Source organism: Strix aluco, chromosome 3, assembly GCF_031877795.1.
Source record: "Strix aluco isolate bStrAlu1 chromosome 3, bStrAlu1.hap1, whole genome shotgun sequence".
Taxonomy (NCBI): Eukaryota; Metazoa; Chordata; class Aves; order Strigiformes; family Strigidae; genus Strix; species Strix aluco.
In genome coordinates this window covers 78,454,351-78,738,516 of record NC_133933.1, presented here as the reverse complement: position 1 = coordinate 78,738,516, position 284,166 = coordinate 78,454,351, and the positions used below count along the sequence as shown (strand labels likewise).

The 284,166-nt window shown below is 38.8% G+C and overlaps 1 protein-coding gene and 2 long non-coding RNA genes across 6 annotated transcripts; 1 reads left to right on the top strand and 2 right to left on the bottom strand.

Moving 5' to 3' along the window:
- Positions 1 to 51,026: 51,026 nt before the first annotated feature.
- Positions 51,027 to 261,777, bottom strand: HS3ST5 (heparan sulfate-glucosamine 3-sulfotransferase 5). 3 transcript variants are annotated; one of them, XM_074820749.1, is made up of 4 exons: positions 261,708 to 261,777; positions 149,106 to 149,314; positions 57,423 to 57,561; positions 51,027 to 52,778 (listed from the first exon to the last, which is right to left on the bottom strand). In XM_074820749.1, exons 3-4 carry the CDS (start codon positions 57,527 to 57,529, stop codon positions 51,848 to 51,850), a joined length of 1,038 nt encoding a protein of 345 aa, XP_074676850.1. In that variant the 5' UTR covers positions 57,530 to 57,561; positions 149,106 to 149,314; positions 261,708 to 261,777; the 3' UTR covers positions 51,027 to 51,847. The 3 variants fall into 3 exon arrangements, with proteins under 3 accessions (XP_074676850.1, XP_074676849.1, XP_074676848.1); XM_074820748.1 differs by lacking the exon at positions 261,708 to 261,777 and adding an exon at positions 260,632 to 260,770; XM_074820747.1 differs by lacking the exon at positions 261,708 to 261,777 and adding an exon at positions 260,332 to 260,434.
- LOC141921822 (uncharacterized) lies at positions 78,252 to 84,995 on the bottom strand. 2 transcript variants are annotated; one of them, XR_012622788.1, is made up of 3 exons: positions 84,827 to 84,995; positions 82,557 to 82,673; positions 78,252 to 78,639 (listed from the first exon to the last, which is right to left on the bottom strand). It is a non-coding gene; the product is annotated as an uncharacterized LOC141921822 (long non-coding RNA). The 2 variants fall into 2 exon arrangements; XR_012622789.1 differs by lacking the exon at positions 84,827 to 84,995 and adding an exon at positions 83,758 to 83,798.
- Positions 96,063 to 107,946, top strand: LOC141921824 (uncharacterized). The gene is made up of 3 exons (XR_012622790.1): positions 96,063 to 96,087; positions 97,895 to 97,999; positions 107,935 to 107,946. It is a non-coding gene; the product is annotated as an uncharacterized LOC141921824 (long non-coding RNA).
- Positions 261,778 to 284,166: the final 22,389 nt, after the last annotated feature.

The window sequence follows — 284,166 nt, the reverse complement described above, 5'->3', positions numbered from 1 at the left end:
GCCGATTCTGAGACAGAAAAAAGTAACAGAGCATCTGTAGGAAAAGCAACTATTCCATTTTAATACATAGCTACATACAGACATGATATTTTTATACCTTCCTATAATTGCTTGTTGCTGTTACTGGACAACTTTTAGTGGTATTTCACCCTTTCTCTGCATCATTATACAAACATTAGCTTGTTCTTTCATACAGTATTTATGTTGTACCTTACATAGTGTTTATTTAGTAAGTGACATGAAAAAAAGGAGCAATAAGGATCTTCTAAGCAGAAGAGTAACTTTCAGCTTCAGCATTCACAGCCAGCATTGCAATGGAAAGTATTACTATCTCTTACATATCTCTCCTAAAACACAGCTATTGTGAAAGCTCAGTGAATACTTATACAAAGAGTGAAGGAGAGATCCTCTGTAGGTAAGAGTTTAAACCTTTGTTTTTCTTATCAAAAAGTGATCAAGATAACGTTCTCAAATCCAGAGGACCCTACTGGTAAAAGCCAAGCAGACTTAAGATAATTTAAAACAGAAGACTCAAATGAAGTCTTTGTAGCACCTAATTTTTTTCCTCCTATCAGCTGCAATAGAAAAGTGGAATTACTCACATACTACAGAAATCATGACCAGATTACCTTCCTTCTCTCTCCTTGCATAATTAGAAGCAGAAAGATACAGCTAGAAAGCTTGCCATCACCTAGCTCATTACTTGCCCAAACTGTGCAACCCTATACACACTCCTGTACATACAGCCACCTCAGTTTGCTTTAGCGGAACTCAATAACTAATCAAGTTAACAAAAAAAAAAAAAAAAGAAAGATGAAAACCACAACCAGAAAAACTTTTAAAGAGCAAAGGAGGTTGTTTATGTAACAATTAATGAGCCTCCTCATTATCAGGAGCCAGAAAAAGCCTTTTAAACTACCTCACTCCAGACCATACACTCAAAAGAACCAAACTAATTTAACCTAGACATACACAAAAAAAAAAAAAATCTATTCATTCATTTACCTCCTCATAGAGTAGTTATCCCTTATACCATTATGCACAAACCAATTCCCTACCCCACCCCAGATCCTTTTTTAATCTTAGCCATACTCATACTTCTCCTCCTTTGTCTGCCTCCCCCCTTTTTTTCTCTGTGAAAGTAAGCATTTTCAGGTGCTACCTATTAGCAGCATTCACAGCTGCAAACTTGCAATCACACATACATAAATGTAAGTAGAAAGTCACAGATGATGCTATTGACTTGTCTTATTGTCTAGTAATGCTAGCAGTCTCTTGACTACACAGAAGAGAGTTAACATGGAAAAAGTAGTTTTCTCAAGACATTCATAGACCTTACAAGAGTTCTAGAAAGCATAAGAGTAAATAGGGCTTTGGGGCTGCTTTCCTGAAAAGGAAACAGGTTTCATCATGCAGATACCTTGCTAATGAAAACACTTTATGCAGGATATCAAAGTCATTAAAGAACAAATAGATAAAGAGAACTAAATAGAAAATTAACTGTGAGGTTCAGATTTTCTCCCTTGCTTATTTGTGCAGTAAGCACTGGTAATATTGCTATCTACTAATTGCTTTTGAATTTCAAGAGGGTAGACTGCTGAATATTCTTCCTTAATCATTGCTGGAAAGTGCTAAGACTCATAGTGGTTTTGTATTAATGCTATACAATAGTTGATACTGTTGGTCTGGGAGCTAAGGGAACTTGCCCTGCTCTTGAATGCTCATGTAAATAGTAAAACATGGCAATGATTTCAGTTTAAGTGGTAGGCCAGTATGTTCTCTTACATGCCTGTCATTTCTCTGTATAGTGTCTTCACCTCTAATGTGATGTGTATAAACATAATACATCAGTAGTATATTCTGCCTGGGGCAGCTGTATCCACCCATTAAATCTCTTCTGTAATTGCCTGAAACTGGTTCCCTGTGCAGTTTTGTGCCTGGCAGTCCAATGGTCAGGAAAAGTCTGTCTCTGGTGTGCAGCATGTAAACACAGATGCAGTTTTTATGCAAAGTGGCATGATGTAATGCAATAGCTGTAATGCTTGTCTTTAAAAAAAATGGCCACATAATGTTTTTAAGGCACATAATCATCAATATTCAAATATTTTCTTTTAAAAACCTATTTTTTAGAAGTTGTTAGGAGTAGGAAGGTGGATTGGAAGAAATCTGCAATGCTGGCTATAGTATATATTAATCTTTCCTATTTGTATTGAAAACTTTGACAGACCTAAAGAAAATGGTATATGTTCACCTTTGTAAGAACTTAGATGGCTTTCACTAGCTTTTGCAGTTAAAATACTGTTTCTTGGTGACTGCTGAGTGCCCAGAATATACAGTCTTCCAGTGTTCATTGTTTGCAAAGAGAGATCAGTTTAAATTATGCTAGCTTCTGGTGAGATGACCGAATGATATTCTCTGTATCTGGTAATGCCTGAAGAAAGTAAGATAGACAACTTTTTAAAAGAAATCTGACAAAGAGTTATGACATTCAAAAAAATATAGTTTAAAAAAGTAACCATCCATCACCATATATTTCGCAGAGCCACAGACCTCCATATCAAGCACAGTACTTGTGACTTAGTGGTGTCTGGTGTACTTTGCTTTATCTTATCTACTTCTGAGCTAGGTACTGAAGTTGGGTGGAAGGTAAACTTGTGTAATGTAGCAGACACATCTCAACCTATAAATGGTGTTTTAAGAGCTCTGTATGCTTACAAATTGCTAGGGTTAAATGTTTCTGTTCTTAGCAGCAGTCTAATTTACAGAAATTGGTATGGACAAACACAGACAAGTTTTTGTTTCAGTAAGTAGTAGGAAACTTGTACCCTGATAGTGGGAAACAGTCTGCTGGTAGAAAATCCCCAGAGGAGGAGCATATCAGGACACAGATGAGCAGTGTGCAGAGTACCACTGTTCTCCAGCAGCTCCCAAAGAGCAAGTCCTGAACTGCTATAACATATAAATCACCTCCTTATTTATTCTCTGTCTCAGGGGCTGAGCAAATGTGATTCAGGTCACACCTGATAAGGCATTCTGGTCCTTCCATGATTCACTCTCCCTCCCAATTCCTTGATTAACCCTTGATATCTCAAGCAAACAAAAACCAGTGAGCCACTAGCCATCTATGCAAACACCCTGTCAGTGCTCGTTTTTGCATATCAGGTGTACCATGTGAAGTGTTATTAAAATAAAGCTGTATCTGCATAACAAAAATGCACCAATTTGTCTTAGATCATATTTAAAACCAATTTATACAGTAGTGAGGCACTGTATAAACGCTATTTCAATTTGACAGTGACAGGTTATCTTCAATTTAAACTGATTCTAGTCTTTGGAGACTAATCTGATATAAAGCAGCATTCACATAGTTATTTGTATCAATTAGAAAACAATTTAAGGTAAACAGGGGCAAACTTCTTGTATAACTGGCACCTATCAGTTTCAATTTCCTATCTGATTGAGTCTTGGCAACGAATAAATTGCCAATGAATAAAACCAGACAAAATAAATAGAATTCTGGAGTCTGTAGACAGTTCACTGCTTGGAGGACAAGACTGGTCACGACTTGGTTAGGCATACCAGTGCAAGGTTAAAAAACAAAAAGGGTGACCTGAGGATGGATGTGTCTGAGGAGATGTGCAGTTGTCAGCATGAAAATGAGATCCTTGGCAATTCTCTTTGGCTTTATTTCCACTGGGCAGGAATTACCAGCAGGCTGTGAATCAGCAAGCTCATTATTGCAAAGTCATGAATGTTCCTTCTCTCCTCATCTGTTCTTATTGTGGATATATCACAGGTGCAATGTACCACAACATTTCTTTGCAGCACAGCAAACCTCAGCATGAAAGAACAGAAGCAAAGGTGAGCAAAAACATATTTACAAAATGGGTCCCGAAAAAAGATTTTCTTGTTACTTCTTATAAATCTAGTCAAAGAGTTCGTCATTTAGAAGTTTTTAAGCAACTATGAATTTTTTCAGGAAGGCCACTAGGAAAGAAAATCGTTTTCTCTCCCAAATGCCAGAATACTTATTCTACCCCACTGACCTGGCTTAATATTACATTCTAGGATCCATATTAATTTCACATTTTAGGACCTGTGATTTATTGGTAGCTGTCTGTAATAATGTATCACATTGTACCCAGATGAAAATACTGCATTGTATATGCTGTGCATATTTTGTCCTTTTACTAGCAATACTGACTTTAGTAAAGGAAGCAAGTTCTACACACCTTTCTGCCATCATTTTTCCTGTAGCCACTGATGTTGATGTGCTGGCTGTACACTCACTTCTCTGCCAAGATTCCTGTTTCCTCACCTCACCCCACTTGATAAGCAGTTTTCTTCAGGAATATCACATTCATGCAGGTGGTGGCTGGGAGATCAAAATATTTGAAAGTCAGGCTGAAGCATGTTTCTTGGCACCGAAGTGATCGAGGAGCAAACTAAAGCAGAGTTTTTAGGTTCTTGCAGAAGAAAAAAAAAAGAGAGAGAAAGTTCCTGTACATTTTTATTCCCCATTAAATTGTCCATGATGTTTTATTTGCTTTTTAATCAGTTTTAGCCCATGACATATTGAATATGAAGGTTAAATAACTGACAAGCCTGTCTGAGGGCTGACATGGCCACATCTGTCTTACTGGCCCCATAGCACTTTCCTGTTTTCAGATTTGGCTGTGCAACTGGAGCAAGAAAAGTGTCTCCTTCATGCACCATCCTCATCTCCTCAGTGTCTTCTTGGTTTCTGTGCAGGTCAGTGGGTCCCTTGGCACATCCATCAGAATGCAATTCTGGGCAAATATCAGATGGGTAGGTGCATAGGAAGTGCCACAGGTAGCTTCACCAGTGAGAAGACAGTGGAGACCATTGTTCTCCAAAGGGAAGAGCAATACGGTAGAGTCAGATCTGCTGAGTACTTATATGATATTACAATGATATGTAGTGTCCATTAGGCTGAAAGCTAAGAAAAAGAGAAATATTAAATGTAATAGCATAAGAAAAGAGAAATATTAAATCTAATAGCATAAGACTGTATAATAGAAGGGTTGCCCTCTAAAATGACCAGAAGGAATGACAAGGAAGCAGTCTGCTTTAGCAAGATCATAGCTGAGACGCTGTGACTAATTGTGTTTGACATATACCCCAACTCTAAATCTAGCCTGATTCTTTCGTATCTCCAGCCCCAAGTGGGGTCTCTCACTCTTCCCAGCATCACAAATTCCGAAGTCTCCTGGTAGGCAGTTACTTCTGTATTTTAGGTTTTCCATGATACTTCCTGCCTGAAGAAATGAGGCAAGTCAAAAAGATGCATTGATTTGATGAGAGATGCAGAGAAAGCTGGTTCAGGGCCTGAGAATGAAAATTCTTAAACTCTAAGCTTTAGCTAGCTTCTATCAAGCATCTTTTTTCTTCTTTTCTTCAACTGTGATTTACTTAAGCCTAAATGCCTACGCAAACAGCTGGTTTAGCACCTAAGCTAATTATACCAACTGAGAATCTGGACGCATTCTGAGTGACTCCCAAACTACTTACTTTCACTGCAGTTTACTTAAATAGCCGAGCCTATTTTGAGAGCAGAGTACTTATTTCCACTACTGTATTTATGTCAAAAGTTTTAACAGTTCTAAATATATCTTCAGTATCCCAAGAGCCTAGGTTTTAAAAGCAAAATATAGCAAAACCCAAAAGCTCTAGTTCTGACATGAAAAGCAAATAACAGAACTAAATCTCACATCTTTTTTCAGCTCAGGAATTTAATAATCTGTCATGGACCATATGAAAACTTGAGGTTACTCTGTCATAACCTGATGGCCTAATTCTCCACTACTTTACTCTTTATGGAGTTCTGAAGTAGAGCAGGATTTAATACTGTCCCTTAATTTAGATTTTTAAGTGGCAATGATTAAATATCCTGAGGTGTTGATATGCAGCCTTCACAATGTTGTGTACCATATTTTTGAACCATAGTGTAAACATATGAAGCTATATCTCCCTACCTTCTATTCCAGGAGTGGGAAAGAAGTAGCTACAGATTTGTTTAGCAAAAAGCTAAGGAAAAAAGTGTTTTCAGATTCAGCACTTAAAAAGAGAAGATAGTGAATTTACCAGTTAGGAGAATCCACCCAATGCAGTTGCTGTGTTTTGGACAACTGGCAGATTCTCTACATTGTCTAATGTTCAAGGAGTTTCCAAAGATTGGTAAAGACTTATGCCAAAATCTGACATTTTTCAAGAGAAGAAAAACATCAAGTTGCATTTCTCAGTGCTTTTTGAGAAGAAAATATTGACTTCCATTGCATCTGAAGACAAGTCCAGTCTCATTTTAAGCTGTTACTCTAAGCTTTGAAGTGGCTTTCTCAGGGGACTATATTTCACAGCAAGTGGATAGATATGATTGAAGCTTTTTCAGTGGGAAGTCTTGGGTTTTTTAATTATTGTGCTGGTTTTAGCCATGGTGAAGTCTGTTTCAGTGTTCAGTGTGCATTCTGGAGTACAGGAAGAACTACTGTTCTTCTGTCCCTGCCGACTCTTGAAACAGTACAGACAAGTAGCTGAGTAATATTCCAGAAAAAGAGAAAATGCAGTCACCAGTTGGATGCTACTAACCAGATTCGATAGATGTTCCCCCCCCAAGTCTGCAGCTGAAAAATCACAGAGAAGGGAACTACTGGTAGAAACTATTATAGTTTCTCAGAGTCAGAAGATAGGATGAAAAGCCAGTAAGTTTAATGAAGATTATCCACTCCACTAACCTCCCTCTCTCTATTTCGGGAGATTTGGAAAATTATATTTTGTGTTAGAATTTGCCCAAGGAACCATGTGAACTAATTCATTTTTTCAAATCCCTACCTTACTGTGCTGATGAGTAAAAAGGGGTAGTTGTGATATGGTCGTTACAAATTATGTTTCCTTTTACTTAATACCATAACATCATGAACAGATAAAATGCTGACACATTTGGACTGCTTTGCTAAATTGCTCCTGGGGTGTGTCCAAATGAGGGGGCTACAGGCCATAATACCTTGCTTGTGTCCCTGCTCTAGCTCCAAGGGATGATATAAAACAATTTATGAGTAGGTAACTTAGTGTACAGGGTATCCTGAGAGAGGAGCTCTATCAATGTGTCTGGAAAGACTTTCCTCAGCCCTTTTTTTCTTTTACCATGCACACTCTGTAACCCCTCTATTCAATGCCACCCTCTCATGCAGCTCCTCAGCACCTACTCCAATCTCAATGCATCAATATCTTCTAGCAAACACACCAATATGATATGTGGTAGCACATGATGGTGGGAAAGGTGAGAAAGGAACAAAATATTTCAAAAACCTCAAAGGAGGGAACAGTATACTCACACCAAAACTACTTAAGCTCATTTCAAGGTCCATGTCACCCTGTCAGGTGCCAGTCATAATCTCAGGTCAACTGCTTTGACATACCAAGAGTATAATCAAGTCCTTGCTGTGAAGACTTGGTTCACCATCTTTGACACTCCTGGAAGTACATGTTGTGTGATGACCAACAAGAGTTAATTTCCAGGTGGTTGTGACTCACTGCTAAGTGACGTGATGGAGCCTGGCTGGTAAGTGAGTGAGAGGAGATGGTGGAGGACAGCCGGTGGCAGGAGGCAGTGTTGCCTGCTGACTCTCATGGAGAAGAGCTTGGAGGATTGGACTCTCTGGGGAAAGGGATCTCACTGCTTCCTCCCTGTTGTCATCTTAGGGTTTCTGTGGTCAAGGCCATGGCTACAGAAGGTCCCTGCTGCACAAGTTTAAAGTGGATGATAACTGCTTTGTGGATACTCTAAATTATTTTCTCTGCCACCCAGCCCAGAGTTTACAACTGACTTTTTTTTTTTTTCTTCCCTGCTCCCATGCTCGCACAGAGGCTGCACAAATTGCCCTCTGCTGTGGATCTCTTGAAACACTTCATCTAAAGTAGGGAAGCCCCCTTACCCTGAGCAGTTATTTTTGTCCTTAGTCTCATTACAGACTTTTTATTGTTCTGTGAGCACTACTACAGTATACCTGACTGGGTATTGAAGTGCTAAGGCTTGGACCATAGGCCCAAGCCAGAGTTGACCTATAGATGAATCCTGTATATTTTATAACTGATAGCCATTGTGCTAATAGGTATTATACTAAGTTATAACAAACCACCTATTCTGATGTAAAAAGTGGAAGTATTGAAGCCTGAGCAACAGGCCCTGAGTCGAAGCTGCTAACTCAGTATGTAATCATTAGTGAAATATGTATAGAAGATGTAGCTATCTTGAGTGTATATTTATCTTTCTTTGTGTGTGGATAAAATAACAGGGTCATGGAGACCGTAGTCTGGCACTGTGGCCTGATGCGAGACCTTGCGCCTAATCCAATTAGATAAGCAGAGGAACTCCCTTAGCTTCTCCCCTGAGCCCTGGCCAGGCTCTGGGAAAATCTAATGTGAGATTGAAACCAGATATTTCTGCTTAAAACAAAGGTGCCAGCTATTCTGGCTTGCTGATTTTGTGGTATATAAGGCTGAATCCGCTCACAGCAACTTTGGGTGCCTCACCTATGGGTGGACGCACCGGGTAGGATTTCCCACTTGCCGGGACAGGCTCTCCAAATCCTCGCTGCAACCGGGGCTCCCCAGCGACTGCGGATCTGGATGATGGTAAAGTATGCAAGTGGTGATGTATCTTTCTTAACCACTATTCTCTCTCTCAGGTAGTAATGATTTGATGCATTACCCTGTATTTTCCTATTTGTTTAAGTGCACTATTCTGTCTTTTCTTACTGTATGTTTTCTGTATTATTCTGTTACATTATTTAGTTATTTCTAGTAAAATACGCCTACTCTTTTCACTCTGGTGTCTGAGTTTAATTGGTATCCCTAATCAGCAAAACAGGTATGCAGCAATAAACTTAGGAATGAACCAACTCAGGTCTACCTTGGCAAAGCTAGGGCCTTACAAAAATCTCCTCTAGAAAGAGGCTCTTGTTAGAGCATTTTAGTCTGAGTAGCAGGCTGAAGGCTTCCTGCACATGTGGCTCAATACCAAGTGAGCTGTGGGGTTTTTTAAGAACAATATCTCATGCTTTCAGTGGAGCTCGGTGTGAAGATGCAGTGACCATATTACAGTGCCTTGTGAGATGTATAATAGTGAATTTGAGCCCTTTCTGGAGGAGACTACACTTTCAGAATGTATCTAGGGGTTTCTGGAAGCATTGTGAGGACTTGGTGACCATCAAGTTTTCTCTGCAGATAATAAACAGATAATAAAGATAATAAAAAAGAGCCACTTCATGATGTTCCCAAATAGATTTCCAGAAGTTAGGTATTTAGTCTTGAAGCCATCACAAGGGAAGATTTACAGAACTAATTCATCACTAGGTTAACCACCACAACTCCCCTGTCTAACGTAGTTTCTTGATTTAGATAATGTCCTTGGAGTAGGAAGGAAAAGCTCTGAAAGAAACTATTGCAAGAGAGTCTTTGAAGTACACTTCTGGCAGTACTTTAGCTGTTAACAGACATGTAGAATAGAAATAAAGGACTTCTGTTTGTATTTCATACAAATCCTGAGGTTGCAAATTTATTGGATTCCAGGTTCTGAGAGAGAAAGAAAGAAGGAAGAAAAAAGGAAGGAAAGTAGAAAATACCCCTGAATTAAAAAATAATAATAATAAAAAAACCAACTCAAACTTCAGTATTTTTTCTTCCACCCGTAACAATAGTTGCTAAATATTTGATTCCACAGCTCTGCTTAAGAGAATTTGTCCTTATGTGAGAAGTAGCTATGTTAATAATTGATAGCATTTGTTATTTATGACATAAAAAAACCTTTCATAAAAAGTATTTCCCAAGACACAGTAGTGTGATATGATCAGATGATGTGAATGATACATGTATGGTCTCATGAATATGTCTCCCACCCTCCAAATTAATGTTGAGGTTTGTGAGCCCAGTCCTGTTTGAGCTTCATGTGTCCTTGGCTCAACCTCAGCTTGCAAAGGTGGAATATCATTGGTAAGTATTTTAAGGTTCTTTTTGGACTGCGGGTTGGGGAAATTTGATGATATATTGCAGTCATTCCTCTTTTGTCTCTGATAAGCAGTGATAGAAGAGTGTTGACATTTAAAGCATTATCAATGGGTAGCTAAGTCAGCGCTCACTGAGAAGGATGCGGGAAATTGTTCCTCAGAACATTTTTAGTTAAGGTTCTGAAAGTGCAAGCAGATGCCACTACATCTGTTACATCCTCTTCCCATGTTTGAGTGCATCTCTCCGACCACATTAGCTGGAGATTTTATTCTGAGGAAAACAGCAACAAGCACAGATATTTCCCCTCACCTCCCAAGCCTTTAGGATCTGGAGAACAAAGAAATAACATTTAGAAGATGCCAATATATCTTACAGCTTACTTGCCAAATCTAAACTCTGCATCTGTTAACTATTAATATTTACACATGTGATGCAGGAGAAACTTATTTTAATAAATTTGGGGTAAATGGCTAAAAATGTGTGTGCTAACAACAATGTGGCTGAGCAAGCTAGGAATCTAAGGAAACAGCTTTTCTCCTATGTGAGAAACATCAGGGACAAAATGCATTACATGGCTTATATGGCCAGTTTCACAAAGAGAGTAACAAAGGCAACAAGCAGTAAAACACTTAAGTAGGAAGCAGCATTTCTTCATAATACTGCTTGCAATTATGGAATAGTTATAGGTCATTCATAACAAGAAATGTTATGTGTGATTTGTTATTTATTTTGTAGAAGTGATTCAACCATTTTTTAATATATATTTGTTAACCATGTTGAATTAGTTTTCGTGGCTTTGAAATATTTCTACATATCTATTAGTAGCATTGTTCTCATCTTCACATACTTGGAACATACAGTATTAGGGCCTAAGAGCTGTGAATCATAATTTAAAATAATATTTGAGTTCTGTGCTGCTGTTGATTTATCAAGGCAATAATTTTCAATGGCTGCACAAGTTCTCTGTTTTGTAGCATTGATACTACAGTAAATCCCAATGGAATAAATTCTATGTTGCAGCCAATGGAATAAAACCAGCACAGTGTTTACAGACAGTTATTTAAGTGCCAAATATCAGGGAATCTGTTATAAAAGTCCCCAAGAAGCTCTGTTAGGGGTCAGGAAGATAGATGTGATAAAGGAGAGCCTGGGGAAGGGAACACTTATTTCATAGTTACACACTGAGCAATACCTCCCTGTTTAATTCCTTTAAAGCAAGGTATGCACACCAAGAAGACAAGTAATTAAATCTAAAAAAGGGAGGTTGGACTACAGAGACAGGAATAGGCACAGCATAGGGCTCCTCCTTATACTTGCTCTTTCAGGTTCAGGAAATCCTGAGTCCCTTTTCTGCAGAGCCACAACAAAAGACTTGAACAATGTTGCTTTGCTCTCCTTCAGACCCTTCCCGTGTCTATAATTTAGGTGGCTTCTGGTGGCTGGGAAGACGTGGGAGAGTGTCTGAGAAAGAGGAAGGAAGCTTCTGCTTTCTACAGGTGCAGTTCCAAAGACAGATCACCCCTACCAAAGGCTGTAGCCGCCACCTTCTCCTTGCAGCCTCAGGACCTGCTGATTGTCTTCAGCTGCTACTGGACTCCTCCACAAGCTGATTCAAATCACTTAGCAGAAGAGTAAGCTTGCAAAGGCAGAAGGTAATTTTGTGTTGGATTTGTGAATTGAATTCACTCATAGGAGAATCCTGTGTGCAGCAGAATTGTCACAAAAGATGGGCTCACTCCATGTGCCTAGGAATCGGGGAGAAGCATGGTCAGGTAGCCTGAGAACAGAGCGATGGAGAAGATCAGGGGATAGAGGAGGAGGGGAGAGGAGGAGAGGCCATGAGGCCTGGAGACAAGCAGCTGTTAGTGCTGCTAAGCAGGTCACCACAAGTGAGAAGACCATCAGGATCATCAGAAATGTGATTTTACTGCCTTCACTTATCAGTGTCTCCAGTATCCCAAGTGCTCCCTTACCTTTACTATTTTCAGGACTTGTCACACACCTGTATAACTGTCTTGCATAAGAAAAGTTTTATGTCTCAGGATTTGAGCCAGGCACCCTCTTCAGTGATTTTTGGTGTCATTAGAGCCTTCTCTGCCTGTCCACATGCAGTGAATTATAGCTTCCCAGCGAGGAGATTAATACCCTGTGGCACAGTTCACCACCAATCATGACTGGCTGCTGCAGAATCTGTTTTTAATTTCACCACTTCTAGGATGAAAGAAGAAATCGCAAAGCTTAACTCTGTCAGGGAGCATTGTAGGACAAGCAATCAGGGACAAGAGCTGCTTGCATTTCCATTGCCATTAGAAATTTGCTCCCCTGTAAGCGTTCTACCTGCTAAGCTATCATACAGATGGAGAAAGGAAGCTCCAGACATCCTTAGAGAAAAGGTTCAGGAGAAACTACAGTCAGCACCAGCTTTCAAGAGAAAGCTGTGGGTTCCAACCAGACAGAGGCACTTCCTTGGAGATCCTTCTGAGCATAAGGTCAGGCATATTTCAGGCAAAGCTCTCCTTGGTGTTTCTTATTAGCTAGCTGTAGGTGGCTTCCCATCAAGCTGGTTTCCTTCAGACAGTCCCCTGATATTTATCCCAGTCCCAGCTACCTTATTGCCTTGACTCACAGTGAAGGAAGTTTTACTCAAGGTTTGGGTTTTCAGAACCTCTTTTGATCTTCTGCGCTGTGTTGTAAACTCACCAAGACTGCATGGCAAGCCTTTTGTGCTTACTGTAGGATCAATGTCTGCAAAGTCTGCGTCTACAGCAGGAAACAAAACAGTTCCAGGGTGTGTTCCCAGACACTGCATCTCAAGTGTCTGTGCTGTACAGCTGCCAGTGGTTGCTGGTTTTGACCCAGACGGGTCATCAGTCATCCAAACATAGGCCTTGGGCATGGGTCAGAAGTTAGTATGGTTATAGACCATTTCCAATAGGCAGTTTGGATGAAGCCATCTGGTTTTGAAGGGTAAGATAATTTTATGTTATGAATGTGGGCTGTACTATTCCAGTTGACTTCAACGCCACAGAGCTGTCTGGGGCTTGATTAACTTACTAGCAGAGACACAGGAAAAGAATTGATTGTATTTTGGGCTCCCTATGTTAATGTTTAGTGTTAGTGCTTAATTTGGGCAGAACCAAGCCTAAATAAAGGTCCCTCGTGCATAAAGTCTATCTCTTTGCAGGTTTTGTTTCAGAAGAGTCACACTGAAACTCTGTTATGTTTCTGCCCCATGCATTACAAGGGATATTTTTTAATTGACTTGACAACACAAGCAAAAAGTTTCATGCCAGTGGGGCACAAAGTGGTGTATTTTGAAAGCCATTCAAAACCAAAAATGATAAAGCTGTCCTTTTATTTCATTAGGAAGAATAAACATTATTTCATTACTTTTTATTCTCTTTGTAGTCCTTAGTGTCAATTCTGACTTTAAAGTCAATGTCTTCCATAAGACTGTGCTAATGACTTTTTTCCCTAGACCATGCAACCACTTCTTTAGATTGTGCTTCTTTTAATTGACTTGCTAAGCTTTCTCCCAAAAACTTTTCTTCTCCCTTTCTTTTGGAATTCAGAGAGGGCAGTTTGGATTGATTTCAGCCTCTTATAGATTTTGGAAAGATTCCAGAGGCAAAGATAGGACTAAAACAAACTGGCAAAATTGATCATTTTAAAGTTTTAGCTTTTAGTTTAGACAATTTTGACAATAATGCTGAAAGGATGATGGAAAATGTCACAGTCTGGTCAGGAAACTGCAGTATAATGTGTGGTGAATAAATAACACATCAAGTGACACTGATAAAGGAGTTCTAGGCAAAATGATACCCTCAAAATGTTTTCAAATTTTTATACCCCAATTTCCACTCCCACTTACATCAAACTAAGTCTGCAGCAATTTCACTGACTTAATGTCAAGTTTGGATTCTTTATTCCCATACACAATTTTTTACGGAAAGGTGAGCCTCACTGGAGTTATTTCAGTAAGAAACAGAAATAGCTCAAACTTTTAGTGAAGGAAGGGACACAAGAAGCTGAGGGATCACTGTGACTGCATTTCGCCTACGAAGTGGGTGCATGGCACAGACCGCTGGCACATCTCCCCTCATGGTAACCAGCAGCATGATCCCAGGTATCAGAGGTCTGGGTGTCCAGGCTTCTTTCCTGTGAGAACTATAGGGAGGGGAGAAAGTGGGCTGAGACATTTTGACACCCCCTGATACCAATATATTTACTAGTATATATATTTATTAGTGCTGTAAAAGACATAAAAGTAATTCCTCAGCTCAGACTAAGCACTTTACATACATCTTGGATGAAAAGGATTCAAGTATGATCCTTAATCCTGAGGGTTTGGATGTAGTCCTGAGATTACTACTTTTCAGCTTCATGAGCTGATGTTGTGTGACTGTGACTCAGTTGCAATGTTCTTCCATCACCCAGCTATTCACTGGGACAACCAGTATGTACAGACAGTCCCACGTCAGTCCTCCTGGGTGGGAGGTCAAATTAATACGCTTCAGAGACGATGATGTTCAAAGGCCATCCTATCCAGTAGCATTTGGGATAATTACCAAACATAAAATTACATTTTAATAGACTTTCTATGAAGGAAACCGGGGTAGCGTTTCAGTTTACCTGCATGCTTCCCAAGAGACATGTCATTTCTTCTTACCTATGACTTTGCTGTGAATTTCTTCAAGCACCACCTCCCAGTCAAACAAACAAAGAAAACCCCAGGCCTCTTAGGAATTTTCTGTTCCTTAGTGCATGAATATGCTAGAATACATAGCCAGACATTTGTAAAGCCAAGAAAATAGAAATAACATGGCTTGCATTAAGGTGAAATGTTGACCATCATGAGAACTGAATTTTGTCAAAGTCAAAGCTTGAACCAACAGGATAAATTCCTGAATATCCATAACCAGCGAATTCCATAGCAGAAATATGTCATTACTTTGTAATAAACCTAACCTGATCACACTTGAATCCTTTTCTTTCCATGCAAGGTATACATAATATGCTTGGTCTGAGTTGATGAATTACTTTTTTTATATCTTTTGCAGCACTAATAAATGCAGCAGCTCTCTTTATTTCTGTGTTTGCCTCCTAAAAGGTTCCCTATCACTACATACTATCACTTTATTCTCAGAAGATGAAACAAGTATTTGATTCACACTGGCTGAGACAGCAATCCTAAGCCTAACATTTTTCCCCATGTAGGCTTACCCTGCATTTATATTACTCAGTAACAAAAAACTCTGATAGCATAAATTGCAGTGTCCTGGCTTCGGCTAATTTTTCTTCGTAGTAACTAGAATAGTGCTCTGTTTTGGATTCAGTACGGGATTTGGTATGAGAAGAATGTTGATAATACACTGATGTTTTTAGTTGTTTTAAGAAATCAATGACTTTTCAACTTCCCATGTCCTGCTAGTGTGCAGGTGCACGAGAAGCTGGGAAGGAGCATAACCAGAGCAATGGACCCAAACTGGCAAAGATTTCAGAATGTCACCAGAAGAAGAGGTAATGCGCACTGAAGAGGCCCCACTGTATAATGAACTACCATATAATGAGAAGTAATATGCCCTGTTTACTGATGAGTCCTGTCAAATTGTAGGAAAACATCGATGGTGGAAGGCTGCTATGTGGAGTCCCACATGACAAGTCGCAGAAGCTGCTGAAGGAGAAGGTGAATTGAGTCAGTTCGCAGAGGTGAAAGCCGTCCAGCTGGCCTTAGATATTGCTGAGCGAGAAAGGTGGCCAATGCTCTATCTCTATACCAACTCATGGATGGTGGCAAATGCGCTGTGGGGGTGGTCATAGCAATGGACACAGAGCAACTGGCAGTGCAGAGGCGAACCCATCTGGTCTGCTCAATTATGGCAAGATATTGCTGCTCGAGTAGAGAACCTGGTTGTGAAAGTACATCACATAGATGCTCATGTACCCAAGAGTTGGGCCACTGAAGAACATCAAAACAATCAACAGGTAAATCAAGCTGCTAAGATTAATGTGGCTCAAGTGGATCTGGACTGGCAACATAGGGATGAAAAATTTATGACTCCTCAGGCCATCAAGGATGGGATGCAACATATAGATGGACTCGTGATCCAAGGGGTGGACTTATCCATGGACACTATTGCACAGGTTATCCATGAATGTGAAACATGTGCTGCGATCAAGCAAGCCAAACATTGAAAACTCCTTTGGTATGAAGGACAGTGGTTGAAATAGAGATATGAGGAGACCTGGCAGATTGATTATATCACACTTCCACAAACCTGGCATGGCAAATGCTATGTGCTCACAATGGTGGAAGCAGCCACCAAATGGTTGGAAACGTATGCTGTGCCCCATGCCACTGTCTGGAACACTATTTTCAGCCTTGAAGAGCAAGTCTTGTGGCAGCATGGCATCCTAGAATAACTGAGTCAAATAGTGGGACTTATTTCTGAAACAATCTCATAGACGTCTGGGCCAAAGACCATGGCACTGAGTCAGTATATCACTTCCTCTATCATGTACCAAGCTCTGGGAAAATGGAGCAGTACAATGGTTGCTAAAAACTACACTGAGAGCAATGGGTGGTGGAACTTTCAAACACTGGGTTACACATTTAGCAAAAGCCACCTGGTTAAACACTAGAGGATCTGCCAAGCAAGCTGATCATGCTGAATCAAACCTTCTACATACTTGAAGTCCTAAGGCTTGGACAATAGGCCCAAGCCAGAGTTGACCTATAGATGAATCCTGTATATTTTATAACTGATAACCACTGTGCTAGGAGGTATTGTACTAGGTTATAACAAACCACCTATACTGATGTAGAAAGTGCTAAAGTGTTGAAGTATTGAAGCCTGAACAACAGGCCCCAAGCCAAAGCTGCTAACTTAGTATGTAGTCATTAGCAAAATATGTATGCTCGTTAATGAAAGATGTAGCTTAGATATCATATACTCATTACTGATGATGAATGTAATGTAAACATGTCTATCCTGAATGTATCTTTCTTCTTTTTTGCGTAGAGGCAAGTTAACAAGGCCATGGAGCCAGCTGTCCGGCCTTGGGACCAGACGTGTGGCCTTGTTCTAAAAAGAACATAAATAAATTAGATAGGCAGGAAAACTCCCTTAGCTTCTCCCTTGAGCCCTGTCCAGACTCTGGGGGGGAATCTAATGTGAGATTGAAACCAGATGTTCCACTGAAAACAAAGGTGCCAGCTATTCTGGCTTGCTGATTTTGGGGTATATAAGGCTGGACCCACTTACAGCGACTTTGGGTGCCTCACCTATGGGTGGACGCACCGCATAGGATTTCTCACTTGCCGGGAAAGACTCAACAAATCCTCGTTGTAACCGGGGCTCCCCAGCGACTGCGGATCTGGATGATGGTAAAGTATGCAAGTGGTGATGTATCTTTCTTAATCACTATTCTCTCTCTCAGGTAGTAATGATTTGATGCATTACCCTGTATTTTCCTATTTGTTTAAGTGCACTATTCTGTCTTTTCTTACTGTATGTTTTCTGTATTATTCTGTTACATTATTTAGTTATTTCTAGTAAAATATGCCTGCTCTTTTCACTCTGGTGTCTGAGTTTAATTGGTATCCCTAATCAGCAAAATAGTACTGTAGATCGGATAAAGTCCCTGTAGTGCGTATAAAAATATGCTGGGGAAGACAGTCTGGGTTATTTCTGCCTCAGGTAAAGGTAAACCCATTTGTAGGATCACTTTTGCCCAAGGACTTGGGTGCACCTGTGTTAATGCAGAAAGACGGTGAACTCCAATGTGTACCTCAAGGTGATTTGATTTTGGGTTAAAATAGCTGATGAATTAAATTGTATGATGTTAGTTGCTAAATAACCCTGTCACTGCATGTCATCATTGCTATGTTTGATATATATTATACTGATGGCATCATATTAAGAATCACCCAGGTTAATGAAAAATGAACTTTGATGAAGTCAAGATTAATTTGAACAACTGTCACCCAGCAACTTATTTGAGATCGACATCTTCAGCCTGCAGACCATGAACATGGACTGTGCCAGATACATCAGCTACAAGCTCCAAATGTAGCAGAAACTGCATGCTATCCTCCTGCTGCATCCAGTGTCACCCACTCCACTGACCGAGCCAACTCCGCATCATTCCTCCTGCCTTGAAAGACTGTCATGACAGATAGAGCCCAAAGTTATGGACTAAATGAACTCACTACAGATTTTGGAGGGTTGTCCCATAGACTAAGGTAATGATATTTGCATGCATATATCAAAAAACAGGAAAAGAGATAGTGATTAATTAAAATGTGTTAGAAAACATGGAACCTGAGCATAATGTAAATTGTATGGAGTAAAGGGTGGATACTGTCCTGGTTTTGGCTCAGATAGAGCTAATTTTTCTTCTTAGTAGCTAGACTAGTGCTGTGTTTTGGATTCAGTATGGGATTTGATATGAGAAGAATATTGATAATACACTAATATTTTTAGTTGTTGCTAAGAAATCAAGGACTTTTCAACTTTCCATGTGTTGATAGTGCATAGGTACACAAGAAGGTGGGAAGGAGCATAGCCAGAGCAATGGACCCAATCTAGCCAATGGAATATTCCATGTCATATAACATCATGCTCAGTATATAGATGAGGGTTGGCTGGGAAGCTCGCTCTCTTGCTTCCAAGATTGCGGTTTTGGGATCTTTTCTCTGGGATTTCTAGCCGGGAACAGGCTGAGCATCTGTCAGCAGGTGGTGAGCAATCACATTGAGCATTACTCATTTGCATTTTCTATTATTACTATTTTTTTTTAAATTATTAGTCTCTTTACCCCCCAATTCCCTTCCCCATCCCCTGGACAGGGGAGGGTGAGTGAGCAGCTGTGTGGTGCTTGGCTACTGGCTGAGTTTAAACCATGACATGCAAACAGCAAAAATGGTAAAGACAACACTTCCTCCCCAGCTTTTGAGCATGGCAGCAGGTGCTGTTTTCTTGCCTTTGCCTCCTCATTGTTCACAAGCTCCCAGTTTGTTGCCTGTTGTTTTTCACAGGGCATGAGCTTGGCAGAGTCCAAATATCACACATCGCTATTTTCACCAGCAGGATAACTCCTGGGTCTCTGAATGGATGTGTAGAAAAATTGCTTTTTATGATATTTTGGTTCAGCTGACTCTGTGGTGGAGGCCTGATGCAATTGTTTGAACAGTTTGCAATGAAGAGGGCATAAGGAATGAATGTTCACTGTCTCTCTTGAGAATGTAAGGAATGCATCAGCCTGTTAAATGTCTCAGAATTTAATTCAAAGAGTGAAGAGATCCGCCCAACAGTATGCACCTTATCCTCAGAATTTCAAATACATAGTCCCTTAGGTTGTTCAGGTTATGCATTTACTTTTGCTTGTTGTTCACTCTTGACACTCCAAGGATTGTTCACCATCCAAATGAACTCCTGAAGTAGGTATAATATAATATCTCCTTCTCTCTTCCTGGTAAGTGGTTTGGACAGTTTATGCATAGATTAGCCTTCCAGCACCATTGGGATTCTGCTTGAGGTGGCTGAATTCAGCTACACAGGTCTAAGGGAGCCTGTTGGATTGTTTTGGATGACTTCAGCCTTCACGTGGCTTTTTGGTTAACTCAAACAAGCACCAATACTTTCCTACTTGGTTTATGGCTTGGCATTCTAATAGAGCAACGAGGCAAATCCTTGACTCATCCTTAACTGGCACAGCCCCTTTGATTTTAGTAAAATAACGGTAAAGTGACAAACTGTCCAATACTTACCCTACCTTGAAGCTGTCTGTGTAGCTCCAAATTGCATTTTCTCAGCCTATCAATATTCCAGTCTAATGGATTTGAAAGAACTAAGCACAATTCTAATGCTAAATTTAAAACTGATTTTTCAATTTTTTTTTTAGATGAAAGATTATTTGGATGTAAAGTGTTACAATTACATCTCTGCAACTTCTTGCTGGAACAGGCACAATTAATAGCTTTCCAGACATTTAGACCTAGAAAAAAATACCATTCTTTATCCAAAATAAAACACTGTTACCAGTGGCAACCTCACTGGCTGTTTTAGCAGACAGACCAGGTGCTGGAGGAGCAGGGGGAGCAAACCACTCTCTCAACATGGCAGAGGACTCTTTGTCAGGACAATGTAAGAAGGATGCTCAAGCTATACTTGCTTTGTGTAAAATTGCAGAGCCACAGCTTATAACGCAGGTTATTCTATAGTAAATTACTTTTAAAGGAAGCCAGAAATAATCAGAACAAAGCAGGCTGTAGCTGCTGTCATCTTCTTTCACACCTCCAATGGGAACTAAATTCACTAAAATGGACTGTAAGAAATAGTGGGGCTGTCTCTATACCTTTTCATCTATGTATGAATAGCTGGCTTCACCCTTCAGATGGGTTCAAGCCTTCTTCTGTTCAGGCTACTGGAAAAAACTTTAAATCCCTTTTGTTTAAAAGTAGTAAAAACTGCAGAGGCCATTCACTGCCAAAGTAGTTCTGTGGGGGCTAAAGGATTGGGAAATAGGCTAACAAATGATAAGAGGGAGGCATTGTCCTGTGAAGCTCTTTTTGCCCCCAAAATGCCTCTGGCCTGAATTCAGAAGAAGGAAGTGCAGGATATCTGGCATGCAGCCCTCTGGGTTCACCTGGATGCTAGCACAGGAGACAAAGTGCACTGGATGGAGATGCATGTGTTCATCCCACGTACGCTAGTGTGACAAATCCACATGCGCAACAGCCAGACTGCAAGCTGAGACATGCAAAGGAAAGGGGCAGCAGGACAAGGCTGGAGGTATGCAGGTTCAGCAGGACCCTCTGAACTGGCCAGTAGCCAACACTAGAGCAGGAGGCTTTAGGTGTGAGGTACTGAACATCACCAGAAGCCAAGGAAAAGCCAGCACTACAGCTACAGCAGGGATCATGGGGGCAAAAGCAGGAACACCATGGCAATGAGCCCTAAGAAGTCAGTGTGTCACCACAGCCATCACATGTCTGTTCAGCCCAGTCTGGGATGGACTTGGACTTTGCTGCCAGGACAGACTGCAGTGAGGAGTTGTGCTGGTGCTTAAGAGACCAACGGCCACTCTAGAGCTGCAATTGCTGCAGCTGCTCCTCCCTCAACACTCCACTTTCACCCACCACAGACACAGTAATTCTAAGTATCCCCAGGCCTTCAGGCACCTGCTCATGCTACAGGCACCCAGGCAGATTTTCTTGGCCATAACTCATTACTCTTCTTCCATCCTTGTGCACCTCTGGTCTGACATGTGAGCCAAAATCTAAGCACACTTTCTGCAGCACGTAATTCCATATCTCTTTCTTTCTTTCTTTGGTCTTTGCCACTGGAAAGAATGGCAAGTTTCTCTTCAACAGCATTTTGCATTATTGTTGCACTCTCAGCTACCGACAACTGTCTCTATTTAATATCTGTATTTCATCTTTTCTCTGCTGTGTCTCAGAAACACATGCCTGACAGGTCATCGTTTACTGAAGACAATGATAAAATATTTTATTTTGTTTTATTTTAAAATTATAATGAAGAAATGGTGCCTCAGTCCAGAGGTGCTGGAAGCTCATAAACCATAGATTATTTAGTGTGGCAGTTGATGCAGGAAATTATTTACCTCTGAAGATTCCAGAATGGATGAGAGATCATTTTCTGGGTTTATAGTAGGATGGCATCAATCAATGGGAAAAAGTAATTTCATTGACAAGCAATTACTTAGTAGGTCTTTGACTAAAAGACAAAAAGTTACAGGGTGAGTGAGAAAAGATAACAGGAAATTTCTTTCCCCGGGGAAAGCTTATTCATATAAAAACATTTCAAGCAAAATAAAGCAGATGTGACTGGCATAGGTAGGATGCTGAGCTAGACTCACCTGTCTCTTGTCCGAGACAACTGACCATCAAGTACTGAACCACATACCGACCAGACCCAAAGTCATTTTTAAGTATTCTGTACTTGCTACAACCACAGGTTGTTCAGAAATTGTACAAAAGAAGGACATTCATACAAAGTGTTTGCTACATATTACTGTAGCTGCAGACATTGCTCAATTGGCAAACTTGATTTTGAATAAATTATTTAGCAGTAATCATTTACATTCAATCAAGAATAAATCACTGGTTACATATTTAATTTTACTGTCATAGTGCATCTTGGATTATAGATAATCCAAAGGCTGAGATACATTTCCAACTCAGTGGAAGCAAAAACCACTTCACTACATTTAACATTCATAAGGAGCAAAATCCTCTCACTTTTGTGGAAATTTCACTCATAATGTAAAAAAAGACTAATGGCAGCTTTCTCGCCGCATGACAATACTATAACTAGGGGGCAATCTCTACAATTAGGAGGAGATTGTTTTAAAACAAATAAAGGAAGTAGTTTTTACATAGTGGGTAGAAAAAATATAAGAGGAATGTTGACAAACTGGACTGAGGAAAGGGAAACAAGCAAAATTCCAATGAGGAAAATATTTTTCACAATAAGCATGGTTAAATCCAGGAATACCTTGCCCAGAGAGGCTGCAGAATCTCCATCACTGGGGATTTCCAAAGCTCAGGTGAACAAGGGCCTGAGAAACTTCATTTAACATTGAAGTTAACCCTACAATGAGCAGCATGTTGGACTAGGTGACCTCCAGAGATCCTGACCAACCTGCAATAATCTATGATTATTGAGAAGTATGCAGTTCTGGAATTTGTTGCTGAAGGGGTTGAGGGATGTGGACCATATCAGCAAATTCAAAAGGGGATTAAACAAATTCATTGACAGCATGTCCATAAACAAATAGTAAGGAAACAGTCAGGGATGTGCCCTCTAACATCCCTGATGGTTATGGATGCTGGAGGTGGACAAAAGAAGTAGTGAATAACACTATGCTCATGATGTCCTCCTAAGTAGCACCTCCTATTGACATAGCCAAAGGAAAAATACTTGGCAAATGAAAAGTTGGTCTGATCCACAGGACATGTGGGGTTTTTTATCATTAATTCTTCTTATTTAACTTATTTCTTGGCTGCAACACTACTGCTGCTGTGGTTCTGATACATTTCCTGGATCCTGCACTGTAATCCTTCCACTCATATAACCTGTCTGAAGTCCTTTGATCCTTCTGTTTCCCTAGTCTTTCCTGGTTTTCCCAAAAACTTCTATTGAAAACTAGACCCAAATGTCTTAAAAAGCTTGACAAATCAGACTATATTGAGTACGCAATGAAATTTGTCACAGAAAAAGGAGAGCTGCTGTATTCACCTGTGCTGTCTTTGGTCTCATGATAACAGAGCTGTTTGTTGGCATGTTGTTTTGTTTTTTTTTTTTTTTTTAAACCAGCCTCTCCTTGCATTGAATAACTACCACTTACTGCACTCTGCTAGTGCTTTGGAAATAGTATTGGTTGTGACTCTGAGGATGATTTTGAATCATGGACTCATCTGATATCACACCAAAGTATTCAAGGTACTTTACTGTGGGCCTCTGCTGGTTATCAGTGTACTCAGATATGGAGCTGCCGGAAAGCTACGTATATGCTGTTTGAATGTAGAAATGGAGGGGGCCCTATGCAATAAAGACCTACAATATGAATTCATCACATCTACAGTTACAAATTATTTTCAGCACAGAAGATATGTGCATGGAGATACGGGCTCTGATGGACTGACATTTACTGGGGGACATTGGAGCACTGTATTTTGGGATTAAGCCTGCTTCCATCTTATTGAAAGAATAGTTTACAGTCTCAGTTAAGAAGAAATCCAGGGCCTACCTCAGGAAACAGGATCAAATTCGATGGACATTTAAAACTTTGCAAAAGATTTTTCGTGTTTTGATGCGTTGAGCTAAAAATCAAATTAAAATATTGGGTAGCAAAGAAATACCTAAAAGCTTATCTCAGCATACATTTATTAAGAAAAGCCTATAAACAAATGCTTATATTTAAACCTATTTGTTAATCAAGCTGACTTAAATGTTCAGCAGGCCTGGAAGTGCCCTCCCCAAGAGACATTCTTTCTTGAGCTGGGATCTAAAGCCTGCACTCTTTAAAAGAGTTTGGTCATACCCAGGTTCCTCCTGCCCTGCCAGAGACATTGTGCTTACCCAAGCTACGAATGCCTCCTGGAACGTCTGCTAGGCTAGCATACAATCACAGCCTCTCTGGAGTAGTGCCATCTGTCTATAGCATAATGATTCACACATTATTCCTTCGTAAAGGGTAGGGAAAGTCATCACTCTGGGAATTTACAATCCCCTTTGGTCGTCCACTATGCCAGAACCATAACAACAGCTTTCATTATTGTGCTCTAGTTTTAATGGATTATCCTTTTTATTGCTGACTGCAGTTGCAGTTCTCAGAAATAAACCAAAAATTATTCATTATATTAAAAAATTATCCAATCTTCATTAATGTTGCTCTCTTTAGTGTTATTTATTGAATGATTAAATTACCATTAGCAGATGGTAACTGAAGTATATAAAATGCAAATGCCTACAATATCAAGCAAGCATATTTTACTGACAAAATTTAATATAAGTGCACATCATGATTGCTCTTTTTTGGGCACAGAATGGAAGATAATGGGGATGTGTACCATGTCTCTCTTAGATTAATTAATCTATGTATTCAACAAATCAAGCTGATGCCAGTAGTTTAGTTAACAATATGGAAAGATAGGTGATATTGGAACATATGGTCTGCAGTTAAAATGAACTTTGTTGCTCTATAATGGAACTTTTCCTTGTGTTTCTTAATTTTAACGGTACACCACCAGAAGCATGTTAGAGAACAAGGTTGTAAATGTTCAGAAAATGTTCTTTTTCCGGTCACCAGGGTCCTCCGCATTCCCCATGCAGTTTGTTTGAACTTGTATCCCAAACTCACATTGAATTCAGTGAGAATTAGACAAGTAACATATATTCAGAGCTGTAGCCTTTGCAGACTATAATATAAAGGTAATGGGAATCATATGGAATATCCCCATCGTCTCATTTCCTGATTCAGCAGGATTAACTCTTCCTTTATGCATCTAATTCAGCGTGAGCCATCTGAAGAGTCCTGAAAACATTAGGGTAACCGCACAGTGGGGACTCCCCATGCACACATTCTTTCTAAATGTATCTGGTGCTGGGGAGGGCTCCCTCTCATTACAGAGACAAATGAAAAGTGCTCGCTTTGGTGGAGGTAGCAGTAGCAAAACCAACTGCATTTTCTGCATTCTTCCTTTCTTCTCTAATCAGCCCATGATACTACAGCCTTTGCAAACCACAAAGCCAGCTGACACAGGGCACAGAATTATTTCTTCTTGCATGAATCAAAATTTGTGATGCAACCTGGATTTTACAAGCTTTCATTTGCTTAGTTGTACATTGCTTGTGACAAATCAGAGGCTAGCAGTAATGAGGAAATGGGGTATAAATATATTGATAACGTAACTGAACTGTTTGCAAAGTCTGCACATTGCCTGTCCATGGGAATAAAGCTGTAGGTGAGGAAGGAAAAGTTTTAGTTAGCTAACAGGAAGAGAGTAAGAAGAATCTGAGCAAACATTCTCTAGAAAATATGTATATATCTATTTAGTGCTGCTGTATATAGGCTATTTCTACTGTTTTAAGGCCAGACATGGATCCCTTTACTTGAGGGATTTAATCTACATTTAAAAAAAAAAAAATCCTACTGCAATAGCGCTGCTTTCAAAGTATGAAGTATGGCTTCATGTGGCTTTGAGTAGAGATATGCCTGGCAGCTGAGCATTCCCTCCATCTCTCTTTGCATAGGTTGAAGTATTTGGCCTTCTCACGTGATACCCTAGAGGCCATAGCACTGAGAAAAGATTGGCAATACTGATTTTTTCTCAGAAAAGTATGGGTGGGCAGGAAAGGATTATCAGCTGTGGAGAGGTATAGCTTCTGCTGTCCCCTTGATTTGCCACTTGAAATTTAGCCAAGACCCTGAGTGTCCATACTGCCACGCATAAAAAATAATCATGATGTGCTGTGTTTTGTTTGATATATATAGTTGTTTTGGTAGGATTTGGGTTTATTTACCTACACTGCAAAATGTCAAGGCTGAAGAAATGCAAAACTTAAGGCTGTAAGATTTATAAGGGTCTTCATGTGTTGGGAAGAATTCCTTCCACAGTTTTGACCAAACCTAGAGAACATGTCTGGACGCCATGGCCCAGAGTTCCCTGACAAAGTGTGGGCGGCTTGTCCTCCTGTGTCCTCCCTTTTTGCCACTGGCTATTTTCTGGCCCATCACCTCTTCTGCATGTGCTCCCTTGGCACACAGTGGGCAGTGGGGCTGTTGGAGAGGTGCTCTGCTAAGAGCTCCATGCAGTGACCCATCTAGCAGGTCTCATTTAAGTTTTGCTGAAGTGTGAAGGAAAGGGCTGAGTCAAAATATAGGCTTTTTGTATTACAGCAGAGTGTGGGTATCAGCCATTTTATGGTACAAGAATTGTAGTTTGAGTAAAATCATACGTAAGTCCCCAAAGTCACTTGGATCAATGTTCTAATCTTTTCTGGCCTAGGTTTCTTTATTTAAGAACAGCCTCACTTCTACATTAAATTGCTTATCAAACTATATATCATGTGTAAGCGAGGGAATACACTGAAGAAAATCTCTAAGATTTTGTAGGTTAGGATATCAGGATTGTTTTAGTCAAAATGAGAAATCTTTTATTGCAAAACTAGTTTCCCATTGTATTCCTTGAGGGGGAGCTCCAGTTAATGAAAATGACTCAGGGTGAAATCCACTGAAGAAAAAACCTACAAAGTAAAGGAATATTTCCTAGAGATGCTAATAAGCCAATTGATGGAACAAATTTCTTACTCATATGTAACAATCTTAATTTTCTAGATGATACACTGCTTTTCCAGCTGTCCCCCTTCAATTATACACAGTAAAGTTTTGTAATGAGGATTTCTGTGCCATCTTCAGGGCAGCACAATGGTCAAACTGTCTTCTGTGCTCTCAGCTCGTGCTCCTTGTGTGCACAGAATTTATGAGCCTCTCCCAGCCCAGAGCAAATATATTACTTTTTGGTGAGCTCCCAGCTACTCTCCAGGGAATAAAAGTTTCCAGTACATTAAATTTAAAAAAAACAATAATTAATTTATGACACACAAAGAGAAATCAGTTAAATCTTTTATATTTTAAGGAATGTTATTTGTCTCAGCCTTTGAGAAAAAGGTACCAATGTGCTACAAATTCTGTATGCAATCCTAATCCTGGTCTTTTTGAATGTAGTACTGCATTTTAAGATGCAGGTTCAGAGGTTCTTATAGTAAGGTAGAATCTTCCAGCTGTAATTTTTCTTCCTGGAACAATCTTTTTTACTGAGAGAGATTTCCTCCTGCCCCTCCCCCCCCTTTTTTTTTCTACTTTAGGGTTCGTTTTAACATGAAATGATAATTACACTCTGAGAGTTAACCACTACAAAATTATTGACATCCAAGATTATTTGAAAAAACCTTACTGACTTTGAAATGGAAATAGTTTACCCTCACAGGTGTGCCTGGGCATCAACTTTGCCTTTTATGCTCAGGAATAGGCTAATTTGCTGAAAATTGAGACCTCAAGGATCCCCATCCTTGTTATCCTGTATTTCAAAATAGCAAAAAATTCTAGTATTTGGATAAGAAAGCCATGAACCATCATACCATTGAGTTGCCTCTACACCCTCTTGCAGAAACAGCAAGTATTTAAATACTTTTGTGGCCTTTGTTAGTCACATGGTTGCTGTAATACTGTTTTGGACAGGCTTTAGTCATCAATGAACTTCAGTAAATCTGGAAGAAAAGGAATCTTTATTTTTTTAAGATATACCTTTTCCTATGTAAATAAAAGCAACAAGATTAATTTACCTTAAGACAGCCTGTATATGCTGATTTACACTTTTATCCATTTTCATTTGCTTTCCATACACAAACATAAGGGAGTTGTGTAGTGATAAGTCAGTCATTAGTCTAAAGATGCTTTTTACCACCATTCTTCTGTTGAGGAGCATAAAGTCAAAAATACAGTTGTTCACTGTCATTAGGAAGGCTTTATCACAAGGGGCAGAGGAAGGTTGCTGGGCTGAAACAGGCCAAATTTACAGGACTACCTAACATCATGAATCTTGCTTCTCAGGCAAGTGTACCCAAAATGAGGAGCAAAGGAAAAGCAAAATGCTCATTTTCCTATGCACAAATCAAAAGCCACCCACCTGCTCAATGGCAGCCTTTCACAGGCACTATGTATAGCTGGGGTAGCAGTTCTCAGCTCCTGCTGGATTCATGAAGTTCATCATGGAGCAAGCTGCCTCCTGCTACAGCAAGAATTTCCCCTCTGGGCAATGCTGCAGCTCGCTTCCAAACAAGCTCAGTGGGAGCAGAAGCCACTGCCTGAAGGGGAACAGATCATCATGAGCTGCTTGCTGCAGTGGTGACAGTGGTCACTGACAAGGTCCTGCAAGTGCTTTGAATGCAGTTGTTTCCTTTCAGAAGGTGAGCTTGGTGATAGTCAAATGCTGTCAGTTGTACCCATGCAGCTAAGGGACAACATACACTCCAAGTGTGGTGGATATCGTCAGTGTTGACAGAAAGAGGGACAGCACAGTGTTAATTGATATGAAAACCTTGAAGACAACTTTGTGTAGACTTTATAGTCCCAGACTGATCTGTAGCTGTATGGGCTTGATGTTTTGCACTGAATAATAAATGGCCGCATGTTTCTAGGCTTTATTTGTGTCTCAGTCGTAAAGTGCTGAGGCTCATGAGCTGGGATGAAGTGGCTCACACAGGTCTGTGAATATGCCTGGTGTTGAATTAAGGTAGACTTATTGCTACTTATCCTTGTTTTTCAGCACAGGATGGTTCCACCAAAGGATTCTTGTTTTTCCATCTCCAAAGCAGCTCCTTCCATTAGCTCTGCCATCTGTTTTATGTTGAACTACTTTTAATTATAAAGAGGCTTCTGGTGTTCCTTTTTGGTATGGCCAACAGACTCTTGTGTCTGAAGTGTGGGAGAAGGCTGAAACCTCTCTACTTCATCTGTTAGGGAATGTAAAGTGGCAAAGTTGCAGTTGGCAAAAGTGGAGGGAGAATCTATTTGGCTTACACCTGAGAAAAAAGGCTGAGAATGTCCTTATTTTTATATGTGACATACATCTTCACTTAAGCGTATTCTAGCTTTTCTGTGTGCTTCATACCCTAGTATTACAGTCTACATATATACTAATAAACAAGATGTCTGCAGAGTGCTTGTTACCACAAAGTACTGCCTTGCCATGAGGAGTGCTAGCAATACGGACCATGGTGAGGCAGTGCTCTAGACTAAGACCTGACCCCGATTCAATTACTGATAAAGATGTAGCCACAGTGCTCAACAGGTTGTTTGCCTTCTAATGAATTCTTGATACACCTATTACTCTATCAATACCCTCATTTAAATGAGGCATTCTGGTTCCCCATTAAGTATAAATGTATAATGGTTTATTATCCCCTTAATCTGTATTTAAATGGTACTTAGTCTGTATTGGTTGTTTGTCACCTTTTCCTATATGACCTTTTCTGACTTCTGCCCTTTACATCACACAAGGATAGGATGTTGCCTGTAAAGGATATATCTTGCTGAATCTGGTGCTCCTCCACATTTGTGAGTATTTCCTGGCATCAGTTATTTCCTTAATGAACAACTTTAAATTACTTGTCTAGCTTGCTCTATAACTATCATCTTAAGTAGGTGTGTGATCTACCTCTTGGAGACTTTATTATCAGTAATCTAAACCTTTTCGTGTTCCTCACCCATGAACCTCTCTGAGACTTTTCATTGGACTACTAGGCTGTAAAAAATGGCAAGTTAGTCTTCTCCAGCCTCAAAATCCTGAATGTCTTTTGTGCAGGTTACTGGAAAAGTAACATGAGCTCCATTAAAAGTATCAAGTTTTAATGAAAGATCTTGACAACAATGCCCTTCAGAGCAGTTGTAATGGGGATACTTTTTACAGGCCTAAGATATTTGTCTCCACAGCTATAACAGAATGGAAAAGTTTCCTGACAACTTTCTATCAGTAAAAACATGAAATGATTCTGTGATGACATCATTACAGTTCTTGCAATGCAAAGCCAGACCTAGTCTTGTCCTGACTGTCTGTGGTGGAGGCTGGAAGATAAAATAGCATGTTAATGCTAAGTGCTCACACTAGTAGGGCTGGCTACAGCATTCAGAAATCTGTGAGCTTTTATCCTGTGGTACATATGCAACATGGACAAGATTTCACCTTCATTTCCATGGTTCTGTATAATTACAGCTTGATAACCTCACTTTGTGAGACCTTTGAGCACTTTCATTCCCAGAGTGCTGGGCGTACCTAGGATCTGGCCCTACCTCCTTGGTATTTCACTGACTGATTAAAAAGGTCCCTGTGTACAGTTCTCACTGCACAGTTAGTAAAAATCTCTGGACTGTGAATTCCTGTATTTATGTAGAGCCCAATAATAGCAAAAATCAATAAACAATAAACCTAGCGATTGAGAATCTAGTATCACTTACAAACAAACATAAATCAAATGGAAACAAAAGGCAGCCGCAGAGCTGAATTGTTCCTTTTCTCTGCAGATGTATGGTTTATTAGGCATACTGTACAAATTAGATTTAAATGTGCAAATATGAAAAATGTAAATATTTATTTGCTTTTACTTTCAGTATAAACATATATTCTTTCTGTGGGTTAGTACTTTCCTCATGAAAATATGCACTGGTCACATCGCAAAAGACTTCTAAAAATATTTGAGCTCTTTTTCCATGTGTTATGACTGCTGCCAGTCTTAAGATTTAGCTGTTAGCATGCTGTTTAAAGATAAGCAGAAACTTAACTTGATTTTCCTGATACTTCTGGATATGGTGTTGGGGTTCAGGTAGGTGATGTCTGTATATTCATACAGGATTCATTCAATACTTATTTTTCAGGATTCATTATACAGGATTCATTCAACACTTATTTTTCAGAATATATGTGTAACTCCCTTGATAGTGTATGTTAGTTATTTCTTCTCAGACCCTCTTTGCAGAGATTACTTACATTATAGTTCAGGCTAGAACACTTCTGGTTGGAGTTTTTGCTACTGTGGGTTTTTTTTAAATGTAAATCTGTTTGTGACAAATCCTTTTTTCTTCTTTTTATTAGAATAAAACATTTTGGCCAGTTCTACTGTTGATTTTTATCAACATTTGACTTTGGCATCATTTTATCCAAACATTTGTACCTTTACTTTTATATTTCCCACAGTTTGGTCTGCAGAATGTTCTCCAGATATTTTCCTTCATCCTATCACTATGAAAGAAAATACAAGGATAGATCCCACAACTGCAACTGCTAAAATGTTATTGCTGTATCAGAGGAACACTTAACATTCTGCATGTTCTTTTGCTAATAATTATATTCTGTTCTCCAAATTTCCCTTCATTCATGTGGGGTTTTTTTATATATCACCTGGATAATTTCTTTGTTTCAAGTTATCTGCTTTAGATGGCACAATAATGACCAAATCATCTCCGCTTGGGAGGAGTCATAAAGCCTTTGGTATCCCAAAGAATTTTCAAGTGCTTAGTTGCAAACAAAAAACCTTTATATTCTTGTTCTTTATTGTCCCCAACTACAAATGTGATGGTAGAGTTATAGAAACTCTATTGCATTTGCAATTACACATGGAAAAGAAGCCTGATGGGAAAGAAAGCCTTAAGCACCAATGGAGTCTCCCTTGACCCTGATACTCTTCAAATCTGATTCTTCTAAAACACTGACTACTCTGACTGAGAATACGAGGATGTGTTCCTAAATTCTTAAAGTAGAACAACCTGCAGAGGGGATCATGACACTTGTGTAGCTTACGGCATTCTACCTTGGGGAAGCCAGATGTGTTTGATAGACAAGTGACTGAAAAGTTGACATTGGTAAACCAAGCTGATGAGAAAGAAAGTTGAGATTACTACAAAGCTATCAGGAGTGTAAATCCTCAGCTAAAAAATAAAAGTGTTATCTCTGTTCTGAGGTATGAACTGTTCCAGTCAGCCACGCCCACTAGCTAAATCAATGCTATTGACTAGAGCCAGTTGTAATTTGGGACCTGTAAGAACAGAAAGCAGAAGATATCAGTGATGGATCATTATCTCTTTCCTATCCCTTTTGCAAAGTAGCAGAAATACTCCTGTGTATTTCTTTTTGTGGTGACACTTTCTGACCTATGTGACATTTTGGCATTTCAACCATATGTCTGTTTGACCTTATGAACTTTCAGTTCATAATATTTCACCATCTGGCTCCAAATGATTTACACAAACATGAGCTTTCTGTTACTTCTTTATCCACCAGTTTCTTGAGGAAAAAGAATTCTATCTGTAAATCTATAGATTCACACAGAAACAGATGCACACACACTTGTAGACACACACAAATTTCATCAAGGAGTTATAGTTTACTGTAAATTTGTTCAACACACTCTAACTGCCTCCATGAGTAGCTCAAGATGTTGATAGAGGTAATGGTTTGACTTTTGGGGACTGCATATCTAACTTGTTTTGCACATAATTACCTAACCTAATGCGACAAGGGTGCAGAACAGGTGCCTTCTCTCAAGTGGCATCTGCTAGCTTATCAGGCTGAAGCTAAGCTACTGAAGCTTGAAGATGTTTTGCAGTTTGGTAAAAGTCCAGCAATTCTAAATGTCAAGGAAAAAAACTTATAAATCCTATTTGTGAAATTGTTTTTCTGTTGCACTAACAGATTTTTGTAGCCACCGACTTCTCTGATACATGTCTAATTTATTTGCTCCTTATTGTTGTGCATTGTCAGCCTCAGATGTTAGTGAATTTACCTGCTATAACCTCTGCACAGCACAGAAACATGATTCCCACTTTGTTGAGAAGAAACTGATACACAAGTGACCTGCCAAAGGTCATACAGGGAGAGTGAGACAGAGCCAGAAATTCAACCCATAGTGCCTGCATTTTCAGGCAGAGAGTTAATAGTAAGATGAGCCTTCATTTTTATCAGATCATATATGTTTCTTAGAAGCCAATAATTTCTATCATGAATGCCTAAGGTTAGAAACATAAATCTGTATTTGTGTGTACTTTCATAAATATCTCGCTTTTCAACTGCTTCTTCAGCTGCTGACTTGCTGCTTCTTTTGAGATTTTTGTTGATGTTTTCTCTAAGTTTTAAAATATATTCTATAAAAATAGTCTTCCTATATTTTCATCTGCAATTTAGAAACCAACACTAATATCAATCTTGTGGAACTGTTTGTTTTCTAGCTTTAAATAGGCAAACTCGTACAGATATTCACAGAAGTATCATTGTTGCCAAAAGCCTATACTACATTAATACCAGACAAATTTCTTCCATTTTTCTCACAACTCTTAGCCTTCACAACCACTGTGAAACTTCATTATGCATTTGCTGAAATTTTAATTATGCTATCTGTATCCTTTTGATCTACTCAAGATTAATGGGAGTCAACTGCCTCTTATTACCTTTCTAAGTGAAACATGATTATGCTTCTCTTCAGAAAGTCTGCCTACCCTTAAATCAAGACATTTTCCTTTTTTTAAAGTGTTCCCATCTGATTTCTAAAAAATGGTACCTAATGCTTTACTGAAAAAGAAGTTAGACTAACTGTTCTATAATCTCTGGAATACTCACAGGATTTTGTCTTAATTATGACCTTAAACTGGTCAATTTTCAGTCTTCAGGGGTCTCTGTTGAACTTTTATTCAGTGATCTTTTTTTAAAAACTACCACAAAAATTTCACCAGTTAATAACTACTGTTACCTTTAAAAACCTTGACTATGACATCTTATGCCCTTTTTCCTGGCTCATTTTACTGAAATAAAATGTTTGAGAATCTAAAGTCTTATTTTCTATGACCAGGAGACCCTGTTACATGAATCAGCTGAAAGGCAAAGGACTGAAAGGGGCATGAAGACTAGATCAGTCTCTCTTCTCTTGTCCTGCTTTGTCTTCCACTTACTGGTAACTATAGAGAAATTCACACTGCTCTTGGCTATTTGGTGCTATTCACAGCAGCTTTCAGTCAACCCAGCTGTCAAAGGAACCTTTTTCATGTGCTTTGTGGGATAAGTTCTGAGGCTTCTTCATGAAAGAGATGAACTTGCTATTCTCCTAGAGCATGTGCACTATTTTTTGGCCTAGAAATTTCAACCCAGTACAAGCAATTTTGACCCAGCCATGATTTAATGGTCCTAGTCATTGGGTTGGGGTTTTTGGATATCCAGCATGCCACATGGAGCTGTTGTGCCTAAGCCAGTTGAGCAACCGGATGTTTGGAAATCCTAACTTTGTCAGCGTAACTGCTGTGCACAGTGGAGATATCTTATATGCTGAAGATATTTGCAAAAGAACAGAAATATAGTAACCCCCAGACAGGTATGAAAACTACCTTTCATCCTGATAACTCATCCTGCAGATGACACAAAAGGGACTTGTGCACTATCGGATAACAAAATTGGAAGAAGGAACAGTGATACTGAAAGAGACATAATGTAAATGGTCTTGACACTGATGGAGCAATTCTGCATAGAAACTGATCTTAATCTTCTATTTTTTTGTCAGGTTCAATAAACCAATGATGTATTTTTGTTCAAAATGACAATAAAATGCAATCATTGGGTAACAGTAGCTGACTTCCTGATTATTTATTCTCTCACCAATTTTTATGTTAACTGGAAATGGCTGGGGAAAGACTTTTGTGCTCATCGATGTTGGTAAAATATTAAATATCATGGATCCATTGAACTTTCTGTGTTTAAAAATGTAATTAATTATTAAATAATAGTGTATTTAAAATACCATATTAAAAAGATGCACCACAGAACTTATACTCAATTTGTTGAGTTTCCCAAGAGAAATGCCCTCGGCCAAAATCATGAGCTGTGGTGCTACTTTGCCTTATAATTTTTGGACAGATTTTTAAGGCGACAACCATCCTTTTATCTAGGTGGATTTGGTGGCTTGAAGCAGATACACAGCAGTACCCCATTGCATCTACTATTATTAGTATTTATGTTGCTAACTGAAATTCTAACTTTCAAAATATTCAAGTTTGTATGACAAGGAATGATCTGAAGCTCTGTGGCAGGTAATGGGTCAAAGAAGTTTCTCTCTATCCTACACCATTACAGTAATTTCTGTAGTGGAGTTTGAGGATCAGATCATAGTTTGAAGTCTTAATGGTTTTTATTTTTTGTTTTGTGAGTTATACTGTCTTACTCCATAGCTTGTCCTGTTACTTATGGATTTTCATCTTAGTTATGACTCTGGCCTTTGAATAGAAAATTAACATCTCTGCTTCTGAGCAATGAGCAGAGAGGTCTCTCTACTGGCTCTGTTGGATAATCTAGGTCTGACATTCTCATTATTATGACTATTGTTGTTCTTGTTATTATTATTAGAATTACAGCTGCATTACTTCTTCAGAATTAGGACCTCCTGCCTTTGTAACAGCTTAAAGTGACCTAGTTATAAACCCAGTTTGGCAGGCAATTTAAGAGCAGAGAAACTAGAGGCAGGTGCTATTCCAAAGAGCCCTGTGTTCAGCACTACCACACTTACCTTTTCTGCAAAACCCTGATGGTGAGAGCTGCAGGTAGAGACCAAGACTTCAGATTCCACAAGCTGATGAAATTCAAGCCTAAGTATTCAGCTGCTGGAAGATGTTTTTTTGTCCCTCTGCTGGAGAGGGCTGAGAGCAGGAAGGTTTGGGAGGTTGTTGGGAGCAGGAAGGAAGCCTGGCTCTCACAGCTGAACTGGGGCACTCAGCTGAGCGAGTGGATCACTTGAAAGTTTGGCTTATAGAGGGAAAATAGAAAAAATACCTGGTATTAAACTGAACATGTCCACTTCAGGTGGGTTGTTCTTATTTACAATAAGAAGGAATGAGACTTTTGCAGGCTCCTGTATTCCTAACTGGGAAAGCAGAATAGTTGTGCTGGTGGGCCTCTACCTTTGTTCACACAAACAGAAGGGTGAAGCCAGTCTCATCAGTTAGCATAAACCTGGCACAGATACTCAGGATTATGTAGGGGTGCATAACCTACATGCCAAAGATATATACCTGGAGAAGAAACTATCAGAAAGTGCAAGACACAATATGTGTCTTCAGTTTTAGTTCTTATTTTTTGTGTTAATTTCCAAATCTTTGCTATTTTTCCATTCATCGGGGAATACATGTCCTGGTTTATTTATCAAGTTACTTTCTCTATTATTTCCTTTCTCCAATATACCTGTAAAAGCCTTTTTGAGTCCTCTTAAATACTTTGGCATTAAATGGTTTTGCTTAACTCCATCTCTTATATTGTGCCCTCACATATGGCAACTGATTTGTTTTATTCTCTTTTCCCATGTTCAGTATAATTTTTTTCATACTCACAGCCACAGATTTTTATTCCTATTTCTTGTCAAATTACATCTGTGCTTGCTTCTATGTATTCATTCCTTCCAAAGGAACTAATGCCTTTTGTCTATCACTTTTATTTTCTCCAGGGTTTTTTTTTGTGGCTTTTATTCTGAGATACAGAAGCTGTTTATCCTTCCAAGATACAAGCTGCAGGGTTATAGCAATAATTCATTTGGACAATTCAAGTTGGCTAGCTCAGCACATAAAATTTCTCATCCACAACTTTTGCAGATTCCCTTGCATCCTGCAGCCTAATGGCATTCCCTGTCTTGGAGAAATAACATAATCCTTTCCTGAAAGGCATGTGTGAACTGTCCCTGAGAAAAATTCCTGTGGGTCAGGAGTCACAGCTTGGCAATGCCTGCTTTAGAGTAGCTAAAAACATATGCAGACATCTCCCTTCATTTGAAACATTGAGCTGACAACTGGAATTAGCTCCTTTTAAAGTGATTAATTTCTCCTCTATTTTGATTAGAAGACTAATAACCTTTGTCAGTTATGCTCCTGTTACCTTTGGCTTGACATACAGAGCCCTTTCTGCTCCCCTGGAAATCTGGTGAGTTATCAAGCAAGAAACCCAGCAAAAGGGCAAGATTTCTCTCATGTGAGAAGTCTGAGTAATTACATATCTACTGCTTTACAAAAGGACAAAAACCCAGCTCACAAAAGTCACAGAGTCCCTTCCCCAATGCAAAACCACAACAATATATGCGAACAAAAAAAAGTCTTACAAAAACAAAAGATGTTTTAAACAGCCTTAGGGAGAGACTGAGAGAAGACCCATGACAGGTGTCTGTCTCCCAGCTGGAAAGAGTTCAGATATGATGGAGATGAGCTCTGGAGACTAGGAAAGAGCAGGTGTATATGAAAGATTTAGAATAAGGCTTGCTCTGCATGTACATATACAGAAAGGTTATGTTGCAAGGGAGAAGCCTGCCTTATATCCCTAAGGAGAAGATGAGAGCAACCCTCCCAGGAAGCACACCTCTTTACTGAGTGATGGGCCAAGGTACCTCAGCAAATAACCCAGTTTGGCCCTGTCTTCCCACCACCGAAGATATGGATTCCCACAGCAAAGTCAAGTCTCTCTGTCAGCTGGGAAGAGTGGCCCAGTCCTGGGAGCTGTGCTGAGGCTGCTCATGAGCCGTACATGCCTCAGGAACTTCCCAGCTTTCATCTGTTCGGTACAAGTCAGCACCATCCACAACCAACCCCAAGGGAGACATTGGATTAGTCATTATTCTGGATTTGTGTTTCTTTTTGTTAGAGATTATGGGGAGCGTAATGATGCAGGACTCAGAGTAGGAAGGTGATGGGATAGGTAAGGTGGGGGAGGAGCAGAACAGGTGCACACATGCTCCCAGGGTGCTATGTCAGTCCCTCAGAGAGATTTCTGTTGATTACCTGACCATGCTCAGGACATGGCAGTGTAACACCAATGCAGTTTTCCCAATCTGGGTGCAAGCAGAAAATACGCTGGGATATACTGGCTATATATGCTAGGACCAAAATCAATATAGACAAAACATATTTACTACACAGCCCTGGCTTGTCTTTGAGGATACATTATTTTGAACAATGGCTCCAGCAGCTGTGATGCTCCCCTCTTTTTCACACCTGAAAGTTCCCTCTTCCCTTTACAGGATCAAAAGTTTGGTTTAACAGAGTTATGTCCTACTGATTTTGCTATAGATGTTGCAGACAGGGTCTCTTAAATTAAAGGCAGTGGTATTTCATTCCTGTGGGCTCTGCTTCTGTCTTGGATTTGACTTCTATTTCTGTGGGAGAAAATGAGCTCCATCTAGATTCTCAGAATGCAGTTCCAAAAAGCTGCAGCAGAAGAACTGGAATTAATTGAATATAAAGTGCTACTACACCTTCAGCTTGATTACACAAAAAGCTGTGCAAGTTAAAAGGACATCAGATCTGCTGAATTGTAACTAATAAAGAGCTGTAAAGGAAATGAAATGAGATCACCAGTGTTACTCAAATGAACTCTAATGCTGTCTTCATAATGAATTACTGGGTTTGAAGATTGCTCTGTGGCTAATAGAGGAGTTCTACCACTCAACTGTTTGACCAAACTAGTCTGAGTACTTAGGTTTCCCCATACCATGTCAACACCTATAATGTCATCCCTGTAATTCACTATTCAGAGTTGAAATATTGCAGAATACTTGGTCTAATCTCTCCTCTGAAAACAGTGACAGCATTGGTTTCACTGTGCGGGCTGCTATGGTGTTCATAAACTTAGATGGTTTGAAGTTGGCTGCTAACTTGCAGACCTAGAGCATGGTTTCACACATGAGATTTTCTAGTTCAGGCATGTCATTCCAGGACATTTGGGGTAACTGGGGATCATTTTTGCAATGTCTAAGCTTTGAAACCACCTTGCAGAATTTGTAACCCAGAAGTAGGTGCTAGGTTACCCTTATCATGAGTAAGGACAGTTCCTTCTAATGATTCAGCAGCCAATACAGTCCATGCCAGAAATATCAGTATAACCTCTTACCTCTCCAAGGCTTCATGGCATCCATCCATTAGGCTTCCCGAGGAAGCTATACAAGATCTGCTGGTGCTGAGCAAGCCTAACAAACATTCACAGCATGTGACTTTGTTTTGCAAGCAGTTCTGTTTCATACTTGCCCCTAAAATGGCTACCTTACATTACAGAGTTTCTTCAGCTTGAATGAATTTGAATGTTTGTCTCATATATTCCAAGAATATCCTAGCCATGGTGCAAGTAGAAACAGTCTTTGGATGTAGCTCAGTGCACTTTTGGGGTTGAACAAGAAAGCTGGCAAGAAGTCTTGTAGGCTAACAGGAACAACAAAGAAGAGAAGGTACCTACAATTTTAGCCTACTCCTGTGATTGTTTTTACCCTTTTATGAAATATAAAAATGCACTGCTACTACTTTTATTTATCAAATAACTTAGCATTTTGTGTCATTGCTATTCTAATCCATTAAAATCAAGTAAAAGTAGAAATCTAGAGTGTTTAGGTGGCTCCAAGGCTTGATAAGATGTCTGAGTAGCTATATTCTGGATTTTTTTTAATATCTAAGTGTCAAAAGTGGAAGCGAACATGATAGCTGTGACAGAGTCAACATCAACTTACAGCATTTTAAAATAAAGCCTGTGTGGCTTTGCAAAAGGACATTCTACTGGCTCTTAAATATAAGTAGCTTGTGTAAGTAACATTACTTGTTCCCCTTTTGTTATCAGTGGATAGAATGGCAGGCCACTGTACCGGGGCAGACTACCTGCATGCAGGTGGCAATTTTAAACTCCAGGATGGAAATGTAGTCAGACTTGTTCCCTAATCAGCACTGAGTGCAAGTTTTTCCTCTGGTTAATCCTGTGGGCTTTAAGAGCAAATTGTTTTAAATGAGCCTGAAGGTATAACAGTAACTGCCCATTGTATAGGATATGCATTGCTAATTACTACTGATGGCAATGATAATTACATGTGGCTACCTCTTAGAAGACTGTCCTTACCATTCACTTAAAAAGGAAAGAATAGACTTTTTTTTTTTTTTTTTTTTTTAATCCCCTTGATGAGGCTGGCCCTTTCAATGCATAGCAAATGTAGCGGTTTTCCTTTTTTAAGATAAATGATGGTTTCGCTTCACCAACCCTATAGACCTGGGCTGCTTCTTTGCAAGGCACTGTGATGCACCACAGCCATCCAAAGTAAAAAGGCTTTTTTCTGTTCCTGTAAAGCTGTATTACTAGTGGAGCTACACTGAGGAACTTGTAACAGCTGGAGCAATTTTCTGAAGATGAAGTTAGTAATAGTGCTGCTGCTAGTCCCACCTCTTATGAAATGCCTATCACTTTCTTCATATAGTAGGGAATTGTAAATTAATTCTTCTGTCTCCATGGGTTTGGAATAGAAATGATGCCTTCACAGTTCAACGAAGTGGAAAGTCTTTCATCAGTAGAAAATCAGCCAAGGAATTGGATGGCAAAGGCCTCATACATTACAAAACAGTTGTTTGCAATTAAGGCCAGGAGTAAGATGTGCATGAGTCTGTCATGTTTCTTTTTGTTTATTTAATCAGCCTGAGGCATAACATTAGATAGTTTGAAGTGGCATTGTTTCCTTGTCATGTCCTATGATTTGCTGTGTATTTTGTGTACAGTATATGCCCTGTATCAAAGGAACGCAATCTGTTCAAAATATAGATGTTTCATATTTTGCCTGAATACTGATCAATAATCAAAACGTTTTCACAGAAGCATTAACCTTCTAAAGTAGTGACCACTGTGCTGGGGGGAGGTTATTTTGAAAGTCAATCAGCTAGGAACCACAAGAACATCAGCAGAATTAAATTCATTGTGCCACAATCTTTCTCTGAAGTCACAGTGGCAAAGACTGTGACAGCCTCTGCTGATGTTTCATTTTCTGTCTCAAAAGACATACATTTCAGGGAGAGCTGTGGATCACTGTGCACGTGAGAAAGAACTTTGTAATTGATATAGAGTTAAATGGAGTCAAAACTGAACTGAAATTAAGCTAGATATGAACTTAAAAGAGTCAGGTAACTTGGTCAAGATCAGCTCCTAAAGTCATGCTACTGCCGGTTTTAATAGGGATCTCAAAACAGCAGGTAATCTTATTTACCATATGCTGAGCACAGTGCAGCAGATGGACGATGGCGTTCTAGTCTTTTCTGTGCTTTCCTTGCACTTGTCAGTTGAAGCCCTGGGAAAAAGGCTGGTATCCAGATTGATAACACATGGATGTTCTCTAAGGGCTTGACTCTTTCATCGGTGCACTATTGCAGAAAGAATTGAAAATCCTTTCTCTATAAATGTAAATGCAGTTAGTGATAGCTGGTAGTTCTGCAGATGGGTTTATTATGTCTATCTCAAAGTTGTCAGAAGGTAAATCAGGCTTTAAAGAGCAGATTAGCCAGAGCTGTTTAGCTGGTAGAAGTGTGCTATGGAATATCACACATAGAGATCTCCTCAAAGAAACTCGTAAACAAAGGAAAAATCAACTCATAGGTAGTAATGAAAATTAGCTTGGGCACTTCACTATTTCAGTAACATAAATGAGCCTTCAGTAACAAAATGAAGTCCTTATATGGCAATCTGAGAGTCATTAGATCTATGTTGCCAAGCTTTTTAAATAATCTTTTTTTTTCTCCTCTGTGAAGTAAATCTTACACAACAGACTAAACAGTGAAACTGGAGTAGAAGACTAACAGTGCTGTGACCCAGTAGCCAGTTGGTCTCCTTGGAGTTGACAGGTACACAACAAAAAATGTTTGAGATTATTATTAAAATTCTCTTTAAATCATTTACCTGAAATCCTTTTCTCTGTAAACAAGCTCTTTAAAAAGTAAAATTTACCATAATTTAGTCTGTTTCTGCAGTTTTTTACAGATCTGAGGACCAAGCCTGCTCAGGGGTCTCCAATAAGTTTAAAGTAGTATGGCAAGTATTTTTTTGAGAACCTAATAAAACAAGCCATAACATTTTCAAAGTGAGTTGGGAAGGAAAATAAAACTTCTGTTGCCATATCAGTATATTCATTATCAGATTTTAAAGGTACTACCCAAAATTCTCTAACTCATTTTATACATCTGGGCGGGGCCAGAAGCAAGGGCAACTAAGCACTCCTGGATATAAAAGAAGCCCTTAGGGTTGAGGGAGCGACCAGGGCAGACAAACAGGGCATGGCGTGTCAGCAAGAGCATGGCATGGCAGTTTGTGCTGCAGTTCATGTGGAAAGACATGCAGGAAGGGCACTGCCAGCTCGACCAGGGAGCAATGGTTTCCACCCAGCAGAAAGCCATGGCCTCTCCAAGCTCTGCACCCACCACAACTGAGGAAGCTGCCCAGACAGAGCTGTGGTGGGAACATGCTGCCACCCTGGTTCCAGGCTGCAGGGTGGGCCCCACTCCTAGGCCAGACCTGGCTGGCAGCAGTGAGCACACCTGAGGGAGGTGCGCCCAGGGAGAGGAACTCCTCCGCTTAGTGACAGAGATCCAGGAGGAGGTGAACAGGTTGAAGAGTATCAGGGAGTGTGAGAGAGAGATGGACTACTGGAATTGCACCCTACCTTCCCTGGGACAGGATCAACAGGCAGACGGGACACATGATACAGAGGATTCCCTATCCTCTCTCCATCTGACTGAACACGATGACTTAAGGGACAGGGGACAATGGTGACAACTTCCTGCCCGATGCAGCAGGTGTGTCTCCTCTGTGACTGTCCCACCATCCCAGATGCCCTTGCATAATAGCTATGAGGCTCTGCAAGCAGAACTGAATGATAACAAGGATGATGGTTCATCTAACTTGGAGGTGTCACCGAGGTTAAGTCGACCTACACCCTGCATCAAAACTGCTTCCATAAAGAAAAGAAGACAAGTCATTGTCCTAGGAGATTCTTGTGAAGGGAACAGAAGGCCCAATATGCAGACCAGACCCGCTTCTTAGGGAAGTCTGCTGCCTCCCTGGGGCCTGGGTTAAAGATGCGAAGACAAAGCTTCCTACCCTGGTAGGCCCTCAGACTTTTATCTGTTATTGATTTTTCAGATAGGCAGTAATGAAGTTGCAACAAGAAGTCTGAGGGCAATCAAGAGAGACTTCAGGGCTTTGGGATGACTGTTTAAGGGATCAGGAGTGCAAGTAGTCTTCTACTCTGTCCTTCCAGTTGCAGGGAATGATGAGGGAAGAAACAGGAAGAGCCAGCAGATCAATACCTGGCTCCAAGCCTGGTGTCACTGGCAGAATTTTGTGGTTTTTGATCATGGGTTGGTTTACACGACACCAGGCCTGTTGGCAACAGACAGGGTACACCTGTCTCAAAGGGGAAAACAGATCTTTGCACAGGAGTTAGCAGGGCTCTTTGAAAGAGCTTTAAACTAGATTTTAAGGGGGAAAGGGATAAAACCAGGCTGAGGGCAGCATGCCAATGTTTGAGGGATGGTGTGCTAGCGAGGTCCTTCGGTCTGCCGTCTCAGTGGAAGTAAGGGATGGAGATCCATGTGGCAACAAAAATGTAAGGCTTACTGATGTGTTAGAAACCACAGAAGTGCCTGAGAATGGTCAAGTAAGAATCAGGGCTTCTCTGCCCAAAAAGGTGGCAGGACCAATAGGCCAACTGAAGTGCATCTACACCAATGAACACAGCATGAGCAACAAACAGGAGGACCTGGAAGCCATTGTGCAGCAGGAAAGCTATGACATAGTTGCCATCAGGGAAACATGGTGGGATGACTCACACAATTGGTGTGCTGCAATGGATGGCTATAAACTCTTCTGAAGGGGTAGACAGGCAAGGAGAGGTGGTGGGGAGCCCTGGGGAAAGTTTTGACTGTCTAGAGCTTAATGACGGTGAAAATAGGGTTGAGTATTTATGTCTAAGAATCAGGGGGAAGGCCAAAAAGGCAGATATCATGGTTGGAGTCTGTTACAAACCACCCAACCAGGATGAAGAGGCAGATGAAATATTCTGTAAGCAGCTGGGAGAAGTCTTACAATCGCTAGCCCTTGTTCTTATGGGGGACTTAAGCTTACCAGAAGTCTGCTGGAAATACAGTACAGCAGAGAGGAAACAGTCTAGGAGGTTCATGGAGTGTGTGGAAGATAACTTCCTGATACAGCTGGTGAGTGAGACATCTAGGGAAGGTGCCCTGCTGGACCTGTTGTTAGTGAACAGAGAAGGACTTGGGGGTGGTGTGATGGTTAGAGGTCATCTTGGGCATAGCAATCACAAAATGATAGTTTTCAATTCTCAGAGAAGTAAGGAGGGGGATCAGCAGAACTGCTACCTTGGACTTCTGGAGGGCAGACTTTGGTCTGTTTAGGAGACTGGTTGACAGAATCTCTTGGGAGGCAGTCCTGAAGGGCAAATGAGTCCAGGAAGGCTGGACATTCTTCAAGAAGGAAATTGTAAAGGCACAAGAGGAGGACGTCCCCATGTGCCAAAAGACATGGTGGGGAAGAAGACTGGCCTGGCTGAACAGAGAGTTTTAGCTGGAACTCAGGAAAAAAAAGAGAGTTTATGACCTTTGGAAGAAGGGGCAGGCAACTCAGGAGGACTACAAGGATGTCGTGAGGTTATGCAGGGAGAAAATTAGAAGGGCCAAAGCCCAACTAGAACTTAATCTGGCTACTGACGTAAAAGAAACATAAAATATTTCTATAAATACATTAGCAAGAAAAGGAGGACTAAGGAGAATTTCCATCCTTTATTGGATGTGGGGGAAAACATTGTGACAAAGGATGACGAAAACGCTGAGGTACTTAATGCCTTCTTTGCCTCAGTCTTTACTAGTAAGACCAGGGTACCCAGCCCCCTGAGCTGAAACACAAGGATGGGAAGCAGAATGAAGCCCACATAATCCAAGGGGAAATGATTAGCAACCTGCTACACCACTTAGACACACACATGTCTATGGAGCTGGATGAGATCCACCCACGGGTACTAAGGGAGCTCGCAGAAGTTCTCACCAAGCCACTTCAATCATTCATCAGCAATTCTGGCTAACAGGGGAGGTCCCAGTTGACTGGTGGTTAGGAAATGTGATGCCCATCTACAAGAAGGACCAGAAGGGGAATCCAGTAAACTACAGGCCTGTCAGTCTGACTTTTGTTCTGGGAAGGGCTGTGGAGAAGATCATCTTGAGTGTCATCACGTGGCATGTACAGGACAATCAGGTGATCAGTCTGCATGGGTTTATGAAAGCCCAGTCCTGCTCGACTAATCTGATCTTCTTCTATGACAAGGTGACCTGCTTAGTGGATGAGGGAAAGGCTGTGGATGTTGTCTACCCAGACTTTAGTAAAGAATTTGACACCGTTTCCTACAGCATTCTCCTGGAGAAACTGGCTGCTCATGCCTTGGACAGGTGTACTGTTTGCTGGGCAAAAATACTGGCTGAATGGCTGAGCCCAAAGAGTGGTGGTGAATAGAGTTAAATCCAGTTGGCAGATGGTCACAAGTGGTGTTCCCCAGGGCTCAGTAGTGAGGCCAGTTCTGTTTAATATCTTTATCAATGATCTGGACGAGGGGATTGAATTCACCCTTAGTAAGTTTGCAGGTGACATCAAGTTGGGCAGGAGTGTTGATCTGCTTGAGGTTAGGAAAGCTCTACAGAGGGATCTGGATAGGCTGGATCATTGTGCTGAGGCCGACTGTATGAGGTTCAACAAGGCTCAGTGCTGGGTCCTGCACCTGGGTCACGACACCACCATGCAACACTACAGGCTTGGAGAAGAGTGACTGGAAAGCTGCCGAGGGGAAAAGGACCTGGGGGTGTTGGTCGACAGCTGGCTGAATATGAGCCAACAGTGTGCCCAGCTGGCCAAGAAGGCCAACAGCATTCTGGCTTGTATCAGAAATAGCGTGGCCGGCAGGACTAGGGAAGTGATCATCCCCCTGTACTCAGAACTGGTGAGGCTGCACCTTGATTACTGTGTTCAGTTTTGGGCTCCTCACCACAAGAAGGACATCGAGGTGCTGGAGCATGTCCAAAGGGCAATGAAGCTGTTAAAGGGTCTCTAGAACACAAATCCTGTGAGAAGGGCTGAGGGAACTGGAGTTGTTTAGCCTGGAGAAAAGGAGACTCAGGGGAGACCTTATCAGTCTCTACAACTACCTGAAGGGAGGTTGTAGCAAGGTGGGTGTCGGTCTTGTCTTCCAATTACAAGATAGAACAAGAAGAAATGGCCTCAAGTTGCACAGGGGAGGTTTAGATTGGATATTAGGAGAAATTTCTTCACTGAAAGGTTTGTCAGTCACTGGAACAAGCTGCCCAGGGAAGTGGTTGTGTCGCCATCCCTGAAGGTATTTAAAAGACATGGAGATGTAGCACTTAGGTGCATGGTTTAGTGGTGGACTTGGTTAATGGTTGGACTTGATGATCTTAAAGATCTTTTCCAACCTAAGCGATTCTATGATTCTATCTATTCTTGCAAACTGGTAACATAGGAGGGTTTAGAGTGCAGCTCTGGAAATACAGTGTCAGTGAGTTCAAGGGGTTTCTGGGTAAGTACACAGAAGAGGAAGGCACTTAGTGCTGCTACATCTGAAGATTGTGCTGTCCCACTGGAGACATTCAATGACTGCAAACTATTGGAGCCTGGAAATGTCTTCATGTTTTCCTTGTCTTGATGTCCTTCCTGGGGCAGTAGCTATTGGCCACTTCTAGTAACAGATCCTGGTTTGAAAATACTTTTGTTCTGACTCAGTACAGTTTTAGTGATGTTACTTACCTTTTTAGGTCAGGTTAGTCTTCTGCTTGCATAGTGAACTGAAGCCACTCCATGTGGAAGGAGCATGAGAGTCAGTGCAAATGAGAGGGAAAGAGCACATTGTGTGGGCAGGGAGGTTGGGACCTTGGCAGGCAGCTGGGTTGACTTAAACTGCCATGGGATTGTAGGCTCCTTCTACAAACCTGGTTTCTTTTTTGACACAGAAAAGAAACAACACTTTATCCCTTTTTAAATGAAAGCAGACACGTTCAGCTCCTGACCCCTTCTTCATCAAGAAGGGTAATTTGTGAACTCCCTGGTTATGACAGGCTTCTCAGTCATTGTACCAAAACCAGCAGCAGTGATTTGTTAGACTGTCATTAACAAACGATGCTTCTGCATGATCCTTGCTCCAACGTTAGCTGCCTTAGAGAAGCTGGGCCTTGAACTTTTTCAAGTGGGTATTAAAAATCCCCTCCAGTGATGGCTCTATCTTTGACCTTCTCCAAGAATGCAGATAATTCATTTCAGTGATATGCTATTGCTGGAACAGTGTCTAGCACTGCTGAAACTTCAGTGAGATATATTAGTTAAACTGCAAGTAAACACCTTTTGCTAGAGCACTCAACCCTACCTCATGGGAGATAAATCAGTTGCATGTGTGAAATCATGTCTGCAAAATAACTGGATGCAATGACTTCCATATGAGATTTAGGTACCCCAGTTTAACAGTAAGCTTATTCCATCAAACTGAAAATGCCTGGAAACAGAATTATGGAATTCAGAAAAGCCTAAAACTCATGAAATTTCTGAATTTACCACCTTGGACAGGTGCATGAGCATTTAAGTAGTAAAGTCTCATATGTTATGAAAGCATCATTTGAAAGCTTCACACAAACCAGCTCCCAGTAATTTTATAGGAGCTTTATTCTCTCATGATTGCTAACATTTGATTGTTTAGAGTAAAATAGCTCTAGCTTGCTAAATCATGATTTCAACAAGACTCATTAGTATCAAGGAGCCTATATGAAGGACAGGGAAAGGAAGTTCTCCGAAACTTTATTGTCATGTGTTTGTGGGTTGATTGAACTTTTGCTTCTGTTTTCTTCAAACTATGATCTACACTTTGGTCTTACATATAACTCAAATCAAAACAGACAAGCAATGTAAGTTAAATCTTCATCACATGTATTCAGACATGAAGCTTTTGCATTCACTCAGCAAACCACACATTCTGGATATATCCCTAAGGTATTTGTCCAAGATAAGTAGCTGCCAATATAATTTGGAACTGCAGAGAATTTAAATAGTATACATCTATGAAACAAATTTTAATGGCTCTATTGTCCCAAGTTTATGAGTATACCTCACTATCTTGCTGTAGAAAATGCCATGAAAGAGACATTGCTCAGTGTGACCTGCTTGAAAAGACCTTCTCTAAGTTATCTTTTCTGGAAGTTTACCTGCTATGGACCTTTTATTACTATATCCTCTGTCACTCAACATTACTGCTGAGGTCATCTAGGATGTGAAAAAGATTTCTCTAAGTTACTTCCTTATCTTCTCCAGTCAGAGGGTTCCAATAAGTTGCACTGGTTCCCAATATGAGTTAGGTCAGTTAGCCAGGGAGCAAACATGCACAGTAGTGCTTACACAGTTTGGGTTTGAACAGTGACTAGCCTGGCTTTTGACACTGGGCTTGGACCTTCTCTGAGGTCTGTGTAACACTGAACTGATGGGCAATACTTGAGAAGAATGTTAATGGTAGAGGGAGATCTTCACAGAATGGTTGAGGTTGGAAGCGGGGGTCCAACCCCTTGATCGATCAGGGACACCTAGAACCAGTTGTCCAGGACCGTGTCCAGATGGCTTTTGAGTATCTCCAATGATGGAGACTCCATAACCTCTCTGGGCAACCTGTGCCAGTGCTTAGTCAGCCTCACAGTGAAAAAGTTTTTCCTGATGTTCAGATGGTGCTTCCTGTGTTTCCATTTGTGCTCATTGCCTCTTAAAAATCTTGGACTACTATATTGCAATATGTGGCTAAAAACACTGTCTCTCTTGTATTCTTAGACATCATGGCAGAAAAAATAATCCATTAAAATAGGGCAAATACATTTTCACCATGCTTATTCTGCTTTTCTTAAGAAAAGGCAGTATAGTGGGTTAATGGTAAATGAATCACTGATCTCCAAATGTCAGTCCTTTATCTACCTATAAACTGATCTCTTAAAATACAATTTGAAATTACTCTGATATTATTTTATGCTGCAAATTGTTGTTCTATGTAGTTTAAATAACAACTGGGACAATCTGATAAAAATGCACAGAAATATTAGCAGTTTTAATCCAAACATTTATCAGAGCTGTGAAGCCTGCAATTTTACAGTACAGAACATATGAAAGATGCAATGTCTTTAGAGAACTTGAATGCCATAAGTTAGCAGCTGCAACTTCATATAGCTGTGCATCATGCTGCAATCATAAACTCAAGCTATGAGCACTCTTCCCAGTCTGAACACTCATGATCAATTTGAATAGAAATGATTCACTCAGGATTTGGGAAGCAAAGCAAAGCGGCTGAAATGAATTATTCACAAATTGCTCCTGAAAAGGTAAATACCATAAGGTCAGAACTTTTCAAACTGGTTATGAATACTGCAGCAAAATCCCCATTAATTTAGGAGTGTGCTTTGGGTGGTGTGTTGGCTCTATGTATTAAGAACCAGTTTTGAAATTTTCTCTTCACTAGGGAATGTCAAAAAGACTCAAAGACATTGCACTGAAGGCTCAGTAAAAGTGAATCAGTCTTCTGCTCTTTTAGGCTTCTTAATACATTGCAGAGCCTCTGAACCCTCTTTCCTCCCCTGCTATTCCTGACTATTTCTCTGTGCTTTTTTGAACCATATTTGTCTAAGATATCACCTAAATTTATCCATGTGTCTCCAAAATTGCAAATGATAAACTGGAGTTAAGCCAGCTGACTTTAACAGAAATGTGCGTAGTCGTGCCTGTTAGATCACAGTCTCTGTGATTTTTCTGATCAATGCAGAGAGATATTAATTTCAAATGCATATTTCATGCTTAGAGGTAACTTTGGCCTAATTTGTACCTTTCATTGAAAATCCATCTCAGCCTTTAGTTGTAGTTTGTAGCCAGGACTATATATGAAGCCAGTAAGTATCACCCAAAGCCATCTGGAATCTGTCTGCTCACCTGAAGGTCGTGAAAATGTTAAATTGGATGAAATCTCCTTGTTGAACACTATTAGGTGAGTTAAATGTCTCAGCCTTTATGTTTGGACATGGGCAGGATAAATGGCTCTTGTACAGGAAAACAGTGAATAGTATTGTAGCTACTGCGGAAAATTTCACATATGCTCTACCATGTTGTGTTGGCAAGGCTCCGAAGCAGCATGAAGAAAGGGCACATTGCTCACAGTGCTAGCACATATGATTAAAGATACAGCAAGACAAGCAGCAATCTCTCACAAGAGTTTTAAAAATCACTTATTTAGAAAACCGATGCTTCCAAATCACTGAGCAAGATAAACAGCCCATAGGGAAAACTTGATCTTATTATAATCTGAACTACCAGCTACTCTGCTACCATAGCTCAGAATATTCAGATGTTCTGGATACATTCCAAAATCCATGTCCCCATCAATCTTTAGATGTTGGTTTTAAAGAGGTTGGGGGTTTTTTTTCTTTCTTTCTTTTTTCTTATTTCAAAAGACATTTTTCAATTGCTTTTATTCTTTTGCTTATGAATCTTTAAGAGCCATACAATGTATAAAGCATGAAAATACTCACTTCCTGAGCTAATTTCTTGTCAGTTACTGAATGGAAACATAAGCTATATGTTTATACCAGTAATAACAACACTGTGTTTTTTTGTTTGGAGCAGGTGCATGTGTTATCAGATAAAAGCAGAGGTATCACAGGTTTTCTTTGACTTCTGAAACATCACCAGCTTTCAGTGATGAAATCTCTATAACTCTTCTTCTAATCTTGTTTGTCTGTCTGTCATTTTGGTTTTAATGGCAGCTCTGCTTTTTGATATACCTGGTTACAGTAAGCTTTCACAGCTATTCTTTAGCCTCACGGGCTACTGCAACTGAATTAATTATAGCAAAGTGCTGCAACAGAACAGCAATAATGTTCTTGGAGGTATGCATTACACCAGATTCCCAGATGGATGAGTTTTTTAATAAACTCAGCTTCACTGCATGTATCAGTTTTCTCAACTGTCTACATGCATGTGATCTGTCTGGGCTAAGGGACCACACAGATGTACATCAAGCAAAGGTGAAAAGCTGTTGCACATATAGGTAATTTTAATCCATTCCATTTTTAAATACCACAATAAATTTAATTTTCACGATAAATTAAATAACCATATTCAGTTTACAAAATAGAATTACTTAGTGTGAAACCGGTATTTACAAACATTGTACACTATGTACACGATGTTTAGCTTTGTTGACACACAAGCATAGAACAAAAAATTGTTTGACCTTTTTTTGACACATGATTGACATGCTACAAGTGACACTATGGTCCATACAATAAAACAATAGTGCAAACTCACCACAGGAACTCTGAAACAATGTCGTTTGTATGAGATAAGATATTCATTTCAAATAATAAGAAAATAGTACTATCCATTCTCATTGTAAAAATTCAGCACTGTGTTTAAAGTGTCAGTATTCCTTTAGCAATATACATACCAAATATAGCCTGAAGATTATGCTTTCTCACAGCTTCACAGACTTTTGACATGAATTTTTATGGCATAAACTAACGTTCTGCTTAGATCAATAAGTATGTCACATAAACACTTCACTAAGTGAGAGGAACACTGACTCTTTTAACTGTGTCTGACTTTATTTCCCTAAATACCTCCTTTCCCTTTATTATTATATCTTAAAAGATGCAACTATGCTGACAGTAAATTTATGTTAGTTACTACTCTGTAGAAAAAATTGATCCCACCGTATATTTGGTCACACACTGCATATGTACACGTATGCATGAAAAAAAGTTACTTTGATAGCTGTGTCTATGAAAAGTGCATATTTTAGCAGAGACATTTATTGCATGTCTCAGGTGCAACAGAAAGTGTTGTATGAAGTTTAGTTTAGGGCCACTTAAATGTCCTCCCAGTGATCTGGTAAAATTTCTGATTGAAAGGATGAAAGAACTTGCGCAATTTGGTAATGACAGAGGTATCCACCTCTGGATGGATGCGTCCCTTGCTACCCGCCAGGCACTTGTTAAAGACAATGTTAAATCGCAAGCAGTAAAACCCTCTGGTGGCATTGAAGTATAAATTGTACTGACTTATCCTCGGAGGAAGATTTAGGAACTTCTCGACCAGCTGCAGTTCTGGCAGTGGTTCTGTGATGAGCCGGTCTCCATCCACAATATGAAACTGCTCAATTGGGAAGTATTTTAACCATCTCTCCAGATGTTTTGTGTAGATGCTGGTTCTCACCGCCTTATACTTAGTGTTCACTTCGCAGGTATTAGGATCAATAGCCAGCTTCTCAAATTTGTAGTAAGTTTTGTTCTTTCTTTCCTTACCTTCCAGCACCTGAGTGTAATCAGAAATAGCTCTTGTGGTAGGTTCCCTGACAATGATCAATAATTTGATAGATGAGTTCATTTTGTAAATCCTTTCAGGTACTTCCTCAGTGATAAAATACGCAGGGCTTTTCTCAATTGTTATTTGATGAGGGTAAGAAAAAGGCATTTTTTTCCGGTACCACTCAATCCCCTTGGCATAGTTCTCATCATTGTCAAAGAAGTGAATCTCTTGAGAAGCTTTGACCACTGCGGGGTGAAGGTTCAGCATCTCCAGTAGTGCTCGGGTGCCTCCTTTCCGTACCCCAATGATAATGGCCTTAGGAAGCTGCTGAACCAGATTGTGCAGTCGTATTTGTTCCTTGGTGGCATTGCCCTTTCGGAATTCGTGGAGCAGCCCTCGCTTGAACTGCAGAGCTCGCAGTGGGATTTCGTCCTGGCCACGTGGTCCAAATCGACTGTCTATGGGACAGAGGGGCTGCAGTCTGCAAGCAAAATAAGAGGTATTTGTAAAAAGAAGATATCTCTTGAGTCAAGTTTTCTGTATAAGGCAATCACAGTCTTGGAAACTTTTTGCAATGTAATGTGGTGTGCCCATCTTTCAACTTTTATTTTATTCTGCTAGTGATTAAATTGTTTGCAAATTATTTGATTATTTATTCTGGTATTTTGCTGTGATTTAGCTGAGTAACTCCTAACTCCACCCTTCTGCTCTTTGCAAACATAGGCACTATGTTTACTGTTCTCAGGGCTTCTTGAACTTTGCCTCACCTCCCACATTTCTCATTACTTTGTGATTGCTTTGTCAATTTTTAAAGCATTCTAAGATGAATTTTATTTGGTCATTTTGATCTGAAAATCCAGTTCATTTAAGCAATCTCTTTCCAACACTTTTCTTATTCTAGCCTGAATTATTTCCTGTGCTTCCCATTGTGTTGACTTTATTAGCTGATGATCCAAAGTTGGCCTTTCTAGTGAAGAGAAGCAAAAGGGATGAAAACCAGCTTTCTAGGCATCACCTTTCAATATTTTCCCTCGTCTTTAGAAGATGCTGGTTGTTTTCCCTGCGAATCAGAGTCAGAAAGACCTAAGTTCTGAATCAGACATGCTTAGCAAGGCACAGAAAGAACAACAAGAAAAGTTTTTAAAAATGCATTTATTGCATCATTACATCAATGCTTTTCTTATCATCAGTTATTCTCCCACTGAACCTCATTCTGTTCCTTACAGATTTTTCTTTTGCCCCTGAATTTTGGGCTATTCTTTTATATTCACCTGCAATTGTTGCACCTATTTTCCATTCTTCTAATGCTTCCTTCTTTAATTTGGTGTCACTGGAGGCAAGAAATGATTCAGTAAGAAGAATGTTAAAATTTTGCTACTACAGAACCTTGAATAAGTCCTCACCTCCACTCCTAAATCAGTGCTTTGGTCATTATGCAGGCCAATATTACACTGAGGATGAAATTGGTGTATAGAAAGAGCTTTCAAAGTCCTACAGAAAAATATCATTAATAATTTTGTGGAGCCATGCTCTCCAAAATTAAGGATATATAAGAACAAAGGTTGCCTAGGCAATTTTAATATGAGCTTGCTGTGCATATATATTATGATACGGTTCTTAAATTACATGGCCACATGCTATTATTTTTCACAGGACCCCTGCCTCAGTCAGTATACCAGATGGGCAATGCTCATTAATAGCTGTTTAGGTATTCAGTATTTATTCTGGTTTCTCAGCATGTGGCACCTCACTCATTTACTGTATATTATTCAAACCCTGCTTTCAGGACAGAATTATTTATTTCTTTATGGCTTTTCCATCCATCACTGCTTGTTGGGGTCTCTAATTTGACACTGATGCTAGGACAATGGATGGTTGGGACAAAGTAAGTTTGATCCCCCTGGCTGACCCGCTAGCTGTTTCCTTGATTATCCAGATGCTGAGAGATATAGTTTGTCCAGACAGAGCCAAAGAAACAACCCAGATGACAATTGCTGGGTTCACATGAACTCCAGCTAAGTCCTGCGGACTAATTAGAAGGTGTGATGAGAAGTGACTTCCTGTTGTTATTTCTTTTCTCAAGTTTCTAGTCTCTTCTTTGCCTTAGCTCTCTGCCATATACTGAATAAGAGCCTGCCTTGGTGGCAAAGCCTGAGTCATTGAAAGGCTGATGCAAACCTGCCAATTAAAAAAGAAAAAAAAAAAAAACAAAACACAACAAAAAACAAGCATAAAACAATGTCTTGACCTAACAGTGATACAATTTGGTCAGACTGTGGTGTGGCTGGTAAGACAGTCTCTGCAGCAGCGAGGTGGCAGTTAAATGCATAAGAAACAGAAGCTGCAATTGCTATCTCTGCTCATCTCTTCCCTCTCCTTCTGTGTATTTGTTATTTGTTTTCAAGCAATGAGGATTCCACAACAGCAGTTCCAGACCCATCTCAACTAATTTTATCTCTTTTGCTCAAAAAGACAGTTAGCACTGCCTTCAGTGTAACACAACAGCTTGTCAAACAGGGTGGTTTCCTTTAAAAGTAAATAAATACCCAAGATATCCTCTAGCCTAAGGGAAAAGATTGGATGTTGTTAAAAGTCCTTCCTCAACACTTTACATTTCAGTTTTTTCACTCTTTCCCCTTTCTTCTCCTCTCTCTAAACAATAAAATATATCCTTTAAAAGATCTTGGCAGTGGTGGTATTAAGCAGGCTGTCAGATCTTGGTGGTTGAATCCCCAGATGTAACTATTTACTGTTATATTGCAACATGTTAATATTTTTGATTCTGAGTCATTTTTTCCATTAAAAAAACAGTCCTTTGCAAAGAAAGAGTATATGGTATTTATTATATCACTGAAGTTGCTCTCACAAAACAGGTAATTTCTCAAACTGCTGCAGTAAAACTCCACAAATACTCTTCTTGAGAAAACACACCATAAAACAATTCATCTCAGAGAACCATTTCTGACAAATTTCAAAACAGCTAAAATAAGGCTGGACAATCTTAATGACAAGTAGCAGAGCTGTCTCTCCTTTATCCAGAATACTTGCTAATTTTCTTCCAATGGAGATGTCACAGTGGCAAAAGATTATAAGCCTGGTTCCAGCAGGAGCAGTTCAGAGCATGGAAATCAGGTGCAGAGGCTTCCCGTACTGTCAGTGAGGTAGTCAGGCAACTCAAAGACTGATCTAAATCTTCTCAAAATTGCCAGGCACAGAATCTGTTCGAGCTTCCACATGTGAAATGGCTCCATGCACTCAGGATCTGACGGAGGGTGGCCTCCCCAGGAGGGGAGAGCTCAGTTTAGCTCATTTTATGTGCTCAGTTTAGCTGACTCGATGAATCAGATAAGGTAGTGGTAATTTCCCTTCCGGCCTAAGAAAGCTCAAAACATTCTTGTTGAAGAGTCTAATCTGAGGCTATTAAATGTGGGTCATCCCCAGCTCTCTTATTCAAATTAGATCAGCATAAATTAAGCATAAATGAATCTGGATTTCTTCCTGAACAATTAGTTATTCCAAAGTCTATTGAAGCCACTCAGTGTCCTTTTACTGACAGATTCAACAAGTTTGGATTGTGCCTAGTGCCGAAGCAGAAGATCATTTCCAGTTAATTTATCTGTGTCTCATCCTTTCTAGTGCTTCTTTCTTTTCTTTTATAACAAGTCCAAATAAAGAACTGCTTTTTTAGCAGTGTGGTATTTTTCACACTGGGTAATGCAAGCAAATGAAACTAAATTTTACTGCCATTGGCAACATTATATATGAAACCAGTGGAATTCACTGCCGCAGGAGGTCAGTGAGTCAAATACTGTGGCGAGATAATTTTATAGCCATCAGTAAATTCTGTAGATGTGCAAGCATAGATAATAGCATAAGGTTAATTAGATTTCATGCCTCTGAGCATAAAATATACTTTTACAGGGACCAGTAAGGATTTCTGCCTTCATTCACAGAATCATCTTAGTCTCAGTGAAGTTTTCACCTCTGAAGTATTGGAGATGCTTTGACCACCAGGGTAAAGAAGATGTAAATTCTGGGGCTTAAGTTGCAATGCGCTTGGTCCTAGCTGAGTACATGGTCTCCCTTTTCCTCTGGAGTGTATTTAAGCAGATGAAGAAGGCACACAGTGACCTCAGACGGAGCTCAACATTACCTAACAATGGACACCAGCTGTTTTCAATTTACTTTCCATGCACTGCATACTCACAGAGCATTGTGTCACAATTTTGAACTCAACTAATGTTTTTCAGCATTTAAAAGAAGGACAGTAATAGAGCATTAGCACTGGCAAGCTGTCTACCAGTTTCTGAAAATCTTGAAGTCTTGTTTCATTCATTTCTTTGAAACAGCTTTTTTTTTATCCTGTCTTTGTGTAGCACTTACCAGAGCCATCCCAGCCATTTTGAAGGTGACAGAAACAGCAGTGTCAGTGCAGGTAGCACTACTGTTGCACTGTCATTAACCAGTCAAAACAGCCTGGTCAAAAGTGCCAAATACTCTTTGATTTCCTCAGCTGGATTTTCTACTGCTCTCCAGGAAATCACTTGCAGAGAAACCCCACTTATTTAGCACATTCAGCTCCAGAAAATACTGGCTAATTAACATAGTTAAAATTCTCAAACCCTGAAGCAACCTTTCAAGTGAAATAGTATTCAAAACTTGACGAGCTACTCTGCAGGCTCATACTTAATTTTAACTACCACTGTAGCACATTAATTGCTTGCTCATAAATTTAGAAAAGATGTTGTATAAATACATCATAACTGTTTTGCTGAAACTAGAGGTCAACACACAGATGCACACAGAAAAAATGAGCTACTGTAATGACATTTTTACTGGATGCTGTTTTATTTCTTCTCTGAAAACAAGTGTCAATGTGCTTAGAATAGAAATGGACAGGCAGAAATACTTTGACAGGGATGACCTGTGACTATTTTCCTACTCTTTTCTCCAAAGGGGAGGAAAGGACAATGAAAACCACTAATAGAATATACAGTCTTTCTGTCTTTTTATATATGACTAGACAGAAAAATAAAATTTAGAAAAAGAGATCAGACCCTTGAAGCAAAAACTTAGACAATCTTAGCCCATTTATAATTAAGAGAGCAGCTCCTTAATGACTTACCTATCCAAGCTCCCAACTCTGGCAACTAGATATAGGAGACTTCCAATAGCAAGGCTGCCTAGCACAAAGAGCTTCTGTCTCAGCAACGCCTGCTGTTTGAATAGCATGGCCCTCCATCAATCTTCAGGACTTCTTCAGTCTGCAGAGACAAGAACACATAAAACACTCATCAGAAAGCAATATGCAGGGTAAAGTTTAATCAGTTGTTGCAAGTGATTAAGCCACACTTGCAAAATCTTTTTGAACTGCAAAAGAAGTAATTAAAACTTTTTTGATTTCTACTGTTTTTCTGTCCCATGTGATAGCACCAGGCAATGTATCTGGGATAGGGTGGTGTTTCTGGAAGTGACAGTTCAGCTACACCCACCATTATTAGGGCTGTCTGATAGCCACACTGTAAGTCTTGACTGTATAGAGGCTTGTATTGTAATAGGATCTCTTGTTAGGTAAATATGTTTAGACTTTAAGCCCTTCAAAACCAGCCCGGGCTAGATTTCAACAGAGATTTAAATGCTCTGCTGCCAAGTGAGACAGCAGTAACCAGGAGTAAGTCTTGCAGGTCCTGTGTACAGAGTGTATGGGGGCATGTTCACTGTGCCTCTATTATTATTAGAGTGTAAACTGGAGAGAAATCTAAACCACTGTATTTTCTGATCTATGCCAGCAAGCCCATGATGACAGACCTGAGAAGCACGTAGCCAGGGTGGGCACAATGATGATTTTTCAACACTGGTGAATCCTATCGGCTCTCCCTGTGCTGGTCATCAGCTTTGACTGTTCCGTGGAGAACCTTTTAAGCACTTCATCTGCTTGACACCAGCCTTGACTGTCACTTCAAGACCTCATGGGACACAAACTGACATCCTTGAACTGAGCATGCCTATATCCCCAGATTTCTGTACCACCAAAGCATAGACTTAAATTTTCTTTTCTGGTGTTCTCCAGAGACCATCTAAAGCCCACAAATGATCTTTGCTTCAAATAATTTCCATATGAGGCAAGCAGGAGTCAAAAGATGTGACCTTGTGTCAAGGAGATTCAACCCAAATAACCAGGAGGTCCCTAGGTAAGGTAGAAGGAAGTGCTGAATAAAACTGTTTACCTTTAGCCTGACTCTTCCCTAGGCATGAGGTTTGTGTTCAGGACTGCAGACCTGTTTAGGACACTCAGAGCCGTGTGCATAATACCTTCTTACAAGAACTGAGGAGAAAGATCAACTTCTCCTTTCAGAGCACAGCCAAAGATGATGAGGTTCTTCACTCTGTACCAATCCTGGGCTTTCTTATAAATATACAGGAGAATTAAGTTCAGATCCTCTCACTGGATCAAGAGATGTAAAGCCATATCATCTACCTACCAAATTAATGCTTTAATCACCAACTTGATCATCTTGATACAAAAAACATAAATGTGAACTGGAGTCACCTGAACTACTCATCCATAGTCTCACTTCCTCAACCAGGGAATGCTTAATGTATTATGGAGTAGTTTCAACAGAAATTGTTTTTTTCTGAATTTTGACTGGACTTTGAACAATTTTTGATGTCAAGTTTCTTATGATTTACTACTAGCAAAGCTCCTTTTGCAGCTCACTTTCTTCTTTTCCAGCCTTAGAACTTGCATCAAGCAATGCTGGGATAGATTATTATAAGCATATAGCTATATAAAGAAGCAGAATGGGTAGTGAGACTGCAAGGTTTGCCTGGCCACTGTTAAACAGATCCTGCAAATGTTACTTTGTCCTGTCCATACTGTTAATTTTTTGTCCCAGAAAGCTCAAGGGTGGTGGAATAGTCATTCCTGAGCATATTTATTTTATTGCTATGGAGAAAGCCTTTCTAAGACCAGCCCATCATCTCTTGATAAAAAAGCCATGCAACATTGAAGCTCTTAGTCTGACTGAGTCTCTAACACACTTCTGGTGTGCTAATAATAATAACTCCTTATACAGCCAGGTTATAGCTCGGGATAACCTATCATACAGGATAACCTATCATAGAGAATATATTGCTTTTTACACAGATAAAAGCAACTCTATAATAAGAATTCTTAAATAAGATCCTTATTTCAACAAGACTCATAAAACACAAAGTAAAAGGAGTTTGCAATGTAAATACAGAGACAGAAGTATTATCATCCTTTAAAAAATAAATGAGGAGCAGAGGTACAGAGAGATTAAGTGATTTGCTCAAGGTTACAGAGAAAACCTGTATCACCAGTGAGATTCAGTGTGAAATATCTGAATTCTTATAAAGTACCTTAACTACCTGATAAATTTTTGCCTATTTTGTAGTATAATTTTTCTTAACATCAAAAAATAAACATAAAAAAGATATAAACGAGGAATTCTAGACATTGAGCAAGACAGAGAACCCATATCTGAAGCTGAATTATTAAGAAAAATGCACAGATACTATCTGTTAATATGCTACTTCTAATTACTCTTTAAATTATTTAATTTAAAAAAAAAAAAAGAAAAACAACATCACGATGATGATGACAATAGCAAATTTTCATAGGTTTCCAGTTTTAAATCCTTCAGTGCTGCTCTCTCTGAATAAAGGTATCACTTCAGCATTACAACAATTAGTTCTGAATTTCATCTCTCAGAAAACATATATATATGCAGTCCTCTATACATGAAACTAAAGTGCTGTCCCCATGTTCTCCCTTATACAGGCTCTTGGGCCTGCAGGACTCACTAAGGCTGTGGAGGTCATCAGGACATAATGAAATCAAATCAATGACAGGCTCTTTCCTGAAATAGATTCCACAAGGCCTCATGAGCTCAATATTAATGTTTGAAATAAGATTCAATGCAAAAACCCAAACCAAATCAACAAACCAACCAACCAACCAACAAAGCTCAAACCCAGACCAGCTCCATTTGCTCTGTGTTTGCACGTACCTGAGTACAGAAAACTTTTCCACAGAATGACAAGTACTAAACACCCACTAGAAATGCAAATATAACGTTATTTATTTGCTTTCATTTTTTTTATCACTTTCAGCATCTAATCTAAAGTCCATTGATGGAGTTTTATTCCAGAGAGGATATGACCTCTATAATACATTCCTCTGATGTTAGGTTATTTCATGAAAAAAAATTGTAGAGAAATAGTATCTTGGCTTCAGAGAAGGCTACATCTTGCAATGAATGTACTTAGATAGCTCTACGTGACAGAGGAGAGGATTGAAGAAACACTTCTATTTAAGCCTCAGAGTTAATATAACCAGAATGTGATTAAGGTTAAGGTCCCTAAGGCGGAAATATTGCTGGAGACTAACATGGCAACACTTAAATGAAATGGAAAGAAATGAAAAGGAAGAAATGAAAATTCTGGGACATGCTGTATGCTGCACAAAGTTTTCTATAAGGAATCCATACCTTTAAACTTAACAAGAAGCTGGAAGGCAAGATAAAATATAATCCAAAGTGACAAGATTTTAGCAGTTACTTGAGGTAAACAAGTGTGGGTTTTTTTTTTTAAATTTTGCTGTTAGGGGTGACAGCTGAACTGGCACACAAGCTACTGACCAGTAGGAGAAGGGCTGGGAAATCTGCAAGCAGAATTTTCCCAGTAGTTGAGTGCTAAACTTGGAACCTCCCACCAAAAGAGATGATAGTATACTGTTGCACATTTCCAGTGGGCTTACATCAGAAATATCTATCTTGAACGATCTAGTTAAATATGCATACGAGGAAAGTCCTTTCCTGGCTATCCAAGAGAGTCATGATGTGATGCACAAAGAACAAAAAAAAAAGAATTCACAATGTGGAATGCATAATTTCTAAAAATGAAGCTGTGTGCAACATCATGTCGAAAAAAAAAGTAATATGCTTTGTGATTTCAGATGCACAGCTAACTTGTTAGATTGACATGGTAAAGTTAAATAAAGAAGCTTCATTTAACACTAGAAAGTAGCCTTATCAGCGTATTGATGTGAATGCCTCACCTAAGCCTATGTTCCCATTCTTGCTGGTGAGATGACTGGGGTTATTGGGTGAATTGCCAAGAGAAGACAGTACAACTAGGTAGAATTCTGATTATAATATCAATTGAAAAACAGATGGACTGCTCCTAACAAGATGAAGTGATCATACCTAAAGGAAGATTTTGCATGTTCTAGCCAAATAATATGAATTTTTGGTGAACTCTTGTAAAAGTTACTTTTAAGTTCAAGTTAGGTCAAAGTCAAATGAGTAGGAGAAAACAGAAAAAACGACTAATAATGAAGACATTACTGATAAAAGTCTGAATTTGATTATACTACAAATTGTGCAGAAACACTGAAAGCAGAAGCTATTGCTACAATCACCTATTCCATATAAATAAACATACAGTGAGACAAGAATATCTCCAGGAACTTGTTTGAAAATGATCAGAAGGAAATTTTTGGACACATAGAGCAGAGATGAGAAAATGCTGTTGATAAATGAATAGCATGTGGTCGATTATGGAGAGAAGTGTAAGACAGAAAGGCAACATATAATCCTTTGGTAAACAGACTGAAGAGATACAGTCTTGATGGAGTGATGTGATTAATCAAAGTGAAGTACAAACCACAGGCAAATATCCACAAAGGACGCTGGAAAAAATAATAAATAGGAAGTGTTTATTTAGTTGAATTTATCCATCAGTTGACATAGATTTTTTTTGATTTTACACACCAGCAGGGGTCATCTGTTGACCAACAAATATTTGTCTTCATACACTGCAAAAAAAAAAAAAAAAAAGAGCTTATGTGGGATTTAAATACAGTGACTGAGAAAACAAGTCAGGGAACTGATCACTTGGCACGTTTCCATTTCTCTTGATTTTGCATTATGTTTCTTGAATGTTAACTACAGTTTCTTGCATTTGTCAGTGTGAGTAAAATTCATACAAATCAAGCACTTAGACTTTTTCTGGGGTGGGAAATCACATAACGTTTGGGAAAGGAGGGAATTTATCCCTCAAATTGTGTGCACCAGCTCATCAGCTCATGATCTTCTTCATGGTCTGGCTGGAATGATCATGCTCCTGCTCCTTCTTTTGCCTCCTCCAGGTCCTCTTCTTCCCCTTCTGCTATCTCACTACTAATGAACGTCTAGGCTAGTAGCAAGGAAAAGTTACGGTTCTGTTGTACTTTTTCCCCAGTACCTTTTGCTTCGATGGCTTCATTGCAATAGTGCTACTGCACCATGTGGACTGTCTTAAAGAGCTAGAATAATCATGATAAAGCAGAACATGATTTTTCATCAGAGAGAGGATTTTTCATTCATAATAACATTGAATAGCCTAAGAACAGACAAAATTCCTCTCCTTTTTGACACAGTAAAATGAAATGGGTAATGGGAACTGAAAGCTTTGAAAATCCATTTTTTCTGAGGAAATGGCAAAGTGCTGAGCCTGCAGACATGGAATTTGGATTATTTCTTTTAAATTTTCCTTAATGGTTCATGTTTTCAGTATAAGAAAGAAATTTAATTCTGATGAGTAATTGCAATGTTTCAGTTTTTTCTCTCTAGCATTAGAGTGAGACGGGATGAAATAAGATTAATGCACACTTGCTCAATTCATACTATGAAGGAAGAAAAGAAGGAACATGAAACCAGTTTGCAGATTCAGGTAAATATCCCTGTGTACTAAACATGTCCTTTTCTCCTCATGACTCATATTGACTGAAACAGTGGAGAAGAAAATGTCAGAAAAACTAATGGAAACAGTAAATGATGCAGATAAACTCCAACAAAAAGATTTCCTATAATCTTATGCCACAGCTGTGACAATAACTTAAAAATACCTTTTTTTGTCTGCTATTGTAGCGTTTTGACATTTAGGACTGCCTTTAAGCTGCCCTTGAAGCCAGTTCTTTGTGTAAAGAAGTAGTAAGACCCTTTCTCCAGAAAGGCTGCTTTACTCTGTGAGACCATCCACAAAATCAGCATCTGTATGTGGATAAGAAAACATATGTTCATTTCACTGAAGTTAGCACACTATCAGTGCTGAAAGAGCATTTGTGATTTGTAATCCCAAACCCATCAGGGCTGGCTTGGGTGATACACCCAGGTATCTGGGTTCTCTCAAGCCTATAAATAGTGGTAATGACTATTTATTTAGTCCACTGCCCACAGGACATTTAACTCCAGACACCCTCAAGGCTCATCTATCCATAGTCTTACGATCTCTAGGTAGCTGCTGTGTCAAGTGACAACAGTACAGAAGGCCATAACCAGCTCTTTATCACATTCTTTTCTCAGCCTGACCCCTTCTTTTTTTTGCATCTCACTGAAAGACATTGAGCAAGATGGTGTTGGGAAGAGAGAAACAACTCCAAAGCTTGCTATTGCCTTTGCTGTGCCCTGTGCCAAACAGATCTGCTGCCAGATTGACAGAGTAGTTAGGAATCTCAGACGCTTTGATGCCCTTGAGGTCTCAGACACATCTGCTTAGGAAAACTGCCTTATTGCATCTGAGCCGGCAAGGCAGGCAGCCGCGTTCTGCTGAATGATGACTAGGTTGCCGTGATCCACGCTTAGCTACAGAGCTCCAGGAATACTTCCAAGCACATAGATCTTAAAGGACTTCATTAGTCCAAAATACAGATGCCTGTCTCCTTGCCAGCATCCTGAGTATATTACCCTGCACTGCTCTTCATAGAGCATGAGATTAATTTGATAGGGTTGGCCCTTTTCTTTGAATTAATGGTGTTTCCCCAGCTACTTCCCTCCTTCTGAAATGATCACCTTCCTTGTCTACTCCATTCCTAGGAACGGTGGAGCTGATGATGCTAAGATAGAAAACCTGTGGAACTGCAATTCTGACTGTAGAAAGCTTATAATAGATACTAATTTCACAGTCTTCAAAAGAGAATATCAGTCTTGTTTCTTCCAGCTGGCACTACAACAGCTGCAACCAAAAATAGAAATCAAAAAAGAAAAGGAGATTGAGGAGCAAAATGCAGAGAAATGGAAGAGAGGGGAGGAATGGCTGCAAAAGTCAAAAGAGAAATCATAAAGGGAGGCCAATAGCACTGTCACATTAGGAGTAAGCAGTTTGTTTTTCAGCTCTGGGAGAGACTTAAACAAGATTATGAGTCCCGAAAGAAAGGTAAACAGGTAGATATCCAGAGCTTTCTACTTCTGTCCTTCATTTGGAGTCCAGTCTTTGTCATGAACAGTTTCACTGCACTGAGTGGGATATTAAGGCAGGGAGGTATTGCTTAATGTGATTTAGCATGAAACAAAATTACATCTTTTCACATACTTGTAATTTTAAAATGTGCTTTTCTACTACTTTGAGTCATGCTCGCTCCTTTTTTTTTTTTTTTCCTGGAAAAAGTTGCCCTTTCCCAAATAATACCATACCTGATATATAAGACATATGAAAGACTGAAGATTCTTTAATTAATTAAAACTGGCAGACAATTTAAGTTAATTCTCTTCTTAGCTATTATGGTGGCAAAATCTAGATGGCCTCCTGCAGCTCCTTACAGCTCTGTTGTCTGTGACTTTCCTTTAGAAAAGTAGCAAAACTGACTTAAATGGAAAACATTACTACGAGTCAAAAGCATTGATGGGGAAACTAGCAGCAAAAACTTAACCAAGCTGCAAATATATTTTGCTGGTACAATGCATTTACAGTAAAAAAAACCTAAGTAGATTTTTGCTTGTGGGTTTTGACTTGCGGAAAACAGACTCTACAACTCAAATAGAGTTATAAAGCAGGTATGTTTACTCCAGCGCTGGGGTGCAAGGGGATTTCTCCACAAAGCTTGCACCCCCACCTCACATTTTACCAAAAACTTATAGAGTGTGGATATACATATTCATTGGGTTACGTAACACAAACATACATATGCATGAGTAAGGCTGGGTTAGTTCGAAAGGCTGGTGTCAGCAGTTTATGTTATCTTTGCACCTACGCATTGCCTCCTGGTGGTCGTCTTCGGGGGTCTTTGGGAGGAAGGCTCGTAGTCTTTCTCAACTTGTACTTTTCCCCAGAGCATTCACAGATTCTCTTGGCCAATTTCTTGAATAACAAGAGTGTTTTTCAGCCGGTTTACTCATTCTATCTTATCTAAGAGAACCAATGGAACATCTACTATCCATATATGGCTATCTTTACTCATTACCAAGACCCAACTAGTTAGAGCACATCTGTTTCCCAAGGACAAAACCGTAATATTTTGCTGAACACTGCAGTTCTTGGTAGATTTTCACAGTAAACTGCTTTGTTTTGATGAACACAGTAGTTCTTGGTAAGCTTCCACAGAACAGTCAGGGCAAACAGGATTACTAAGCAATATTCAGAAATCATTATAAGTTGCTATAAGTAAATAAGTTGCAAAGTAGGTAATCATTTCCTTATATCACTTTTACTCCCCAGTGAGAAAAAATTCCAATGTATGAGATAACATACCCACTCACCCCTCTGTGCATGTATGAACATGTTATAAAAAAATAATTTGGGTGAGTCTGAACATTTTCTTGCAACCTAATCTTAGTCCTTGCTCCTCACTAGCTACACTGCTGCCAACCCCCATGCTATCTGTTCTGCAGTAACACCTACTGCCTGCATAGCTGTGTCTGCTCTGACTGCTAAACTGGAGTAAGCAGCAGTGATAAAAGTCCTTTTTCCTATTATTGATGCAAATGACCAGGTGCAGTGAGATGATATTGCAAAATACTGCAAGACAACTAAATTTGATGATGACTTCTTATGGTCCTGTTCTTCATCTTCTGTGACTCTGTGATCTGTTTCTTATGCAGCTTCAGCTTCCCCTCAGTGTCCTGTGGAGCAGGCAGCTCTTTCTTACCCACCTGCATATCTGTATGTGGTACACTTATTCATCTCTTCTCTTGTCCAAACTCATATTCTGGACCGCTCCATCAGTGATGAATAGACATCACACTGTCTACTATGGAGCACCTACATATGTTCTGGATTAGTAACATCTCTGTCTCCTTAATCTGAGACATATTCAACTCAGACTACTTTCTGAAACCTCATATGCAGACTAAATTTCGTAACTTCTTTCTGCATAAATACCCCAAATATACTGTTACATACCCATGTATCTAAAATTTTCCCATGGGTTCCCTTCACCATTTTATCCTAACTACTGCAGTGGTCTTTTCTCTGGCCTTCACCAATATAACTGCTCCATTCACATCCATTCTGAACAGGGCTGCAAAAAGCATTCTCTCAGCCTGTCTCTGACTACACCACATCTGTCTAGGCACCCTTTTATTTCCTTCCCACTTTGTCTGTCATACCTTCCTGTGTATTTTTATGGCTGGATATTTCATGGGGTTTCTACTGGGGAAACAGTGAGAAAGTGAGTTTAAAAACTTGACCTCAAAGACCACTTAGCTATTTTTCAGAATGCAAAATCTAGGTTCTTCCACTGTAAGTCCTGACCACACCACTTCCCTAAGTACTGCTGCCTATTTTAATGTGGAAATCTAAGTGAAAATACCAGTGCCAGTTTAACCAGGAACTCGTTACAATGCCTCCATGAGAGAGGGAGACCTGTTAACAGTTTTCTGTGAAAATGAGAGAGCTGTGATTTTCTGCTATGCATGTGTTTTAAAGGATGATATTACACTGCTATACTGGCCCGAGTGACAGCTCACAGCCCCCATCTGGGTGGAAAAGAAAGGGGAAACAAGGAGAGACAGTTCATGTCTGCAGCAGCCAGGTGTTAGAGAGCTGCATGGTGCTGGAGAGTTCCCCATAAATGAGCTTTCTGCTCGCTAAGCAGTCTTGCTTCCCTTGCACAGCCCATTCATCTTCCTCCCACTGGGCAGTGTGAGCTGTAGAAGAAACTGCTGTCTTGGGGCTATATTCATTCTCTTACATGTACCCAGCTTGGCAAATAGGCCTGCTCCATAGTTTTAAATAAAAAAAAAAAAAACAAACATAAAAAATCAACCAAAATATCTTTGCACATACTTTACTGGTCGGTCTCTGAGGCAAGAAAGATGGAAACAGAGAGAGGTGTGTGCTTTTGATTCTCACTGGCAGTCACACCTGAAATATTACAGAAGGGCTGCTCCTCTGCTGGCATGAGATGCCTTCTATCTCAGTCTCTTTTAAAACAACTTTTTAGAAAATACTTTTCAGTATACTGTTCATGGCCCTTATACTGATACTTGGTGGACTTAATCTAACTTGAGCTCCATGGAATAAAGGGGATCTAGTCCTTTCTCTATAGGTTCTTATGACTTAGTATCACTTTCCTAGAGATGTATTTATTTAGTTTTGGTTTGTTTTTTTTTTTCCTGACCCATCATAATGACAGTCACCACATGGACTGTCCATATTTTTGGATATAGACACATTTTGTCTGCATGGCAAAATATGCTAGAAATGATGTCACTAGAAGAGGCTATCACTTGTCTTCCACAAAGTTAGTGGTGAGTCAGTGAAAGAAGAGAGAGAAGCAATGGATCTAGCTAGATGTAAAGATCATGTAATTTATCCAGGAACTTAAAATAACCTCTGGCCTATGCAGTTCACGCTTGTAGTGGCCATTAGTCAAGATATCTGTCTGGTTTGGCTTTGCTCGTGATGCTCATTTACAGAACCTACAACCTAATATCTTTTGGGATAATGGGCTGGGTGGAGACTCAACACTGATTATTTTGTAGAAATATAGAAAACTAAAATAATTTGCAAAATTAGAAATATATTGGTTGGGTGAGAATTAACCCCAGAATATCTCAGTGTTTTCTTTATTTGGCTTTAAAATATACAAAACCACCTTCTCATGTTCTAAAGGACTTCATATCTAAAGCAACTGCCATGTAAGTATACAATAACTAGTTCTGTTTGTCTACAAAAATACAGGTCCTAAAGAGTCCTGCTTACAAATTGTGTAGGTATCAGAGTGAGTGACATCTTATAAATGTCTCAATAGATGGAAGGATTGATCTAATAATGAAAAGAATACTCACAAATAATTTATTTGTCATTTGGTGGGAGAAAAGAAGAGTGAATTATTTATTTGATCAATATTATTCAATCATCAATAGAACTGGTAGAATAATTTATAAATTTACTTATGAATAATTTATTCATCAGTTGATGGTAGGAGGAAATTAATGAAGTAAACAATATTTGAGTAACACTCAATAGGCTCTCAGAGGCAGACAGAACAACCAGGGTTTAATTGGTATCCTTAATCAGCAAAACACAGGGAGGAACTGAGGGCATCATAGAATGATTTGGGTTGGAAGATCATCTAGTTCCAACCCCCCTGCCATGGGCAGGGACACCTCCTACTAGACCAGGTTGCTCAAAGCCCCGTCCAACCTGGCCTTGAACACTGCCAGGGAGGGGGCAGCCACAGCTTCTCTGGACAACCTCTTCCAGTGTCTCACCACCCTCACAGTAAAGAATTTCTTCCCTATATCTAATCTAAATCTACCCTCTTTCAGTTTTAAGCCATTAGCCCTTGTCCTATCATTACATACCCTTGTAAAAAGTCCCTCTCCGGCTTTCCTGTAGGCTCTCTTTAGGTACTGGAAGGCTGCTATAAGGTATCTCTGGAGCCGATCCCTTTCGTCAGTCCCATCACAGCCTGTGCACGAGCACAGCAGATCACCAAAGGGCAGCTGCCCTGTTGCTGCTTCTGTAGCTTACTGATAGTATTCACCTTCTTTCCCATCTACCCACCCAGGACAAAAGATCTGCAAAGGTGCCCTGAGACTGCTGTGTGATTTCCTTGTGTCTTTGATGACCATGGGAAGCTGTTTGGAGATTCCTCCTCTGGTGTTCCACCAGCTTCTGCTGTGATCACTCAAGCCAGATGCTGCTCTCTCTGGCACGTGGCAGCAGAGGCAGCGGGTGCCATCGTAGCCTTTCAGCAGGTTGAAACTTGTCATGCAGCTGAGAAGCGTGCTGTGCTCTGCTTGTGTACTCAAGGTAGGAAGCAAAGGGTTTCCATCAGAAAGACACAGGACACTGTCCCCTGTTTCTAGATAGACTGCAAAAATAAAAATTAAAACTCCAAGGCATCTCAGAGAAAAAAAGTCTTAACAGTTTAAAATAGTTCACGTTGCATCCTTAAAGGGCAAATCATCAAGCTAGTCAGATCCACACTAAATTACAAAAGTCTGGTTGCTCAACTGAATTGTACTGTGCCTGAAATCAAGCAACAAATTGCTGACATGCAAAGAGTTAAAAATAACCCTCTTGCCCACCATGTCTTTTCAGAATACCACCTCACAGGCTTGTTACTGTGACCATCAAAATAATTTCAAGGCAAATCTTATCTGAACGTAATTTTTAGAGTTGTCTAATTTAGTAATATCTTTCCAATGTGGCTGTGTGAGGGGGGAGTTTCTTGCTATGTAATGTATTCAGAAGCACCCCACTGCCTTCAGATAGCATCCACTGGTTTGCTCTGAGTTTGCTCTACCGCCACTGAATGAATCCATGACAAACCCAGTCTGAATGTTAACTAAAAGCCTCAACAGAATACTGTTAATAAAAATCATCCCAAAATGGCTTTTGTTGTGTTATAATATCACATTTTAATAGCTGCCATAAAAATACAAAGTAGGCATGAGAATGTGAGCAGAAGGGTTTTTTCCTGTTTTCAATGTGCTAAGTTTAATGGCAGATATATGTGCAGTTTGGGACGAAAACAGATGCCCTTTATGAATAGACTAAGTGGAGGAATCAGCTGGCTTATGTTCTCTTCTCAACTGCTACCAGGATTTTTCCACTCTTTGTTCATTTCTTAACTATAAGCTGTAAGCACTGAAAATCAAAAAATGAGAGAAAGTTTATGAATTATACACAGTCACAGAGTTTATTAGCGGTCCGTGTTCACCCTCTTGGGACTCACTGGAGGAAAAGCTATGAGCAATTTCCAGATTTTCAGATGGGTTCTCCATTTCTTTATCTCATTCAGCTTTTGATATGGTGCATAAATTATTTATCAGGGCTACCATTATTTTGTTAGCTTGCGTTGTCCTCTGGCACCATGTCTGCAGAATGATATTCATTTTGCATTTGCAATTACTAAACTTAAAAGAAATCAGTTAATTCTTCCTCTATTCAGGTCACTTGTTTCACAGAATGATGTGCGAAGGACTGAGATGTGAACAGAATTTCATTTTGACCTTGAACCTTAATTACTCTTTTCATCCTGCCATTTCATCAGAAGATGTAACTAAAGTTTATGTAAGAAATATTTCTATTTTCCTTTCTCTTTCTTTCTTTTTTTTTAGGTGGGAAGATGGGATAGGAAATACATTTTTCCAGATCATAAATTCACCACTAAAGCTTAGTGAATTATGTGCTATGCTGGTTAAGTTCAGAGAAGGATCCTCTTTTATATACTTTAGGTCTGCCTCCTTGAAGTTAATTTTTGAGGCAGTTCATATCGTAGCTTCTCAGTTGCAATAACATCTAAATGGAACAGCTTCTTAACTACTTCACCTTACAGAGTGTAGAGGAGACACTAGTCTTTTTCCACACCAGAACATACCATATATTCTTAAACAAATGTTTTATGATTGACTTCCTCCTGTTTTACTCCCATAACATGCTTCCATTCCTTCCTGCCATCCCTCACACTGCTCTGCTGATGCAATTACCAGGTAGCAGGCTACCAGGCAGATTTCCATTTAAAAATACATATATAGGTAGCTTTACACCTAAACCAATATGCTAATGGACTGGAGCCAGATCATAGCTTAGCCTGGAGGAAAACTTATCCTCACTGTTTGGTACAAGAGCAGACTCAATTACACTAGTCCAAAATTATTTCCCCTCATGTCCGTGTGGCACATCCATTTCCTGCTCCTTCCCAGAGCTCCTCAGCTGAAGCCCCCTTGCAAAAAAAGAAGGAAGAAGAGGAAGCTCTAGTGGGAGAGGGCTTGTGACCATTTTTGTCCAGCTGTCCCTTATGCAAAGAAGACCCAGTGATATCTGCTTAAAAATCCACATCTGTGAGGTGGTAACCGTACTGAACAGCCAGCTGTGAGAGATTGTGACGGAGCTGCCTGTGCTGCAGAGCAGTGGCATGTCCCCACCTGAGGCCCCTGTCAGGACAGAGGATGGATGGCAGTGCCACACTCCTTCCCTTGTGCTGACAGCCACTCAGGCGAATGATTTGCCTCCTGGCATCTCTGCAACAAGCCCTGTTTTCTGCAAATGCAAGATCACAGCCTAGAATAAGGAAACATTACAGTAGTACCTAAGATTATTTTTCTCACACCAGCTATGGATTAATTCACTGATTTCTTACAAGTAGCACTCTGTCCTATCTACAGGTTCAGTTTAATACTTCAGTCTTTGAAGATGCTTCTCTCATGACTCTGTGAACATTCTTGCTGCTAACCACCTTATTTTTCTCTAGAAATATTTGTGGGTTTTGGTGCATTAATATGCTAATGTCTTGTACTAATTCCTCGAGCAATTCTCATTCTTGAGAATGGCAGGCACTCTTACTCTTCTACGATCAATAAATGTATTGTGTTTGATTAAATTTAATGTATTTAGTAGTTCTGTGCGACTGATCACAAATAAGAATCCAAGCAGATGGGATGATATCAGTGGCCACATTATTATTATCAACAGAATCAGACTTCTGGAGAGTGGGGTATGAGATAGGGCACCTCTTACCTCCAAGTTAATGGTCCTAATACTCTCTATTTAATAGTTACCTAACAGACTATGTGGTTGTAAAGGTGTCTTTATGCTGTATGAGGTGAGCTAAGGAAGTTGCTGACTTCTGTTTTGTAAAACAGAGGTAAGTAATAGGTACAAAGGTATCATGGAATTGAAGTTTTATATATGCATAGAACCTTGCTTTTCATTGAAAGGATTTGTTGTTACATTTACACATGCTTCTGTCTTTCCACTTTGTGATTGTAGGTTTATTTTATTGTCTCTGAAAGGTGCTGGTTCAGTGCCCTCACCAGCTAAATCTACCTGCATAAAAGATGCCAAAATATCCTCAGCAATAGTAGGTTTCTCAAACTACCCCATCTCAGAGGAACCATTCCCATGGCCCTGCTACGACTCCAGGAGCAAAGTTTTTATGCAAGTACATGTATCCTAGGCAAACAGTGATTCCCTGCTATGGGGTGACTGCTTCCCCCTGCTCTCTGCTTCTTCCTGGTTGCCTGTTGGCAGGAAGCCTCTCTGAGGGAGAAGCTGTCAGGCTCCTGCCAAATCTGCCCACACTCCCAGGCCCCCAGGGACAAGCCATGTATCTGGTCCCCCCTGCTGCCAAGTCCAGCCTAGTAAGACCCAGTGAGAGGGTCTTTCCCTGAACCTGGCCACCTTGAGATCCCTAGGGGCTCCCTGTGCCATTTATATACGGAGATCTTGGTTCTCTGCATGGATCCTTAGGCTGGTACTACATGATAACTGGCACTAAGCATCATTATGACTAGCTTACCCCCAAAGGTGCCATTCCACATCAGTTTTCATAATGCCCAACTTCAGGCTTTATTCACACTACTTGTGTGAAGAACAGGGCTGATTAAAAAGAAACCAGCACTCCACGTATATTCACACTCCTTGTCCTAAATCCTCACAGCTCTACCAGAATATGTTGGAGAAACCAGCTGTAGAACTATAAATGTGTTTGTACCCTTTGATGCACCAGGCAAAAAAAAGAAAAAAAAAAAATTCTTCTATCTCTTAGAATACTGACAGCTTCTTTCCATCTATGAAAATAACAAATACTTGCTTTGAAATTACGTCTGTCAGCTGAATATTAATGAAAAGCACTTCTGCAGACTAGTATTTAGTCTGCAGAGTAAAGGTAAAAAAAAGAAAACTAAGCCATCCACCCAATCATCTCCAGTCAGCGAGACACTGCTCTGCACAGGGCTGTGTATCCTGCTCCTCCCAAGGTTACCAAAAGGGTTGGCCCATGCATATGGAGCTTCCCTTATTATTGCAGCCTCTCTAAAGATATAAATGTTAACAACAAGAACAGCTACTAGGCTTATCCCTTGAACAAACAGAAGATAATGCAATTGAGCTTGCTTTTGGCCAAGGAAGGTCTGTTCAGAGGGGTGCTTAATGCCTTAGATAAAAATGTGGATCAGATTGTTTGACACCAGTTTAATACCTGGAGTTCTAGAGCAGGCTCTAGCCACTATCTTACTGCATTCCTATGCATTTCCCTGCAGCATCTCAGCATCCAAGCCTTGATGGCTGCAATGCCATGAGAATGTTGCAGCCCCTCCTGCCTGTAGCTGTCTCCCAGGTTGCAGCTTGGAAAAGATAAACTTGTTCCACTGACAACTTCTTCTGTTCAGGGTTACCATTTTTTCCACCAAAGCCTTCCCTTGCCAGCTAACAGAAGTAATGGAGCTGAGACCTCTGCTGCGACTGAGAGTGCTTTGAGCTGTACCAACCATCTGCCTCATAGGAAGGCAGATCTTTGAAATTCCCGTAGAAGAACAATACTATTATTATTGCTAATTAATAGTAGGCAAGGACACAAACCCATTCCAAATCAAATTAAGTTCCAATCAAAAAAAGTCAACTGTGATTTCTAATTGATTGCATTTTAAAATCAGTCAGGTTGTGTATGTTTTTTTTCACAAGATCCAACAGGTCACTGATACTTGTCTTTCTAGTGAGACTGAGATTGAAGCAGAACTGTCAAGGGTTTTTTTAAATGGATTCGAATTTTTTAAAAGAAGTTCTATTTTAATTAGAATTGTACAGCGAGATTTGTCAAGCTCATGTTCCTCTGGAAGTTTATTATGAAGCTATGTGGAAAGAAAGATGCTCTATGTGTTTACTCTTTCCCAAAGGGCCAGCTGAAGTTAAAATGAACTTCTGTGCCTGCTAGCACATACAGACCCCATGGGCCTCCTAAATTCCTGCTCAGCAAAGGCTGCTTCACACTGAGAAAAGGAAATATCATCGCCTTTCTTCAGAATGGCAGATTAAGTTTTCCCTGGTTCCCCCTTTCTGAGGATCAGACTCCGACATAACATATATGGATGCTAAAGAGCCCAGATGGCTGATTCAGCTTTAAATTAATAACCTCGGTACTCCAGTCAGATGGGGCATGATACAGTTGTTAAGTTTGCTCACTCCCACCCCTCTGTGTGTTACACTAATAGTTTAATTTAGTGCTTCTGGCTTTCCTCTTGCCCAAGTTTCAGGAGACTGTTGTTGAATAGCAGGTGCCTGCATTTGGCCATGAACATTCAGGATTAGGAGGGACATTCCACACTGCACTTTGATCCAAACTGTGACTCTTGGGAAGTTGTAATAGTATAACTAATAATTATTATATATATAATTATAGACAATTATTATTGTAAAAAAATCTTTTGATGACTTTTTACAGGGGAAAGCTATTGCAAAAGTCTGAGTCTCCAAATTCCTGGGCTCTGGGTAGCTCATGGATGTGTTCAAAGAGAGGTTAGTAAAGAAAAAACACAGTATGGACCAAACACTCCATATTATGCAGTATGAATGAAAGAATCTCAAATAATGATGATCATGGATCAGTGGAAATCAATACAATAGGACATGCAATAGTGATGCAGGTAAATCTATAGCTGAGTGAGTCTTTGGAAAAACAAAGCAGCATTAAATCAGTCTCTTGTCAGTAAAGAATGACCATCAAAATGATGTGGTTTTAGTATCAGAATATAAAAACTTTGGATAAAGACATACTATATTCTCAGTAAAAAAACAAGGCTACATTTCATTGAGACTGAACAATCCAATTTATGTCTTGGGCAGAACCATCATCAAACCCTTTGGGACTTACCTAATGGAAAGAGTAACTTACACTAGTATGGACAATAACAAAGAAGGCTTCCCCTTACCTGAGAGCCCGGACAGCTGTCCTGGTTTACAATATACATTATGTTTTCTCCCATTATTTCATCACGTTCCCAAAGGACAGTTAAAGTTGCTAGGGAATTAATATATATCTCTTCCTTGCTATTTCATTCTAAATATGAGGAAAGACAGAAACTGGCTTTGGCGTGTGTCACGTTCCAGTGTTCCTGATCAGGTGACATATCTCTGCTGAGAGTCAAAGGCTGTGCTCCTGCAGGACAGTATGGTGTAGGGGGGTCTGTAACTTCAGTGCAGCTCCAAGACCCTCCCTCCAGAGAATGCTTTTCCTCTCCGAAGAACATACCTGTCAGTCAATAATTGCTCTTCTCAACCCATGCTTTTAGGAGAGGTGGAAAACATTTTGTATTCTTCTTGCACTTTCTCTGTTTTCTTTAACTAAATTATATTTGCCACTATAAAAGACCTATTGATTACTTTAATAGATCTTTTGTTCTTTCTACAGATTAATGTCTTACTTTTTATCTTACTTTCTCATGCAAACTTCACTTTAGTCTATTTAAGCATTCTGAAAGCTTTATAGCATTTTTTAAACTCTTCATTCTTTTGTCCCTTATGTAGCAGCCTGGGCAGGGGTGAAATCACACAAGCACTCAGCAACTACCAGCCATAAACAGGTCCCTTCCCCCCGAGGGTGGCATCTGGTGCAAAGATGACAAGTGCCAAAAGGATTTGTCACTCAGAAAGCTGACATCAGGATTGCTGGGCTAAAAGTTGACTCCAATCCCCTACTGGGCTGCATAGGAATATATATAATTTTCCTCTGTCTGTAGCAGAAAAAATCCTGACACCACTTTTTGATTCTCATCTCTCCTCTGGCTAGAGCCTTGGGAAGTCAGTCTGGGTGTAAAATTGCAATAAATCCCGAGGACTCCAGCAGAGGCAACAAGAAGACAACTAATATGCCAGTGTGATAATGTGGTGGGTCAAGTGACAGGGTAGGAGAAGCAGGACGTAATGCTTAATGATACAAGTTCTCCTCGGTCAGTGTCCTAAATGTCAAAAGTCTCACCAGACATTTTAATAGAGACAGCAATCTGGCTTCAGAACCACACAGTGGAAAGTCACATTCACTCAGATATTAGTCTTAAATCATGAGCTCACAATGTGCACTGTTCACACTGTACTGAATATCTAGGCTTTTTAACAAATTTTCCATCTGCATACAGCAATTTGCTTGTTGATGTTTAAACATGATTGACATAATTCGACGATCTGGCTTATTAGTTTGCTTTGTAACTATGTAAAACTCTGACAATGATTATCCCAGTTGACTGAGGACATGCTTCCTGTGACACAGTAAACAAATGTAGCAAAGGAGGATTTTTCCAAATGATTGCTCCAACCCCCTAATGAGAATGTTAACTTATTTCATCAGGGCTGCACTACACCAAGAGTCTTAATGAATCCTCAAGTCACAGAGCTCCATTTCTTGAGCCTGGGGTACCATAGCTAGAATTGTATGCCTACAGACTTTTCTCCCATCTTTATCTGCATGCTGCATTATAATGAATCCATTTATTATACTGCCTGCAAAAAGACATTTCTTTGAAAAAGAAAGTATTTCCAAGATTTGGTTTCAAAACCTACCAAACTCCTCAGAGGAGTGCTTCTTCCTATAAATCAGTGACTCTTAATAGAAAGAACCTGATGAAAGAATGAGTAATGATAGGTAGAAAAATAAGAATAAATCAACCTGCTCATTAACCTGCTTGCACAGTAAATTCTCTGTGCTCTGAAGGCCAGGATTTAAGACAGTTCCTCTAAATCAAAGGATTCTTATGAATTCTGTTCTCCAGCTTCCTTCTATAAGTTATGTTTGGGTAGTCAATGACTATTTGTAGGGGATGTTTCGCAAACATTGGCACTGATTTATCTGGAGAAAATAACACATGGTGTTCCCAGGGGAAAAAATCATTACCTTAGTTTTGGTGCATCTAATTACAATAAGTCTCTATCATGCTCACCATCTACCCTAATTATCTGGGGAATTGGCAGTGTTTAACAATGAAGGAAAGAGTGCTCCAGTGTCCAATTAAGGTTTACTTTGAGGATTAATAAATCATGTCTCATCAGCCCCACTGACCCAGAGGTGTTAATCTTCACCTTATCACTCTAATCTTAAAGCAAAATTCTGCAGATCAAGAGCAGCAGAATGGTTGAGTTAATTGTTCCATTAAGCTGATGAAGTCTTTATACCCATGTCCAATAATACACTATTCCCTAAGCATCCTTACATGCTCTGCTACAGAGCAGTAAACCAACAGTAAAAAGACTGCCACAGCCATTCGGTGCAGGTGACTGGTAGCTTTGGACTCTGCTCCATACTCAGCTGTTTTGATATAACTATACTGCATTCACATACTGGAGTAAGGCTCTGAGAAGATTATAAACAATCAGGGGAGGTTCTAGCACATCGAGATTCAGTTACAAAAGGAAATGAATCATGTAGTCAAAAATGGAAAGAAGACTTAACAGTTATCTGCCCTGTAAATAATATCCTTTATTAGAAGGCATAAACAATACTGTTTTACTTAAGGGCAAGACTCCAGATATTTCACTGGAAAGAGTTTTCCTCTTTGACAAGCCTACAGTAATCATGGAGAGCATGGCAAATTGAGTTAAAATATGCTCCTAACCACTACGATAAATTAGGAATCACATTTTAACTGTGTTCCCAGTCTATTTGTATTTGCTTTTGTTTCTAAGTAATCAGGCAGGTTAAATTCTTCTGGCATGAACATTCACAAAAGTACTGAGTTCACATTAAAAATCCATCTTGTAACCATTGCTTTTCAAACAGTTCCTCCTCCTGATCTGAGTTTAGCAGGAAAGGAAATGGGAGTTGATACCTTTCAGGGCATGGGTCACATACTTGTGTGTCACTGAACAAAGGGAGAGAGAGTGAGATGGGCTCAAAGCCAGAATAATTTCATGGGGTTGGTAGAGGGAAAAGGAAGGAGGACTGGATTTCTGAAAAGCTTCTGAATGCAAAATCTTTATTGCTGTTCACACAGTATTTCCTTCCCTGTGTCTGTCTCTTTTTCTTCTAAATAAAACACAAACCTCTGCTTTCCCTCTCCCTACTGCATCACACCCCCAAATCAATGGGACTCAGACAGACTCTTCCCTCTTCCAGGGGTGAGAGATTAAGGACTGGGTGTTGCATTCAAGAGGACAGAAGCATGTGCTTGAAATGACGCAAGTGTTAAAAGAAGGTCAAAGAGTTGGGTTAGAGGAGTGAAAAATGAGTAATGTTTTCTCCCCCTTCTCTTTTCTCCAAAATGTGAATCACATATTATTTTATTTTCTGAAACTCAGGCACAGCCTCTTCTTTCACACTCTGGATTCACTCCTGAATGTAACACCTGAACAAACAAAGAAAACATTAAACAACACAATTGTTTGTTTTTCATAAAGATTTCTCAGAGAAAGTAGAGCTCTTGGTCAGGTGCTATTTCATCCATATTATTATTTATTTTTTTGCATCTTGAAGATATTTCAAATAGATTCCTTTTAAAAAAAACCCAACAGATAAACTGTTATCATGTCTACCGTCTGTGTCCCATGCTGAGAAATGGGACATATCATCATACTGACTTCAAAGCATTTAATCTGTAAAAAAGACAAGTGACTTACACATAAAAGTGTGCATCTTATAAAGTACCCAGATCAGATCATTTAAATGATTAATTTAACGAATACAGTTTTGAGATAAATTGATTTGCCTCTTTTTTGCCTCTTATCATCCTCTCTCCCTTCAACAATTTAGCATTCAACCAAATAATACCAGGCATACAACATTCTCAAGGTCACTCTATGATCCTCCTTCAAGCCCCCCATTAAAACCCTCTTCTAGTATAAGACTACGAACAAAACAAAATTAATCCTCCCTTGCCCTCCAGCCTAAGAGGATTCCAACTCACATATCTCACCTCCCGAGAGAATTGCAACCTCTCCATCTATGGACTGATGTCTTTATGTATGCACATGCATATGTGAATACCCAGAGACGTGGAGAGGGCACTCTGTTCTGCTCCTAAGAAGCTGTTTTATTTTACATTAAATAATTAAGGATTCCTTGGGCCAGAGAGCAGGACAGAGCATGACCATGGGGCAGCAATTAGGGCACTCAGCTGGGAAAGAGACCTGTTTTTTGCTCTTTGCTTCAAATATTGCTTGCTATTTAAACCAGTGGCTACTCTGAATGAAAGACATAACAGTCCTTCTCTCTGCCCTGGCTGGTGAAGTGTGTGACCCCTCCACCTTCCAGGTGGCTGGTTAGGTGCAGCAGGAGGACTCCCAGGAAAAGAGGTCTTCCCTTGTTTGCTGCAGCTTGTGTCTGCATTGGGGAACCTTCTGGTACTGAATGTCTGCTAAGTCATCATCTTGTCAGATCACTGCCTTGCTGGGTATCCCCAAAAGTCAAACAGCATCTCAGAAAGCTCAGGACCCAGCTACAACTGTGTTACTTTTATGCTGTACTAGTGTTAGATTGGCTTCTCTTCCCCTGGGGTGGAGGAGATGCTAGAACTGTGTCAGTACATATTTTTGGGCAGGCTTAAAGAAAAGTGGTGGCACCCCAGGTAAGAGTCCTAGCACAAACCAAAGATCCCGAGTCCCTAAGGCTGAATTCTCAAACATGGCAATTCTCCACCCATTTTTCTAGCCATGTTGGATCACAGAGGTGCCTTCAGAACATGTCTAAGTGTTACAGGTTTAAGTACTGCCAACAGCTAAGTCACTCAGCTGGGTTATCAAGATTCAAGTCCTTGCTCCAGAAGAAGAATAATTAATCACAAGTCTCTGTTCAAACTGGGTGAATGAATGAATGAATGAATGAATGAATGAATGAAAGAAATATCAAGGAAAAATGTGAAATATCATTGTGTCTGCTTCATCAAATGCAGAAAGAAGGCTTGGCACCTATCCGTAAGGCAGAGTTTGCAGCAAAGAATATTGAGAGAAAGGAGAAAGTGTGGCCAGAGGCAGATGCTTATTTCCCTTTCACTTCACTCCTGGTTAGTTCAGGTGGCTTCCTGTTCAGTTCTAAGGTGGAGCACCACACCAGGGATTGAGGAGTCCAGGAGATACTAGTTAAATCCTCTACACGTTAATACCTGTCTTCTACATGCCTAAGCATCTAAGTGGGTCTAACCTACAGCCCTTCTCCTGTTTAGTTCTTAAGATGTACAGAAGAAATAGGTGTTTCCAAAGTTGGCTGAAACCACTCATATTATATTCAGTTGTTGCGCCCAGAAAAAGAAAGTGTGAGACAGCACTGGAAATTGTGGTATTGACAAAATAAAATCATTTATGCAAAGAACGTTATTATGAGACAAGTAAATGTTTGGAAAGTAGTTAATGTCAGATCGTTCCCCTTCATACATTTTTAAAACAGATTTATAAAATGCATCCTATTCATAAGTGTTTTGCCTTTCATATTTCTTGTTAATTTCCTTTATTGTGGAATTCCACTGAGTGAATATCTCTGCACATTATGTACGGAACATAGCAGTGGAATAATTTTATATCTTCTTCTGGCTCCCCCTGCCTGAATTTTAATAATAATAAGTCTGAATGGTTATAACGCAAAATTGAAAGCAGCTCTGCCTGACAAACCAGGCAGAATGTATGAACAACCTCAGTATTGCCTTACTTTCCAGATTTGTGACAAATTACATCTAGTTTATACAGAATGTGTTATTATCCTCACGTTTCTTCTCTTAAAAAAAAAAAGTTGCTACATTTATGGTTCTCATTCTCTTTGGCAACAAAACCTTTAAAAAAAAAAGAAAAGAAAAAGATCAAAAACCTGTCTGAGATGATGAAAAATAAAAAATGAGCCATGTGTACATCTCTCATTCAACTACTTTCAGTTCATCAGCCCAAATAACCAGGCATCCATTTATAACTCAGTGGCAGTCTTTAATAGAAGGAGAAATTCAATTTGCTGAAGTCTTAAAAATGAGCTTTTATTTTAATCAGCTGGAACCTGAACCTTATCAACATGAAATCGAAAGGAGTATTTCCACACACTTAATATGTTTGGGGTTGCACTTTTGATTTGCTACAGCATTTTGCTAGCTTGGGGCACCTTTTTCTGCCAGTAGCTGGAAGACTGCTGGTTTTCTGCTGTGCTACTTGGTCTGGTTCCCTATACAATTTAGAATTTAATATCTCCATTTATTTATTTGCAGTTTGAAATAGTTCTTTTGTGACTTCAGGAAAACTACAGTTGAGGTGAGGATTTCTTGGGGGTAGATACAGAGTCAGGAGAAATAATTTTTCTTTCATGGAGAGAGGCCAGTAGAGGTGGATGAATGGAAAGAAGGAAGCCACCACCACAGATAGAACAGTGTTTCTTCTGTCCAGGAGTCAAAACTAGGAGCTGTGGAAGTATCCAAAGCCTTAAAAAGTGTCAATAAAGTAAAAAGCATCTCTCACAAGGCTGTCTCCACAGTAAATACAACCCTTCCTCATGGGTCTTTGTTCATTCTTAGAAGATCAGAGCTGCAGTGGGCTGTCTGCCACATCCTGTTGTCACCTCTGAGGTGTAAACTATTAGTTGCCAGATTTGATGGCACAGATAGATAAGAGCTTATTTTGGCTAAAAAGGAGTCTTTGTCAAAGATCTGGAAGAATATTACTTACTAAGAGGTAGCAAGGTAGAAATTTTGATTAAAGGAGCCTGGTTGCAGTTTGTAATCTAATAGAAAAAGCTATAACATTGATTTTGACAACAGTGGTTACTGCAGTTTGCATCTGATTCTTCGGGGGGGGGGGAAAATAGGCAACTCCTAGCTGTATGTTCCTAAAGTGCTTTGTATATCCCTAGCTGAGGATGGTGCAAACTCAACAAATAATAAATTTGGATTACCCTTCAGGGATCATCCATTTCTCTTCTGTTAGCCTTCACTCAAAACAGAGAGTCTTGTAGGTTTTCTTGCTGCAGCCTCCATCTTTCTGAGGGGAAACTCTTGCCAGGTCTACTCCAGCTGAGTGCACACCTCTCTAGGGACAGCAGGAATCCTTTTCTACCCTTTCCTCGTCCTTGGCTTTGCTGAGTATAATTCATATTGTTACACAAATTTATTGCAAGCAAAGATTTTTTTTAAAAATTGGATTTACTCTGCAAATATTAGACTGCACCCTCAGCCCAGCAAATTTATCTTTTCTAATATTTGATTTCTTCTTTTTGCTATTTCTTTTTCTTCACCTAACAATTTTCTCAAAAAAAGAAATGTTGTCAACATAGCTGTTCTCAGCATGCTGTCCATATTACCTCAGTAAAAGAAGGAAATTTGATGTCTGGACATATGTAGTCTTGTGGAAAAGGGTCTTCACTCACTGACAAGCTTAGCAGTATAGCTAACAGTATTTCCCAAGGGGGCTGGCCTTGCTTTAAAAAAAGAGAAGAAGAAAAGGAAAAAAAATCAATACTGACTCTTGACACATTTTCATTTACATCACTGCATGGCTTTCAGTCTGGGCACAAATCAATAGGCAGCTTTTAACACTGCTCAACTAGTTTGTTCTATGTAAAAGAAGAGAGATTTGCCTCAAGTGGCTTGTTTTTCCCATTGGGCTCCAGGCAGACTCTTCACCATTAACAGTGTGTGATTCTTCAAAATGAAGTCGAGTTTATGTGACTGCTCTTTCTGTGACTGATCAGAAGAACTTGAACTGTAATATTAATCACATGACATTTCTTCATCACAACTTACAACAAATTGACTTTGTACTTAGTGAAAGCGTCTCAAGAAGCCAACTCAGTGTATCAGAGGGCAAGAAGTCAATAGGAGGAAGAAAGATTTAGTTTCAAAACACACAGTACATAGCCTGTGGAACTGCTGCTGCACACACACTGGGCACTTTATCACACTGCAGGTGCGCTGTTATTACATGGTTTTATTTGCATGATGAAGGCATCTGCATCACCTCAGTTGTTTTTGTTGAATAAGCCTCCTCAGTCAACTGCCGATTTTCCTTCAGTCTCAGGTTTACATGGGAGATGTAGGGACCAGGTAGTTTCTCCAAATTGCACTGGGTTCAGCAACTATTTAGTTTCAATTCAACTCTCTACAGAGTTCAGCAGAGAACTGACCCATGAAGCAGGCACCTTCTGTTTCAGATATACTGATGGCTGTTACTCCAATGCCAGGCATATGTCATGCTAATAATACTACCCATATGCTTAACAAATGCCAATTTGCCTAAGATACCATTAATACCATTTTAAAGGCCACTTGCATACAGTGGGACTTCTAAAACCACATCTTTGTCATACATTGATTTTTGAATACAGAAGAGTGGGAGTACAGATGCCCAGAGGTACAATATTATCAGTTTTGATTCCTAGAGTCTCAGCACCTCACCTCAGAGAATTTTTAGCTCATGAAGCCTCCACAGAAGTTTTCACACTAAAGAAGTGCATGCAACATTGAAAACAAGAGCCTAGAGGATTCATGTGTTCCATGCAATACCTTAGAAATGTTCTTTGCTAGAAGCAGACTCCGTGTGAAGTCCAACGCACCATAAAATGGGCAATCATGTCTTTTTCTATGGCACATTTGAGACATGCATGACCAGAGTCTTCCCACTTGTGTAAAGCAGCTCGCTGACTGCCTTCACAGCTTTCATGGGGATTCTCCATAAATAAAACTGATTCCTCAGTGGTGCACAGAACTGATGTAATACCCAGCATAACATTGACTCTTCCTCTCTGGGCTTTTCTGGATTAGGCTTCTAATTATCTACATACACAGATACATGTAATAATAAAATAATGTATGGTAAATTAGTACATGCTCCTACTAAACAAGTTTGCTACCACTTTATTAAGCAAAAGCACTGGTTTCTTTTCTGTGAATGAACCAAGGTTTATTCAAGACTCTATTTTCAGTGGATAAAATTAGTATCATTTGGATGGAACACACTGAGGATATTTTACTTGAGGCAGATTTTGCTGGTTATTAATTTTTCAAAATTTCCACAGACTGGCCCAAATTGTATGAAACAGCTGTCAGTCTCAGACCATGCAAATCAATTTTTATTTAACCATCCAAGTTTTCTTGACATTTGTCTCTTCTGAGTTTAGAGTTACAGAACAACATGTGTTTCCCAGTGGAAAAGAACAGAGTTGTAATAAGAATAAAGAAGGACTTTCAAGGACACTCACAGAGATTAGTCAGCCAAGACTTTCTTTAAATCTGTATTCTTATTCTGTTGAGGGGATTCAGACCAGATTATATCAAATCAGTGAAGAAAAAAGTAAAATTAACTGTCTATTCAAAACGCACCCAAACAATCCGGAAATCAACTCTGCATACTATTGGTTTTGCACAGTTCTTTAGCCCTCGGTTCCCGATGCAAGTACAGCATGCACTTGTTCTCAACTTTGTCCCCTGACATTTGCAAAATAGTAGGCAAAACCCAAATTAATTGCTTAATTAGGAAGCATAAAATCATATTTCCTGTGGAACGGATCCATTTCAATACGACTTGTACACCACGTACCAGTACTAGATACATAAGTTTTGTACCACTACTCACCAAAAAGCCTGTTAAACGCCAAGTCCATAAGCACACCAGCTGTTTTATGCTGCTCCTCCAACATGAGTCAAGGTAAATTTCGCCTCTGTAGTGTAACAGGCTGTCACCCAGGGGTTACAAAGGCAGGCAGTCCACAGCCATAGTGGCTGGTGCTATGTGGCAGCGGGAGGGTGAGGGATGAGGGCAGGACTGCTGGGCAGTCAGCTCTGCCCCTACCAGGTGACAAGTAGCAGGGACACCAGAAAGGTTGCAGTAAGGCTGCTCAGCTCCCCCCACACCCCATCTGAAATTCAGCCCCTACTCAGCTGCAAAATGTGAGCAGTACTTTCATCCCAAACTTAGAGCAGATGTAAAATTTCGCACCCACTGTAGGACTACTTGCAGCTCCTGTGATTTCTTTTATAGATCTCTGATACTATGTACTTTCAAAATTTGTTCTGAATACCTATTATAGAAAGTAACAAATAGGCATTATATCACTGTTGATGCCAACAAGAAAATTTGAGGTCTAAGATATAACATCACTTGAGTAATTTTAAATTTGGCTTTCCTGTCAGTTAAATAGGCTCACCCTAATTACTGAGAAATAGACTGTCACTGACGATCTTTCACCAAGATAGAAACTAATTACAAGGACCTCACCACTATCATTTCCCCATTTTATCGAGGTATAAGTGCGAGGGAGCTGAAGGAAGCACCTTGTTTGAGGTTGTCCGTCAGACCAATGACTGATCTCAGAGCCAGTCACACATCATTTTCCACTGGATTAGCAAGCAGATCCCACTAACTGCAGCTGAAATATCACTGGAGAGAGCAGAGGGAACTGAAGGGAACTTGGAGCTGGGTATAGAGGACAGGGAGAAACTGGAATTGACTTTTTGAAGCTTGCAGCTCTATTGCATTAAGCACAACATGATGGACTGTGTTTCAACTCTGACTATTCTAGTTTAGCAATATATTCTAGCAGAGATAATACTAGGCAAGGTTTCAGTGGCCTTGGGGTGAAAATAAATTGTTTTAAACCTCCTGAAACAGAGCCTAACACTCTCTCCCACAGACCACACCACTGAAGTGCAACATACGTTTAAGTGGACAGTCAGAGTTCAAACATATGCAGCCATGCTGGTATTTCACTAAGGACTCCATTTGGAATGAAAAAGAACATGAGGATAAGGCCATGGGAATTTTTCACCATCTGTGATAATAATTCAGAAAAAGCCTGGCACACAATCTGCAAAAGAAAATTCCCTCCTGGGGTTGCAATTCCAGGATTTACTTTCAGGATTCAAGTATTACATTTTTTTTTAATGTCTTATGATTGTTCACAGAGGCACATGATTTCTGTGTGTGGCACAATTCTTGGAATGAGTTGCCATTTGGTATAAAACATTTGACACAATGTATTTGTCACAATACTCGCAAATGCCCAGACCCAGTGCTGTATTTAGGCTGATTTCCAACACAATACTCCACTACAGGTTGTCCAGTTCTTTCACATCACATTTCCTGAAATGAGAGATTAAAGACTAATGTAACACAAAAAAATTTATATCAATTGCTTTTCTTAGTAATTTGGGGGTTTTTACACCTGTTTACATGCACAAAAGTTTAATAATTGTTAAGCAACAAGTCTGTACAGGTATACATGAATTAAGATTACCAAAATTGATTACATTGATAAAAATCCCAGAAACTGCTGTTAGGAAAAGGGATATTACCAGACTTAAGTCAGACAGACAGCTTGCCTAGGTAGTGGTTCCCTTTCTGTGGTCAGGGTAGTGCTGTGCTGTGGGCAAGTTGGAAAGTTCAGCTCAAGCAGCTGCCAGCACCCCAACCCATGTCCAAATTGCCTGATAAAAGCTTTTTCTGGTACCCTGCTCCCTTACGCCACTGCCCCTTCACAGGGTATGCCTGAGGCAGCACTGGCTCTGCTGCCTCTGGGTGTGCAGGGTTGGACCCCTATTTTCAGGACTATTATTTTCCTCTATATTGAGGGAATTTGAGCAATTTATTCTTAGCAGTTTCCAATGGAGTGCAAAGTCTGCTGGCTTTTTCCTTTATATTCCTTCTCCCTCTCCCTGGAACTGGATGGTACAAAATGAATAAGAAACAACATAGTGAAATATAATCCAAGTGTACATTTGTAGAAGAACCTGCTTAATGGGGAAGTTAGTTCCTAACCCTCTCAGTATATGGTACTTTTCTGCTTACATGCTTTAAAATTCTGTCAAACGTATTTAATCCTATTCAGTTTATGTCCTCAATCATTTCTTTTGACAGCAATCTCCACTAGCTAATCATTTATTCCTGAGTCAGTTGGGGCTTGCAACACACTGTTATTGATCAGATCAGGTTTTGCATCCATTAATGGTGAAATGCAACTGAAAAAAAATCACACCATCTCAACCAGTCTGATCCCAGTACAAATGTGAACGTGGACTGAACTAAAACTTCCACAGAGCTGAACACTTCTGGCCTCAGCAGGAACATCAGAGAACCCAGAACAAAACCCTGCTCATGACTTCTCTGATTTGGCTTTGTCTGAAGTTCAGAACTGCAACAGCTTCCATCCTGAGACCATACAATCCAAAGGCAATCAAGACACAGCTAGAAGAAAAGTATTTTGGGAGCATCCTCTTTTTCCTTTCTTTACTATTACTAAACAAATCTCACCTTCAAACTTTTGCAGTTGACTACATTATGTTATATTGATGTTAGAAACAGGAGTATTTTGTGTGAAACCACAGGTACATTAAGGTTTAGGCCATTTTTGGACATTTGATGGTTGTGTTGGCCTGAGTGTCTGGTTGCCGTCACTGATGTCTGCCACTTGTTCCTCTCCAACCAGGCATGTCTCCTGTTTGCAGCACCATGCTACACCCCCTTTCCTGCTTTTTGGTCCCATATGTCAAGGTCGGCCTCAGGTACCCAATAAGCTGCATTTGACACACAATGTCCTGGAGCAGAAGAAAGGCTGCCAACCTTTGCTGCTCAGAGTTGCATACTTGCATGCTTGCAGGAGCCTAACAGCAGGCCTGCTAGTCAGCAGCATCTCTCTGTTCCACCTGTGAGCAGTGTGACCCTCCGCTGAGATGCTGCTGCCTTGTGCATGGAAAAGGCAAACAGGAGAGATCTGCATTTGAAAAGCCAGGCAAGTGCCTGCCTATTTATATTTATAATCCTGGCCCAGATGCATGGTGGTAAGCAGGGCTATATGACTGTTATAGGCAGGGACATAAATAGATACGTAGATGCAAAGGTACAAATGACTGTTGCATATCCTGTGTCTGTTGAGATATCTATTTCATTTTATCTTTGTAAGCAAAACTTACAAAGCAAAATAAGGATAACAGACATGGCTACCCAGCAATGCAAACATCTATAAGGGGAACATATTAAGGTAATATTTCAACCTACTTTTATGTATAAAGGGAATTTTTAAAAGACACACAATTAACTGAATTCTGGATTGGTTTGGAACAATTAAAAATCTGATGCTGATGAACAAGTCTCTGTAGAGTAGTGACAAAATTGCAATGGCATCTCTTCAGAGTCCAGGCACTAATACCAATGGCTTTATTTCCCTTATGCTTCTCAGGAGTAAGAGATTAGGAGAACACTTTTCCTGCCACAAACAGTCCTAAGAATTAGTGAGAGCAATATTTCATCTTTATACTGCTAAAAAATGTTTTAAATAGCCCTCTAGAGATACAGTATTAGAGAGATGGATTTTCCACTATAAGGTGTGCATGCTTACTTGTCCTAACATGAGCATTTCTCCCAGCATATTCATAGCAATCACACACAGAACCACACGTGTGGCTGGATGCACAATTTCTCATGTTAAAGGCAGGTATTCCACCATGTAGTAGCACTACAAAGCTGAATGTACATGGTGCCAAAAGATGTTAAAGCCATGACATGTCATCACTACTATGATATCCATCACTACATTTGGACTAGTAAATAGAGCAGACCATAGCCCACTCTGGCCTTAGAAGCAGTTTGCACCCAGACATCTAAATACACTTTAAATAAGGGTGATCACATCTATTTTGCGTACAGCCTCCTGAATGGTGCTGGAGCATTGTCTTAGGGAGTGTTAGCTGGCATGAACCCAAGTGCACGACAGACAGCATGCTAGCCGTTAGTGAACAACCACAGGATAGTGTTTGAGCCTGTGTCCTGGCACGGCCTTACTGGCATGGATGCAGCCCATGGTACTCATGTGCATGAGACTGTTCTGCTCTGAACAGCCTAGTGCTCCCACTGGTTCTGCCTGCTCTCAGGGCGGCTCTGGCTTCATCCCCACAGCTTCCTTGCAAGGTTCAGATGCTGCAAAACAGTTCTTCCCAGACAGAAGCTTTCTTTTCTCTCCTCAACAAAGCTGGTCTCAGAGTGGGAATATTAGGGGTGTGCAGGTCCTGGGAGAGGTGTAAGAACTATACTGAGATAGGAAGGCTCGTATGCTGGAGACAGGCACTCCTGCAATTGTATTGTGCTAAAGGTCTCCCAATGAGCTAAAACATCCAGCCACCAGTCCAAGTCCTTCACTGAGATCTTGGACCTTTACCGAGATCAGATTATCTAGGGTCTGGGACACGTGGGATGGAGAAAAAGAAACGGACTGATGCACTCATTTCTTGGCTGATGAAGTTACACCACAATTACCAAGTACTACAATACTTGTTTTATCTCTTTTTGGCATTGATTTAGTGAAAGACTCACATTGTGCTGCCTGTCACTAACTCTTACACAGATGGTTGCTTAGTGTATGGGCATCAGGTATTTATATTAATCAGATAAGCATAAATATACATGAAAGAGATCCTTTCGAAAAAACAAGGTTATGCGGTATTACTGCAAATAAAAATTCTTCTGTGTTTACCAGGCCTAGAAACAAACTTGCTGAGGATCATCAAATACGTTTCTATAGGAAGTACATTTGTGAAAGTCAGGGATAGTTTTAATTCAATTACTGAGCTATTCTCTAGGAGGGAAAGACTGAAGTGATATGTTAGTTTGTGTTTTACTCATGTAGGTTTTCTCCTAACAATCACTTTTTGATAAAGCATCTGGTCTGGTTTTGAAAAGCTCTGGACAGAAGATTTACCCCCCTGTTTCTGAGGAAGGTACAGTAGCATGAGAATTACCTCTTGTTCTTAACTTTTTGCCACAGTCTCGATCCAGGGATGGATCATTCTAAAAAGTAAGGTACATGTAAACCAGCTGTTTTATTTTGTATACAAACAAGTAGTTTGTACAGTTCTTGTACAACTACTGTATTACCTGCAGTTGCCACTGTTCATGCAGCCACTGATCATTTTAGACAAAGATTTTTTTGTTGTTATTATGACTAGCTATTTACAGAGGTCTGTGAATGCAGCCTTGTTGTAGAAAACATACAAGATATGGTCCTTGTCTGTAGAAAGATCGAAATGAGGCATCATTCCCTTCATATTGGTATTAAACCTTGTGAACTGATCTCATTATCTTGAAGTTACTAAACTACCAGATATGCACAGAAGGGACTGCGGTGTGCGGGACTGTCAGGAGAAACTGCTGCAGAGAATACTGAGCAAAGGCTGGTTGCACAGCCACCCAGAAGTGTTCCAGCCACAGAACCACAGCGCTGACGGCACTGTTACAGCAACAGCCGCCATTTCTCTCGCCAGCCTTTATCAAGAGCGGTGTGTGTGTGCTCCAAGCCAGCAGTAGGAGTTCCACTGGCAGCGCCCTGGGGTCTGTAGTTTTGTGCTTTGCTTTTCCCTCGGTGCACAAGGGTGCTGCTTTCTTTTACTTCTCACAAGGAAAACAACTCCTCCAGATTTACCATGATGCTTTTCCACAATAGTGTCAGCCATTTCTGTTTCCCCCAGCTCCTGAAATTGCAACTGGGGCCAGAATTTGGAAATTTGCTGTAAATAAATCAGGTATCCAGTTTCTATTGTCCTCCTTTCTTTGTGTGTTCTTTAAGGCTCTGTCTCTCTCTGTAAGAGCAAATGCTCCTCCGTCCTGCTACAGTCAGGATCTCAGTGAGTCCCACACTGTGCTTGCCTTGCAGCCCGCCTTAAAGGCAACTGGAGTAGACGGACTCATGTGTGTGAGTGCAGAACATAGTCCACAGCTTTGAATTTTTAGAAGACAGCTGTTTTCTAGGAAAAATGTTTTAATAAACTTGTGTGTGGTGGGAGGATGAGATTAGGATTTGTAATGAGTCAGATTCCCAGTTTTTGCTCTGTGAAAGTAGGGAGGTCACAAAGGACTTCATATATGTACATATATACACACACACATATGTAAAGAAAGGTTTGTATATTTTTAAAAAAATATTTGTTTGGAAAATTATATGTGCTTCTATTGAATTCTGGAGACACCTCATTTCTATTTCATAACAAGATCTGCTGCAACAGTATCATTTAATCTGGATATTCAACAACATTTTTTAGCAGATAGCAGTGCTTAGGAACATAAGAAAATGTCTCCCACATTTAGTTTTAAGTGAATAGCTCTGCTGAATTCCTGCTCAAAGATTTCAACCTGTGCTATTTTCCTCTTAATTTCTCATGTCATTTAAAATTGTACATCTTTAAAAAAAGATATCTTACTAGAAAATAATGTAGCAGAGTAAGTTTCTGCTAACACGATGACAAGACAGGCATTCTGTTTTCTCCTATCAGTCTTCAGGTTCACACTCACTGCCCACCTTTTTTCTTCTGCCCCCGCCTTGTAATTATTTTTCCGTGTACTTCCTGACATGACATGTGCTTACACTAATTGGACATCTAAATCACAGTGAAAAATTTGCATGCTGTAGGCTCTAGATTTAAAGAATGCCAAATGTTACTCATTGAAATGACAAAAGATGTGCAGACAAGGGAGAAAATAAGGTGTTTTAACAAATGGATGTAGAAAACTTGTTCTAATCTGTTACTATTGTGACCATTTGGATGGAACAGATTAATGGTATTTGGGTAAAACATAGCCGGGAAATAAGGCCTTTCTCTCATAAATTCTGCAGAAAAAAGATATTCTTGAAGGTACACAGCTCCATTTGAATCACACCTGCTGCCCTTACAAGCATAAAATTTCTGTTGCTCTCAGTAAGGGCTGTTTTTACGGTGCATCTGATAATATTCAGTGATTTTTTTTTTTTTTTTAATAAAGCCTCATTTCCTAGATCCATGTGATTAAAGAGGAGTAACAGAATAAAAGAAACCCACTCAATGTATCAGCAGCCAATTAACCAGCTTTAATGGCCATGAAGAATAGCTTGCAAATGTTATTGAAGTGTTGTCCAAAAGCTAAGCTCAAGGCTGATAGAAAGCCATTTTCTTTCAATAATTTTTAGCAGTATAATGACTTTTGGGGCCTAACTAGATATTCTGGCTGGTCATGCTGAGCTCAAGTAAATCCAATCTCAGAAGGCAGCTATTCAGCAATGCATGACTGTGAAAGGCTTGTGGTGGTGCTCTTTTGGGAAAAGGACAACACTGTGAAGCCTATTCATCGGTCCTAGCACCTGAGGGTACCTCTCCAGTGCACATCCCAGACACCAACAGGACAGGGGCGATAAAGCAGACCATGGGGAAGGATCCCACGAGAGACAAACCTGCAGAGCACTGGGGCTGTGAAGATGCTGAGAAACAGCTCTTTAGCCTTTCTGTAACATCAGTCTACCTCGATGCCCTTGGCTTATTTGTTAAATCTTTTGGGGATGACTCAGGGAAATTTAAGTTCCCTTTTAGTTTTCTGTTGACAGATCTGCAGTTTTAAATAAATAAATTGGTAACAGCATCTGACATCATCAGCTTGTTAATGGAAATTTTATCCTCTGGCACCAATATTATCTTTGATCATTATATACTCTGTCTGAAAAAAGGAAGTACAGCACTGTGTAAAATAAGATAAAAAGGGGAATAACAGAATAGGATGGACATTAGCAGGGAAGGATGGTCATTGAATTTAAGATACTTCATTAGGACTCAGGACATCCAAGTCCAGTTTCCCCTTTGTCTAATGACTATCAACTAACTGGGGAAGTGATTAAGTATATCTGTGCCTCAGCAACATATCCTAAAATATTGCCTTCCTTTCTCCATCTCATCTAATTAGATTCAGGCTAAGGACTTTCTCTAGCTATGTACAGTGATTAACATAAAAAGATGTGTTGTACTGAGTGCATCGGCTACATATGCACTGGTAAATTAAACAGGGACATCTATATGTTTAATAATATTAACTTCTAACAGTGGTCACCTATACATTTAAATAATTCTTATCATAAAACAATATTGTCACAGTGTACATAAATCATATATAAGATGAAATATTGTCATAAGCCTGTATACTATACTCATTTTTTTGTTCATTGCGTATAACTACATATTATACATATGTACAAAGTTGTATATTAAATGAAGAATATGAAACAATAGACTACACATAGTCTCTTTTTTCTGTCTCAAGATACAGAACTAGCTGTTTAGCCATAATGCTTTTAGTTTTGTAAGACAGTGTCAGTTTAGAATAGAAGCAAGGGTAGTTAACTGCATGCTATAAACACTACATGTTATTTTCACTTATATTGTTTGATTAGTACCGTATTTTACTTTTTAATATTTAGTAATTCATGAAAAATTTCCCGTCAATAAGTGCTGGACATAAAAGGAATATGTTTCTCCTTTTTGTTAAATAAGGCTTTGACTTACACACAGTTACATGAATTCTCTCTCTGATGTAAATAAACCCACAGTGGTTTCAAGGAAGATTATAGGAGCTCCTCATTGAATTTTGTGCAGTCATTTGGGGAAAGAATTGAAGTGATTTTCTGCTCTGTAAAAGCAACTTCTGTTACTTCAAGCTACTTCTGGAAAAGACTGGGTAGTGGTATGGATTTGATTAGCTCATCCCTCTTGACTCAGGGACAGGGAAAATAATGAATGACTAATCACTTCAGGTTACTGTTTTTTACACTGAGGCTATTACAGAACCAATTAAAAAAGTCATACAGAAAGCTATATAGATGTGATTAGGTTATAATGGTAATGCAGGGAATTGTGTATAGATAATTATTCTGCAGTACAGATAATTCCAACAAAGACTAATCAGAATACATATCAAACACCTAAGAAGAACAATTCTGTCTGAATTAATTTTAAACGTCATTCAAAAAACTGCAGATATATTGTGACTTTTTAAACAATAGAGGGGAAAAATTATCCTTGGCTCTTTCCTTCCTTTCCTTGCACAATGCTGTCCTGCAGTTTTTACAGAAGCTCAGTTTGCACTACGTTCTTGCATTAATCATAGCTGGGGTGTAATTCAAAGCAGCTTTGGACCTTCTCTAAATTCCACCACCTGGTAATAGTTTCCTAGGGACTAACCCATAACTGCAGATTACAACAGCACAGCACAGCACATGCTATAGCTCAGCTGATAGGCGGGATTACACCTCTGCATCAGGAGCTCCTGAATTAGACTCAGAGGCCAGCAGTAATAACACACTTGCAGCAGGCCAGGTGCAGAAGGAATACAACAGAAATAAATTGAGGTAGCACTGTGCCACCTTTTGTGTCCGATTTCTAGGAATAGAGAGAGGGCAGGAACAAGCTTGTTCATATTCTATTTTTAAATATGTCTATTGTGCTAACATTATATTTGAAATGCAGAAGAAAAGTGCTTGTCGTGTATGCAACTCCTCCTGACCCCCTGCATCATATCTCCTCCTCCCCTCCCTTGTCCCCTCTCTCATCTGAGTCCTCTCTGCAGCTGTGCTCAGAATAGGTCTTGCATCTCCCTGCCAGCAACTCATATCTTATCTCAAAACATATGACTCAGTACCATGTCACCTTCTCTTTTTCATTATTTATATCATGTGCCCTACACAAAGTTGTGTAACTTAGTTCTGAAAACCCCAGTGCAATTCAATTCACATCAAAGCAGCCAGTTTGTCAGCTTCTCCATCACCTAAAAGCTCTATATTCACTGCTCAACCTCCCTGAGCATATCTGCTACTTTCCTGCCTTCTACCACATAAAAAACCCTGACATTTCTACCATGCTACTTGCAGGGAATTGACTGATTTGATATATAAATTGTCTTTCACCTTCCCTTTTTCAGTGTCCACTGACTATTTATCTGTCTCCTCTTAGCGTGTTTGTTCCTCAGGGCAGAAACACTGCTCAGAAAGCATTTAGCATGCACAGACCAGTGCTTAAGTAATAATTACTTTGTGGTGTACCTAACTGTACAAGATACCACCTATAGTTTCCGTTTTATTCCAAAATACATTTTTATATCAGTCCTTGAAATGTTTCAAATAACATTTTCCCAGCAAATGATGCCCTCTATGAGAAATAAAACCTTTGAAATAAAGCATTTTAAGAACTGTTAATTGAGATCCATTAATCAAACTATGTAAGGGAAATTTGAAAAGCTTCTCATCACCAGCCAAGGCCCTGTGAGCTCAGCCATGTTACTACGTCCTGCTTCTTGAAGTGTTCAACGGGAAATCTGTTTCTGGATAAGCACAACCTGTAGTCTGAATGGGTTCTGAGGATGACATGAGTTGCAGCAAGAAGTACAGCAGCAACCTAATAAACTCTTAGAAAATTGCAGTCTTATATCTTCCTAAGGTCACCTAAAAAGATAAATTGTTAATATAATTAAGCCTTTATTTGACCCATTTCATAGACTTTATCTTTCACTAATTTTTTTTAATCTTAATTAGTATTTAGCATTTATGCAAGTCTGTGTGATTTAAGATGCTGAATGATATATGAGTTCAACAGAGTCCTCAGCTGAAGGACAAGTATTTTAGTGAATATGAGACCTGACCCAAAGGCTATTTCCAGCAGTTTGTCATTTAGTACAGGGAAGGTTAGGTAGGTTACAGTGATATATGATCTTTCATGCTCTGAACCTAACAGCACAGTTGAACTGCTCTTATGACTTTCATTAATTGTATGCAGCTCTTTTCTTCTACAGAGTAAACTGAAAATGTGATGACCTTTCTACCTGTGACCAGAAGAAAAGTGAAAACTTGTGATAAGTTGGCCAGCCCATCAAAACTCTGTGCTCAGTCCGTGTAAACCTGAATGCAAATTTCTGCCAAGTTTATTTTGCACTCATTCATATACCAAGGGGGAGAGAGGGGAAATCTTGGCGAGGGCTCAGTGTGGAGTCCTGCCAGCATGCTGAATTAAGCAGTCACCCTGGTGTGGGAGCAGCCTGGGGAACACCAGTGAAAAACAGCACCTGTAAGTGTTCTGCAAATGGCATGGGGCTATGGAGGCGGGGGGTGGAGAAAGGATGTAAATGGGCAAAATGTGATGAAAAATGGCTGAGAGCCATGAGCAAGCAAGACATATGGGCAAGTTTTTCTGCTTAATGGGACAAGTTAGTGGAACAATTCTTCTCTTCCTTTCATGTATACATAAGAATTAGAGCTGTTAAAATTTCAAGGAGTGAGAAATGAGCATTTTTTCTAAACAAATAGTATTTTGAAAAATGCTGCTTTGTTTCACATGGTTGCCATTTCCCCCCTCAACATTTTCCATCAGAAGACTGACAAAAAATAGTCTGGAAGATGCTTATTTTTCTCTAGCCAGCTGGACAGATACCAGCAAAAACAAATAAACAATCATTTCAAGAGGCAGTTCATAATGTAGTTTATAATCACAAACATTTTCATCAATAATGCTCCTGCTTTTTATTGAAAACCTTTTCAGGTGAAAAATTTCCATCAAACTCTGAATATAAAATTGAAGGCCCGATTCTGCCTGTAGGCTGGTGAAACAATTCTGTAGAACTCAATTTGCCTTGCATACAAATAAGCTGAATGGAGAGCTGGGAATCTGTTATGTGCTCCTACATCAGCTTGGGGGTTAGTATATAAAATTCCTCAATAGTGATAGCCCTTTTAAAAAGTCTTCCAGTGTATAGGTATGAGTCAAATAAAAGTTCAGCTACGTATGGATATGAGTAAAAAAGGAAGCAAACTTACACTAATCTTTCTTTCAAGGTAATTTTATAACCCCCCTGGTAACAGCTGAAGACAGAGACCAGTTTTCAACAAAAAACAAACCCAGTCCCCAAGGCAGAAAACTTCTAAGAGCTAGAAATTATGAAAATCAACAACTGGTTTATAGACAACCAAGATGTATGCAAACAGATCTTGTGTCCTTGCTTTCCATTCAGTCCATGGAGGGAGTAAGCTACCCCTATCTGTTCCCTGCCCAGCTAATTTCCATTTCCATAGCAGGACTGGGAGGAATTAAAGAGGAAAGACATAAGGCTTCTCCCATCCATGCCTACCATAATGTCCTCACCAAAGTAAGACTGAGAGTAGCATGCTAGGAACAAGCGGTTGGAGATCCCTTTCTCTCCTACATGAACGCACAGGCAGTTCAGCAGTGAGCACACCATCTGTGATATGTTCATCACAGCCTGGTTCCACCACCAGCATGGATGTGTGGGGTGGAGGTCTGGAGGGCAGCCACAGGGCAGCACTGCTTGTTTCATTCAGGCAAGCCATGGCAGTGAGACCGTGATTCAGGCACAATGATGAGGAATACATCTCAGCTTGCAACCTCTTCCTGTTGCATGACATTAGTTTGTTAATGGAGGAGTGTTTAGAATCCCTTTAGTCCCAGGTAACCTTTTTCCATAATGATTTTACTAAAGTGACTAAAATAAGATGGGCCTGCTTCTTAGTACTCTAAGGCTGATTGTCACGAGTTGCATATGACCTTGCTGCATGCAATCCCTTCTTTGCTCTAAGATGCTGATTCAGTGCCATGTACAGGATGAGTCAAGTGCATTATTGCAGGTGCCTTAACTTCTGTAGCTTTGGAAAGCAACTATTCTGCTGTGCGTTCCACCTCCTCACAACACACATCTGCATTTCTTCTATATATAGACCAAAAAGAAAGCCTTTGAAGGAAGGAAGAGCCCCAGCATAGGGAGCAGGTGCAGGAACTCGTGCTGGGAAGCTCCCTTTTGCATCTCTTCTTATTCCTGATGTCTGCAGGGAGTTCTTGTCTGGCTGCACTTTTCTGATTGCAGCGGTGATCACAGCGGCACTAACTGCACCTCTTGTTTTCCAAGAAGTTGACACTTGTAGCCACCAGTGGCCTGAGGGGTATTGCCTTTCACTTGCCTTGCATCAAGGTAAAGTTTGTGGGTTTGTTTTTTTTTTTTTTTTTTTTTTAACCTTAAGATTAAAGTACATTAGACAGCATGATTTCTAGCTTCCTTTCCTGGTTCTGCTAATCATGTTAATGTTACTTGGGGTATATGATGCCCTGCTTATAAAGGGTGGATAGTATTATTTTCTTTCATACGAGGCAAGCCTAGATCCTATAAAGACTTTGGCATGAGACTTTCCATGCAAAAAACCCCACATGTAATTCGCAGCACACTGGACCAGAATCTTAGGTGAGAAATTACACTGGGCAGCAAAACCTGTAACTGTGGTTATCTGCATTGTTTCACTGTCCCACATGACATCCTTGTCTCTAAATTGAAGAAACATGGATTTGATGGATGGACCACGCAGTGGATAGGAATTGTCTGGATGGTCGCACTCAAAGAGTTGTCATCAATGGCTCAATGTCCAAGTGGAGAGCAGTGATGAGTGGCATTCCTCTGGGGTCGGTGTTGGGACCGGCGCTGTTTAACATCTCTGTTGGTGACAAAGACAGTGGGATTGAGTGTGCACCCTCAGCAAGTTTGTCAACAACACCAAGCTGTGTGGTGTGGTCAACATGCTGGAGGGGAGGGAGATGCCATCCAGAGGGACCTGGACAGGCTGGAGAGGTGGGTATGTGCAAACCTTACAAAGTTCAGCAAGGGCAAGTGCAAGGTCCTGCACATGGTTCGAGGCAATTCCAAGCACAAATACAGCCTGGGTGATGAGTGGATTGAGAGCAGCCCTGGGGAGAAGGACTTGGGGTATTGGTGGATGGAAAACTGACTATGAGCCAGCAATGTGCACTCACAGCCCAGAAAGCCAACTGTATCCTGGGCTGCATCAAGAGAAGTGTGGTTAGCAGGTCAAGGGAGGTGATTCTTCCCCATTACTCCACTCTCATGAGACCTCACCTGGAGTCCCATGTCCAGCTCTGGGCCCCCGGTATAAGAATGACATGGAACTACTTGAGTGGGTCCAGAGGAGGGCCCATGAAGATGATCAGGGGGCTGGAGACCTACCTTATGAGGACAGGCTGAAAGAGTTGGGGTTGTTCAGCCTGGAGAAGAGAAGGCTCCAGAGAAACCCTACAGTGGCCTTACAGTACTTAGAGGGGGCCTACAAGAAAGCTGGAGAGGGACTTTTTACAAGGGTATGTAGTGACAGGACAAGGGGTAATGGATTTAAACAGAAAGAAGGTAGATTTAGATTAGATATAATGAAGAAATTCTTTACTGTGAGGGTGGTGAGACACTGGAAGAAGTTGCCCAGAGAAGTTGTGGATGCCCCCTCCCTGGAAGTGTTCGGGGCCAGGTTGGATGTGGCTTTGAGCAACCTGGTCTAGTAGAAGGTGTCCCTGCCCATGGCAGTGGGGTTGGAACTAGATGATCTTTAAGGTCCCTTCCAACCCAAATCATTCTATGATTCATTCTAGGATTCTATGCAATGTACCATTCAGCATGGTTGGAGCCTGTCTGCAGTGCTCAGTGCAGCAGAGAAGCATGTGAGCCCTCCTGCCCTGCCCAGTATGTGAGGGCTGTGGTGTTGCAGTGTGAAGGGGAACCCCTCCACCTCCACAGCATCCTTCTGCAGGGTCCAAGATGCTTCGTTAAGGGAAAAGTAATTACACTCATGGAAATCTGGAATATAACTGGGATGTTGGTTATTAGATTTCATGCAAAAAGATGTTGTGTGAAGATTTAAAGGGGCATGGTTCTTACCAGTCTATCTAAGGAAGTTTTAAAGACTAACACTTGATTGACAAGGCATTCCTTTAAGAATAATACCAGTAAACCAAACCAGTGAAAAACACTTTTGAAGTCTCTGGAAATTAAAATCTATCTCTGTTTTACTGCATCAGTCCTCCACATTGCTTTTAATATTTAAGAATCCTATGAATTTCCCCCACCAATTTCTGACATTTTTACTATTTGTATGATATATTTGTTATTTTTAACCTAAATCTTCAAGACAGCTATGCTGAGAAAATCCTAGCAAACAAACAGCATCATGAAATTAGAATGGCCTTCAGAAAATAACAAATCTACAAGGCTTTAAATAATGTATGAAACTTTCTGTTTCAAATTGCCTTTTACAGCTGAGTGATAAGACAGACCATTTGGGGATTTAAGCTACTAAACATTTTTCAAAATTTCAGCTACTGGAGAACATGCAAACCAAAAATACTTACTTTTTTTTTTTTTTTTTTCCCCTTCAACAAAAGAAAGTGATTTAGTGTTTGCCAGAACAAAAAATAGCTTATGTTTCCTGCCAGATATAAGGAAAATAAAGGACTGAATTTATCAGAGAAATTAATCCAGCAAATTATATTGCAGAAAGAGCATGCATTATCTAAGACCTTCTCATGTGCACACACAAAGTTACACACCAGCATCCATCAGACTTGTTGAGCTGCACTCACTCACTCGTGACACCTGAGAGTGAAGCCTGGTGTCTCTTGTCCTGTCCCATGGCACACACTCCTGCAGACCATCACAGTCACTGCAGGTGCCACCCAGTGGGTGGAGTTGTGGTACTCTAGCACAGACCAGGGATGTCTTCTGAGGAAACACACTGCTCAGCCTCAGGCAAAGGACCTGGTAATTTCTCCACCAGAAGCATGCCTCTTCTCCCACCTGGTGATGTGGGTTTTCACAGTAAGTGGCTCATGAAGGTGGTGGGGACAAGAGTCTGGATTGGTTCTGTCCTTTCTTTAGTTTCGGGGAGTGGGAGCTGGAGAGGTGTGCAAGAGGATCCAGAGGATCTGGAGGCAGTCCTTCAGCAGCTAGGGCAACTGCTGGTGAGGGAAAAGCTACCACAAGCCCCACAGCCAGCCTGATGCCAACACTGGTGCTTACAAAGGAGTTCTCAGCTTTCTAAGAAAGACAGCTGTTTCCCAGGGTGCCAACCCTGAGGCAAACTTCTTTTCCCCAGGGAGACGGATACCTTGTCTAGAGGGATTTCTCCTGTAGGTCCTATCTCTGCTTGGCCAGCTTATTAGTTAATGCTCACTTGTGGAAGGGGCTGAGAGTCATTAGTTCCCTTTGAACTGCGTATGAATAAAAATAATTCAGCATCACAAGCCTGAAATGATTTCAAGTGAAATCTTGGCATTAGTCAGGCAATGAAATGAATGGGTTGTTATTTGGTCGTTTGTCCAACAGATGGACATTTTTACCATCTGAACATGAACCTTCTCTTCTTTTGCCTCCTTAGGCATATCCCTTGCTCCACTAGAAAGGAAGGACTTATAGGTGAGGTAGATAGTGCTGACCTTAGTAAAAATTTCCTGATATTTCTTAACACTAGAGTATGCTTTTTGTTGCTTCAAACTTTCTCAGATTTTGAAGAAACAGGCTTGAGTTTTCTATGTCTGGTGTGTTTTTCAGCCTCAGTTTTTGGCATGGAAATTTCATAGTCAAAATAGTTCAGCTGTTTCAGAGAAGAAGAGAACCAATATTGAACTGTGTGTCTTAAAAATAAATTGGAAAAAGCACAGGGATGTTATGATGGAGAGAGCAAAGAAAGGGGCAGAAGTATAGAAGTCAGCAAGGAGAGTCAGTGAAAGACTGAGAATGAAGGAAATAAGTATCACAGAGGCAGAGGATAGGATCTGAATTGACTGCTAGGATGCTCATAAAATGAAAATTAATCATGTTGCCATTTTCAGAGTGTAGTATATGTCTAGGTGTTATTTCATGCAGTTTTTTATCAAACTTGTGCAAGGTGACTTGCAACCGCAAAGGGGTAGGCAATAAGGCAGTGTTGTCTCATTGTCATCTCTTCCTGATTACATTTGAGACAACATTAAAGAATTGTTTCTTTTGCTAGTAAAACATGTCTCTGCTCTAAATGTATTCAATTTACCAATTTATCAAGTCTGTTGAAGTGGGAATGATTACCTGCTTTTTGAAAGTAAAAATCATTATAGATGTGCAAACCATTCGATTTCAGCATGACTTCGGACATCTTGGGGAGAATTCCAAATGTGTAGACCATGCCCAGCCTTCAAACTATGAACTGACTTTCTGGTATTAAGGTTTGAAAAGTAGGGAACAATCACACAGAAGTCTGAAATATTCTGTTTAAAAAGTGTTGAGGAGTAATTTTTTTTTTCCCCCCCTTATCTGGAATAAACATGTTAATTTTTGTATTATTTGCAGTTACCCCGAATATTAAGATAAAAATTTTCACCTGAAGCCTCTTACCCAATTTTACTTCACAATGTAAACTTGCCAACTGTCAATTGCAGTTTTTAGATGAGCATTTTATCTTAAAATCTTTTTTTTCCTTATTACTATATTTTATGTGACCTACAAATTAAAAAGGTGTTTGCACTTGTATGGGAAGGGAAAGCTGAGTCCCTTCCCTCATCACAGAGTGAATACCCCTTGTTTATCTCCATCATATTTTACTTGCAATGAAGTTATTTTCCTGACTTCATCCTTTAGCACAAAATCCTTTCTCTTAGCATGAACAAACTCATTTTTTTTAATCCCTCATGGCATTGAGCAAAGTCATTTCCCTCAGTGTGGACTTTCTGAGAAAGAAAATGATCTGAATATTTGTTTTCAAGGAGAAGCATTTTAAAAGAATGAAGGTTATCTGAAAGGGTATCTGAAAGGATTGCTGTGAAAGCATCTGTAAAAACACCTGTGAAAGCAAAGTGGCTGTTATTGTTAACTAGTTAGTATGCTCCATTGTCTGTATGGGCAGCACACATACATACTATCATAAGAAACTCTCTCACCTTTCATTGTTTCTGTGTTAGTCATCCTACAATCATAAATTTGCTTTTCTTGTGCGAAGCATGTAGTGACAACTACAGCTGAGATTAGAAGAAACACAGGGGCATAGGAATTGCCAAGGTAGACTAAATCAGAAGTCTATGTAATTCATTGCCTGCAAGAAAACTACCAGTGTTAGATAATCTACAATCTTTAGGCAACTTTTCATCCATGGAAAGTTGATGACTGAGATCTAGCTTGTGAAACAAATTGAAACTTGAGGATTGTGACCTCTTTTCTTGAAACAGCAACCAACATGTGAACAAGCATTCTTTGACCGGATGTTATATGTATACATTTTAAAATATGCCAATATCTAGCCTCTGGAAGAAAAAAGATCATTTTTTAAAATAGAAACTCACACACATCATGCTAAGTACTATCAAGAAAATGACAGCTCTTTCACTCACAGGTAGTATGTTAGTTGTGTTTCATACTTTACATTAAAGGAAATTAAAAATATGTCCTGATCTACCAGGAAGTACAGTATTCAGTTGATAGTATTTCAGTATTACTGACTTGCAGAAAACAGACTCTACAACTCAAATAGAGTTATAAAGCAGGTATGTTTACTCCAGCGCCGGGGTGCAAGGGGATTTCTCCACAAAGCTTGTACCCCCACCTCACATTTTAGCAAAAACTTATAGAGTGTGGATATACATATTCATTGGGTTACATAACACAAACATACATATGCATGAGTAAGGCTGGGTTAGTTCGAAAGGCTGGTGTCAGCAGTTTATGTTATCTTTGCACCTACGCATTGCCTCCTGGTGGTCGTCTTCGGGGGTCTTTGGGAGGAAGGCTCGTAGTCTTTCTCAACTTGTACTTTTCCCCAGAGCATTCACAGATTCTCTTGGCCAATTTCTTGAATAACAAGAGTGTTTTTCAGCCGGTTTACTCATTCTATCTTATCTAAGAGAACCAATGGAACATCTACTATCCATATATGGCTATCTTTACTCATTACCAAGACCCAACTAGTTAGAGCACATCTGTTTCCCAAGGACAAAAACATGATATTTTGCTGAACACTGCAGTTCTTGGTAGATTTTCACAGTAAACTGCTTTGTTTTGATGAACACAGTAGTCCTTGGTAAAATTCCACAGAACAGTCTGGGCAAACAGGATTCTTAGCAATATTCAAAAATACTATAAGTAATACTATAAGTTGCTATAAGTAAGTAAATAAGTTGCTAAGCAGTTTGCTATAAGTAAATAAATCTCAAAATAAGTAATCATTTCTCTGTATCATTACTAACATGGAATATATGTGGAAGCCTTTAATAAAGGTTGTTCTTAAATGCAGGCTCCATTACAGTCTTATCAATTTGAAACATTTTTCTTCTCATTTCTTGTGGCTGTTGCTGCTTGCACTGACAAGGTGAGGTACACAGTACAATCTTGTAATTTGTTGGAGAGAAGGATAAACTAGCCCAGAGGAAATGCTACAACACACCTGGGACATCTAGCTGTTCTTTAGATGTAAAAATTTCACTGAGACACTACAGAACATGCAGTCTGTGCTGTGTTATCCATGTTCACCTCCATGTACAGAGAGATTTGTTTAGAAAAATTGTAATTTTTTTTTTAAAAAACAAAGCACTCTGAATATCATTCTAAATAAGATAATGAAGCAGATGACAAAATTCATTTAAACCTTGACATGTTCATCATACCTATGACTTCTAACATTTTCTATTTTAATCCAGGCACACAACCCTCCACATAGTAAAATAAAATATTCTAATAATGAATAAAATATTCTAATAATGAAAATAATGGCTTTATATACCCAAATAACAACTGTAACAAAAACTTAATTCAAGTATTAATTTTCTCTTTATAGCTATCACTGAGACTTCTACCTTCTGTCAAGTTTGGTCAATGGGTCCAAAATTAATAGGAAGTTATAAGAGCCTGCCAGACAAATATGGAGAGCATATTTAAGTAAATCACATTTTCTTCAGAAAAAAAGATAAAAAACCAGATGATTAGATTAATCTCATCAAGTAATTCACATAGCCTGACATGTTTGGTATCAGTTCTCACTCAAGAAGCGTACTAACTTATATGATGTTTTTTCACTCAAGCAGTGTACCACTCCCAAATTTCACATGCATATATAAACTAAAAAAAGCCTCACAACTTTTTGACTTGGGTCCATCCCTGGGAAAGAGATGTTTCTCATCTGCTGGCAAGGCATATTTGTCACATTTCAGTCAAGAGCATCTAAGCATGTTTTAGTTATCTCTTTATTTGCTTGCCAGAAAGAACAGATGATGTTAATCACAGCAATGATGGAAGAGAGCATCCAAAAGGTCCACATGTCTTTTGATTAAAGCATGTTAGATAGTATTTTAACTTCAAGGGTTTTGTTGTTGTCACGGCACCCTTCAGGGATGCACCTATATATCTGTGCTTTTTCACCATGTATACAATATGGAGCTCTCTTGCTGTTACTTTTCATATATCTTTTTCTATTTAAATCCCTTGATGATTTGGTATTCACATCTAAAGCTTTATCCAAAGATTTAAAATATTTTGGAAAGCCCCAAAACCGAGTTTGCCTACTGCTTATTCACCAACTCCTTAACTCAAGAGCTTCAGCTCCATATTTCCTCCTGGAACACGGAGAAATCCTTCATGCGCAGCAAGATTTGGCCTCACCTTACCCCTGATTACTACTCCCTGTACTGACACACTATTTTCCTTTACATGCCTGTATTATTTACATGCCCTGTATACATGAGCTTCCATAGGACCTGCCTTAGGAATTGTTTGGACAGTTCTGAAGATGCAGAAAAATTCTTGTGCCTTGGCTATGAATGTATCTTTCAGGTTGCACCTACACAAGGAAAATATTCTTATATAATCCAAGTTTTGATCTGAAACTAATACCTTTGTATACTAACTAGTATGAGCACTTACAGAGGAACAAAAGCACGGGAGAGACTTTTGTTCAAAAAGGTTACCAGAAACAGTTTTGCACAACCTCCGGAAGGTACCACCCAGACTAGAATGTGTCAAATCCCTTGCTCGGACAAGCCCCGTTGCCAGTACTAAGAGGGTTCTAGGAGGCACTAAAATCCGCATACTCAGTGCAGAGAACAGAGCCCAGCCCTGCTGGAGGGTGGGACTATGACCACTTGGAAGCCTTGGAGTAAAGGTTGCTGGACTGTCTGGAGAGCATCATCCCTGAATGCTCACAGTTGCCACTGAAAGAAGTAAACACTGGTTTAATCTCAAATTACAATGTGAAGGCATATTCACCTGTCTGGGGTGAGAGAATGGGTGAGGACGTATCAGAGAAAGGAAACTTTGAGGAGTTGGGATTCCCACAGAGACCCATCTTTGAGGGTGCATTTCCACACGCAGGTGGGAAGTTATGACACTGTAAAACTTCGGTTCAAGGACTACCTCAAAATTCTGGTTCTTTCTAATTAATAGCTTTAGTCACTAATGAGCAATAACCAGCTCTCTAAAAGAGAGAGTCTCTGTTGTGATTTGTCATTACACATAGTCAAAACTGATTTGGAAACTGAGTTGAATAGTGAGCTGAATAGTGAAGTTGAATAATGAAACAGTCAGTATGACAAAAATTTTATGTTAATCTAAAAAAACCCTGATTGAGAAGAGATACAGAGGAATTTCATGGTACCAAATGACAGGAAAATGAGATGGCAGACAAAATTCAGTGTTGAAAAAGGCAAACTAATGTATGTTGGTAGGAACAACCTTAAGTATACATGCACACTAAAGCATGGTCATGAAAATCAGCTCTTGCCCATCAGGAGAAATGGATGCAAATAGCTCTGTGCAAAATATCAATGGTCAGGGAAGTTAAAGTAACAAAGAAATAGTAGAAAAGGAAGGGATAATAAAAGAGGAAAATTGTCACATCACTGGGTGCATTCCTGGTTTGCCTACATATTGAATTCTGCAGATAGTTCTGGTTGTGTTACTTCAAAAGAGACAAAGTAGAATTACAGATTCTTCAAAGAAGAATCATAAGGTTGGGCAATGACCTCCCTGTGAGTGGTAATTACATAAATTGGAACTCTTCAGGTTGAAAAAGGAATATTGGTAGAAGGAAAATATGATCTAATTTTATAAAATTAATAATTTTGTGGAGATACTGAACAAGAGACTGATTATCCATTATTTTTCAGGATGCAAGAACTAGGAAAAAACAAATGAGATTATCATTAGGAGGTTTAAAATAAACAAAAGGAAGTACTTTTTCAAATAAGGCATAATTCAGTTGTCGAACTCTTTGTGAACGTCAAAAGTGTAAGTGGATTCAAAGGCAGATTGAAGACTTTCAATGAAAAATCCATCAAAAGCTATTAAACACAGTGAAGTGATTACAACATACAGCTCACAAAGTCTCTGAAATGCAAATTACTGGGAGTAGCAAGGGTGCAAGTTAAAGTATCACTCAGTATTTGCCCTGTTTCTTAGACTTCTTCCACAAGCATGCTTTATTTATTCTTGTCAGAAATGGGATACTGGACTAAATGAACTTTTGAGCTGATCCGGCACAGCTGTTCTGTGTGTAGTATATAACAGTTTTCACTTAAGCCAACAAGGTAATTTCATTGACTTTAATGGGAGCTGAATTAGGCCATCTGAGAGAATGAGTCTCCCAATAAGATGTTTTGCTAAGGATATGAAAGCTAAACTTGTTAGACTGGCAAATGTAAATTCAAAGGAAATTACAAAGTTGCCTAAACCATAGTGTGCCTGCAATGTAACTACAAAGAAAAACCACTATAAGGATTTATTTAAAAATGGTATGCAAAAGCTATAGGTTTATGAATTATCTATTCTTGAATTCAAGTGACTGGTCAGATGACTGCTTTTGCCCTCTCGAGTGGTAGCTGATCTGGTTGCATAACTGTTCATCTGAGCTTGTAAAATGCATGGTCAATTCAAGGTCAGTCTATACTTTTATGAAATTAAGATGATAATAGATATGGCCAAACTACAAACATGTCACCTCCTTTTCCTGAATTATTTGCTTTCCCGAGACACTCATTAGTAAGTGAACAATTAGATCAATATTATTTGATTTTATTTTCTTTTTGAGAAAGAACTCTTTTAGAAAACAAGTTGTGTGTTTGCAGACAGAACATGTTCCTAAAAAAGAAAGAAAAGAAAAGGAAAGAAAAGGAAAGGAAAGGAAAGGAAAGGAAAGGAAAGGAAAGGAAAGGAAAGAAAAGAAAAGAAAAGAAAAGAAAAGAAAAGAAAAGAAAAGAAAAGAAAAGAAAAGAAAAGAAAAGAAAAGAAAAGAAAAGAAAAGAAAAGAAAAGAAAAGAAAAGAAAAGAAAAGAAAAGAAAAGAAAAGAAAAGAAAAGAAAAGAAAACCAGAATAATTATTTTAAGAGTGTAAACCACAGAGTTATTTCTTTAGTCCTACCACCATGACAGTGTGTTAACTAAGGCAAGCTAAATACCAGTGGCATATTAGGGTGGAAAAACATCAAATTGACTGACAAAAAGAATTTATTTACATGAAAAAACAGTATTTTTAATTTTGAGGAAATATTGCTTTTGCATGTCAAATCATGTTCTCAAGACATCTCTTGCCCAAATGCTGTAACATTATGCCTATGTGTAAGACTCAGTGTATGTTATGTAAGGATAAGGAAAAATTCCTTCAACTGCACTGCCCTATAAATGTGAGGAGTAATTCAGGTACTTAGACATAGGCATTTAATGCCAACTGAGATGCTCTGTGATAATTCAATATACATGCATGGTGCTAACAGGTATGACACAGGAATGTTAGAGGACTCCCACCTTTCAGAGTTGTGATACACTGTTGCACCTCAAAATGTGTTAGGGACATATATTTAGGTACTTGATTAATTGCCTAGGTTTCAAATTTAATCAAGCTATGGGGGATCTCTCAACGGAGAGTAACAGGTACCTCCCAAAGGCAGTTCATCTCAGCCTATGATACTATTTTGAGATAGATAGCACCTGTCACTTGTGGAAGGTTGTCTTTCTCTTTAGAGAGTAGGTCTTAATGGGTAACCAACTAACTCAGGCTTGACTCCTAGTTCTTCTTCAGCCAGTGTCAAGTGAGATGAATCTCACCCAGTTATTCTACTGGGTGACTGTTACACTACTGCAACACAAATATTAATAATGAATAGGGGTTTTGTTTCCCAGAGCTCAGAACAAGCTCTAAGGACTTAATGTTAAATGTTTCTCTTTCTTGATGAGGGAATGGAGTACAAGCAGTGAAGTTATTTAACCCGGTTCACTTGGCAAGCTATCAGCAGAGCTAGCAATGCAATCCTTGCTTGTGGATGGCTAAATATGGTATATAAAAGCTACTTTATCCTAATAATGAATTGTTAATAACCTGGCTGGAAACAAAGATGGAACTAATTATATTTGTTTCATGTTTCATGGTGAGTTGAATATTAAGTATAACTAATATAGTGAAGAAATTAATATGGTAAGACCATTAAGCTTCACAAGGATGTATATTGATAGACAAATGTAGAAAACCGAATGGAAAATAAGACCAATAGGTTTTACCTTTAGTGTCTGGACCTACTGGGGAGATGTGAATATGTATCACCTCAACCAAATATCATAAGGGAGAGATGGGAAATTCATTACTGTCAGAGGGGAATATACTAACTTTATTGCAGTCTTCCAGTATTCAGTAGAATATCTCTCTAGGAAGGTATTGCAGGGCTTCTGTGCACTGGGAACACCTCATGAACTAGGTACAAAGGGAACAGCTTTTTTTTAAAAAAAAAAATGTTCTGTTAAAAGGAATGCTGGGAGCATGAGAACTTATAAGTAAGTGAGAAGAGTATTTCCACCTTTCCTGGGTAATAAAAATATATTTTTCAGTTTTACACTGATTAATGGTTACTTTGTCTTTAGCTTCTATATTTTAGTACACAGTAAGAATGCTGTATTCAAAGTATCTTTTTTTTTAGAATTAAAGAAAGAGAAGAATGTGTTGGAAAATGTAATTTTTTGAAAAGTGGATACACATACAAAACCATACAGTGTCTGTTAGAGAAAGAAATTACTTACTATGCATAGAAGTCTTAATATGAATATGCATGGAGGTGATATGTACATGACAAAAGTGTTAATCCTTCCATCTGAAGTTCCAAGAGGTGCCAATATGATATCTAAAAGCAGTATGTGCCATATTTTTACCAATTTGGCGTTCGCTAAATGTATGCTTTGAATATATTCATACATTGCTCAAAATGGGCCAGTATAATCTAGTTTCTCATATCTCTATGTATGTGTTTATTTACCTACACACACACACACACACGCAAACTTGTACCTTGCATATCCTCAGAAAAAATTATATAACAAAATTAAATCACAAAGAAAGGAAAATATGTGGCTTTTCTTTCCCTCTTCTCTCTTCAGTAAAAAATGAACTTGAAAGAAATCCTGTTTATAAACATTATAATTTTGAATAAAAAGACCAAATAACACAAAATATTTTAGACACAAAATTTTGAAAAACTGTTGCATAAACCAAACTATGTCTTATTTTCTGTAAACTTAATTAAAACCAAAACCAACAACAATTTCTCCAGTTCTTAAAGCTGAGTTCAAATATGACCTGACACATTCCCTTTGAATTCAGAACCTGAAGGCTATAGTCACTCCAGAGTTCTCAACAGGGTGGGGAAACCCGGACGGCAAAAGTGCTGTCTCTCCTTCTTTGAGTTTTTGACCCGTTGAGCTCTTCCAGATCCATCTGTCCTTCTTGACAATTTTTTGGCACCTAGATGCCTCCCTGGGCAATACATCAGACATGGTCTCTTATGTATCTGCTCTGGAGCCTCACTGAGGTGATGACGCAATATCTCTATATTTTTTAAATAACTTTGAGTGAACTTGTACATCTATATAAGCAAAGAGTTCTTCAGCCCAGAAACCCATACTACTTCACACAATAATGGGCTTTGCAAGCTCTGAAGACAGAGTGGAGCTCCTCTGCTTTTCTGATGCATCAATATGTAAGTACTCAATTGGCAGCTGGATTAGTACACTGCATGCATTTTCTTTTTTGTATTTTTTTTTTTAAAATTCAAGGGTAAATGTCAAAACAATGCTGTAAAACCAATTAAGGAGAAAGAAAACAGATTAGAGGTGCTACTTGAATTATTTATTGTTGCTCACTGTTGCCAAGTCTTTAAATAAGTACTTAATAGACCTTACTGTAACTCTCTGAGAAATACAGTAATTTATTTAATGCACAGTTCAGCAGTTTCTTAACATTAAACTGAAATAGTCCATATAGTATGTTGTGAGCCTTTTGAAGCCTCTTAAATTTGTACTGTTCATCATTTATGGAAATCTTCATGAAGAGCTAAATTTATTAATTTCATTCAATAACTTGATATTAAACAGATATTGATTTCTGTGGAAGGGAATACCAAGATTTATTGACCAGAAAGATTAATTCTGACCAGTTTAAAGCCAAGGTCAATATTTATCTTGAGGGGAAATAAATCTCGATATTCAGAAAAACAAGAGGCTGCTATGTATATATCGCTATTTATAGTCTCAGTGTTTTAACCAGAAATATCTGGAAATGGATCCTCCATGGATTTGAATTTCAGGTATGTGACCGTTTGTATTGATATTAATATGATAAAGTGGGAAAAGTATTTATAGGCCTGGGAAACCCATCTTTCCTAAATCATCTCCACCAGCATTTCTACAGAATATAACTGAGTAGAGTCAGGAAGCATTTACTTTTAAGAATGAACAGATTGGTCAGAATAGCCACAGATTTACTGATTTGTGGTCTGCTAAATCCATGAACCTTGTGATGTACACACAGTTCAGCACTGTTCAGCAACATTGTGTGAATATTCACAAATGCCATATCTGAGCCGTGTGGAGGGTGAAGGGGCTGTCACACCCCGGGATCTCCTGTAGAGGCGTCTGGATGAGGCTGGGGCACACACCTCCTTGTGAGGCCTAGAGGCAGATCAGCTCCATGATCTCACACATCGCACTGCCAGCTTGTCCCAGCTAAGCCAGGAACTGTGCCCTTCTCTCCTACAATATAATCTGTTACTTATCCATAAAACCATACTGCCTTTTGTGAACTATTCCATTACATAAGGCCTGTGGCTAAGGCACGAAGCAGGAATCCAAACATTATCTATTATAAAGTTAAATTATTTCTCTACATCACACAGAAGACAAATTCATCAGGGCCTTACCCTCCACGCTGCCATGCAAATCAGCCTAATGAAATGGAGGAAGAAAATCAGTAATATCTGTGAGGTCCTCAAATTGTACTGTAGGTAGCCCTTCACATAGCCGACAGAAGGGTTTCTGATGGTGAGGGGGAAGAAGTTCTGGTTTTGAGGGAAGATTATTTTTGATGCCATTATCTGACTATTTGAGCTGTAGGTGTCTTACTCTAAACATTTGGGCTGTGTTCCAGAGCTTTATCTATACATGTGCTTGCTTGAAAAATAGTGTCAGACACTCATTAGCAGTAACCTACAACTTTTGAAATTGACACCATTTACCTACAGGAAATTGTCTTTTTGAAATAGCACTTTGTACTAAACCATTTTGAGATAATTGTTCCAATTAAAAAAAACATGGGGCATTGCTGTGCACCTCAGGATGGAAACTTTATTGTGCTGTGAAAGAAGTCAATGGGAGTTCAAAGTATTCAGCCACCTGCAGAACTGATGATAGAGAGCCAAAAATTTGTAATTCATGCTGGAAAAAGAAACTATTCTACATGCAGATACAGTGTAAAAAAAGGATGGGAGTTTTAGCTTTGCTGCTTCTCCTCCTCCACCCTGGTTTCCCCTCTCCCAGCTTCCAAAAAAAAAAGAAAATGAAACGATGAATTTCTTATGTCTTTGAGTATTGCTGAGCTCTACATAAATAAGAATATGCTCGCTGTAGGGAAAGAGTGAGATTCAACTATTCCCATTAAAATGCTAATTACTGTCCTTTTATAGATCATTTGGAGAGGATTTGGGGAACAAAAATAGCACCCAGAGATTATCACAGAAAGAAAAAAATCAGAGAAGAAAACACGACATTAAAAAAACTTGCTACTAAATATAGAAGCCCACTAAAGTGAGGCTAACGATTTATTCTCCCTGGAGCTGCTCCATATATTAAACTGATATTGAGAAGTCACGAATTGCTATGCTTCCAAGCACCGTTCACAGTTTGGATTATTGTACTTTCATTTATTTCATGTCCTGTCCAAGCTATCACTGACATCTTAAAAGAAAGTCCTCCAGTCCTTACTACATAGAAATAAATAATGTGGGACAACAGCATTAAGAAATATAATCATAAAATTACCTGTTATTAAAAACAGAGCACAATTTTTTAGAGGAAATATATTACTCAGCTGTAAAATAATATGTTTGCCATTCACTCTAACGTTTCAACATTATGATTCAATCTTCTAAAAAGCTGACATGGAAAATAACGGCGTAATAAACCAATTCATCATAATGTGTAAAAGAAACTACTGGAATAAATTGTAATAACCTTTCAAAAACTAGCAGCTTTTAAAAGTATTAATTTCTACTCCAGATAATTGGAAAAGACACCTGGGTGGCCAGGCAATATTTTTTATGGGATTGCCCTGTCAGGGACTCAGATTGTCTTCAGAGTCAGGAGCGATCGTTTAGCACTAAGTGACAGTGAATCTTGCAAATGGGTCTTCCTGGATGCTGTTTGCCATAAATTACCAAACTGAACTCTCCTTCAAGGTCAGCCATAAATGAAGGCAGATATCAAATGGCCTTCACAGAGACCCAGAGTAGTCCTCAGGCCTCACGTAAGCAGGCGCTGGTTGTGTTGGATCCCGTAAAATCGACTTAATAGACTGACAACATAAATTATTATCAAACTTTGAAGATGTTCTTGGGAACTAAATAGCTGAGGAATGTAATTGGGAGTTGTAGTTCACAGGAAGAAGGACTAACACAAGTTGCTCCCCATTACGGAGCAGTATGTGCAATGATACTAAATTAATAGCATTAGAATTGAAGACATCAATATGTTTCAAGGCACACATGCAAAAAAGCTTCCTAAAGAAAAGTAAGACATTCTAAGTCTGTCAACTTATTTTACCTTTTGCCTTTCACAAAATTTCTTGGCATTTGTTCTCCAAATTAATACCAAGGCCATCTGTGTTTACATAAGCATTGTTAGTTCCAGTGTTTCTGCTTTGAAAATCATATTTCTGGAGTAATGAAAGTTTAGTCAGTGGTGTTTATATAAAAGCAGCCAGCAGTGGCATAAACCTCTGTTACAAAAGTTATTTTAGTACTTCTTTCTATGAGAGACAAGAAAGGGTTATAAACAATCTTAACCCAGATGTCTTGAAATGACAGAGTTCTTTATTGCATCCCTTTTTCTCCAGTATGGAGGCTGTGTTTCAAGGGTAACAAATGTAAATTCACATTAAAAAAAAAAAAAAGGAGAAAAAAAAAAGTGTAGGCAAATTTTGTGACCTGGCCTGTTTTGTAGCATCTGCATTTAAGCAGAGGTCCCTGTCACTTCCCATTGGAAAGTCTGCGTATGGACTGATGGTGTGTTACGGAGCACTGTCCTCAAGGCTGCTCGGTTGAGCTTCCGTCACCATAAAGGCAGAGGAAAAGTCATGCTCAGTACAGTGTGTGTTTGCAAAAGGAAAGCGGGTGGTTGCAAGGAGGCTGAGTGAGTGGCACAGTGTGGACAGCACCCACTGCAGGGATGCTAGAGAGCCCAGGTGGCCGTGGTGCAGGAGGGAGCGCTGAGGATGCTTCAACCTTTGATGCATGTTGGTTTAGGTCATGCATGGGGATGTCACAGTCCCATTGTAACCTCTCCTGGGCCATTCCCACTCCACTGAAATGTATCCTCATGCTAAAGTGCTTTTAAACAATTCTGTAATGAAGTATTGGCATGCAGCAGCCTATTGGAAATCTTTAAGGAGCTGCTGCAGTGCACAGAGCAAAGCTTCAGCAAAGTGCTGACATGTTTTTCAGAAGCCTCTCAAAATGACAAATTTCTCTTTGCATATGTTATACTGTTTAGTCTTAAAGCAGCAACAGATTTTATGTTAAAAATAAATCAAAATAAAGGTTTGGGGATTTATAGAGTGAACTCCAGCTTAACTACACCACCTCAGCCAAATATCCCCAACAGCATCCCTGTCATAACTGTGTAGTATATTGTGCAGTATGAAAACAGAGCTTTTTAAAATTAAACTTTTGGTAGTTTTACAATAGTTCTGCAAGAGCCCATGAAAGGATAGAAACTTTACTGGACAAAGCAAAGGCTTTTGAATTCCTGTGGTTACCCATATGAATAAAATGACTTACAAAGTTTCATACTGTGTATGTACCTTTCTTTGCTCTGCAGTGCTGCTTTCCTCCTTCCCTCCCTGTACGGTGAGCCAGTCCTTCTTGTGCTATGATAATACTTTTGTGTCTGCGATGACCTCTAGAACTGAATACTGTTTCATATAATTGCAAAGCTACCCCACTCTTTCCCACTAGCTTCACCTCGATCCTGAGAAATGAAACAAAGAGAGATTTTCCTCGCAGCCACCCTTCAGTGAGCTCAGATGTCTGAGCCACAGCCAAAACTAGGTCAAACAGCCTGTTTCCACATCACATACTGACCTCTTAACAATTTTGCTCTGTGATATTCCTAGTGGTTCTTAGCACAGACATTTACAAGAAAGGAGAGGAATAAAATACTCTCCAACACTTTCTCTAATTTCAAAATAAATTGGTGACATAGTTTGAAGTTCAGACTAAAGATGTGCTAATTATACAGGGAAAAATCTAATTAAGCGAATTAGGAAAGCCATAGCAACTATTGTCACATTCTTGTATGACAGAAGCATCAATCTGGCAGTCACTGGAGCATACGCTCAATAACTGCCTGAACTCGGATCCTTTTTCATCAAGACCTGTAAAGTTAAAATGAGATACCAGCTATGACAACAGTTCAGCTTCACAGACCATATTGCATGAAGCAGCATTTCCTTCTCTCCTCTTTTCTTTCATCTGCAAAATAAATAAATATATAAGAAACCTCCCAAACAAAATACCCTTAGCATACTTGTACATTGAAAGTGTTGAAATGTTATGAAACCGATATTCCCTGCTAGTGAAAGGGGCTGAGGTTGTAATATAATGTAATATATATATTTTTCTTTCTGCAACACTGAATATATTCCACTGAAAAACCATGGAATTCCTGGTTAGAAGAAAATGGGAGTTTAAGAGACAGAGTGAGAAAGTGCCAGAAAGACAACATCCCATGTCTGTAGGAGAAATTAAATTGCGCCACTGATAAAAATTACCACTTCTGCTGGAATTCAGCTCTTCCAGCACTCATTACTCTGACTACAGGAAGAAGTTAAAATATTATAGCCATTTTGAGGGCCCTTCCTTCTCCAAAAATATCCCTAAAAATGGAAAGAAAAATGCTAGTCTCAGAGGCAGGGAAAGATGTACAGCTTGTAATACTGTAAAGATGTAGGACCTATTTAAATAGGTTTGGTACATATGTCTTCCCAAAGCTTTTACATTTAAAAGTTTCATCCAAACAATCTCTGGCATAATTAGCATTGCTGGTTAAAGACTAGAAGAGAATTTTAGGGAGAGTAAGATTTTTTTTTAAGCCAGCTGATATAACTAGAAGGAATAGACCACCTTTCAGGCATAAAAGAAAGCCAATACACTTAATGGTATGAAAAGAATGATATAGGGCAACACAGCATTTGGGAGAAACCAAAACTCCCTGCAAGGCTGATGTATGTGTTGCTGCTATCCATGAATTAGCGAGCTCAGGTGTAAGATACATGTAAAGAAGAGACTATCAATGAAGCAGTAAATTCTCAGCATTGTTTGACCCAAGAACTAACAAAAATCCCAGCCTAGAGCACTGCAACATCCAGAAGAGAAAAAGAGAGATCTGAAAGAAGGGTTGGTCTGTGGCAAGGAGCACACATGGTGTTGGGTAGGATATGAGAAATGCAAATGAGAGCTGGGCAGAATTTTGCAAATAAAAGCAATGAGACACTGGCTAGCCAAGATTTTTCAGGTCTGATATAATGTTAATGGGAACAGTTTGCTGCACAAGGAGATGAACTGTATTAAGCTTTGACTGAGCAGCTACATCCTTCTGTGGGAAATGGCGTGCATGACACATTGGTTAGCAAAATTGCGCTTATAGCTATTCTCCAAAAGACTCACCTGCACTTTCTATGAAGAAGCTGAAGTGAGATGCCCTGGTTACCTATGTATGAGTCTTTACTTAAGGACAATAAGATAAAAAACATCACAGGACTATAAATCAATTTCTGAGCATGTCTAGGCCATAAATTCATTAAACATGATGTCAGAGATGGATTTCTCTATTCCATTTCCACTAAAACAGCACAATAAAAGGACACAAATATATATTTCATAGATTAGGGCAGTTTTCTGGGTAATGTATTATAGATGATACTATCACAGACTCAGTAGATTCAGTAGTACTTGCTGCACTTTAAATCCCTCACGTATAACCCACTCAGCTAAAATATTTCATAACTTAAAAAGCATTAGGTGCACTTATTTACAGATGGTCTTGCAGAATAATAAAGCAAATACAGAACTGTCTTGCTGTCCTATAGTTAGACAGATTTTATTTCATCTCCATGTGATACTGAAGCTTACTGCAAAGTATATCTTACAAAATTTGGCCCCTAATTAACTGTTGCCCAGTTTTTTGGTATCTTGGATAAGACAACTGAGTGACCCATCAGATAAAAAACAATACAAGGTATTTTTTAATTGATAATTACATTTAATATTTGACAAAAGAGAATATAGTCACTCATGTTATTACTTAAGGTAGATTCAGCCCAAGAAGCATTTCCAAAGAAAGTGAACAAAGCCAGTGCTTGCAATCAAGTGACTGGAGACTTGTTTAAGAACATGTTGCTAATCCATGTACCATGCTCCGGAGGAAGAAGTCAAACAAATGTAAATGCATTAGCATACTGTGATAAAAATTAGGACGCATCAATTCCACATTAATTCATTTAAGTATAGGCAGGAGACTCTCAGTACATGAAAGGGAGAAGGTCATTTACATATTACTACTTCTCAGGGACATCAAGTCTTGAAAAGCTGTTGCAAGGAGTACTTATGTCAGTATATAAAATGGAGAAAAGATGTTGAGAAGCCTTTGAACTCTATCAGAAAGAAAAATATTTGTGGTGGTATCAGCAAAGTCACCAAGTTTTGCCCTGGTAGAAATCCAAGAAATCCAAGACTGCTGTCAAAGGCAAACCAGAAATGTTGTGGCAGTTGCCAATAAAGGACACAGTTTTTCTCTAGCATACATGACAGTATGCTACAGTCTCCTAAAGTATGAGTTAATTTAGAAGTAGACACTTTGCATGAGTCAAACAAGTGGATAAAAACACCAAACTGTTTTTTAACTGAGGAGATACTAACTTACACGTGCTACAAGAAAGATTGCTGGTCTGCCAAAAGAAATGCTTTGTTATTTGTAAGGAACAATTTTAGAGGTGAAAGATATAGTATCATGATCACTAGAATTAGAAATAATTATTTCCATCCTTTCCATCACTACTTTGGTTTGGTCTGGATGACAAAAAAATCAAAATGAGTAAGTTGTCCTTGTTGATCACAGCATTCCCTGGCTTGATCACTTTGTCAAGCCTGCACTTCTACATAACAAAAGGTAGCATCAGTTTGGTTTTTATATTACAGATGAACAAAACCCTTTGGATTGTATTGGATTGTCACAGTTATTCTCTGGATCTTAGGTTCTAAGAAGTGTGAAACCCTCTTATAGTAATTTTAATGCAAACGATGATTTTGCTACTGAGTCTCTGCTGCACAAAATAGCTACCACTCAGTACCTAAGACATTGCTCTCAGGAGGCACTTCCCATTATGACCTACAGGACAACAGCTCCAGTTATTTACAATCAAATAAGTAAATAAATGAATATTATTTAAATGTTTGCTATTAAAAAAATGACATCTGTAGCAAACTAGAAAGAAGACAAATCCATGAAATACTTCCTTAATTAAATTAAAGAAACCTGATCCTTGCTGTATGGGTGTGTGGGTTTTGACTGGAATAGAGTTAATTTTCTTCATAGTAGCTAGTATGGATCTGTTTTGGATTTCTGCTGAAGTAGTGTTGATAATTCAGGGATGTTTTAGTTATTTCTGAGCAGTGCTTACACAGAGTCAAGGTCTTTTCTGCCTCTCACCCCTCCCCATCAGACAGCAGACTGGGGATGCACAGGAAGTTGGGAGGAGGGGATACAGCTGGGACAGCTGACCCCAACTGACCAAAGGACTATTCCATACCATATGACGTCATGCTCAGCATATAAAGCTGGGGGAAGAAGAAGGAAGAGGAGGACGCTTGGAGTGATGGCGTTTGTCTTCCCAAGAAACCATTACGGGTGATGGAGCCCTGCTTTCCTGGAGATGGCTGAGCACCTGCCTGCCAATGGGAAGTGGTGAATGAATTCCTTGTTTTGCTTTGCTGGCGTGCGTGGCTTTTGCTTTACCTGTTAAACTGTTTTTATCTCAACCCACAAGTTTTCTCACTTTTACTCTTCTGATTCTCTCTCCCATCCTGTTGAGGGGGAGAGTGAGCAAGTGGCTGTGTGGTGCTTAGTTGCTGGCTGGGGTTAAACCATGACAATAGACTTGTACCCAACACACCAATGGATGACAAGATCATATAGTTTATTAATTATACTCCACTACCTGGTTTCAGGGTAGGTTCTTCCCAATCATCAGCAAACCCATTAGTTATCATGCCGATCATCAGCTGGGGAAAAGTTTATGTCTAAACAGGTGACTTATTCCCCCACCTACAGTGGTTAAAATGACACACTGTTTTCTTCAAGGTAACAAACACATTATTTAATATCGGCAGAACCCCTCTATAGGTAAGAGTCCTTAATGAAGTTTTAACTCCTAATCTCTTGTAAAACAGCTATTAAGTTTCTCCTCCAATGTTTTCTGCTGTATCACATTCTTCAGGACAATTTTTTTCACAGGGCACTCTCCCAGGAGATCTTTTTCTAATGTCGTATACGTGTTAAATTCATTCTGCTTTTAAGATATTTATTTGTGGTTTTTTTCCAAGGTTGACCCCTATAGGAAGACATGATTATCAGTCTCAAACACGCATACCCATGATGCTGGAATATATGCAACAGTTATTCTCTCCAAGGAACTAAAAGGTTATTAGAAGACTGGAAACAATGACCAGCTGCAGTAATGCTTGTTTTCTTCTAACCCAGCGAGGGAGAGAGGAGGAAGGGTGAGAGACAGTGTGTCTGGATGACTAGTAAGTGGCACAGTAGAAGTTATTGCTGTGAGTCTTAGAAGGAATACACCCAGCTGTATACTTACAGCATACTTATTATCTGAGACTTTAAGTATTTAAGTATTTAAATAGCTAAGTTTTCCATTTAAGGGTGTCATCACATGTATGCTCTGCTTAGCTGCATTGTGTGAGACATCTTCTGTTCTTGTTGCACTGGTATGTTTTTGGAACAAATTTTAGCAAAAGTCCTCTAGAGAAAGGTCTCTTATTTGTGACATTTCTTAATGCATTATCATTCTCATTTTAATTACAGAATCACAGAATCATCTAGGTTGGAAAAGACCTTGAAGATCATCTAGTCCAACCATTAACCTAGCACTGACAGTTCCCAACTACACCATATCCTTAAGCACTATGTCAACCCGACTCTTAAATACCTCCAGGGATGGGGACTCCACCACCTCCCTGGGCAGCCCATTCCAATGCCTAACTACCCGTTCTGTAAAGGAATGCTTCCTAATATCCAGTCTAAACCTTCCCTGGAGTGACTTGAGGCCATTACCTCTTGTCACTTATTACTTGGTTAAAGAGACTCATCCACAGTTCTCTGCAATCTCCTTTCAGGTAGCTGTAGAGGGTGATGAGGTCTCCCCTCAGCCTCCTCTTCTCCAGACTAAACAACCTCAGTTCCCTCAGCCGCTCCTCATACGACCTGTGCTCCAGACCCTTCACCAGCTTCGTTGCCCTTCTTTGGACACGCTCGAGTAATTCAATGTTCTTTTTGTAGTGAGGGGCCCAAAACTGAACACAGGAATCGAGGTGCGGCCTCACCAGTGCCAAGTACAGGGGTAAGATCACTTCCCTGTCCCTGCTGGCCACGCTATTTCTGATACAAGCCAGGATACCATTGGCCTTCTTGGCCACCTGGGCACACTGCTGGCTCATGTTCAGCCAGCTATCAATCAACACTAATTAGAGCACTTCTTCCTTGGACTGATGAAATAGAGAGTAATGCACCACAGGGAGCCAACAGCTGTGAGGTTTTAGAGGAAATATGCACATCTGCATAAAAGAAAGCCAATGACAGCAGAAAAACGAAGCCAGTTCCATATATCCTCTGTATTGCCAATGAACAGGCAGCAAGGACCAGCCACCTTCTTTCACCTCTGCTGTCAGACAGACCCAGCATGCTCAAACTTTTACACATGTGGTGGAAGTGACAGCACAGTCCTTTAACTCCAAGCAAGCCCCATATTTCTGGGCATAACATCCTTAAATATTCATAGGTTGCCTCAGAGACTGTGATGTGTGGTCTCTCATTTCAGTCATTATTTTCCAGGATGTGAAGACAGGCTGGGTGTTGTACTTCACTCGTTCTCATGAAAAAATACAGCATTTTAAACCAGGAAGTGATGTATGACAGGCCTGAAGGACGAAGCTTTAGCCAGGGTGTGGACACATCACCTCTGGAGGCACTCCCAGGGCACAAAGTAACTCAGCACAAAATCAGAAATTGATATAAAGGGCTACTGGGAGCAATAATTTGGGTAGTCTGTGGGCCACCATAAGAAATTCCCACAAAGCAGCACAGAGCTACAGAGGCGGATCCTCACAGCACCAACCACTCCCACACCAAAAGACCCTTCAGATATTCATACTGAAAAATTAATCACATCTCAGCCAGGCAACATTTTTGTTTCTGTTCTGATTCTTGTTGAGGAGAGATTGATTATTCATTTGGGGTTTGAGGAAAAATTATCTGTTGGACTGTCCTTTGATTCAGGCTTGAAGTTACTACTGCAAGAATGTTATTAATAGAAGTGTAATCAATTTAAACCAGCTGCAGCCCAGAGGACTTGCTTTAGAGACCACTCTTAGAGCATAAGAAAATGTCCAGAATTTTCTTGGCCCTGAGAAAACAGGCTGGGGTCAATCAACACCTTTTTGCTCTGTTGCGATGAACACCTGGAAATTAAAACCTGTCTTCTGTAGCTGGTCTGCCAACATGTAAACAGGCTGCTAATATATAGACTTTGTCTGGTAATACCCATAATAGGCTGGGCACTGTCTGAGCAGTAGAAGGCACCTGACCTGCCTCGCGGAGCACTCGGGAAGGTGCTGAGAAAGCAGGAGACAAGTGCCTCCAATGCAGTAGTAGGGTGTTCTGGCAGACACCTGCTACATCTTTCACATATACTGCATTGACCCATATTTTGTAAAGAACCTGTATAGTGTAGCCTTAGATATAGGCAGCTGAAATGCACTCTGGGAGTTTATTAGACCACTGCCCTACCATTATTCCCTAAAACCTTCTTGTGATAAACTAGTAAATATGTGATCTACACCTGGACATAATTTTGTTTAGCAAAGGCCTGACATAAAATAGCGAGGAGGTATTAAACGAAGAGATGAAATTATATAGTGCAAACAATGAGAGTAATCCTGTGTTTCTTTAATTTCTCTGCAAGGACTGAAAGAAGGAATAACAAGCATAAGCATTTTCAGGTGCTGTATTGGAAAGGAAAAATACAGGCATTGCACTGGTCAGTGATAAGTAAGTTTTAGTATCCTAAAAGGGAAACAGCTGGGTAGGGAACAATAGTTCCAACCATAAAAATAGAAAGCAAATGATAATGGATATTTAATTAAAGCTTAAACCAATTTCCTTAAATAGTCTAAAGTTTAGACATGTAAGCTGTACCTTAATTTTCCCTAAGGAAAGCCTATAAATGCTTTGAGTTAAAATCTGAATCAGCTGCAATGAAAAGAAATCAGGAGATTAATTTTTTTCAATTTTGGAAGGAGGACCTTTCTGTCATGTACTGGTTCTAACAGCATGGGTACTTCCCATATTATCTAAAGAAAAAAGGTAAAGTAATTGACATTGTCATTGAGCTAAAGGCATTAGATCAATATTAGCTTCAGAGCTCCCATAATTCTTGCAGCTTTAAGGTTTAAATGACATTGCTGAATATAAAGTGTATCAAACGTAGATGATTTGAGTATTAATTCCTCATTATTGTGGAAAGGATGATTAACTTTATTGAACCTTCACCTGAATTTCTTTGGCAGGGCATTGAAAATTTATCATAATTCTCATTTTCTTTAAAAGTCCAGGTAAAGATAATACAAGCAAGATAAGTGTTCAAACTTAGATGTTGCTTACTTATATAGTTTATAGAGATAAGGATGTCTATTTTGTGATGTGAAATAATAAGGAATTTTATGTGTTCCATTTTGAACAGTTGGTATAAATCCTGTTAATAAAATCTCTTTAGTTCACAGAAGATGGTATGCTATTTAAACAAGACCAGTAAAATAAATAAATCAGCGTGTATGAAATAAAAAGGGGAAAATAGATCCTGGTACTGGCATATTTCCTTCTGAACCTCTGCAACAAATTAGAAATAATTCTAAAGAAAGGGTTATCTTTTACTAGATGACACTTCTATGCAATTGTTTCAGCTTTTCTCTGTAGTGCGGGAAAGAAATCGTTACAAATAGGATACAAGTGACCTACAGATGATAAATCTCCTCTTAGCTATTTCTTTGTGTTTAGCTCTTCAGGCCTTATATTTAAGAAATACCATCATTTTAAATATGTTTACTTATATTTAATTTTGAAATAATTACTACAAAAATATGTAAGCCTTGATGTTACTGCCACAACCATTTCACATTCATTATTTATGACATGGCATACAAAGCGTACTAAAGCTTTGATCATCAGAAGGCCTAGATATAATCTGGCCTCTGTTGTTTTTGGCTGGTGATTGTCTACAGTAATCTGTTTATATTTGACACTATCACAGTGCTCTAAGAAACTAATATACAGCAATATTAGGCAACTACAATGACTGTGGGATGGAAATTTCCATTTGCTCTGGAAAATATTCATCAACTCTGCGATGACAAAAAACATAATCACTGTAATTAGGTTGTTCAATATACAATGAATTTCAACTCATCATCCTTAGCTGGATTTTCTCCAGTTCCCCCTACTCTAACTCAAATGTATTTCTTTTTTTGCCTTCTACAGAGGTCTTTGTTATGTCAGTGATTCTGTGAGATGCTTTGGAATAACTGCTAGTCATACTCAAACAACTAGATATTCTAATATCAAAAGTTCACTAATTGTTAATATCACTACAACTACTTCACTTTGTGATTTGAATATCCATATAGTTTCATGGGTTTGGTGGATTAGAAGATACTTACTCTGGATGCCACATATAGCATTCAGAGTTTTCTCTAAAAGAACTTTCATTGACATTAATAAGCTTTGGATCAGGAATTTTGGGCTGTTAGTTGAATATCTTTAAGAATAACATGAGGATATCTGGACTAATTTACTAGTAATGTCTACGCTTGGGAAATATAGGGAAATGGAGAATTTTCTGCTGAGGTTAGTTGAAAAAATTAGTTCTCAAATGCCACAGTCCCGAGGTCATGGTAATGGCAGCAGTACAAGAAGTCAGGCAGGACAGAAATTTAGCAGGTCCAGGAGAGACTCTTGCAGGAAAGCAAAGAGTGCCCAGACAAGGGCAGGCAGCGTGCCCTGGGCAGCAGCAGCTCCTGGCTCTGCTAACATCACCTGCTCCTGAGCTGGCTGGAAGATTTTGAAAGGTGTAAAATTAAAAGAAAAAAAAACAGCACCAAAAAGCTGACGGAAAAACAACCTTTTTTGGATTAAAAGACCCAACAAACTCAGCTTAAATTTTAATTCTCTGATTCATCTTCAGCACATTGAAATGCGGCTAACAGTACCAAGTGTTCATACTAGATAAGGGAATTGTTGCTACTCATATAATTATGCTGTTCCTATAGCTGAGTCTGGCAGTGAGACAGAGCAAGACATAGCATCACCCTATTAGGACAGTTAGTGCTTTTGACAAGAATCCATTTTCCAATGATCAGAGATGCAGTTTCTATTACTTCTTCTGAGTAAGATCAAACATCAATGACACAAACATTTTCCAAAAGACGAGTTGCTTTTAAATCCTTTTTTGCAATGCTGATGTTTCTAATGTGTTTTTATAAAACTCCAACAAAGAAGACAAGTGTGAAGATCAAGAAGTGCATACAAATAGCATCTTTAATCTGTACCTGTAATAGGAACTGAGCTTTCTCAGTACTGCAGAGATACATTTTTTTGATGACTCAGACAAATCTTTTCCTAAATAGATTCATTAGTTTGGTTTTTTTTTTTTTGCTTTTTTCATACCTAGCATAACGTCTTCAGAAATCTCAATCTTCAGAGTAACGTTCATGAGTTGTACACAGTAAGTCATCTGGGGTACTCAAGAAAGTTTTGTTACAAAACTCACACCCCACGTGTGAAAAAATCCACCGCTGTGGACTCATGCATGCCATCTGCTGGCACTTTCTAAACCTCTTATAAGCACATTCATGTTTTGTGGCTTCTCCAGTATTTCTCCCAGCAACACAAAACACGCCCAGTACCTGCCAAGCTCAACCACTATTACAGGTATCCCTAAAAGGCAGCATATCCCCAGCTGGGTGCCCAGCTCCTGAGCTCTCCAAATTTAATAGCCACTTTCAAAAGAATTTATTTGCCTGAATTTCTTTCTCTTTAAAACTCTGTTTAAATAATGTTGGTATAACTATTTCTTGTGCTAGTGGAAAAGGTGTTTTAAAAATACTGGTTAGTATTTACACATTCCTTCATGAAAAATATTTTATTTCAGTGTGATTCAGTGTCATACACATACATCCATCTGTGTGGGTAAACAGTTTTCAGTATATAGAAAATGCATCCTTGGTGCCAGTGATTTATAAAATCTTGTGACAGTAAAAAATGTTGAAAAAGGCATGCTGACATAATGGAGAATTACATTTGCAGACAGTAGTTGGTTGCTTTCAAGACTACATTTTATGTCTTTTCAATCACTTTAATAATATGGCAGTTAATTACAATTTTAAATGTATGCGCTTGCAGTTAAAAAACTTTTTTGTGAATATGTACAAAAATAAGTGTCTATGCATGAATATGAAAATGCATGTATTTATATAAAGTTAGGTGTGGATGTTTGCATGTCCGTGTGTTTGTGTAAGGCAAGTAAACCAGCAATGTCTGAACAATTTTGAGCACCACTAGAATTTTCTTGTATTTAAAGGTATGTATATACACACATACACACCCATATATACACAGGCAGTCATATAATATCCCTCCCTGTGTTGTTAGGCTGAAAAGTAAGCAACTGAGTCCTGTATAAGAGCAGGTAAGCTGAACTGCTTGCTGCTCTTTCACATATACCCAACCACCATTCTTCAGGAAAGGACTGAAACCTGCTTGATATTCTTATTCAGCAGTGGCAGTAATCACTGGTAGAAAAATTCGTAAGAGGCTGAAGTGGTAACTTAAGAGAAGCACTGCATAGCAAAGTTCCCTTTGGATGAGGAAAATGTGTCGTCGTAAGATCAACAAAATAAATGGACTCCTCAATCCTGTTTGTACAAACTGACTGCTGTGTCCTGGGGTTGGGGACAAGGGCTTGTGCTCTCAGCTCCTACATGAATGCACCAATCTTATATAAACCATTTACCATATATTAATTTCTGGTTCATCAGAATTGGTATCAAAATAACAGGGATGCAGAAAGGCCTTGGTTCAGCCAACAACTAGAAGTGAGTTAAAACCATCTGTATCTCCTCTCCTATATCTTGTCATTGAACCGTCTCTTCTTTGTGTCTGTTTCATGGACTCTTGGAAGTAGGAACTATGCTTATTTGTTTTTTTGCAAGCGACTGATGAAGTTGTTAAGGCTAATCAAGGAGAAAATAAAAAGTCAAACATACAGGCAAGGGTAATTCCATGTAAAGAAAATATTGCAACACTCAAAGCAATACGAGGAGGTCTGAATCATGTTTTTTGAAATGTAAGACATGGCTTCCCTGAGCCAGCCAGTCACTCTACATCTAACCATGTCAGTCTGTGTAAGTTCAAAGATTAAATGACAAACGTACCAGTTTAGAAATTGCAGTAGCGGTTAAGCAGAGTAAAAAATTACTCAAAATTAATCTCTTAAAATACTAGCATATGAGAAATAAACAATCAATAAATTTTACAACATGCTCTGAAGAAACAGGGCAAAAGCATAAATCTTCTAATCTCTACCCCTCACTCTTCCTCCCACAGTATTCCAACAATGAAAGTCTTACTTTTTGGATTTGCTTGTTCTACTTAGGTTATCTCTGAAATGGAAGAATAGCACACATTGAACTTACATCGGTTTCTGAAAATGAATATATTATATGCCTTTAAGAATTGGTTTGATAATCTTATGAAACATTAAAGTTAAGCCTCTTATTAAGACCATATTTAGAAAAATGTCACAGTGACACATTTCTGGGAATCATAATTAAGAGAAAAGAGGCTGACAGAGAAGACATTATTCTTCACAGAGGAATAGAAGTAACATAAAATAATTTTTCTGTTACTTATATAAATCATTTGGTGCAATTATAAGGGTGTTCAAGGATTAATATTGGAATGTTAGAATGATAACATTTAAAATAATTGCTTTTGTTCCTTTAATCTCCTACTTTCATTGTTCTTTCATCTTCTGCTTAAATCCAAATGTCTGCATTTGAAAACTTTTTAAAACATTTCACCAGAAAAGCTCATGGTGATATATTATCTAACTTTCATTTCTATCCTGAGGCTATCGTGTTTGACAGTGACAGAAAATAGTTCCAAGGACAATATAATGACAGAGATGGAATAAATTAAAGGAAAGTATAAACTACTTAGTTGCAGAAATGATTTGCTCTTGTTCTAAAACTGTAGTCTGGAATAAATATTTTAGACTGGAAAAAATGCCTTTAAACCATTAGTGGGCTTTTAAAAAGCTGCTACTATTTAATTCACTGATAGCCATGTTTTGAAAGAACATTTCTAACATTATCCAATTACTACTTTTTCTGCAAACTATAAAATTTGAGTGAAAAGTTGATTACGTATATATTCTGAAAGTATTTAATCACACAATCAGCAGTGTCTTGCTAAACAGGCATAAATCTGAGAGATTAATTAAAATACAATGGTTGTTTTTTCAGTGCTGAAATACAGCTGATAATCTTCCAGTTGCTACTTCTACAGAGGCTAAAGCTGCTTCCATGTGCCACGGTGGAGCTGAGGGCAGCAGACATTTGCCTCGACAGCTGCAGGCCTTTTTTACATCTTTTTCCTCCCCTCTTCATACCACATGCCATGACCTTCTCCTAAAGTAGTCCATATGGTTTTTAGGTGATGGGAACCTCTCCTAGCTGAAGGATGTGTCCCTCAGTTATCACTGCGTTGACCGACATGCCTCTGTGCCACAGCCAGGGCTCTTGCTGGCTCTCTGCTAGGTTGTGTTCTTGCTCTAAAATGCCCGTTAATGCCTTCTTGTGGCTCAAGAGCCATCCAAAGGTGGGTTTAACAATCCAGCTGGAAAAGCTTTAGGTGTATGTGGGGTTTGCAACAGCAAAATCTTCAGTACCTTGGAGGTTCAGGTGCTGACAGAGTTAGGCCGCAAGTTCTTCTAAGATAAGGTTAAATTCTTGCTTTACCAGCTGAGGTTGGTGCTTTGAGGATTTCCTCAACTCTGGCAGCACTGTCACAGGCAAGGACTTGCTTTGGTTAGGAATTTCAATGCTGGGCCCATAATACAGACAGAAATACCTTGTATGATTTAATGTGTAATGAAACACAGAGTTGTGTTTCTGGGGTGAGTTGCTTGAGCAAAACAGAAGGAAACACTAAACGCAGGGGTAGGTGCAAAATCTCAGCCCCAGCACAGAGATAGGGACCTGGCTCATGCGATGGGCAGGTACCTGCATGACCCTGGGAACGTGAAACCAAAGCTAAGAAAAATGACTCAGAATTAATGAGATATGTACCGATAACCAATGTGTATCAATTAGGTCCGAACTCACTACAACTTTGAGAGGTGTGGCTTTATTTCAGGCCTGAAGGTTGGCTTCACTAATTTTTGTGCTTTAAACAGTCTGCTGATTGGGTTGTGGCTACAGCAAAGTAAAACTAGAGGTTGGTGGTTAATGCATTCTCCTGCATAGAGGAAATATTTAAATTCCCTAAGGCCAAAGTCCTTTGGTGCCTGTGCAGAAACATAAAAAATGGATCAAGAACTTTAAAAACTGAAATAAACAACAACTACTGAAAGACTTTCGGCACCTCCAAAGTGGCAAACGAATGTGGATGTCCTTTTTTTAAAAAATATTTGTGTGGAAGCCCCATGTCTACTTTCTGAAATTCACTCCAAGTACTTTATTGTTTCTAGCTGTCATGACTGGGCTGATTTAACCCAGTGTGTCTATTATCCTTTAGCTCTTTTGAAAGTCTCAACCATAATTAATACTTTGTAAGGTAACAGCAAATGTGACTGTTTATTACTTTAAAAACAAATGTAAATATTTACTAGCTAATATACCAAAATTGATTAATGATGTCAGGTAGCTAAGTTTACACACTTAAAGAAACCTGATATTAAATGTTGATTTAATACTCAGTGTTTTCTTTCTATGCATATCAAATGGAGCACTCAGCGTGAATTACTGACTGCTTTTGAAAATGTAAACCTATACGTCTTTCAAGTCTGATTAATATACATAAAGGTAGCAGTATGCAATTCTTTTCAGAGTGGCTATGTTTACAATGCCTAGATTAAATAATTTTGAAGGTGTTATGAAGAAAAAAAAAAGACAACAAAACCAAAGCAAAACAAACTCTGAACCTGTAAGAGTGTTTTAGAAATAGCTATTAATTTCTTTATATGCTTAGATTTATTCTGCTTTCAATAAAAACACCAAGTAGAAAAGACAAGATAAAGAAACAAACTTTCATGAAGACAAGCTTATTTTGGGGAATCATGGCATGACTTTTAACTACTGTATGACTACTGTGTCTCTGTAATAATTACATAAATGAATCCTGCTTCATTTCATGCTATATTCCCACAAAGCCTTACCGTTTCCTCAAGTGCCATACCCTTTCTATTTTTCTTAATGCTTCCCCAGTAGCAGTCTAAAAGGGTTTTAAATAACTTATGCAAGCCTTTTTTTTTCTTTCCTCTTTCTTTTTTTTTAAAAATTAATCACCTATAAAACTGCATATTCTCTAGATACTATGAGATGAGGATTGCCCCCATTTTGCATAAATTGCTTTTTTGTTACTATTATAAGGCTTATAGGCTCAGCTCCTTGTTAACATGGCTCACAATAAAATTGAGTTTGCTCAGGTCACACTAGAGACTAACACTTGCCCAAAGATATTTCTGCACTTATTGCCTTTTATCCCTGAGAAATCCTCCTCACTGAGCAATAACATTGTTAAATTTGCATCCAGTTCACCTGGGTTTGCAATCAGGGGACATTTCTAATGTACTTCCTTCTCTTAGTTTCACATGGGCCTTAACTTTCAGTTTCTAATTTCTTTTGTCTCACTGACAGCTCAGCAGCGGAGGAAAAAGAGGAAGCTTTTCTCCATCCATCCATCCATCCATCCATCCATCCATCCATCCATCCATCCATCCATCCATCCATCCGATAAACTCTCCATCACCTTCAGGCTTTTTTCCTTTTAAGTTCTGCTGTAATTTTGGTTATGATTATCCTTCCTGAGCAATGACAAAGGTTGAAATGAACCTTTGTCATTGGCAGGGGTAAGGCTAGGTTGGACCCTGCTCAGGGCGGGACCTGCCTCCCTGGCTGCTTGTTGGATGGTGGCAGTAGGATCCAACAAGCTGATGTTTCCTTCCCAAAGCTTGAGGTATCTCTATGGCTTTCCCCATACCATCAGAAGAAAAAATACAGAATGTCACCTAAAATAAAGAAAGGTATAGACATTCCTCCACATATGACTGCATACAAAAGTGTGTTTCCTAATTTGTTTTTCTGTTCTATTCAAACAAAAGGAGCTGCAATTCTTGTAGAAATCAGGCCTTTTGATTTTACTGACTTCTTACTCTGTTTTCTAATCAGTATCCTGCTTTAAACAACTATTCTTCAGTTCTAGAACAATTCTGTTACAGTGACAATTCAGTTATGCTTAATATTGAGTGTATGATTTTCTCCAACTTTCCATTTATTTACAAAATGCAATATATTAAAAAATTATGAATTCCTAACTTTAATATGCATAACACTAAAATTCCCACCTCTCACCCTCCTCAACACATGGGATAAACTCTAATCTCTTTTTGAACCAATATGTACTACAAGAAGAAAGTACAGTCAAGTGAGAAAAAAAAATCTTGATGCTCAAATAAGCAGGATATGTATATTCATATATTCACAAAGAACTTCAACAATGTTTTTAAAATGAGAGAGTTCTGGAGATTTTCCAGCCATCTTCTGGCACTATCAGTAGGGGATATTTCAAACTGCTGTTTCTTCATCACAAATCAGAGTCACTATTAAGTAGCACCCAGGAAGATCGGTGAGCTGATGGGTCTTGCTTGGTTCACTGTATGATGATCAGATCATAGGAGTGTAAACAATTGTTACATCTAGTGATGATATAAGACAAATTTCCAGAAAATAAATAAACCATGCATTTTACTACATTATCAGCTTAACTAGTATCAAGAAAACGTGCCTTGTTGACTGAAACCAACACATGAAATATATCTTGTTAGTAACCATATCAATTTTCTAATCAATTCTACTTCGAGTTTACAGAATAATGCTAACCTATGCAGAAAACAGGGCACACACAGAAAGGCATTCTGTAATACTGGGAAAGGAGGCATTCTACACTCAGACGGAGAAAAAGAAAAGTTAGACAACTCTCTCTATACATCCTTTCACTCACACATTGCAAGTGTGAAAAGGATATCCAAGCATCATTTGTCACATGCTCTGAAGAGCAACTTTTAAAAGAAAAAAGTAATTTTTTTGTCACATTCAAGAATTTTAGAAGTATGAGGGAAAAAGCTGAAATCGGACAGTGGTACACAACAGATGGGTTGAATTTCACTTTATACCTCTAATAGGAATGACAGTTTCCTTAAATGAAGACTTTCTGTAATGAAGTTCTTTATAAAACCTAACAAATATATCTTAACAATGCCCACGCAAGGTGAGAGTATTGCTAGTGTTCCCCCAAGACAGGGAACTGACTACAGAGGTTCAAGATGAATTGTCAAAAGTATCAGCTAATTTGAAATTTAGTTCAAGAAGGCTGCAATCTGGCCCTATTCTGCTGGCATCCTCAGAGGAGGGTACCCGTGAACTTCAGATGCAGTTGGAAATTGTTCACCATTTCTGTCAATCAGACCTCAAGTATTTCTTTTTGCATAGCCAAATGGTGTGAACTGAGAGTGAAATGCACTTAGGGGACAGCTGGGAGAACTTAAATTTTAGTCACCTTCCCACCATCACCAGGAAGCCTGTGGCAGAAGCCGGAAGAAATGTAATGTAGAGTCCTCTCTCTAGGTATGTCTTCTGGAATAGAGTTGAAGCAATTTAAGAAGTTGCCCTCCCCTGTTGTTACAACATCCACAGTTACACTGTTTAAATGTCCTCATCAAGAGTTGGAGTCTGCTTCAGCACAAAGTCAGTGGACTTGTTTTATACTGCCGGTAGTGAATGCAACTCAGTTGTGGAGGCAGAAACCTCCAGCTAATGGTAGTAATGAACAGCTGGTGGGCAGTAACTGCTAAAATTGCTCTACCAAATTTTGAAACCTCAGGTGCTTTAATTTTTACTTCCTGCATTTTTCTGCCTTAGCTGTCATGTAAATTCCATTTTTACCACCTATAAGACACGCCTGTCTCCTACAGAGATTAGCGTATTTTTACTGTGTACTGCTGGCTTGTCCTCAGTGCATAGTCTCTCCTGTGCAGTGAACAAAGCAGAGGTCTGAAAAAAATAGTATGTAATCATGAACTAAAGACTGTGCTATAATGCATACACTCAAGGGGAGTAAATTAGTGCTGCATTAAGCTACCCTAGTCCCTGGGTGCTTACCATTTCAGGACAAAAACCTGTCATTTCTCTATGCTGCTCACTTTTCATGGCAGAAAGCTTGGACTTGTAGGTAAGAAGCATGCTGTAGCATTCTTGCCTCTGCGTGGGAGTGCTGGGAGGTGCACTGGAGCACGCAGCAGCATCTCCGGATCACTGCAGCTGAGGTGCACCCAGACTGGTTCCCCATGTGGCGTAAGTCTTTTCTCCTTGCTCTAAGCATGTAACTGAAACCAGATTGTGCTCTACTTCGTGGACGTCCCACCAGGGAAGAGGGAGCAAACACTTCGCTAGGTGGAACAAACAATTTATCTACAAAGAAATGCTGGACTAAAAAATGGTGGCTTTAGTTCTTGCTGATTGTCCTTCTGCTACTGTGCCCTACACTTACCTTCAGCAAGCCCTTGCCTCACTCTGCAGCAATACTCCTATGGGCTTCACTGCTTCTGCCATTTTTAAAATCTAACCTTTTCACTTTCCCCTGCCCATCATGCCCCAGATTTTATATGCTGAAAATGCTTGTTTGTGTGCTCTCCCAGCATTCATCTCTGTTCAGAATGATTCTTCACAATCTGTAGTAAATAATAGAAAGAAAATGCTCTGTAAGCAGATGCCCATTTTATTTATGTTTTCATATAATTCGATCACAGTCCTTTTGTGCCTTGAAACTTGAAAAATCCACATTAATAACACATCTGTAGGGTTACAGAGGTACATCTGAAAGTGCCAATTCACTTTTATTTGCACACTATACTGGAGAAGCAAAAGGCCAGAGGCAATAGAACGAGGAAGACTGAAATGTTGTTTGCAGTTCAGTCTGCCCTTGTCTTTTCAAAAGGCTAAAATTGTTATTATTCTCCCACACAGTAGCCCTATGGATTTGTTTGTGTCTTGAATTGTGAGCTTCCTATTTATGCCTTTTCCAGAGTTTTGTCATTTGCCTTGTTCACAGAGTCTGACTGGAAAAGCTGCAACATGCTTCCTCTGTGGAGCAATTGCAAGGGTTGCTAAATATTATGAACATGATCCTACAACGCATCTGGCCATGCACTACACTACATAAGCTTGTTCCCTGTTTGTATGGGGGAGGACCTGAAGAAATCATCATAAAAGAGTCAAAAGAATATCTACCAATGACATCTGGAAAAAAAAAATCCTCTAATGAAACTGGGACAGCTAAGAAACACGCTGAATGGAAGCAAAGGTCTTTCATGCAATGAGTGATTCCAGCAGCTGCGGTGTTAAGAAACCCAAGGATCACAGGACAGATAACATTGCAGGGATAGAAGAAGTGAGCAATGGATGAGTTGGAATGACTCATGTGTTTGCAAGCCCTGTTCCCTGTTAGCAGTGTACTTACTCATACAGAGTTTATCTTATGTATTCTTTGTTACTTTCATTCATTTTAACCTGCAGGCTGTAAACACATTTGTTATGAAAAGAATGAAATTACACAAACTCTGTGTGAAGCCCCTGAAATCTTGCTACAGGACTATTCATCACCTTCCCATTCTCATCACAAAGGCACTGCACCATTTGTTATTATTAGATAACACTAGAAAGAGAGGAAAACGGGAAAAAAAGAGGGAAAAAAAAAAGAGAGAGACAACACAGAATGGAGTTAGGAAATGGACAAAAGGCAGAAGAGACATGGTGGTGGTGCTGGAGGACAAAGAAAAAAGAGAGCAGACATGGGCACAACAGGGCAATGAGACTCAATTCAACAACAGGCTTCCTTTATAAAAATATCTTTTCTCTTGCCTCACTACTTTTCTTACTGTGATAAGGTGAGGCTTTTGAGTAATTTTGAATAGTGCCATGGCAGTGATTATCAGAACAGTCTCATGAGTACTTTTAGCCAACTAGTCTTCAGAAGTTCCTAAGTCCATTTTGTCAATTCAATGGGAATTTTAATTGACTATTAAAATACAGCATTACACAATATATTACTGCACTGCTGCAGAAATACCAGCAAATATGCCATCATCAGAAAAGGCGATTCTCTTCTGTGGGTTTTTTGGAACTGCTACAACAGCATAAATAACCTGGAGCAGCAGTAATGAAGATAGAGAAGAGCTTTCCAGGTATGCTTTTCCCCCAAATATAAGCAAAACAAAGCAAAGGTCCAAACACTGAAGCATTAATTTTACATGATTGGGCAGTTTCTCCCATCCCAATACTGCATATGTAATAGGTCACCTTTTACTGTGTGATATAGAATAACAGGCTGCACATCTATACAACAAAGGTTAAAAATTAAATGAGTAAGCGAAACTGCCATATGACAACATTGCACAGAACCCAGCCTCTTTGAGCATGTTTGCTCTCTTTCTGGTTTCCAGAAAAAACATCCCAGTAACTGCACTGATTTAAGATGCAAAGATGGGTGGGCTGAGCCCCAGTTTTGCCAGAGCCCTGTCTCAGCTGATGGTTCCTTCCACAGTGGGTTCCTCCAACACCACCACAGCCAAGAATGTGTCTCACCAGTTCCCGTGAGCTCTCTCACATGCATAGCACAGGGAGATGTGGCAGGGTGCCAGGCATCGTGTCAGTGACAGTCGGTTCATGGCTGAGACCAGTGAGGCTCACCATGGCTCTGCTGTCCTCAGTGAAATATCTCAGTGTATACCATAGTCTGAACCAGCATAAGATGTAAATAGACAACTTGCATTTTGAAGAAATGATGTGGTGACAGGAATGAGCATATCACAAAATCACATTAATCAGCCAAAATTTTATTTCTGGAAATCTCATAAATGAAACAGCATTTTTCCATGCTATATTTGTATTGAATCTATGTAAAGAATCAAGTGACCTTCCATTTAATCATGATTTGCTCATTAGACAACAAGTAATTGAGAAGAAAGCGTGGTAGACTCTGTCGATGAGCAGTATAAAGACCATACACAGACCAAAGGCAGGATGAATATTACACGCTGCTGCTGGTCTCAATGGGCTTTATTAAAAACAAAAGCATACAAAGCAGTTCCTGAACAGGATGATTTTTAATTGTGTCCTCTTGGGAAAACTCTACAAGGCAGACTTTCTTGCCTCCCTTGTAGTCTAGAGGGATCTAACAAGCTCTCAACAGATTCCCATTGGTCTGAGTTACCACTAAGTTTCTGGACTCTAGTTAAGAGTGACAAATTATGTTTAGCTGGTTCTGAAACAAATGCAATTTTACTGACATCTTTTTTACACTAAAAGAAAAAAATTAAAGAAATATATAAAGGGTTCAATGTGACAGTTTCCTCTAGTTCTACTTTCTTATTAGTGTAAGTCTGAGCATACATGAGCAGCAGTGTAAAACTAGCAAATAGTTGCCCTTAAAACAACAATACCTGCAATGTGCCTGACTGCAGTGGGACTGGTCACCAGCCTGCATTGCCTTACGGCACTCAGGAAAGCAGGTTAACCATTTTATTTGGCCTTTACACAGTCCAAGGTTTCTCGAGCCAGATCCAGAGCAGGCAGCTGGGCACAGCACTGCAATGCCATGTTTTACAGCCCTTCATCATCTACACTCTGTTCTGTGTGTAAAATAGGCAATGCATGAGGAAGGTTGGGAAGAGGAAAATCCATAGTATCTGTGGTAGCTGAATAACATGGGGAGAAGAAAACCCAGACCCCGTAGGAGAAACCCTCTGCAGTCAACCAAGCTAAACAACAGGAAGTACCAGTGAAAGGATGTGGCTTAAATTTTGAACCTGCCTCTGTGTCATTCCAGATTTTTTTCTGGGCTAGCAGGGGGTGCTTCCCTCCCATTGGGATTTACAGACTAACATCTGTAGCAAGATCAATTATTTATTACAAAAGATAACCAGAGGAGAAAGAGCAGCACCCTCCTCTACCATCCCTGGCTTATTTCACAGCTTTATAGTTAGTGCCAGACAAAAACCATGCACCAGAGAAGGAGGACTCTCTCTGAAGATTAGCACCCACTTGGAAAGAAGCAAACCAGGCTTCAGTGACTACTTGGCAGAAAACAGGACAAAGCACTCCAGCAGCGGGGCCTGACAGTCTTCAGTTTATGTTACCAAAATCTCTATGCCAAGAGGTCTCAGTGTGACAGCCTGTAACCAGCTGGCTTCTACTAAAACCAGGGGAGCTCCACTCACAGGCACTGGCTGAGGATCTGTCCCCCCAGATATATACGTTTGCTCTGATATGGTAACGATACGGTACATTCCCCCACCATCCCATTGCCTTAGATTGATCTCTCAGATGTTGTGAAAGATGATGAAAGTAGCAAGATGAAAGAAAAAGGAAAAGCTCAAAACAAGCATACATTAAATATTCATAACTGGTAGTAATTGCAAACAGAAAATATAAAATAAAGCAGTAGTAATTATGCAGTGTCCAAATCATCTATCTGCAACTCCCTCCAGGAATTTTCTCCATAGATTTCTGTTACTGAAGTTGGAAAGTGAGACAGGGTTTTTGGCCTGTATCTTTGATCAGTTTTTACTACTTTATTTATCTGATACCTAAATGTAGACTAGTGTGATGAGTTGCGAGTAAAAGTAAGGCTCTATACCTTATTTCTAGTCTCCACTAAAACCTGTAATGAAACTCTGTCTTCAGTAAAAACAAGATGGCATCTCAACTGCGCAAAACTTTTACATTTGCGTTTCAAATGTAAGATGACAGCAAGCTAAGAACTTTATCTAAAGGCTTCTTACACATATAAAGCTTATATTTCTTTCATGTAAAAAGTGATGAACATGTTGACTTTCTGGGAATTACCATTTTTTCAACTACATAATATCACATATTTATTCCATTCTGTGTACGTTTCTGTGGTGTAGAAGCTGGTGTTGCTTAACCGATGTTAAATACCAATGCATGCAGAAGAATCATGAAATACATCCCAGGATATTCTTACAGGTTAAGCTGAGCAGAGCTGCTGGATTTGAATCTCATGTCAGTGCTAGAAAAAGAGGTGTTCAGTCAGATCAAGGCTGAAAAAGTTTGTTGAACTCCAGTATTAGTTTCCTGAGACATAACAGTCCTCTCAAATTACAGAAAATCACATATAATTCACCCTGTTACTACTTTGAATCATTTTAATGTTCCCATGAAGAAGCCTCTCCCTCTGATATGAAACATCAGTTCATAGAAAAAAGTATGAATTCTACTTCCATGGTGAACTTGTCAGTTTTGCCATCTGAGCACTCCACTCAGCTTTGGAGACCACAGTAGCCTTGTTAGGTTTCTAAGGCGCCCTAATTACATATATTTGAGATTGCAGAATGCTTTAATTTAAGCCAGCACACAATCAGATGCTGTACTTTCACAAATATTCAGAAAAATCATCTGCCAGGATCAAGAGTAATTGAACTGATATCTACTGGGTTTTATCTGCAGCTTTGCTGCATAATTTTTCATTTTCTTTAGAAGGCTTTAACACAAAGAGAGAACATGCCTAGAGTCCCACAGAGGTGTTTTGACATTAGCCTTAATAAAACATGAAGAACTCATTAATAAATAATGTTCTGCTAGGTTAACAAATAAAGCTGAATGCATTCGCAAGACCCAGAAGTAAATCACATCATGCATGCAGCCAAATAACTTGTTAAAATGATTGCAATGGTCCCATTTCTTCAGTGTGTTGGCACAGCCCAACACAACATTGCACAAATAAAACCCACTGCAACATATATGCATGCACCTTCAATTATAATGTTACCTGTCAATTTTTATTTGCACTCTGTGGGCTTGAGGGGTTTGTAAACAAGCATTCATGACAGTGACAAAGAGATATACTTATATATTGTTAAGCTTTGCTGAGAGAGCACTGCTGTCTGGAGTTTCAAAGGAAAAGACCTCTTATATTCATTGGGTTATGTATGCATCATCCCATTCCTGTGTCAAAGCTACAAGCTTGATACATTTTACTGCAGACACATTTGAGTTACAGCTTTCAAGGCTGTGTCAATATTTCCATATGTCATTATTTTCCAAGGTTAAACATTCTGGCAAGTTTTGAATCAAGGTCTGAGGAAAGCTTCTAGCTGTGTGGGGTCAATGACACAACTCCTGTCAGCTTCAGCTACACCAAGATTTCATGTAGAATCCGGAGTAGGATTGTGGCAACATTAGGGTCTGGATTCATCCTCCATCATGATGACTTTCTCAGTTAAGTGCCTAAGTTGAGAGCTGAAGTCACCTTAAACTCTCCCTATAATCAATGCCAAGAGATGAACGTTTCCAGAATATGATTCAGATCTGGGCTGCTGATTACAGAATCAGCTTAAAATGAGCAAGTTCTCAATTTAGAGACTTCTGCTATGTGCTTATGCTTCTAGGCAGGAAAACTCCTCAGTCCCTCCAATGAGGCCAATGAACAGATTGTACAATTCCAGTTTGGGCCTGTGAGATCTACACAATTTGTCAGGGAAAAAGGAAAAAGGAAAATGTTTCCTTATTTTTAGCTTATATTTAAGATATAGTCATATTCTAAGTAAAGGAGTCATGATATTCTGAAACAGGGACAAAGAATCCAAATGCATGTCTTCAAGTCTCCACCACAGTTTCTATAAGAAATGCTACATTCCTCTATGTTAGTTCACTGTCATTTGTAAGTAATGTAACTATCTTGGAATGAAAATTGATTAAAAAAAAAAAAAAGTATTTCATGTCATCTATTTACTGCAAAACCAAATTCCAGCATATTTAGAGTGTTTATAAAAATGAGATTATTTTTCACACCTGACTGAGCTGCCAGGTTCCAAGAGTTACTGTGAATAAGAGGATTGGATGAAGCTATAATATCTTCTGAAAATGACTTCAAATTTCTGATACATTTGATGAAAGAAATAGCTATTTAGATAGGGAAAACCCATCTTTCTGGATTTTTTTTTTTTAAGAGACGATATTAAGAAAATAAATTTCAGATCCATGCCATTTTTAGAAGGAAACCGAACCTTTTAATATGAGCCACAAATGGGGTGATTTTCGTGTGACATTTTGAAGGACAAAAGTAGAAAAATTTTGGGGTTTTTTTAAACATCCACAGATTTAAGTCATTCAGGGATCTGAAATGTTAAATAAGCCTCCATGATATGGGACAGTAAGTAGAGGTGGATAAAGTGCATGGCCCATTTAGTTTCCATGGGTTTCTTCCATTTACCATTGAACATCATTTCTACCCATGATAACATAAGAATACGAATGCATGAACACAAGTCAGCGAAAACAGTGAACTATTTTAGTGAATACACTTTCCATATGTTATCGTATGGCTTCACAATTTCTGTTAACTTGATGTTGGGAAGCAGACTTGGTGTGTGTTACCTCTGAAAATGAAGATTTTAGAATTCAGTCTCTATTCCCTTTTTTTCCCCTTAAGTAAAGCCTAAGTTCTCCAGCGAGGAAAAACTTGCCCATGTTCTCAGGTGAGAAACATGAAATTGCTGAGAAACTTTCAGTGTCTGGTCAGTGCAGAACACAAGTTTTTGGAGGTGCTTGGCTTACGAGATCTGATGCCTACGGAATGTGAGAGTTGGCTGAAATCACAGCACAGCCAATACAGCAATGCTTCTGGGTTGTGTGATCACAGGTTTTGAAGTGACAATCTTTCTTGAAAGCTAAGATGCTTGTGAATCCTCAAATACTAAATGGGCACTAAAGATTTTTTTTTTTCCGATTGCTCTGGTAGGCTTCTGTATCCAAATTCTGCTTGCATTATACTTCAGCTATTTACAACCTTCTAGGAACATGCCAGTAATCCAGAAACATATATAAGGACATTGACTTTTGGTCTTAAGGAAATAATTTAGGAATAATTTAGTATTACTTGACATTGGACGGCAAAATTAGATCAGAAATTTCTATCCATTGTATGCATTTACATAGTTTTAAAACATTATTTCTACAAGATGTTAAAATCCCAAATATCCAAAAGTAATTTATGGTAAGCCTTATGACTATATGAGGGCACAGCTGACACTTTCAAACAAGCTGCAACAGATATTCACGTAGCAATATGTGTATATTACCATGTGATGGAATCACACAATACATACAGCTGTAAATGGAAGTGCTTTATGGAAAGAAAATACTTTTGCTACCTCATTTTGATGCACATTAATCTACAAGGAGAAAAATCCAGGGAATGGTATTTGTGCCACAAAATATAAAAGTCAGCTAGAACAATCAATCAAAAACAATAAGGACAAGAAAATTATTTTACTATTCTTTTTCTTTTTGCATTACTAATTTAAAAAGAAACGTGATTAAATTTTTGTAAACAATATGTACAGAGTTTTGTTATATTTGAAATATTAAAAGTTATTTGAAGCACTATGCAATAGCTGTTAAAGCAGGAACCACTTTGTTAGGCCCATTAAGACAGTGGCTTTCTTGATCTCAATCAAGCATATTAATAAAGGAGGGAAAATGCCACCCTCTGTTAGAACAATGATGAAGGACACGAAAGCATTTGGCATCCTTTAGTATACACATCTTGTAGCTGAGTTTGTAATTTTACTTCAGGGAAGGAAGAAGGGTTTAGGCTTTAAAGTAACAGTTAAATACCTAGAAAAAACCACCAACCAAACCAACAAGCATAAATTCCCCAGTATTTTTAAGGCAACATTTCCTGTGAGTCTCCTAGCAGATCAAAACACTTCAGTTCTCATTACACGCCCTTGAGAGCAAAACATTCACACCCCAGCTTCTGGTTTGCAAGGAGGCAGACGCTAACTAGGAGAGTTTTGGGGTGTTCACTGCCCCCAGGTCTGCTGGGATTCCCTGCAGTGACAGGGTGTTTTTGGGGGACATGACACGAGTGACCCTGAAGTAGATCGGTTGGCCATTCATTCCTCAGAGGAACTGGGTTACACAAACGGACAAGGAAAAGAAATTCCCAGATTTCTGGAGGATTCCCCTGTGCCCTTTTAGCTGGTCAGACTGCAGTCAGGATTTATGATTATACCTTATGATTCGAGTACTGATACGGGAGAAATTCTGCATTGTTTCCATGCCTTCTCTAACAAGCTCTGTCTTTTAAGTACTCCTCTAGGAATATACACACAATTTAGAAAAACAAATGCTTTATTCATGATAGCAATAAGTACAGCATGGCTGTACACATACCAATTGAATAGTAGGTTTGCATTTTTTATTTTATTCCTCCCAATAACTACATGTTCCTACAAGTGCCTCACAAATGTGCACTGAGTTTTTTACACAGCTTTTAATGGAGAACATTTTAAATAGTTTCATAAAGTGAATGAAGCTGTGATAAGCAACACAGCTGGTGAGCCAGTGAAGAGACTACAAGGAAGGAATTACCAGGAGGAAAATGTTCTAGGAATGTATTTTCCTTATGAGGCCCAAAGATTAACCAATTAAGATTAGTGCTCCAGTTCATATATGCAAAATATATATGTGGAAAATAAACAGGATGACTCGAGTACTGTCTGAAAACATCTTTGCTTCAGAGACAAAAATTCCTCTGACAAGTATCTACCAAAAATCAAAACCATGCAATCACCAGTAAGAAAAGCAAAACATTAACGACCTGTATTATCATTTTACTCTTGCTTACTTCTGAATGTGAACCGGAGGAAATACAAGAGAAATGTTTAGAGGAGCACATCTTATTCAGGTCATATTGTGACCTCAGAAAATCCAAGGGAATAAACTGCAGGTGACTGCTTACACCAACAAAATCCTCACAAGTGAGACCCAAGGATGCCTTTTTTCTTTTCCCTGTTGAAGGAGCTGAGTAAAGCAAAGATAATGTTGCCAGGGAGAAGGTTCAAGATTTTGACAGTGAATACAAACGGTTTTACAGATATTTCTCTTCCATAAAGATGCTCGTAACTTTTTATTAATGTTTGGACATGTCTTGAAGACCTGTTCCATCCTCAAATTGGATTCCAGCTTCCCCAAGAGTATTGTGTGTGGCTTCTCCAATTGTGTGCTTTCGTGGGGTGTTATTTGCTTGCAGCTTTCATGTATGCTTTCACCTCTTCCCACCAGTTATTCATTCCTATAGGCTAATATTGTTGTGTCCTGGCACTTCACAGATGAGGGATGTTTGTATGACCTACCAGAGTTTAAATCACCTGTCTTTCACCTTTCTCCTACCAAGAGCAGAAGGCTTAATTTTAGCAGACGCACTGAACTTCTGAAAGTCAAATTCTTTTTTGGAAGGACGCTGCAGTATTTACAGACCCTAAAAGTTCACTGCATAACCAGAAGAGATGTATTATTCCTCTCTCAGAAGCTCTCTTTACTCAGAAGGTTTTAAACTGTTTCTTGTAGAAGCTGTACATTTGTGGAAAATGAAAAAGTATGGATATCAAGAGATTCAAAACAATTGTACCTTTGAGTACAAGATTAGTGCTTTCTATCCAAATGCAAATAGGAGCCTCAGAGACAATACCTTTCAGAAGCAATGTTCTCTTACTGTGAAGAGTGAAACAGCCCTGGATACATGAGTTATATCAGCCCCTTAAAAAGTACTCAGAGATCTCTGCAGCTAGGCCTTTGTCTTGGAGTCACGGAAGAGTTTTCTAGACTTTGTTATTTTTGCTGCCTCATTTTTTAAGCTCAGTGAAAAGCTAAGAAATACTGCAAAAACCTGTGTTGCATATGCTTTTGATTGGAGTGGGAAGAGTTCTTGGTTCATTCTCTGGGGCCACAGCTGAGCAACATGCTTATCCCCACCTTTTTCCAAGGATGTGAACAGCCTCATTGCAAACTAATGCTTAAAGGCATGCGCCGAGGAATCTTGCTCAACTGGCTGTCTGGATCATTTCTGTCTTTCAACCAGTATTGTCTGGATCTCACCCAAGTTCAATCTCAGACAGATGCTCTTCTCCAGGAGCCACTTTCCTCTAGGCAGTGCAACATCTTTGTGATGACTCTGGTTACATCTGTGGAAAATGAGATATACACTTGGGTGTCATCTGCAAAGCCTGTAGCAGCTTAGCTCCTTTCTGAATAGTTTTCTGGAAGTATTGGAAAGGGAAGTGGGGAGAGGATTTATAGTCCTATGGTCAGACTGCAGGTGCAGGATACTGGGAAAAAAACCTGATTGTACTAGTGTTGTTTTGGGGTTTTATTGAAACCAGGTTTTGTGTCTGCAAGGTATACAAGATTGGGATATATTCACTTAGCATTTAAAGGAAGAAGAAAGATAAATAATTCCTTATCCATGTCTGAAATTAAAAAGTCCTTGCAAATTAATGCAGCATCAGCAAGCTGGATTAATAATACTAGCAAATGGAAACATAGTGCGCAATATCAAACTCTCTGGATAAAACAGGTATAATAAAGACTATTGTTTCTTACTGCAATATATTTTGGCCACTGTGTATTTTACGTTTAATTTTATGGTGCAGAAGACATTACTGAAAGAACAGCTTTACTTTATAATTTTCTTGTTTGGTAGAGCTGATGTATTAAAAAGGTTAATGTACTAAATTTACATTTTTCTAGACTGATTATTTCTTACTCCAATCTCTCCTTCCTCATTCTTAACCTTTTTAAAAAGAAATGATATAAAATAGGACTTCTTTTTGACAGCTTTAGTCAGAAAACCTTACTTTCCCTGACGATTTTCATGCTCTACAAGCTTTGCCATCATAAACCACTTTGCATGTATTAAGAAGGAGTATTATATCAGATGAGGCAATTTAAGTGTATCCCATTTCACTTGGTGAAACTAAGCAGCTTTGCATTACAACTAAGTTGAGCTAATGAGAATATGCTTGAAGCATGTGTTACCTGAAGTTAGCTAGTCATTCAATACTGCAACCTGAGAGTTTGTAAAATGATGGCAGAAATCCTGCTGTGAGGGAGATAGGAAAATTATTATAATCTGCATTCCTAAATTGAATGAGTATTTTGCTCAGCAGAGGCCTCTTGACTGCAAATAGTCTGAAATTACATCCTGCTGTTTAAAATGCCTTTTTTTCAAAGTGAGTGAAAATGCCCACATTTTCTTAAATCAGATATATTTTGAATCTTATGTGAGTAAAATTATTGAGAAAGGGAAAGTCATATATCCTGCACTTCCTCTTGTAAAAGCTCTTTGATATTCAAATTTTTGATAGCAGGGACAAAGTGTCTAGAATTCATGCTCTTTTACTTTTCTTTTAATTATTTAATTATTAGATTGATAAAGCTGATCATCATCTCTCCCCCATCACTTTATTACTGAAAAAAATTCAATGTTTACAAGTTCCTTATTTTGTACAAAGGAACATTTTAATATAGATATTTCATCAGAATCAGCTAATAGATGTGATACTCAACATACTAGTAAACTAAAACTTATATGCAAAGTATCCAGAATATACAATACAAACATGAGCAGAAGACCATGAACTAGCAAGTAGAAAGAGGAAATAAACTTCTCTCAAAAGAGTAGCATAGAAAATATAACTTAATTCATGCAAATTCTTTATCTCATTAAAGCTAGAAATGATAACAAAAAAAAAGAAAGAAAAAGGCCTGGGGTCACTGTAGGTTTTGGTCACTTTAGCTGTTTGAACAGTCATGTTCTATTGTGTAAAAACAACAAATACCTTGCATTACATCCTGCCTGAGAGTCTGAAATGGAAGAGGGGTGAGTCATCTTATCCTCCTCTAATTCTATGTCCTTTAAGTAGTGACCGGTTAAAGATAAAGGAAGATTATGGAACAACTTGTATGGACAGCAGTTCTCCACAGCTAGAGTCAGAGGAGGCCTCAGCTTTGCAACACTCAGCTGTGTGCATGTTTGTAAGTTAAACAGACCAGGGCTAATTCTCTTGCCCAGAGTGTGGGTGACCCAGACTCTTCACCCCAAAGCAAGGTGGCTGTATTCTTAGCTGCTTCCTGGAAACCGTCCCTACTCCATGCTGCTCCCTGAACTCTATCCTGGCATTGCGTGGCATTGTAGGGCAAAACCATGATAGGGAACATGTGAACAGATGGGATGGATGAGCAGACGCCAGGGATCAAACTCATGCTCAAGCCCTGTTTTGCTGCTATAGATAGATGTATATAGCTTTAGTTTTGCTGATGAGGCAAAATGGTTGAGAGGAAGATGTGGTTACTCTTGTGTGAAAGATGGCTCTCAGGAGAGCCCCAAGTCAGGCAAAGGTGATGACAAGGGCAGAGACATATCTTCAACACAACCTGTTTTTCTGGAATTTAAGGGACCTTATGCTGAGTTGCAGTCATGTTGCTTTGGATTAGGATTCACAGCTCTGACCTACTTCGGAAGTGGTGGATAGATCACTTCTGTTTTACCTCCTCACAAAATATATCTGACAGAAGATATCTTTTGTTCTGTACATTGCCAGCCTCCCAAGATATGGAAGGGCAGAATTCAGTCTTCCCCATGTCATGGGACACTCCTCCCAACCTCCAGGAGGAACTAGTCTGAATGCAGAAAATCTCCAGGATCAGTTTTAAATATGGAGTTATGCCAAACATTCCCAGTTCATAAGCCATCATATGCGGGGTGGTTTTTTTGAGTTTTTTATTAAATGCACAACATTTCTTTTGACTTAGTAAGCTAGGTAGTCAATTCAGTATAACCATCATTTGCTCATTTACATAAGGGTAATTTCTTACTTTTACTATCTAAGCTTCTGCAAGCCTTGTGGATAAACCTAGTTGTACTTGTGTTCTTGCAAAAGGCAGAAGTCACCAGTAACAAAATTCATCATGGAAAATTTGGACAGGTGAAACTCCACTGGATTTGCAGCCAGTCAGATAATTTAGCTCATTCTTTTTGATTTGCACTGATTAAATGAATTTATATCTACTACCTATCAAACAAAGTTTGTTCTCCAATCTGTCAAATAATGTCTGTAACATTTGCTATAGCATAAACTACAAAATCCACAAAACTGAAGAATAAAGCTTTTTTCTGCATAACTTTCTATCCAAATTTATATATTGGCATTATTAATGTGTGCTTTAGCAGCAACACCATAGGGAAAATGAAAGATATGTAGGATCTTTCCAGCATTACCTATCCTAATATAGCAAGGCTCTGTCAACAATTGTACTGAGTTCACAGAACCCATAATCCTATACATTATATATATTTAACAGTCCACACAAATACATATTACACAAATGCCCCAAGAAGTACAAACATGCATGCAGTCCAAGGTGGTGGAGTTCACAACACTTTTGACCTTTGAGCTCTGCAACTGTGTGAGATATGCACCTCTTACTATACACACATGTATAAAAGATGTAATATTATAAAAAACATTCTATACTTTAAAGCTACAATATATGCCCTATATGAATTTTACTTTCTTGGAAAGTATTTAGATGTTGCAGTGAGGGCACCCCACAGAACTAACTTAGCTCTCCTCCATATGGAAATCTTTGCAAAATCTTGCAACTTCTCTAACCTTCCACTTTTAAATGGAGTCTGTACTTTTATATCCATGTTCTTGTTTCTACTGAACTCTGTTACAAAAACTCTCAGTAACTTCAACATAACTTAGATGAAACAAAACTGTATTGTTACTTTTTTTTTTTTTCTCCTCTTTCCTATCTTGAGTAGACATTTGGTGCCAATGGGGAAACAATTCCTTTTGATGAGGGATGATATTTTTTTCTTCTATTTACTTATACAGGGAGTAGGCATTTCAAATGCAAACAGAAATGCTAGCTAGAGTGGCAGACAGAGACTGATTAGAAAGCTGCTATTCAGATGATATCACTAGAATCCCTCTACAAAAATGAGAAAGCAGAGCTCAATTCATGTAATTCTAATTGCATCAAGTTTGAGCTCCATCAATTTTAGCTAATAGCTTTCCTGCAACCATTTTAATAGGTTGTGGAGATGTTTAATAAGAGCAAATAGTATTTGTAAAACTAATTTTTTAAAAAAATTGTCCAAATCAAATAAGATGAGGTCGACAGAGTAAAACTGAAAATAATTTTGTCTCCTCCTCCCCCAAACCCAGATAGAGCATTACGCCTGAAGAATATTCTGCAAAAGATGAAAAACAGATGGTAATCATAGAATAAAATCAAGGTTACATGACTGTTCACTTTTCTACTGTATGTAGCATTATCCACATCATTGTAAACTTTTTTTTTATAATGTTATGATTGGTGTTGAAAATCCTGATGTATCTTTATGATCTTGCTACTTTCCTTGTCAGTTATGTGTCTGAGATGTGACTTGATGTGCACATATGCCCACACACATTGCACCACCTTTCTGAGCATGTATTTTTTGCAGAATGGTTTCTTCTGCATTTACAATCATACCACAGAAAAATGATGTCAGTGAATTGTCCTGATCGAGGGTGATTTCCTGAAGTGACAGAGTGGTGACAAATTAATATCCACAGATTATATAATATTTTAACAGAAATCAAGGGATAGAAAAAACATTTTATTAAAATCTTACAGCTTCCAGGAAGGAATAGCTGCCATTAGAAAGAAATTAATTTTTCCAAAATGTTATGTATGTCTTCGGCATTCCCCTGAAGCCCACATGCCATCTAGAACAACTATGTACATAGGTGGACAAGCATCTAACCCCTCATCCCCATTGACTGTAAACAAGGACCACCTTGTGAACAGAGGTAAGTAGAATACTCTTCTCACCCCCTTTTTACCAGCCATAAAACAGATGAGTGTGATTGCAATGCACTAAACACAAGCTTTGAAGAAATACCACAAAAATAGATAATGGCAGTGAAGCTCAGAGCATGGGCAGAGCTTGCTCTTGTCAGCCAGCAAGTCATTCAGAGGGCTTTAAGTTGCACCAGCTCACTAAGTATATTTGTTCCATGGCAGTTAAAAGCATGATCTCAACTACATATCTGGTGTCAATCACCATTTTATCCACCTGTGGCTATATTTATGCAACAAATTGAAACAGTGTGCACTGCTAATGTTTAAATGAAACAGTCCTGAAACTTCAGGTTTTTAAGGAATACACTAACCTTTGTGTCCTTATGCACATGCAGAAAGTCCAATACAGCTACTTTTGATGAAGAACATTCAGGAAGAATTTAACTCATCTGTTCCAGCGCTCAGTCTCAAGAAGTCTTTAGTGGTTACTGAAAAGACCAGTCAAGGGATAAAGCAATTCCAGGTATGCAGATTGTAAAGATCGGACATCTCTGCTGAAACGGCGTACAACTTGCTGAGCCTGTATGAAAAGAGAAGATGCTTGCTGCATATTTGAAAAAAAAAAACCCAAACAATAGAACAAACACTCAGTTTCTCTCTTTAAGACTGAAAAGAAATTTTGTGCAGTACGGCCCCAGAGGTAGCACTTGCCAGCTCAAGTTTTTCGAAGTACTGTCTCTGTTATCTTGTAAACATTGGCAACCTGGAATCTGGAGCGCAGGTTAGGGAGGAAGGGGAAGGGGAAGGAGAATTACAGTAAATGTGTTTCATAATAGTAAGCCCCAAACAAAAACCACTCCCAATAATAGAAGATTGCTAATTATATTTAAAGTAGGTTACAAGAAAAAGAATGTTAGATCTTTACTGGCAGGAGGCAATGTACTGCACATGCTACTGCTACTCAGCAGTTACCCTTGATACTGACCAGAAATGTATTTTACAGCCATCTTGTAAATCACTGGAAAACTACTTTTATACTGAGAACAATGCCAGACCCATCTGGAGAAACTGTTTATAGTATTTAGTGAGAATTTTTTGACTGTTCTTGTCTTTTTTCCGTTTTCTGTTTTTTTATAATCTATCTATGCCTCCATATTGAAGAAATGGGACACAGACACAAACATGAATATGGTATTCAACTGCAAATCCTGTATTATGATTTCTAGCTTTAGGCATGAACATATACTTTCTTTCAAAGTAAATCAAGCCTCAAGGAATCTGGAATACAGTTAAGCCCTCCAAATCATCAATGCCAATGTGACTTGCCAAAAGACATTAACTCTGTAATTATTCTGTTAATCAGGAAAATAATACTTCTGAGTGGAGAAGCAGAATTAAATAAAAAGGTTTCTACAGAAATATTACAAAGAATGAGCAGTCTGAGCACCTCACAGTATGCTCAGAGTCTAACAAGTGCAGATGCCTTTGCATACTTGAAACTAAATTTTGTGACGTTTGATGCACCAATAAAAGAACGTAGAAATGTACAAGGCAGAAACATAGAATGTGGTATGAGTCTAGGAAAATAACAGCCACTCTTTCTTTGCAATGAAATGTTATTTCACTACATAATTTCCATCTACATTACATAAACTACTTGCTTGGCTCAAGAGCAGTTTACTTCTGACTGCTGTTGCCTGTATGATACATGATTTACAATGCTGAATTATTTGTTTTTCCATCAGAAACATTTATTTGTTAATAATTTATCAGATAAATGGCTTCTGATTGAGCAATTTAAAAAATGTAGGCAAATCAATGGCAAAAGACACCAAGCAGCATATTATAATGATACAGTAATTCAAGCCTATACATTAGATCAAACTGATAATGTCCCAAAAGCCCTCTTTTGAGAGCTCAGTTTCATAGAGTAAATGTTCAGCTGAAATAACTAATAAAACATCTCAACTACTGCTCTGTGAAATCATGCCAGTATCATGAACAGTGGCTTTGAAAACTAATTGGCTGGCTCCAGAAAACAAGCAAACAAACAAACAAAAACCTACAAAATTTCTCTGCAAGTATACAACTTCTCCCTGGAAATGAGATTAATAATCACATGAAGAAGACAAATGAACTCTCCTCTCAGATGTGTGAATGGGACTTTGGAAATCAGAAGGACCCGATTCCTTTGATGTCAGTGATAGAGATATAGATTGTAGCATTAGATCCAGTGATTGCCATGACTCGTATGCGCGATACAGTGAAGGAAGCAAATGAGAAAAACCCCTTAAGAGGGACCTCTTAAGGGCTCTTGACATATCACAAATAAGTCATGCTCTAAGTTACAGGATATTCAGCTAAATTGATCACAAGAAAAATAAAATGTATTCTAATGGCTATGCTTTGACAATCCTCACTACCTTTGAAGTTTTAGAGAAAAGGAGGGAGATTTGAAAACACTTTTGTAGGAAAGCTGCAAATATACATTTCCCCTCTTTCCTATAAGTGTATTACATGAATTAAATAACTTAAAATTTTCCATGGCAGTACTCAAGCTCCCCAGGAATAATGTTGAAAGTTCTGTCACTTTATGGGCATTCTGTAATTGCAGAATGGACTGGCGTTCCATCAGGTTTAAGGAGACTAGTCAATAAAGTGTGGACAGTATGTAGACTTATTTATAAAATGTATATTGTTCAGTTTAAATGAACACACATATTCTGCCAAGAATAGATTGTTTTCAAACTTAGTAATAGATAGGATTTCTCTTCTGTTGTTTGATGAAATCTCATATTGATTATAAACAATAAGTTTCAGGAATGACCCATCTACCAAAAAGCCACAATCCAACACGGAATATATGCAAATATCAATATATATAATTATATATAATGAACACAAATATCATCAATTTATTTAATGTAAAGTTTAAATGAATACATATGAAGTAAAAAATCAAATTAAGTAGGGTAACTTTTTTTTCTTATTTGATTTCTAATTGAACTCTTTGTGCTAATGAGAACACTGCAGATTTTTGTTTAGTGACTGTCCATTTTCGATGTGCATTTACCCACTCTACCTGAGACTAGATTCTTTGATCAATGTGTCCTTTGAGACTCCATGCCCAGGATTCATAGGGGTCTCCACGCCCACAAGAGGGCAAAAGGACATCATAGATCCAACCACTTTTAATTCTTTCCCAGAGTAGTATTCCTTTCAACAGACTGATTGCTTTTCTTGTAAGGGTGCTTGCATTAGTGTCAACACCATTAACCAGTAAGTTGTGTCACTCTTTTTGCACAAAAAACTTTCTAGCTGCTTTCTTTATAAGCTAGATATGCTCAGACATATCCAATAAAGAAGAAGCAAAAGTTTCAGGGATCCAAGAAATTCCTGCATGCAGAGCCTTAGTTACATTTTTGGTTCATGAAGCTGCTGGGTCCTGGTCCTCTGACTGTTCCCACTTGCCTCATGTTACCTTGCTCCTGGGCTCCCTCTTGAAATGAGCTGGTTGGTTCCCCACATGTCATTGCATCACCCTGGCCAAAGTTCACATGGACATCACTCCCCATAGCTGGTAGGGACTTGCCAGACTTGACATATTCTGTCCTACACAGCTGTTTGGGATAACCCAGAGTCGTGGTTGAGGCCCAGTTGGCCGCTAAGTACCACGTAGCTGCTCACTCACTCTTCCCCACACAGTAGGATGGGGAGAAGAATAAAAAAAAAAAAATAAGTAAAACATGGGTTGAGAAAAGGACGGTTTAATAACAACAACAAAACAATATTAATATTACTAAAATTAATAATAATAATAATAGTAAAACTAATGAAAAGGGGTATAACAAAAAGAGAGAGAAATAAATCCAGAGAAAAAAACCAAGTGATGCACAATGCAGTTTCTCACCACTCACTGACTGATGCATGAGAAGTGATCTGCCCCTCCTGGCCCACTCCCCCCAGTTTATATACTGAGCGTGATGTTCTATGGCATGGCATATACCTTTGGCTAGTTCAGGTCAGATGTCCTGGCCATTCTCCTTCCCAACTTCTTGTGCACCTGCTTGCTGGCAGATCATGGGAAACTGAAAAAATCCTTAACTTAGGATAAGTGCTACTTAGCAACAACTAAAACATCAGTGTGTTATCAACATTATTCTCACAGTGAATCCAAAACACACTGTACCAGCTACTAAAAGAAAATTAACTCTAGCTCAGCCAAAACCAGGACACCCAGCCAGCTGTGGTCCTCACATACCCCCACATGCCTTTATGATGCATGCCTTTCCTCCATTCACTTAGTAGAGACAGGAGGAGAGAAGGACTAAACAATAAGAGAATAACCAATTGATGTAGATGTATCATTCCTCTCCATTAAGAGAGCAAACCCCTTACTCAGCCACTTGATGACTTAAAAGCATTTCAAAAGCTCATTGAATTCAAAGCAAAGGATATTGTCTCTCATTAGAAACTATTCAAGAGGAGTCACCTGCACTGCATAAAGGTTTGCAGTGTTCCAGGCTGAACTGGTTCCCACTCCTACCAAGGGCAGCTAGCCACTGCGTAGCTGTGTGGCTGCACCAGTGTCCAATATTGTGGACTCCGATCATTAAAAATCGTAAGTCAAGGCACACCAAAAAGTAAGATCTGCTGAAGGTTATGTTTGCTTGTTTGTTTTTATTACTGGTTTCCTTCTCTGAACCTGCCACATGCATTTTTTCTGTGTGTTTCAAGTACAAGAAAGCACTCTGTGAGAATTCTTATAAAGACATGAAAAGACAAGAGTCTCCTGGTTTTGGAAAGGCAGAATTTAAAAAGAAATATTCTTTTCTTTTTTTTTTTTTTTAGTTCAGAAAATAGCAAGCAACTAAATGCTTGTACATTATGAGAAGTAACCTCCTCCTTCTTCACACATAAAAATTACTCTCCCTCAAATAATACATAAAAAATGGTCATGTACATACACCTAGTCCATTGCCATGTAAAATAAAAGGAGTTAGATTAAACCATGACAGCTAAATCATACTTGCTACTTCAACAGAGTAAGACAGAAGGCACTAAATCTCAAAGGGTAGATGTTTTTTCTCTTTCACTTATCACTGTGATCTCTTGCAGTAGTAGCTACCTGAGGTAAGTCTAAACACCAAAGGTCATTCAGACTAAAACCTAATGAACAATACCTCATTGTTTGGTTTTAGTGCTATTTTGAGCCCACATCCAGATACTATAATTTAATATTATAATAGTTAATGTGTGTCTTTCTAAAGCATTTCACTTCTCAGTATATTAACTGAAACCTATGTAAACATTAAAGGTGAATAAGAAGCAGCCAACTGGCTACATTTCCTCCTAGACACTGCTGTGAAAACAGCACAGAGAGCAGTTATAGTTGCTCCCATGGCAGTGAAGAGGCTGTCCTGGCAGCAAGTGTCAGGGCTGCTCTGGCAGGTTCAAGTCACAGTCACAGCTGGTCCCTACAAAAACAATGAATTTACCATGAATGCCATGAAAACGCATAGAGAGAGCCATAATTAAGTGACTGGGGACAAAAAAGAAAAAAAACCCAAACAACCTGAAATATCTGTGGTTCTCACACAGATTTTCACCTCCTAGTTTCTCTCTGCTCCATGAAAATAATTTTCAGAACAACCTAAAATTTCTGAGCCTATGGCATCTGTCCAACACTGACAATCAGACTGTCCCAACTTCTAAGAAGCCAGAGCTTCTAGCATTTGTATCTCAGGGGCAAACCTTTCTCAGAGATTGTCTTAGCGAAATAGCATTGGGAAGTCTTCCAGTACAGACCTGCAGAGTTGACCACATGTAGTCCAGGAACTCTTGATGAAATCTGGGAGGAATTTTTATAGATTGCTGTTTCTACGTGCCACACATGTATGAAGCACAGTTACCCTCAGGGAAACAACCCTCCATTCTCACAAATTTTGACATGTCACATATTATGTATTCAGCTGTTATTCAAAATGTTTTAGAGACACGTGAAGCCATGGCATATCATCATGACCACCACATCACCATGTTCATTACCAGCTTTTCAGTTGCAAGTTAAATTTTGAGTGCATGATGGAATGAATTTCAAGCAGCTCGATAATTTACCACCAAAAAGCTGAATATTAGCAACCTGCATTTTTAAAGATATACTTTTCCCTTTGAATTCAAATTTGAGTATAATAAAACACAACTTGGACTATTTGCATCAATGTGTAGTAGAGGTTGGTAAACACACTGTGCTAGTGTGTCCACATTTCAAAATAAGCACAAACCTCCTGTTTCTCTTGTTTAACTGTGGCATCAGCATTCCATGCTGAGTAATGTGTTACCACAGTGTCAACCCAGTGCAGTGTCTCTACACTAAGAAAGTTACAACAAGTCAAAAACATTCTCAAACTAAAATTACATTACAAAAAAAAAAGGTGTGAAATGTGTAGTAATGTGTAGTAAATCTCTTGAAGCAGTAGTCTGAAAAACAAGGTTCTATTGTAATAAATGTTTAATAAGAAAAACAAGAATAAAATAATCATGAACAAACTTTCTCAAAGTACCCTTCAAGAGTGGTATGTACAACAAAAAAATCTCATTTATACCTCAGGACTCTTCAATGTACCCCAAAAAAACATGTATATACCTTTAATCCACTATAGTCCATATATACACTATATATGCAATATGTACGTATCACATACAATTTGTGTGGGTTCTTGTGCACCAGCTCTGCAATAGTTATTCAATACAAATTGCTACCTGAGACAAGAGTAGCTGCTCTGCTAATGTAAATTCAGCACATTAGCACAACTGTACAGCCAGTTACAGCAACTGAAGTTCTGGCACATGATCTACAGAAATGGGTCAGTTTTATGAGGAAATCACTAGTTCTTGGAGGAAAAAAATAATTTTATTTCCTCCATATAAATCCTCTTGGGCGGAGACCCCTTGCAGACACAAGGCCAATGTGAGTTTTCTTAACAGGAAATCTGTTTTCTATGAACGTCAGAAAAAGGAACAGCCGGTGGTCCAGCATCCATGCACGTGTGCAGAGAGATGCCTTTCTATCACACTAACATGACAGACAGTGCAAAAGGCAACAAGGGGTGGGTGAAGCTATGACATCATTCATGTCACAGCCCTGGCAGCAGGGGTACACCATGCTTGCTGGGAAGGGAAGGCTGCAACACATACTGACCCTTGGCAGCTTTGTCTGACAGTGAGAAGACAAGGCGGGTCAGTGGGACTCACACATGGTCATCAGCACACTACAAACTGACAACCCTGTCCAAAGATTTCATGAATGCAGTTAAGGCACCTATATTTAAAAAGGAGACATTTGTTTTGAAGATGTTTCTCATAATATATGTATTTCTATGTTCACATGTATTTAAATAAATGTATTCATAACACTAATTATTTGGGGGCAAAAGGAAGAGGGCAAAATCAGCATATATTATAATAAATTATATGGGAATTTTTTCCTTCAAAACCTGAATACATATGAATAGCAGCTGCTCTGTCTCTTCAGAGCTACTTACTACATCTTATCATGTAGTGCCTGATACAATAGGTAAGTGGGAGAAAACGTCTGAAAAACAACCATAAGGGATTCTTCATTCCTATGTCATGGGTACTCTCTTTCCTAATCCGTGAGCTCAAGTCAACAGGCAAACTCTTTATCTTAATGTTAGGCAGTGTGAGGGTAGCTGTATATTTGGTCCTGTGTCCTATCCTCTTAACTGCAGGTTCCAAATATTCTAGTTATCTGGATTTTTTAGAGGCAAGAAAAACCATAAGACCCATTACTGGAGCATATGACATACAAGGAGAGGATGAGAGAACTGGGTTTGTTCAGCCTTAAGAAGGGATGGCTAATAAGAGACCTTGCTGCAGCCTGCAGTCACCTATGGGGAGGGCGTGGAGATGGTGGGACCAGACTCTCCTCAAAGGTGCACAATGGGAGGGTGAAAAGCACCAGTCACAACAAGCAACACAGGAAATTCTGGCCGAATAAAAAGAACAAAATTTTCACTGTGAAGGTGGTCAGCTGGAGCAGGTTGTCCAGTGAGGTTGTGGAATCTCCGTTCTTGGAGATATTCAAAATTCAACAGAATGATGTTGAGCTACCTGCTGTGTGACTGGCCTGCTTTCAGTGGGAGGTTGGACAAGAGGCACCCCAAAGTCCCTTACACTCCAGGTGACTCTGCTGAGCAGAAGTCCTGGTTCCTCTGATGGATCAAACACTGCTTGCAGACCTGATGCCCACAAAACGCTGGGTATTACTAAGAGGAAAGAGTTTCTTATCTTTCTGAGTAAAATCCACACAGCAGTACTCCAAATCCCAAATCAAGATCGTATGCATATGACCTAAAGAATCTCAGCCCTGTTAGCTTTCCAGAAGAAGTGCAGCCTCACACAACTTCACAGACCTGAGATGACTTACAAAGATGCACAGACTGTAGAACAGTAAATACATTCTCAATGCAGGTATTATCTTTTCAGAACCTTTTCCCATTAAAGTAAGTTTTTTTTCTCATTTGGGAATGAAACACAGGACAATTATAAAATGAGTTAAATGTCTCTCCTTGACCACCTTCTCTTCCTAAACTGATAAACATATAAATTAGATGAATTACTATTTTCCAGTTCTAATTTCTCTGGCTGGACAGCTTGTTTCATCTGTGTTTTCAGCGGTTTCACATCTTCTCAATGTGAAGGGTTTTAGTATGTTTCCCAGCAGGCAGTGAAAATAATGTAATCCTGAACTGAACCTCCTGGGATCTGATTTAACCCCCCTCCTTCAAAGGCAGCATCCTTTGATCTCAGCACCTTGCCTACTGATCCCTCCTCTTTCCTGCCTGCTGCAGCAGCTGCATGCAATACCCGCAGCTGGTGGGGGAATGCAAGATTTCCACAGACACACCAAGGGACAGCTGCCAGGTGCACGAGGCAGCGCTGTGGGTATGGATGCACCGTGTATCTATCTGTACAGCCAATAAAAGCAGCCTATCGCTACCCAGTCAGCTGTTTAAACAGGCTACATGGCCACTTTTTCAGAAATCAGTTCTGTGCTTTGAGCAAAGAGACCGTCAGCCATGGAGAATGCAAAAAGTTGCCTGTGCTAACAAAATTATCTTGCCGTTTGCTGGTTTCCTTCATAAACACACACAGGAAGAATTGCTCTGCACCACATAACAGCCGCATTTGAGACAGAGCAGCAGTCTTTATTTCCAATTTGCTTTTATGTCAGTTCCCATCCTGCCCAAATGCTGTCAACCATCATCATATTAACAGCAGATTTGAAAAGCATTTTTGCTTTCCAGAGCAGAGGTATTCAGTCCAGTCTCAGATGACATGGTTGAAGTTTTACAGTGTTCTCCTGTCACGTGTCAGATTAATTAACTCAGCCCTGATTAATTAAAACTAGAAGTTTCTTTTATTCAACCATCCAAAGTACCAAATTCCACTGATTTCCTGCAGAGATACACAGGCACAACAATTCCCATTGCAATCTTTCATTATTCTTTACAGAGGTACTGTGCCATATTCCATGCTCCCACTGGAATTTTACTGATGTGGCTGTACTGACAGTGGTAAAATTATTCTTGATTTACTTTGGCACAAAAGAGATCAGCATCAGGCCTATTGGGATAAGATAGTTCCTCCCCATGGTCATATTTACTTTACTTAAGACTACAAAAAAAAAATATTGCTCAGACAGCTTCAATATAACATCCTTTCTCATGAAAAAGAAAAGAAAAAAGGAGTTACAATCTGCTTTAAGGTGATCTGCTGCTCTTTGTGGTAGTAGAATGAGAACAATATCAATCCAGCAAAATGCAGAGTTAACTCTGCTGTTTAGTTTTACAAGTACTTATGATCTTTTTTATCCAATGCTGCTTAAGGACTAGACAGTTCTGGAAAAAAAAAATCTTTCTTCAAAAGCGGGGGGAGGGCAGCTGTTATTAAAAATTGAGAAACCAACTGAAATGAAAACAGGGTCAGTTTAAGCTGTTCCTAATTCCCATGTTATTTCTATGCACATGTGTTTACCAGCTCCGGTAAAAAGCAGCAGATCTTCTAGAACAGATCACCAAGAATTGCTGTGTTTGGCTTGTGGTGTTTCATCAGCTGAAACTGATAGCAAGGCTTGGGAAAACAACTGTAAAGGAGGCATGTTATAAATGAAGATTTTCAAGGATAGGCAAGTGAGTGACAGAAGCTGCTTCACTGAGAAAGGAAGATGAATGCTTGAAAAGGCTTTCTTTTCACTTTGGTGAATATCTTCCACTTTATTTTTGTTAAACATATCAAGATCAGTACTATCTGAAAACCTTTTTTTTTTTTTTTAGAAGCCAATTAGCGTTAGTGAGTAACCACATTACTTCTCATGCATGTCAGTTTTGGGAATTAAGTGTAGATATTTAGGGTACTCAGTCACCAGTGTGGTAAGAACACAAGAACTTGAAATGAGCAGAAACTCTAAGCATATTGAAATAATACCACTTGTGATAAGGTTTCAGCAGGCTGTGTGGAAGAGTGGTGGAGCTTCTGTGGATGTGTAGAAAGTTTGTTTAGCCACAAAACTTGGACAATAGATCTGCTCTTTCAGCTCTAGTTTGCAGCCACAACATCTAATTAATCTGTGAAACTAGGAGTTACATGATGGATCCAAGAAGCCTTAAAGGCAACCCTCCTGGGCGTTTCCCAGTAAAAGACTTCCACTTACATTACTACGAATACTTTGCACAGGGATCTTGCAAACAAGGTGCAAGAAGTTAAGCAGACACTCTGTTAGCTCCTCATCCCAGTTTAAGTGGGATATGAAGAGCACTGATTTAGCTCCACATGTGTACTACTCCACCCACGAGCTTTAAAGACATGAAGAGTATAAATTTTCTTAGGAGTTCTCACCACTGCTGTAGCATGAAAAACAGCTGCAGCTGGAAAACCTCCTTTGAATTAAAATAAGAAAGGAGGAAGGTTTTTTTCCCTTGTGATAAAAGAGGCATTTTTTTCTATCATTTTCTAGTGACCGAGCCTTCCCCGTGCAGTCAGGGCATGCTTTCTAGGTTTTATTTTTCCTACAACATGAGGTCTATTTTAATTTGTTCTTCAATGAAAGCTGAGGTTCTTATGTGCTCACTTGACTCCGAGCTTTAAAAAAGACCACAAAATATCATTGTGCTTACAATCAAATCAAGAGCAGAGGCAACAATGCAAAAACATAAAACAAAATACCCATCAGCAAAACACCATCTTTTCAAAGCAGGTTCTTATGGAAAGAGAGCTCTCTTGTTTTCTTACAATTCCCCCTTAAGTCAATTTTGCAATATACACCAGCTCTGGATTACTGGGAGATTGGGTTGATCTGGCACATCATGTGATCCAAAAATACCATCAATGACCATTCCCCAGATCCTAAGACCCACTCTGCATACAGCAGCAGAGACCGCAACGGATGTCAGCGGCAGCTGGATGGCAGAAAATGGAAATAGTTGCATGGGCCTACCAAAATGTTAACACCAGCTCTGGTTCTTATGCTCCCTTTCACTCAGGCTAAAGTGATACTACTGATGTTCAGCAAATCTTCCACTTCTACCTCTGGTTTTCTTGAAACATCAAGATAAAGGCAATGGGAAAGGCAACTGGCAGAGTTGAATTAAACACTGACTACTCATAGACATATTTGCAGCCATGTCCTCTAACCCTGACCTGAGCAACTATGGTCTCAGTGTAGGTAGAGACTGACGAATGTCTGAAAAAGGGGTTTAATCTATCAAGTTTATCCCTTTTAGAAAGAGTACTTTCAGTACTTACACAAAAAGCATCATTCTTAAATCAGTGTCTGAGAAGATCTGTGTCCAGAAAGTGTTTACTCTTTTTTTTTATACTCTTCTATAGAGACCTGTGGGACAGACAGTTCAAAGGACCTGAAACTTCAGAATAGAAGGCTGTGCCCTTGGGCTTGTTGCTGTCACAGCATGCACATAATCTCCACTTGTGTTTTTCTGGAGCTCAGATTGCCCACCAGTTATAAGCCCCCTGGTGACTCATATGCACAATGACGATTTGCCATCTAATAAGCTTAAACTTAAAGATAGTAAAAAAAAAAAAGGAAAATAATTTAGGAGAAATATTTTCCTGCATTTTTGGGGATCAAAATTTTAAACTTTTCAAACTAGCTTTTCTGAAAAGCAAACAAATAATCTTATTTGCATATATATTTATGCGAATGAATTACACCTCTCAAATTAGTATTTGCATAGACAAACTTTCGTCATTTAATTACTTTTTATAGACATGTTTCTGATCAGATTAATTTTAAAATGTGCAAAATGGACAGAGGTGCAGCAGTTCACACTATATTCCAAACAATCCCTGCTCAGCATTGCAAATTAGGAAATCCCAGAAGAACAAGTAATATAATACTTTATAGCACTATTGAAAATCTGAAAAACAGCAAATTCCAAACACTCCAAACAGAAAGTCTTAAGAACTCCCAGTGCAACAAATCTGTTCCATATGAAAGCTTTACAGCTCTTGTTCAAAGCCTCAACAAATGCAAATATCATCACTGCATATAGACTCTGAGCTGATGTAATTTGCCATAACTCCATGGAAGTCAATGTTGATACATTGATTTCCACTAATGAGGGTCTGACCTAAAAAATGCTGCATTCATTTACCAAAGAAATGCTTTTTCCCCCCCACTTTCAAACTTTATTTAGCTTTTCTCTAGGGGAACTGAAGTGCTGAATTAGCATGTAAGTACATTCAGCATCTACACCCTGAACATAAGTGCAAGGAGGGCATAAGAAATTCACCACTGTGCCTCTACTTATAGATTGAGATAATCGCTGTCATAGAGGTGAAGAAAGGGCAACACAGAAGGTGTTCTGGAAAAGTTTTCAGTTGCCTAGAAAACCCATGGCAGTAATTGAGAAACAAGTTAGGTAGTTTTATGACTCCCAATACAAATAAAGTTTTCAGCATTTAGGAAGAAAGAATAGTAGAAAAGAGTTTACTTGACTCATTTTCCTCCCTGGAAGTGTTCAAGACCAGGTGGGATGGGCCTTGGAGCAATCTGGTCTAGTGGAAGGTGTCTCTGCCCATGGCAGGAGGGTTGGACAAGGTGATCTTTAAGGTCCGTTACAAACAAAACCATTCTATGTTTCTATGATTCCTCAGAAAAGTTTTCGAGAAGAAGACTTCAGAAAAACTAGGTGGATTGGAATAATAAAAATAATTTGAAATCCATCCTGTTCTTTTAGCAGTGGTTTTTTTATTCCTATCAAAATACTACGTTTTTTCTGATATACTCTAAGAATGGAATATAACTTTTCTTAAGAAAAGTAACAAGTGACCTAGTTTTTGAGGTAATATTCATATTGTTATCCTCTGGGTTTTATGTTTAAAAGATTATCTTGACATTAGGAAAGAAGCTTTTCTGTGTTTTTTCCCCAGTTAAATTTTGAACTCTACGCTTACAGGGAAAATTAAGCTGATAAGAGAGAAGAAAAAAGGTTTCAAACAATTGTTCCCTTAAAAAAAGCCTTTTAAAGACACAAATTCCTGAAATTTCCTTTTGGGTTCCATTTCCCAAACAAAGCACTTGTTGGATGCCTTATTTTACATTATGCCCCTATCTAGGAGTCAAAAGTTACGCCCAGTGAGGCTCCTTAGGTTACAGCAAATTGAAGTAGGGCACTTACTCTTCACTGAAGAGAGAAACCCCCAGGCACCTGGTGTACTTGCCTGCCACTTGTCAGAAGTATTCACTTTGTTTGGTTTAGAAGCTGGGAATCTACCATGGCTGGGATCAGGGCTATGACTCTATTTAAGGAAAGCATTTTACTACATTTTTCTCCTTGGTCATACTTTTGCACCTTGAACTGGAACCCACAGCATGATCAGGTCAAAGAGTATTTTTCATTTAAAAATATTTTTTCACCAGTGTCACAGGTGCAAAACTTTTATTATCCAAGAAAGCAACCTATGAAAGTAATTTATGCAAGAAAAACTAATTTGCCTGTCCAGGCAACAGTTAAAAATATACACATACCCAATTTGCTCACATGCTTTTCTTTCTTGATCAATAATACAGAGAAGATTCTTGTTTGAATTAGTCAGTGATGAAAATCTAGCTGGGGGCGAGACTTGAATGAGGTAGTGGTTGCCAGGCCAGATAAACAAATTCAGCCTCGTTTCAGTGTTTCAATGGTTCCAGCTGTTTGCTAATTTAATACCTTTTATACAAGGATGACATGTTTCAAAGCTATTTTTCTTTTATTCCTATTAGGTGCCTAAATCATCCACTGTGCTCATCATGTAGACTCTGGAGGGCTTGCTGCAGTTGTTACAATGTACAGAGGTTGACCTGAAATATACCACAAACAGCCTGATTTAAGGCCAGAAGGGAACTCACACTCTTCACTTTTCTGTGAGAGTAACTCAGACATGTAATGTTATTATAATATTTTTATAGTTTTGAAATGTAAAAAGCCAACCATATAATCATCACTTTCTTTTCTACATAATTATAGTCATTCTGTAACATATCCAGAATGTAAATACAAAAGAAAAGTAATTGTAGTTTTCTGCAACAGCTAGTAAAAACACTGTTTTATACCTAAACCCACAAAAATGCTATCATTCCTTATGCTAGTGGTGCCTTGAACAGCAGAAAACAGACCTAAAGCATTGTTGTTTTATAAAATGTATTGATTAAACCGATGACTGAAGTTAGAAATTTCAAAGTTCAAATAGTGGAACATCCCAAGTGATTTAAGAAGGATTTTGCATATTGTCAGTTAAACAAAGAAGCACAGAACATTTGCACAAAGTAGTTTTGATATCAATAAGCTGAATTGTCACAGCTATGAATCATCATTAAAAAAGCATCTGTAACAAGTAATACAAGACTTTGTAAGGCATTCTTTAGTGAGTCATAGGTTTAAAAAAAAACAACCACTAAAACCCAAACCATTTAACTTCTTTTAACTGTTTTTTCCTCTATCAGAATAATATTACACAACGCAGAAATCACATTTTTACATTTTAGTTTCTTATTGTATGTGCCTTCAAAAGAACAATAATTGTTCTCTTTTCCTTTAAGGTTGTTATGAACCTTTGAGAAAATAATAAGACTAAAAAACCCACAGCATTTCTTTCAATACTGATCGGATTTAAAGATTAGCATTCACTGAATTGTTTCTATCTTTTTTTGGTGATAGCTCCATAATATCACTTGCATTTTATCTACCTTTTTGTTATATTCTCTGAACATGCTTTCATATCTTCAGAAGGCAGATAAATACTAGGGAAACAGTATTCTAGTTATTTCAGCTTTTCTCATCTCGAAGTAAACTGACACTTTTTTGTTGAATAGGTAGGCTCCAGAAATACAGCATATGAGGCTTACCAGGATGAAGTGAAATGCGACTTGTACAGATAAATCAGATAAATTCTAAGTTGTGTACCCGTATGCAATCTTCTGCTTTGTCCACCACTCAAGCTTCAGCAAACAGGGAACTGTTTTATACACATTCATATTTTCAAAAAGGAGATGGGGCTCCAAAGAGGCTGGGTGGCATGAAACAGAGCTGCACGGCAGCACACACATACAGTTCATGGACCAGGGGAGTCCAACTGATCCAGCAGGTGCATCTTTAATTGTGTGCAGGACCCCAAGGATTTTTTCCCCATTGTCCCAAGGGAAACCTCAGTTCCAAGACCAGCTGCTAGAAACACATAGATTTGCAAGTTTGGTTTGTCTAATATGACACTTGCATACGGGACAGAACTGAATGATGAAACTAAGTAATGAAAAATTTTCCATTATTGAATTTTTCTTCTTTTAACAAACTAGGATCTCATAAAAAGTGCAGATGCTTTGCACCAGTAAATAATATATAAGCCAAAGTGTATTTCTTATTCATGGATCTGCTGGGAGTTTTTGCATGATCTGATTTAGCCTTACAAAGCAAGCATTTAAACAGTGAATACAGACTTCATGAGATTACTTGGCAGATAGCTACTTCTTTCCCTTGTTCTGGACCACCTTATCAAAAATTCATAGAAAGGAATCTGTAACCTGATGGCTTTTAAAGACAGGAGGTAACATTATAGGTTTCCAGTGCAATCTGAAAACATATTAAGATGAATTCTTCAAAGAATTTCCATGAAGCTTGGAATATGATAAGTGTAAAAACTCAGAATCTGTGATGACAGTTAATCATCTAAAACAAGGGAGTCCATTTTCTAAACAAGGCACCTTTCTGAACTGAACAGCTTCATCAAGCTTTAAGCTTAGAGCACTAAAGACTAATTTAAAGAATTATCTCAGTGAAAGATGATTTTGATGAGATTGACACATCTTTAAGGTCCCTCATGCCTTCTTATGCAATACTTGGCAAGTGTTTTTGCATATTTATAAAACAGTAAATACAGTATGAAAAGGTAGCTGTGAAGGGCTAGAAGTACACTTTTTGGGTGTTTCGAATCTCTGACCTAGAGAAAAATATCATTCACTGTAGGAATTTATATTGTTTCTGTACATGTGCTTAACTGTAAAGTAGTATCAGTACAAAAATTGTTCTTTAACTGTTGACTAGTAACTGTGAGTTCTCCCAATAACACTGAAGTCAGTGATATCCGTTTCAGAATATGTGTAACAGTATTCTTACACAAAGCACCAAAGATTAAACAGAGAAAAAGAGACTAGATCTTCAGCACTGCCCATTGGTGACAAAAAAATGTTTAGAGTCAAAATATTAACTGTGTGACTACAGCCTTTGGTCAACATCTGTGCTGAGAAGCTCCTGCACCGGGCACAGACATGTGGGCAAAGCTCAGTCATATAAACAATAAACTACAATGAACCTACAAGGGAGTTAGTACTGAGGAAGAAGGGAAAATGAAGTCGACAAGGTGTGGATAAACTAAAAAGAGGCTGGAGAAATGCATCAAGGTCAGAAAAGCATATCAGAAAATTAAACTAATATCTTCATAGGCTGGGGTGTTAAAATTGATTTTACAACAATTTCTGCCACAAATCATAATTAACTCTAACATAATTCTGAACTTATATTAAATCTCTATTGCATCAGCTGATATGAGTATTTTTCTTGATCATTCTATCTAAAATTTGTCTCCTGTATCTTTGAAACACACATATTTTCCCACTATGTCCAGTTAGACCCTTGTGATTTCTTGGCAATGTGGGTCCTCAGCTTGATGAGGGAAGGCTGAACCTCAGATGAGGTTCCACATCATATTTGGGGAATACAGAAATGAATGCTGATGGTAAGCATGTGCCCTGCGAGGTGTGTGAGGACCACTCCTTGCAATCTGATAGGCTTTATTGCCTTGTAGAACAGTCTGGTCAGCAGAAAGCAGTCTCAACCCTGCTGACTTACAAGTGCAGTGTTGATAGTGGTGTGACCAGTATTGGTCCCTCATGATCTATCTCTGACTTTCTAAGGACTTTTAGCTGATTCTATTGCCATATCTCTCCAGGGTGGAGCAACTAGTAAAATCCTGATGTGGCTTCCAGGAAGGAAAACCTGCATAAAGTTAAGGAGCTTTCTAAGCAGTGGGTACAGATAGACATTTTATTTGCTCCACTTCCTGCCTGGAGACAATTTTGGAGTTGTATGTAGATGTAAAAACATTTCAGCTGGTTCAGGGAGCAGTATAGCCATGGCCATGCTTTCAGGCTTCCTCAGCAGAACCTATTTGTTTAGTCACAAACATGCTGTTCTGCCTCAGGTCCTCCAAACTGCTGCAAGTGAATGCATTGTCTTAAGTTAAGGATCTCACCATCATATAAAAGTCTGTAGTTTTTTTCTCCTTCACTGTCTTTCAGCATGATCTTAGGCACTTGGGATCAGAACTAAGTCAAACAGGAGACTTACGTAAAAGTAATAGGCAGCCTTTCAACTGTCTCTCCTATCATGTCTCTCCTTTCCTTCCTCTACCTCCCTCCATGAACATAGGCACCAGGCACACTTTTGCCCCAGTGCTCTTGTTACCCAAATACTGGGTAACATGAGATACAATTTTGAAGGATAATTGCTGAAGATTTGTAGGTCAGAGAACACTTAAACTTCAAAAAATGTGATTAAGCTTTATGAGCAGTTAATTTTTTAAATGGACAAAGATGCATCTTTGTACTAGACAAGCTTATTGTGCTGGTTTTGTCTGGGATAGAGTTAATTTTCTTCATAGTAGCTAGCACGGTGCTATGTTTTAGATTTGCACTGAAATCAGTGTTGATAATTCAGGGATGTTTTAGTTATTGCTGAGCAGTGCTTACACAGTCAAGGCCTTTTCTGCTTTTCACACCACCGCACCAGTGAGGAGGCTGAGATGCTCAAGAAGTTGACGCTGACCACAACTGATCAAAGGGCTATTCCATATCATATGACATCATGCTCAGCATATAAAGCTGGGGGAAGCAGAATGAATCTGGGGACATTCGGAGTGATGGCATTTGTCTTCCTAAGTAACCATTATGCGTGATGGAGCCCTGCTTTCCTGGAGATGGCTGAACACCTGCCTGCCGATGGGAAGTGGTGAATGAATTCCTTGTTTTGCTTTGCTTGCAGGTGTGACTTTTGCTTTACTTATTGAATTCTCCTTATCTGACCCCACAAGTTTTCTCACTTTTACTCTTCTGATTCTCTCTCCCATCGCACTGGAGGGGAGTGAGTGAGCAGCTGTGTGGTGCTTAGTTGCTGGCTGGGGTTGAACTATGACACGTATTTAGAATAAACAGTTATTTTTCTTGAGCCCTTACATTTAATGGATTTGGGGTTTTTTTGCCTGCAACAGCATATCTTAGTAGTATACCTCTCCTCACAAATTGACACCTAGTAACATCTGTTTAAGAAGGATGAGTTTTATTAGTATTTTCTATTAGCCTTGGCAAAAAAAACCCCTATAGCCATAAAAAACAAGGGCTAGTCCTTCTGGGCTTTGGTATCAGGTGAATTCTTGCAAGAAATCATTAATAAGCATCATTAGAAGAGGCCAAGAAGCTACAGAGAGGATATTTCAACACCAATGCTGATGCTTTTGACTGCTGTAAACACCTACCGGTGCCTCTCTAGGATGACTGTATTAAGCTTTTGACTAATGAACTATTAACAATAATGACAGCTTAGACAACTAGTTCATCTGGACACCTACGTGTGAATGCCTAAATTTAGTTTTTTGAAACAGGATTTGAATCTTTTTCCAAAGTATCAGTATGAATGTCCAAATGTTATATATAGCTTTCATTCTCTACATTCACTCATAATCACCAACTTGTGTCTAAAATGAAAATGAAAAAAATCCTGAAACACTCAACTTTTCCTCGCTATCTAATCTTTGGGAAGTATAAATACATCAAAGTCTACAATCTGGAGGGAGAAAGGTCCCAGGCTACTTGGTCATCCAGGATATGGAGAAGGTTGAGGTACTCATTGACTTTTTTGCCTCAGTCTTCCCTGGCAAGTGCTCCAGTGACAGCACCAAAGATGCAGAAGATAAAGGCAGCGACTGGGAGAAAGAAAAACTTCTCACCGTAGGAGAAGATTAGGTTTAAGAACATCTAAGGAACCAGAAGCTGTACAAGTCCATGGGACCTGGTGAGATGCATCTGCAGGTCTTGAGCGAACTGGCAGATGAAGTGGCTAAGCCACTATCCATCATACTTGAGAAGCTGTGGCAGTCTGGTGAAGTTCCTGCTGACTGGAAAAGGGGAAACATAACCCCCATTTTTTAAAAGGGAAAAAAAAAATGACCTGGGAAACTACAGGCCAGTCAGTCTCACCTTTGTGCCAGGCAAGATCATGAAATGGATCCTCCTGGAAACTATCCTAGGGCACATGGAAAATAAAGAGGAGACTGGTGACAGCCAATGTGGCTTCACTAAGGGCAAATTGTGCCTGATGAATTTGATGTCTTTCTACGATGGGGTTATGTCATTGGTGGATAAGGAAAGAGCAAGAGATGTCATCTACCTGAACTTGTGCAAAGCATTTAATACTGTCCTGCATGACATCCTTGTCTCTAGATTGGTGAGACATAGATTTGATGGATGGACCACTCGGTGGATAAGAAATGGGCTGGATGGTCACACTCAAATTGTTGCAGTCAACAGCTCGCTGTCCAAGTGGACAGCAGTGACAAATGGTGTTCCTCAGGGATTGGTGTTTGGACTGATGCTGTTTAATATCTTTATTGGTGACATGGACAGTGGGATTGAATGCACCCTCAGCAAGTTTGTTGATGATGCCAAGCTCTGTGGTGTGGTCAACACACTGGAGGGAAGGGAGATGCCATCCAGAGAGACCTGGACAGGCTTGAGAGGTGGGCCTGTGCAAACATCATGAAGTTCAACAGAGCCAAGTGCAAGGTCCTGCACATGGGTTGAGGCAATCCCAAGCACAAATACAGTCTGGGATATGAGTGGATTGAGAGCAGCCCTGTGGAGAAGGATTTGGGGGTATTAGTAGATGGAAAACTCACTATGAGCCAGCAATATGCACTTGCAGGCCAGAAAGCCAACTGTATCCTGGGCCGCATCAAGAGAAGTGTGGTCAGCAGGTCGAGGGAGGTGATTGTCCCCCTCTACTCCTCTTTCATGAGACCCCACCTGGAGTCCTGTGTCCAGCTCTGGGGCCCCCAACATAAGAATGGCATGGACCTGTTGGAGTGAGGCCAGAGGAGGGCCCATGAAGATGATCGGGGGGCTGGAGCACCTCCCTTATGAGGACAGTCTGAGAGAGTTGGGGTTGTTCAGCCTAGAGAAGAGAAGACTCCATGAAGACATTATAGCAGCCTTCCCGTACTTAAAGGTAGCCTACAGAAAAGATGGGGAGGGACTCTTCTCTTTATCAGGGAGTTTAGTGACAGGATGAGAGGTAACAGTTTTATACTGAAAGAGTGCAGATATAGATTAGATATAAGGCAGATTTTTTTTTTTTCTGTGAGGGTGGTGAGACTCTGGAACAGGAACAGGTTGCCCAGAGAAGCTGTGGATGCCCCCTCCCTGGGACTGTTCCAGGACAGGCTGGATGGGGCTTTGAGCAACCTGGTCTAGTATAAGGATGGGTTGGAAACAGATGATCTTTAAGGTCCCTTCCAGTCCAAACTGTTCTACGATTCTGTGATTTCATGATGATTTGGAAAGGTAGGTCAAACAAACTGGACTAGAAAGACAGGGATTTCTGGTTTAAGCAAGGGAGGCCATTATATGAACACTCATGGCAGTTACATCATGTTACTGAGTAAAATGACAGATCTGTTCAGCTTACTGTCTTCTACTTGCTTTTCAGTTATGATATTATAAATGCAGAGCTAACAATTTCACTGTTTTGTATTACATGTACTTGTTCAGGAACATTATTAATCCATTATTAAAAAATATTAATGAATCCCATGCTAGCCAGTCCTTTGCTCTTACCTAGTAATGAACTTGCATTTTTCCTATATCTGTAACTCAGGGTATTAGATTCCCCAGGAAGCTGGAGCTGCTTTTAGTTATACTGCAACAGATATTGTCCCCTAAAGCCAACATAATTTGAGAAAGAAAATTTTCCTGGATAAGGGAGAACATCATACAGTAAAGTCAGGCTGTTCTGCTGACAGCTATCCTTGAAGCTTGCATGCAGAAAAGCAGACCATGCCCTGAAAAAGAGTGATACAATGAAGTGCCAGAATGATATCTCCAGTGGCCCCATCAAGAAGATTTGCTGGCACCAGTGTTGCCACCTTAAACTGCTGCTACACACACAACCTATCTTTCTCTGCGGAGCACTGGCTGCACCCAAGCACCTGGTCATTTCCTCCTTTCACAGGACAGATAAATTTTTCCTAACGCTACATAACTGACTGTGTAGCTTTTTCAGGGGAAGTGCTGATGCAGCAGTTCTGCTTGTGGATCTGCTCAAACTGCCAGAACTCAAACAAGGGATGTGTAAATTTCAAAATATTCTAACTCTCAGAGAAATATCTTTCTTGACAGATAACACGGATTTCAAATCTGCACTCTTCTGCTGCTCCCACAGACAGCACATGACAAGCTCTGTGACAGTGATTGCAATCCCTGACAAAAACAGCTGGATTGTTATCAGTGCACTGCCAGCAGGAGCCTATTTAATCTTGTGAAACATGCAAGGTCATTTGTTACATCACACTTTTAATTTTCAAATTTCTCTGGGAAAAAAAGTTTTCTTCACTTCTATTATTATTCTCCTAATTTTTTAATTCAGTGATAAAACTTCTCCAGACAAAGGAAGAAATGTGACAATTTTAATTTTAGTCCATTAACTACACATATTACTTCTACCTTATCAACAATTATCTATTACTTTGCACAGTCATGCATTAGCAGCCAACACAGAAGGTTATACAGTCAACTTTAGCACTCCACAGATACGTGTTTTCCATTATTACTGTACTCAAAAAGCTCTTCTCCCTGGGGGGGGCTTCTAATGTGACATTTAGCTTGAATCCTAATGCAGCTAAACTCCATTAAAACTATGCACATGGACTCAAGGGCAACTGTAAATAATGCAAAAATAGATCAATACTAATGTTGAATTGTTTATGTGTAATTCTCACGGAGCTCTTATATTTGTGACTCCAGCCACATCCCATGCTGTAGCTTCTGACTGGCAGATCCTTCCCAGTCGTGGCAGGGACTTCAGGAGTGTGCAACACCAGCATTGTTCTTACAGATCATATATGAAATATAAGGAGAATTGCATTCTCTCTTTCTAAATATATATAAGGATATATAGAGGATATATTCTCTAGAATATATTCTTCTCTAGAGAAGAATAAAGTTAAGTACAGAAAACAAATAACGTACCTTCAGTGTTGCTCACTCTTGTGGGGCTTAACTTTCCAATCCTATTAGGTGATTTGGTTTTATTTATCTAGCCTTTCAAGCATAAACGGACTAGGAAAACAACTATGATTTATTCTAAATCTTAAAAGAAGCAAACTGTGCTTCTATATTGTACCTGTCACATCAGTAGACTGTAGTTGTGCATGTATATTCTATGCTAGAAAAAAGTCAACCATTCACAACCATTTATTAAAAAAAATATTTGAATCTACTTTTGGACCTCAAAATTACAACCCCATTAAGTAATAATGAACATTTAGTTCTTAAAGTATGTATTTTTCTTTTAAAGCTAACTTTCCATGAACAAAGCCCTTTAATAATCTTCTAAAGGTGTTCTATTCAGAAATCATTCTGAATTATGCAGCTTCCTGGACAGTAAAACACCTTCATTCTCCTCCCCTCCAGCCCCATTCTGTTTATCTGTTGTGATTTTTCTTGTTTTGCTTTTCTTCTCACCAACCTCTTTTAGGAATATCAACCAGAAAGCTGCTTTTTCAAACACCAAAGTAACTATGATTTTGAGGAGAACAGCTCCTTGCAGGGTTCTAGCAGTATATTTTGCTCATTAAAAAGAAGCAGACAGATTGCTGATGAAAATTCTAATAAGCAATATTAAAGCATTAATACCATGAGCTCAGGGTTTTGTACAACATAGCAAACCGTATGCTGCAGAGCTTGGGATCTCTTTCCAGCTGTCAGCTGACAGTATCCCTGGGTCTCTGCTAATTGGCAACACACCAAGGCAAACAAGTCAGCTAATTCCAGAACAGTGAACTGATTAACTTCAGGTGTATATACATATTTATAGAGTGTGGCTTTTGTTTCAATAATCAAAAATACATTTAGTTCTCAATTTTAAAAGTTGTGGACTACAAAATTATTAATGTCATAAAAAACCCCCAGGACTAATTCTTTCAGCTAAATGTTTCAAAGCTGTACTAATGTCAGAAAGAGCGAATGGACATGTATGTAGAAAACTGGGACTATTCAGTCATTGTATCATTCCTGTTTACTCATAAAAGCATCACAATTACCTTTCCACTATACTTGACAAAGAAAAACCAGATATTTTACAAGAATATAGCATTTTTGCTATTTTAGTACTGAAAAATTACATTAAAATAGACTCGTTTTATTTTTACTTTTTACCTCTTTAAATTCATACACTTATCATAAAGCCATAAACTGATAATATCTTTTTAGATCTATAACATCGTAAAGTATGTACTTTGATTTTCTTTAGTGAAAATATGAACGATTGGTCAGCAGATGCCAGTCTCCACTGCCATGTACACTGGGCAGTCTCTTGGTTCCACAATTTCAAACCTAATGTTTGGATGGTTCAAGATCCTATTGAGCAGTCAGGAAAGCGGTTCTACTTTATGACCAGAATTTTGTGATTTGATAAAGAAAGAAAACTAAAGAAATGAAAGAACTGGAAAAGTAAAACAACATCGATAGGCATGCTGCAGGGTGGCTGCATTAGAAGCTGTAGATGGTGAAGAAAAATGGTGGTCTAAAGCAACTTCTGATTATATTTTGCTCCCATGCATGCCTGATCCCCTAACAAACCAGAATGTGTAACTTCAGATAGACCCTTGTAAGGTCCATTCTTTTTTATGACCATGCTGAGAGCAACTGTGGTATATTCTTAATACAATGATATTGAATAACAGAGGCATGAAGAGTTCTGAGAGCAGAGACTGGAACCCCAGATCTGGCTAACAGCAAGAGTGTCTTCAATTTTAAACCAGAAATGGGTCCCTTGTACTTGTTCTTCTAGCTCCACCACTTTTGCATTCCTGGTTTCAGTGTGGTCAAATTACAAGAGAGAGCAGGAAGATGCTTTCACAGAGAAAGTCCATTAGTCTGACAATGTTCTCCTGGTGTGGGGAGCTGTGATTTTAAACTCCCTAAAGATGGGAATGGCCTTGAGATTTGGCCTCCCACTTCCTAGCCCAAATCAATAGAATACATCTGTGGTTACAGGTAGAATTATTGTGCTGATACATGGTTAACTATCATTAGCTTTTTTATTTCTAAGGGAAAAAAAAAATTATCAGACCCTATTTTCTGCTCAAAGATGGACAATAGTGTTTTGATTGATATTTTGCCCTGTGTTCTATGGGCAGGTTCTCTATACACTTGTTTGTGGGACTTATCAACAGAAAATCAATCAGCTTGACCACAAATAAATTCAATTAACTGAAAAGACTGGGGACATTACATTATGCTTTGTTGTTATAGGACTGAAGACCTTATTCTAGGACTACCTCTCTACCGTATCTTTTATAATTTAAAGCAATTCCACATTAACAAGCAAAACTTTCTGCACCAAGTGCTTGCTACTGTGAATTGCCAAACACCTCTCCTTCTAACAGGTTTTCTTATCAGTGAAATGATAAATCTGGAGATGATTTTTAAGTGTTTTAGGTTTTTTTGTCCCCAAATCAAGTCTTAATTTTATATGAATAGTTCTCTCCCTGGAGATCATTGTGTCCTTTCTGAACACTGTCCACACTCATTAAATTGAGCCATTAAATAGCACAGCACACTGTTATGGCTTCTTGCAGGAGCAGGAATCCTAAAAGATAGGTATTCAAATATTAAAAGATGATATGCAATATTTTCTGGTTCCTGAATTAGCAAATCAACAGAGGAAAGGTTTATGCTTATATAAAGTATTTCAGCTTGAGTGTGACAACATTAATTATCCACTGTAACATGCTGATTTATAATTATGAAATCAGTAATTTAATTGGCATCTAATGCAGTAAAAACATTCCTGCCAGTGTCATTATCTAAGTGCTGGTGTTTGATGCTTTCAAACTTAGTTAAGCTGTCAAAAAACATTATTCTGTTAAATGCTTATACCTGCAAAACTGATAACTATTTGCCAAAAATGTTTTTAAAAATGCTGCTACGTGGCTGCTGAAGATACTATCTACACTTTTCAGACAAACCAGACAAGCTTATTGCTGGTCATCAAGCACATGTCTCACTGTTGATAGAAACAGTGAATATCTATAGTCCTTGGGAACAGAAGCTGCCACCAAATCACATAAAAATGATTGATATGTGGATTACTGATTATGTCAATCTGACCATCAGAGCTTCATTCCTGGATGCAACTGCACGTTGGCATCCATGTGTTTGTAGATTTGTGATGGGGTAGTATGAACTAAAGATTAATGTAGCACCCACCAAAAGATGAGAGTAGCCACTTCAATGAAGCAGAGATGAGTGGTACAAGAGCTGCGATCAGACAAGCCAGTTCACTATACTTGAGATACTGTATGTTAAAGAGCCTGGGGACTAGTTTTATTTCTGTTAGTCCTTTCACTCCTGAACTAGAGATGATAGCTAGAACAGCAGGCAGTTCTTCAACCTTGTAGACTTGGGTGAAGGGTCTGATCTTCAGAGAGGGAGCCATGCAAAGGGAATATATCAGAATAACCTTAACAGGACAGTGATCTGCATGAGTGATGCTCTGCCAAAGGAAGAATCCAACTAAAAAACTGAATACAGCAGGTGGTAGAAGGCAGGGAAGAGAATAAAAACCCCAGTGCTGTAGTTAGTAAATCATCCCACAATGGTTTCTTAGTCCTGCTCTACATGACATATTGTGCCTGTGTAACTATTTCTGTGATGGAAGGGATTCCTTCTACTGAAATTGTTTTACCTCTCCAGCTGCTAATGGGACTGAAGTACTACCACTCTAAGCAGTTCATTAAACCCTATGGGAATAAGCCTGAATAAGCAAGATATAACTGATGACATAACAACATGAGCTGCTGAAATATTTAGGCACAATTTTCAGTTATTGCATACTGGCCTTTTTCAGCTTCCTGGCACAATTGAAGCACTGCAACTGCTGAGTGTGGACAAGGCCATTTTCTCAGATCATTTTAGAACAGTGTCAATTCCTTACACAATATGTCATTTTGATATAAATAAAAGTATTCTACTAAAAGCTGCTAAGCTGAAGATAGTTATAAGTATAACCAGAAAAAATATAGTATTACTAGGTCTATGAGGATTCCTGAAGTCAGATACATAACTTCACATTAAAAATATCATACTGTCAAATGTGTGTATGTGGAGTAGGATTCAACTGGCATTAACTAAAAGCTAAGCAACAAACTTCAGTGGGAATCCCTCTGCAGTCGCTGGAGACAGGCATCTACCTGGGGTGATCCATCCCTTCCCAAGGTAGTGTTGTACAGTGTCTTTGTGTTTTCTATCACCATGGGCCTTCTACTTGCAACTCTGAAGCCTGCCTTTCACTCACAGCTCAAATCTCTCATGGAAGTCACTACAGTAATTTTTTCCCAAAGCCTTGTGGCAGTATTTTCCCATTGTTATTCTCACATCCTTGCATCTGCAGGCCTCAAAGTTGTTGTAATGGTGCGTTCTTATGGGGAACAACTGTTGCTGGTGTGAGAGTCACCTTTTCATCCTTACCCTACACTTTGCACACAGTTTAACCAGTTGCAGCACCTGCGCCCAAAGTGTGTTTCCATCAGCACTAATAGTGTCATGCCCATAAACAACTGACAGTTTGAGCAGGTCTTAAAGACATCTGTACAATTACTACAGAAGTTCACGTGTTTGTATGTGTCAGAAAACCACCTGCTGCTGCTGGGAGCAGGGCCTGGGGGTGCTCAGCTGTGGACTTGTCACTTGTCTCCACTGATGGCCACCAAGGATACTTTTCACTTTCCCTTTTCTCTCTCTCCTCTTCTGTTTTTATCTTTCCCCAAAAACTACTTTGACTGTCAATGTATGCCACCAGCTATGGACCCTGCTGATAAATCACTATACATGTGAATCTGCCTCCTTTGCGCCACAGTAGGTGACTGATATTTTTTAGACACCTAATTTTCTGACAGTTGGAGTTAGGTCAAATAAATCCCACCCTCAGGCAGTGCTGACATGGAGGGAGCTGGCAGAAGCCCTTTTCTAACATCTGACTTTTAAATGCTTAGCTTATGTGCACAGTCCTGAAGACTGTAACCCATACACTGTAGCAATAGGATTATAGCCTATGCTGGTAGAATAACTTAATTGTTCTTGCTCAGTCTTTCCAATATTTCCCACAGTTTCCGTTCTGTTTGAAAGCAAGCCTCAGCCTCACAAGCACTTTTAAGTCTTTGGCAACATTAATAGACCACAATCACAGAAGAATCGGAAATATGAGAAGTAAACTCTCTAGTTTAGCACTTGTAAATCAAGATTCCTAGGCTTCTTTGATTGCTATAAAAGTAATTAACTGCAACATGAAAGAGAAATAAATATAAAAAATGTTATTGAAAAACTAAGCTATTATTTAGACAATTGAAAAAACAGGATATGCAAAAGGATGCAGAATACTTAATTCCATTTCTTTGTGTATTTTCATTATCAATTGTCGTTACTAAGAAGATTCACAATGGAAAACATCATCCCAATTTTTAATCACTTTAAATACAGATTTGTGAAGCATCACATAATTACCTTTTATTCTCCCTTTTGTACTATAGGAATGATATGAAAAGAGCTATTTTTAAAGTAGCATACTGCAATACATAATGGCCCTGTATTTATAAAACATTAACTGTTAGTGAGACTCCTCAGCATAGTGATTTGTTACCCGTTGTTGTCTAATGAAAATGAAGCCAATTCAGTCACTGCTGCAAAAATACCAACTGCAGCATAGGTTACAGATTTTAATGAGACAGAGAACATCTTTAAATTAATAAGAAAGAAGTGTGAAATACAAAAAGTTTCAGATTAAGTATGCAAAACACAAAAGCCTTGAGTTATAGCATTTTAGAGAGGGGGCTGACCCACCAGCCTCCCAAACCAGGAACACAATCAGTGAGACATAGCAGAGCAAATTAGCAACACACAGACATAGTTATGTAGTTTCTGGACCAGCGCTGATTCATATCCAGCCTAAGAGAAGCCTGGGGAAAAAGCTAGCCTGGCAGAAGCAGTCTGTTAAAACATTTGCTTACTCATTTTGCTATTAGACATAATCCATAATTCAACATTAAGTAGTTTGTTTGAGACAACTCAATGTTGAGAGCACCTATAACTTTCTGTGTCTCCTGATGTGCTTTTCTTAAAGACCTAGCTTCTCAGAGCTATTTTTACCTAACAGTTGAGTTATAATTGTTAAGCATATTGCTGGCCTCAATAGATGGGCTAAAATTTGAAAATATTATCAGAATATATAAAACCAGAAAGCAAATAAAAACAAGTGCAAAGGTTGTTGGCTTGTTTTAGCTTGTTTTTACTTTGTGATTTTTGAACAGCAAAGCTTAAGCACATGCTTATATGCTTAGCTAAACTTGAGCTGAAATCTGGTGTAAACCAGGGAAGTGAACTGGAATGAATAGGAGTCAAGTAAGACTTAAGGACTGAAAACTAAGGACATTCTCAAGGACTTTCTGGAATCAGGACTTGGCCTGTCTTTTGCACAAGCTAATTTAGATTCTACTTATCTAAAATATAACTCAGCTACATATTAATTTATTCAAATTGTTCAAAAGTAATTACTGAATAAGTCGAGAAATAAAATGAAGCAATGTTACAATATAACATGTGTCCAAAAAATAAAAATAAGTTACAAAGTATATAAGGAAAAAGTAGCTTTCATTTATATTAAAGAAAAGTTACTTCACATAAATAGTAAAAGTAGGTTAAAGCCAAGGGAAATCCTGAACCATGTTCAACAGCATTAAAACTGACGCAACATGAATGATTGTCAAAAACTGATGGGATCTGGCAATGTTAAGAAATATTAAATAGGCAAGAGATTTTTTATACTGTTTTACCACTTTTGACAGTTTATATACCTAGAAAGAAGGCTCATTAATAGTTATAAAATGCAACCTATTCAGTTTTGTTTCATATTCTCTGAGGCACTTCAGAAGCAATGAAAAGATGATTTGGGCTCAAGTAAAGGCTTTTATAGTAGCTGTCAACTTGGCCGAATACTGTTTTGAGCAATCTGGACAAGAAGTTTGACAGTATACTTAATTCAATACAAAATTAATAAAAGCAATTCAAAGCAAAAGCTTTTTCTTAAGTGGGAAGGGAAAGAGAAGGAATCTGCTGTTTCCACACAGTTTTGGCCTTTCTTTGTTTCCTGTTAAGGACTAAAACCCATTCATTTTGATCTACAAGTTCCATTTGGATGAATGGCTGCCTCTAGGAATTAGCCTGTATCTGAGACACCAGTTTCTGAAATGAAAAACAACATCTTTGATACTGAGTCATTCATTGACTTGGGGTTATGTGAACACAGAATTTACAAGATTGTTCTCTTCCATTTACATTTAATAAAATATGGTTGATTGTCACTTCCTGCTTTACCCAAGTGACACACAGTTTTTGTTTTCTAAAACCACTCCTGCTTCTTTATTACACCATCCCCCATCTTCCCCTCACTTGCTAATTTCTATTTTACAAGAAGAATGCCACTCAAGAGGGAAACAGTGGCACCAAAACTCCAACACTGGGTCTTAAATTAGTTGATATAATTTTTATTTGACTATTAGGACCAACTTTGCCTTAGTATTTATGGTAGATAATGATATGTCTATCTGAAAAAGAACCTGTGACCTACATAAAAGAGGATCAGAACTATAAAGTCCAAAAATACTCTCCCCCTGCTCTTTGTAGAATATAGAAGTTTTGGAAGACTATAAAAAGATAAAATACGATATTAACCACAGAAGCTTTTATATTTTAGCAAGACACACATGATCAGCAAATGTTGCTGTATTGTCTGAAGATGCATTTGAACTCCAAAACACAAATTCTCAATACACACACTGTAAATATACACACTGGAGCAAGAAAAAAAGAAATTTAAGGCCATGCAAAATAACTGCTCCTGCTGTCAGCATTAGTGATCTTTCCTTTCTCCCTAAGGGCTGATTGCTAACAATGTACACCACCAGCAAAAACTTCCTTTGCCCCATTCAGAAGTGTGTTTGTATCCACAAGATCACATTCTTCAGATTAAATGTTTTCTGATAACTCTTACAATATAATAATTGTTCCAAAATACTATAATCTGGATGCCAGCAACCCTTGAAAGGAAAACAAACATAATCACTTTAATAGCTGCATAAAAAACCCACACAAAACCTCAGTCATTGAAGAGGTAAAGAAAAGAGCAAAGTCAAAGCAGCAAGAGTCACAAGAATGTGAACAGAGTGTCTCACATCAAAAGTATATTTGTGTAGTATTGTGCCTCTCCACTCAGGTTCCTGATCTAAGAAAGACCTGCACCTCTGGAACACAGATGTAGTTGAATGGGTATGGCAGGATGCCGAGGGCAGCTGGCCCTCCATCTCCCCATGCCACTGAGGTGCAGCCGTACTGCCGCAGCATACAACCCTGCACAGAGCTATAGAGACATCTCAGCTCACCTGGGGTTGATGCATCTCAGTAGTTTTTGCTGAAAAGGCAGCTCAGCCTACACTTACACACGTGGCTTTTTCCTTCCATTTGTGTCTATGCAGAACATTTCATCCGAATCTGCTGGTGTTTAAACCTGTGTAGTCTGCATGACTAGATAGGACTTCCTAAAATCTAGAGACTTCCATTTGGACCAGCACCCCTCTCATTTTGCAGTGAGGTCACATGCTAAACCACTGATCACATCTTTTGCAATTCCACAGTTTCCCCCAACTTCATTACAGGATGCCAGAACAGGGAAGTGTTATAAAAGTCACCACAGCAACTCATATTTACAGCATCACAAGAGGCCATAAAAAAGTACAAGTGCATTCAGAGAGCTGCCATCATTGCTTATTTCTGCTCAGCAAAGTGGCCTCTCTTACCCTAAGAGGGTACCCTGAAATTGCAGCAAAATTGGCAGACGGTTCTGAGGAGAGGTTGCACAGTCAGGTCTCCAAACTAAGCCAGTCATGTCCCAGGCTTAATTAACAAACACAGTTTATATGGGCAGACAGGGGAGAAAAAGGTGCTGTCAACATCAACTGTCTCAGAGAGAGAAAGAATTTTTAGGCAACATGCTCTAATGTGGTATGGTTGACATGTATCTCTTCAGTTATATAATGACAACTTTTAGTTATCTGACTCATATCCTACCTCTCAGTGTTAGGTATGAATCAAAGCCATCTCTGGTCAGAACGCATTATCCTTTGCCACTGAAACACCATCTGATGAAACAAGAATTATATAAACTCTCAGAGTTTACATTTTAGGTAGTAACACATTTTCCCTCAGTGGCAAATAAATAGTCTTGAAAAGTTGAAAGTAGAATTAATTATGAATTTACTTGTTCATGTAGAATAATCTGTCTTTAAAATAGCTCAGCATTGAAATTGCCTCAAAGGCAGAAACATCTGCTGTAGAGCACAGGCACATACACCCTGGCTAAAAACAGAAACCTGAGATTTTGCTGTTGATCAGCTCTGCCTTTGCTTGTACTTAACATTACTGCCCAATTGCATTACAAACACTATAGAAGTGGCACCTAAAACACAATATGCAGGTAGGATGAATATGTGGATGTATTTACCTAAAATGACACTGTCCTAAGAAACCTGCCTTTTCAGCACAAAAAGCTCATAAATACATAGATCTCAGAAGGATTGTATTCAAGAAACAGATGGAAGTTTACATATTTTTCAAAACGAAAAGTGAAGCAATAGGAAATAGCCTGCAGAGAGCCAGACAATACAAATAGTTCACCAGTAGCTTACCACTTAGGGAGGAGGAGGGCAGGGAGTTAAAAAACCCAACAGTGTGCAAAATCTGTAGTCACTACAATATAATTTAGTATTTGAGTTTGAGATTGCTTATTTTTCTTTACAAGCAGGAAGGAAAGTTCATTGTGATAGGGTGAGAGACACTAGCTGTGCAACTGAATACTGCTTGCAGTAATGACTAATCAGTTAAAAGGAGCCTGCAGCAGGGAATGAGTTTGTTATGCAGCCTCTTGCCTTGAAACAGCAGTTGGGCTTATTTTGAGACTGTTGAACTTCTCAGTAGAGTCTTTCATACCAATGTGAAAATGCATAGGAACAGGTAAATATACAAATATGACATGTATGGATGTTCCTTGCTACTTGGAGGTCAGTTGGCAGCTGCAGGTCCCCAAGAAGCTTTGCAGCTTTGCCTATGTACTGCTCTAAGATAGTAGCTCCCAGCTTTGTTTCCATCATGAACAGAGCAATGGGAACATGTTCTCCTCATAGAGGCTTCTGCTCTTCATGGTTTCTAACCCTCCTAACGTAAAACGGGGTGAAGGCAGTTTCACTAGGCAAATGTTTGTGTGTTGGACAGACTCACTGGAAATTTATTGCTGTTTGCTGTTCTAACCCCCTCCAAGAGGATACCTGTTAGAAGCCTATAACTGCTTTCAGTACACATGCACAGACTTGTCATAGTCAGGTCCTGGTATTCTGGGATAATGGGGGGGCCCAGAAAATATGAAAACATGGATAACACAGAGCATATGTAATTGTAAGGATAAATCATTAAGAAGTAGGTGAGAAATGAAAACTTGACAACATAGTATTGGCTGTGGACATCCTAAGTGCTTTGGAAACATTACAATACAGAGAATCATCTCATCCATGGTACAGTTAACTTGCAAGCCAGATAACTTCCCTATTCAAAAGCAAATTCATTGAATTTAAATTATTGACTTAGAATCAGGGTAACATAACATGTCTTTCCTGATAGATGTAAAGAATTGCAGCCATCCTTCTCTCTCACTGTACATAATGAAGGAAAGAAAAGAAAAGAAAAAACGTTTTTATATACCTGAATATCAGAGTCCCATTTTGCCTCTGATAACAAACAGGAAAATCCATACAAGATTAGGTTTTTTGTGATGTGCACCTGAGAAGCAGACAGCAGAAGTTTTTAGCATAATAACTCACTGTTAGATTACCACTTCCCATGCACCCGTGACAGGGACAAGAAGAAACAACATCTGGGCTTTCTAAATAGCTGCAAACTTACAAAAACCTTTCAAGAAATGTGGAAAGCCAAGGTCCCAGAAGGGCACAGTAGAACAGAGCTTGTAGGAAGCATTTTTAACCACTGATTTAGGTCTGGCTGTGTTAACAGTTGACTATTAAATCAGACTAAATGACCACCAGTGTAGTCCTACCTCATCACTGGTTAAGAATAAAGAGACCTGGATGTCCCTAGCTCTTCAGCCTGCACAAGAGCAACACTACCTTTGAAAGGGAATGAATGTGGTACATGCAAGTGAAAGGGAGTAGGGAATGGTCTTATTTAGCAGTGGATTTACACAATCCACTGCCTGATGAATTGGAAATCAAGTGCAATTCAAGTGCAACCATTTTGGAATTCAGAAAACCAAGTCCTGAGAAAAATTACACATATAGGATTTAAACAGCAATCAAATCACAGGCTATGGTACTGAGACCATAATGGAATCCCATTTATTGACAAAACAAACCACACAGAGGGAGCATACTGAAAAGCTACATTAACTGATAAAATGCTAAGGAAAGTACTGTCAGAATAAGAACGAAGGAAAAACTTATTTACAGCTTTGCAATACTATTTGTAATACTACTGCAGCATAGTTATGATGATGATGATAACTTAAATATAGTCAGGAAGATGCAGAGATATAGTCACTGGCTTTTTTTTCCCCCTTTCTTTTCTTTTTTTTCCATTACACCTTCTGGACAAAGGAAGAGGAAAGCCCCAGTTGAGGAGTTCCCCTGTGATATAGTTAGCTCAAGTGCTTTCCCCAAGTCCCACTGGCGTATAGGAGCATATTGGCAGGGAAGGGACATGGTTATACTGTTCTGGCAACCTCCATCTGGCGTATTTGTCCCAGGGGTGCTGCAGACAGCTGGCATTAGTTTCAATAGGCAGATTCAAACCTTTCTCTGGATCAATGTGTACAAATCAGATCCATAACTCTTGGTTGTTGTGCTTCTGCACCAGGCAGAATTTTCCACAATTGGGAAACACAGGGTTTTGTCTTATTTGTTCACTTTTAAACCTAAAATATCCATTGTAACACCAGTCACTTAACATCATCTTCCTGTCTTCATTGTCCTTCTAGCAGAGAAAAATTAACTTTAAAGGCCTTCAAAGGAGATCTGTCTTAATCTGTCCTAATCTGTTGAAAAAGAAAACCATTAAAAATGTAGCTCAATCCTGACAAACTAAGGATATCTGAACTCTCCTAGCAAAAAGACCAACTCAGTTAAACTGAAGCTCTTCTTTCACGGGCAGAACTGAATGCTGACAACAGTCTGGATCAATTATCCCTACAAGATTCTCCATGAACAAAATCTAGCTGAAATCATACCTGAAGAACCTGTGCGCTACCTTAAAAGCTTTGATGTATACTTTAAAAAAAACAAAAGCTGTTACTTACTTCTTTGTCCCAGACATCCTGAATTCATACTTTTGTTAATTAAATTTGAGAATTTAAATACATCTCAATATTACAGCAGAGTCAAATAGCATATATGCAAATAGCATTATATCTCTTATATAAGCTGTTCATTACAAGCTCTATCATTATTCAAAACTATGCAATACTACAGAAACACAGACAACACAAATGGCCAAAAATAACAGTAATAAAAAAAGAACCCCTATTATCTATTACAGTGAAATGTTACTAGCATGAAGAAGTCTATCAGCCAAGAGACTTCTTTCAGAGTCCTACATAAGGGGCTAATAAACTGTCACCCCAATGCTTCTTCAGACATTGGTCCTTGAGAATAGTCCCACTGAAATTAAAAAGCTTCAATTGTTCTTTTTTCATTATGCTTAAAAAGGTCTTTTTTAGAAAAAAAACTCTGAAATCATTCCAATGTCTAAAACCATTGTAAAGGACATAATTGCTGCTTCCATGTGAGATTTCTTCTAACAGAGAAGGGAATTCAAAAGTTGTCCTTCGAAGTTTAAAAAAATTCTTTCATTTATGTAAAATTTGTTAGTAGTATGAATAATAATACAGAACTAGACTGCAAAAATATTTTTAAAATAAATGTCAGGTTTCCCTTCACGCTATTTTACGTGCCTATCATTCTCTTAACAGTTACACATCCACAGAGCACCTATTGAGCACAAATTCCAACTCTTTCATAACTCAGCTATTTACTGTGAAATTAGTGTCAAATGTTTATGTTATAGTGAAAAATAAGAATTTGCTTGAGAAACTTCTATGTGGCATCATATCCAAATTTCATGTGGCAGTTTATTAGTATTTTAAAATATAATGATCAAAATTGGTCTTGAAAAAAAACAAAAAACCTGAAATATTCCCTCTTCTCCAATTCCATCCTTCATTCCCTTATGGCTAGCTGGGAAGCTGTTCAAGATTGATTCTTTGATAAAAACAAGAAAGGAATAAGATAGGCTTTTAGATCTATTTGGTCTAGCAGGACAAGGGATGTACAAATTTTTAATGGTCTGTTTCTTCCATTATCCATATACAAAACATGATGGTTTCTCTAACAGAACTTTATTTTCTCCCTTTTTGAGACACTGTTTGGAGTGAGACACTTGAACTGCCTGTCAGCTACCAATACGCCACTTTTGTGATAATGTTGCCATCAAAAGATATGTCCATTAGAACTTCATTGAAGAAACTGGACTTTACAGGGTGCGTGAGCGTGTGTAAACCTCAGGGGGGGTGGGGGGGTGGAGAAAAAAAGAATTGGCATAAAATAACCAAAAGAGGAAAAAGAGGTATCTTCCATAAAAATGATTTCCAGAAAGTATCAAAGCTTGACTAATGATATCTCATTCTTTAGGATGCAAAGACATTTAAACCAATCTTAACATTAGTTTCCTTCATCAGTATCTATTAAAATAATGTCTTTGCATATTCCAGAGCTCCCAAATTTTTTTTCCCTAGAAAAATAGTCATTTTGACAGAACTGAGGTAACAATTGCAATGCAAGTGACTTAAATGTAATATTTCTGATCAAAAGTCCCTTGCCTTTTCTGGGAACATTTTCATTGACCTCAGTAAGCTTTGGCTGAGCTCCACAGGAGATTATTAAAGTGTTTTGATTCAAAATCTAACAAAAATGCAGAAAATTAAGACTTGCAAGGGACAGGTTTGTAGCTGCTGTAAATTTTCATAGCTCTATTGACTTCAAGATTGTTTAAATAATTTATACTAGCAGATGATTCGCCTTAAAAATTCACAAACAAGTTTTAATCCTCTTCTGTTACTCTTCCACACTGCACACACCACATTTGGGACAGTAAATATGAATGTACAGTCAGTGCTTTGATTTTATTTTTTTTATTATCAGCTATTAGAAGATGAATAAGCTGTGTGCACATTGATTTCTTGCTGTTCTGTATGTGGAGCGGATAATAAATCCATATCACATCAAGTGTGCTTTAGAAAAGGATGCACTCTGGATTTTAGAGCATATAATTAGGTCAAAAAGGCAGTCTGGATTGCTCACTTGTCTGGAATCAAAGAGCTTATCTGGAAACAAGTTGAATATAACTTGTAGACAGTTTCATTGACAAGACAAGATGACAGAGAATTTCAATTTTGTATATATTTTAATAAATCAGTAGGTAATAAAGAAAGTAGTTTAGGGATTTTTTTGAGAGGTAAGATGCAAAACTTTCAATTGCTGTGAGTTATTGTGGCAGTAAACAAAGTCTATCATAAATCTACAGAGAAGAAAGATTTGAGAGTGCTGGTAGAGAAAGATTATAAAGCTGGGAAACATGCATTTTTATATGAATCATTTAATAACTTCGAGTTGAAGGGACCTATGAAGGTCATCTGGTTCAACTCCCTGCTCAAAGCAGGGCCACCTTTAAAGTTAGATTTTACTTTGAATTTAGATCAGATTATTGAGAGCAATATGTAGTCAAGTTTTGAATATCTCCAAAGAAGAATCATTCCCCAGCCTTCCTGGGCAACCTCTGCAATGTTTGACCATCTTTTCTTTGAACAGATCAAAAAATGTTTTCCCCAATATTTAACTGAAATATCAATATTTATGACTGATGTCCTTTTGTTTTGCACCTTTCATACGAGCCTGGCTCCACCTTTCCTACTATCAGCCTTTCCATACACCTGATGTACTCCATCCCCTTTATCATTTTGGTGGCAATCCTCTGGACTTGCTCTACCATGTCAATGTCTTTCATGTTTTGGGGTTCCCAAACAACGTATTTCTCCAGATGAAGTCTCACAAGTGCCAATGTTAGGGAAATAGTCACTTTACTGGAATGACTGCAAATAACTTGACAATGTAGTCTGGTCTGTAGTTAGCCTTCATCACTGCAAGAGCACACAGCTGACTCAAGTAGCACATTGCTGACCATGCTCAGTCCAATCTTTTAAGTGTCAGGGACTAAATTTCAGGCTGTCCCTTGCAGGCTCGGTACACGTGGCTGAGAAAATGCCTGACTTACAGGTTCCAGCTCCCCCTCTAGTCCTTTTTCCACTAGTGAGGGGGCTGTTGCTTCAAGGGAAAGGTGGAAGGATATCTATTACTGAGTTTGCTTAGCCGAGTTTTTAGCTTTTGTTGTGAATGTAAAAGGTAAAGATGGGTATTCAAATGCCTTTGAGATACAGCTAAATTCTAAAGGATGTGGAAGGTTAAAGATAACCACAGATTATTAATTATTCAATAAATGGTTTTCCCATGTATCATATGGGGCATGAGGTTTCTCAAAGAGATAGAAAAAAGGGAATGTGTAGTATGTGCAGGATATTCATACAGACACCGGAATTTGGATGAGCATTGATATCAAAAAAATGGAAGAAACAAGTTGGAAATGTAGATTACACCACATCTGTATATGCCACATAAAGTTATGCAGATTCAAAATTCATGCAGCTTTTCAGATTTTTTTATTGCTCTTAAGTGTTCACATAGCAGCTAAGTAACAATGAGTTCTTCACCTTTCACAGAATCACAGAATGATTCAGGTTGGAAAAGACCCTTGGGATCATTGAGTCCAACCATCAGCCCTACTCTACAAAGTTCTCCCCTACACCATATCCCCCAACATCTCATCTAAATGACCCTTAAACACATCCAGGGATGGTGACTCCACCACCTCCCTGGGCAGCCTATTCCACTGTCTGACTACTCTTTCTGTGAAAAATTTTTTCCTAATGTCCAGTCTGAACCTCTCCTGTTACAGTTTAAAGCCATTCCTTCTTGTTCAGTCACTAATCACCTGTGAGAAGAGACCAGCACCAACCTCTCTACAATGTCCTTTCAGGTAGTTGTAGAGAGTGATGAGGTCTCCCCTCAGCCTTCTCCAAACTAAACAGTCCCAGCTCCTTCAATTGCTCCTCATAGGATTTATTCTCCAGGTCCTTTACCAGCTTCGTTGCCCTCCTCTGCACTCGCTCCAGCACCTCGATATCTCTCTCGTATTGAGGTGCCCAAAACTGGACACAATACTCCAGGTGTGGCCTCACCAGTGCAGAGTACAGGGGGACTATCACCTCCCTACTTCTGCTGGTCACACTATTTCTAATACAAGCCAGGATGCCTTTGGCTTTGTTGGCCACCTGGGCACACTGCTGGCTCATCATCAGCTGCTTGTCAGTTAGAACCCCCAGATCCTTCTCCTCCACACAGCTCTCCAGCCACACCTCCCCAAGCCTGTAGCGATGCATGGGGTTGTTGTGGCCCAAGTGCAGGACCTGGCACTTGGCCTTGTTGAAGCTCATCCTGTTAACATTGGCCCACCGATCCAATTTATCCAAGTCTCTCTGTAGTGCCTCCCTATCTTCATGCAGATCGACACTCCCGCTTAACTTGGTGTCATCTGCGAATTTACTGTTAATACACTCTATGTCCTTATCAAGATCATCAATAAAGATGTTGAACAGAAATGGTCCCAACACCGAGCCCTGAGGAACACCACTGTGACCGGCCGCCAGCTGGATTTAGTTCCATTGACCACCACTCTCTGGGACCATCCATCCAGCCAGTGCTTGACCCAGCAGACCATTCGCTCATCCAGGCCATGGGCAGCCAGTTTTTCTGTGAGAATTCTATAGGGAACTGTGTTGAATGCTTTTTGAAAATCCAGGTAGACAATATCCACAGCTTTTCCCTTGTCCAATAGTTGGGTCATCTTGTCATAGAAGGAGATCAGGTCTGTCAGGCAGGACCTGCCTTTCATAAACCCATGCTGACTAGGCCTGATCCCCTGGTTGTCCATTATATGACTTTTAATGGCACTCAAGATGATCTGCTCCATGACCTTCCCTGGCACCGAGGTCAGACTGACAGGTCTATAGTTTCCTGGATCCTCCTTTCTGCCTCTCTTGTAGATGGGTGTCACATCTGCCACCCTCCAGTTCAGTGGGACCTTCCCAGTTAGCCATGACTTCAGGTAAATCATGGAAAGAGGCTTGGCAAGCACATCTGCCAACTCCCTCAGCACCCTTGAATGTAACCCATCCGGTCCCACAGAGTTGTTTGCATCCAAGTGGTGTAGCAGGTCTCTGATGACCTCCTCTTCAACTGTGCTGACCTCATTCTGCTTCCCCTCCCTATCTCCCAGCTCATGAACAGCCAGTTCCACTGCTAAAGACTGAGGCAAAGTAGGCGTTGAGCACCTCAGCTTTTTCCTCATCCTTTGTTACTCTGTTTCCCTCTGCATCCAATAAAGGAGGGAGATTTTCCCTAATCCTCCTTTTGCTGTTAATGAATTTATAGAAACATTTTTAATTATCTTTAACAGCTGTAGCTAAGTTGAGCTCCAGCTGCGCTTTGGCTCTCCTAGTGTTCTCCCTGCATAGCTTCACTACATCTTTATAGTCTTCATGAGAGACCCGGCCCCTCTTCCAAAGGCAATAGATTCTCCTTTTGTTCTTGAGATCCGGCCAAAGGTCCCTGTTTAGCCAGGCCAGTCTCCTTCCCCGCCTGTTTGTTTTTCGACATGTGGGAACAGCCTGCTCCTGTGCCTTTAAGACTTCATTCTTGAAGTATGTCCAGCCTTCCTGGGCTCCCATATCCTTCAAGGCAGCCTCCCAAGGGATTTTGTTAATCAGTCTTTTGAACAGGTCAAAGTTTGCCCTCCGGAAGTCTAAGGTGTATAGTGGTTAGATAAAAACATTTCTTTCAGATGGGAGCCCTGCTTCTGTTATGTGTGACTCTGTCACCTTGAGACAAGGCTGCCAAAATATGGCCTGTGTGAAATCACATATATGTGAGATCATTTTGAAGCTAAAGCAAGTTATGAATGCTGCTTCCTGAATATTATGGGGCAAATCCTGGTGTGAACACACAGACACAACAGTTCAGAAACTACACTGGCTGTTAATTTAAGAGATGCATTTGAACTTCTAATGCCCTAATTATTTATATCCAGACAAACTGTCTTTTTCACTGTAAACTGTGAGTACATCTAGGGTTTGAGTCAGTTTAAACTGAATTATATCTTAGCGGGATCTGTATTTAGGGCTGCTCAGGTCTCAAACTTACTGTTCAGATATACACTACTAGGTTTTTTTCACCCATAAAATGATGTAGATTTTTTAACAACATACATATGATCAAAGACATAAATTATGGTAGACCTAGAAATTTTTTTAGCAAGCTAAACTGTATGATGTTGAGATGACCTGTCCACTTGCCTTCTAAATGATTCAAATGCTTAATTACTTAAAAAAGGGGTCTTTCTTTATAAATCTATAAATGCTATTAGATTTTAAATGACATTGGGAGTGACCTGATCATGTCAGAAACACCTCTGGTGATATCACAAACATTTACAAACAGCTGGTGGGTAAACCTGGCAAGTAGACCAACTATTAGTGGATAGTGGAAAGCAGGGTGAAATTCATAACCTGATCTGAAGCTCATTGGACTTCTTATTTTGAATCATTGAAGCCATCTAGTTCAAGAGACTTTAGAATGGCCTTATAAAAGACGTTATTTAAAAAAACCACAACTTTTCACTGAGGTATTTGTAATATGAAATAACATTTAAGAAATGTGTGGTACACATCATGTTTTTAATGTGTCCCAGTCACTTGAGTTATGATAAATATCAGTAGAAGGTTATCTATAATATTATGTGCTTTACTGGAGTATTTGAAAGTTTCTAGATTCACTTTGGACTCTCCATGCAGAAAGGTCACTGTTACAGGAGAGTCTCAGAGAACAAGCACCCTTCCTGACAGGTCCCAGCAGGCAGGTGTTCAAAGGACAGGGAAAAGCATGGGAAGGAAAGCACTTTGACTCCAACAGGCTACTCTTCACATTGTTATAAATTATTAAAACTGGAGGTGGCCTTTGAGAATTGGAGGACTATAACTTGGTTTCGAAAGCTCCCACTCTTTCACTCCCTAAAGAAGAAACAGGTGATATAAATGAATCTCATTATCATCACCAGTGGAAATTTTTACTGCATTAGTCTTTACCTGGACTGGTGACTTAATACCTTCTAGAAATACAACCACATTGCAGAAAATCATATAAAAATCAGGTGCTGCAGTAGCTAAATGACAGCTTTCATAAGGAAGCACAAACCTAGTCTATTTTAAAAACTTTCTAATCTCAAGACAATGTTGCTATATTACAAAGATAATTTTAAACAGAATGCCTTATGTTGTTAATCTTTCTTCCTCTTTTTACTATGTGATCTGTGACTTATGCAAGCACACAGTAATTAAGCATCAGCGCTATCCATTCTGCTTACCTGACAACAATGCACCTGGTCTAAAAATCTGTAAAGCCAGTCACCCACCCCACTGTCTTTCCCGAGCTGAATCACAAGAATTCAAACTTGCCATTTTTTTGCAGCAGCAGACGAACTATTATTGATGGAAATAAGCAGCTGTTGATTTGTCACTGACCCCAGGGAGAGTACACAGAAATTTGATTCAGTCTCTACAGTGTCCTGACTCTGAAACCTTGTTAAAGGTTTGCACAGATGTATAATATTATACAATCTCTAGGGTAGAACATGGTTTGTAAGATCATTTTTGAGATGTTCCAAGCTTTGGCCAAAGATTAAACATACTGCGTTGGTCTGTTCTTTAACTTCAAATTAGTAATTAGTGTTGTTGTTTATAAATACTACATGCATGGTTTCTAAAACAGCAGAGGGAAAGCTATGAAAACAGGAGCTAACAAGAATACTAGACTGAACACACTATCTATGGTTATCTAGACTTTATAATATTGGGGATTTTTGAGCCCTCAGTAAAATGTGTGCATATCTAGATTCTCTAATGCAGGGTGCAGGGTCTTGTGGGTTTTTTTGTTTTTTGGGTTTTTTTTTGGTTGGTTTTTTTTTTTTTGTTTAATTCCATTTTACAGTTTTGGAATTTTTTAGTAGTAAGCAAATGTTCTAATAATAGGTTTTATATCTCCAATACATTTAAAAATACAAGCCTCTTCTTTTTAGTCTTTTCCAATCTGCTTTAAGTGTGATTTTAAATGAAATAAAGAACTACTTTCTCCTGTTAGAGACTGACACATAGCCCAAAGCCAGTATTATTTGACCCCTTAATTTATGGTTTCTGCCTTAGGCAGTGTTCTCTGGTTTGATGCTGTTCTAAACTGTGAATTTTTCACACATCCAACAGATCTCACAAGACCTAAAATTCAATATATCCAGAAAACAAACATACTAGAAAATAAAGCCCTTGAAGTGTAGAATTTTAAGAATTTATTTCAAGTGTCACACTCAGATATAGTTGGAAACTGCTGATTATTTAATGTGGGAAACTTTGAACATTGCTTTTCCTCCTAAATGTTGTTGGATAATCTATCTGTGTTTTGTTTAAAGACCAATAGGGTAAAAATTTTCCTATCGTTTGGGGAGGACAGGTGACTAGTTTTCAAAAGATTTTGTAATAACATTTACATGAATTTACTAAAAACAGGAGACTGAAAACCAGTTTGGACTTCCATTTCTTTAATAATTAAGAAAAAAAAAATTGATCAAAGTAATATCAAGCATCTTAGGCATAATGCCAATATTTTCAAGGAAGAAAAATTGATTGAATATTTTCAACTAGTAGTGATGACCTTGCTAAGAAGAAAAATCTCTCCTTTCTCTTACTGCTATTTCAACATTATGTGCACCAAGGTAAGGAAAGTTCTGTAACAGTAGGAATATTGATGGTTTAAGAAGGGGAAAAGTAGGATAACTGGAGACAGCCTAGTTATGCAAGCAGTATAGTAGCTGGTGGAATTTTGTGAATCATTCAATTGCTCCTACAGGTTTATCCATATATTGGAAGTTGCAAGTATTCCTCTACACTTCTGTTGGATAAAGGTCTACTTCTAGCCATTTACAAAATTCATAATAACACTTACAAAGTTGGAGTGCCTGAATCAAACATTCCACAGAATTATATGACTTATTAAATTGCTTTAGAACATGATGCTTCTGCTCTTCTCTTGTCTTTCTTAGAACGTTTTTTAAGCTTCCCTCTTATTTTCTATACTGTATTTCCCTTTTGGATGATTCAAGTGTATTGCAACTTTATGGTGCCTGGTGTGTTAGGATCATGATGAACTTTTCAATAGTTTTCCTATTACAAAAGTGTAGTTTAAATATTATGACAACCATCATATCTTTATTCTAAATAGAGAGCATGAATCACAGAGATCACCAATTGCTGTTCATGCTCTTAGTAGAAATGAAGAACCTACAACAATCTCTGCAATGCATCATTGGCTCCACTCTCTTTCACTGGAAGAATAATGCAATTTTTTTCAGAATTAGTAACTACCTGATGGTAATTATTCTAATGTTTTTTATTCCAAAAATAAGTAAAATATGATGAAACCATTTTGTGAGTAGAATATAAATCCATAATACTGATAGTTGCAGAAGAGATTTCCTTTGTATAATTGTAGCTATCTTACAGAAACTAAATTGCCAAACAAATCAATGGATAATTTTCCAGATACAACTAGAAAACTGAAATGTATGCTCTGAGCCCTCGACTAGATTTTGACCATGCACTGGATTTTGAAGAAAAGGTTAAAAGATTAATATTCTTTTATATGTATTCCTATCAGAAGAGAAGAACATAGAGGAAGAAAGGAAGTAGACAGAATTTTTTCTTTAGTCAATATTTGCAAGAAAAATTATATAACACAGAACTAAGTGGACAGCAAAATATGGTTTACCCTTTTACAAATTAAAATAAATGCTTATTGCTGTAGGCTATAGGTAATATAATTTAAATGTCATTTGTATATATACCAAATTAAGTTGTAACAAGTGAACAGGATGAAGAGAAAGGTCAGATCTTTTCTTGAGGGATTTATCCTACTTTTCTGCCCCATTTTTTCCTGTTATTCCTTCTGATATAAGCACAAATCAGAACAGTCTGTCTTTCACAGGCCACTGTGATTCATCTTAATGTTTGTTATGAGTTTGATGTGTGGATGAGTGAGCAGTTGCAGAGTGAATACAGTTTGCTAATAAGTACTCAACTGACAAATACATTAAAAAAAATCAATTTTTTTTTGCTTGCTCATTTTTCCTAAGAACTATTATCTTAAAGTTAAGGGAAGAGTAAAAAAAAATCAATTTACCTCCAATGAATCATCCCAACAAGAGTTATCTTTTAGACAATGAAAGAAATTTTCTGCTGTAACCAATACTTTGGCTCAACTTATTATTCTGTCTTGTACTTTATGTCATCAAAGATATCAAGATATTAATGACTTTAGAAAGCACACTGAAAAAAAGGAGGGGGGTTTGTCAGATTTTGGCATAGCTGGACTTTGACTGCATCAACAACAAATCAATTACATGGTCCAATGCAGACATAAAGTCTGAAAAACCCTGAGTTCAATTACTTGCATCTCACCTCTGGAGAATGGGATGTGAATCCAATTCACAAAAAAAGGAGATTGAGTGGTTTGCCTGTGAAACATATTAAAGGCTACTTGAATTTGGAGCTATATACTTTTAGACAAGTCCCAGATGGTAGCAGGTATCTGTGATACCAGACAAGAGAAGTGATGTTACAGCTCTCCCAAAGGAAAGAGATCTCAGTATTTGAGATTTCTCTGCCCCAAAGAGTACTGCCCAGCAAGTACAAACAAACACTAGGAAATTTCATTCCAATAAATCCAATTCAAAGTGTGTCTAGTTTGATTGATGGGATTAGCTCAATTAAATAGAATAGAGGTTTCCAACAGTGATCAATCTCAGGTCTTTTGGAAGAATACAATCCACTTCAGCTACATATTCACACACATCCATATATATGTGATAAAGCAAAACAGCATTTCTTCTGTGTCCTCAGTTTCAATTGGATAACCTCTAAAATGCAAATGATAAACTAATTTTATCTAGCTATATTGTTTTGTTTGAATCTTGCTTATGGATTCAGAAAGAAGTTTGGTTTTTTCTAAATATGATGTTTGCGAAGTATTTACTTCACATCTTCCAACCAAAGGCAAATAGAAATATCCAGATGTTCTCATATGTTTCATGTAACTTTATTATGGCTTTATAGAAAAAATAATTTAATTTTTTAAAGCATCATATGAGACCATGTCATGAACTTTACTAAAGCATTTCCCTCTCTCCATAGGGCCAACTGCTCTGTAGGAATAAAATTAAATACAGTATCTCCTTCAAAAATCTGTACTGATTTCTGCTTATCTTTCTGTTATCAGCCCAGCATTTATAAATAGCTAGATATGTTTTGTGCCTTTAGAATCTGAATGTGAAAGGGCAGGTTTATAACTTTTTATAAATGCCTCCTTTTTTTTCCCTCATTAGAGAGGGACAAACGTCATTCCTCTAGGTTCCTAGTTCCATACGTGTCTTCTGCAAGTTCTCAAAGCTATGAGCTAGTAAATTCAACTTTTCATTACTCAGTTCCTAAAGACCTTATGGGTGGCTAATTAAAAAAAAAATAAAATAAAATATTGAATGCTGCTAATTTAATATTCTAGAACACATTAATTTTCTATTCTATCCTGACCTTTGCCACTGATATCTAATGTGCTAAAACAGTCAATACTTTGTGACAATATTAAACTTTTTTGCCTTCCAAGAATCATCTACTAGTACTTTTCTACCCTTTTTATTAAAAAGCTAATAATATTTAATTAATATTTAATGTTATTAAATCAGCTATTGCTTGTTAATCTTATTACAAATGTACTTAATAGCTCCTTTTTTTCTGAGAGAGGCGCTTTAGGGTCCCTCCTAACTGTAGCTCTGTGTAGTGTATCTCTGTGGTCTTTTGCTTTGTTCCTACACTTTGTTCATGGTATTCCCATCTACTTTTTCCTTTCTTTAGTTTTTCTGCTTGTCTGAGAGTCATTAAACAGCTTGTGATTTAGTCATATTTGTCCCTTTCTATATTTCCTTAAGAATGGAAGAGTTAGAACCTCTGCTTTTTAAACCGTTTGTTAAAGGCAATGACTATTCTGCTTAACTCCTTTCCCGTTAAGCTTACTTCTCAAAGCTCAGTGTTGGCTGAATTTGCTTGGTTTTGTTTTGCTATTCTTCTCTCTGAGCTCTCTTCTGAAAAGCTGTGAACTCTGTCAATTCACTGTCATCCTTATCCAAGTTGTCTTCAGCCTTCACAGTATCAGTCCAGAAAAATGTCTCCCTCTAAACCTTTTCTTGAAGTTTCGTATCCTAATCTCACAGCCACATTCTTATAAACTGCTGAACATCATATCCCTCCAGTACTCTCTATCTATAGTCAAAATCCCTAATTGCCACTGGGCAATTCTGCCACATACTCACAAAAAACACTCACAAAAAGCCTCATCCACCCGATCTGTATTTGGTCTATTTTCTTCTAGTGATCTAAGTCAGAAGTTAAAAGGAAGCATTTGTGATGTACCAGACAAAGAACACTTCCCTTATTCCACTGTCTGTCCTTGGATAAACTATAGCCTTTTATTGTAATATTTATGTCATATGAATTGAGGGGTAATTGGTACGTCTTACACCAATTAAATCCTATTTTGATCTTGTAGTGAGATTTCCAGCTCTTGATCTTTTCTCCTGTATTTTCTGCATTAGTATATTTTTATGGATCTTAGCTTTCCAACAGACTGATCTATTACCATCCTTCATGTTCCTCTTATGACCCTATTCTCATTAAATTTTTCTTTCCTATTTTTTGTGGTTTTGTGCAGGTTTCTGCTCTTTATCATTACCTCTGGGCTCTTGTTACTCAGGTGTCTCAATTGCTTACCCTTTCTGCAGGCTTTATAAAGATATTCCTTTCTTCTTTTTAATCCCTATACCACTGCTCATGGAACTTCATCTCAGATAAAGCAAAGTGAAGTCCTCTCAGCATCCTCTGTGCAACCACATACATGTCTCCACAACATATCCAGTCTGCAGGTGACTACTTGGAGGTTGAACATCATCCACTACATATAGTTAGATTACGTATCAACTTTCACATTTTTTCAACAGTTCTAAATTTTTGTATCTCCTTATGTGGGAGCTCATTACTTTCTCTTACAGGTTGTTTCCATTAGTTAGTTTTTCTCAGAAAACATTTTATTTTTCTTCCCTGCTGCAATATTTAATTTCTGAGATAAGATAATAAAAATGCCATTACTCAGAGAAAAACACAAACTACAATTTGATTTTAATGTATTCCATAGTCAGAATGCTCTCATATTTTTACACACTAGATAAATGTTTCAGCCACTTTTACATCATCAGTCTTTTATGACCTTTAAATTTGATTACATCTGTATTTGTCTGACATTCTCAGTGTTCTGAACTCTGAGATAATCACAATACTTTTTATCAGAAGATCCAAATTCAACTGATTAGTCTTCAGATCATCAATAAAAAAATAATCAATGTTACTAGGCTTAGCACTGATTGATTGAAATGCTCAAATATATGCACATTCTAAAACTGACAGGTGCAATATAGTCATCATAAATTATGATGAGAATTCTCAGGAGAAGTTGTAAAGTTTTGGTGATTTTAGTGTGCCTTTATCCATCACCTAGCAAGATGGCAGCAATAATTGCCACTGCAAAACTGGCATTTTTTTGATAAAGCAGAGATTTAAATATAAATTTAAATTTAAATTCTAAATTCTTAACACGGTTTTAAGGGGAGATACTGAGTTCCAAATCTGGATCAACAGTAAATTTGTGATGTTAGATATAGTATACCTGTGAGACTTGTTCTGTCACCTAAAATTTTAAGAGAAGCCAGAACAGAGACTTAAATGCTAAGTTATTGTGAGAGTCTTTGGAGCAGGTATTATTAATTAGCAGAATACACTTTCTTCCTTCTACCTGTAAAAACTCTAAAGTTCCTTAATTCTTTAGATATTCCTGTATTTATTCTTCACTCTCAGACTGTGACATTTTCTTTTTTTTCTTTGGTTTTTTTTTTTTTTTTTTAATTTCAGCTATACTGGAAATATTTAAGACCAAGGACATCAAGCAGTTTGAATAATTAAATCAAACTTGCATTTGATTCAAATGAAATTTTCTCCCCTTAAAATTTGTAACTTCCTCTATATGGGGCTGTACCTTAATACAATTTTGAAAGTTCAGCTAATAAACAGTTTCTGACAAGTTGCAGGGTATTTTCTATTACATGTTTATGCCTATCCTCCTGCTTGTAAAGAGAGCAGTAGCCCGTGCTCTGCCTACCTGAAAAACTATGCACAGCACAGTGATTGTCACAAGCCAAAGGCCATCTCCCTGATTTAAATACAGAGGAAAAAGAGCAAGAACTTCTTAACGAAGGACCCTTAATCTCAGAAAGGCTTTCCTCTCTCATCCAGCATATCTGTTTTTTTGCAGATCTCATCAGGGTATAATAAAATGAACTCCTTTGTAAGTAGCAGCTTGTCTCTGTGCTACACTGAATACAAGGAGAATTAGGTTAAAATAGACTACAAATGAAATCTACAAATATTTTCTCCAGCTTTTAATTCTTTTTCAATGTTCAAAATGTATCTATTCCTCTGCTTTTCATTTCATTTTTCTATTCAGAACTGATCTTGGCTTTTACTTTAAAGTAGTAAGGATCAACTTCTGTTAAACAAGATAAATGGCACAATTCCTGACAGTCTTCATAAGTGCTTAAATTACTGAAGCCTCTCTGTGGTGGTGCAACTTTCCAGCTTACTCTTATTTGTTACTAAAATCCAGTACGTAATTGTGAATCACACTTCCCTTTAACCTTCCTTCTCTTCTCTCTTTCATACATGTGTACAATGTCAACATATTGACGTAAGATATATAAAAATCCTCTCCTGTAGTTAGCTACAGCTTTTACATTTTCACATTCAATCTAATTGACATTCAAAAAGCAGTCTAGAACGATGCGCTAAACACTACATGAATCAGCTTTAAAAAGTGTTCACTGTACCAAAACCAATAACTACTGTATATCATGCTGGGGATTTAAAATGACAAATACTTTGTTATTGTTCTTTTTGTGCGCTTGGAACAATTAGTAGTTGATTAGACTTAGGAGGGAGGATACAAAGATTTCTTGCAGATACAATTATGAAAATATAATTAAAGGAATAGAGTATAATTCTAAATGCCCTCTGCAAACTACACTGTTCACCTTGAACTTTGTATAAAGATGGGCCTGCATTAAGAATCTAATCACATAAGACAGCAAAATAAAGAAAAAATGTTTTAACTAACCTTTTATATACTGATACATAGTCAGCCCTCAGAAAACCTGCTTAACTAAGAAAATACATGTTGTATATTACTTAAATATTTAAAGAAGTTCATATTGTCACATGACAGGAATTTTACAGTATAATATGCTAGATTTGAAACAATGCACTAGTGTTCTTTGGTTGCACAGGTTAACTAGGAATCCAGTTTCATGATGACTACCATTTATTTCTGTGCTTTTTTCAACAGTCCTATAGCAGCAGGTAGGAAGAAGGAATCCTTGTTACTACTCTGCAACAGTGAAAGTAATGTTTCTCTTCAAATATACCATGAAAGGTAGTTTGAAGAAGGAACAGTGGTGTACACTTGTACTGAAGGACAAATCTTGGAAAGTTATGGGTAGTTGTTATAAATAAAAACATAAATTAAAACATTTTTAGTAGGAATTATCTTCCATTGATTAATATTTCAGGACATTTAAAAGTAATTAAGCCAATGGAACAATTCATTGTTTTATGAACAAGTTATTTAATGGTAAAATTCAACCTTTGAATTTAGTCAGAAAAATATAAGAATCCTAAGCAGAACTGGGTTTTGATTCCAAAAGCTATAAGTTGACTTGGGGATACTAAATGAACAGTTCTTCACTACAGAAAAAATTTTTTTCTTACAGTATAAAGCCTACTCAAAATAACTGTAAGAATGTATATCTGGATTTGAAACAGATTTTTTATCTTACTACACAATTGGCATAGAAAAATACAATTGACTACACTTTCCTTTTTGTCCATTCAGCAAAAAAGTCTACACCCTCAATATTTCAACAAGCTAGATATTTTTTTAATCTTATTGTATGTATAATCAGTGATAGAGAATGCAGTAACTCTAGAATGAAGTAACCATAATACCAATCTAATTTTAGCAAAAACTTCAAAGGAGAGAAATAGTCAATCAGTGACTATAGCTAGCTATTGCTTTCCATATGTACAATCCACTTTTTCCAAGCAAACCAGACTTGAGATTAAATGTGAAATATCAGCCATATAAATGATGATCATAACCTTTATCTGTTGAGATTGTCAGCAACATGAAGTCAAATAATAAGAAAAAAAGAGCACTTCATTAATCGTTCATGCAAGATTATATCTGATATGAAGTTGTATCTATCTTCTGGCATATGCATTTGTTGTGTTTTGACTAAAATTAAGTAGTCTGAACACCAGGACAAAAATTAGGCTTTCAGATGTTTAGGAATATAGGAATTAAAACTTTAGATGAAAAATGGAGGAAAGCAAGCTGTGTCTACAATAAAAACTGGAATTGAGGCAAAAGGAGGGTTTCAGGTGTTGGTCTCTGCAATATTATTCCTATTTCTAGTACAATAAACTGTATAAAGCCACCAACATCAGAGTCCAAGTCTACCCTGTTAAGGCATCCTTACAGTAGGATACCCTAATTATGCACCAGGTTATTTTCTCGGTGCTTGCCCTTCCCTGATGACTTGAGTTGTTTCCCTCACAGCTGAATAGATCTAATAGGACACCTACCAAGACCCTAAGTGGAGAGTCAGGGCATGCTGACCTTTATCTCAGGGAGAGACTTGGGCTCAAACTCGTCTTTTGTTGCCTTCAGGAAAAGAAACAAGGCAAGGTTTCTCCAGTATTTTGCTTCAGACACTGTTGTGGATGCCTTACATTTCCTCTTTTATTGGGTCTGGGGTTTTTTTGCTTGTTTTACTGTCAGTGTGTTTCTGCTAGTTTTAAGGAAAATTAAGTTCATTCTATTGATTAAAATAATGACCCTTTCTCTAGTCCTTTTTTTCAGTGTACTTATTAACTGTGCTGAGTTTACTTGAAGTCAATGGGTCTAGTCAGACAAATGAGAATGAAACATGACTGAACTATACTGCAACCCCAGCAGTCACAACTTTACAAGTCTTCAGGTTTTGCTCATGAAAGGCCCTACAGATAAGCCAGTGTCATTGGCACATGCTTTATTTAGTACAAGGAATGAATACCCTCATGCTATGGCTTATGATCTAAGGGAGTTCAAGACCCCTCTGATGGGACAGCCGCACGCAGCGTCAGTGCAGCTTCCCATTCCTGGCCCCCCTATGGCGCAGACTCGCCTGCTGGTGCTTGTATGACACTGTGCTGAACCACTGCAGCTCATTAGTTCAACAAAAAGAGCAAGTACATTTCTGCCAGGTTAGTGAGCTGAATAAGAGTACTGTGAGGCTGGAGGTGCACCAGAGCTCATAGAAGGGAGAGAGCAAGAGAAGTGGAAAAGGGGACAAGAAAGAGGAACAGCAGAGCAGACAGATAGTTTGAGAACCACATCTCTCATGGCATCTGCGTGGTTACATTTGTTCAGCTTCATCATCTTTCTGTCATCTTTCATCCATCATATGATGATCTCCTGGCTACTTTCTATTTTAAATTTAACTTCTGATCAGGAGCCCACTGGAAACAGAGAAGCAAGTAAGGTGCTGATCCTGTAAGGAGGGACTTGCATACTGTGGTTTAACATTAACCATACCATTTATAATAGCCCAAACACTATTCACCTTCTCTACATTTAGCCACTTGTTCCAGTTCCCCCTTGGATATTTCTCTCCTCTCAGTTACGCTGATTCTGTTCTTCACATGGCTGTGCCCTAACCTGGACCTGTGAAATTAAGTGCTCAAAAAAACCCAAGAAAAAGACTTGCCTTTAAATAAAAACATGCCATTTCACCAGTCTGACTTATAGTCAGGGGACAAAACTGCTGAATTGGCATAAATAAACATCAGGGATCAAAGGGAGGCAGGAATGTATGGCCACTTGTGGGGAGGGAGGGACACGTCTTACATGTGATATTCTCCTGACAGAATAGGAGCAAGAAGAAACTACAGGCTTAGTTCAGGCATTAGTTTAGACTTGTGAACAGTGTAGACAGGCAGCAGATTAGACTGCTTAGAGAGGTTGTGAAGTCTTATTCGGTGAAGGTTTCTAAGAACAGATTAGACATGAGCCTGTCAGCTTGTGCATAGCTTATCTGAGCTTGGGAGTTGGGGTGCTATAATCTTGTTTTCTATCAGTTTGTGAGGTGTTCTGAACAACTGTCAGTATTTGGTTATAGCTATATTACTAATATATTTTCAAAATTAAAAAAAATAATTATTTATATATTTTTTCTGAAGTAGCAAAAATGTGCTATAATGTTGTACTGTTTTTCCATGAATGTTCCTTTTAGCAAAGGGATATTAAAGTCATAAAGCAATACCTAATTCATCCTAAAGCAAAAAAACATAAACACTTTGAACTTGAATACCTACATTAATTTGTACTTGGCATATGTCACTAGTATTAAATTGTAGAAACTGATTGTAATTAAGTGGACAATTTGGTATATGTTGTCAAAAAGCCAGCTTTACAGAGCTGACTGCACTGCAATTGTTAAGTGTGATACTGGGTAGCTTGGAGCTGAAATACAGGCTCCAAGAGGAGACAGGCAGTTCTTGAAAAATCAAGCTATTTTGGAGACCCCTGGATATCCATACTTGAAATACTCAGAATAGCCACAATAGAGTAAGACAGAGTTAGACATTTCAGTGTTTCACCTGAAGAGATTTGAGCTAATTTGGACATACACTCCATATTTCACAGCTCTTATATAGGAGTTTATGAAGCACAGAAGTGTGCCTTGTTTGAAAAGCTAATCCTTTTCCAGCTTGATTGTTTCTCTAGAGACCAAATCTTTACATAATCACCTTTTTTTTTTTAAAAAAAAAAAAAAAAAAAGAAAACAGGACTTGTTTGGACACAACAAAATGGAATGAAGCTGCATCAAGAGAAGTTCAGTTGGACACGAGGAAAAGGTTCTTCACTGAGAGTGTGGTTGGTCACTGGAACAAGATCCACAGGGAAGTGGTCATGGCACCAAACCTGTCAGAGTTCAAGGGGCAAACAATAAGGTAGTCCTGTGAAAAGCAGGGAGTTGGACTCAATGATCCTCAAGAGACCCTTCTACCTTGAGATATTCTATGATTCTATGATTATTTTGCAAATGAAACAGATCTGGCCCTTGAGGCTCCTTTGAATTTGTAAGACACAGTTTCAGGAGTGCTAGATATTTAAGAGGCACATATGAATGCCAAATAATCCAGCTATAAATTTGGACTTCTTCCACATAAATAATGGATGCAATTTCATACCCTTTTAGATATTAAGAACATCAGCACAAAAAGAAGTTAGAAATTAATGATAAATTAGGTGATTAAAAAATAAACATTATCCAGATTTTAGAACAGTATAAACTTCCTTGTGCCCCACTTTTTACATTGTTTATATCTTACTTAAAAATATAGACTTCCATTTGCAGTATCATATTCTTGTTTACTGAAACAGTTTGTACTAAGTTAGAGACTGCAAGAATGAAAGCCAAAAGGAAAGAGATTCATAAAGCCAAAAAGCCTGAATACCACTCTTGACGCATTAGATGCCAAAAGGAAAGAGAGAAAGAGAGAAAGAAAGAGAAAGAGAGAAAGAGAGAAAGAGAGAGAGAAAGAGAGAAAGAGAGAAAGAGAGAAAGAGAGAAAGAGAGAAAGAGAGAAAGAGAGAAAGAAAGAAAGAAAGAAAGAAAGAAAGAAAGAAAGAAAGAAAGAAAGAAAGAGAGAAAGAGAGAGAGAGAGAGAGAGAAAGAGAAAAAGAAAGAAAGAAAGAAAGAAAGAAAGAAAGAAAGAAAGAAAGAAAGAAAGAAAGAAAGAAAGAAAGAAAGAAAGAAAGAAAACAAGAAAACAAGAAAACAAGAAAGAAAGAAAACAATATTATAAGTGGGGCAGGATCATTGCCCCAGTCTTCTCTCATGTGTACAGCATTTCAAAATGCAACAGCATATTATAAATTTGTGCCAAAGCTACTAAGCCATTCAAAAGAGTCCACAGAGAGCTGATCGATTCTTTTTATGTCTTCCACATACTCATTAACTCTACAGCTATTAATCAGGTGATATTCTGAACTTTACTTCAGTCACAGAAAATGTAAAGTTGTCTAATACTTTCCATCATAAAATCTTCATTTCAGTTGTTTGCAACCTTCCCAAATTTGAATAATAGGGGCTTAGAGAATTCATCCTAAACATCTGGCTCAGACTGCAAAATTTTGGTAAATTCCAGCCATTTCAAAGAAAGTGACTTGGGAAATAATAATGCTAAAAAAACCCTCAAACAAACAAATATTAAAAAAAAATCCAACACCTGTGTGGACAACTCATTATATATTTCAGAGCAAGACCCCCAAATCTTGTATAGATATGACCTTTGTGACAAAAATATGTCTTTTACCTTTTCTACATACAAACATATTTTCATGGAAAAAAAAAATCGAGACTTTTATATTTAGTAGGTGTGGAAGTTTGAACTCAGCCGGCAGCCAGACACCATGTGGCTGGCCATTCACCTCCCCCTCCCCCCTCTGGTAAGATAGGGGAGGAACAAAAGAACAGAATTTGTGGGTTGAATAAAAAGAAAGAATTTACTGAATATAACAAGAGAACAATAGTAACAATAGTAAGTTCAAAAAGAAAACGGGTAAAATGCAGCAGTGGCTTACCAAACGTGACGACCGTCCCCCCACAGCAACAATACCCCCAGATGAGCTGACGGCGTGCGCGAGAGCAAGAGAGCGCATGCATGAGCCCCAGAGAGAGCCTGCCCACCTGGGCATGACATCACATGGTATGAAATACTCCAATGAAAATTAACTCCATCCTGGTGGAAACCAGGACAGTCTCCACCCCTCATTCCATACCATTGACGTTATGATCAGGTTTCCAAATACATCTTAAGGAATCACCACCCCCTCTCTTTTTTTCAGGTCTCACAGATATCATTGCCTTAGTCTATGGGCCATCCTTCCACAATGTTTGCTGAGTTCATTTAGTCCATAACTTCGGGTTCCATCTGTTATGACAGTCTATAAGGCTGAGGAATGAGGCAGAGTTGGCTCAGTTGGTGGAGCAGGAGGCTTTGGATGTGGCACGGGGATGTTGCAAGGCACTAATTGCAATAACAGGGTTATTTGACAGTCCGGTTCATTGGCTATTCTCACCTAAAATCAAATCTCCCTGAGGCACACATCGGACCTCTCCATCCTTCTGCATCACCCACCAAGGGCACCCAGGTCCTTGGGCAAAAGTAATCCCACGCATGGGTTTACCTTTACCCAATGCAGGAGTAACTCAGACGGCCTTCCCCAACATATTCCTAATGCACACTACAGGGGCTTTATCCCCATCCACGGTATGTAGGAGGTTTGATTGCGCAGGGCCAGCTTGCTTGGTAGATCCTCTGGTATTAACTAACCAGGTGGCTTTTGCTAAATGCACATCCCAGTGTTTGAAAGTTCCACCACCCATTGCTCTCAGTGTAGTTTTCAGCAATCCATTGTATCGCTCATTTTTTCCAGAGGCTGGTGCGTGGTAGGGAATGTGATATATCCACTCAATGCCGTGTTCTTTGGCCCAGGTGTCTATGAGGTTGTTTCGGAAATGTGTCCCGTTATCTGACTCAATTCTTTCTGGCGTGCCATGCCGCCATAATACTCTCTTCTCAAGGCCTAAAATGGTGTCCTGGGCAGTGGCATGGGACACGGCATGAGTTTCCAACCAACCAGTGGCTGCTTCTACCATTGTAAGCACATAGTGTTTGCCATGCCGAGTTTGTGGAAGCGTGATATAACCAATCTGCCAAGCCTCCCCATATTTCTCAAACACAACTGTAAATAGCCCCAGGACCGATGAATGCACGCTATCATAGATTAGCATCACATAGTACAACAGAAACAAAACCTTAACCCACCTCTCACTGAAGGTGAGCAACAGCATGGGAAACATGTATTGCAAATGAGGTGATAAGATCTTAAGGAGCCAAGCAATCCACATTTTACCCGTTTTGTTGTTATCTGAGACAAAAAGAAAAGCCTTCATGCCCCACGTTGGGCACCAAAAACTGTGGAGGTTTGAACTCAGCCGGCAGCCAGACACCATGTGGCTGGCCATTCACCTCCCCCTCCCCCCTCTGGTAAGATAGGGGAGGAACAAAAGAACAGAATTTGTGGGTTGAATAAAAAGAAAGAATTTACTAAATATAACAAGAGAAAGCAGTAACAATAGTAAGTTCAAAAAGAAAACAGGTAAAATGCAGCAGTGGCTTACCGAGCGCGACAACTGGACCCCCCCCAGCAACAATACCCCCAGACGAGCCAACGGCATGTGCGAGAGAGTGCACACGTGAGCCCCAGAGAGAGCCCGCCCACCTGGGCATGACATCACATGGTATGAAATACTCCAATGAAAATTAACTCCATCCTGGTTGAAAACAGGACAGTAGGTTAGGTTTTTGTAGCTGAACTTTTTCTTGAAGATCCTGTTCTCAGTAGGCATGTACCAACTCTGAGCTGCTGTATGGACCATCTGATCCTGTGAAATGAGCACAGGGAGCTGGCATCCCAGGCAGCATGGTGGGGGAAAGCCACCCAGCTCAAACAGCAAGCGGACAAGAATTAGGTATGCTGCATATAGAGGAGGTGCTGTAAAAGAAGAAGAAGGTTTGGAGGTGAGAAGGAAGCCTGAACAAGTGATGTGGGCATGGAACAGGAGGTTATCAGCAGGACAGTTCAGACAGGAGGGTAGGAGATGCAGACAGGATGAGGAGAGGGTTTCATATTTGCATACATAAAATGACTAGGATTCACTGGGCACCAATGGGCTTCAGAGGTATACTCAGCAAGAATACCTCAAAAGCCAAGGATGAAGCAGATGTGGAGCTAGAAGTCTAAGAAGTTAAGATATAGAACAGGATAAAAAAGTTGGAATGGAATAGCCAAGATAACCTAAAAGCTGCAGATGCTGAGGAAAAAGAAAGCGCAAAATGAGATATGAAAACCAGAGACTAGATGGGCGAAGAAGTGGCTAAAAGGAAAGTGGTCAGGGAGAATGCTACTGGAGAGAGTCTGAGAATAACATTTCACAATATGATAAGACATGAGAATAAATTAACGTAAGACAGTAACAAGCTGGATGAGGAGCAAGCAGCTGAGATTGTCTAGGGAATAGGATCCAGAAGTCTGGAGGAAAAGCTTGAAATTGCTGTCAAAGTACCTGTGAAATCACCTGCCAATCCGTACTTGTTTCTCCTGTAATGGTGATCCATACTGATCATAACAACTCACTTCCACTATCAGTTCTATAGTACTACAGTGTTCTCACTATCTGATATATCACAGTATCACAGAATCACAGAATCGTCTAGGTTGGAAAAGACCTTGAAGATCATCCAGTCCAACCATTAACCTAACACTGACAGTTCCCAACTACACCATATCCCTAAGCGCTATGTCAACCCGACTCTTAAACACCTCCAGGGATGGGGACTCCACCACCTCCCTGGGCAGCCCATTCCAACAACATATGTAACTACTTCCTCAAGTAAGAACGGAATCTGGAGTGTCTCAGCTCTGCTGAGGTACACTCAGATATCTGTATTATGCTGTAAGACCAATTTTTGAAGTAAGATCAATTTTTGAAGGATGCAACATATTATCTTTAAATTTTATTTCTGTTTTCTTTTTTTAATAAGAGTCTTGTCTGGTTTGTTGACAGACGTGATGTACAAATGACTCTGGAACATGCAGTAGAGAAGATAGCTGAAGGAGCTTTTGCTTCACCTCCTACAGGAGATGGAAGGTGCTTAGTGTTAAGGCAAATGTTTCCAGAACTGGAACAGAACATATTTTTATGGTAAAGTCACTCTGGAGATATGATGAATTCACAGAATTTGTATGTAATGCTATAAGAGTTGTTTAAATCAGATTAATCTCTGCTCATTTGTTCGTTATTATCCTGGTATCAGATTTGCAGAAATTCTGACAATTGCAGGTGCAAAAATTGCTGAGTTTTGATTACTTAAACTGGTGTATAATGTTGCAAAAGACCTAGTTCTTCAACATCTCAGACTGGACTTCCAAAATCAGTGGAAATTTTTAATTTTCATCTCCATATAAATCACTTTTCACCCTGTAAATTAACATCTTACAGGACATTGTGAAGAAGAAGTAATAATATTTGTGGATCAGTCAGGCAAAATGGTAGTGAACACCTGAGTAGGGAAAAAAACAAGGAAAAACGCACCACTGTTTTCAGAATAGGCATAGCTAGTACACAGTTAATACTGTATAAAGACATACTAAACCATAAGGACAAAGAACTACATTATGCAGTTGCATATGATGCTCTTCTGTGCACTAGAAGAGTGCACAGAAAGCAGTCTGTGACTGTGTGATCCTTGTGTCCTGATACACACCCTGGGGAACTGAATGAAGATGTCATAAACACCATAATTCTGTCATTTCCCAGAATGCCACTCTTCTGTATAGGGGTGTTTTGTGTGTGCATATTTGTCTGTATATCTTTCTGTACAATGTAACTCTATGTGTAAGTGTCTGAGCTGGTATTTATGTACAAGTGCAATAACTGAGATGCACAGATTTCTAGCCTCCTCTTCAGATTTTAATGACAGGACAAATCACATGTCAAAACAGTACCTCAAAAGAAACTGCTACTATGTTCTGATTAAATACCTCTCCTTCATTCAAAGAAACACATTTCCAATATTTAGCAGTTCTTATGGACTCCATTATTAATCATCTTCCCTCTACAATTAAGTATTTTCCAGCAGAGTGAAAACACCTAGCAATCTAGAGCTTAATTTTGAAGTTATTTTAGGATATGTTAAAAGGAACGAGGATTTATTGTGTGCAATGGTCACTGTACAAAGTGGTACCATCAAAATCTTAACTAGAAATTAAGTGATTGACTATTACTGTAGAAGAACTACAGGAATCTTTGACTGTCATACATGAGAAGTTACGCAGCCACCAAATCAAGCTGTTTTGTTAATGGGAGACTATCTTGCGGTTTTTGAGAAGTTCAAGAGACGCTCCCCTGCCAAGTGTATACTGCATGAGAGCAGTAACACTGTTAGCATAATGACGGGTCCCTGTTATGGGAAGAAACAAGCTAGGCTTGCTGAGGCTCAGAGCGCGAGAACACCCTTGAACTCACCTACAAGTTAATTTCTGTCCTTCATACAGCTGAGTAGTAGTATCCATAAGGAAGCACTGTCTTCTTTAGCCTCTTAACTATTTGGTTTGTTCCCCTGTGCCTTCCTTGAATTCACTGAGCAATGCAAACTTTACAGTAGAGTAGGGAGGTAAATTAAAAACTGCCTGCAGCTTCAGAAACAATTTAATGTTGCAGCTTGAAATAGTTTGATCTTTCTATAAAGCAAAAAAGAGTTTCCTTTCAATTAAGCATACCATAAAAATAACTGTAATATGCATATAGGATTTGCTAAAATTCTAGCTATCTGATCCCTGATCTCTATGCAATATCTTCAGTTTTGCAATTCACAAAAAGCTGTCCTTGTTTTTAACAGGTTGTTATTACTACATTTTCACACATTTGCTTTCAGTCACAACTGGGAGACTGGTTTAAGACTCCGAAGGATGATCTTACAGACAGTCAGTATGTTCAGATGAATCAGTTTTTTTCACAGCTAATGTAGCCTTACAAAATTCTTTCTATTAGTGGCATCTTGGCTTTTTACAATACTAATATCACAGTGCCCTATAATTAAAGGGCATTTATGTCTCCACATTGCCATTAGTATAAAATTGACTTGTATGGCCAAAAACATGTTAAGCATTTGGTTGAGCAAAACAGCTGAGGGAAACTGATAAAATTAAGTTCTCTGGACTGTTAAAAACATTCCCAAGAGATTAAAGGTTATGTTTTACCTTTAACTCTGCTCACATAAAGTATGCTGCAGTTTAATTCTATGGAACTTGAATTAAAAATCATAGCATTTAATTTGCACATGTTTTAAGTAGTCGATATTTTCTCTCCTTGAACTGAGGGATTCTGGACAGTGTATGAGACTTCTGCATTGTTTTATGGAAAGTATGTCTCACTCACTTTACCATCACTGCTTCCTCATGTGTCATTGATTTCAGGCAATTTAATGCCAGAAAGAATATTTCATCATCGAGTTTGACCTGAATATCATAGCTCATTAAATGTCATCCATTTGCCAGTTTAGAACCTGATATTTTGACTGGACTGAATTTTTTTTGATCTGCAGGTGATTAATCTGTTGTGGGCAAAACAAGAAGCTAGGCTTTCACAGTTCCTCAAAAGCCTAGAGATAAGAGAGAGCTGAACACGTATGGCATGCCCAGTTAATCATACTACAGGACTCATACTACAGAGTGTAGAGAAGTCTAATGATCTCTACTTACCTGTGGGTGGGAAAACATTTCTTCTCGGTGTCATGAACAGTGTAGGGATAGATACATGAACAAGGCTGACACAGAAAAGTATTCTTTACTCTGTCCAAACTACTGGTCAGTAACAGCTAGCATGCTATTCCAGTTGCAGCCTATCTCTAAAACCTCAAGAAGAGATGACAGTTAATCCCAAATATATGTGGTTCAGCTTTTTATGAGGAAAAAGTTCCTTTTTATGTTGCACAACGTTAAAAACTTCTCTTATTTTTGCATAGATCTGTATACATTTCTTTCTCAAGTGTTTTAATCAGCTTTCAAAGCCTGTAATGACTTGCTTCAGTTATGAAGTATGAAACTATAAATGATGTTATAGTGAATTTCTGTCTAGAGTACTTAAGCTATTCATATAATTGCTAACTTTGGAATGATTGAACAAGTAACATTTTCTTCCTGTTTTACCTTTTTTATTTTAACAATAGATCCTTAAAGTCACTACCTAAAAGTAGATAGAATGACCACAATTAAAGCAGTTGGTTTACACTTTGGGACTCCCCAACTGACAAGTCTATTACAATTGTTTCAGGTTAGGATGCAAAGCCCCACTGGGTGAGATTCTATAAAATCACTGGCCAAAATTTCCTTATTAAAAAAAAAATAATAAGAAAAAGAACAAAATAAGAAAAAGAGAAAAAAGACTAGACTTCCCATGACAGCATTTTAAACAAAAATGAAAATAGTACTGGCTAAATTTTGATGAATGGTATTCATTGTTGTAATGAACTCATTCTTCCCCATTTTCCATGCTTCCTTCCAGGAGAGAAAGCTACCCACTCAACACAAAACTCAAATGAAGACTAGTTGTGTAAAAAATTTTTACTATCTATAAAGAGTTCTTAAGAATATCACAGTACAAATAGTTCCTGCATTTATCAAAAATATTAAATTTACCCTTGTTGTGATCCCCTTAACATCATGTGAACAATGCCAATCTGTATTACTAAATATCCAAGCAATGGCAGCTGGCAAGTATAGCATTTTCACGCATCTGAACTGAAAGGAGGAAAAGAAGATGACTCCTACTACTGAGTCCTCCCTCTTTCAAAAAAGTACCTCATCTGCGCTTCTAATTTTGCACAGGTTATTAAAAGGTAAGCATAACTTTAATTGCCAATGCTTTTGTTGGAGTGTAGGTTTTCTGAGATATGGGATGTAAGTACATGAAAATATAGTAACTCTTCAATGTTACACAGTCAATTATAAATACATCTCAGGTATGGATTCTAAATGTCAAGATCATTGTATCAGATGATTATTTTCAACAAGATAGAATACCTAGAGAGTCCTGACTGTCTGTTTCATTGTGAAGACAGAGGATGTCTCTCTTTTGAACTTGATAAATGTGAGAACTGAGATAAAGTTCATCTTCCAGAAAAGCTGAGTAAAAGTTACTTGGAGTAATAACATTGTTAGCTTAGTCTGGCACCCTTCAGTGCAGGAAAAAACAGTGAAGGTCAGGACTCCTGAGAAGATGTGCTGATGAAAGCAATAGCTGATAAATCTTGGATAGAAATGAGGAAGAAATACACAGAAGTGCAAGTTCTTGCTAAAATCCCAAATTAAACATGTGCCTGAAGAGACAGGTTTGCTTTGAGCATTTTCTTCAACCACTGTAATTAAATTAAGCCTGTAGGTTACTCTCTTAAAAAAAAAAAAAAAACAAAAAAAAAACAAAGTAAGTTAAAAAACCCAACTAATTTTAGTGTTTTCTCTGTACCATACCTATATATGTCAATATGTCTGTGTGAAACTTGTCCTGCAGACAATTTGAATATAAATTTGGAATCCTTAGGACAGAGCACTTGGGTATGACCTCAGGCAAAGGAGGATACAGCAGATGAGATCAGAAGCTCAGATCTCATCAAAGTAAGATCTTTATTCCAGTAAAACCAAGTTACAAATAGCCTGTATAACATGGGAAGCTAGCTATCAGGACCAGGGCAGAACACAAGTGATAACCTACAAAAAAATTCAGCCACAACTTCTGAAAAAAAATATTTGGAGCCTAAATATTGGTCTACACAGAGAATTTTTTTATACTATTTTTCATAGCCACTGCAGTTATTACTTTAACTTTTTCAGTGAGAGTGATATATTGGTATACCACTTACACAGGTAAAAAGTTTTCTAAGGTCAGGGTCACTATAAGAGTACTTTGTGCTGGAATATGACCAGCAAAATACTTCTCTTGAGAAGACAACTTAAATCAGCAAAACTGTACTTCAGCCAGTATATTTTACTCCAGCACACCTTTCCTCTTCCTATGATAAATAAATTATCTTTAGAGCCTGGCTGCACTTAACAGGTTTGGTGATAAGAGCTACACTGATAGAATTACACTAGCCACTCCTTTGTAGAACAGAAATGGATCATTCTGATAAAATAGCTTTCTTTGCAGGTACAGCTTAAGCCATCTCCTTGAACAGAGTAATATATACTATCAAAATAATTTTTTTCTGGCTTTTGAACTAGCACATCTGCCTTCATTACTGTTTTGCTTAAGGGTGTTATATATCTAGAGTGACCAGAAACATAGCATCTTTGAATGTAGACTACTGCTGGAAAAAGCTTAATATTCTTGGCTTAACTGCTTCTTTACATGCTTTTAAGTGCTTTTACTCCTATACTTGTGTCAACCAGAGTGTGCACTGACAGGCTTTTGGGTAATATAGCTATGCTCATAAAACCTGTAATGCAAATTTAGCCTTAGACTGGTGTGACTTATTCCCTTTCCTTTTGGGATTGAACTAATATATGCCCATTTACACTGGGTGACTGTTTAAATCATAGCTTGTACCAATATAGCTTTTGGTGTGTACTAATACACTAATCTTAATGTCCTGTCTGGAGGGCAGAATTGCACTGATTTAACTTAAATTGGATTTCAATATGGCATAAAGCTTTAACACACAAATGTAGTCCTAAGAATCAGCTGCTCCGATGTTTTTACGCATTATCTTACTCTGCAGCATCCTCTGTACATGTCAAGAAGCTTACCTTCCTTACAAAGGGTAACTCATATCAAATACTTCATATTTATCATGAGGAAATGAAGCATGCACAACGCACAGTTATCATGGAGTCGCTGATGCCTGGTAACATATTGTCACTCAGTCACTTTTTAATATGTCAAAGCTGATAGTTATACTATGATAGACACCTGCATGGGCATTAAAAAATAGTATGTCTAAATAGTTCACACAAGTAGGGTAAATTACTCTATCCCAAGTTTTATGTTGCCACTACAAACTCAATTTATAGTAGTCTATACAGTTTAATCCTAGATCTGTGCCTCCATGTTACATTGAAATTGTCTCTGTAGCTGCATTATGGGCATATCCCATAACATTCAAGCATATGAATATATTAATTTTTGACAAGGGATGACATCTTCACCCTGAAGAGCTTCAAGCTCTTTAGAGTCATGAAGCAGCTTCCCGAATGGGTAGGCATCCATACTGTCCTAAATGAGGGCTAATATGAGAACTTTTTTTTGGTTTGCATGAAGTTACTGTGGAGTGATTTGGTTTCTGCTTTGACCTCTGTGTCTGTGTTCATATGTCCACAGCTTTATATCAGTGAAAGGGTGATTTCATTCATAAATCTGGTCCCAGCTGACCCATAAAATACACTGTTAAAATGAAAACAGTGTCCACACACAGATTTTCAGCTATTTAGCAAGGTCATTTTAACTCATCTTTTTGGTTTATATCTATGTAACTTTCCTGTGTGGCCAAGGTTAGAGAAGGAAATGCAGGTGGTAGAAAGAATTTTTTCCTTCTTTATTGCTATGTTCTCTTATTGAAGAGATAAGTGGGAAGAAGGAATTTGCATTTTTATTTAAAGCAACAAAAGTGAATTTGCATTTTACCAAGAACTGCAGTTTTTTTTCTCAATGCCTAATAAAATATTGATATTAAAATAAACAATGAAGGCACTGAACAAACAAAAATTTTAATTAGTGCTGCTAAATGATGAATTCAATTTTCTTTACATATTTAGAACCCTTTCAGATGCTGCCCACCGCTCATTTTGGATTCAGGAAAATTTAGGGTTTTAACTACTGCATCTAAAACAGAGACATAGCTTAAACAACTGGAAATGAAAAATAAATAAATTAGCTCTCTGCTATCATGAGTTAGAGCTTCAAAGGTCACATCTGAGCTGCAAAGAGTGACTAGAAATAATATCATCATTGAAAAGAAGTCTTAATGGGAGGATGAGCAATAGGCAGGAGTGGCTCTGGGAAGGACTTGGGAAGCTTTGAGGAAAGGTTCTGGCTGACAGAATTGAAGACAACAATGTCATCTTGCTCTCCTTCTCCTGAAGTGAAGGATTGCTCTCGGCTGAAAGTGGATGGTTTTTGCTTGGAATGCCACTATTTATTTAATGACAAAGGGACTAAATGAAGCCTTTCTGCTCCTCCAGTTTTTTGTAGACTGACTTCTACCAACTGATTCACCATAGTTCCTTGGCTTGTGCTAAAAAAGGAATTCCATGTTTCCTTTCTCAATGTTAAATGGGCCAGCCATGCTTTACCTCCAAGAGCAAATAGTGTACAGTCAATCCAGTAAAGCAAAGGACCTTGATTTTAATTTAGCTACTTGACTTTGCACTACTGATTCCTTATTTCCAGATGTGAAGTGCAAATGGACAGCTCTTCTTCAGAAAAAAAATGAATACAACAGATGATAGATGGGGAATGAATTCACAGAAGACACCAGGGAGCCCAAAGCAGAAGTAGAGCAGGTTTAAATAATGGAGTGTGCAGCAGCTTCTGTTAGGATTCCAAAAGGACACTTGCGACACATACATGGAAGCACTTTACTTAAAATTAATAAACACCATTATAAAAATAAGGCATTTGCATCAATAAATAAATGAATAAAGCAAGTATTTTAAAGGCATATTACATGCATTTAATGTCCCCTTGGAGCATGGACTGTAATGCATCGTGTAATTCACTTACTGTACATGTGCAAGACCAAAGACAGTGTCAGCCTTCGTGTTAGTGGTGATCCTCTTTAGAAAACTATTCAAGATTATAGCATACTTATTATTGCAGAAATGTCTACATGCAGATTTTTAAACCCTAGCAATTTATGTACCTAGATTTTTCTTTTCCCAAACCAACACACATCAAGAAATTGATTCTAAAAGGCCTATGCTCAGGACTTCACAAAAACTGGACTTTTAGAGATACTTCAAGCTGGACATGCAGAAGACATTGGAGTTCTTATTCAGGTGTTGTTTTTCCAGCTATTGTCAACAGTTTTGACATTCTCAATGTGAGAAAAAATTATGGATGTTTGACACATATGTTTGGAACAAATGTTCTTTTGAATATTTAGTGGACTTTCAGTTTGTATTGACCTATGTCACAGTTTGTGGCTTCTTTTTATTGTCTGTACCCTGTGTTCTTAAGGAGAATACCTGTCAACATGCTTAAGAGAAACTAAATAACGTGGAGAGTGTTGCCTCTCTTTTCTATTGCAAATCCTGCATGCTCATCAATAAATACTATTTAACTGCCAATACTACTCTTTCTGAGGACAATATAAGCATAAATATTTTCTCCAGTAAGACTGACACATGACCCCCTGACAGGTAATCACTCCTTTCTCTCTCACTTACTGCTAGATAATGATACAAATATTTCTGAAAATTTACAGATACCCTTGCTTTCCCTGTAATGATATACTCACCTAAAAGCAACATCTGGTAATCTAGTTATCTTTGATAGTGCACAGGCTACCAAGTTGGACAGGCAAATGTGAGAGGATTATGTTACACACAGCTTCAGAAATATGCCCAAAAGCTAAGAAGTAGAAAGATCAAAAATAATGAAGCAAAATAAAAGATGAGTACTGGAGACAAAAAGGCAGTAACAGAAGGTGAGGCTAGGATGAAAAAAGCCTTCCTTGATCCCTGTAAAAGTTATCTTCAAATAAAAGGCATATACATGTTCGGTGATCATATCCAATGTGAAAGTTCTTCAGTTTTTACCTTTCCAATGCCTCTTTTTGTTTTAACTTTCCTTCTCTTCTTTTGTGTTGCTTTTTCTGTGTACCTTACAATTCTTGTAACTTATGTCCTTGATCACTGCATGCAAGGTCAACTATTATCACAGCATCCTCCCAAATCCTGCCACTCTGTACTTCACCAAATTCTGAGAACACTGTATAAATGGGACATACTATCTGAAAATCTTTGCCAAATAGAGCATTATGCAGAGAGCCAAGTAAACTGTATAGAGCTTTCAACTCCAGCAATATGTTGGGAGTGCACGCGCATGATGTTTTTGTATTTAATTTTTCTGTGGACATAGTGTAAGTCAAACTCTAAAGAAAGCCAAAGGAAGGAGCTTCATGAACAGATTTTTTAAATTTGAGAAGTAATTTAAAGAGTTGCTCATAAACAGGCTGGTAGTCAATTAAAATATAGACACAAAGATGGCACTTCAACTACAAGCAAGACTATGAGGAATTACGGGCAGATCTCAGGGCACATGTGATCATTCATATTATCCTTAATGTTGTCAAACTGAGGAGCTGGAAACAAGGAGACTGAATTCAACTCCCAGAGCTTTATGTATATATGTATGTATTTATTAAGAAGCAACCAGTGTCTGGTGCCTGACCTCTCCTTGTCCCTTTAGATGCTAGTACAACCTCAGAATTGAAGGAAACCCCAAAATTTCAGCTTTTTGGTTTTGCTAAGACTTTTGTGCAGAAAATCACTTCCTACATGCTATTCCCCGAAAATCTCAGAAGAGAGCTATCTGGGGAGAAATATTCCCCTGAGAAGTATAAAAGCATATGCCTTGAATGCTTATTTCAGGGATGGGAAAATGTACTAAGGATGTAAGAGTACAAGTCAGGTGTGACTAGTAGATCCCTCAGATACTAAAGGGAAAAAAACAAGCTATAAAAATGATTTGATAATTACTTGATTTCTGTTATTTGTTGAGATCTTTAACATACAGGACCCTGCCCAGGATAGCACTCCATAAATTAGCTACTTTTATTGAAAGCTGAACATGCACCTGTTAAAATCTCTAACAGTCAGTTGGAAAAAAAGGGGGACCATTCAGTGCTCAAGACAAGGAGAGGGCCACGGCAAGGTTGTTGTGGTCAGGAAATGCTACTGACCTGATGAAGTGAGGGAGCTTTGTGTTTCACTTGACAAAGCAGAGTTATGTTTTCTTCCATACAGTTTTCTAATTCCCCTCACAAGGAGACTGTAATGAGGCCTAACAGAATAAAATCAAAATTATCTCATGCTGCAGTGAGACAGCCCTTCTCCCTATCTCTACCAAAGCTTTCAAGACAACAATGGTTCCTGAAGACCTCTGAAAAAGCCCATGCTTGGCTAGTCAATGCTCTGTATATCCCCATTATCAGGGGAAAGAATTAAGTTTTTGCCACCTTGAGGAATGCACTTTGACATTTACAGGTAAATATATATGGATTATACTATTATTTCTTCTGCAAACAGAAACATGTTTAAGTGTCATTAGAGCCAGGAAAATGCACAAGGACAGAAGGTATAATTCTTTCCCCCAAATACAAGTCATCAATACTCTCTTTTCCTTTAAAACTGTGTAAGCATTTGTATATCATCCATACAAAGGCTCTGGAATGGACAGAAAGAAGATGAAAGCATTGTCTGCACTTGAAGTGACTTCTTTTAACAACTGTGTTGCTAGAACAGATGAAAATACAACAACTTCTGTGTCAGCAGGGCACAACAAACAGGAGTACAAAATCTATTTCTGAAACACTGTTAAGTTATGTTTGAAGTATGGACTGGAACTTGCAGTAGTATCTAGTTAGTTCCCACGCCACGGGCTGGCCTCCCCAGGGTACCCACCTATGAAGCAACACCCATGCAATAAAGACAGACATCCTGGTGAAGTGTATTTTAACATCAAATAATATATTTCTAAGCATTGCAGCTGTGGAAATTTATTAGAGATTAATCTGGGCTCTTTATCAGTTTGTAAATAACCATTAATTTATGAGGACATTTCTGGCTGATTTAAAGCCTGACCTTTTCTTTCTTATCCTCTGAAATACCCATTGACATTAATAGAAATTTTGGGTATGTAACAATACAGGATTGGGTCCATAATACTCAGGCATAATTGAAATATTAAAAGGTTATTCGAGATATGTAGTGCTCTTGACTGCAAAACCCTATAACTAGAAGTACTTGGAAAGCATTTTGATTGTAGCAAATTTACTACTTGCAGCCAGTGATTTATTTCATGCCCTAATGTGCTAAAAGGTCAGTAGCCTAAATTCATCTCAGTGCTTTTCAACAGGTATGGCTTCTACAGTGTGTTCATACATCAGCTACCTTTGGAAGCTAATGTTCAATGTAATCTCCAAATTCTGCAAGTTAATGGGAATTCCTTTGGATCTGAACTTTACCTTTTTTTCCTTCTGTTTCAATCTGCACATAAAATCACCTTGCAGCAAGATGTTATATCCTTACTTTTTGCCTTGTTTTGAGCTGCTGCTAACAGCTTTTAATTTGGAAAGACTATCTCTGAGTTTACTGCGCCTGACTGGTTTCAGCTCAATTGTTTCCCTAGCCAACAGAGCATTTCATTTCTCCTGAAGGTCACCACAAGCTGCCAAGGCATTGAAACACACCAGCTTTTCATTCATGCTGCAATCTAATGCTGCAGTACCATTAAGATAAATGGAAGTAGGCATGTGTGTATGACTTTTTCTATCAACAATTACCAAATTTATTATAATACAAAATAGGCCATCAGTGAATGAGCAACTGGTAATAACCTACCCTCTTCGACTCCAACACTTTCTTCAAGTTACTAGAAATTAATCCTTTCATTACAGTGGTTTGACTGCATGCTGATAATTATTTGTATAAATTACACCATCATGTCATCTGCTTGTGGAAGTGGCTCTTGCAACTGTATCACGACTAGTTGCAATAAACCAGTGATGCAGTAAGCTGCACAGATCGAAACTATCCCATAAAATAAACAAAGTGGCCATCTGTTGGAGGAGAACAACCATTAACTGTTTTAAGGGCCTGGACGTGGTCCAGTATTGTTCATTCTGCCACCAAAATGAAATGACCATTCTAATCAACAATATGCATTTTAAAACTGGGTCATCATGTGTATCCAATGCCCATGTGGTTTGGAATCAGTACATACAGTGCTGACTCACACTGCTAAAAGGCAAACTACTCTAGTCTGGTTTCAAGCTGAACTATTTTCAAGTTTGTGCGCTCTCGAGTTTTCAGAATTCCTTTAATCTGTTTCAAATTTTGTTAAGACTCAAATTCAAACTAAAAATGGGAGAATAGAGAGTCTGCCAAAATAGACAGTTTCTTGATAGCTCTATTGGACATTTCGCTGAAGTAGTAAAATACAGTGGTCAATAATGACTATAAGAATCTATAAGAATACACAACAATATTCATATTTTTTAAAAAAAACCTTAGATAAGAGACAAATTCTGGAGTCTGTACCATAGTTACTCTTTTATTTCAAATTATTACTCTTTTATTTAAAAGACAAAACAAATAAGGAGTTTGTTTCCTTGACCTTCCACCTTTCCAGTTGAATATTCTACTTAAAGTTGGACTTTTAAGTGAATTTGGAGATTTTTAAGGAGTTGTATATCTTGTTGCAGTGGTGGACAACCCATTAACTAGATGTGAGAATAACATAATGTAGGCACAACTCTTCAAGTTTCCTCACAAAAGCCTGCCAAAAGGAATAAAATGGGTCAAGCAACACCTTCGCTGTTTTACAAGTGGTACCTTGGGAAGTGTTGCAAATTATGCCTAGGTCTCTGATAGTCTTGTCATACAGATAAATACTTACTACAATCAAAACCAATTAAGTTAATTGTATTAATGGTTTCAGTCAAAACTAAGTGCAAATCTCAAGCAGTGAATAAGTAGCACATTGCATGCAGTCCAAAATGGAAAACATTGGCTGATAATTACTGATACAAGGTAAAGAAGGGTGGCTTGTTTCATACAAATACTTTCATGTATTCATTCCTTATGTAAAACTCCAGCTAATTAAATGTTAGATAAATATTAGAATAACTAAATATTGTTTGCATTTGAATTTCAGGCACAGAAACCTGGAACAAGCTTCCATGTCTGAACATTGGTACTAATGTATTTATAAAGTAAATATTTAAGAAAAAAATTAGTCTTTTATGAGGTTTTGATCTACTAAAGCAACCATATTACAGATGCATTACTTGTTGTAAAGACCTAATTAAATTATTCACCAGTGGAAATGGTCTGGTCCTTACCCAACAGTAAGGTCAACTTACTTATCTGACTGAAGTTCTGAAACAGAAAATGAAGCCAAATTGTATATAATCATTTTGGATCAAATCATTCTCAAAGCGTGAAGAAAACTTGCTCAAGTACATCAGATGAACCACTCCAGATCATTCACAGAATCACAGAATTATAGAACAGTTTGGGTTGGAAGGGACCTTAAAGATGATCTAGTTCCAAGCCCCTTGCCATGGGCAGGGACATTTTCTACTAGACCAGGTTGCTCAAAGCCCTGTCCAACCTGGCCTTGAACACTGCCAGGGAGGGGGTAGCCACAACTACTCTGGGTAGCCTGTTCCAATGCCTCACCACCCTCACTGTAAAGAATTTCTTCCTTTATCTAACTTAACTCTACCCTCTTTCAGTTTAAGACTGTTATCCCTTGTACTGCCATTATACTCCCTGATAAAGTGTCTGTGGTGGTTTAGGCCCTGCCGGGACCTGAGACCATGTTGCCACTGCCCCTCCCCCACCCTCTTACTGGAACGGGGCAGGGAGTGAAATACAAACCCCGGGGTTGAGATAAGGAGAGGTTTAATACAACAGTGTAACAGCAACAAACCGAACAACAAGAACAATAACAATAGCAATAACAGTAATAAAAATAAACAGAACAAGAGATATACCGATACAGCAGTGAGGAGAGCGACCGCACACACCGCGCGTCATGACGTCAGCATGGTATTGAATAACCCGGCTAGAGCTTCCTCCCCACTGGTGGGGAAACTTAACCCTATCCTAGCTGAACCAGGACAGTGTCCTTCCCCATCTTTCCTGTAGGCCCCCTTTAAGTACTGGAAGGCTATAAGGTCCCCCTGAAGCCTTCTCTTCTCTAGGCTGAAAAATCCCAACTTTCTCAGCTTGTCCTCATAAATGAGGTGCTCCAGCCCCCTGATCATCTTTGTGGTCCTCCTCTGGACCCAGTAGAGCAGGTCCATGTCCTTATGTTGGGGGCCCCAGAGTTAGACACAGGACTCCAGGTGAGGTCTCATGAGAGCACAGTAGAGGGCACAATCATCTTCCTTGACCTACTGGCCACACTTCTCTTGATGCAGCCCAGGATACGGATGACTTTCTGGTCTATGAGTCATAGTCAGTTTTCCATCCACTAATACCCTCAAGTCCTTCTCCACAGGGCTGCTCTCAATTCACTCTTATCCCAGACTGTATTTGTTCTTGGGATTGCCTCAACCTATGTGCAGGACCTTGCATTTGGCCTTGTTGAACTTCATGAGATTTGCACAGGCCCACCTCTCAAGCCTGTCTGGATGGCATCCCTTCCCTCTAGCATGTTGACTGCACCACACAGCTTGGTGTCATTGTCAAACTCACTGAGGGTGCACTCAATCCCACTGTCCATGTTGCGAACAAAGATGTTAAACAGCACCAGTCCCAATACCAACCCTTGAGCTGTTGACCGCAACAATTTGAGTGTGACCATCCAGCCCACTTCTCATCCACTGAGGGGTCCATCCATCAAATCCATGTCTCTCCAACTTAGAGACAAGGTTGTCATGCAGGACAGTGTCATGTGTTTTGCACAAGCCCAAGTAGGTGACATCACTTGCTCTTCCCTTGTCCACCAGCAATGTAATCCCATCATACAAGACCACCAAATTTGTCAGGCACAATTTGCCCTTAGTGAAGCCCTGTTGGCTGTCACCTCCTTATTTTCCATGTGCCCTAGCGTAATTTCCAGGAGTATCTGCTAGATGATCTTGCCAGGCACAGAGGTGAGACTGACTGGCCTGTACTTTCTCAGGTCTTTTTTTTCCTTTTTAAAATGGGGGGTTATGTTTCCCCTTTTCCAGTCAGCGGGAGCTTCACCGGACCATCATGGCTTCTCAAATATGATGGATAGTGGCTTAGCCACTTCATCTGCCAGTTCCCTCGGGACCCATGGATGCATCCCATCAGGTTCCATGGACTTGTGCACCTCCAAGTTCCTTAGATGGTCCTGAACCTGATCTTCTCCAACAGTGGGCAGCTCATTGTCCCAGTCCTCACCTTTGCCTTCTGTGTCTTTATCTTTTTCCACAGAGGACTTATTTTTTGGTTAAGCATACTGAGGGAATAATGACTTTTTTCTCTTGCCCTTCCAATGGAGTGAGCTAAGGCTGAAGTCCTTGAACTTGCAGAAGAGCACAACTGTTTCTGATCCTCCAAGAGGAAAGCTTCTTGGCCATTGGCACTGAAATTCTATTTTAAAGATGAAAGTTATACAAAGAGGGATTTTGAAGTCATTCTGCCTCAGGCACAGAGATCTTCTGTACAGCTGAGTTGCAGATATGTATTGCAGAAGAAATTATCTGAACAGCACTGTTTTACCTAACCTACATGGCTAGGATGCACACAGAGGATGTGCAGGTAAAGTAGGCTTTTTTTGACTCACTGTTGGTCTCATTATGGTTTCCTTACTCTGTATTTCATGTAATTATTTGTACTGGGGTAGTGGCTGAAAAATATGTCATTATAGTATTTTAAAAGCTCTTTAGATCTTATTTTGTTAGAAATCTAACTCAGAGGAGCTGCTGGAAGATTGCTCTCCCTCTTTCACTGATTGTAGACTAGCTTGCTGCTGGCTGAAATAAGCCTTTGTTTAATACTTCCCTAAATGACTGGCATGTGGGACTGGTTCTTCTTCTTACCCATATTTTGGATGTTTCACGTCTACTAAGTGCTAACCAAAGGAGACAGAACTAGTCCATAACTCAGCCATAAAGCATACTTGGAGGAAACATTACCTGATGGGCTCTGTAGAACCACCCAAGCACCCTGTTTCTTTTTGTTGCTTTTTCAACTTTGGCCAAAGGGTCTGCTCCCACTGTAGAGCCAACAGCACAATTCATACAGCTGCTTCCTAATCCTCTGCCAATAAAATCAGCTTAGTTGAGACTATCAGTTTAAGCTGTTGAAATAGCCTGTTTCACTCTGCCCTGGAAGCTGGTGAGGGACTTCTCACACACACACTACTCAGTGGGGCAGTCACAAATGTGGAGCAGTGAGCACTGTAAGGTTTTTACCCCTGCACCAGGAAGAACCCAGCTACCATCTCACTGCCCTCTGGTCTAAAGGTTCCAGTGTCATATAGATAACAGAAAAAGAAAGAAAACAAAAAAATTGTTCCTATTATTATGGAAAAATCCCAAGCTCCTACCTGAACTTTTACCTCATACTATCTTTTATTCACCATATTCTTATTGAGCAAGAAGCAAGAAAAATCAGAAAGCTCTCTCCTCTAGTGATTTGTTCTCATTAGAGTCCAGTCTCCTGGCTAATTAAAGAGCCCCAGATGCCACAGAGAACCTTGTTTGCAATAACTTATGTTGGTTTGGTCAGCTCTTCTAGCCAACAGCAACACAGCAGATATTTCTTTCCATGGCTGTTCTACAGTATAACAAAATTAGAGGTATTTAAACCTTCCAGTTGAATCAGCATAAGTTGCATGGCATATTTCTAGTTCTTGCCGTTTTCATCATCTAAAGAAACCTTCAATATGTGCAGGAACTTGTTCTTCACTCTTTGCACCCTGGTTTATAACAGTAATAGTGTGGATTACACTGTTTAACCTAAATGACACAGCACTTGACAGTTATCAGTAACCTAACATGATAGAGTGTAATAAATTTGTTTCTCCTGATGTGCCTATGAAAGAGTTAACTCAAAGAGAAAACATAAGGTAAAAGAACAGGGGCAGCAGGTTATGAGGAATCTCCAGGATAATGCATGTGATGTTATGTTGGTTATGTATTAGAGATTCCCCAAAGGAATTTTGCAATATTTAGTAATAAGAGCAAACACCATTAAGGGCTTGGAAGACAATGAGATTTTCTGCACACCTCTCATAAAATCTATTATATACAACTGAATAAGATCTCATTTGTTTTTTACTAGGCTACACTCTCATCACACTGAGTTTGCACTCCACCTCATGCTGTGGTCCACCAAAAGCTTAGCTGAAATGCATGAATCCTAGGGAAATTTCAGGTCATGCTTCTGTCATAGTGTTATGTTTCTGTCCCACAGAACCACATCCCTTGCTCTTACCTTAGCCTGGATCATTTTTATAGATTTAATGTAGAGAGCAGTAAAATGGTCATGCTGGAGTAATTGAGGAGACAGTGTAATCTGGTAGAAGAGAGAGTCCAAGCAGCTGGGAGCAGGCTTACTGTTTTGTGATAGACAGCCTGTAAATAAGTTAAAAGTAGGAAGGTTGTTTTCCCAGCAGAGATATTTGTTGGACTGACAGAGTAAAGGCAGTCATTGAGACAACTTCATGCACAGGAAATCCTGGTATAACCACACCTCTAATAGGGCATTATGCTAACACAGGGTACAAATCAGGATCCCCCTGAGCACAGCAGCACAGCCTTGCCACACTCGGAAGAGCAGGGGAGGCTTGATAAGCTATAAAATATTCCTTTCAAAGAGCTTGTCTGAACACAGATGGTTTTACTTACAACATACAAGTTATATAGGTATATCTCCTCATATGAATGCTCTCATGGTGGAATAAGAACAGATGCTTTGGGTTTTTCTCATAGGTTTTTTATTTTCTGTTTAAACTGAAAAAAAACCAAACACAAACCCCCCACCTTAAAGCTATTAAAATGAGGGAATTTATAAATTGGATTTAGACCTGTAGACTTATAACATTTAAAATCCCATCCTTGCTTACATCAGTTTACTTTCCCTCAGCTGACAAGATCATAACGCTCAACAATGCCACTGTGCTCTGACTCTAGTGAAAACTGATGTACTCAAAACAGTGTGAGAAATGTGCTGCTGTGAGGGGTGTTGACCCACGTCTTCTCCAGTGCACAGAGCAGCATACACCTTCCTCCCTCAACGCTACATAGAATTTTTGTGAACTTTACAGAAGGTTACAGAAACAGGTATTGCCTGGATAGCATAAAATGAATGTCTTGAACATGCAAATCCTACTATATTCTGGAGCTAAATACCCTCAAAAATTAAACGTGGCAGTTTCCTGGTAAGTAATTGACTTTCCCCCACCCACTGAAAAGGAAGAGATAAAGGCTCTGTATAACATATGTCTGGATACATTCAGGTCATGCATAGTGACAAAACACAATATGCCAGAAATTATTAAGTAGTTTCATACTGTTTGGCAGAAATGAGAAGGGGAAGTCATAACATTTTGGCACACATTCAGCTTGACAGCACATTGTTATTGAATGAATATACATATCTGATAAGTGACCACTTGAGAGACTTGTATAAATTAGCTGTATAGTAGAAAATGTCCTCAACAAAAGGTCAAATGAACTTGTTCTAAAGACGACATGCGGATATTTTGATGTGGTCACTTAAGAAAAAGGTTGTTCATTGGAGGTGATTCATAAGGTTATCAAAATCAAGAATATAAAGGCTGATTCTTCTGAAGGGCAGAAGGCCTTCTCTAGATTTACAAGGGTTTGCTGAAAAAGCTTTATACTATGGTTACACTGATAAATCCTAACCATAGAGATAGAGCAAAAGCAAAGGAGTTTCATTCCAGGAATAGAATAAGATGTACTTGCAAAATTGCTTTTTTTGCCATTTTAGAAACATTTCTACATCCAGGGAGCTGCTATCATACTTATGTCAGTCAGAATGGTGTAAACATCTCACCCCTCCCTAGCCCGGCTATGTCAGCAAATTGTTTTAAGGGCAAACATGTTCTAAGTAAAGAAACTGTTAGAAAACTTTTTTTAAGGTCTGCTTGTTTTAGTAAGACACATTGGAAATTATTTCAGCTTTGTTGTATTAAATTTTGTTTGCAAGATATAATTATAAATTATACTCTGAATTTTAAGCAATTCCTACAACTGTCCTTCTGCTTTGTCCTGTCACTCTTTTTCTATTTTTTCCCACCCCCTCCACCACAATGTATTGTCTCTGAAGGTAGGGTTCATTTGTGGGAAAAGGCACGAACAATGTTCAACATTGTACAAGAAAGCCAGTTGTATCTGGGGCTGCATAAAAAGAAGTGTAGCCAGCAGGTTGAGGCGAGGTGATTCTGCCCCTCTACTCCACTCTGGTGAGACCTCACCTGGAGTCCTGTGTCCAGCCCTGGGGCCCTCAGTACAGGAAAGACATGGACCTGTTATAGTGGGTCCAGAGGAGAACCATGACAATGATCAAGGGGCTGGAACACGTCTCTGATGAAGAAAGACTGAGAAATTTGGGGTTGTTCTGTCTGGAGAAGAGTCCAGGGAGACCGTATTGTGGCCCTTCAATATTTGAAGGGGGCTTATGAGAAAGACAGAGAAAGACTTCTTACCAGAGCCTGTAGTGACAGGACAAGGCATAACAGTTTTACATTGAAAGAGGGTAGATTTAGATTAGATGTTAGGAAGAAATTCTTTACTGTGAAGGTGGTGAGACACTAGAACAGGTTGCCCAGAGAAGTTGTGGATAACCCATCCCTAGAAGTGTTCAAGGTCAGATTGGATGGAGATTTGAGCAATCTAATCTAGTGAAAGATGTCCCTGCTCTTTGCAGGGGACTAGATAATCTTTAAATGTCCCTTCCAGCCAAAGCAAAGAGAAAAAACATGTTCTCAAGTTAAAGGTTTATGTGATAAAAATTATTTGTATATCAACTCTGTACAGAAGTGGATGTCATTAATTAATTCCAATCACTAAATTGAGATTCTTAATTTGAGTAAATGTAAATACAACAGTAAGAGGTTCACATTTGATCTAGTCCCTCTAGGTTTTCTTTGCAGTTAGTAGAGGTACTTGTATGGTATGTTTCATCTATTCATAAAGTAGACATTTGAAACAGGTCAAATGAATCATACCCTAAAAATGTCTTTCTTTTCTTCAACTATAAAGGCCAACTAACTGAAACACTGTATATGTTGAAAGTTAGGTGAAATGAATTACAGTCCTACTATACATAACCATCACAAGATAAAACTGACAATAAATGGAAAAAGAGTCTTGCTCATGGAAAGTGAGACAGTAATCTGAGCAAGCTTCATAAATCCATTTGTCAGAATTAATCTTCAGTGTATAAACATAATTACCTATAAGAACTAAGAAGAACAACATCCTATTCCTTTACACACTCACTATGAATGGAGGAAGGCAGACAGGAAGTTTTACCTTTGCTTACTGACCAACCATACTTATAAGACCTCTGGCTGAGCCTGATACATTTCTTTGTCCATAACACTTCTGCATACCACATATGATCAATGTTCCAAATTCTAGAAAATATTAAATGGGCAGAAATGTATTGATTTTTCATAGAAAAAAAAAAAAGTGGAAAACATGAAAAGAAAAAACCATATCATATATTAACCCTTTGCCATCTATTTATCTAAGCAGCTACAAGCACCTTTCCAATTATCTGCAGCTCAAAGAGTAGAGCTGATAACACAAATTAATATCTTGAAGCAAAACAATGCTCCCACCTTGGCTCTAACCATCTTCCCAATCGATTTTTATAGGCTGATGCTCTAGTTGATATATCTTTCAGAAAAGAAAATAAGATTAGAAAGAAGAGGAGAGACGAAGAAGAAGCTACCAGAGCCATAAGAGAGAGGAGAACATTTAGCACAGGTAGAAATTGCACCTTCCATGGAACCGAGAAAAACAGAGGATCCAGCATGGCTGGCCATGGGGATCCAAAGCTCTAGGTACATGAGAACGGGTATGATGAATCTTGATGTGAGGGAAACAGGAAAACAGAGACACACTGGGAATACTAGTTTAGGGAAAGAGGGTCTGGGAAGAAAAGGGGGGACAGAATGTATAGGAAATCACAAAAAACAATGAGAACTAGAGACCTGGCATGGGAAACAATGAGAAGCAAAGTCCAATCAATGTCTATAGGGAAAAAAAACAACCAAACAAAAAGTGAGGAGTGGACTACAAAAGTACCTGAAATAGAAAGGAGAGGTGGGTCAGTACACAGGACTCACAGGGACAGAACATGAAGTCAATAATGGAACTGCTTTACAAACCAGTAGAGTTTGAGGAAGGCACAGACTTCTTCTGTCTTGGCTCAGAGTTTATATAGGACACATCTACTCTTAAGTCTTTAGAGGGATATCAGGAGGTTAATTTAATTTTGGCATATTTATCTTTATAAATCCTAAGGAACACCATGCAGCTAAACAACATATTTCTTCAGAAGACTGGTGACAGTGCAAGCAGTTGGGCATTTTGTTTTCAGGACAGCTGATCAACTTTTTGTTTGCATTTTTTAAGAGGATCTGTGAGGGTCCAATAAAATCACACCTAACTAACATCAACATCAACTGCAGTGTCCTCCCAGTAGCTAAGGGGTTATTTAAGTGGACATAAAATATGTTGGTCCAACCTCAGTAGAGTAGAACTCCAGCTTTAGTTTAAGGATTACTACTTTTCTTAGAAAAAATCATTCATCTATTGCTAGAAGAAAGCCTGTCACAAACTATTTATTGTGGATCTAATTCTCAGTCGAGATCTTACCACTACATTCAATGAGAAAAATATAATACTTGGCACATGTTGCTTTCTTTAGTATGATCTAGCTCTTTGCAACCATAAACTTTTCTGGCTTACAGCATGTAAATAAGTATTTTATAATCATTTTGCAACACAAACTCTGACACACCTACAAGTTAAACTGAGATCACATTTTAAAGTAGAATAATTTAGATTTTATTGTTTTCTAGGGACTTCCACATCATCTGTGACCAGTTTACAAAGGCTTTGTTTGTTATTGTTCCTAAGCATCAGCCAAACAAACTCACCCTGGCTTCTGAAAGCCAAGCTGTGCTCTTTCCTTTTCACACATCATCACCAGTAATAAAGATTCTGAAGGTAAAATTAAACCCCAAGATAATGCTGGGCCACCCCACTGTCTTTAGATTAAGCCTGCAATGGAATTACATAGATGTAATTGACTGGAACTTAAGTAAATAATTCTGCTAGAGAAGAAAAAGGATGTAGACTCAGCTCACTCCATATTACCTAAATTGGTCTACAGTACTACCAGAATTAAGCCTAGATTTCAATTCTTCAAGTGCTTTCTTTAATTTTTAAGGCTTCTTTATTGGACTATCACTGTTAAATTTGATTGTATAGAACCACATTGAAATAATTTCTATAAGAATTTTATGTATCAGAAGTAACAAATGCATCCATATATACATATGTCCATGACCTACAATGAGCCTGGAGATTCATTGTGAAGTTTCCACTCTTTTGGGTAATTACTGTGACAAAGAGAAATTAACAATCAGTTTTAAGCACCATGTTAAGATGAGTCTAAATTATCAATTCTTTCAGAAATGCCCTCAAATAAACCAATAAAGGAAAAGAAAAATTCCTTTATTGGAGTTGTTGGTCTTTCCCAACAACTCAGTGCTAGAAAATATGTTAATTTGCCATTTCTTTCACGTAGAAAGGGGAGGAAAAAACACAGCTTTCTGAAACTCTACAAAAAATTACACTACATCAGATAAAACTATTGACAACTTCAGTGCTGAACCGCACAAGCTATAGTTCACACTTCCAGCCACTCCTCCTCTCGCCCAAAAGAAGTATATGTTTCTGTCTAAATTTAGCCATGTAATCAACACTGTGAGGTGTGTGTGAAGAATCTAGTCCAAGACAATGGGTGAACTCCAGATTTTGAGATAAGAAAGGATGGAAGACACAAAGCGTTAGGAGACAGGAAACCATAATCTCTTTGACACACGTGGCTTCTGCATGGCACTGGGGATGAGGGCATGAAAAAAAGCAAGAATCCCTGCAGAGTTTATATAACCTCATTTTCAAAGTCACTGAACCCATACATCTCCCATTCATCTTAACGGAGCAACACTACTGCAAACAAAGTCATAGGTCCAGGCTGACTCCTGATTCCTCACTTTCAAAAAACTGTCCACGACCCAGTTTCCTTGCCTCTCTCTCTATGAATGTCTAGCCTATTTCCACTGAAATTAGCATCTTTCTGGCCTTCAGGACATCCAAAGGCACAATCACGCTGAAGTATAATTTAAAAAAGAAAAATTTTATAACCTGTTGCTGATGCAGTTGTGGACTTCTGTGCACTTCAACAGTATTTTGTTGCTGAAGATTTCAGCAGGTACACAGGGGTACTAATTAAAGAAGACAAGGAAGAAGAAGGGGGCTTACACAGTGAAGTTAAATTCCAAAGGGCTGTGCAAGGCAGAAGAGATTGAGAGACGTTTTTGTTTTTCCCAATTAGGCTCTTCAGTTTTGCATTTCACACCTTATTGCAGCTCCCCTTAATAAAGTATTCTGTTTGTGGGCTCTCCAAAGTAATTAGGAAATATTCAATGAACATATTACAATGTCCACTTTATAAAATGAACCACTGAGCCCAGTACAATTTATTCTATAATGGAGGATGAAACATTCATCTAATCTTTTAATAATCTTCTGATACCTGTGGCTGATAAAACACAGTGAAAACAAGTCAATAGCTCCCATCTATTTTTAATAATGGCCACTAAAAAAAGCTCCAAGAGTTACAGAACTTTGAGAAATTAAGTGAAAATGTAGATGTGCCAAAGACATGTGTTTGGTCATAACACTTCAAGGAATACTCATGCCAGCATAAAGTAGTAGTCACATACATGTGGTCACTGTCTTAGATGTGAGGTAGACATTGAAAAGACATGTCAAAAGTATTGAAAGGCATTTATTTATTTATTTATTTATTTATTTGGTTGAATAATGGAAGTAATCACTTTTTACTTTTAGGCCGGCACCTTGGTCACAAAAGTGTCTTCTTCCTTAATATTTTGGTTATCTGTTGACAGATTTAGATTAAATTGTCAAAAAACTACTTTATGCATTCAAAAAGAACAGAAAGCACTCTCTCCACTCATAAAATCCATAACTGGTGAAGACATCCAAATAAGCTTCCACAGAAGCTTATTTCCTGTTTCTTTTGGGATTTTTGAGATGCTACCCAGTATTGGGAAAAAAAAAAAAAAAAGAGGGAACTGAGGGATGATATTTCTTTTGGGAGGAGGGTGGATGTTAACGAGTTCCTATAGGCATACAAGCTGTTGCCTCACAGCAGAGTGACCTGAGAGAGGCAGTAGCTCCCAGCCCCTGCTGAGTTCCTCTGGAGCAGGCAGCCTCACACTGTGACAAATTATCACTCTATGAATAACATCATTAAGCAAACTCAGAGGGAAAAAATAAATTGCCAGTCAGAAAGCAGCTATTTGCCTAAAAGAAGTGGTAGCATGGTGTACCACCTCACGACAGTTTCTGAATTCACTGGGAAAAGTTTTCTTGAAAAAACCCCAAGACATATCTACTTAAACTTAGGATGAACTGAGGCAATACATTGAATTTTGTCTAATATTTTAGAACGTTCTATAAGATGCTCTGTCATAGCTAAATCCAAAAGAGTACATAATAAAAGCATATACATTTGTGTTTGCTTCAGATTAAGTACTTTCATAATGCATTTGTGGACTGCATAAATGTCTCTTCCAGCTTGAGGTTATTCAGACTAATACACAATATTCTGCTACTGTTACTGAATACATAATGCAATAAAATGATCACAGTTATCATTAAAGCAACTTGTAAAATTCTTACAGAGTTAGCATCATTCAAAAAGAATGTGAATTACTTTTATGAAACTTTCAAAACTGTAAACATTTTTTTTTTTTTACATCTTCATAAGACATTAGCCTATAGTGCTTTCTTTATGATAACAAAGTAGTTTCATGTAGGAACTTATGGTATGAAAATCTGGTGTTTTTCTAGTTTAAGATCATTTGCCTCATTGTCAATGAATAAATCAATTTTTTCTTAGTGAGAAGTCATACACCTACAGGGACTTTAGAAATTGGGACACTGGTAATGGATGGCACAAGAACAAAGTTAGCCCATAAAAGTTCTAGAGAGTGATATTCTTCTTCAGTGTTTATTTACAAACATTTTTGTCACTGTAAACTTTTAAAAGGCTATTTGAAATGAATTGTTGTTGCAGTGTTATAAACTAATAATTATGCCACCTAAAATACTGACTGTCTGTCCTTTCCTGTTCTGGTCTCAAAAAGATAGCCTGACCCATAGCACTGTCACTCACTTACCACAACCTCTATATAAAGAGTGAAGAATTAAAAATTAAAGGAAAAATGCTCAAAAGTCTAAATAGGGTCAGATACTGGGTATATAACAGAAAAATCTAACCACCACAGCTCATTTCCTATACATTATGGTAACATATGACCCAGATAATTATATTCTCTCCAAAACAGACGGGAGTAGAGTGAGGTGTATCAGAGCACTGGAACCAGTCCTTTTGAATGTTATAACATGTGACAGGCATCCCTAAATCATGCATCTGACTTTGGACCCACCAGGGACTCTGGCAGAGTTGGATTCCAGTGGCAGAGTCTTGCTCTGGTAGATTATTTCTCGTGTCAGTCATACAGGCTCTGTTACCCGAACGAGAGGCCCCCGTGCAGCCATCACACTTCTGCGTATCTGAGCTTCCCTGTGCACCGTCTTCTGCATCAGGGCTCTGCACAGCCTTCTCTGATCCAGACCAGACCTTTCACAGTAATTACTTCTGCCAAGAGGCTGCAGTTTTCAAGAGACTTGGTAACAATATCAGGGCTTGATGACACAAGTTGGAGGAATATATTGCTCCCTCTGTTGTTATCGTGACAGTGTGAGGCTAGAGCAAGATAAAGATCTGTGACACTTCCATTGCATGAATGATCCTTCCAAAGGACAACATACTGTAGTAAATATTTTTTTCGGCTTTTCTGAGTCTGAGCATTACTTTGGGGACTTTCAGTCAGCAGCTATGACCATGATAATGATTTGTAATGCACCTGAGTGTCTCAAAGCCCTGATATTAAAAAAGGCACAATATCATCAGAGATCATGAAGTTATTAAAACTTTTGCACACAGGTAATTAGAGTTTGGGGAGATTGTGCATAGGAGTAGGGGTCTCTCCTTGTCCCACTAACCCTGCTGATAATCCTGCCTTGCTGTAGGCTAGGACTGGAGTCAACTGCAGCATGATGTGACATCAGGCCCTCTATTTTTCCTCCAACCATCAGGGGTTTACGTCTGCTTACCTTTTGGCCAAAAAACCACTACCAGCCCAGACAAGTGCTATTTTACCTCTCTGAGTGATTTTATTTCCTGCTTGATTTCATTCTCCAAAGAGAGAAGCAATTAGCTCATGGTAAGTTGTGCTGCCCTGGCACATAATGGCCTCCTACCTTTCTTACCTTACCCTTTTTTCTTATAACAAGGCTCTGTCTTCAAACCCTTTCCCCCAGTGAGATTCTGTCCTCAAATCACTGTATCCTCAGAGTGCTCTGTGAAGGGGAGGTGACAGACAAAGACCAAGCTATCTAATTCTCTGTGCTAAAGCAGGTGAGGCACTGAGATTCACCAGGATTATTCAGTGCTGATTTAACACTAGCCCTTGCCATTTGCAGACTGACTCAGATAAAATGAGTGTATCAGTAGTTCTGAAAATTCAGGTGCCAATGGACTGGCAGCTACAGTCATCAGGAACATTTTTCAGATCTCTCAGTGGTAACTGATCCTTCTGGCTGCAGTATGACCAGAAACGTGGTCTCAATAAAGCACGGCAGCACAGGAGGGTGGAGGAACCAGATCTCCTAACAGAGACCATCTGAAAGCTCCCAAAGTCCTTTCAGAATTCGGAAGAAGCCAAGGCCTCAGCCTCTGTTTTCAAGTTGTCCATAGCTATCTTGATTTGGGTGACTGTGTAATTCAGAAATACACAGTACGCCCACAAGTTGGCCTGGTTAGCATTTTGCAGCCCTGAGACACATCAGAAGCACCTTCTCTCAAAATCATGTCACAAGAACCAAAACCATGTGAATCCCTCACTTCTTTGGTTAAAGACCGTCGGGTCCTTCCACAAATTCCTTCTTCCTACTCATACCACAGGAAAAGACCCAGCAGCTTTGAATATAAAGATATTAATCTTCAGCATCTCTTACAGTCGGATTACTGAGTATTTATATTTTGTAAGATAAAAGAGAGCAGGAGAGAGAGAAACAGTTCATTGAGGGCATACTTATTCTTTGTTGTCTCCTAAAACATGAGATGAAACACATCTGCATTACTGTATTTTTAGTTCCAGCTCTATTTATACAATGATATTGTTGGATTTTAAAACTGTAAATTTGTTGTTATGCATTGCATATGTAGTTTCGGTGTTGCACTGGGATAATTCTCAGTTATATTATCCAAGTGGCAGGTGTGGGAATCGAGCAGAACGCAGAGCTTGGGGTAAGGGGACTGCAGCAGCAGCATTTCAGAGGGAGCAGCAGATGCTCTGATCTGCACAGGCCAGCTGTGCCATTCAGTAAGAAGGAAAATGTGTGCAACACCCCATCTCCCTCCAAGTTTAAAGCACCACTTAGCAACCTTGGGCACACCTATGCTCAGGGACTCTGATTGCTCCTGTCCTCACAGGGGTCAGTAAGGCCACAGGAATCTTCAAATCCATCTTGGTTCATCTTTATGTGATAACATTGCCATGCTACTGTACCATATGTACCACCCATGACTCATTTAAATCTTGGTCTTTTACATGAAGTTGAATTTACCATAAAAGATCTGATACCCTGCAACAGGTAAGCATTGCTCTGAATAGCCAACCTTAGTTTCTTGTGACATAAAAATATTTCTACAATTATTCTTCCTCAGAGTTAAAAAGGCTTCATAAAATTGAACTGCAATAAGAAATGCAGTCTTTTCTGGAGAGCAACATACATGCAATACTATATTAGATATGAGTCTAGATAAAGAATGATATTTGCATTTTAAATTTTAGAGAAACTATGCAGAATATTAATTAATCAACCTGGAACAAAGCCAGGACACCAGAGTTAAACATCCTTGCTCTTGTAAAAAGTACCATAGCATCTTTTTCTTATGACATGAGAGGTTGAAGACCTTGCAGAATAATGCCCATATGAATACAAAACAGTGTCATACTAGGAAATTGTTTCACTAGTTCCTTATGAGAGGAAAAAAAGAAATAAAAAGATGCACCACTAGAAATAATTGCTTGAAAGATCTTAGAATTATTTTTCTTTATTCTTTAATTGTATCAAAATTAAGTCATAATTGGAAATTGATAATGTAATTAATAAAACAAAAGACTCCTTTCAAACAAAGAACTTCTGGTGGGGTAAAAGGCTTATACAGTAGCTATTTCTAATATGATGTATGTGGAAAGAAGGGAATTAAAAATAATTATTGAAAACATGTATTATATATATCCAGCATATTGATGAAATATGCTTTTCAAATATGCAGAAAAAAAAAAGGCCAGAATTTAAATTCCAAGCATTTTGAAAGGATAATAGACCTTCAATATAGATCTTAGATTGACGCCTAGTTCTGTTCTTGGTTAGGACTTTTATGCATTCTAATAAGGCATATAATTAAATAAATGAGTCAATCTTTTTTTTAAAAAATGAGACTACCATTTTAGCAGTATAACATATTGTCCAACCACAGCCCCATCTACTCTCATACATTTTCTGAGTTGGTTACTACATGATTAGAGGTACCATTGCACTCTCCCAACACACATGGACTACAAGAATTCCTTATTTCAATAAGTAAAGCTCTTATTTTTTTTTTGTTTGGAGTTTGGGGTTTTTTGGAAATAAAAATCAATTCTTTGATTTTGGTTTTAAACATGAGAGATTTGCTTCAGTGGGTCATATTCTGGAACTGAACATTTGAACAGCTAGTATGTTCCTTCAGGAGATTTATTTTTTTAATATGAAAGAATCCAGCCATCATCTTCATCTCCTCCTTTCTTTTTCCCTTTGAGCTCTTCATACCTATATTGCAAAATTTCAACCTGAACAGCAAAAATGAGTTCATATCATAGAATCATAGAATGGTTTAGGTTGGAAGGGACCTTAAAGATCATCTAGTTCCAAGCACCCTGTCATGGGCAGGGACACCTTTCACTAGACCAGGTTGTCCTCCCATTCAGTTGAGCTTCAGTTCTGAACTGCGAAAATGGACTAATGATAACTTGTTTCCTCTTCAGAATTTATGAAATTTAATAATTACATTAGTGACTTTTGCAAATTACAAGAATGAACACTGGAAAAAGCCAATGAGAAAATCAGGATTTCTGTCTTCAAAATAAGGCCTCGACAGCATAAAGTGAATGAGACATAGGTTCACTCAATAAACAATAAAAAAAAATAATTGAAATGTTCCTCATTAGAGAGCCCATTCTAATCATCATACCAAATGAGTCAAGATTCCTTCAGAAAAAGTACTATGCACTCATGTAATTGAAGTCTGAATCATAATGCATCCGTATAAGAGGACTGAAAGCAAAGTGCCTTCGTTGTGATGTTTCCTAACATTTGAGCTCTTGATTTCAAAACCTTCCTAGTATTTGCCATTGCCTAGTGTTTGTCATTTGTTATATGGCTGCTTACTTGCTTACAGCTTGGTTAAAAGGCAAGTTGCTGGTTTGATGTCATGATGCCTGATTTCGGTTTCTTCTGGTTTTGAATAATTAAATAAAGTTTCTCAAACTGCACAACTGAAAGCAGTGGCTATTTTTGAAAGCTGTCCTCTTTTTATAGAGACAAGCTGTTATGTTAGTGCAACCAACAATTATATACATTCCCCATCATTGTAAGATTGTGTAAGACTACACAATACAAAAAGGATTATTAAGAGAGCCAAAATTAGTATACTAATGATTCAGTTTGACAGTTTCATAATGTGGATAAAACTGATAGAGAACTCCTTTTAAATTACTCCTGCCATGTTCTGAACAAGACCACTAAACCAACCTAGAATACACCAGCTTATGTTCTTTTGTAATAAATTTATCATAATGGTGCATGTGTAAGCAGCCATGTATTTTTCCTTTTATACCAAATGTTCAGGACAGTATTTTGATCTAATTATGTTTCATCTAATTATAGTTCATCATGGTTAAAATATCAGATTTAATGGTAAGTCATGGATTAAAAGAATAATTTGATTTCTACACTGTTAATTAGAATGTACATTTACATGATTATGGAAAGTTATATATGAATTACAAAATTAATACTTAATGTTTAAAAAACCTCTTCTGCCTGTGTGTAAGGGGATCTGTAGACAAATGAAATTATTAAAACATATGTTTAGATATTTAAAGTCAACTAATGGGTTTCTTGGGGAACTATGCTCTATTATAGACATTATGAAAGTAAAAAACTAGTTTGTAATAAATTAGTCATTCATGTGTAACAAACTCAAACATACACTTGGAACATCCTAGGGATTGTCCGGCTAATTAGCTCCCTTGTCTTTCTCTCCCAGTCCACATCCACTGGCACTGAGTCAGGAACTATGCCCGACCCCTGGGCACACCCACACTGAAGTCCAGACAGAAGGAGAATCGGGAGGGTCTGGATGTGTGGGACAAACCCAATTCCAAGCTCTTGTGGTGCAAAACTACACGTGTCCCATCACACTGTCATCTTACAGGTGTGGATTAACTGGCAAGGACTGCCCAACTAAAGAAAAGAGGTATTTTCAGTAATTCCTAGGACAAACAAGTGAACAAGGCCATTCCAATCCAGAAAGAAGATGTAATAACTATACAGAAATGGACTGTTATGGCCTGCTGCAGACTCATAGCAGATGAGTTGATGGTGTCTAGTCAGCTGAAAACTTTGCGCTACTGGTGGTTGGGTTTATTCTCTGGTGTAGAACTAGGTAACAAGTGCTGCTGTGCATTGACCTCTTGCCCTCAGTATTTGGCCAGAAGAAAATTTTTAACCTCTAAATTCTGAGCTGGGAAAATTACCAGATCCCCTAGTTTAAATGCAGCTAGTATACACTCTCCATGCCAGAAAGAGTGGGTATGTCAACAACATAATGGTGACAGTCACTTTGCAGGTTGCAGTTGGTCATAAGGACTGTGGCATATGACACTATGAACTCTGCAGAAATGTGCAAAATGCTGAAGAGATCCAACATTCATCTGTGGGAACAAGCAGGGATTTCATTCCTTCCCAGTGACATAACCATCAGCGCTGATTGCAGACTCAGTACAGGAAGCAAGAAAGTCCAGCAATTATTACAGTGGGTGAGGAAGTCCAGCAAAGAAAAGGAAGCATATTTTATGCATTTTATTTTAAATGCATGGCAGGTTAAGCTTTTGTGGTAAATGACAGCCCACTGTCACGTGGGAATGCCACAATGTGTAGCTGACTATGTGAAACACCCCCATTGTGGGGAAGGTTTGATTTTGGATCATTTTAGAGTACATCAACACATCACAAATGCAATTTCCCGTCTTTTCCTCCTTCTTATTTTTTCCTTTACAAACTCAAGTACCAACTGACTACGCAAGCTTATTTACTGTCCGGATTTAGCAGGAATATCAGTTACTTGTATGCAATTGTAGAATAGTTATAAATATGCAAAGGGAATTAAAGCCCAAAATTCTGCAAAACAAGGAAGGACTCAGCTGGACCCCTGGCTGTCATGGCCATTTTCTGAGTTCAAGACCTCAGAGTAACAACCTATTATAAATAACATCAAGAGAATGAGAATCATATTAATTTGCCTAGTCCTTTTATTTCCCCCTTTTTTTTTTTTTTTTTTTAAACAAAGAACAAGGAAATACAGAGTATCTCCTCTTTATATTCAATGTCAATAGAAAGAAAAAGTCACTTCCATCAGGCTGATATGCTTTTATTTCTTCTTCTATTGCACTAGACTACTCTGAATTCCTCCCGGGAAAGAAGACTCAAGGAAAAGCAAGGTGAAAACTTAATAGAGTTAGAAACTAAAAAATTGGGAGGCATCTGATTTGGGTCTTAATAGTATAAAATAGGAGTCATTTAAATAGTACCAGTTGAAACACACTATCACTCTGGGAAAGCTTTGCATTATATTACACTTTCAGAAATGCTAGACTTACAGAAAACCAGGCTACAGGTGGAAAATATGTAAATAAGACTTTTCATCATGTAGTGACTGAAACACATATCAAAGCATGGATAGGGCTAATTAGCTACTAAGGCAACTGTTGAAAATTTGTCCTACCTGGGAATCTCAAAGGAATGTCTACACTGCAGTCATGCTGGGAGTGCAGCTCAAGTCACACCAGTTCAAATACAGGAGAGCTTCCACTGCAGAGAGCCCACTGTCTTCCCATGTTTTCACCCAAGGTGGGACCTATCTCAGATCACAGACACAGGGTGCAGTAGGCAGAGAGGGGCCTGTCATCAAAGGTAGTTGTAATTACTGGTATAGAGCGTATTAGAGTGTCAAGCTGGGTTTACTGTTTGGTTGTATATTAAAAGTCCTTCCCTGTTATGCCACTGGTTCTCTTGAGAAAGTAATGAAAATTATGCAGCTCTCACTAACAGATTGCAAATATGACTTCTGTTCCTATGCCTCTCTTTTAACCCAGCCTCAAACTGTGCTTGGAAAATATGATTAGTCAGTTAGTACCTACAGATCCAGCTAGCCACACAAGCCAATTTTGAACCAAAAGACTCACTGCCTGCTCCTTTGAGTTGACACCCTGCCCTTTTGCTAGCTCCTCCCAACATCCTCAAGAGCATTTCCCCCCTTTTCCTCAACCACAGGTATTCACAGCTATGCCACAGAGAAGGGTGTCCACCACAGATCTTCTCTGCCCCTATCATGATTGTTTCTGTGCAGACACTGGACACCCTCCTCCCTGAGCCGCAGCCAAGGTGGTCATCCTGCTGCACTGCAGAGCTGGGCAGGGGAAATGGGAGCACGCCCTGGGCACCTGAGCGTTTAGATGCTGTGCAAACACATACGAACTGTTGTTGGAAAATGGCCATCTTCATACGGATACACTTTTTTGCTGTCATTCTTAAGGCCAGTGAGCACAGGCATGGTTTACCGCTTAGTACGTGCTTTGTCTCATACACCGTTCATAATTGAGACAACAGGGTTCGGCATGCAGGTACCTGGGGACACACTTCTAATTCTGAATCATGAATATGAACATTATTGTAGTTATACTTCCCCACACATACTTCACATTTTAATGTGGCGAGACTTAAAACCTTAATACGGGATCAGATTCTTCCAAAAAAATGTAAAGAAGCCTATATATCTTGCCCTAGACTTCACCTTTACCTATACATGGAATTACCGTTACTGATGCTGCAGAAGCTGTAATTAACTTTTTATGTGATAGATTAAATCTTTAGATCTCAGTGTCCTCCAAAAGCAAGGCAAAGATTCTACATTTAGCAATAGCAATGTTCTGATCATGGGACCATGCTCCTCTTACCATGCTGGGAATGGGATATGCCACATTCTCTTTTTTACCCACCCTGTAACAAGCAAATACTGTGGAGAACCCAATTTTAATAGAAAAAGTAAACAGTTCTCTTATGTTAGATGCCGGAAAGACCTGAAGAGTCCTTAGGTTGGATATGGTATTTTTTTTCCCCTATGTTTTTCTTTAAAATATTATTTAAAGTTTATGTTGCAAAAGAATATGCTGAAAAGCAGGTTCTTTATTTTAGAAATCACTTTAATTTGGTCCAATTATGGCATAATGTCCAATAAAATTAATTTGTTCCAGTCATTGGTCACATATTCAACTGGTAGGTATGTGAGGTTTATGAAATAGTGTCTGATTTATCAGAGAGAAACCTGTGGTTTCAATCATATTAAAAAATGACAGGAGCTGTTGACCACTTCTAATACTCACATCTCCCTCCTACTCCTATTAGTGGAGTAGTGTACCTTTTTACTGAGTATTTGAACACTTTCAGTTGCATTAGGTGTCTTACTTCTCCTTATAAATTATTGGGAATAGCACATTTTGAAAAACGAAAATGCACAGATATATAAGAGGGAGGAAAGTAAATTCAATAACTCAGCTAGATGAAAACCTAATTTGCTCAAATGTACATTCTACAGGAAAGTACAAAGTAATGAGTTTTAATGATAGAAAAGTCTAAAAAATTTTATTCCAATTTATACACTGGAAATACTTAAAGATATCATTTTTAAAACTAGTATTAAATATTAAAGTAGCAGTAGTTGAACATCTTTCCAAAACTCAATCCATGTTTAAATATAATATATGCCTGTGCATGAATTGGTTTATATATGTAAAGAAAGGAAAAGACTGAAATATGTGACTAAGCATTTAACCTCATGTAAGGCAGAGCTCATGGACATGCTCCTATGAAAAACACAGATGTGATAATTTTCTGAATACATGATCTATTAAAAATGAAGAGCAGCTATTTTTATAAATTCACAGTAAAGACCACCTTGTGCAGGCGCAGTTTGGAGAGAGCTTCACCTTTTCCCCTGTTCTGATACTGCGCTGAACATTGCAATAGGATTTGGTAATCTATAGAATAATTAAACTAAAATATAAAGCCTATGAAAAAAAAAAAGAAAAAAAAAAAGAAGAGGTCCTGGAATATGGCAGAGAAAACTATAATGGTTTCTGCGATCATTTTTTGAATGTGTTTTATTAATTAATTCTGTACTTATTTCTCTGAAATGAATGCAATGAAGAATATTAATTTTTAGGAATAATTCCTTAGATCATATACTATTTAGCCATAGATCTAGTTTTGGAAAATTCAGTGAGTATACAAGGGAAATATTCTGGGTATGAAAACAATTCAGAGATGATACTGAAAGTCATGCCATCATATTATTAATTTCTACAACCAGGAAAATTATTTGAAAGGTGGGATACTGATTATTTTTGGAATCTCTCTTATTTAAATTATCTTTATGTCATATTTCTTCAGAAAGCCTCCTATAGCAGAGAAATTCTTTCTCAATTAACTGCAAAAAAATAGGGGATGGCTTAGTTTTGTAGCAGGGTTCAGGCAGTTAGAAATGGAGCCAGAATTCTTACACATCACAAAGGCAAATTCAAGCCCAGTGCAGATACAAAGAGCTTTGCAATATGACTATTCACACCTAAAATTAGACTATGTCAAGTAGTAAAATCCAAGTGCCAATCACTCTCTCTGCAAAAAAGACAAAATCTTAACTCTTTTCTTTTTTTTTTTTAAGGTTTTCTTTGTCATGGTCACAGCTAGAGACTTACGCTTTTTTTTCCCCCCAGATTTTCTGCTTTTATTTAAAAATAAAAGATAGCACCTTCAGAGAAGCACCAGAGAAATGCCAGTGCCAGGTTCAAATAAAAAATAAAACGTGCTGACACAGATTCTAAGGTCAGGGGAAAACAATACGATAATTTAGTCTGACCTTTTTCAAAACACAGAAACAGAAAATTGGGAGATAATACTTGCAATAAAAGTTATTTTTATGAAGTTTACGTTTTTGCACAGTGACAGCTTTAATTTTCTCTCACTAGATGAACTTTTAGTAGGATTCCAAGGTTATCTGGTGATGTTGTTTTAAAAGAAAACATGAGAGGAAGGTAGCAAAAAAAAGATTTCTCAGTTTGAAATATGCTGACTGTGTATTACACAATGTCATTTGACTGCCTGTCTCAGATATAAACTCCCACTTTTTGTAAGCAATCCACAGGATAGCATTCATCTTCAATCAAAAGCTGAAAATGCACATTAGAACACCCTTCATGCCAAATACAGAGGACAAGAAATCTCTCTCATTCCTTTGAATGTTCAGTATATTTCAAATAATTACAAAAATATATAGAGAACTACATTTATTTATAAGTTTAGGAAAAAATCTTTTACTATATGCTTTTTGAAAAGCTGGACCTCAGTCACTGGAATGACCAAATACATTCTAAGAAAGATTTATTTGTGTGATAGTTTTGGATTTAACTTTTTCAGTTTTCCAGCCCTGGAAGTTTCAGTTTCCACAGGCATTAAAAATATTCAGATCTTTTGCTTTTTAATGATTAACGTGATTGTGGAGTTTTTTGTAAAGGTAAAAGGAGAAACCATTTTCCTTGAACTTTCCAGGTACCTGCAGCAATAGGCCGATCTTGGAAATTTCAGTTCAAGGACATTTTAAGAAACTTATAACCCCTTCAAAACCAAGTATTGACTCCTCACAGTTATTAAACATAACTAAGCTAATTAGAACAACACCAAAGATGATATTTTCATGGTAGGTGTCACCAAGTAGTGCTATTACATACAGTGTTCTCTGTGTGCATGCAAGCGTTCAGCTTTGGCTATGCCAGGCTCTATGTAAAGGGAGTCAACTTTTTCCAGCAGCTTTGCATGAGTAACTAAGGAGTTTGTTAACTGCAGGGTCACTTTTTATTGCAAAGCTGCCACATAATAACTAGGTAGGAGCTTTGGGCTGTGTCTCCCAGAGACAGTACTGGATGTTTTTTGCCCAGGAGAGACATATATTCATTGAGGAAAAAGTTACACATGAAATTGATCTAGATTATCTGTCATTCACTTATTTTCAGCTAGGGAAGCAACCACAAGGCTCTCCATAAACAACAGTCACACCAACATGCATTCTCCCTCTCTGCTTACATGGGAAAGAGCTGTGTACTTTACACCCGGTGACATGTTATATAAAGTTTGAGAGGACTTGAGTTAATTAAAAAAGGTAGTCAGGATCTGTTAGATTTATAATGAAATCTTTATAGAGTGGCAATGCAAAATCATTCTGCAGAAATCCCAAGACCTCCACATAAATGAACTCAGTTGATAATATTTATTGACAGAACAGTGATATAATCTCTTTAATATTTGCAAATTTCAATTACAGGGAGGGCATGAGCATGTTAAGTAATCACAGTTTTCCATTATGATTGAACCAAACACCAATTTATTAATTTGTCATCTGATTTTGAAAAAGGTGAAAGTGTGATGCTACAGAGAATGATATATAATAAAGCAGATTATTTTTACATAAATGTAATGTTATTTTCTTCCTGTGACATTGAAATTCTGTGTCAAACTCTGGGAGAGAGGAAAGGATAAGAAAGCATAGGTTATTCTTCATATAAGAAGTGGAGAATTGAGATGGATCACTTAGGATGATGAAAGCAAGTAATACAGCATTTCATTATTCAAGACCTGAACCTGTTGGATAACAATCACAACTGCAGTTCACAAAAAGAGGGGCAACTCTATGTGCATCTCCCAAGAGGAAGAAAAAGGCAACAAAATGCCAACATTTTGATCCTTTTTTTTTTTTTTCTTTTTCAGCAAAGATATCCCACATGAAAAATGGACAACTCATCAAGCAGAATATTTTGACAGGACTCTGTCCTCATAAGGACCTCAACCAGAACTCTCAAAAGAGGTGACTCAACATCAAAAGACATAGTGATTTCTTGATAGACCTCCTTGATACATCTTGTATACAACTGCATGCTTACAGATATTAAGAGAACAATTTGTATACTGATGTAATAGACTATTTGTGGAGTTGTATAATCTCATTTTTCCTTCTGCTTTGTTTTGTAAATAATATAAAGCATTATCATTACTTTTTAATTTGCATTATTTGGAGCATGTTTGTACCAAAGGCTCCTGTGGAGAATCAGAACCATTATCTACCTCAACTAACAACCAAGAAAAGTCACCCAGTTCCTAAGGACCCAATGATTTTAGACCAGGACAAGGAAAAAATAAACCCTCTGAAGAAAACTCTGCCCTCCTTCTACTCAAAGAGCAGAACTGGTATATTATCCATCACACATCTAACACAAAAGCAACCATTCAGCCCCAGAAAGAATAGCTTGCAGATGTCACTGCCAGGCACGGTTTGCTGTCAGTCTAAAAATAAGACACACGGTCTTAGAAGGAGCTGAAGAAACATTCTAGAAACTCTTTGCTAACTAGCAAAGGGCTGGACACATGCTGAAGTTAATAAGCCTTTTCCAACACAGGGTATATGAGCAGTCGTTAAACCTTCTTCCTATAGCCTGTTAGAGCACTCAGAAAAGACTGTGACTTATCTGTGAAGCCAAAGAATCTCTTCGTCTCACAGTCCAGGTACATGGCATGCTGTAAGATTTCACTGTAGTTGCCATCCTAGACTTTTTTACTTCATTCTGCTCCTGAAAGCACAACAGTGAAACACATCTGTTTTGGCATTCTTCATTAGATGTGATAAAAAAAGAAGAGGTTGGAGCCACAGCCCCATCACCTATCATGGAATATGTCACTCTCTCTCATCATGGTGCACAGTGTGAATGGATCTGGACTTACAGTTTCTTGGAGAGAAGAGGAATACATTTGGTGGCAGCTAGTAGAACAAGGAATATATTGAGCTCACCCTTCCTTTCCCTCTGGCTCAAAAAGATCTCCTCCCAAAGGAGAACAGCTCCAGTCAAGCTGAGTAAGAAAATGTTCTGTGAGCTAGGAACAGTTTTCAGCCTTTCAAAATCTGATTTCTTTACAGGGAAGGTTAGATCTAGCATGCCTCTAAGGCTGTAAGCAAAAAAGAGTTCAGATAAACCAGAAAGGTACACTTGCTCAAGGCCTTGCTAAAAACTACCTCTGGGTAGCCTTTATCCCTAACGATCTGGCAGAACAGATGGTTAACGGGTTTCAGTCCCTGTCTGGAAGCAGTGGGGTTTATTTTGTGCCCAAAAGCTGGTCCCATTCCATGGCTGGATGCCCACTGCAATCTGTGGTTTGGAAAGAGGCTGGGGGCAAGGGCAGGGTCAGACCAGAGGAAGTAGATGGTAGAGGACCAGAGGAGGAGCCCAATGGGTTAGGCTGGACAAGAAAGGATTATCGGATTCAATTTTGCAATAGAAGAGGTCACAGCAGCAGAAGAAGCTGTAAAACACAGGCTAGAGGGTGTGAAGATTGCTGTGTGATAAGAATCAGTAACATTATAATACAAGCAGAGTGTTGGGAGAAGCAACAAATACTGGATAAGCTACATATGAAATACACAAATCTTTCTCAAGACAAAGAGGTGGTATGCTTGTTTTTTATTTATATACATGTAAGGGAATGGATTAAGGAATGCCATTGTTTGGAAAAATAAACCTTTATCTTTCACCTTGCTTAATTCGAGATTATAAAAGGATCATTTCCTATATAGGTTTCAAAATAATCCCACATATTTGAAAAGGCAGTCAACTACAAAACCAACAATGCAGAACAGTTAATTCAGATGCAAATGTTAACAATTACAGTAACACAGAACTCATACAGTTATCAATCTACATGCCAGATACTTGGATAATGAAATCTAAAATAACTGCTGGTATCTATACATTCAGAGATTCTTACCCTGCATTTTTATAAATTTCAGCCTGCATATCAGTGTGCTATTAACTGAGCTGAGCTTAAAATTCTGTGTGCACTCTTAAAGATAATTTTTGAAAAGGGTGGCCTTCTGAGGATAGCTATTTAAAATTCAGAAGGCTGCCCAGAATATCAGAGTAAGTTCAGCATTAGTGTAATTTTTCAACCTGACACCAGAGGCCTATGAACTAAAATGCCAGCAGATTAAAATGCCTTTTAAGAACCATACTGCACTAAGCGTATGTATGACAGAGTTACACTTTGAGTTATAAGCACAGAGTATCACTTTTGAGGCAGCAGCTGACACAGTTGGGCTAGAATAATTTTGCTATAGTGTGTGCCAAACAGTTACAGGACCAGGCTAATAGAGAGGTCTCCATTACCGTAACAGCAGCTTCATGGTTAGTCTGGGGGGGCCTGTCGCCTGCTGAAAGCAGTCAAGAGGAAAGCACAATTTGGGCCAGAGTAACATCTGCTTTTTCATAGTTTATTGGAAACTATTGGCATCGGTACTACATTGTCACCAAACGTGTCATGATCTTTCTCCCTGGATGTCTCAACCCAACATCTGTTCAAAGTACCTTTATAACATAGGCTGAAACATTTAATAGACACTTACTCTTACTGCCACAAATGATGATGTTTTGATATCAAGGCAGTCTGCAGAGAGATTTGCAGAGCTAGGTCATAATTTTGGAGGTTCTTCCAAGAAATAGGCTGGATGAAAAAGTTTCATCTTCAAAAGAAAGACACCTAGCAAAATCTCAAACTTGTGGTAAATTCTGTGTCTGCTCCAGATTTGAGACTAGCTACTAGTTCACTATCCCTTAGCAGCTGTTTGTTAAGAGTTCCTCTTCTTCTGGACTGCATGACTTGTATTCATCAGCTGAGAGATACCATTCCTACAGACAAAACTGATGTGAGAGAAGAGATAAAGGCAGAGGCACCAGAGGTGTTATAGCAGGATGCAAGGAGCAGGATGCTCTTTAGAACATAAATTACGGTTGTAGTTAGCAGATACGCTTCAGTCACACACCAAAGAAGCTCCAGGCCAGCTGTGGATCTACTTATTTAATTATTCCTTTTTAAGTATCACTGATAAAGTTAAACTTTTTGGTACACACTCAGTTCTCCTTAATCAGTACATCCCATACCTAGTGATAAAATGCATTTATATTTTGGCACAAGTGTGTACAATATATATTTAAGAATAAATTAAAAATAAGTATCTACAGGTATATCATAAATAAGCATACAGTACCTTTCTCAGATTTTTACCAGAGGTCTTTAAATATCTGTTATTATCTTATTGCTTTTAAATATATTTATGGAGCTCACATTACATGTAATTTTCCAAACATGAAGAATTTTAAGGAACTCAGTGATTTCAATAGGAGGGCAAAATAAGTGACTTATATATGAACCCAACTTCCAAACCAAAGCAAAGCTCAAAATCCAGATACGCTTCATTAAGTTTCAGTTTTCCACAAAAAACTTCACTTCTTCATTGGTCAAGCCAAATAGCTCCTGCTGATTAATGAAACTGATATTTGACTATTTTCTGTTTATTGGATTCAGATCCATTTTTTTTGTAGATTGGGTCCATCAGGTTTGTTATATATGTACTTGTGCGATAGTTAAATCAGACTCCTTGCAACTGCCCTGAGAGATATCCTAAATACGTCATTTAGAGGAAGAAATGGCTAAAAGATTTAGTTTTGTTCTTTCTCCCAATCTGAGACCACTAAAAGTATTAAATCAGTGCAGCTGGAACCCTAACCGAAAGCATTGTCCAGAGAAGACACTGGGACCTCCATGACCTTCCCCTGAAGATTCAGTCTTGCCACTCACCTGGGACCACCGCATTTGCAGGCAATTACTTTACCATTTGTAGGAAAGTATTATCTCTCTGCTAGGCAAATTTCTCCCAAGAGCACTGTAATTTATGAATGCAACCCATGAACAACAAAACTGGTACTGAAGGATTACAATGAGAAGTAGAATATCTCCTAGGCAACATCTTTATTTAACCACACCCAGATTAATTTTCACTATTTTTGAAGTTGCACTATCTTGCATCGGCGAAACAATCATAAAACCTTGCAAAAGCTCACCAGTAAAAGGTGAAGAAAGAGTAGAGAAGATGATTTGTAGGTGTCACAAAAGATGCAACAGTGATGCTAAATACCAAGAAATAAAAAATTTGATAAGAACCACTATAAATGAATGTATTTTTCCTCCACAACTACCTGAAATATTATTTTTTTATGAAATTAATCCACTGTCATAAAATTATTTATTAAAACTTTATCCAACTATCCTATGTCAACATAATTTTCAGTTAGCTGAGAATGTCTGCATTTTAAAGCTTAAAGGAGTTTGTTTTCTGAGACCATACCCTAAAAAGTTTGTCATGATTTTTTTCTGACACACAGAATACTGAATATTCTACCAAATAAGGATTTTTGTCTCCATTTGCATTCTCTGGCAAAAGTTAGTAATGTATCTTTGAGAAGTGTATGTACCCTCACTTTTCTAAACCAGATTTTTCAATACTTTACAAATTCCTGACAACAAATGCACAGTAAATAGATAATAGCTTTCCTATAACAGCAATTTCTGGATAACCTGATTCCAGCAGTCAAAGAGAAACATAACTATAAATAATGAAATGTATGCAGAAAAGTAGCTACCATTTCCTAAAACATTTTACCATGTTTAAATCTTCCACTACTTTCACAACATTATTGCATATACCACAGCTAATGACTGCTTAAAAACAAATATTAAGCCCCTTTTACACTATTTGCAAAAATGTCATGCTATGTTGTAGTAACACCACTTAAATCAGTGAAGCTCATTCCTAATGAGAAAAGTGAATAAACAATGTGTAAGTATTAGGAGTCATACTGACCTAAATAATACGAAGACTACATTTATGCAAGTGAATTAAATAGTGCTAGGGCATGAAACCATGTCCTGGAACTATTTTTTTTCTAAAACATAAAATCTCAGGGCAGTCCCTGACACGCTTTTGATCTTGGCTACTTGACCAGCCATCTCCCAAGGGTTTTCTGGGCACAGCTAGGGCACTAGCTCAGCCTGGGGATGGTTCCCAAGAGGCAGGCTAGCTGCAGCCTGTGCTCAGGAGGCTAAGGGAGCTTAACCATATGGAAGTGGCCATGCTTAGCTGGCCTCCAGGCTAGAGAGAGGCCTTGCATTATTCAGTTTATTCATAAAAAATATAGGCAAGGAGCAGAAATGTAGCTGTAGTAGGAAAAAAAAAAAAAATCTAAACGAACATTTCCAATCAGTCTCCCAACAGTAAACATTCCCAATTAATCTCTCATTGTTACTGGAATAAAAGAGACAAACCCTGACAAATCTGGTTTTGTGTCCCTGGGGGATAAACAGAAGTGAGTGACCAGCTTCTGTCTACCACCGTGCTGGGGATTTATACTGTATCTCCATGCTGTGCTTTCCATATTGATCCAGTGCACTGGTGCTGATATACAATCCAAGTCCAGAGGCAAGCTGTCTCATCCATAAGCACTACTTACTGATACATGTCAAGTCACATAATGCATACTTAAGTTCCTGAAACTGTAGACTAAGTAAATTAGATTTCCTTCCACCTGCGCTCTAGATGTCTTTTAAACCTACATCCTGAGTCTAAATACAGTTTGGTCAGAGGACATTTTCCTCTTAAAGTTGTTAAAAAGACATAACTCATTTCCCACACATTATTTTCTTTAGTTATTGAAGAGAGACATTTCCTTCCCTCTTTCTGTTATCACCTTAAGTCTGCCTCAATACATGAGCTGTATTCAGGAATAAAATAATAAGCAACACTCCACTAATAAATGCCTTTCCAAGAAAGTGCCTGGTTACCTTTCCAATACTTCCAATTTATCCACTAGACTAAAACCATGATCTACTCAAAGGTGTGGTGCTCTAGAACTGGACAAGAATTATTCTACCCATCAGGAAAAATTTTTGGAGTCGTTGAAATTCTTTTTGAAAGTTGCAAAAAGAGATTAAAAATTTTAAATTTTAGAAAGAAAAACATTTTGATTAGGGACAAGACAAGAGACAATCAAGAGTCTTCTGTCAATATTTTGGGGACTTTTTTTCTGGTTTTGTGGTTTTTCTTATTTTTACCAAAAAATCACCTTATGGATAAAAAAAGAAAAAATATATCTTTTAATTGATATATGATCACATCACACACAAAATGTATGAAAATATGTCTTTTCTACAGACAGCTTTGGTTTCATGGAGCATAAGTCTGAAAAACATAAATTTCAAAGTCATTTCAACCAGCTTCAAATTTTTCATGAGAGCTGACTGAAATATCTTCAAATACAAGATTTTTGTAATAAAAAGTTTTGATCCATTCTGAAGTGATATTAAAAAAACTTTTTTTTTAATTTAATGTAGAATATTGTCAAGGTGATGAATAATGAAGTATTAATCAGATATATGTACTTCATATAAAAAAGAAAATTGTTTGAAAGTTTAAAAATATTTTTATCCCTTTTTCTTTATTTTCCCCCCTCTTTTTCTCACTGAATTCTTTCCCACTTTCCCAATAAGAAAAGCAGAAAAGAAAAGAAAAAATGACACAACTTTAAGAAACTTATATGATATTTGGTTCTGAAACAAACAAAGCAAAAATTTCTGGTTTGCTTTGTTACAGAAGAAGAAAGCTGACAAATCTGAATGACAGATAAATCTTTTTAAATCCATTTTTGTTAAAGAAAATAATTCCTGTTCAGGGATAATGCTGGTAAGTAAAGCTTCTGTCATGAAATTCATCCTTTGTTGTTTCTTGCTATTAAGTTGTGTAAGGCGGAGGTATACCAAAATGTCTCTGAAGCATCTGCACCATAAATAGTCTCTTTGCTAGCCTCCAGGAGAGAGGCAAAGGCAGTTACAACACTGTAGGCCCGATATATAAGGGAGGAAAGAGCTGTTGATTCATGTTCACCCAGGTCTACCTCACTAGCAGCCAGGCAGCAGTCATGAGGGAACTGCTGGGAAAGCAACCACAGAAATGAAACATGGTTTTACATAGATCTGAGTGAAGGTCTGGGTTGCCATTTTCTGCAGTTGCACAATTCAAATTTTGAAGCCCAGGTTGTTTGGCTATACCTGAAGGAAGTGAATTTAATTCTTAGGTCAGAAACCATCGAATACATGTTACTGAGAGAGGGGCTAGAAATGCCAGTTGTAACCAGAATTGTTTGGTATATGCAAAAGGAGAACTTCTTCTAATCCTAGAACAAATTTTCACTAATTTTCCTCAAATCTTTTCTACCTCTGAGTGAAAACTCTATGGTTGGTAAAAAGCTTATCAGTCATATTTTCTTTTTTGGAATTATTTACCAAAAAGATTATAATAGATTATTTTAGCCAGATTGTGCATCACCGTTCAGGAATGTAATTTTCCACCAGATGACAAATAAAGGCATCTCGTTTGACTATACTGATAGATTCTACACTGATAGACTTTTTTCCTACTATAAATCTCTTTTACTTTCATTGAAGATTAATCATTTTACAAGAGGCAGGAATTTGAAATTGTAAATAGGAAGCATTTGCTGCCACCTCTGACTTTATTTATACTTATACAGCAGTTACAAAGGTGAGAACATGCAGCAGCAAATTATCTAAAATAATTTTCCCCAAATCTTACTTCTGACATCATGCCAAAGTTAGATCCACTCAGTACAGTCAACTGTCTTTTCAGCATCAAAAATTGATACTAAAAAATAGTATATCTATTTACTGTATTAAATATAGTGCCGTATTAAATACTTCTCTGCTCTACTGTCATCTTCTGTTTTCCCTTAAGCTCCACATTACATTCAGTGATAATCTTTCCTGGTTCTTCAATATAAGACCGTAGTTGCTTTTTCAAGTCTTAACAGGAAGATCTTGACTGTGATTGTAGATGACAGTAGCCTGTAGCTGGCAAAATATCTTTCAGATTCATGTTTTTCAGGACATAATGTAACATTGGCTTCAGACGCTGAAGTGAAGATTCATTTTGTTTTCTCCTTTTTCAGGATTCAGTTACTTTTTTTTTTTTTTTTTTTTTCTTTTTTTGGCAGCACTGGCTATTATTTATAGCCTTGGGTTTAAAACATTCTGCAGGAGAACCATTGGACCCTGCTGTTTTACCTTCAGGAAAGAGTTTAACCACTCTCAGCTATTTATTGTGCTGTCATATCTTCCTCTGTATCTTCATGGTCAGAAAGGAAGAACAACCAGCAAATCCCTGCTCGGGTGAGGAAACCAGACAGTAGCAAAGTAGGGCATTATACAGATTTTGATATTAAAATAAAAAAATTATATATGTATGCACATGTATACACACAGAAAAATGTGTATACAAATACACACAAAATCTGCCAGGGCCATCTGGATTTCCAGCATGGGGAATGGTTATTTTCTGGCTTTTCTCTTCTTTTGAAGCTCCCATCCTCTTGGTATGTCAGCTTTAGTTACTTGTCCCGTGGCCAGAACATGTTAGGTAACTCAACTTTTGTAATTTTATTTTTAACCTTAGTTGCATTTATTTTTATGTGTTACTTCTGTCTTAAGGATCTTTCATAAAAGAGTACTTTTTTTCTCCCTTTAAAAAACAAAAAAACACATCCTTACATATTTTTACTTCATTTTGCCACGTCTCCAACATTTCAAACTTTGTTTCTAGATTCACTTAGGGTTTTGACAAACTCATTTGTGTCGGTATATCTGGCAAAAGTCGTACCTTCTGTAATAATATCTGGTAAGAGAAAAAAAACAACAACAAACCTGTCTGCACAGAATCCATGATGCAGTGTAAATCCATTTCCATTGATGTAAACTGACTTGTCTCCCATGAGATGCCAGTTTTCTAATGCTGTCATCGTAGTAGCAATGCCCAGTTGCAAAGGGAGGTTTTGATGTAGGTTGAAAGTCCATCAGCTAGTGCAGAAAGTTTACATGCTGCTGAGCAAGCTTAAGCACCTGTTGTAGAGGACTAACCTCTTATTCGTTGTCTCAGTTTCCACTTAATTCTACATAGGATTAATCCATTAATATTAATATTTCCTTTATATACTTTTAAAGAAAAATAGCATATATGTATATATATTGATCATAAATTGGTTCATGAAATCCTTCTACCAATCATTTTTGGTATTTGCAGACATTTTTAGTGATTTGTTCTGTAATTTAAAATCCTGTCATTTCTTCTTAGACTCTGAGTATGTGTCTGCTATAATACAGTCTAATAGTTTTATTTATGACAGTCCTTTGGAGACTCCAGCAACTGTGTGAAGTCAAGATTGTTCAAGCCATTATAATACAAGATAGTATTACAGAGATTTGAATGGATAAAAGTTCTCTGATCTCCAAAAGAGAAGTGGATTGATAGACACTGTTCTGTAACACATCAGGACAAATGTGTTACTTTAATCCCCCAGACAGAAAGCTGTATTTTCTGAAGCAACGCTGTTGCAAGCAACAAGATGCATAAGGACTAAGAGTGCTAGTGAATGAAAAGTACAGGAATTACCATTTTTTTGTAGTGTGAAACATTCTATATCAACTCAGGTACCTTAAAAAGCCTTAAAAATGTCTGAGGATATTCAACAGTTGAAACGTGGGGGCATTCCTTCAATCTGCCTCCTTAAAAAATGGCTGGATCTTACAAAATTGGCTATTAAAGTCTACCTTATGTAGTATTGCTTCCTGATATTATATTTAGAATTCACTTTGTGGTAGTCCTTTATTATAAACTTAATCCTTCACATTTTGTCTACAAAAGTTCATTTTGAGTAGAAATATCAAAGAGTACACCTGTGCAACTCTTTTTAAAACAGTTAATAGCTTGCAGTACTTCTAAAGTATACAAAACATAAAAAAAAAAACTCCTGTAGAAATATTTAAAGCTTTCCCCCTGGAAATTAAAAATTAAAGTTGTCTGATGCTGACAATATTTTATAACTACAGATGTAAACACTTGAATAAACTTAGGAAAATTATTACTTTTCATGGTCATTGATCATGAAAGCATCTTTGTTCAACAAAACATGTGATTAGGTCCCTTTGAGGTCAGCACATACTTAAAGACTTATATTTATTTAAGGGTTTTGCTGATGTGAATCTTTCTGCAACTACCATTTCATCTGATTGTGTTAACAATGCACAGTAATGCTTGTTTGTTCAGGAAGAAATTTTGTCCTTACAGACTTGTAACACTTGAGAGAGAGAGTGTGTGGAGCTAACATAGTATGCAACAGGAGAGAAGTACTATTAAGAGCTATTGCTGGATTAGGCAAACCAAGTGCATAAATAATACAGAAAAACTCAATCTTGGTAGCAAATGGTGTCTGGCCACTTTCCTTAGAAGATTAAAAGTTCTGTTCTTGATTATTTTTTTAATTTACATGCATTTGTACTCTGAAAGCAAACTAAACTAGCTTTTCTTGTATACCCATCTTTATTTCTTTTAGCCAGTAGCATATCATTTCAATCTGCATGCTTTTTTAGGGAAGATCATATTATCAAGGAAATGTCGTGATTGAAGAAAGAGAAAATTGAACACACACACACACGTGCATGCGCACACAAAAACAAAGCACAGTTGAGACTAGACGTAGGACAGTAATTGATATTTTAAGTTGCATGTGACACTCTTTCCTTGTTCTGCTGCATTGCATTTAGATATTGTATGGCTCTCCAGACATGCTATGCATAATTTTACATACCATCTGCTTTACATGCCAGGTTCCATATGTACAGTATATAACCTAAACCCAATATTTTGATTGATTTGAGCTACAGTGGAGGCTTTTGTTCTTAAATTGCTGGATAGAAGAATATAGTCCTAAATAAATTATCTGACAAATGTGTTCTAGGATTAAGAAACAATCAATCAAATTTATTTTGGAAAAGTTTTTAAATGTGTAATAATTACAAAATTCAGGTGACTTTCAACAGTCCCGCTAATATTGCTTCCTAGATTCAAGTACCAAGAGACCTGCAAACACTTGCTACCATTCACTTAACAACCATAGCAATACAATGGCATACTCATGTTTCAGAGTCAGGCAAGGGACAGCAAAAATAGTCTAGAAAAAGATGTATCTGAATAATAAAAGCACTTATTCCTCAACACAGGATGAGGTTTATAAAGATGCTAAAAATGAATAATGGGTATTCAAAATCATGTCCTGGAGATTCCCAGTACTTCATTACCTGGCTTCTTTCAACCCTGTTTTAAATACTCAGGTCTTATATACTCTGCAGTTACAGGTAAGCCTAAAAAAACTTAACTTTCTATTTTGGAGATGCTGTCCACAAGAACATCTGGCTGCATTTCCACATGCACATATGAAGAATAAGTATTCAAACACCAAAATGAAAAGAATACAGAATTTCAGATGATGGCTCTCAGGACAAAACTGAAGATTTATGCAAATATATATCCTCATTTTTAGAACTGCTGACTCTCTTCATCCAAGCAAGCAAAGAGGATTAAGCATTACTTTGGATCTTAAAAAAACTACCACTACTACTCCCCCCCTCCAAAAAAAAAAAAAATCAGTCCAAAACTCTTAATAAGGAAATAATCACCATATTTTTCACATTTGACTCAAAATGGAAGTATTATCAACAAAAATACGTTGTGGCATTATGTGTTAGCAAACAGCAGATAGAGTAGCAAATACACGAAGCAACAATGCAGCTCAAAGAAATTCTTTTCCATGCAGTGTCCTATAAAATATGTACCCTTCACCTCCGTATGTGGCACATGGCAAAAGAAACATTTGAATTCACAGGGAAATTAGAAAGAAACCTGTAATAGGACTTTTTAAGAAGGAGGCTTCTGTCTTCCCTATGCAATTGCAAGGAGAGAAGAGACAATCAGGGAAGCATTCGTCTATTTTACAGGGGTTTTTTTCCATTGTAACATGAACATCTTAATCTGTTCACAGTTAAGTATCAGTGGCACATTCAGTTCAATTCAATGACAATTCTACAACATGCCTACAAATAAAGCTGAACAAGACAGGCAGCACCTCAAACTTTTTTTATACTTGCCTATTAACACAAAGAGAAACATTATTATTGGACCAAAACTGAGAAAGGTTATTTTTCTTATTTTATTGGGTTTGTGTGGCAAGGTTTTGGTAGCGGGGCAGGCTACAGGGATGGCTTTTGTGAGAAGCTGCTGGAAGCTTCCCCTATGTCTGATGGAGCTAACACCAGCTGGCTCCAAGACAGACCCGCTGCTGGCCAAGGTCGAGCCCATCGGTGACAGTGGTAGCGCCTCTGTGATAACATATTTAAGGGGAGAAAATGCACAACAGCAACTGCAGCCAGAGAGAGGAGTGAGAATATGTGAGAGAAATAACTCTGCAGACACCAAGGTCAGTGAAGAGGAGGGGCAGGAGGTGCTCCAGGAGCCAAAGCAGAGGTTCCCCTGCAGCCCGTGGTGCAGACCATGGTGAGGCAGGCTGTGCCCCTGCAGCCCATGGAGGTCCACGGTGGAGCAGATCTCCACCTGCAGCCCGTGGAGGACCCCATGCCAGAGCAGGGGGATGTGCCTGAAGGAGGCTGTGATCCTGTGGGAAGCCCACGCTGGAGCAGGTTCCTGGCAGGACCTGTGGCTCCATGGAGAGAGGACCCCACGCTGGAGAAGGTTTGCTGGCAGGACTTGTGGCCCTGTGGGGGACCCACGCTGGAGCAGACTGTTCCTGAAGGACTGCACCCCATGGGAGGGACCCACACTGGAGCAGTTCGTGAAGAACTGCAGCCCGTGGGAAGGACTCATGTTGGAGAATTTCATGGAGGACTGTCTCCCGTGAAAGAGACCCCACACTGGAGCAGGGGAAGAGTGTGAGGAGTCCTCCCCCTGAGGAGGAAGGAGAAGCAGAAACAACATGTGATGAACTGACCACAGCCCCCATTCTCCATCCCCCTGCGCTGTTCCAGGGGAGAAGGTAGAGAAATTGGGAGCAAAGATGAGCCTGGGAAGAAGGGAAGGGGGGGGGGGGAAGGTGTTTTAAGGTTTAGTTTTTATTTCTTGTTTTCCTACTCTGATTGGACTGGTAATAAATTAATTTCCCCAAGTCAAGTCTGTTTTGCCCGTGACAGTAATTGGTGAGTGATCTCTCCCTGTCCTTATCTTGACCAATGAGCCTTTCGTTATATTTTCTCTCCCTTGTCCAGCTGAGAAGGGAGTGATGGAGTGGCTTTGATGGGCACCTGATGTCCAGCCAGGGTCAACTGACCACGTTTATCAATGTAATAGTCACATTCTTCATGGTGTATGGGCCTAAATCTGATACTTGACAAATTGTTGACCCCATGCAGAATTTTTGGGGTTCTTTCAACACTCAGATTTGAAAAAAAAGTTAAAAACATATCTTCACACTTTCCTTTTTAAGGCATTCCAAGCAATTGAAAGTGGTTAGTCAGATTACAGGAATAAGTCTAGCTTTTGCCATTTGAATATCAATATTTTTATTTGGTGTTTCATGATATATCTGACTGCTCCCAATCTAAATACTGCACTGAACAGAGGACGTTCTGTGAACTAGAACTTCCATTTGCTAATGGATTTTTTTTTTTGCATAAAATCTTCTTTGTAGTCCATATGAATATGGACATTTTAATTATTAATCAGAAGCATTATTTCTTATTTGTATCTGTGTTGCAAAAGAGTTCTTAAAAACGGGATAAAAAATTAATGTACATTTAGATTTTTCTCCTCCCTAGAGGGAGGCTGTTCATGAGTTAAATGCTTATGCAACACCTTTCCTTACTAACTGTACTACATTTCTCTTGTTACTTCTCTATTGAGCCTTTCTGGGCCTGATCCACAGGCCACTGAAGTCAATGGGAGCCCATCCAATTGTCTTAGTGGTCTCCCTCTGCTTGAACTTTCTAGTGAGAAAAAAAAGAGATACAGCACCAGAAAAGTATGAGGTACTAATCTGGTAATACTTTATAACATCTGTGGGTAAAACAGTAGGCTTCAGTCCATCTTGATATCAGACACGTCAAGAAATCATTCCGATATTTCTCCACTGCAAAGTGGGAATGAAAATCTAGAAGACATTTCTGACACATTGTAGCTAAATCTCTTTGGTTAAAAAGATAGCTTTTAAAAATGAAGTTTCTTTTATACGTCTCTTTCATTTTGCCATCTCTGTCTTCTTCCCAGTCCCTTTCATTGGAAAAGTATTTGGTATTTGTCAGAGCCTTCTTCCTTTCAAGTCAATTGGGAGTTTTGCCATTGACTTCCATGGGAGAGTTATCATACCCAGGATGCAAAACATCGTGAGAAAAGATATCATTGTCAAAGTAGACATTGTAAAAGTAAGAAAAAATATTTAAACGCTTTAACAAAATCCGCTTAAAACTCTCCAGCAATAGGCGGCTTTTATGCATGTTTCCCACAAATCGCACCAGGCGGTCTAGGAGAAGAGAAAGCCCCTTGCCCGGTGTCCCTGGCATTTGGGAGCCGGAGTTGCGCCCCAGCCTGAGAGGAGTCAGCCGTGCGCGAACCCGAGCTCGGCACAGCCACGCGCTAATTGATCGCAAACATTTTGCAAACATTAAACCTTCCCTGAGGGACGAGCGTTTTGCCACCCACCGCAGCCCACAGCAGCGCACCGGAGGGAGCCACCGGGACGGGGAACGGGCAGGGGGGCTGCGGGCACCCTCCCGCCGCGGTGCCGGGGCTCCGGCCGGGGCTCCGCTCTCCGCCCCGCGCAGCGGCGCGCCCCGCCGCGCAGCACCTGGGTGCTCCCCTCCGCAGGTGAGGCGCCCGGCGGAGCTCCCTCTCCGCCCGGACGGCGGCACGGCGGCTCCCGAAACACGGGACCGCGCTGGCAGCCCCCGGGGACGTCGCCAAAATCGAGGGCAAGGGAGAAGCCGGACACGGTCCCCGGGGCGCGCCGAGGGGCACCGTGCCCTTCGCGCCCCGGCGAGGCGCGGAGCGGAGCCCCCGAGGAGGGAGCCCCCCGCGCGGCAGGGCACCCTCCGCACCTCCCGCGTCCCCGGGGGACCCCGGCGGGGCGCGGAGCCCCGTACTCACCGCGGTGCCGCAGGCAGCCACCCGCAGCGCAGGCGAAGCGCCCCCGCCCCGGCCGGTGCCCGCTGCGGCGCACAGACCCCGTCCCTCGGCGCCCACATCCAAGCCCCGGCCGCGCAGCTAAAAGTCCTTCTGAGGAGCACCCGGCGAGCCCCGCCGCCTCCCGCTTCGGATCGCTGTCATCTCCCCTCCCCTCGCCCCCCCCGCCCCTCGCCCCCCCCCGGCGGGCGGCAGCAGTATAAAGCGGTCTCTAACCCGTCAGATCACGCACCAGAAGAGGTGCCGGTCCTCGCCGCTACTTACCGGGCATCCTTCAGAGCGGCGGGCGGGCGGGAGCGAGGGAGGAGAAGGAGGAGGGAGGGACGGAGGGGGGGGGCTGCGCGGCGCTGCGCGGCGCTGCTCGGCAGCCTGGGCAGCTCGGCAGAGTGCTGCGAGTCAGTGAGTGAGTGTCTCCGTGCGTGTGTGCCCGCGCGTGTGTGCGCGGTGCTGGACACAAGCGAGCGGAGGCTCAGGCACCGCGGGGCAGCGGGAAGCGGCGGGGGAGTTCAAGGGGCGCAGCCCGCGCAACGCGGCGCGGACGGCTGCGGCCCAGCGCGTCCCCGGCCCCGCGGCCCCCCGCGCCCCGCCGCCGCGGCGGGAGATGCCGGGGAAGGGGCTGAGGGAGGCGCGCATCCTCCCCGGTGGCACACGCACCGCGGGCGGGGAGGAGGGGGGGAGGGATTAAAAATAATGATTACAAAAAAGCCCAATCACCAGGAAAGAAAATAAAAAAATAGCAGAACTCTGTCTCTACTTCCCGGCCGAGGTTTGAGCCCCTCGCCCCAAAGCTGCGCTCCCGCGGCGCGCTCCCGCCGCTTCGGGAGCCGCCACCGCCCGCGGTGCAGCGCGGCAGCAGCTGCTGCTGCCGGTAGCGCCCAGCTGAGAGCCGGAGCCTCTCCCCGCGCACGGAGGAGCCTCCCTCCTTCCCTCCTTCCCTCCCTCCCTCCTTCCTTCCCTCCCTCCCTCCCTCCCTCCCTCCCTCCCAGCCCGCTGAGGCGGGCAGCGCAGGCAGGTGCTGCCGGCTCGCCCGGCGGCGCAGGGAAGGGCAGGGCCCTCCGCCGGCGCTGCGCGGGGGACAGCGGCCTCTCCGCGGGCAGCGGCCGGGCTCCCCCAGGCACTGGGGCGGCGCTGGGAGGCTGCCCCCGCCGGGACGCGGCTGGAGGAGAGGAGGGGGGGGCATGCGAGGGGCGGAGAGGAGGGAGCCGGCTGCCCCCGAGAGCTGCCGGCGGGCCCGAGGAGCAACGGCGGCGGAAGGAGGAAGCGGCGGGGGCCGCCCGAGCCGGTCAGCGGCGCGGGGCCCTTCGCCCGCCTGCGACTGCCGCTCCCCCCGCTCGGCTCACCTGCTGCCCGGGCGGTGGGACCCGCTGGGGAGGACCGAGGACGGTGCATCGTTACTGCCTGGTTTTCGTGGGGGAGGGGGGGGGGGGGGGGCGGGGGGCAAGCGGAGAAGGGAGGGAGGGCATAATTATAACAATCACACGGAAAGGGGGGAAAAAAAAAAAGCAACACGCACACCAAAAAAGCCCGTTCTCGGGAGAGAAATCAAAAATAGCCGCAGCAGCATTGAAAGTTGCTCGCTTTGTGATTTGCATTATAACGCTGCCGCTGCTGCCTGTCTCCTCCAACAGCGTACCCAAGAAACACGCGAGATGGGAGGGAGGGAGCTATATACTTTTTGTGTGCTTTCTCTTCATGACTGTAGTTCTCTCAAAAAAAAAACCCAACCCGAAACGCAATCCCCAAACCCAAGCACACACACACACACACACACACACACACACAACCCACTTGCTGGAGAGGAGGCTCCAGGTGGTGGTTTCTGAGTTGCAAGCGGAGTTTGTCGGGGGGGTGGGGGGGTGTAGAAGACCCCAGGGAGCGCTCCCCCCCGGGTTTTGGGCGCTCGGGTTTGCCCCCACCGAGAGGGAGGAGGGAGCGGGCGCTGATGCTCCCCCGGGGCCGGGCAGGCAGTGCCCGCCGGCGGAGGACATGGGCCTCCGTCCCTTGGGGGTACCCGCGGTGCGCCGCGCCCGCTGCTCGCCCCCGCCAAGCGGGCGCGCCCTGACCCCGCGCAGGTTGCGCCGGGCGGCGCGGGGCGGGCCGGCGGCCGCGGAGCGTGGAGCCCGAGCCCGGGGGCGCAGGTTGCGCCCGGGGTCGGGGAAGGCCATCGCCTGCTTTCCCTCTCTCCTCCGGCCGTGGAAACCGAGATCGGTGATAAGTGGTGCTGCTTTCGGGAAAAAAGATTGGGTAAAATCAAACGTTTATTTACCAACAATTCATGCCCTGATGAAAAAAAATAGCACCGAACCTTAACCCAGATTACGCGGTTAAATGTATCGAGCTGGAGGTAGCATGGCTGTTTGCCAGACCCATGATCCATTAACCTCTTTAGCTCATTGTTGGCAGGCAACAATAGCACACGATCACATTCTTATATTTTAAAGACAAGCCATTTTCGTTTCATAGTAAACTCCACTCTCCTATGCTGCGATTGAAAAGGGTCTCTTCAGCAATAGAAGTAATTAGAAAGAAGTATACTGTGTCGGTTTTGCTACGTTGTGTTCATTTTATGAGTAAAAACATTGCGCTATGCCTAAAGTAATCTGTACAAAGGTGGACAGCAGCATATGAAATATTCTTACTTTACAACAAGGATTTGGATAATTTTACCTTCAGCATTTAATTATGTATTATTTAGACTGTGTGCCAATTAAAGTTTTAGTTCTGATCCTTTTACAGAAAGAAACCAAGCAAAACCCAGCATAATCAAAATTAGAGCATGAAAATAGGATATATAGGGCCCTTTATTTCCTTCCATATATGTTATAGATGTATATACACATATATGCCCTTTAATCCAAATACATCCTGTCTGAAGTTATATATTTATACATGAATGTGTGTGCACATGTACATGCTATATATATCTCCCCATTATATAAATAACGTACTTTAAAATCATTAAAAAAATAGTATAGAAAAGAAGCAAAGCTAAAAACACAGCTCTCAATCCCCTGCCGGGTGCTATAAAAAAATGCTACCACTTGGAGGAGAAGTCATAGAATCACTGATACAGAAAGGATATGAAAGTTATATTTTGCACCTTATTCTTTACACAAGCAACTTAATAGAAATACATCTGTGAAAAATGGAAGTGCAATGTTTTCTGGGTTTTTTGGTGTAGGACATTTTGACATTAGGCTGCGGTCCTAATTGCCATGTGCTGAAATATTTGTTCTGGAAAGTATGCATTCAGAGAAGTTGAATCTGTCACTGCTAAATCAAGCTGTCTGGTCTGGGAGTGGAAGATAATATGTACAAAAAAGACAGCTGATCCCATGAGGATCTGGGGAAAAGGAATGGGAAAGGTGATAGGGATGGGGAGTAGGTCTAGATGGGTGACAACAGTGAATACAAGAAGCTGGTGTGTTACAGGGGAAATGGCCTGGAAACAAAATGCCATCTTGTGTGGAGGAGGCAGCATGGAAGAAGACCTTCATCTTCTTTCTCATGGTCAGGCTGTGCTGTAAAACACATCCTGTTGCTCATTAGGGGTTGAGGAGCGTAGGATAACACCTACATCCTCTCAATATCTCCACACATTGCTTCCAAATCCTCTGTGGTTTAGGAAAAGTCCTTCCAAAAAAACCAAACATGAAGCTCCAGAAAACGCTAAAAAACCTAAGTTCACAGTACTCACCCACTTCCTAGAGAATCTTTGTTTATTTGTTTACCGCAAGGAGAAAGGTTTTAGGGGTGGTTTTTGTCACCCTAACCAACTCCTCAGACATAGCTGTCACTATGCTGTGTTAGCCAGAAGAGACTCTTTGCTGGCTATTTTATGGTTTTTATCTGAGAAAATGAAGTCTTGATCCCATTTTCATTAAGATCAGTAACAAAATCAAGAAGTGACTGATACATTAGCAGAATGTTTTGAGTGCGTGAGACTGCCTGGCTTCAAGAGCAGACGTTTGGGATGGGAAAGAGGTGTAAATCTACACTGTATACCGTTAAATTTAGGCTATATTTCAACCTGCTGTGGCAAGAGCAGTCATTAATAGCTCAAAAATGAATGAGTGCTTATTGCTACTGTAGATAGCCTGTTAAATATTAAAAGTAGGTATATTTTAGCTGCTTGCTTTTTCACTGTGTTTTCTTCACTAAGTCTGAAGTGTTTTATCCTTACTCGAGAGTTGCCAACTCTAGTATGGGACAGATATAAGGCATCACACACTGGTCCCTCTTTGCATACATTGTGTAGGATAATCACATTGATATTAGCTGATGCAAAACTGTGAAGTTCCTGGCTATCCAGGCTTCCCGTCTTTCACATGATGCAATAATAGCAAATATCATTTGGTAGCCATTATTTTCAGGAAGTACAAAGTTGATCCCTCTGTTCTTTAATAAAATTCTTTTAAGTTCTTTTTTTTAAAAAAATATTTATTTTTCTACTACAAAGAATATTATCTAACAGCTTTATTGTAATCATTTTCAGTACTGTAACTTGAAGAAGTGTGTATCATTTATTTAAAACAGGCTTGGATAATAAAATAATGATAAGTAAAACCTGCCATTCTCTGCAAAAAAACAAAGACAGCAACAATAGATAAGAATGGTAAGATTTAAATGCCCAGCCTTTATTACACTTGCTATATGGCTGCATTGGTTTGTAATCTCATTGGCCCCTTTAAATCAAGTGAGTTTTTTGATACTCCAGAGGGTTTTCTAAGAAAGTCAAAATGATGGAGAAAATGACACTGATTGGTACAGGGGTACAGGATGGCTACCCTTCCTTATACAATGGTAAGGAACTGAGATGGTAGCTTGAAATGGTGGTGTTTTGACAAAATATGAAATTCAGTCTTCAAGCCAATATCTGACCATTAAACACCATGCTGTTTCGTCACAAATAGATACATGGCCTCAGTTGTTAAAAAGTGATGTAGCTAACGGTAACAGGAATATATTCTGCCTGTATTTTCAGTTTAAAATTCATGTTGCAGAAATAGTTCTGGCAATTAGAATAGAGAGTTGCATCTGGTCTGTCATAAAGGTATGCTTTATGTAATTATATCCCAATTTTTCAAACTTTCATTCTGTTCCATGCAAAGTGTCTTATACCCCAACTTTTTATTAATTTGCCTTATTTTTTGGAAAAAATTGTGCCCCTGAAGAACTTCATAAAAAGTTTAAGTGTTTAAGGATTTTATAGGATTATGTAAACTCATGTATTACAAGAATAAATATACATTTTTAAGAAATCCAACCAGTATAATTCTGTTAGGTTGGAACTTGCCTTCATAACCCACTAAAAACATGCTTCACTGAATCAGTAAATACTATATTTTTGAGCTGTCTGCATATTATTGACTTTTCTGGCTTCTGCAAAACATTACATCAAAAGTCCCTTCCCCCCATTGTTTTCACAGCAGAAAAATCAATTCAAATCTTAAATATACAAAGCAACAATGGTAATCTAACCTTGATATATTTCAGAATTTATATAATCTCCTTTATTTTGTTGAAGCTCTGCTTTGCAGGCTTATCTGCAGCACCTGAGAGTTTTGACAACTCTTTCTAAATATACAGGAAAACATACTAAACCACAATAGGTTGAGAGGCAGCTTACTTAAAATTGTAGTGAAATGTGACTAGTGTGTTAAAAAGAGAACTTAATGTTCAGAAAAAGATATCCAAAGATACTAGGCTTAGAATCAAATTCTGTCTTCAAATGTCCATGCATGACTCACTTTAGGAAGAAAAAAATTATATGCAAAGACATAACATTAATTTTAATAGAAGATCAGTGGATATATGCAGAGTTATTTGGTCATACTAGTCATCATTTTCACAGGTTTATGATGTTTTTACTGCTCTGTTCAGTTCCAAACTAACATATGAGGCCTACTGACTCTTGTTTTCCATTCAGATAAACATTGACAAAATAGCTGAGGTTTGCATATAAGAGGAATAACTCTCAGCTATTTTACTGCCCCTTCTATGTTTATTCCTGACACTGACATTATCTTACACTGCTTTTAGCTTCTTACAAGTTTGCTAAATGATAGTGATTCAATCTGAAATTCTGTACACTGGAGCTCTGTCTCAGGCTGCATGTTTTTAGCATAACCAACAAAAATGCCTCAGCTATACCCGAGAACGAGATTGAGGGTCATTATTTTGGTTTGTTTCTTGCTAATATATTCCTTGTAAGACTTACTATTTTAAGAAATCTAGAACCTGCAGATAATGGGGACGAGCCTTGTAAGTTGGCAGGGTGATAGTTTAGTTGAGGATCACTTGGAATCGTCCTAAGAATTCATTTCAGTTTTTCCAGTTCATGAACATTTGGAAGTTCAGTTCACACATGCTAAACAGCAGTTTGCTAGGGTTATGCAGCTAAATGCATATGTTTAGCTGTTCTCCAGCTAGGTATATTCAGATGTTGCCTAGTTTTGTTTCTCCTGATGCTGTTGTTAAGCAAGACCCTCTGACTTTCCTCTGTTCTTCATTTGGTTAGAACCAAAGCTGCACTGAGAAGGAGGCTGGTTCGTCTGAGCACAGGAATGCAAGAAGTCTTCCCTGGATTTCTTGGGACTGGGAAGCTGGCAAAGATGAAGTGACAGGGATTTCAATGGTAAAAAGTATGGGAGAAAGATCTGAGACCTGGGAGGAACTGGTAAGGAAGAGACTGAACTCAGATGACTAACTGCTAGGTGCAAGAAAGGAGCATGGGAAGAGACAACGGATCTGTCTGTGTGGCAGTCAGATGGGAAAACTATGTGAGAAGTTTATAATTTTGGATATGCTGATAAGGAAAAGAAGAAATCTAAATACTGAAGACCGTAGCTGGCTAAGAGAAAAAAGTCAGGTGGAAACAAGCCAGTGAAGATGTGAAGATGAGAATGAAGTCCCAGAAGTGGGGGAGAGAGCGAGAGAACTGGAATGAGACATGAAGGCAGAAAAAGAAACAGAAAAGTGTGTAATACTAGAGCATACTGCCATGCAGATCTTGGAAATGAACCAACCATCCCAAACCTCAGCATTTCGCTGTTATCAGTAAATATCTGTGAAACCTGTTGGCAAAGCGTGCTCCTCACTCTCCTCTGCTGCTGCTCCACTCAAGGGGTGACCATCTGTTACCATTGTCAAGCCCAACATTATCTCTACTGGCAGAAACATATCCTGTAGGTCTATCTTCCTGACCTCAATGACGAATCTTGTTGGTATCAGGCCATTTTTTGAAATATTTATGTTCATTCTTCTTTGAAGAATAGAAAAGGCATGGAAAATTTAAAGGAAGAGAAAGAGAGAGAGGAAGGAAAAGCAAAGGGAAGAAGGGGACCCTCTAATTCTTATTACAATAAAGTGTTGCTGTCATGTATTAGGCAACATTAGAACTGAAGTCGCCTTTACTAACTCTGTTCATCTTCTCCTTCCGTACTTGTGGACATACATTATAACACAGTTTAAAATTATAAAACCATGTACTGTATTTTCTTCCATCAGCATAGGACTTCTATCACTGCAGAAGATGAGTCCTGCTCAATGACTAAGCAACTGTGTAATGTTTTGTTTTATTTTCATTGTGCTTTGGGCAGATCAGACACTTTCTACCAATTTATTCAAACTCTACTAAGAAAAAATATTAATTGCATCTTCAGAGGATTTTCTCTGATAACAGTCAATATGGCATCTGCATACCTCACAAATTAATATTAATTTACCTTCGCAGTGCTTCCACCATTACCATTGTAGAGATGAGAACTGAGACATAACAAATTAAAGCAAGAGTATCCACCAACTTTGAGTGTAAATGTAAATTATCTAGCAATTAACATTTTACTTTTTGAAAGACTACTGTGTGCTCACTTCAGCTGAGAGGTGAGTGCATCTACAAATGAGACCCAGGCTTTTAAGTAGGGCATCCAAATCCAAAATACTCATAACTTTTGAGAAATATGTGAACAGTTCAATTTTGGTGGCTTTTCCAGCTTACCACTGGAATTTCCCTGCAATAGATGGGGATGGTATACTGCTCTTCATGTCACCTTTCAAATGGTTTAAGAATGAAACATTCATTGAAATGCATACTGAAACTTCTTTCACTGTATATGTTCTAAAAATTAAAAAAAAAAAAATAAGGCAGAGAGAGAACAGATGACAGCTTTGGTATAAGACACATCCCACTTTATCCCCAGAGATAAGTCATCCTGTGCGCTCATGAGGAGAGGTCCTGCAGAAACAAAAAATATCTTCACGATCCCTGTATGAGCTAAACTGGAACACACCTATGCTTTAGATTTAGGTCATAACTGAGTATTAGTTCTTCAAGCATGGTGAAACTCTAAATCCCAGAATAATCTGCTACTTAAAAGTTTGCTGAACATTTATTTTGGAGCCAAACTGGAAAAGTTCGTCTACTGTCTAGAAGCGCCTGGAAAATTTCCAGCTTTGAAGTTGACAGCTCACTTCACTTTTGGTGCTGTCATCTCATTATTTTGAGCACTTAAAATATTGCACTTATAGGGGGAGAAAGGATCCAAGCAGAGCTAGAGGAGAGGGAAATCGCTTGGAATTGCTGGGGGCTGGAAGACTTTGCTTTTCTCTCCAAGTTTTCTAAGAATGGCAATGCTAGGATAACCTTTCCTATTTTCTGATTTGGAACAAGCATTGAAGAAAAAGTGAAATATGACCATTTCATCATTTACAGTCTACAACAAGAAACTTCTTTTGCTAAATTATGTCTTCAGAGAATTTCAATGGGACATAAAATGTTACAGTTATTTCCATATTCATTTTCGAATCTGAAAACCAAAAACCTTTAGTTTAACAAGGACTGATTGATATACAATAGGGGGCTCCTTTTTCTCTGCTAAAACCCACAGGCAGGGACTTTTATCTGTGGGAAGTTTTGTAAGAATCATCAAGTGCATATTTCCTCTGAATTGATCTCTTGTTGGCTAGGATCTTGTTGGCCAGGAGTTGCTTTGCTAGACCAAGACAGACAATCACCTGATTCATCTTAATACAAAAACAGCCTAGTTAAGGTCAGGCCTGCGGGGAATAAAGCTAAGGACCCTGTTTTTTTCATAATTTCTGTAACCACCAGCAGTTTTCCAAGTTTACCGGTTCTGTTGGAGTCACCCTGTGGACTGCTGCTCTGAATTTTGACTGAGCCATGTGCCTGTTTGAATCCACAGATCTCAGTCACAGTGGAGAGGTGTTGCAGAGCTGGGCCCTCTGCTCATCTCTACAGAATGCAGAAAATTCATCGTGCACATATTGGCACCGTTTCCTTGCTGATGCATTTTCCTCCTTGAACTGTTGATCCACAACAAGCTCTGGACAGTGGAAACAGCTGAATTTCTTTAACTCAGACTCTAGGTTTATGGAAAAAAACAGTAAATATATACAAGTATGTGTTGAATAATGTATTTCAGGAGCTGCCTGTGATATGACTGTTTACATTAACTTCCATATTTAACAGATTTTTTTTGTAACAAATCCAAACACTCAGCATCACATGCTTAGTAAATTTGCATTTCATGATACATGTAGCTGGCAGAAATAGAGAGAGATAAGTGGCACCTGCATTGCAGGTGACGTTCTATAAAGTGTACATAGTCCTTCTAGGTGCCATATTTAGAAGCTGGTGTACAAATTAATCTTTCAAGTCCAATTCTAGTAATCTGATCTTTGGTATTGTTCATTTTTCCCTTAAGAGACACACTTCTCTAAACACATGGGTTTGCTCTCTATACATTTAGGTATTACAGAACAAAATATTACCCTTTCAGAGTAATTTAGAAGCACTGATGCCCTTGGAGTCAGGTGAGAATGGAAGGGAAGTGTCATATATCCCATTTCCCTCCTGCCTCAGGCATATGCCAAATAATCCCACTCATAATGGGATTTAATCTACCAAGATCTCTTTTAAAAGCTTTCTTCCTATTTAATCTAACTGGAAAGCCACTGTAAAATTTTCTTGGTGTAATGACTACAAGCCTTTTTGATTTCCACCTCAGTATGTTTATGTCCCTCTAGAATGCTTTTTGTTTCAGTATTACAATTTAATAAGATCTTTCTTTCTTTTATTTCTCCACTGATGTATTTAGAAACCTCAATCATCTCATCTGCTTCATTTTTCTATATATTTTCCTATGAGCAAACCAGGTTCAGGCTCATCCTGAAAATCAGGCCTTTCTTCCCGTTTTCTTCTGTAGCCTTCTCTGCACCCATTCTCTGTCAAGGTTACCTTTGCCGACCGGAAAACTAACACTATATTGCAGCTGAGGTTTAACCAGGGCCTAGTGTAATGGTACCAATGCTTGCTTGTCTCTCATGGATTCACCTTCTGCAATACATTTTCAGTTTGCATTTAGCATTTTTATGCTGCATCATACTGGCAGATTCACTGGGAGACTGACTATCACATCCCATTCCTACAAAACATTTCCAGCTGATAAGCCTCCAGCATACCGGAGGACTTTTTATTATTAGCTCTGCGTGCATGACCTTGCATTTCAATCTAGTCCTATTTCTGTTCATCCAGATCTTTTGGTATTCAGTTCTGATCACCTCCGTTCTACCTTCCACATTCATGGCATCCGTGAACTTTATCATTACGGATCTAAAACTGTGCCACTTTGAAAACAATAAACCAAATGAGTTCCAAGATCATGTTCTGAGGAACTTGACTAGGAACCATCTTGATACTACTGTCTGAAACATCTCTGTGCTGCTGTCTCTAAAAATACATCTTTGTCAATTTTATAGTTTCTTTATTAATTCTAATCTTTTTTTCCAGATTTACTAATAGTATCCCAAGTGCTACTATATCAAATATACCTATCTGATGACTAGATACAAAAATGCACTAGGTTGTCTGCGAAAAAGTTAGATTGTCAAAGAAATATAAATTTCATAATAGTCCTCAAAGAGAGAAGGGACAGTTTTCACATTATTTTTATTGCAATGAAAATGCGTTTTCAGCTGTATTAAAAAAAACCATACAACACCAAACCTATTTGTGACTGCTTAGATATTCAAGCACAACAAAGCTTATGATTTTGATGTTAGAAGAATTAAATTCTATACGATATGTGGGGGTTCTATGAAAACAAGGCAATCCTTTCTAGCTCTCTACCTGTGGACGACTGTAGTTTTCTGAAAAACTTACCTTTTGAGCTGAAATTTTCAATTCTTTTGGTGAACCCTTGGTCTTTCACTAAAATCCAAGGGTGATTTCCTCAGTGATTTCAGTGATTTCAGTGGAGTCAAAATTAACTACTAGTAATAAGTAAGTAACTTTCTGAAAAAGTGACCAAATCAAACCAGGTCTCGTCATAACAGGAAAGAGAGGAGTCAGGGAAAATGTTAATTTCCCCAGGCATTTAACAAGAAGACCAATTGAATTTTGTTTTGTTTTGAAGAGCTCTAAGGCAACTGTGATACAAAGAATGAAAAAGACATAGAAGTAGGTCATGGCCTAACCAAGAATTATCTACAACATGCAGTAATTTCATAAATATTCTCTGAAGTCCTGTAGGCAGGATTACTATGGTGGGCAGTGATTATAGAATGTTCCCATAATATTTTTTTACCAATTAATTACGCATCTTGGAACACACTTCTTATATAATGTAGGCTCTATGTTGTTTCCTACCCATTTCCATTACATTTTCTGTCAAAATAATTCATATATCTATATTTCTTTTTTGACTGATCATATATATTACATAGAGTTTGAAATGGATTATTAAAACGTTCATGTATGTTGTATAATTTCTTTGGTACACAGCTGCATGAACTGCCAGCATTACCAATTACTGAAGAGATTTTTTTTTCCATAGCTCAGTCTCTCTTTTGTATCTTTGTACGTATATTTCCCACAGAGAAACAAATGTTCTCATATTCAGCCTAAAGAAGCATTTTAGAAGGCATAAGTTTTGCTTTTTCTTGTCAGAGCAAAATTAGATATTAATCCAATGCCAAACAGAGTTTACAAGAATATAATTCAGACACCAGATTGCAAAATGCTTTTAAGTACTCCTGCACTATTTCCCTAAAGAGATTGGTCTCTTAACACGCTGAAGGGGAAGAGCTATAGAATGCACAGTGGAAATATGGAGAATATTTCTTCTCTGTTAATTTATTATGGTGAATTGACATAATGAAGGATGACAAATAGGTCTTTTTTTTCATCCACACAGAACTTTCCCATTAAAATGTGAATGTTTTCTGTATGAGTGTCAGGAGTAACACATTTAATTACACAAAAGCCATGCATCATAAGTTGTGAATGTAATATGGAGCACAAGAGAAAATGTAATGTGTATTGCTGAGTGAAGTGTTAAAGGGGTACCAGAGGCCTACACTTTAAAAACAAGCCTCTGCAGTGTTTGAACTCATTGAAAAAAATATTTTTTTTTTTTTTCTTCTTAAAGGTAACAGTGGAAAAATTATATAAAGACTTTGTCAAGCTTTTCTTCTATCCTGTGGGATTGAACTTGTTGCTATCATTACAAATTAGAGATTGATACAATGAAATATCCATACTTAATATATAACAATAGCATATTCTGTGCAATATAATAGTAAATAATGATATATACTCTGTTGATAATATATATAGGCTATTCATTGTTCTCTATATATACATATAAAATATGCACACATATTAATAAACACATAATAAAATATATCAATTCAAATCTTCACCAAATTCAACGAAAGTAAAGTGAACATGAATTCAACATCATTCATTTAAATTTCTTGTCTGGAAGCTCATTATGAAACTTCATCATTTACCATGTAACTTGTCTAAAAGAGAAGTGATAGTCATTAGCATTGCTCATTCGGTAAAAACATATCTATAAACAGCTTTGAATTAATAAATTATAGCACAAAAAGAAGCATATTTTTTTCATGCTATATGCAGTTACAGGTATTTGATATCTATCTTTTATCAACATGCTTAATAGAAACAGAGTCAAAATATAGGCAAGATTTCAACAGCTAAAACATGGTTAGTATTGTTAATTAAAACATTTTCTTATTTGATATTGTTGAGCATTTTATTGTGGTTAAGTCCAAGAGTAAGTGAAAATTACCATACATAATGCAACAAAGCTAGATCCCTGTCAACTTTAAAATAAATGCAGTCTTGAAAAAAAATAAATACAAAATACATTAAAAATACTCATCTGCAGTTTGTACACTTCTGCATGACAACATTTCCATATGCTTCCGTTTTTTGTTTGCTTTTCTTTATGTATCAAAGAATAAGAAAATCGAGTTGGCTGGTTGGTTGGTTTCTTCTTTGTCTAAGCAAAGATTTTTGTTGTAAAGGGTACTGGGACTTCAAAAAACATACCTGATTGTGGGTTAGTGAACTCACTGAAGATCCACTGAGTTTAAGATCATCTTAGGCAGCTGTTTGTAGAGAGAAATTTTGGTAGGATGCAGGGTGCATTACTGATCTATTTTTACTGGAGAATTTTTGCCCCAGATTCAGAAGTTTTTACTCTTTCGGATTATTTCTAGCTATTTCTTATGTTTTGTTTCCCTGACAAGGGAGAAGAAGCTGTATTGCAGTGACAACATCACAAACAGATGAGCCTTAATCTAAATAGGATGTGTTCACAGGTCTTGCTAACCATCTAATTTGTATCTGAAGTCTGCTACTGGAGCATTTTGCTTTACCATCACGCTCCTTCCCTCTCTTTTGTCATCTTTAGATTAAAGAATCCTAACAATTTTAATGTTTATAGGATGCTGCTACTTTGTAAACTAGTTAGCTTAAATGAAACTGAAGCTAACATCACAGCACTCGCAAACCAAGTGTTGAAAAACTTTTTGTGTTTTTAGCCCCTGCATGCACAAGATTACACACAGTTTAAAGAACTACCTGGATGCCTGTCTTCCAAGCACACAAACATCAGAAATGTTTTATTTTAAACAATAAAATTACCTTATCTCAAAGAATGAAGCTGTTAAACAGCTTTACTATCCACCAAGATCCACTGACACAGAAGTTTATCAGAGTGTGGAAGGTTTGGCTTAAAAAATAGGCAGACCTAATGGGTATAAAGTCACTGTTTTCCTTCAGCAGTTATTTCTGTTTCTTCGCAGAAACTAACCTTTTTGTATTTTACTCTTAAGGATCTTTTATTTAAAGTGCTTCGTCATGCACGTCTGCTATAAGACCCTCTGTTTTGAGTGCTGACCCTTCGTAGTTCATAAACCTTTTGGACTTATAATTTTCTATGAAGTCATCACACAAATTGATATCTTTTGGTTTAATGCAATGTAATAACACAAATCCTTTAGATCACTAGTTCTTATTCACTTCTTTTGTGTATCCAGGTCATCTTTTACTGCCTACATTTAGTGGTTTTCACTGGATTTGAGTATATTAACTGGATGTATTACTACATAACGGGAGGAGTCTATCTGAATGGCTTTAGCAATCTTTCTCTAAAATGCAGGGATCTGGTTCATGCCATGAAACCACAGACAGCCTTTGAGGCCATGCCAATATTTGAAGGTCAGAAAACTTGGAGTTACAAACCCAAGGAGAATGGGGTAACCCAGCCTACCTACCCATGTGGAGCCACACAACCAGGGAGAGAGACATCAGCTACAAAGGAAATAGTTAAGGATGACTGTGAATGACGTCTGCTCATTAAAAGGGTTGCTGATGACATCTCACGAGCAGGGTCCCCTTCAGCAAATGAAATAACGTTGTTGTTATGAGAGTGTTGTGTGTGTTGCCCACCACTTGCGAGGCTGAGGGGAAACCTTGCCCACAGGGTGAGAGGCTGTGTGAGTGAGCTGAAGCACTCGAACAGCCAGACGTGAGGATGGTTGTACAGCCCGTCAAGTCATTGTTCAGCTGAGAGAGGCTGTCAGAGAGCACCTGAGAGAGAAAGTGCATTTACGATCCATATAACAGGAGGGTGGTTTTGTCCTCACCGTTTCTTGACAAGTTAACAACTAATCTTGCATGGTTTTATTCTGTGTAATTAACACGAAGAATGAAGGGTATTATTTCAGCAGCGTGTACTGCTACAGTAAGATATATTAGGCTTAGGCAGAAATGGCAGTGTGGAAAGTCACTGATACCCTTGAACACACAGCAGTGATCCAACCCCACATATTGATAAGCCCACGTAGCTGTTGCTGCTAAATCAGACAAATCAGAGAGCTTTCTCTCACAGCCTGAATGAAGAGCAGCAATGGTCTCTGTAAAATGTCAGGGGTGCTTCCTTTTTTTTCTAAATAGGAATATTTCTTCATGACTGTCAGAATTGCTCAATCTATTATGTTTATTTTGTGTCATATAGTGCCCTTTTATGTGTCTCTCACTTTGTATCTGTTCACTCCTTCAATATTTAGTACTATCATATGAAAGTATTATAGTAACAACAATCAAGGCAGAAAGCAAGCTTTTGAAACATAGTGGCAGGCGTAATAAATACTTATTTTTCATATTAAGGCACATATGTCTTCTTGAAATAATTATATACAGTTTTCACCCAAGGATGTGATATGCTGCTGAAAAAGCCCCACTAGGGCTTATTGTAAGTGGTATTTTTGCAGCTTGTTTCCTTACACTTTTGTCATTCTGCTCTTGATTTAGAAAGAGATTCATGGAAAGTCATAATTATTTTAAGAAGGCAGCAGGGAAAGTGTTCTTTCACCATGTCTATAAATCTTTACTTATGCTCTACAGAGAACTCTGCTCCCTATGTCTGCTTTAACAGTGTAAGAGGAGTATATCATAATACCTTGAGTTGTCAGAGCTTCAAGAATCTTTATAATATGAGATCACAAGTGGAGACAATTTCATTGTAATAGTCATGGCAACAAAGAAAAAAGGATACCAATTCAGCTGGCACACTGACACGATAGCAAGGATATGTTCTTTTGTGGAGTTAAAATATGTGTGGGTTTGGAATGTGTGTGTATATATATATGTATGTATAGACACACACTTACATATGATAGCTAGGAAGCTAGTAAATCTGAGACTCTGGAAAGGAGATGACTACTGAAAATATGGACTATTTTTTTGGATAATATTTCTGGAAGAAAGCAGAATATAAAAATTGGCCCTCTCAGAATGGTAAATAACTGCCTTTCAGAAGAAGAAAACACTCTTTCTCCTAATGAAGTCCACAGCAGATAGCAGCTTGGGCTATTGCTTTTCATTCTCCTAAACACACCTTTTCAAAAGATAATTTTCCTTTTCATTTTTCTCTTCTGCAAGGAACTGTCCCTTTGTAAGGCTTACAGCCCATCAGAGAAAAAGTGTAGTTCTGGTGGCTAAATATGGACACAGATTTCTTGTGGAGGTTAGAGAATCTTTTTTGCTGGAAATCAGAGAGCAGTGTAGATAAATTGTCGGGAATTTTTTAGGCACAGGTAATTCTGCTTTGGGTAGCAGTTAAGCTAAATGATTTTTTATGGTCCTTCCACATATTTTTTTTAAACTCCCTATGAGATCATGCTGGTAAGCAAAAACATCCAAAAGCTATTCATCAAAACCACTTTGTTTTAAGAGCATCACAATATTTACTGCCTCTGTTTATGTAATGTCACCTTATGGTCATTTGTAAAGAATTAGTTGTCCAAGAATGGATGTCTCAAGGACTTGTCTATAGTCTTAGTGGCTGCTCTGCAAGATAGGTCTGTTGCACAATAAATGAGTGCATATTAATGATATGAGGTGAGAATGAAATAAAAAGAATATGAAATATTCAAATTGCTGGATTCTGACATTCAGATATTTCATTTTCATACATCATTTTTAAAAATGGGAGGTCTAAGTAATAAAAAAAAAATCTAGAGAATACTGAGAAAGATAAAAATTAGGTCAGGCAGAAAAAACAGCTGGAGTGCCAACATATTTTTGATGGGTTCCAGGCAACAATTTTCAGACATGTAAAAAAATTTGAATACGTTTTAGTGGTTATGTAAAGAAAGCTTTATCCATTGTTATAGTAGATATTTAATATATACCTCTCTCTCCTTTCTTTTCCTTTTTTAAATTAGCAGTATGACTAAGAAAAAGTAAGTTCTGTCACTTTTCTCATAATTTTTTTTTTATTCTTTAAGTATGCAAAACATATATAGTGTAAGTGCGTATCCTTCCTGAGTGAACCGTTTGCAATAAAAACTGTTTTATTCACACTGGGGTAAAATCTAGGAGTATTCTTTAATGTCAGTCTTTCATAATGGTCTTGCAACTGAAAAAAAAGGACATTTATTCTGCAGATACAATCACTATTTTTGTTACCTCAAGAAAATATAAACAAGTAATAATTTTGCTGAAGCACAGTACACTTAACTTGACAGTTTAGGAAAATTTGTAATCTGGTTATTACAATACTATGTATTTAGAGTATTCAGTGTTACAGCATGAAAATATCCTCTTTGTAAACTGAATAATAGCCTTTCTTTACAAGAGGTCCTCACAACAAAACAAATTTTTCCAACAAATTTTATATAAAAAAATTGAAGTATCTCTTCAATTATACCTGGTGCCAGGTATAAATATGCTATATATAGTTTATGTATACTTAAACTGAGTGAAAAGAATTAATTTTGTTATTTATCCTCTTCTAAATTTCAGAAGATTTCCAAAATCTCAGTAGAAAAAGAAACAGCTGTTATAGTCCTCCTTTATGATTTTGCAACTTTGATGCATCAAAGCCCAAATGAGTTCTATCACATAAAATAACTTTGCCCAATTAATACTTAACCCAACTACTGACAAGACAGGGAATTTGTCTCCAAAGACAGTGATTGACTGACGGAAAAAATTAGAGAAAGAAAGAAGCACTTGACATCAGAACAGAGCAGAAATTTATTTTTGTGAGGGCCCTTTCTTATGTAATAGGACTTTACTAAATGTTCTTATTAACATTTTTTTGTTTCCAGCAGTATTCAAGGACAGGTGTTGGTGCCACTGGCTAGACGTACTAGAATTTCTAAGATCTAGCAAGACATATGATTGACACAAATTTGGGAGAACCTGCTTTTGTAAGACTGTGACTACTCCTTACCAGCTTGATTTGTATTACTGGTTCTGTAATCCTTCTCCTTCTCCTTCCTTGAGAAGGCTGAGGTCCTTAATGCCTTCTTTGCCTCAGTCTTTAATGGCAAGACTAGTTGTACTGAGGGAATCCAGCCTCCTCAGCCAGAGGACAGAGACTGGGAGAACGACCCCCCCGCAATCCAGGAGACAGTGACCTACTGCATCACATAGACACACACAAGTCTATGGGACCAGACGGGATACACCCGAGGGTGCTGAAGGAGCTGGTTGGGGTGCTCGCCAAGCCACTTTCCATCATTTACCAGCAGTCCTGGCTGACCAGGGAGGTCCCAACAGATTGGAAACTGGCCAATGTGACGCCCATCTATAAGAAGGGTTGGAAGGATGATCCAGGAAGTTACAGGCTTGTCAGCTTGGCGTCGGTGCCCGGGAAGCTGATGCAGCAGCTCATCCAGAGTACCATCACACAACACATGTGGGACAACCAGATGATCAGGCCCAGTCAGCATAGGTTTATGAAAGCCAGGTCCTGCTTGACAAACCTGATCTCCTTCTACGACAGAGCGACCTGCTTATTGGATGAGGGAAAGGCTGTGGATGTTGTTTACCTTGACTTTAGTAAGGCCTTTGACACTGTTTCCCACAGCATTCTCCTGGTGAAACTGGCTGCTTGTGGCTTGGATGATCGCACGCTTTGCTGGGTAAAAAACTGGCTGGATGGCTGGACCCAAAGAGTTGTGGTGAATGGAGTTAAATCCAGTTGGAGGCCGGTCACGAGTGGTGTCCCCCAGGGCTCGGTTTTGGGGCCACTCCTGTTTAACATCTTTATTGATGATCTAGACGAGGGGATCAAGTGCACCCTCAGTAAGTTCGCAGACGACACCAAGTTGGGTGGGAGTGTTGATCTGCTCGAGGGTAGGGAGGCTTTGCAGAGAGATCTGGACAGGCTGGAGCAATGGGCTAAGGCCAACTGGATGAGTTTCAATAAGGCCAAATGCCGGGTGCTGCACTTGGGCCACAACAACCCCCAGCAGCGCTACAGGCTTGGGGAGGAGTGGCTGGAGAGCTGCCAGTCAGAGAGGCACCTGGGGGTGTTGATTGACAGCTGGCTGAACATGATCCAGCAGTGTGTCCAGGTGGCCAAGAAGGCCAATGGTATCCTGGCTTGTATCAGAAATAACATGGCCAGCAGGGACAGGGAAGTGACCTTACCCCTGTACTCGGCACTGGTGAGGCCGCACCTCGATGACTGTGTTCATTTTTGGGCCCCTCACTACACAAAGGACATTGAATTACTCGAGCGTGTCCAAAGGAGGGCAGCAAAGCTGGTGAAGGGTCTGGAGCACATGTCGTACGAGGACCGTCTGAGGGAACTGGGGTTGTTTAGTCTGGAGAAGAGGAGGCTGAGGGGAGACCTCATTGCCCTCTACAACTACCTGAAAGGAGGTTGCAGAGAGCTGGGGATGAGTCTCTTTAGTAAGTAACAAGTGATAGGACAAGAAGTAATGGCCTCAAGTTGTGCCAGGGAAGGTTTAGACTAGATATTAGGAAGTATTTCTTTACAGAACGGGTAGTTAGGCGTTGGAATGGGCTGCCCAGGGAGGTGGTGGAGTCCCCATCCCTGGAGGTGTTTAAGAGTCAGGTTGACATAGCACTGAGGGATATGGTGTAGTTGGGATCTGTCAGCGCTAGGTTAACAGTTGGACTAGATGATCTTCAAGGTCCTTTCCAACCTAGATGATTATGTGATTCTATTATTGTCAATGACTTAATCAGACCTGGTCAATTTGGAGATTATGAAAATGTTCTGAAGTGTTAAGTAATGGTTGTTGGCATTGTGGTTGGTGAATCTGGTTATTTTTCCATGTTCCTTAAAGAAAGATCATCATGAGATTCATTGTGTCTTATTTAAAACATTTTTTATATCAAACTTCAGTAGGTTCAGACATAAATTTTTCTTTTTTCACAGATGCCAGCCTCACAGAACAGCCTCAGAACAGAGGCAATTGGAAATCTCATAGATTTAAGTCTGTGTAGTGGTCCCCAATTTTAAGACTGAAATAACAACTTCTGTCAGTTTTAACCCTGATGAAGACAACAGGTAGAGTCAAATCAATCCACCTGAGGATCCTGGTGTAGCTGCCATTCAGGTTAGGACACAGTCCTTCTCATACTCCGGATAGATGTGCCAAAGAAGTATTTGTTCATTATGGTTCAAAATCGTTACTGAAACAGATCACTTGCTGAAGTTAATGGGAATTGCATTTGTCTAAGTTCTATATACATGTCACATGTTCAGGACTGAGATATTTCCATCTGCTCTCAATTCTTAGTACTCAGCTTCCAAAAAGAATCAAACTTTGCAATATATTTTCCTTAATATCTATCTATGTGATGTTTTTCTTAATTAAAAAAGTACAACCTGATTATATTTTGTATGTGTGGGTAGTTGAATACATAAACAGAAGAGAAAAAGCTTGTATTCAACCATAACAGGCTTTCAAAGCAAATTCAGAGAAACAAACATCATATGTCATGCTTTTTTTTTTTTTTTTTTTTTTTTTTAAGTGACACGCCAAGCTGTTCAAGCTTGGCTTTTCATTCCTCTGGTAGTAAGATAGCTGCTGCATTAGCTAGCTTTCCCATACAGGTGATTTGGGCAAGATTATTCAAAATAGAATTGACAACCAGTTCAGAGAGAGGAAGAGTGGGTTTCTAATATGAAAAATTGTGTGCTTCCTTGAATTTTACCAGTCATGTCATGTTACATTAGACAGAGTAATAGAACATTAGCTGTGTAATGAGACATGACTGCTAAAATGTAAAGGAGACACACTTTCAGATTGGCTAGTCCTGTTGAAAGTGATAGCTTGCATCTAATCTGCAACGCTTGTAGATATTATGCAAACCAGTTGTTTGTGAATTCTAGATCATTTGAAAACTGGAAGAAGTGTCAGATACACTATCAACTTCTCAAAACATTTCTGTATCTTACTTTTGGTTTCTAGATAAAAGAAGGTTTTTGAGAAGAACAATTATAAGTTACTTTCATTTAACACTTGTCAGTTTTTCTTCGATCCTTTGGGCCAGAACTTCAATTGAATTAAAATGGGTTTTGTTTACTGAAGTCAACAGAGATTCAGACATTTAAACAATTTTAAATCCAGTTTGGTTTATAGAAGTGCAGCTGCAAAAATTTTTATAGCACCTAACAATGTAGTAGTTAACAAAGTTAGTCCAAAATTATTTTTTTTTGTCCTGAGATTATGTTTCATTGCAACTAAAATATTTCATAGAAAGTCTTCACAGAAATTTTTTCAGGAAAGAGAGATACAGAGATTTTAATTTCAGATTATTCTGAGTAAAGATCAGACCCTTGAACTTCAAGGTGTGAGGTGTGTCTTCTAACGACTGAGTTGCCAGATATTTTGAGGCATGTTAGATGGTCTCCTCTGTTCCATGACAAATTTCAAATGGTTTTCTTTCCTTTCCTTTTTCAACCACTAGTAAACAAGAACAAATTTCAGACCCCTGATATCTTCTGTGTGCTATATCTGTGATTTTCACCATACTTCACAGCAAATCAAATCAGCTGTTTCAAAATCTGAACACTTTTGATATTTCGTCTTCACAGTACTAGTACTTGTCACAGCAATGTTCTGCATCACACAAGAAGCCTCTAGAACCTGATCACATTCATAAATTTTGTTTTGTGTCTGGAAAAGAGGAACAAAATTGTTGGCATCTTATAATGGACCCTTAAGAACTAGGCACTAGGTTTATGTTTTGATTGTGTTGAATAACACTCACACAATAAATGATGAAGTAACCCCAGCAGTGGGAATGTGATATTAATTTGCTCAGTAGAAAGAACATTACAAAACCAAAAGATTACATATATGGAAATGCACATCTAGAGAAAGCCAGGACATGCAAGCTTCTAATGCTCTCAAATCAATCTGTTCATTATATCCCTTACACTTAATATTTAGAAAAGTGATTCTACTTTCAATCAGTCCAGTTTATTCAGAGTAATGCTGTTTTATTAAGATATGTGTTCTAGGCAAACATACCTTCCGCTGAAATCACTAGGAATAGTCAATCTCATAAACAGCAACTCAGAACAGGAAAAAAAAAAAAAAAGAGAGATTGATTTTTGCAATGCTGACTGAAGATGAACATTTAGAAGGAAAATGGAATAGACTGAGTCTATGAACTGTTATGTATGTAGTTTTTTGTGAAAGTTTCTCATTTATTATTACTGTGCAATTACAGTCTTACATATCTATACCAACCATAATTTAGCATCAGTGTAGATGAATTGCCAATACTTGGCTTCCTCTGAGCAGAAAATGCCAAACTGCATAGTTGAATTATATTATCAAGCAATGTACAAGTTTTTAGCTCTTCTGCCTTTATTTGCATCTTGGGAATCACAGCGCTAAATCCTCACATGGTATCTTGAAAGAGCACCCCTTTAGGACTATGTTTTTCCTACATATAGTTTTTATTTAAATTGAAGATGTCTCTGCTTAACTTACATTTTTAATAGCAGTGAAATCCTCTGGGTTCTTATTAGATGGAATCTAAGCACAAAATTCTCTCATCTGCTCTACTGTGCAGGTCTTTTATTTGAAGGGTAAAAAATCTCTTTTATATTTGCAGTTGTGGTTACAGACTGATATGCTGATGTCTTCACATTGCCAAAATGACCAAGTTTTATACATGCAGTTGATGTCACAGTCAAACAAGCAAAATATGAGAGGAGAAATTAATGTATGGTTTCTATGGATTCTAGTATAAAGTTCTGCACTTACAGACCTCTTGGAATTTGCATTCATAGAACAGATCTTTCTCCAAGTTCTGGTACCAATTTTTTTCTTTTTGCAAAGGTTTTGCATTGATTTTAGTAGAAGCCTTGCACTGGAAACAGACCCAGAAGCTGGACTAGCCATCAGAAAATATTTAGGACATAGATACTGTAGTTGTAAAGAGAATTTTAATGTAAAAAGATATCTCCAAAAACCATCTTTTGCAGTCTACTAACTTATGATGTTGACCAGAAATTGACTAACTATGATGTCTAGACTAAATGGGAGCTAGATGTCATTGATAAAAAGGAAAAAAAGAAGAAAAAAAAGAAGGAAAAGAGTGATACTGGAAAAAAAAAGAGTAAGAATCATTAAGATATTAAGCTCTGTAATTGCAGGATCTCTTTTCAATGCAAAATATTATTATTATTATTATTATTATTATTATTATTATTATTATTATTATTATTTACACAGGTAGATGCACACACATTTTAGTTGCAGGAGATTCCTTTGTAGGATTACTAATGAAATATGCAGTGATTTTTGTGGGAGTGCAACATTTTACAAATCACTATGTAATATACAGAGTCTTTCTCACTGCAGGCAATAAAATAAAACAAAAACAAATATAAAAAAATCTAGGCTACATAATTGAAGTTGCTCTTCATTATTCTGACATTAGCTAGCCTCAGGCTTTAGATCTGCTCAATTGTAATGAATCGTTAAGATTTTAGTTGGACCAAGAAGATAACACCTTATTGTACTTTGTTGTTTGAAAGATTTTAACAAAATAACATCTGCTATCTTAGATTGTGGATGATTTAATTTTTAAACACTTGTTCCCAACCTTTAATTTTCTGCAAAACAACCACATAAATTATTAATTCATCTATATTTCCTTAAGGCAAGCTAGACTTA

What these genes read in the sequence shown, in the direction of transcription:
- HS3ST5 (XM_074820749.1), bottom strand. Translation starts at nt 57,529, where the DNA reads ATGCTATTCAAACAGCAGGCGTTGCTGAGACAGAAGCTCTTTGTGCTA. An exon ending in AGAGTTGGGAGCTTGGATAG is followed by an intron (nt 52,779 to 57,422) that starts GTAAGTCATTAA and finishes TTTTGCTTGCAG; the next exon opens with ACTGCAGCCCCTCTGTCCCA.